Genomic DNA, 288,358 nt, shown 5'->3' with positions numbered 1-288,358 from the left:
TACCCATATATACACTATTGAACCAAAATGAAACTAAGGATATACACATTCATACTTGCTTTAATCTAATAATCACATGCAGATCAGAAGACCAAGATGAATGACACAAGGAAAGAGAGATTCACTTATATTGTCATTCATAGGCCAAAGAGATACAGTCATGTAGATCATAGATCTCTACAAAACACCAGTAAGAGGCAAAGAGTTCTTGCACTTTCATACCAATGGCTGAAAGAGATAAGATAGAAAATCATGTAGTTCAAAGGCACACGGGGATTTACATTGAGAATCTACAGAGCAATAACAGAGAAAACAGAGAAAGGTTGACCCCTACAAAATTCATAAAATTTTGCTTTTATAGCTCAGGCATAACTGGGATGTCCTCCAACTGTAATTACTCCCCAACCATTACATTATGTCCTGCAGAGAACAATCATGGAGAAAATCTGATCTAGATACGAATCCAGATGCAATGATATTTGATCTTCTATGTCAAATAATGCCTTGAGAGGACGAAAACAGCACCATTAAGCCATTCTGACCAGGTAGATAGGTTGGATCGGGGGGTAGAGTGTTCCTCTTTGTTTCGTATTTACTCTAGGGTTGTTGGAATCAATCATAAGATCAGATTATGCAAAAAACCTCAGTATCCCTTGTTCCTAGTTCACGAACTAGCGTGGTCAGCAGGTCAACATAACCCTGGCACCAAAATGAGCCACATGGACCAATGATCTCTTTTCACTTTTCCACCCCACAAGGTCTTCCCGAGGTTGACCAATCTTTCTTTACTAACTGCGCCAATTCCTCAAACTCCAACTGTGATGGTCACATTAACTGCCAGTGCATCTAACTGTTACTGCCTCCACTGGACCCACTGGGACATGTGTCACCGAGGTGCTATGTCACTATGCGTATCCTCTGAGCAATTTCCCATAGTGAGATAGCGCCCACCGTGGATTTAGACTAATCTAATGATCGTGAAGACTCACCATATTACTATGCTATCTCCTTAAAAGAAACTTGAAAACCTGGGCCCACAAACCACCTGGCAACCACCTGGCATCTTCATCTTGGCGTGACCTGGCCCTACTGATCCATGTGGCACAATGGCGCTATGTCGCTATGGGTAATATCCTCATAGTTTTCCATAGCGAGATAGCGCCCACCGTCGATTTTCCTTAGATCTATGTTGATCAACAAAAATGCACGACTGCACACTGAGTTGGCTAAGTGGACCAATGAAATATCACCACTGTACTATGACCCACCTGACAACTGCCACCGAGGATGAGTCGTAATATTACTTTGGAGAAGGGCGGGCCCATGATGTCGTTTGTTCCATGCGTCGCCAAGTCGCTATTTTGCTATGGATAATATCCTCACAGTTTTCCATAGTGAGATAGCGCCCACCATTGATCCAGATTGATCCGAGGGGAAGGAAATCTTCATGCATTCAAAAGGGGCATGGGTCCAAGTAACTACTGACATCAACGAACTGCCCAGTTGGTGACGAATCAAAGCCTCATTCCAAGCACAGTCATCCTTCCATGTTGCCTGAGGTCCCACCGTGTGTGCCAAATTTCATCACTGATATCTGACAGGGCATGCTTGGGACCCACCTTCCTTCTGATGTCATCGTAGCATCATTTTTCATCTAGGCACTATGTCGCTAACGGCGAGGAACACAGATTTTCTAATAGCGCCATATCACCCACCATGGATCTATCAAAACCTAGCGCCGAAGAAACAACAAGGAAAAGGAGGACCCACTAACCATGCAGCCAAAAGGCACTATGTCACTATGGCAAAACAATGTACAACTTCCCATAGCGAGATAGTGCCGACCATGGATAGTTTGAGATCCGACGATGGGGACTTGCAGGCCCGCAGAAATAAACCTAGAAAAAAAGGAATATCATAAGGTTCAATCATTTTTTTTTTTTTTTTTTTCCCGAGATGTTTAAAAATAACATTAAACTGGGAAGTGACCATTGGGCGGGCAAATATTTAAAAATTCAAATATTTGGCGGGGGGCACAATATGTAACAAGTCCAAGTTTAAACTATTGATTCACCCCCCCCCCCCCACCCAGAAGTTTACTCTTTCCACTTGTAATTCCAACAGAATTTACCCTATTTTTCCTTGCCTACTCCCTAAACTTTATTAAATCCAAAGAGGGCTCAAAGACTTTATCAATTTTAATTTTATAATCAAATAAAGAGATAAGTTTGTGATATTGTCTTATTTTATATGTGCCCGACTGGTTTAATTCATTATATGTCTAATGCTAATCAATTAATCTAATGATATATGTGCATTTAAATATAATTAATTCTAATAATACCTATAAATTTAAAATATATGGTATAATATTATTTTAATTGATTAAAATTATTTTGTTCTTAATTAGGTGCTAGTCATTTATTATAATTAAATAAATAGAATAATTCTTTAAAAATCATTATTTAATACGCATATAACATATAACTAATTGATAGGAAAGAGCCTACAATGCAATGGTAAATTATGAGCCTCTCATCGAAGAGGGCTTGGGTTTGAATCTACTCGAGATTAACACATAATAATAATTAATCTTAACAATAATAATAAATGAATAATAAATAATCTAGGCTTTGGCCGATTACCTATTAAAAATATATATATAATTAATTGATAAATAAACAAGTTAACAATTTATTACTTTTTTTGGTTTTTTATTTACTAAATAATACTAGAATTATTAAATGTAAACATTAGCTACATAAAATTATTTACAATTCACATTGTTAAATTTAACAAAAATCATTCAAAGAGGAGATGAGTTTGATTTCACTTTGAGATTTTAACCTAAACTTCTAGAATATCCATAAATGTTTTGTTAAACTCATATTTCATTGGCCACACAATAGTTATTTCGAGTTTTTAATATAAAAATGAAAAAAAGCCTAGCAAAAATAAGAAGAGTGAGTCACAAAAAAGAAATATTCTTAAAAAAATCAAAATAAAAAGAAAATGACTACTCAACATTATAAATGTTGTTTAATATTCTTGAATGCACTATTTTTAAGGGAACAAATGATTTAAAATGTAGTGAAAACATAAGTATCCACTTATAAAGGCAAGACTAAAAATACAAGAGCTTACATAAAGGGGAAATCAATTTTATGCAAAGTGAAAAACAACCAATAAGGAATGCAAACAAAAGAAGTGATAATTTACTCTAAGACTGAGTGAAAACACATGAAATGAGAACAAACACATGGATCCAAAAATAACCTTGACGGAGAGAATAAAAGAGTGCAAAAATGGTAAACAACAAGACCACTAAGACAAGAGGAAATTAAACAAAACTAAAAAGGAGCCCAATGAGACTAGAAATCTAGAGAGAGAGAGAGAGAGAGAGAGAGAGAGAGAGACCATAGATTAGGAAAGAAGTACAAAAAAGGGTACAAAGATGCCAAATAAGGAGGAAAAACAAAAGGAGCAATGAAGTCCTCCTTGAACACAATTTGAATATTCTCTAAGAATATGTGGTGCTTACTATAAGAGGAAAGCTCTATTAGGCCTAACTTAAAAACAAGATCATGTTTAATGTTTGTGTTGTAGTTTCACAACACATGCCCCATTTCTCCTAGAAATTGGGACCCCCTAGTAAATATTTTATCTCCCAAACCCCTAGTCTGGGGCCTGGGTCATTTTGGGACTCCACCTGAAGTCAGGGTCTAGCCCTTGTCCTCTAACTAGAAAAAAAAAAAAGATCAGATGCCAAAACTGAGAAATTTTGAGAAATTGAGGATTTTAGTGCTAAAGGACACACTAGACCACCTAGCACACATGCATACTTATCCCCTTTAGAGATGCATATATGTGAAGGTGCACACCTCTAGGGGATGTGCACTCTAATTAGGCATAAATAAGCCTGGTTACACCCTCACCTCCCTTCATTATTCTCGGCGCTCCCACCTCAACTGCACCTCCACACCCTTCAAGGTGCACTCCAAACCCACACAATGCAAACATGTTAGACTCCAAGTGCACATATGTCCACCTTTATTCACAAAAACTTTTTAAAAAACTTTAACACTAAGCTAAGAAAATCACCAAGGAAAGGTGTGCATGTGTGCACTTCCCCAAGGTGTGCACATGTGCACCTTTTTACACTTAGACAAAGCTCCTAAGATAATGGTGTGCAGATGCGCACCTTGTCAAGGTGTGCATCTATGCACCATATAAACCTTAAAGCACAACAATCTACACACCCCATTAAGGTGTGCATGTGTGCACCCTTAGCACAAAGCAAGGGAAGAAAAGTGTAGTCCCCCCATAATGCACTTACAAAAAGTGCATGTGTGCAATTAAGCACATGCACATGTGCACGACTCACCCAAGTACGCACATGCACAAGTGCATAACTATGCCAAAAGACCCTTGATATGCTCTTCTAGTGTACCTAAAATACCTTTTAAGGTGTGCAAGGTGTGTTGTTTTGCATATCATAGCTCTCTCAAGGGATTTAAGTTGATATTTTCATGTTTTGGTGTTTTGGGTTAGGTTTTTTGGTAATTAGGATTTGTGTTTAGGTTGAATTGTAACTCTCCAAACTAATGTATTTTTATTTTATGCAAAAAAATAGTGTCCTCATCATCTTTACTTGTAAAAAAAATTACTCCCAAACTAGTAGTGTTCAAATACCAAGGTGTGCTAAAGAGATCATGCTTTTAGGACAAACATGCAAAAATCTGAGACACCAAGCTGGGACACATTGATTGGAACACATTCCTTACTATATGCAACAAGCCTAAAGAAAGATCCACAATGGTATCATCTATGATCAGGTTTGGGATGGTGAATGCAGCATCACATCAAGCTTTTGTACAATCCTCTAAGTTGATAATGACCTTGGCAGAATATTATGTGCCTGAAGAAAAGGTTTATCAAGTCTGTCACAAGGGAGATAGTTATGGACCTTAGACCAAGGAATATTGAGAAGGTGCTTCATCTCCCAAGGATCGATCAATATGTAAAGATGACCTATGACTAGGCAGAAAGATGGTATAGGGAGAATGAAAAGCAAGCCAAAGAAATAATTCAATCTTCCTTCTTAATAGAAAAAACACTAGTGGGTCTTAGAATGGGGAAAGTAGATATGACATGAGGGTACATGAGGGATGATATTGGCCACACAATTGTACTTTTGAATAGATCCATGGGACTCCCTACAGTAGGACAACTTAACATTTGGATGGTGCACTTCATAGAGACCATCAAGATGGAAAAAAGACAATAGATTGGGCTATTATGCTTAGCAAGAATTTACATGAGCAACTGGTGGGAGTCAACACCAATCCCAAGTTCTATATGACATGATATTTGGTATACATATTGGTAGCAAGCACAACTAACTACTCAGCACCTTACAAAAAGGGAAGCATGCAAGATGCAAATGCTTGGCCCTATGTGGTATATCCTTGGTAAAGAAGAAGCTCTCAGATTAGACAAAGGAATATAGGATATTGAATGAAAATTTTGTATTTACAATCATATGATTTATAAAGGGTGATTATGCGAAAAGAATGTTAGTAGAGACAGTAGCAAGGATCAAAGAAATTTGTGTCTGCTACATTTAATTCAAAACATTCATGTACCTGAGGGTAGCTAGCACACAGGTAAACCCAAAGAAGCTCCCAAGGTATCCTCCTAATAGGCTCATTTTGTTGGAGATCTCTAGGAAACTCACATCTACATATGACAGAGTGAGGAAACAACACAAGAAGACATGGGTGTGGTTGATCACCATAGGTGCCTTTGAGGTCAAACGAAAGCTAGATATAATGCCCTTTTATTTAGAATGGAATCAATATCCATTAGAAGAGTACAGTTCCCCTCCCCCATACTTTGATAATATTGGAAGGGTGCACTATCTAGCAGGAAATAATTTTGTATGCAAGGATGCACTAGAGGATCACTAGATGAATGTCATAGATGACTATGATGTTTGAATAAGAGACTATTGTAGGATGACTCTATATTTAGTAGAAAGGGGCCTTGAAAATGAAGATTCCCCTTAAGATTGTTGAAAAGGACAAAAATGATGTCTTAGATCCACTATATAATAGGGAAAAGATATATGACAGACCTATAATGAATGTAGAAGCTGACAGAGATGAGAATGCATATATCAATAATAGAGCCAAACATATTGTCTAGTTGACAAGGGAATGGATCAAGAAACCATTCAAACTTGATCCAGTTCAGTTCCATAGGTTGTTCCTCTACAAGCCATAACATGCCCAACTAAGGGTAAAGGTGCAAAAGTCATAGTACCAACCTTCCCTGCTCAATCCCAAGAGAGGCTTGAAATAGTGCATCAACATGAGAGGGATGTTAAGTATTTTAGGGCAGATAAATGGAAGAATAAGAGGAAAACAGTGGCAAAGGGTAGTGAACAAATAGATTAGGCCCAACCATCTCAATAACCACAGTAGGGTCCTAAACAAGAAGAGTCTCAAGATGAATAGGTAGCTCAAGTTTCGGAGACTTAGAAAGTGCCTCCTCTAGGAGAGAAACAAGAGCTAGAAGAAGAATAGAGGGTGCCATCAGAAGGGAAAGAAGAGAAAGAAGCCTCCCTCTTAGCTCCTAAGAAGTTCAAGGTTCAATTCAATGTGAGGGATCCATGGAGAAGAAGAAAATTGAAGAAAAAGAATACTCCTCCCCTATAGGTACCTGAAACCATTCTAGAGGTTGAAGAAGAAGAGGAGGAAAAACTTGATAATGCTCCCTTGATTCAAAGGACTTGATCACCCAGGGCCTTGGAAGAGGAAAGGAGAAGGAGTTCCACTCTAGCACTGCCATCTAGTCCAACAGAACTTGTCCAGATTAAAACTTTCGAGGATGAGCAGCAACAATGGATAACGAACATAGAGGATCAAGGGACTAATATTTTTAACCTATCTAATTTTGATTTCATGCTTGTCAGCATAGAGATGGCGGTGGGAGAAAATAAGGGATACTCCAAGGAGTCAAGCCCTAGGTGAGGATTGGAACCAAATACTACCTCTACCTCAAGGATCTTTTGGCCTACTCTCACCATCATCTCAGGATTGGTCAATTTTAGACAAAGGCTTAGTCACCCCAGTCCCTCTAACCATTGAAGAACAAACAACAAGCACCAAAGGAGGAGGAAGAGCTTGAACAAGTGGCAATCAATGAAGTATCAAAGGAGGGTCAAATACTAGAAGAACCTCATAAAACTCCTCATGATATAGAAGCTAGGACCCTGGCTATAGTAGATATAGAGACTCCAAGTATAAATCTTTCTCAAAAGGAAAAGATGCCAAAAAGGACTGATAAGGGGAAGAATCCTTTAGTACAAACCCCCTCTTCAGCCCAATACATGTCTCCAATGGGTACTACACTAGCTTGGCTGAAGAGGGAGGTTATGGTTCAATAAAAGAAGTAGCTAAATGTAACTACAGATGAGGGAATGGATGAGCTAGTAAGAGCTATCAAGAAGCCTAAGCCACCTACGAGTGATGCATGATCATTGGCCTTCATAATGAAAAACCAAGACTAGGACTTCCTATTGTCATCCCTCCTCCATATGCTAACATCAAAGATATGACTCCTAATGATTACCAAATCAAGGAGGTTTTGTTATGGAATCCCATGGTAGATACTACCAAAGTTTTGATCATAAAGGATGTGAAAGAGGTTTTCAAGCATTTGGAAAAGAAAGAGTGAGAATTGGTGATGCCTAGGAGACAAAATGAGATTATGAGGGGTTATTTGTATAAAATAGTGGGCCCAACAGACCCATATCATCTAGAGATTACTCTTGCTAAAACATTAGAGAGGAAAGAAAAGGGGACAACATCAATGGATCCATTTTTGGGAGCATGTCAGCAAGGGCATGACAATTTTGAACAGAAGGGTGTACAAATAATAAAGGGTAATTTGAACGTGTTGCATTATGTTCAGTCAAGCATGGATAAACTAGTATCTATAGTGAACCAAGATTTTGGGTTAATGGATGAGGTACATACCAGGGCTAAAGACCTACAAATTTTGATAGTAATAAAGGGTCAAAGGTATCATACACTCATGGAATTATATACAGTGAAAGAGCTTGATAAGATCGACGATTGGATTGAGAAGATAGTTGTTGGTAATAAGGTCATGGAAGGACTTCATGAAGACATTCAAAAGTTGAAGGACTAGACTCAAGAGCAAATTTTGGAAGTAGAGAAGTATTACAATGCTGCTACCCTTGAGATTTTTGAAGAAAAGTCAAAAATAACAATCAAGTCAATGCAATCAATTATCAAACAGTTTCAAAGAACTTTCAAGGATGCTTCATCTGATGAAGATATTAGGCAAGCATTTAAGACTAAAGAGGTATTGTTAGAATTGGACACTAAACTGGAGGATTTTGCAAAGACTAGTATGGAGATTAGTAACTACTAGCAAATAGTTAAAGATAAGTATAAAGCATTGGATTTGTTGAAAGCTTCCCAATTAGTAGAGATTGTAGAGAAATTCAAGAGCAAACATCCAAACATCACTCTTTTATAAATGGGGTACAAAACCCAGAAGCTAGAAATTTAGTTTTGACTCTTGGGAAAATTTTGGATTTTTGGAACCTATAATCAAGGTGTGCAAGTGTGCAAGTGTGTTATTCATAGAGGTGGAGTAGAAATTTTTAAGAAGTAACATTGCACCAATAGTTAATTTCTAGTTGCTAATTTAGAGCTTTCAATGCATCAAAAATGCATTCTAACTAGAACATGCCTAGAGAAGGTCAAGCTACTATTTTTAGAGCCTCTAGTGACTCTCAAATCCTCTTGCATCTTCCTTCTTCTTATCTACTTCTTCTTTATTTTTTTTAAGACATGTAAAGGCTCATGTACTCATTAATTGATATAAACAAGGGTAGAATCCTACTTAGCACCATTTAGAGAGTCAGTTTGTATATAATTAGCTTTGATTTATTAAGTTTAAGCATATGTTTGCATTAAGAGATCTCTCATTCTCAACACAAATTGAGGAGATAATTTCTTATAAATACATGGATGTAATATGTAATCTATGTCATTATTTTGATGCAATAATATATGTTATTGGTGCTCTCATTCTGAGTATAGTTATTCTTGCCGGAGTGTGTTATTTTTGTGAATTGTCATTCATGAATAATAATGGAGCCAATGGTTCTGTTGTGTTGATTTGATTGTGTGATCTTTTAGTTCTAGTGTTTGCCACATGTTGACAAATTTGTTAATGTACCGAGTTGGAGAAGACATCACCCTATTGTTCCTACATAGCTTCTTGTCTCACATAAGCACACTTTTCATGGCCTTGAGATTCGATGAGAAGTGAAACATCTTTTTGGTATATATTAAGTTCCCATCAATGAATACATCATTAGGTTTGAGGAAGTGTTGCTCCTATTTTCATTGGTTTCCTAACTGATATTTTCAATGATTTAACTTGCAGACGTGTTGTTACTGTGGTTTATGTTCGTTAGGAATTTCCCTTTCATGTTATTTACTTTCATCTCTCTTGTTACCTTTTTTTTGTTATTTTCTTTGCTAACACTTGGTTAAATTAGGAATTCATATAGTTCCATTGTTAAATTGCATTTCATCATAAAATAAAAAATCTCTTTTGTGGTTACTTTTCATCATAGAAAATCAAATGTCTCATCCAAATTGATTTGATCCAGCAAAGACCTCCCTATGAAAAAATACATTTATCTTCAATTGAGTGGATTCCAATAGGTTGCAAGATCGCACGAAAGCTTGCAGTTGATCCCAGATTAGCTTTTCAAGAAAGGAGTTTGAAAGGATTCATGTTGTTAAGCACTGTGCACAATAATAGCTCAATAGAAGTGGCATTAGAAGGAGGGCATCATACCATTTGGAATAGGAAAAAAACTAGTTGTGTTGAAATTGTGAAGTTTTTGAAAGTTCAGAAAAATCTTCCATCTAAAACTATCACAATGTGTACAGGTGCGTAGGTAAGGTGTTTTTGAGAAAGTGTGCTTCTACAGAGGTATATTTTTTCTAGAATTGATGCAAGTTGGAGGATCCCAATCTAACATCTCCATTTTAGAGAGATTTAAGATCTTCATATAGTGAGCTTGAGTTGTTAGAACTCAATCATTTTCGTAAGCCTCGCAGTGCTAAAGGATTTCCTAGAATTCTACCACTTCCACTCCAAATTTCATCACCTCTCATTCCACCTTCAAACCAACCTCTACCCATTGTTCCACCAAATCCTCCACCAATGGCCTTCTTTGAATATGTGGTAGATTCACCAATTAAGTTGCAAGGTGCACTCAATGACTTTCCTAAGAATCTTGAAAAAAAATTCCCTTGGTTCATTTATGGAGAAACACAAACAATTGAGGATCATATCAAAGTTTTTAAAGAAATATACAATCGAAAGAAAATTCAACAAGAGAATGTAGTCCTTTTTTTATTCCCATACTTATTGGGAGAAGTTGCATTCAACTGGTATGTGAATTTTCCACCAGGATGTATCCAAAATTAGACCGCCTTCGAAAAGTTGTTCCTAGAGCAATTCAAAACATTTGTCAACCTAGTTGTTATACATCATCAATTCATATCAATCAAAATGGATCCAGTAGAAACTATTTCATACTTCAATCATCACTTCCATATGGCTTATTGCAAGTTGGAAACACCCTATAATACCAGTTGAAGTTACAATTTAGATTTATCTTAACGCTATAGACTAGTTGACAGCTATCTTTTTATGAAGACTCCTTGCTACAAACATTAACAGATTAGAAAGGGTCTTCAATGAAGCAATCATTTTTACCAAGAAAGTTAATCCTAATGGAGGAGCATTGATGGTTCCAACTCAATCGACAACAATGACACCAAAATATCATGTTGGAACACCACTAATGCCTAATTCATTCCAATGAATCCAGTCCTAGTACAATAGGCACCAGCAGTACCGGTTCCATTCATAACCTATCTAGGATATAAACCTCCAAAAGCTAATTTCTTTGAACAAAAGGCAAAAATTTTTGCTAAACTAGAAAATAATGTCAACTCTAAGATTGGTCAAATAAAGAAAATAATGTCTTAGATTACCAACAAACTAACTCACTTGAGCTTGTCGCAAGGGTAGAACAACAACTTTTAGGGAACAAATGTAGTCCCTTACAACAACAACTATGGTCAGAATTACAACAAGAATTTCAATAGAAATAATAATATAGGAAATAATAATGCAGGGAATAATTACAATCCTCTAGATTGCAACAATGGCTTCCAAAGGTAGAATCGACAATGGAATACTCGTCCTAACAATGGAAGCATCCCCACTGAAAATAACAACAATGCTCAGTATGTGGACATCAACTAGTATGAAAATAATTAGAATATACCTAATGATGGTGCCTCATATTTCAATGGAAATCAAGAGGTGAACCAGAATTCACAAGGCAATAATGGTGAGTCTCCTATGAAGCACAATGCTATGATGTTAGAATCTTAAGATTCTCCACAAAATCAGCAAATGGAAAAACTAGTCAGTGAAGAATTCATATTTCCATTCAATCAAGAATCAGATCCTCAACAAGAAGAGAAGTTAGTTTTTCAAAATGACAATCAGAATACTTACAATTTTTGTAACCAAAGGGAACCCATGACCAATGGGGTTCCTCCTGCTTTGCATCCAACACCTCTTGATCCAAGAGCTAATAAAAACTAGTACCTACCAGAGCACCCTATGTTGTGAAACAAAATCAAAATCAAGGGAACGTACCTACAATCCTGAAGAATCCTATGTGGGCAACTGAAAAGTACAATGCAGTGGAAAATCTAAAGAGAACCAAGGCTAATATGTTTGTGTTTGATATGCTACAAAATTATCCTAATCAAAGGGAAATAGTGCTAAGGACTCTAGATCATGCAAAGGCAATGCCAAATGTGAACATAGTCCCTCAAAAGATAGCATCACAACAAGTCAATACTTTTGAGGCAATGCCTACCATATATAAAGATAAGGCTAAAGTGTCTCCTTTTTGAGTTAGTCTCAAAAATTTTGGAAATAACCTCCACAATTATCTTATAGATTCAAGAGCTTCTTGCAATGTCATGCCACTTTCGATAGCTCAAAGGTTGGGAGTCACTCCTCAACCCTTGAATCAGATAGTGATACAACTCAACAAGATAGAAGTAAAATTTATTGGGGTATTGAAAGATGATAGAATATAATTGACTGTAGACCCCCAAATTCAAGACATTGTAGACATACATGTGGTTGAAATTCCTGAAACTTATGGATTATTGCTAAGTAGAGAATGGACAAGGTACTTGAGAGGATGGTTTTTAACAAATTTTACTCAATTATGGCTACCTTGTAAGGGACTAAATAATCATATCAAGATTAATACTAAGCCAAAGCTTAATACAATGATCATAGAATACAACACACCAAATGAGGTATTTTTTTCCAAGCTAGGTTAGGCTCCTATAAAGTGATGCAAGGAAGAGGTGTTAATCATGTTCTTCTGACATACTCTAACAACTAGGGTTCTTCCAAGCCTACCAAACATATTACCATCAATCTCTCAAGACTCTTCCAAAGCTAGAGACTAGGTGGTTGGCCTTTTCCTCATGCCACACTCACCTCTACCAAGTATCTCTACCTCAATCTCTACAATACCCAAACAACTATCCCTCACACATGCAACACCTCCACTACCTTACACCCTCTAGGATCTTTCACAACACCATACCCCCAATTTATTCCAAAAACTTAATTCATTACCAATAAAGAGATTTCAAACATCCATAAGGCTCTACACACCTTGGTGGGCTTCAAACATCAACTCTTACAAACAGGCCTATTAAGGGCTCATCCTTGTAGCCCTAGCTTAGGATTTAGGTAAGAAATCAAAATATTTCAATCACCTATCAATACTAAAGAGAGATTAAGATACCCATTACTAAGCTCTATTAAATTCCAAAATCTTAGGGTTTAACTTGTTCATTAAGGCATATAACTCGTAGGCCCTAATCTAGGCTAATAGGCCTAAAGAACATAATCACACTATAAATGCTCAAAATCCTCAAGAACTTGAACAAAAAACCTTCAATACACCATTACCTTATCAAAACCTTTCAAACTGTTGACTTTCGGGCTCCTAGTCATTGAGGAGATACCCAAACCTTCAAACCCTTGTTGAATATAGAGATTGGCTTCCAAACTCCAAGAACTCACCTACTCCACTCTTCCAAGGGAATATTCAACATATCATTAATGTATGCCAACCTTAAAAAACCTATGAAAACTCTAACCAAATCTCTATCACAGTTTTCCAGAATGTTGACTCACTCTCTTTGCACGCAACAACAGGTAACACGTTGATTCTCGACCAACTCTTTACAAGGAGCAGTGGTTGTGATTAAAACCCATCAGATAGCTATCAAGAAAACCAAGAAGACACTTAACATCTTCCCTACTCCCCATACAGTTGGAATCTTACACCTAAGGTATCCTTCATTTTGAAGTTGTACAATATTTACTATCTATTAGTAAACAATGGGATCTTTAGCAATCACCTAAATGATGTTATGCATACTTATAATATCAACAGTAGCTCTAGATAATATTTTCCATATATAAGAAACTTAATAATCACCATAACCATGAAGTAAAGGAGAAGATATAAGGACTACAATTCAAATACCAATATATTAGCAGTATTTCACAAAAATGACTGATTTATTATACAAATCCATACACCATGCTCTGCACTTTTCTTCTCCACATCTCCTCTCTATCCTTCTACATGAGATTAAATTTTTTTATATAAAAATATGACCTTTTACCTCCTCTAAGAGCTCATCCAATATGGATGACCTTCCATATTCTGAATCATGTTGCAAAATGTTGTCAGCAACATTTTTGACAACATAGCAACTTTTACAGTTTTTCTTACATGTTTGCATTTTATGCTCTAACATGCTTTCTTGTTACCCTAAATAGGTCCAAAATCTTATAATTTAGCCCTCCATCTATTGCCTTACATGACATTTTCCACATTTTGACTCACTTTGACCCACATTGATTAAAACTTGAACTTTGGTCAACATGACCTTAATTGAACACCTAAATAAATGAATTGAAATAACTAACTCCGTAACCTATCATGACACAAAAACATACTAATTATGACTCCAAATTCCATGGGATGGTCAGGGTGCTCCTGCACCATACTTCTCTTGTTGAAAAAACTCAAGTCCCTTGAGTTTGCTATTGGAACTTTGTTTAATGTTGATGTTGCCTCCTTGTTCAATTGATTTCCACCTTTTCTAGTCATTTTCCTTTGTCTTCTTCATATTCACATTTTTCCAAATGATTGTGGTCTCTTCTATTCTTCTTGGATACCAAATTGTGATCTTTATTTCTTCAACTTTGTCTTGGACTATAGGAATGATCAACATTGTGCCAATGTCTAGTGGCTCTTTTATCTGAGATACATTAGCTCCACATGAACCAATCATTTTCATCTTCACCCATGGTGTAACTTGCCTTGGTGATGCAAATACAATACTCTGACTATTCAACATGCCATTTGACAAAAATGATGGTTTCATTAGAAACTTTAACCTTGTTATTTCCACAACTTCATTCCTTTGATTGCCTCCTATCTGATTCCAATTTTGCTTGCCAATAATAGAAACAAATTTATCCTCTCCAAGGGCTATGTCCCTATTCTCTACATACATTGATGTATTCCCTACCTCTTTCACTGATCTAATCTTCAAATGTTCTTCCTCTTTACTGTTGTCATCAATATTTTTAGTCATAGTGTTGATTCATACTAAAATGAATTCATTACCACATCATGTTCCAACTCTTCTTGTATTTCCTCTTCACTCTTTTTGTCCTCTATTTTGGATACTCATTCTTCCTTTGGCTCTGTTATTTGGTCTAACGTAGTGACCATTTCTTCTCCATTTTCCTGATCCTCTGTCGTAATAGGTTCCTCCACAATATGTTTAGTCTCTATACTGTCAAATTTATGCTTAACATCATCCTCTGCCTACTACCTTAGAAATATCTCTAGTCTCCTTCCTCTTTCTTCATTATTTTCTAGTGCCTCCTTCAAACTTCTAATCTCCTCTAACATGCTCTCCTCCTCTTCTCTATGTTTTATCTTTCTCCTTTCTTCTTCCTTTTGTCTTCTCAAGGCATCCCTGTAACATACCCATGCCTTCCATACTTCTTCCAGTGGTTTCATCCTTATCAAAAGCAACTAAAAAACTCTCTCAAGCTGTCACAAATTACCAACCCAATCAAAGAAACAAAAAATACCTTTTCTCCTACTCTAATCAAAATCTTGCCCACAACAATCAAACTTTTGCAACTAGCACAACTGTGCTCCCCAATATGATGTAATCCTACTTTGATACCAAATATGATGCAAGGAAGAGGTGTTAATCATGATTTTCTAACATACTCTAATAAATAGGCTTCTTCCAAGTCTACCAAACATATTACCATCAATCCCTCGAGACTCTTCCAAAGCTAGAGACTAGGCAATTGGCCTTTTCCTCATGCCACACTCACCTCTACCAATATCTCTACCTCAATCTCCATAATACCCAAACAACTATCTGTCACACCACACAACACCTCCACTACCTTATACCCTCTAGGATATTTCAAAACACCATACCCCCAATTGCTTCCAAAAACTTAACTCATTACCAATAAAGAGATTTCAAACATTGATAAGGATCTACACACCTTGGTGGGCTTCAAACATCAATTCTTACAAATAGACCTAATGATGGATCTTCATTGTAGCCCTAGCTTGAGATTTAGGTAAGAAATCAAAATCTTTCAATCACCTATTGATACTAAAGGGAGATTCAAATACTCATTACTGAACTCTATCAAATTACAAAATCTTAGGTTTTAACTTGTTCCTTAAGGCATATAACTCATAGGCCCTAATCTAGGCTATTATGCCTAAAGAACATACTCACACTATAAATGCTCAAAATCCTAAAGAACTTGAACAAAAAACCTTCAATATGCCATTACCTTATCAAAACCTTTTAAATTTTTGACTTTTGGGCTTCTAGTCATTGAGGAGATACCCAAACCTTCAAACCCTTGCTTCAATGAGGGTTTCCTTATTGAATATACAGACTGGCTTCCAAACTCCAAGAACTCACCTACTACACTCTTCCAAGGGAATCTTCAACATCTCATTAATGTATGCCAACCTTCAAATTCCTATTTAAACCCTAACCAAACTTCTTTCATAGTTTTCCATAATGTTGATTGATTGTCTTTGCATGCAACAATAGGTAACATGTTGATTCTTGACCAACTCTTTACAAGGAGCAGTGGTTGTGATTAAAACCCATTAGATATATATCAAGAAAGCCAAGAAGAAAATTAAAATCTTCCCTAATCCCCATATAGTGAGAATCTTACACCCAAGGTATCCTTCATTTTGAAGTTGTGCAATATTTACTATCTAATAGTGAACAATGGGGTCTTTAGCAATCACCCAAATGATGTTATGCACACTTATAATATCAATAGTAGCTCTATATATTCTTTTTCATATATAAGAAACTTAATAATCACCATAACCACAAAGTAAAGGAAAATATTTAAAGACAACAATCAAAATACAAATATATCAGCAATATTTCACAAAAATGACTGATTTATTATATAAATTCATATACCATGCTCTGCACTTTTCTTCTCCACATCTCCTCTCTATCCTTCTACATGATATTACATTGTTTTATATAAAAACACGACCTTTCACCTCCCCTAAGAGCTCATCCAAGATGGATGACCTTCCATCTTCCAAAACTTGTCATGTTCCAAATTGTTGCCAGCAACATTTTTGACAACATAGCAACTTTTACACTTTTTCTTACATATTTGCATTTTATGCTCTAACATGCTTTCTTGGTACACTAAATAGGTCCAAAATCTTATAATGACCTTTTAACACTCCATCTATGGCCTTACATGTCATTTTCCACATTTTGACTCACTTTGACCCACATTGATTAAAACCTGAACTTTGGTCAACATGACCTTAATTGAACACCTTACTAAATGAATTGAAATAACTAACTCCCTAACTTATCATGACACAAAAACATACTAATTATGACTCAAAATTCCATGGGATGGTTAGGGTGCTCCTACACCATAAATTAATGACTCTAGACATAAATACAACTGAGAAAACTAACCATTTGAATAAAGAATCTATGATTCCTACTCCAAAGAAGAACTCATCGCTTAGTTTGTAGACAGTATGATTGCAAATTTACAATGCTTAGGAGATGAATTAGACCCAAGTATTTTTCTTCTTCCAAGATTTTGTAGGTTACACAAAGTCAATCATTTAGAATTTGAATGTGCACATTGTCAAGAAGCAGTAGCTAAGGTACTCACCTAGGGAATACAATCAAACAATGACCAAATACCAACTGAGGTACAAAAGGAAAGTTAAAGTTCTACAAGCACATCTAAGTTTGTTGAGATTTATGAAGAAAAAGTGGAAGATTCTAATGCATCATATAGTGACACTTCTTTAGGTGGTGGATGCTTATCCAATCCTCCACTGGAATGATCAAAGTCCAAAGGAGGAGACATTTTATAAAGGCCAAGGTTGGACCTTAGTGGTTGTTCATCCCAAACCTCAGATTGATAAGATCACTGAATTGATTGGAGATGTTCAAAGTTAACAAGAAAATAAAAATGGCCCCTATATCCATGATAAACTATGGTAGCTCACCAAGTCCACCACATGAAAGATTTCAATGGGTCCCAAAGAAAAATCCTTTAAAACTCAAGTCAAGGAAAAGCTACACACAAACAAGCACAATATTAGAAAGCCCAAAGTACAGCCAATCTAGAAACTAAATTTTGATGGCTCTAAATGAAATGTAGGAGTGAGTACAGGTATTTATCTAATTAATCCAAAAGGTAATACTTTCTATGCAACATATCATTTACAATTTAGATTACTAACAATGTTGCAGAGTATGAAGCCTTGATTCGTAGACTCCTCTTCATGTTGGAGAAAGATGTCAAAGCTCTCATAGTTGAAGGAGACTCTTAGTCAGTCATAAGATAGGTCAAGTCAATCTACTCATGCAATGATAGGAGACTACTTGTGTACCGAAAAAGAGTTTGGGACTTGTTGGAAGATTTTGAGGCCTTGAACATAAGGTTTATCCAAAGGAAAAAGAAAATGGTATCCAATGCTCTTGCCATTTCAGCAAGTATGTTGCAACCAATTGAAAGAAAAAAGCTAAAGATATTTTTAGTTGAATTGGTTGTTACCCCATCTATCCTAGATAATAGCACAAACTTCTAATTTTTCCAAGATGACCAGCATATTCTTAAGTTTATCATGTGCAATGGCCTTTTCAAGGAAGAATATATTGATGATACTCCAAATGACAAACCTAAAGAAGATGAGCTAGAGGATGAAGAAGCAATTATAAATTTGAAGACCAATACCATTCCCAAGGGAATGGTAGAGTTAGAACACATCTTTGATCGAGATGAATCAACACATAGTAAAAGGAATGTTGAGGAAAAAGGGGTTGAAGAATGTGATTCACATAATCTAGGCATGAAAGAAGATTCAAAGATCATATGAATTAGAAAATAATGTAACCCTCAAGAATAAGAAAGTATGCTTCAATTTCTTACAGAGTATAAAGGCATCATAGCATGGAGCTATGAAGAACTCAACACCTATGATCCTGAGATCATCACTCATGACATTCCGTTGAAGCTAGATGCCAAACCCTTTCATCAAATGTAAAGACCATTGAATACCATAATTGAGCCTTTGATAATGAAAGAAGTACAAAAGTTACCTGATGCTAAAATTATCTTCCCAATTTAACATTCTACATGGGTTGCTAACTTGGTCTGAGTAAGGAAAAGGACTGGAGAAATTCACCTTTGTGTGGATTTTTGAAATTTGAACTTGGCTTCCCAAAAGGATAATTACCTATGGCCCTTACTTGATGAAGTGTTGCAAATTGTGAATGGGTCTAAAATGATGTCCTTTCTAGATGGTTATTCTAAATATAATCAAGTGATGGTAGATGAAGAAGATAGATTGAAGATGGCATTTACAACAAAATGGGGAACCTTCATGTATCAAAGGATGCGTTTTGGGTTGATCAACGCAAGAGCCACCTTCCAAAGAGAAATGTACAAAGAATTCAAAGGGTTGATAAACAAGTGCATATTCCTCTACATGGATGACCTTACTATCCTTTATAAAGAAAGGAGTACTCATGTTATAAACTTGAAGCAAGTGTTCAACAGATGTCAAAGGTATGGTATATCATTGAATCCCAAAAAGTGTTCATTTGAGGTCACCAAAGGAAAGTTTCTTGATTATATTATTTTTGAAGTTGGGATATCTATTGATCCTAAAAGGATAGAGGCCATTCTTAATCTAGCACCTCCTCATAGTCATAAAGAGCTGAAATATTTCTTTGGAAAAATCAATTTTGTACGTAAATTCACTAGTGGATTTCCTAAGATAGTATGTCCTCTTAATGATTTTCTCAAGAAAGGAGCAAAGACTGAATGGGTTCCTAAAATAAAGAAATCTTTTGAAGACATTAAAGTGGCAAACTCTACATCCCTAGTTCTTTTAAGTCCCAAAAATGATTTACCATTCAAAATCTACCCATTTGCTTCTGAACATTCATGTGCTAGGATTCTTACTCAAAAGAAAGACAAAGAGGATGAGAGACCTATCACATTCATCAGTTTCCAACTAAAGAATGTTGAGTTGAACTATTCTAATCTTGACAAACAGTCTTTCGCATTGATAAAAGTAGTTAAGAAGTTTTTCCATTATATACATAGAAGTAAGATATATGCAATTGTGCTTGATCGTACAATCAAGGCATTGTTGATGTAGAATGAACTAGCTGAGAGATGAGGAAAATGGATGGCTATATTGCAAGAGTTTGACTTGGAGATTGAATCAATGAAGTTAGTAAGAGGAAAAGGATTGACCAAGCTGATAGTTGATAATGATATTGGTAATGATAAATAAATTAGATTTGATAATGAAATCAGCATTGATAATCAAAAAAAGATCATGTTGTCTCAAGTGGATATTGATCAAGGAATAATCATTGATGTTTGGTATCAAGATATTGTCTAATTTATTTTACAAAACCAATACCCCAACAGGATGAATAGTTCCCAACATAAAGGACTCAAGATGAAATGTGAATCCTACATGTTGCAAGATAGAAAACTTTATGAAAGGACCTATGAAGGAATTTATTTGAAGTGCTTGGGATGTGAAGAAGTCAAAGAAGTTTTGGAACAATTTCGTGATAGATATGGCATGGGACATAGATCAACAAAAGCTAAAACACATATGATTTTGAGATCAGGTTATTTTTGTCCTACCATCTTTAAAGATACATTTGAACATGTACATTCTTTTTGTATCTATCAGACAAGTGCAAATAGAGAGAGGCATCCAACTATGCCATTACGACAAGTGTTCAAGGTACATCCTTTTGCTAAGTGGGGGCTGAATTTTATTAGTCTATTAAACCCACCATCATCTACAAGATGTATGTTTGTCCTCATAACTATAGACTATTGCATGCACTGGATAGAAGCTGAAACTTTTTGAAATTGTATGGCAAAGGAGGTTACATATTTCTTGGAAGAACAAATTGTCACAAGGCTTGGTATATCATTCTTCTTAGTATGCGACAATGGATCATCATTTTCATCAATCTTCCTTACTCAATGGGCACTAGATAATCAAGTTATAGTCAAGTTCTCTTGAAATTACTGTCCTCGAGAGAATGGTGTGGTTGAGTCCACCACTAAGAACTCGATCACAGTGATAAAGAAATTGCTACAAGAAAATTTGAAAGATTGGCACACTTAGCTAAAATATGCATTATGGATGGATAGAGTGAGGATAAAAAATGCTTTGGGGATGTCCCCTTATTTACTTGTCTATGGATAAGAACCAGTGTTCCCACTTAATCTTAGGATTCCAATATTCAAATTCATGAAGGGATATGCTAAGGATATAGATAGAGTTTAGATCAGATTAATAAATCTCTTGGAATTAGATGAGAAAAGAATGAAAGCTCTAGAGTATATGGAAAAACATCAGGATGTCATCAAATGGTAGTTCAAAAAGTGAGCCATGATAAAATCTTCTAGAATATCTGACCTTGTTCTCCTATGGGATCAGGCAAAAGAAAAGTCAAGCAATCACGATAAGTTTCAACGCTTGTGGATTGGCCCTTATCAGATTGTAGAGATTTTGGGAGAAAATAATTTTAGGTTGAATTCCTTACAAGGCAAATTGGTCCCATTACCCATCAATGGCTAGTTCCTAAAACATTACTTTGAGGCCTAAAAGAAAGAAAAAAACTTTCTACAAGTGTGTTTATTTTCTGCAAGTATGCTTTCTTTCAAGTATGTTTGGTTTCAATTGTGTGTTTGCTTTCAACTGTGTGTTTATTTTCAATTGTGTGTTTTCTTTCAAATTCATGTCAGTCCAGGGGTTAGGTGTAATCAAGACACATTATTGACGCATTTCATAAATCACATCTTGTGGTTTCAACTTTTAGGAAGAGGTGTTTCTTTGTCAAAGCATTCAAATGATTTTGTTTCTTACACCAATTGGAGAACAAATATTACTTTTAGTCATAAAGGACTTACAATCTTGAAATTAGAAATGTAGACCAATAGTTCTCAACACTTGGCAAATTTAAAGATTGACTATCTTGGTGTTATTCAAATCTATGGTTGACTGCAACAAAGAGATAGTCTAAAACTTGTTGGTTCAAACAAAAGATCTTCTCAAGGAATTGCTAAGGTCATTGTTTGGTGTAAGAGCTCCCAAAATTTCATAAAAGAGGAATGTAGTGGTTATCAAACTAAAGAAGGAATCTAAACAAATCCTTAGCCACACCAATGCCTTGGCCACATAGTCTAAGCATGGTTAGAGTTCAGAATGAAAACAAAAAATTATGGTGTTAAGAATGAAAGATTACAAAGGGTCTGAAAAAGATAATCTTACAATAGGGATATATCCTCCAAAATGGTTGTCCAGCATCTATACAAATTAGTTCATGGAAGAATCAAATGGAAACATGTGAGCTCTATGAAGAAGGATTCAAAAGATTACTTAGGACCTAACATGAAAAATATGATAACCCGTCAAGAGCCTTCTACATAGATCCTTTCATCTGGTTAGACAGTGATTAATACACATGATCTATGAGGATTCCCAATGAATGCACCAATGGAGTGGAAGATTACTTTTGAGTTGTTTTAGACTCATGATAGATTGCATCTTGAAATGTCAAAGGAAATGAATACACTATGCACACATTGGGCTTGAAGATTCAAGATTCTAAAGTCTTGACTATCAAGGAACTTGAAAGCTATTTGAAGCATTTAGAATTTAGTTGTCATTTGACACATGTCAGATGAATTCTTGTTGATGAAGAAATGTCTTTTGTTGGGACTATTTGTTGTGGTTTCACAATGCATGCCCCATTTCTCCCAGAAATGGGGACCCCTAGTAAAAAAAATCTCCTAGACCCCTAGTCTAAGGCCTAGGTCATTTTGGGACTCCATCTAAAGTTAGGGTCCAGCCCTTGTCCTCTAACTGAAAAAATAAATAAATAAATAAAATCAGATGCTAGAATTGAGAATTTTTGAGAAATTGAAGGTTTTAGTGCTAAAGGGCACACCAGCACACCTAGCGTACTAGCACAACTAGTGCACATACACACCCTTACGAGGTGCATAGGTGCACTAAATGTGTAAGTGTGCACTTATCTCCTTTGGAGATGTGCACCTCTAGAGGGTGTGCACTCTACTTAGGCCTATATAAGCCCAAGTAGACCCTCCCCTCCCTTCATTATTCTTGGTGTTCCCACCTTGACTGCACCTCCGCACCCTTCAAGGTGCATTCCAAACCTACACAAAACAAACATTTCAGATTCCAAAGGTGCGCATATGCACACCTTTATTCACAAAACCTTTAAAACAAAACTTTAACCTAAGCTAAGAAAGTCACCAAAGAAAGGTGTACATGTGCACATCTCCCCAAGGTGCGCACATGCACACCTTTTCACACTAAGACAAAGCTCCTAAGATAATAGTGCATAGATGCACACCTTGTCAAAGTGTGCATCTACACACCATATAAACCTTAAAGAACAACAAAGAACATAAGGGTGTGGAAATTCACACCCCATTAAGGTATGCATGTGTGCACCCTTAGCACAAATCATGGGAAGAAAAGTGAAGTCCCCCCATAATACACTTACAAAAAGCACACGTGTGTAGTTGTGCACATGCACATGTGTGCACATGCGCAACTGTGCCAAAAGATCCTTGATATGCTTTTTTAGCGCACCTGTTAAGGTGCACAAGGTGCGTTGTTTTTCATATTAGAGCTCTCTAAGGGGATTTAAGTTGGTTTTTTCATGTTTTGGTGTTCTGGGTTAGGTTTTTTGGTAATTAGGGTTTGTATTTAGGTTGAATTGCAACTCTCCAAACTAATTTTTTTTGTTTTGTGCAAATAAAATGACATTCTCATCATCCTTTCTTGTAGAAAAGATGGCTTCCAAACTAATAGTGTTCAAATACTAAGGTTCACCAAAGAAATCACGCTTTCAAGATGGACATGTAGAAATTTGAAGCACTAAGATGAGACACATTGATTGGAACACATTCCTCACAATATGTAACAAGCCTAAAGAAAGATCTAAAATGGTATCAGCTATGATCAAGTCTTGGCTGGTGAATGCAGCATCACATCCAACTTTTGTATAATCCTCTAAGTTGATAATAACCTTGGAAAAACATTATGTGCTTGAAGAAAAGGTTGTCGAGTCTGTCACAGGGGAGATAGTTCTGGACCTCAGATTAGGGAATATTGAGAAGGTGTTTCATCTCCCAAGGACTAATCAATATGTAAAGATGACCTATGATGTTGGAATTATTTAGAATAATTAAGAGGGGGGTGAATTAGTTATCCAAGGTCCAGATGTACAAATAAAACTTTTCATAGCTTAGTGACCCCATATCCATAAAATATAATATGCATGCATCCATTAGATCATACAATGCTTAAAATTGTAGATTAATATCCTAGGTCAAAACAACTTTGTAGAAATGTAAACATGAAACATAACAGATTCAATAACACATTTGACACAAGGATTTTATGTGGAATCCAAATTTGGGATAAACCACCAGTAACATGCTACTCATTCTCACTCTTCTGAAGTGATGCCTTGTGGAAGGCCAACCTTGTTAAAGGTTTACAATACACATTGTTAAATATGATCTGGTTATAGGATTTTAATCACCCTATTAGGAGTGAGCCTTGTTAGAGGACTTTAGATCATTCACTTGGAATGTCACCTAGTTTAAGCATTTACAAATGACTGTTAGGTCAACCTTAATCCAAAAGATTTATCCTAGACTGGTCTAATGATTAGAAAGTAATAGTAAGGCTTGACCTAATAACAAATTACAACTCACTTGCAAATTATAGATCTCTATTTTAGTCCTGCATTCTATTTTTATTTCACATACTTTTAGCTCTGATAGCTTGTTCACTCTTCAAGCATTCATACACTTAAGCCTTCTTGTTTTTCTTGCCAATAACAGTCTCTTCTATTCGGTCACTAAATGAAGCAATACCTTAGACCTCTTGTCTAACTTAGGTTCTCGAACATGACCAACCTTGCTTCTAGCCAGCCATCTATATAAATAGAAAATTAAGATCTTTTGTCATTCAACCTATATCGTCCATTTTAGGGTTAGGTTAAGATTAGGTAGGATCGAATGAATCTACCCATCTTTTCATTTGATTCCCTTCTAGAAACTTATTCTTCTTCAATCCTCTTTGAATTCACCTCAAAAATGGTTTACCGTGAATTCTGTGCCACCAACTCATTATAATTATCTTCCACATGCTTCACACAATTCAAGAAAACAAAATAGTCAACTTAGATTCATCAAATCTATGATTTAACATGAATATTGGCACTCGGCATCAATATGTTGTCACTCAGCTTCCAAACTATTCTTCCACTCATCTTTGACTAGATCACTTGAAAAATACTAAAATTTATTGGTGATCAGCATCAACTAAACTTTACTCAGCTTATACTGTATCACTCGACATACACTAAACTTTCACTTTGCTTGGCTCCAACTAGTTTTCTGCTTGGCTTGCACTAACTTTTCTCAGCACCTACTATCCACTCGGTTAAGCTTGGAAGACTCAATTATTCTTACTTATTCTTCTAGACTTAGCTAGTGTATCCAACCTTTGCAACCTTAAGTAGAAAATCAATACACTATAACATCACTGTCTTAACTAATCTTTGTACTCCTTTTTCTTACCATAACTCAACCTTTCCTCTAGGTGCTTTTGTTATCTCATTTGATCAAAACCTCCACATCAATCAAACAAATGATAGTACTCAAATCAACTAGGTAGTTGTCTTACTAGCAAGTAGTAGGTTTGACATCGGTGACAAAACAATGATTGAAAGACATTCTCATACTTATGTCAATCTATTTTCAATAATCTCCCTCTTTGGCATTGACAAAAAACCATACCAACATCAATATCAAAAAGAAAATAATTCCTTATATTGAAATCTCTCCCTCTATCAACGGCTTTCATCTTTTGTATAGGCTTTAAAATTTTGTTCTAATCAATCAACATTCAACTGATTCTTATGGCTCCCTCTTTATAATATTCATGTATCTATGTACTATTTTGTTGTTATATCTCCCTCAGCACTATATCCCTCTTACTAGGTAGATGTAGTAGATGTATGTCTTTTAGTCATTTCTCCCTCTGTAGTAATCATCAGGTACACTATTTTCCTCTAAGTAGATATTCCATGTTTCTCCCTTATTCTCACTATGTTTGGTATTTTGCATTTCTCCCTTTCTCTATTTCTCCCTCTTTGATAACAATGCCAAAGAATTGTCATCTTGATATGTAGATATGAACATTTTTAGTTTCTCCCTTTGTCACCTAGCTCATGACTGATTTGTAGCTCCAACTCTTTGATTACTTTAGGTAGCTCCTAAAGTAAGATCCACTGCATCAATGTGTAACATATGTCAATCATCTCAATTGATGGAAGGCACTACTCATGCTTCCTAAATAGCCTTGGATAGAGGTATCACCCCTAGTTTACCTCTTAGTTACTCATGAGCATCCTTAGGTGATGCTTTTGTGAAGATAACAACTATTTTCTCTTTTGTATTCACATATTCCATCTTCACCTCTTTGTCTTGAACTAACTCTCTCAAGTAATGATACTTGATTGCAATGTGCTTAGTCTTTGTATGCATCACAGGGTTCTTTGATATATATTTTTAACACTTGTATTATCATAGGTTTAGTGATGTCCTCCTTCATACCTTTTAGTAGTTGTTTGATCCACACAATGTTTGTACAATTTACTATAGCAGCAACATATTTAACTTTAGCACTAGATTGAGATATGCAATTTGATTTCTTGCTATTCCATATAACCAACCTTTTTCCTAATAAAAATGCTCCTATACTAGTGTTCTTTATGTCATCAATATTTCCAGCCCAGTCAACATCAGTGTAGGCTCTCAACTCAAACTTCTCATTTTTCTTATAGCATAGACCAAAGTCTACTATTCCTTTCAGATATCTCATTATTCTCTTAACAACCATCAAATGATTCTTCCTAGGATAAGCAAAGAATCTTGCAACTATTCCAATAGATAATGCAATATCAAGTCTGCTATGTACTACATATTGTAATTTGTCAATCATAGACCTGTACAATGTTTGATTCACCTCAACTGAATCATCATTCTTTAACAACTTGTGTCCTATCACCATAAGTGTGCTTACTAGCTTGGAATCTTCCAATCCAAAAGTTTTTAGTATCTCCTTTACATACTTAGACTGAGTGATGTATATATCATATTTCATCTGATGTACTTGCAAACCCACAAAGAACTTGATCTCTCCAAACATAGACATCTCAAATTTTTTCTTCATTTCATTTGAAAAGGCTTTACATAAAGTATCTTGACCTCCAAATATGATATCATCAACAAAAATTTCAGATAGTAGAATACCTTTGCCTTTTTCTATCTTCAAGTATAGATTGTTGTTATCATCAGTCCTCTCAAATCCAATATTCACAAGATAATTGTGAAGCCTTTCATACCATGCTCTTTGGGCTTTCTTTAAACCATATAAATCTTTGTGTTGTCTACATACCATGTTTTTATTATTAATATCAAAAAGTCCTTCTGGCCTTTCTATATAGACCTATTCTTCTAATATGTCATTCAAAAATGCAGATTTAACATCCATTTGATAAAATTTGAAACCTTTGTATGCAGAGTAAGAAAGCAGAGTTCTTACTCCTTCAAATCTTGCAACATGGGCAAATGTTTTTCCATAGTCTATCCCTTCTTCTTGTGCATACCCCTTGCAAACTAATCTTGCCTTATTCTTTGTGACTTCACCATTTTCATCTAACTTGTTTCTGTACACCCACTTGGTTCCAATCACATTTTTATCTTTTGGTCTAAGAACTAGAGTCCATGTCTTGTTCTTCTCAATCTATTCAATCTCTTCTTTCATGGCTTTACTCCAGTCCTCATCTTCTAAGGAATCTTTCACTATTTTAGGTTCATGCATGCTAAGCAAACATTTATCACTTCTTAGCTTGTTTCTTATTATTGGTCTTGCATCTTTATCTCCAATAATTTGTGTAGCAAGGTGATGTATTTTGACATACTTTGACGATCTTGGTTTCGCTCTATTTTCCTCATTAGGTCTATCAACTTCTGAATCACTATGTACTTCTCTATTAGGTAATTCAACATATGTTTCATGTACACTAATCTTAGAATCAGGATGAGCCTTAGCTCTAGTCTACAACTTGATACCTAACTATAGCTCAGTTCCTAAATGCAACTTGGCATTCATTGTATGTGACTCGAAAGTCACTAAAATTTGTTGTTGATTTGCAACTTGATTTATAGCATCTTCATCAGTAGGCATACCTTCATAAAAGTATACAAAAGATTTGTATTCCTCTAGTTCCTTCATAGGTTCAACCTCATGTACCTCTATATATTCATCAAATTTTGCATTTGCACTTTCCACAACATTGTTAGTGTTAGTATTGAAACACTTATAAGCTTTACTTCTTGTGGAATGATGAAGGAATATAACTTTTGGTGGTGTTTTTACACTATTAAGCAATAAAATACTTAATACCAAGGTGATAAAGATCACAATAACCTAAGGATTAGCTACTTCATATAAACAACTATATGTTCTTTAGATCTGGACCCAACTTCAACAAAATCATGAAAAAATTTCTACTCTTTTGGATCTGCAAAACCAAGGCGAGTACACCTGAGGGATAAAAGAAACATAACCTGATACTACATCCATAGTTCATTCGTTCCATGACATTTGACAACAATATTTTATCCCTAATTGCAGATTGGTCATAATTCTTCTTAGATCTAGAGATAATTTTGAGCAATAGCAGCTGACTAAGACTCAGAGATTAAATGTAAATAAGTGTTGATCGGCTTTGACATTCTTCAAACATTTAAAGTAAAATTGATATTGATTTTTTAGATATTTCCCTGACATCTATCTATGATCTTTCCACATGCTTACTGAAATGGTTGATCAGTACCTCATCCATTGTGATTCAGAGTCTATCCAATTTCTTGATCTAATTGACTGCATTACAATCAATATAATCAACAATTCTCTCTACAACTCATTCTTATATAAATCATTCCTAATGCCTAGATATCCTATCATATTCATTGAAGCATTTACTCAATTCATTAAATTGAAAGCAACAGTGAATTGACATACAACTCATACTAGTTAAACTCATACAATCTCAAAATAACCAGTCATTAAAAACAGAGACAAGATTTAGAGAGAAAAGGCAATGGGGACAGTTCATCTTTGCATTAATCTTCTTTGAAAACTATACAGCATTGGGTAATACTTAGAAAAACTTAAAATAAGACATCATGATCATGGACAAAAATGTATTCTCAAAACTTGCAAAGGAAATACATCAAAGAGTTCATATCAAGAAAAATTGGACCAAACAAAGCTTAGTAAAACTAAAATTATACAATGACTCGGACCCTTTCTCTAGCCCTGGAATCTCACTTATATAGTGTGAGATACAACAAGCTTCAGGCATAAAGAAACTGACAACTATCCTTAAGACAAAAAAGATATTTACATTGTTATTGTCATAAAAGACAAAAATTGGTGCAATAGAATATCTTTCATCATGAAAATTCTTTGGTGGGACAACTTTTTGCTACACCTTTTGTTGCACTTCTTTATTGATAGGAAGTTAATGATTGGCTTCATTGTTGTTGTTATTCCTTGGAATATGCGGCCAATAAATTTGTTTGTGATGGACTTGGCTCTAATTTTTGTAAACTTACTTTAACTTGAGGCTCTCAATCCACAACATCATGAATTGACAAGACAACACTTATATATGATTCTTCTACTTCTAGGTCACCAGGCTAGATTTTTGTGCTTGCAACTACAATTGGTTGCTCACCTTTTTCCTTGTCTCCTTTTACTGATATATCAATTATTTGTACTTCATCCTATTCCATTTCTTCACCATTAGTTTCACCACATTCTGATTTCTTAGCATGAACAAAATATGTCATCCACTTCTCAAAAAGTATGTCATCTAGCTAATTAAAATGTAGGATATCATGCTACTTCTTCATCACATATTCTCCAATTTTATCAATCTCAACAAAATCTTGCCTCAAAGAATCAAAGAATAACTGAACTTTTACAACTTCAGTTGTGGCTGCCCACCATGCATTTCCCTTTTCATTTATGACCTTATTCATTCAAAGGCACAATAGGTCATTCAATTCCTGGGCCCATTCCTTCTTATTTTTCAATTTATCCTTTTTATCTATGGCATGTGGGAACAGTTTAAATTTAATACTCTTATACTTATCAAGATAACTTATGATCCTTCTCTACAATGCAACTCTTTTTTCATCAAACTCTTACATATCTCTCGTTAAATTATAAGTTTTCTCTCTCTATATTCATAGGATAAACTGATAACAAAAAAACATAGAAGAGTAACATTCTTATTTCTTCTACTCCATTTGTTGACAATTGGCCTAAGGGCATCATCACTTGCTTTCAACTCTTCCCATGTATTTACTACCTTTTTTAACTACTCATAGAAAGTTGGCCAATCAATTTTATTAACTAAATATATAATGGCTTTCCTTAACCTTTCCTCATATTGGATCTCCAACTCTACATGCAACACCCATAGTTTACTCTTTTCTTCTTCAAAATCCTCTACAGTATAATACTGAGGTCTCTATGGTGTATCTAGAATCTCAATTAGAGGAATGGATTTAAAAGGCTCCACTAGTGGATAAGGATAAGTGATTCTAGGCCTACTAGACTACCCTCGATTTCCCATTAATTTATTTTCCAGCTCAATTCTCTTTTGAACTTCTTTATTTTTAAGTAGCTAGCACTTTCTCATACTTGTCTTGTAACTCCAACCTTTCTCTTTTGTCTCTCTGAGTTGTGGCTAAGTTGAAGTTGGTTGATCCAACACCTAGCTTTGTGGCCTCTACACTAGTAGTTTCTTCAACTCTTTTTACAATTAAATTTCTTATTAGGCTAGTGTCATCAGGTTGGGAAGAGCTAGTCCTGGATCCTTTTCTCATCAACCATATTACCAATGTAGCATGATCCTCACTAAATTTGGCACCTTTCATTTCTTTCTTCCCTTGCTCCTCTATACTCAATTTCTTTGTAACATGATTAAAAATCATCGCATCTACAATATCCCAATTGGGCAGCAGCAAAACCCCAAATGATTTTATCATTTGGCTCCCTTCCTCAGGGGTCAATCTTTTGAATTCCTACATCATTTCTTCCTTTATTTGATTTTTCAAATCTACCTCCTCTATTTCAGGATGCTCTATCTTCATTTTATTACACCTTTCTTCAAACAATCCAATGTTTGTTCTCCAAGCAAACTGATAGAAGGCTTTGGACTTAACAAAATTATCATCAAAAATGAATTCTTGGCTGGCATGTTCCATCACAAAGTCCAACTCCCTTCCTCTATAGTCTACAATAGTTAACTCAAGGCTTGGCATTGGAGGTTCCTAGATGTAGTAATAAAAATTCCCCCTTGGGATCCCAACTATTCCACCTACTCCTTAGTGAGTTGTTCATCAACTATGCATAATGGGGATTGGGTGGGTGAATACTCCTCTATTTGGGGCACTTGATCCTTTTCTATCCTCTACCTCTTGGGCATAGGCTCGTCACGTCTCTCCTCTAGAACAACACTGGTTGACCCTATTATTTGTTTTCCCTTATCTACTGTGGCCCTTTTATTCTAAATTATACTATAACTAGGTCTCTTTTGAACAATTAATTTCCCTGATCCTACTGCAAGGGTAAACAAGAACTGCCTCATGACCTCTCAGGCCTTATCAGGAAAAAAATTAATAAAGAATAACTTATTTTTATTCATGACTTCCATAATCTCAAGAAAAGTAGTCATTAATTTATTCAACTTGTCTGCCTCTATTTTTGCATCATCTAGAGGATTATATTTATTATCAAAATAATTAATAAATTCCAAAACCCTAGAATAAACCCTCCACTTCTCCTTTTTGATCTCTTTCTCTTGCAAAGAGAACTCATTCCTTATTATGTCTTCAGGGAACTAGGGTTGGTGATCTTTTGAACCAATTTTAGCCCTTCATCTAAAAACATCAAAAAATCTCTCAGTATTACAAAAATGGGCATGGGACACAACCATATTGTACTGGTCAGAGAATTTATAAAAGGATACCCAACCACCCTTAGTGATTATGAACCAGTGAGCCACAGTACAAGTGGGGAAAAATGAGCCTCTAGATCTACCAACCAACTGTGTTTCTTCCAATCCACCTATCTGCCATAGCATTTTAGCTATCCCTACCTTTAGAGGCACTTGGTAGGGCAGTACATGAGGAGTCCCCTAGAAACCATATACCCTAAAAATTGTAGAAATAGGGTAAGGTATAATATCAGTCCAATTGTGGGAGACTTTCAAACCAGAAGGATTGTCCATGGGCCTAATAAAATCTAGCAATGCCTTGGGAAATCTAGGATTGTCACTTAATATGAGGCTTCTCAGTCAAGATGCAAATACCTATCAAATCTAACAAAACTGACCTCCTTTGCATCCCAAGTCATATCTGCACTCCATAACTAGATTGACAAAGCTTCTCCTTCATATTCTTTATTCAATACCATCTCCTTTTCAAAATAGGTCACCCCTTTAAATAAGAACATGTGCATCAACAATGAATAATAACCAAATGTCTTCTCCACGTTACTCTTTGTAATCCCATTTAAACATATATGAATTTCCTCTGCTATATAAGATACAAATTCAAAAATAATACCAACACCAAAAGAAGAAATCTGTATCATCATATACATGAATTTTATTGGCATAAAACTTTGCTCATGTTGGAATTAAAAGTGGGAAAGAAGTAAACTACTGAGAGGGGGGGCGAATTAGGAGTTTCAACTTGGACCCATAAAACTTTTACCTTTCATACATCACATGCATTATCATATTAAATAACATATAAAGCATATGCATCAAACATGTAAACATGTAATCAATCACATACACTTTAACATTGGATATGATTACCCAGAAACCCTCCAAATGAGAAGGTAAAACTAGGGTGGGGATAACATGCACAAATATTTACTCCTATAGCAATAAAGTGTAGCCAATGAAGGTTACAATGGTTTGATCATGAATCATGATTTTCCCTGTGAAAGGCCTACCCTATTAAAGGCTTACAAAGATTGATAAGTCCCACCTTGTTAGAGGATTTCAACACCCTATTAGAAGTGTGTTTGGTTAAAGGACTTTGGAGCATCCACTTGGAATGTCACCCTATTAAAGGATTTACTACAGCCTTTTAGGACTACTCTACCTAGGAGATTTAACTAAAATCACCTATTAGGATGTTTCAGCATAGATCTTGTGATTGGCTCTAGTTGCCTGATTAAAGATCAAATCCGTACAGTGTCCTTCTTGATCCTCTTTGATTTGATATAACAATTGTTGTATCCTTTTGTTCTTTGTTCTCCTCCAACTGATTCTGCAATTCACTCTCACTGCTAAGTCACCTCAAATGCTCTGTGAACAAATTTGATCACTCACCCCTTGTTACCCCCTGTAACATGATTTATTCCACTCTCTCGATTCTCTTTAATTGTTGGGGCTTTGTCTTCTTTATAAAGACTTTGGTGGGTTAGGGTTAGTTATGAATCTATGACTGATATTCAACCTTTTTGCTACTTAACTCTTCCCATTTTCTGATTGGTTGCATGCAAATACATAGGGATTTTGCAAATAGATTTGTCCTTATCTCCAAAAGATTGAGATCTATCTTTAAGTTGGCATAAAAATGGTTTACATAATTGTTTGTGCAATTACAAACAAATATTTTCAATCTATGTTAGTTAGCACTTGAAGTTACTGATGCTCAGTGCATACTATAATTCTATTTCTGACTCAGCACTTGAACTACTTGGCGTCTACTATTTACTCAGCACTTGAATCACTCAGCATGGTCTATCTATTTGCCACTTGAGTGACTCGACATGGTCTTGTATTTACATATTATACTTAGCATGCATTACTAGTTCGACATGAACTAAGTAAATGACTTAAGTTTTTTGACACTCAATTGTCAAAACCAATCTGAGATCAACAATCTCCCCATTTGACATGAGTGTCAAAAACACTTAACTATGCATAATTAATCTAATCTTCTTGAGTACAACATATTCATAACTCAACTTATATAGAAAACTTCAAAATTTCAAAAAAATTTGTAATAACCTATATACCTCAAAATTTATAACTCCCCCTAAGTTAATGTGCCTATTGTGTATCAAAAATTTGTTCTCCATTCTGAGTAGATTTGTCTCTTGATGATACTCTTTGACTTTAGGGTCCGTTTGGTTCCTAGAAGATGACAAGAATTGGCTTTTTAAAAACTCAAATTTGAAAATTTGTGCATTTGTTTCAAAATTTGCAAAATGGAATTAGCATACGAGACTTCCAATTTTGCCTAAAAACCAGGTTTTCCAACTTCCTAAAAAAAGTAGGAATTGAAAATCAAAACTTGGTTTTGTTTTTTAAGGAGTGTAAAAACAATAGGTTGGACTACTTTTTGAAATTTTCCTTCAACTCCAAGATTATGCATAAAAATGTGGCTTCACATGCATCTTTCAAGTGAAACAAATGGTTTCAATAAAATCCCAAAAATCGGAATGAAGATATACAAAACTTTGATTTGGCTAAACCAAGGTTTGTAGAAATCTAGGTTTTTTAAATTCCACGAATGAAATGAACCCTCAATGTGCTTATGCTCTTTCATCTAATATATTATGTTTATGTTCTTTTTTTGTTCTAAGCTTTCTTTCTTCTTCTTTTTTTTCTACCTGCTCCCCCTTTCATTATTCTCTCCTTGCTTTATCTACTCCTTTCATTATCTCCTCCTTTCTTGCTATCTTACTCTCCCCCTTTGGTTTTTCTGACTGTTGTTATCTCCCCCTTACTCTTGTCTTTCTCTCCCCCTTTTTTTGACACTTACATCAAATGGGCTATATACTTAGAGTATATTTGTCCAAAAAGGAATTGTGGACTTCCATGATTATCTTCAAAGTTGCATCCCAATTGTCACATGCAACATCTAGTGACTTGAGTTGGATTTCTAGGTTGGCTACTAGGTGAACTAGTCCATCTAGTGTTAAAAGAAGGGGATCTTTCTTCAAAAATGTTTTTGCATATCCTAGCTCTTTATGGAGTATTTCTATATGTGGGGTAAGGCAGGCTTAGATGTTTGTCAACTTGGCTCTTATATTAGCCTCTTGTACTGTTAATACAGCTAGTTGACTCTATGATTGAAGCAATGCATGAAAATTCTTCTCACTTTGAGCTGGGTTTTGAGGTAGTTGCATACCTAATATATTGAGATTTCTCTCTAGGCTCAGAATTCTATGTCTTGTGTCTTGAGTGAGGAGTGTGGGGTCACATAGTTTAGTGTACAATATTTTCAAGTACCTCCTTCACATCCTCAACGTTTGTAGTTAGTGCAACTTGATTAAGTGTTATCTCAACAGATATTTTCTCATTCACTTTTCTCTGGAATTTCTTCTCTGACCACTCAAGAAGTTTTGCACTTGTGTCAGTATCTTCATTATTGACCTTTTCAACAATTTTTGACAATTGTTCCAATAGAGTCTTTGTTTCTCCAAGTGTAGGCAAGCTGAATGCATCGAAGAAGATTTTCTTGATGTTCTACAATGCTTGCTTTTGTCGAAATTCCTTTCTAAGCACTTCTTGGTGCTTCTTCTTTTCCAAAGCTTTTTGTAATATTCCTTTTTCCTCTATAATAATAGTTTCATGATCATACTTAGGAATAATGATCTCTTCATCTAAAGTTACATCTCCATAGTGAGTTAGCTTGTCAATTTTTGTAGAGCTTGAGCCTGGTGCTGAAATTTGTAGTGGTATAGCCTCTGTGCTTAGCTTTTGAAGGATTTTTCTAGGAGTGCCCAATGTTGGTAATGTTACCAATGCTTGAATGGCTTCCTACTCCTTTTCCTTTGGTGTATCCTTGCTCTCTTCAGATCTACTCTTGTTAATTACAATGATTTGAGTTGCACCTTATTTTTGTGTTTGTTCTTCATGTACAGATGCATCTATATGTCTTGTTTGCTCTTCTATTGTCTCATTTTCTTCTGCTTGTCTTTGTTAAACTAAATCAACTATAACACGTGTGTCAACCTTAGTAGATGTGTCTACTAATGTTTGAATTAAAGGTTGAGAACTAGTAGCTGAAGGGATGGCAGAAGGTGGTTCTTGTGTATTCACCTTGTCCCTTGTGATTTCATCTACTACCTTATGAAGTTCATCTACACTGACCAATACTGGACTTTCACATAGTCTTGCTTGTAGTGTATATTGGTCAAGAATCTTCTTCAAATCTTCTATAGTTAAAGGATTGATGTTTTGAGCTAAACTATCAAGAACATCCTTAACAATTATGGTTTTTGTAGGTACACTAGTGTCATGAGGAGGGCTCATACTTGGCATTTGTGTGTCTTACACACTCTGTTCTTCCTGCTACTCTTCAGTTGTAGCCATGTTATCAATTTTATTTTGTGTCCCCTCCATAGTATTATCCTTTTCTTTATCTTCCTCCTTGTCATCATCTTCATCTCCATTATTTCTACCCTCAAAGGGATCTTCTTCTCCTTGTTTGACAATTGTCAATCCATTAATCAATTTCCACATTTGAGTGGATTTCTTCACAACATCTTCAATGTTATTCTAAAGCATGTTGAATGACCTCTATTTTGGTGCAAACCTTCCACCATATTTCTTCTTGGCCTTGGTAATCTACCCTTTTTTCAATTCTGGCATAACATGGGCTAATGTGGATTCTCTAATTTGTTTCTCTAGGTTTAAACAATAATGCCACTTATTTTCAACAATAGCATATAATTCCTTTGGTATGGTATTATCTAATTCAAGTGGGGTGTTCTTGAATTTAAAAATCATTGCATATATTGATTCTTCAATCAAATTTTGCTCTTCTCTACCAAGTTTTTCAAAATTTATCCGTTTCAAACTAGTCAAATCTACATTATTTCTAACATTTTCACAAATATTTTCAAGATTAGATTTTGATGGATGACTTACCACTCTAAATTGGCTTGTATCCTCTAAATTTTGTTCTCTCATCATCAGTTTCTAATTGTGCAATGTATTTCCTTCTTTGTTTCTTCTACACTGGGCCTTTTTGTTCTGTAGCCTTTGTCTTCTCTTTGGCTTTCTCCTTGGCCTTTTGTGTGGTGGCTCATGTGCTTGCCCTGGTTGTTGGTGTTGTTGGCTTTGCTAGGCTTGGCTTAGCAATCTTCTTTGCCTTTGTTTTTGCCATAGGCTATGCCTTTGCCTTTCTCTTCTTTGGTTCTGCTTGTACTGGTGCTTCCTTGATTTCTTCTTCCTCAACACCTTCTACCTCTTCTTCATCCTTATCTTCTCCCAATCCTTGGGTTAATGCAAGAGGTTCTTGAGCTTGTTCATATTCTTCCTCTTCATCCTCTTCATCATCTTCTTCTTCTTCACTTGTACCTTCACCAAATTTGGCCTTAAGCTTCTTTATTAGTTTGTCCTTCTTCTTTATTGTGGAGGCATTCTTTAACTCCATCTCAACTTTGGACTTCATGAAATCATAATTTCCAAAGATTTTTGGATTCTTATCAACTTATTCTACTAAGAGTGTTGTGATGGCTATTGGGGCTTTATCAACATTGATCTCATAGCCTAAGGGTCTTAACCATCTTACCCTTGGTGTAGTAGCCTGTATACAAGTGTAATCAATATCTACAAGAAAGCATATATCATTGTAGTATTGTTCAACCAAAGAAATTGGTATTCTCATCCTTTATTTCATAGACTTCTTGAAGTCTTCAAAATAGCTGGTCATGATAGTTTCAAAGTTATCTCCCATGTGCTCAATATACTCATTGATTTGAACTACAACTGATCTGTTTGTCTTCCAACTCACCTTGTCAAAAGATGGGAATGTGTTTTAAAAATAGAAAAATATGCAAACAAGTATTGATCCAAACTTACACTGTGCATTCTTGGTTTTTCTAACTACTCTAAGATTTTCAATCTGTTGTTGTAATTGAAGCTCGATAAGATCACAGGTACGATCCTTCTTTACAATTTTATAGCCCACATCAACTGCAATGCAAGGTACACTATTTAACCTGGTGGATTGATAAAATTTATGATAAATTGCCCTTATGAAAAAGTCAAGTAGTGGGTCTGAGATGGTATCAATTGTCATTCCATGTTTATTCCATTTGGCTCCTATTTTTTTCTCTATAACCTCCTTTGAATCACTTCATAGAGTCTTCGGTCGATCTAGGGTTGGGTATCCAGTTACCCTATGAACTATTCTCTTTGAAATTTTGATGGGACCATCTTCTAGCCATAAGCATCCATCATGTATTCTACTCAACACTATCTTGATCCATTCTATTTTTAACATCGTGGGGAAGGTTTAGGGCATGGGTCAAACCCTTCCTTTCAACAATCCTAAATTCTTCTTTCAGAATGTCATTTTCACACAACTTGTCATAGGCTTTCCTTATTTCCACATCTCTTATTCCTCCTATCTTATAGTTGTGGCATTTTCTGAAGTCTTGGACCATTATGACCTTCGGGGGAATCATGGAAAGTGCACCTGACGGGCCTTGTTTGTAAGCTATTTATGGGATAGCTTTGAAATTTGGTTGCTTTACCTCATTACTTACTAATTGAACATCTAAAACTTCTTGTCCCTCTACATTCCTTGAACTGGATGCCATTTGACAACCTAGGGTTTATATAAATTTCAAATTGTGTTACTCGGCTTATGAATAATACCTTGGAAATTTGATGAACTGGTGTTGGATCGTCACTAGGATCCATGCAAACACTTTGAACTAGTTTTTGAGTCACCTTCTACTTTGCTTGTATTCGCTCAAATTTGAAATGATGAAAAATGAGTGAAAATCAACCTTATACCCTTCAAAATTATTCATTTAATGCTTAATGCTTGTACAGCTATAAACTCAGCATCAACACGATTTATGTTCCACTCAAAATCTATTGACACGACCATCACTTGACAGCTTCTACAGGTTCAACATCCACTATCTTAGTCTGGAAACTCGGCACTAACTAGCATTTTACTCGGCATCTATTGTAAACTTTTCATGCTCAACCATAACATGAAAATTTGAAGATTTAACCTTGAACTTTTCACAAAATATCTTTATTCATGTTAATGCAATCTTTTCAGCATTAACTTCTTTAGGAATTGATGTATGATGTAGCACTTGAGTATCAAACCCACATACCTCTTGTTTGCTTAGTTTGATGAGGTGTGATCACTTGACCTATTAGGTGAAGTGATCCCTTCTCCATTTGATGTACTACCACCATTTTTCTTCTTCCATGTCTTGTTCATCTCATTCCTAATGTGTTCAACATATTCCTTGCCTTTTCCTTTATCAAACTCACAACTTGGTACCTTTGACCTAGTTGGACAATGTTTACTAATGTGACCAGTCTTCAAATAGCTAAAGCATGTAGTTTGACTTAACCATCTTTTTTAGTTACCGCTAAAGTGAGTCCTGATATAGTTTTTAGGGATATGTCCATACTCTTGATAGTAATGACAACTATATCTTATATTGTAATCCCAATTATAAGACTTTCTATAGCTTCTTACTTTTGTTGACCTGATGATGACCACATAGGTTTGGATCTACATTCAAAAGCTCTATGCCCATACTTATAACAATTGTAGCAATATCCTTCAAATCTTGTTGCATGCATGGTTCTAGTTTTGCATTCATGTGCTTGATCAACTTATCTGTTGCACTTATGAAAATGAGTCATATTCTTAGCCTTAGTATTCTAATTTTTATTTTAGCTCCTACACACATTAGCAGTATGTCCCTTCTTACCAGAAAAATGACAAGTGGGTTTTGAGTTCTTACCTTTGTTGTTTCTTTCTTCAACAACTTTGGATGATTTTCCTTCTTCAATGCTTGTGTAGCCTAATCCTACTGCATCATTGTTGGATCTAGGGGATTTCAATCACTGCTCAAAGTACTTGATAGATTCATTTGGCTTGAAACTTTCAATAATCTCTCTTTCTCTTTTCAAGTCATTCTACAGTTGTTCATTTTGTAACTTTAATGTGGTTATCTCAATGTCTTTGACATTCAACTCATGATGAGCATTCACCATTTGGCTTAAGGTATCCAATTGCATGTTTGAGATCCTGGTTAGCTCTGTTGACTTCTCTTCTAGTCTATTGTTCAAGATTCTTTTGTCTTCTTCAATCATGGCCTTGTCTTCTATAGCTTTCTTCTTTTGTTTAGTCACCTCACATATCAATATAGCTTGTGATTCTTGCTCCAACTTGAGATTTCTAATTTCTTTAGCTTGTGCTCTTTTCTTCTCCATTAGATCTGCAACTATTGCATCAAATTCAATGGAATTACCATCCACAAATAGCTTTGTGATGTCAATCTCCTTGTATTGTGTTTCATTCTTTGCTATAGCAATTTCTTTTGTTCTCTTCAAGGATCTCTTCAAAGCATCTCTAGCTTCATTCAGTTAATGTAGCATGAGATGTATTTTAATCTCCTAGTTCTCAATAGTTTTTCCCAGTTTGTAGATTTCCATCTCAAGATCTTTCCTCTAAGCTACAAAGCTTCTCCTCCTAAGAACTCAGCTCTGATACCAAATGTTGGAATTACAAGTGGGAAAGAAGTAAACTACTGAGGCAGGGGGGGTGTGAATCAGGAGTTTGAACTTGAACCCATACAACTTTTACCTCTCATACATCACATGCATTATCATATTGAAATAACATATAAAGCATATGCATCAAACATGTAAACATATAATCAAACACACACACTTTAACACCAGATATGATTACCCAGAAACCCTCTAAATGAGAAGGCAAAAATGGGGTAACAAATCTTTACTCCTGCAGCAATAAAGTGTAGCCAATGAAGGTTACAATGGTTTGATCATGAATCACAATCTGCCCTGTGAAAGGCCTACCCTATTAAAGGCTTACAAAGACTATTAAGTCCCACCTTGTTAGAGGATTTCAACACCCTATTAGAAGTGTGCCTAGTTAAAGGACTTTGGAACATCCACTTGGAATGTCACCCTATTAAAGGATTTACTACAGCTTGTTAGGACTACTCCACCTAGGAGATTTAACTAAAATCACCTGTTAGGATGTTTTAGCATAGATCTTATGATTGGCTCTGGTTGCCTAATTAAAGATCAAATATATACATTGTCCTTCTTGATCCTCTTTGATCTAATATAACAATTGTTGTATCCTTTTGTTCTTTGTTCTCCTCTAACTGATTCTACAATTCACTCTCATTGCTAAGTCACCTTGAATGCTCTATGAACAAATTCAATCACTCATCCCTTGTTACCTCATGTAACATGATTTCTTTCACTCTCTTGATTCTCTTTAATTGTTGGGGCTTCATCTTCTTTATAAATACTTTGGTGGCTTAGGGTTATGTATGAATCTACAACTGAGATTCAACCTTTTTGTCGCTTAACTCTTCCTATTTTCTAATTGGCTGCATGCAAATACATAGGGATTCTGCAAATAGATTCATCCTTATCTCCAAAATATCGAGATCTATCTTTAAGTCAGCATAAAAATGGTTTACATAGTTGTTTGTGCAATTACAAACAAATATGTCAAATCTATGTTACTTAGCACTTGAAGTTACTGATGCTCGACACATACTATAATTTTATTTCTAACTCAGCACCTAAACTACTCGGCATCTACTATTTACGTGGCACTTGAATCACTTGGCATGGTCTATCTATTTGGCACTTGAGTGACTCGGCATGCATTACTAGTTTGGCATGAACTAAGTAAATGAATTAAGTGTGTTGACACTCAATTGTCAAAACCAATCTAAGATCAACAGTTCATCCTCACCAAAAAACCTACAAAAAGTCATATATATCTAGGGCCCTAGTAGTGAAAAAATCCTTCTTAAAAGGCTCTTTAGTTGACACTATCACAAAATTCAAATTTCCAGTTAAGGCTAAGTGTGCTCTTAGTGCACCTTGCCTGACATGATCCCTTTTTGACAAGTATTCCTTCTCTAGTCCTAGTAGGTCAATGATCTCATGATACTTTGAGAGTGGCTCCAAACCAAAATCCTCTCAAATTTCTTTAGCATTTATACTTATCAAGCATTCCCCATCTACTCTTCTCAATATTCTGGCAACTGGGTCATAATTTTGAGCGATAGCTGTGAGCAGGTCTGAATCCATGAAAACACTAGGGACCACTAGTTTACCCAAATCAAATTTCCAAATATTCCCATGGGGAGCAAACAACTTTCAATCTGAAAACCATTTCTTAAAAAGATAGAGCCCTATTTTGGAAGTTGTAGCATCCCTAACTCAATTCCCTTTATCATATAAGCCATCTGCAATCTTGAGCCTAGGGTTCATAGGAACTAACTTTTTAACCTGGGCTGACTCATTCGTGGACTTAGTCAAATATTCAAGAAATTCATCATGTATGTTTCTGCTAGCATATTCTACCTTTCCTAAGAAACCTTTCTTTGGAGGCATATTTGATAAAATTGCAGGATACCATAATGCTTCAAAATATGTGATGAATTGAGAAACTTACTTGGCTCTTGCTATCCTTCTTGAAGTTCTGTAACAAATGGTGGATGCTGAAAAATCTTTTGCAACTCAATCAGGTGAGAACAATTCTTCAACAAGTTCTTGGCTTTCTGAGAATTTGAAATTTGTTTGTGTGAAGAGGAATTTGTGAAATCCTACAATATATCTCTGGTTCTACTTCGCACAGGGAGCCTTAATTTTCATAAATGGATGGTAAGGGCAACAGAGTGGCACCACCTTATAAATTTAAAAACAAGCTATCAATTTTTAAAAATTCGATGATCTAGGAATAAAACCATTAATGACTTAGTTTAAATTGGTCAGGTTGGCAGTCAACTCAGTTAACACTCTCCATATAAGCCTTTCTTTTTATTGTTGGCAAATTACACTGGACCCACTGGCACTTTTGGACATGTGTCACACTCTTGCTATGTTGCTAAGTATAAGCATCAAGCAACTCCTTATAGTGACATAGTGACCATTGTTGATGCTACCTTGATCAGATGATGAACATTTCATAATTATTTTATTGCAAATGTGGTGGGTCCTTCTATCTTTCCTTTGGCTACCATGTCATGAACAGTAAAAATTGAGCAACATTCCATAATGACATAGCAACCACCATCGATCTAGGAGAGATCTAACGGCACAAATCAAAAAGTGTATTTCTCTGAGTGCGAATCCATAGTGGCATGTGACATCAGGCCATCCTAACACACTAGCAGGGCCATTTATGATAAGTAATCTTTATAGTGCCATTTTTGAAACTAGGCCCCACTATGTTCTCTTTTTACGGGAGCTCACCATGTCACTATAGGTAAAGTTCATACAATTTTTGATGGTGACATGGCGACCACCATTAATGTCAAGGAAATCTGATGGCGTGAATCAATAGCACTTTCTTATTTTTAACTACATCTAACATGTCTAACATTCCATCATGCAAACAAGGCTTATTAATTGTAATTAAAATTATGGCACTTGTATTTGGAGTTGGTCCCACCATGTCTCTTTTTGCAGCGGTCGTTATGTCACCAAGGGTAAGTACCTTGCGACTTCTAATAGCGACATCACAACCACCGTTGATCTTAAAAGATCTGATGATGCGGGTGATTCACCTTGAAACCATGCACTAGCTGGGTCCCATATGTAATACTTTCTTGGTCACCATGTCACATGCAGTAAAATGAATGCAAATTCTTATAATGACATGGAAACTACCATAGATCTTAAAAAGATCTGACGATAAAGATTATTTCAAAAAATTATAGAACAAAATGAAAATTCTTTTAAAAGGTTCCTGGAAAAGTATATTTTTTAAAAATAATTTTCTCGCATGATTATAAAGACAAGGAAAATAGTACACAAAGCTTACTTAGGGCACAATTTTGTAGAGCACTAATTAGGGTTTTCTTACGGTTAACAAAATTTAAAATAGACCGAACCCTAATTTTCACAAAAGGAACTAGGAACAATCACTATAAAAAATATTCAGTAAAGCATGAAGTGAAAACATGAACAACACCTTCTTCACTTTTTGCATCTAATTTACCATTCCTAAAATCTTTGAGAATATAACACTTGCTTCCAAACACCTTAAAATATTTTACATTGGGTGAGTATCCATACCATAGTTCAAAAGGTGTTGAATGAATACCTTTCTTGACTTGCACATAGTTCAAGGTATAGATAGTTGTACTTATAGCCTCTCTCTAGTATTTCAAAGAAACATTCTTCTCCATCATAAGTGTCCTAGCATAGTCCATTATAGATCTATTTCTCCTTGCAGCAATTCCATTTTATGGAGGGGTCCTAGGGGAAGATGTTCATCTTTTGATTCCTCTATCATTATAAAACATCTCAAACTCATTTGATATAAATTCTCCTCCTCTGCCAGATCTCAAACATTTCAAGCTTTTATCTATTTCCTTCTCAACTCTTTCTAAGTATCACTTAAACATTTGGAAAGTATCAAATTTCTATTTTAGAAACATAACAATCATCATCCTAGAATAATCATCAACAAGTAACATATTGTACCTATCACCTTTGTAGCTTTGCACATTTGGTCTACACAAGTCAGTATGAACAATCTCCAAAATTCCTTTAGAGGTGTGAGTCTTACTCTTAAAACTCAACTTTGTCATTTTTCCTAACTAACATTGTTTGCAAATTATATTATCAAGTTTCTTCAACTTAGGAAAACCTTTGACTCTTCTCATGTTACTGATACTAACCAAGTTATCAAAATTAACATGACATAACCTCTTGTTCCATAAACATACATCATCAAATTCTACAACTAGACAAGTAGCATCATTCATATCAAGGTAGAATAGATTACATCTAGTTTGATCACCTTTTCCAATTAGTTTTCCATCAGTATCATATATCTTAGCTATCTTGTTCTCAAACTAAACCTTGCAACCTGTACTATTCAATTGTGACACACTCAACAAATTATAGTTAAGTCCTTCAACATAATAAGAATTGACACATAAAATCTTTTCTATGAGTTTGATATATCCTTTTCATTTTATTAGACAGGTGCATCATTACCAAACCTTACACTATTTCCATCATAATAATTCAAGGTAATGAACTTACTTTTATCTCCAGTCATGTGATGTGAACACCCACTATCAATGATCCATCTGTCATTCTTGTTCACACAAGACACTAGTACAGTTTCCTCATTCTCATCAAAATCATCCTTCATTGCAACATACACCACTTCATCATCATGATCATCAGATTCATCTTTGGTTTCCTCTTCTACAATGTAGCAAGACTTCTTGCCTTTGTCTTTGTAATCTTTTTTTTCCTCATCTCTTCTATTTATGTATCTATCTATGCTTCTATTGTTCTTATTTTATGGACATCTAGCAGCAATATGACAACCCTCATTACAATTAAAACACATGATAGGTAACTTACCTTTGAGTTTTCCTTTACCTCTATGAAATATCCTTGCTAGTAGTGCTTCAAGCTATTCTACATCCTCCTCATCTATATCATTGTCACTGGAAACATATTTTACCTTTTTCTTCTTCTTTTCATTAAGTTCCTTCAATGATAGCTTAGCTTTGAAATTAGAATCAACATTGTCAGATTTGAAGTTGTCAAAATTAGATAGCTCAAAAGCAGTAAGCCTACCTACCAAACCTTCAAGAGCTAGATTAGAACCTAGTATACATCTCAATTCTTGTATTGCAGAAACTCTAATAGCATAGATGGGTAGTAGTGTTCTCAAAAAATTTCTTAATACAATATCATCATCTATCTTACTAGTAGCTCCTCTTATAGCATTAACAACATCGTTTATTCTAGAGCAATATTGAGCAACATTCTCACCTTCTTGCATCCTCATATCATCGAACTTACCTCTAAGACTTTCATATTTGGCTCTCAAAACATTTGCATCTCCTCCATAGATGGTCTGAAGGGCATCCCACATCTTTTTTGCACTATCACAACCCTTGATGTCATCAAAATTGGCATAACTTAGGGTAGAGGAAATCTCCAACATTGTCTAATTGTGTTCTTTCTTCTTTTTCAGATCTTCAACAGTTAGGGCTCCAGCAGGATCAACATGCTTAGTGGCGATGGTAGATTATGCATGATCTCCAAGACCTCCTAGGTGTAGCTTCATTAGACTTTTTCATGCAAGAAAGTTGTCCTTGTTAAGCTTGGGTACCTCTCTTTTTGACATTTTGATCTTTTGCTTCTAGTACCTTCAAACTAGCCCTCTTAAGTAGATAACTCTGATACCAATTGTTGTAATTCTTTAGAATAATTGAGGGGGGGTGAATCAGTTATCCAAGGTTGAGATGTACAAATTAAAAAATTCATAGGTTAGTGAACCCATATCCATAAAACATAATATGGATGCATCCATTAGATCATATAATGCTTAAACTTGTAGATTATTGTCCTACATCAAAACAACTTTGAAGAAATGTAAACATGAAACATAATAGATCCAATAACACATTTGACATGAGGATTTTATGTGGGAACCCAATTTGGGAAAAACCATTAGTAACATGCTACTCATTCTCACTCTTTTGAAGTGACACCCTATGAAAGGCCAACCTTATTAAAGGTTTACAATACACATTGTTAAATATGACCTGGTTAGAGGGTTTCAATCACCCTATTAGGAGTGAGCCTTGTTAGAGGAATTTAGATCATTCACTTGGAACATCACCCAGTTAAAGGATTTACAAATTACTGTCTGTGGTCAATCTTAATCTAAAGGATTTATCCTAGACTGGTACAATGATAAAAAATTACAACTCACTTTACAGATCTTTGTTTCAGTCCTCCAATCTGCTTGGCTTTTACACACTTCAACTCTGATAGATTAGTCACCCTTCAAGCATTCATACTCTTAAGCCTTCTTTCTTTGCTTTCTAATAGCATTGTCTTCTGTTCAGTCACTAAATGAAGTAATACCTTAGACCTCTTGTCTAACATATGTTGGAAATGATTGAAATAATTATAAGAAAAGTTGAGGGAGATTGTTGGAATAAAATATGGAACTAGTAAAGAATGTCCTCAATCATTGTTTTGTCATTGATGTCAAACTTGCTACTTGCAGAGATGAAAATTGCTTTAGTGATCCAAATACTATCAATTAGTTTATTGTCAAGGTGGAGGCAATTAATAAGATGTAACTAAAATACCTAGAGAAAGGTTGAAGTTATGATGTTGTAATGAAGTACAAGGATCAGCTAAGCCATTGATGAAAGAATGTATTTGATGACATACTACAAAGAATGGGCACATTGAAACATATCAAAGACTTAAGGTTTTAGCTAAGTCTTTTGTAAAGCTCAAACTAAGTTCATTAGAGAGAAGGAGCCGGGCAAGCTAGTAAGAGTCGAGCAAGTTCTAGTTAATGCCGAGTAAACTTCAGATGCCGAGTGGTGCCGAGTAAGTTCAAGTGTCGAGTAAGTTCAAGTGCCGAGTAAGTTCAAGTGCCAAGCAAGTTCAAGTGCCGAGCTGGTATAGGTGCCGAGTAACACAGAGGTGCCGAGCACCAGTAACTCAATAATGCCAAGTTGCTGCATTATTTAGGAAATCGAAGATTCGCCAGATCTAAGCCGACAAGGTTGTTATCTAAAAATCTGTGAAATAAAAGGAAGATAAGAATGATGAGTTGGTGGCACAGAACACCATGTAGAACGTTTTAAAGATACAACTGGCGAAGTTTCAAGAAGAAAACAAGATATGGGGTAGATACATTGTATCCTACCTAATCCATTTTGAAACCCTAAAATTGAAGAGGGAGAATTGAGCGGTAAAGGCAAATCAGACTTCTATATAAGAAGACATAAGTTAATGAGAAAAAAAGAGAGCAAGAGGGGATAGAAGGAAAGAGAGATAGTGGTCAAGCATAAAAGCATGAAATGCTGAAGAATGTGCCTAGGAGAAGATAGCACAGAAATTCTATTTGTATAGACGACCACAAAGATGATTGCATTGGCAGAATGAGTTAGAAGACTCAAGGAGACGAAGCTTGAGAGGAAGACAAGTAGTCAGAGCTAAAGAGATTAAAGCCAAGCATAAGGATTGAACTAAAAGTGTGATATGAAATCTGCAAAGTATGTTGTAAGTTATATCAGATCAAAAGACCATTATTGTTACTTTCTAGCAATTATAACTGTAAGTCTAAATCCTATGGACTTAGGTTGGTTTAATAGCCATTAGAAAAATCCTTTAACAGGGTGACATTCCAAGTGAATGTTCTAAAGACCTTTAACCAGGTCCATTCCTAACAGTTTGGTGAAATCCTCTAACAAGGTCACATTTAATAGTGTGTTGTAAGCCTTTAACAGGGCAGGCTTTTAACAGGGCATCACTTCAGAAGAGTGAGAATCAAATAGCATGTTACTGGAGGTTTTTCCCAAATTGGGTTTCCACGTAGATCATTGTGTCATGTGTTGATCTTGAATGTTCTATCTTTGCATGTTGATTTACTATAACTTGCTTATATGATTGATTTAAGTTAGAACAGATGAAAAGGGTATGGATTCATTAAAAGTAGTAAAAAGGTATTATTAGGGCATTTGGACCTTGAATAACTGATTCACCCCCCCCTCTCAGTTATTCTAAAGAATTCTAACAACATAGGGTCTCAAACGTGACCAACCTTGCTTCCAACCAGCCATCTCCATAAATAGAAATTTAAGATTTTTTTCATTCAACCTCTATCATCCATTTTAGGGTTAGGTAGAGTTCAATGAATCTACCCATCTTTTCATTTGAGTCCCTTTTAGAAAATTCTTCTTCAATCCTCTTTGAATTCACCTAAAAAATGGTTTACCATGAATTATTTGCCACCAACTCATCATAGTTATCTTCCACACACTTCACAAAATTCAAGAAAGAAAAATAGTTGTCTCAAATTTGTCAAATCTATTATTTAACATAAATATTGGCACTCGACATCAATATGTTGTAACTCAGCTTCCAATTTGTTCTTCCACTCATCTTCAACTAGATCACTCGAAAAACACTAAAGTTTATTAGTGCTCAGCATCCACTAAACTTTACTCGGCTTACATTGTATCACTCGGCATACACTAAAATTTCACTTTGCTTGACTCCAATTGATTTTTTTCTCAACTTGCACTAACTTTTCTCGACACCTACTGTCCACTTGATCAAGCTTGGCAGACTCAATTCTTCTTATTTGTTCTTCTAAACTTAGTCAGTATATCTGACCTTTATAGCCTTAAGTAGATAATCAATACACTATAACATCATTGTCTTAATTGATCTTTATACTCCTTTTTCTTACCATAACTCAATCTTTCCTCTAGGTGCTTTTGTTATCTCATTTGATCAAAACATCCTCATCAATCAAACAAATGATAGTACTCAAATCAACTAGGCAGTTGTCTTACTAGCAAGTAGCAGGTTTGACATCGATGACAAAACAATGATTGAAACACATTCACATACTTATGTCAATTTGTTTTCAACACTATGACTGGGAAGAATGACATAGTGCAAGGTAGGAGAATTACCAAAGGATATGTCCTAGCCCCTAGCAATATAACCACAGTGTACAGGAACACAACAACAAGAAGCAACAAGATCCAACTTATAAAATCAACCTCAGCTAGTCCGGATACACAATTGGATAAGAACATCAAGAATAATCCACACTTGTACCCTTAGGTCCACCAAGAGATCCTCTAGTTCCTAACACACTGCAAAAACACAACAGCAAGAAACAATAATGCAATATTTGTTTCCAAATTACAATAATTTGTTCATAAAATATAACTAATTACATGCAATCTACCTAGTTGTAAGGCCTTTCGGATTAGGGCCAAATACAAACAACAATTACAAAATTAGTTTTGTAAGATCCAACAAGATCCAACTTACAAAACCAATCTCATCTAGTCTAGATACACAATTGGATAAGAACATCAAGAAGAATCCACACTTGTACCCTTAGGTCCACTAAGATATCCTCTAATTTCTAAGTCACAACTCTAGCTCTTCAAATTCGCATTTATCCTTTATTCCATCTCAACTCCATATGAATAAAAGACTCCACAAGACCCCTACTTATACCAATATAAGCCACAAGTTGGCCCAGAATGCTAAAAACTAAAATTAAATACTTGAAGAGCCACAAGTCAACATCCAACAGCAATTAAATGTCCAAAAATTGATATCTAAGTAAAATCATGATATCTCCTAGCTTTGGTTGAATTAGAACTTGTGATTTGAACTAAAGGTAGAAAATTAGGTCCTCTACAAAACCTTAAATTTACAAATACTAATTCACCTTGAGGATAACTACAAATCCATTCTGAAAGTCAAGCATAGAAAACTGTTGCACAAAACTACCCAAAATTGATACTCTAGGAGAATTGCCATATCTCCCAACTTATAAGGAATTATAACTTTTTCTTTTAATAAAAGATATTAATCTAGGCCCTCTTTAATCCCTAAAGTGTGTATCCTCTCATTCATTGTGCAAAACTAGTTACATGGTCTGCAATAGGCACCCAGAAACTAGAAAAATGCAGTTTCAATAGCAAGGTAAAAATAGTTCAAACTTCAACTCAATCCATCCAATCTCTATGAAATAATGATGAAAGGTTCTCCAATGTGTCCCCAACACATTCCTAACCATATAAACATAAATCCACCAAAACCAAGCTCGATGCTCCTCAATACTTAATCAAAATCCCTCCAAACATGCAGGATTGCAAGCAAGCCTAGGATGCTCCTGCATCAGACACCCCAAGTTTGAAAAGATGTTCTAGTAACTGGAAGAATATCTTTTGTGATTTAGAACATAAATCCCAAACTAGTTCTTCACATACATGTCCTCCAAGTCTTCAATTTGTGCACTCTTTCCCTTATTTTTCTTCTTCTTCACATCCACTACATGTGTTTCATAGGTCTGTTTTCCATGTTGATATCCAACCTTCTCAGAATCTGCCAACTCAACTCAGCTTTCAATACTTAGATTCCTCCTACCAAGCTCTTCATTCTACAAAGGAATTAGGGAAAACTTCCTACCACCTTTCTCAATAGTAAACACATTCCTAACACAATCATGCACAACCCTGCAATCATACTGCCAAGGTCTTCCACGTAACACATGACAACTGTTCATGTCCACAATATCACACAATATTTGATCCTTATATTTCCCAATCTAGAAATAAATAAGGCATTACTCCCTCACTTCCAAAGCATGCTTAACTTGCAACTAGCCAATCTGATAAGGATACAGATGTCTCACTTTCTTCAAACCAAGTTTTTGAACCATCTCTTCAGCAAAAAGATTATCAGTACTACCACCATCTACAATCACCTTGTAGACTTTACCACCAGACTTATAATAAGTTCTGAACAAACTAGTCCTCTGAGAAGAATCTAGTGTCCTCTTACAAACCAATACTCACCGAGCCAACCAACTTTCTCCTTGCTCAAGTTGATTGTCCTGGACTGCAACCTCATTCATAATAGTAATCATCCTCCCAATCGAACATTCAAAGGATCAATTCCCTTCTTGACCACACTTGAAACAATTACCTTTGAACCCACCTCCACCTATCCTTCTTTTTTTTTCAATAGGTTTTGGTTCACCTTTTGCTTTCGATTTTGCTTGTGCTAAGTTATCCTACTTCTCCTTCCCTACCTTGATTCTTCCTCTATAGCTTCTCCTCTAATCTCAAAGCATACTAATAAGCATCCTCAACTGAAGAAATATTCAGCATATCAACCTCATCCTAACTATTGAATCTCAAACCATTAATATATCAAGCTAACTTCTTCTTTGAGAATTCTCTATGCCTAGACCGAATAGTTAACTTGTAGAACTCCTCTGTATAATCTTTCACAATCATATCCTTCTACTTCAGATTCTACAACCTTTTAAACAACTCAAGTTCATAATCAATAGGAATGAACTTAGCCTTCAACTTAGTCACCATCAACCTCCATCTAGTGATCTTCATTTCACCTTCCTCTTCTCTATCTCTTTGTAGTTCTTTCCACCAAAGAGTAGCATGTCCCTTCAGCTTAGTTTGTGCCAACCTTACTCTGAGTGGATCCTCAATATCCTGAAGCTCAAAGTAGTCTTCCAATTCACCAATCCAATCAATCAGGTCTTCAGGATTCAAAGTACCCAAGAAATTAGAAACCTTCATCTTATGTTTCAACTTCAACTGAGATCCCTAGGTCAAGCAAACTGACTTCAACTGAGATCCCTAGGTCAAGCAAACTGACCAGCCCTAATTTCAGTAGGTCTTTCCACATGATTGGTTTTGTCCTCACTAATTGATCCAACAACTTCAAAGTCTTTAAAAACTTCTTCATAACTACCTTCAGTACCCACATGCCTAAGTATACCACCTAAAGCACTTAGAATTTCAGCAATCATGTCACTCTTCATTAATGCTATCTAAGATTTGAAACTGGCTTTAACCTCCTCCATCTCAGATCTAAAATCTACTTTAACCTTCTTTGAGATCCATTCTTCTACAGTATCACTAAGATCAGCAATTTCCCTAGGGTCCAATCTTCTTGGAGGCATCTTCCAAAATTTTAGCAAACCCTAAGCAAAAAATCCACCAATCCAGAAGATCAATTAGCCACAAGATCAACCTTCTTTGCAAATCTTAGTGTAAACTATCTTAGCTTTGGTAATCTGTCAACACACTTAGGAACAACCAAGCTCTGATACCATTTGACATAGCGCAAGGTAGGAGAATCCCTGAAGCAGATGTCCTAGCCGCTAGCAATATAACCCTGCAGCAGAAACGCAACAACAAGAAGCAACAAGATCCAACTTACAAAACCAATCTCAACTAGTGGAGATAGACAACTCAATAAGAACATCAAGAAGAATCCATACTCGTACCCTTAGGTATAGCAAGAGATTCTCTAGTTCCTAACACATAGTAGAAACACAACAACAAGAAACAATAATGCAAGATCTGATACCAAATTACAATAATTTCTTCATAAAATATAACTGCTTATATGTAATATACCCGACCGTAAGGCATTTTGGGTTAAGGCCAAATACAAATAGTAAATAAAAAATCAATTTTTTAAGATCCAACAAGGTCCAACTTACAAAACCAATCTCTACTAGTCCAAATACACAACTGGACAAGAATATCAAGAAGAATCGACACTTGTACCCTTAGGTCCACCAAGAGATCCTCTAGTTCCTAAGCAACAGCTCTAACTCTTCAAATTCACATCTATCCTTCATTCCATCCAAACTCCATATGACTAAAAGACTCCAAAGACCCCTACTTATACCAATCTAAGCCACAAGTTAGCCTAGAATGTTAAAAACTGAAATTAAATACTTGAACAGCCACTAGTTGGCCTACAATAGCAATTAAATGTCCAGAAATCAATATCCGAGTAAAATCACGATATCTCCTAGCTCCAATTGAATTAGAACCCATGTTTAAAACAAAAGGTAGAGCTTTAGGTCTACTACAACCCCTTAAATGCACAAAGGCTGATTCACCAAGTATAATTGCACATCCATTCTAAAAGTCAAGCACAAAAAATTATTGTGCAAAACTACCAGAAATCAATACTCCAAGCGAATTGCCATATCTCCCAACTTAAAAGGAATTAGAACTTGTGCCTTTAACCAGAGATATTACACTAGGACCTCTTGAACCGTAAATTTTTTAGCCTCTCATTCATTTTGCAAAACTAGTTACACAATCTGCAATAGGCACCTAGAAACTAGAAAAATGCAATTCCAGCAACAAGGTAAAAACAATTCAAACTTCAACTCAATCCATCCAATTTCTATGAAATCATGAGTAAAGATTCTCCAATGTGTCCCCAAGACATCCCTAACCATGAAAACATAAATCCACCAAAATCCAAGCTCGATGCTCCTCAATATTTAACCAAAATCCCTCCAAACATGCAAGATTGCAAGCAAGTCTAGGATGTTCCTGCATCACAGAAAGATGTTATAGGGAGAACAAAATTCAAGCCAAAGAAATAATTCAATCTTCCTTCTTAAAAGATAGAACATTGGTGGATCATATAATGGGGAAGGTAGATATGACACAAGGGTACATGAGGGATGATATTGGCTACACAATTATACTTTTGAGTAAAGGCATGGGACTCCCTGCAGTGGGACATCTTAACATTTGGATGATGCACTTTGTTGGTCTGATTTTTTGCATGATAATTTGCCTAATCCAAGGTATAAAAATTCAAGGTTGAGTCCATTGATGAGGCTAGGGTTTCTAGTTTTTTGATTTTATAATTTTCATTGCCCTTTGAAAAACTTGTGTTAAACCCTAGGTCTTTTTCTTTTGAATTTATCCCGACACAAAATCTTTTAAAAGGTTTGAATATTCTTTTCTCGCTTAATTTTAAAGTAATGCTAAGTACCTTTTTGAAGAATCTTTCCCACCATTGGATCTTGGTTAGATCCACGATTGTTGCATTGTCATTATAACAAAATGCAAGGTTGTTTACCATCACAACATAGCGACTATCGAGAATTTGAAGTGTGGTGTTGTAAAATGAAAATTGGCACTAGAAAGGCACATTGTTTCAGAAAAGATTTGGTCACATGATCTGTCTTGTAGTCATCACTATCAAAAAGGACACATGTGGAGCAAGTTGCAACAGATGTCGTTGAAACTCAAACTTTTCAGTGAATCGTTATATCGCGACCGAAAAATCTATGCACCATGCTAGTAGTGATGTAGCGACTAACCGAAAAGTGAAGAAATGTGGTGGCCTTTGATATTGACAGATGACGGTGAAGTTCCCATATGGAATTGTAACTGTGTATATTGATTGCTCTGACAAAGGTACTCATTAATGCAATTGTGATTGACAGTTAGCTTTGCCTATCACCGGGTTTTAGTAATTCACTGGAGGTCACTATGTCACGATCGAAAATGTAATGCCTTTTGTCAGTAACGACATAGTGACTTGTCATAATGTCATGATGTAGCAATAGTTCCAAAAGGTGGGCCCCAATGAATGCTTTGTTAGTAATGAGTCATGCACTTCTCGAACACAGTGGCATCCTACTAAGCATCTATGTGCCAGAAACTCTAAATCTGTCGAAGGTCACTATGTCACGATCGAAAAAGCTTCATGTTTCACTAGTAGCAATGTAGCGACTTGCCTAAAAATAAGAAACACGGTGAAGTCCAGAAGACATGATGTCACCGTAAGGATTAAAATAGTATATATGTGCCAACGTGTCAAGACAGCTCAATGCCATCAAGAATGTAGACCCACTTCCAAGTTAGATGTCATCTGAACAACAAGGATCATTTGATCAAAGGCAGATCAATGATCATCACAAAGTCATTATAATGAATTACACTCTATTTACTCAACACGACTTGGTGACTGAGGGACCCACCACTATTTATATGGTTGAAATGTAAGTTATGTGCCATTATATCAAGTAAAATCTATGGTCATCACATATTCGCTATGGAGAAGTGCTCGAGGTTTAAGGGTAGCGACATAGTGAGAAAAGTCAATGAATAGTGGACCCACCATTTTGCATTAAGAAAATGAATTAATCTTCCTTCGTTCAATTAAAGAAAGATAAATGGTTTTCACTATCTCGCATAGGCAATGTGTTCACTCTTTATTCATAGTGAGATAGCGACACAGCGACACGTGTTCTCGAAGACTAGTGGGTCTAGTTTGAAGTGCCAACTGAGAAAGAAAGGCATATGTGGAGACTTTTCATTGGTTTGACTGCTAGCATGTCAAGGAGAAGATGAGTTGTCCCTATTTTCAATCCTGGATCGTAGGATTTTATGAAGATCAATGGCGCAAATTTAAAAAGGAAGGTGATGCCACTTTGTTTTTCCATTATAGTTCATTTATTAGGATTGAAAGCTTCATGTGTGAGAAAAAATAGAGTATATTACAGAAGATCTCAACATTCCCATTTCACGCAAATAAATATTTCAAGTTTTTTAAGCATAAGAACTTACTGAGAATATTGTGTTAAGCCTAACAAGAACATGAAGTAGTTTCCCATTATTCGTGAGCTATTACAGAATTACAAAGAAGAACAAGCAGACAAGCAAGTACTTATACACTATAACCTCTGTAGCATTTCAGCTTCTAAGAATTAAAGTCAAGATGCCTCCAAAGAAAGTGTTTTCTAGGCAAGTGAATTATATGGATAGGAATGTTCATGCTGACTTGCTAGAGTTACTCTCAGAATCCACCACTAAGACTATGCAGGTTAAGAAATTAACCTCCTTAAACCCTAACCTAAAAAATGTAGATGGCCTGTATGATAAGGGGAACTGGGTTAGCGATGCAACATCTTCGCAGACTGATCTTGTTTTGTTTAAGAAATGGTTTTCAAAGAGGAATTTGTTTGCCCCGCATGCTAATGTCTGGAATTTTGATTTGGGAAAACTAGTAGTTCCAAGTGTCTTCATGGATTATGAATTGCTTAAAGCCATTGCAAAGAATTATGACTAAGCTATTAGGTGGTAAGAAGAACTAATAGTGTGCCTCTAATTTCAATCAGTCCTGAGGAGATTACAGATATATTTCGCCTAGAGCCATTGACAGATTATCATGTGCCAATTAATATGCAATAATTAGAAAATGAATACAGGGAAAAGAAGGATGTGATTAGGGTAGGTGCACTGAGGGCACATATTAGCATAATTGGAACTTTGCCAGTAATCACTGTAGCCTTTAGGGAACCCTTTAAAAAGGATCTTTTCACTTCCCAAACTATAGAAATATATAGGACTCTATGTCGAGTTTTTGGTGAGGATGAACAGAATTTCATGCCCATCAATCTTATGTATATGGTGGTTCAGATTACTTCCTTTGGTGTAGATGTTAATTTTTATTTTACTTCTTATTTGGCTCAAGAAATTCATACTGGCCTGGTTGGAATTGCAAAAGGGAAAGTGGAGAAATTTTTTGGCCATTATTCTTTGTTGATGCATATGTTTTTGTTTAAGGGAGTGACATATTTTGGTAAAGAAATGGAGTTGAATAGAGAAGAGGATGGAGAAGCATTGCCAGTCCAGTTATGGAGTGTAGATATGACCTGGGATGTAGAGAAGGCTAGCTTTGTCAGGTTTGATAGGTATTTCACTTCCAAGCTGAGATGCCTCGTATTGAGTGACAATCCCAGAATCCCTAAGGCACTAATGAGTCTCATTAGGCCTATGGACAATCCCAGTGGTTTGAAAGTTTCACACAATTAGGGAGGTATCATCCCATACTCTATTTCTACTGTATTTAGAATTTATGGTTTTAAAGGAAGCCCTCATGTGTTGCCCTACCAAGTACCTTTAAATGTAGGAATGGCTAAAGTTTTGTGGCAGTTAGGAGGATTAGAAGAAATGTATCTATTGAAAAGGCAACTGGGGTCAATTTTCCCCACTTGTACTATGGCCCATCAACTTGTAATTACTAAGGGGGGTTGGATCTTTTTACCTAAAATTGTGGATCAGTACAAAATGGTTGTTTCCCATCCCCGTTTTTGTGATACTGAGGGGTTTTATAATCTGACCTTGAGACTTAGAATTAAATTGGAAAAGGTAAAACATGACTCATATTATCAGGAGGACATCATAAGGAACGAGTTCTCATTGTAGGAATAGGAAACCAAAAAGGAAAAATGGAGAGTTTATTCCAGGGTTTTGGAATTCATTCATTATTTTGATAAGAATTATAGTCCTCTAGATAATGCTACTACAGAGGCTGATAAAATAAATATGTTCATGAATACCTTCCCTGAGATAATGGAAGCCATGAATGAAAAGAAATTATTCTTTATTGATTCATACCCAGATAAGGCCAGAGAGGTCATGAGAAGGTTAGCTTTCACTCCTAATGTAGGAGCTGGTCATCTGATTGTTCAAAAGAGGCCAGGCTATACCATAATTTAGAATAGAAGGGCCATTGTGGATAAGGGCAAGCAAATAATGGGGTCCACCAATGCAGTCCTAGAAGAGAGACCTGATGAAATTTCTCCCAAGAGGCAAAAGATAATGAAGGAACATAGTCCTCAAGTTGAAGAAAATTCACCCAATCAATCCCTTTTGCGGATTGGAGAAGAATAGCTCAAGAGCAGATTGAGCAAATAGGGTTACAAGGAGGTGTGTTTATCACTCAGGTAGAATTGGATGAGGGAAACCCTTAAGAGCCTCCTATACCAAGCCTTGAATTGACAGTGGCATATTATAGAGGTAGGGAATTGGACCCTGTAATAGAACAAGCTAGTCATCAATTTTTGTCTGATGATAGCTTTGTTAAATCTAGGGCTTTTCTCCAATTTGTATAGCGGGCCAATATGGGAAAATTTGAAGAAAGGTGCAATAAGTTGAGAATAGAGCATCTAGAAATGGATGAAATTTCCCTACAAAATCAGGTAAAAGAGGAGATGATGAAGGAGTTTTAGAGTATAAGCCCTTAGCAAGGAAGGCAAATGGTCAGAGCATCAAACATTTTGTTGCTACCCAATTGGGACATTGTTGATGCTCTAGTGTTTAATTTTGTTTCAAATAAACTTGATCTACAAGATCAAAATAAGAAAGACTTCCAGGGCATTGCTTTCAGTGAAGACCAAGCTACTTTAGTCATTTGGTCATTGAGGAGAGGATCAAGAACCACCTCATCACAACTAGATGATTCTAGTTTGATGGGAAATATAGTTGTAAGAAGAGTAGTTGATATTTCTCACGTGGAAGCTGCACACTGGGGTGTAGATACATCTCAATTTGTTTTGGCCACTATTGAAAAGGAAGAAAAGGCCATGTTTGAATTGCAAAGTAAATATGAAACAATTTTGGAAGCATACAACAAAGAAGTTTAAAAGAAGATTGAATTGATAAATAAGATTATGGGAAGGTCTACTAGCCCAAGAATAACATATCCTCACCCTCCAGTGGAGCCTTTTAAATCCACTCCACTTATAGAATTACCAGATACACCACAAAGGCCATAGTACTACATAGCTGAGGATTTTGAAGAAGAAAAGAGCAAGTTGTGGGCACTACATGTAGAGTTAAGTGTACAATATGAAGATAACCTGAGAAAGGCTCAAATGTATCTGCTAGATAAAATTGAATGGCCATTGTTCTATGATCAATTGGAAAAGGTAATAAGTATATGGGAAGAATTGAAAGCCCATGATGAGGCCCTGAAGCCTATTGTTAATATGTGGGGAAAGAGAAAGAAAGAAATTACCTTTTTTATGTTATTCTGTTATAAAGTCTTCCCATGACCATATTGAAAAGACATATGATATTGCTGATGATTTGTCAGATTTTGATAATAGAATGGTTGCATTGCAACTAAAAGTTGTTTCTTATCCAAGCAAATACAAGAATGAGAAATTTGACTTGTTCCCCTGTGCTTTAGATAGAAAGAATAAATTAAAGAATAAGGATGAGTGGGCCAAGGAATTGGATGACCTGTTCTGTTTGAGGATGAATAAGGTTATCAATGAAAAATAGAATGCCTGGTGGGCCACCATGACAGAGGAATTGGTGAAAGTCCAGTTTTTTTTTTTCTTTGAAACAAGAATTTGTTAGTATTGATGAGGAGGCTGAGTAGTTACTTAGAAAGAAAAATGATATTTTGCAATTCAGATGACCAGATGATACATTGTTTGACACATGGATGATACATATTGCTTCTGGTGAGCAGTTTGAAGAGGTTGAAATAGATAATGATGAAGTACAGGATGATGAGGTGCAGATTATTGAGACAACAACACCAGATCAAGAAAATGAGGAAGATAAAGGTCATCAATCAGTTCTAGCTACAAGTTCAGAGGCCCAAGATGTGGACATGACAAATGAACACTCAAGAGTAAAAGTAGTTTTGTGTGTTCAAGATGAAAATAGTGAAACCCATGGGTAGAAGTTGATTTGCAAGTATTACAAAAAGATTCATCATTGGCTAGCCTAGTAGCTGCATACTTTGAAGATTCAGAATAGTGGTGGCAAATCAAAAGAGCCAGTAGCTTGTAACAATGTAACAGTAATGGGGCCTACCAAAGAATATCTTGATGTGTTAAGCATTCTATTACACTGTGTTTTGTCTTTTGTAGATTGTATTTTTCTTTTGTTTGGAAGGACACCTATCAATTACAATTGTCCTTTTCTTGTTGCAACTCATGCTTATATAAATGAGTTTTCAAGGCATTGTGATGGTCTGAAACTTGTATAATTTTTCAAATTTTCAAGAAAATATAGTCAATCCAGTTGTATGTAGTTATTGTTCTGAGTTTACTTCCAATTATGTACTTTCTGATAGCATAAAGAAATGACAGAATTAGCAAGATATTCTGGGTTTCTCAATGAGTTTCTATTGGTTATTGTATTAGTCATATAAAAGGATAATGCAAAAGGGCATTTACATTGGATCTGTATCACCAATTTCTATCTCCTTTTCATGAGTTTGTTAATTTTGAGGTCATTTGAATAAGGTTCAATTGATTGAATGCAGTCTGGATGGGTTGTATATTGGTTTATTATCGCTCTTAATTCAAGGGGTTATGTAAATGCTTCAATAAATTAGTAGAATTCATGAGTTTATGAAAATGATATTTCGTAAGAATGGAAATGAGTGATTACAGTTGATTGGTTCATTTACAAGTTATTTGAAACAAGATCTATTGCCAATAGTTGACTCTTTACCCCCATGGATAAGGCAATGGTCACACAAATCAGAAATAATTGAGAATAGATTCTGCCTCTACATGACAAATCAATTATAAATTCAAAATCATTTTTATTTCATTTTGTCAAGGTTGTAATGCTGGTCAGAAATCATTTATATTTTATTTCTGAGTCTTAGGTAGCTGTTATTTCTAGGAATAATTGTAAACTCAAGGAGAACTATGACCAAATATGCTTATGAGGGATGTGTATGAATCAGAGAATATCAATAAATGGATAAATTGCATATATAATAGGGATAGAAGATGAGAATCAGAATGAAACTAAATTAAGTTTCATACAACAATATCCTAGTGAATCATCCCCTAGGTATACCCGCCTTGGTTTAGCAGAACCTAAAGAGTAGAAAATCATCCTTGGTTTTGTTGAAGTTGGGCCCAAGTGATTTGCACATGTAATTGTCAATGGGAAATAGTTGATCCTTAGATTATGTAACATTCACTCTGGTATTGAACATTTTGTTGTTCAGTAGTTTCAAACACCAACACACTTCAAAGAGACCATTAGGATGAAAAAAATGCCAATGGATTGGGCTACTATCCTTAGTGATAATTTACATGAGTAGCTGGTGGTAGTCAAGACTGACCCCAAGTTCTATATGACAACATATTTGGTGTACTTATTGATAGCAAGGACAAATTACTACCTAGGACTTTACAAAAAGGGAAGCATGCAAGATGCAATTTCTTAGCCCTATGTGGTGTATCCTCAGTTGGTAAAGAAGAAGCTCTTGGATTAGAGCAAGGAATATAGGATAGTGAATGATGGTTTCATATTCGTAATCATCCAATTTATAAAGGGTGACTATGCTAAAAGTATGTTAGTAGAGGCAGCAACAAGGATCACAAAAATTGGCACCTACTACATTCAATTCAAAACATTCATGTGCCTGAGGGTAGTTGGCACACAGGTAAACCTAAAGAATCTCCCAAGGTATCCTTCTGACAAGATCATTTTGTTGAAGATCACTAGGCAACTCACATTTGCATATGATAGAGTGAGGAAACAACACAAGAAGACATGGGTGTGGTTGATCACCATAGGTGTCTTCAAGATCAAATAGAAGCAGGATATAATGACCTTTGATTTAGAATAGGATCAATAGCCCTTGGAAGAGTACAACTCCCCTCGCCCATACTTTGATAATATTAGAAGGGTGCAGTATTTGGCAGGAAAACATTTTATACAGGAGGATGCACTAGAGGATCACTAGATGAATGCCATAGATGACTACGATGTCCAAATCAAAGACTATTGTAGGATGACTCTATATTTTGCAAAAAAGGTGTTGAAAATGAAGATTCCCTTTAAGATTGTCAAAAAGGACAGAAAAGATGTCTTAGATCCACTATATAACAGGGACAAGATATATGATAGACCTATAATGAATGTAGAAGTTCACAAAGATGAGAATATAGATATCAACAGAAAATCCTGACATATTGTCCAGTTGACAAGGGAATAGATCAAGAAACTTTTCAAACTTGATCCAATTAGACAGGATATTCCTCCACAACCCACAACATGCCCAACTAAGGGTAAAGGTGAAAAAGTCACAATACCAACCTTCCCTGCTCAATCCCTAGTGAGGCCTGAAATAGTGCATCAACATGAGAGGGAGGTTGAGTATTTTAGGTTAGATAAAGGGAAAAATAAGAGGAAAAGAGTGGCAAAGGGTAACAAACAAATAGATCAGGCCCCACCATCTCAACAACCATAGCAAGGTCATGAACAAGAAGAATCTCAAGATGAATAGGTAGCTTAAGTTCAGGAGATTGAGAAAGTACCTCCTCCAGGAGAGAAACAAGAACTAGAAGAAGAATAGAAGGTGCCACCAAAAGGGCAAGAAAAGGAAGAAGCCTCCCCCTCAGCTCCTAAGAAGGCCAAGGTTCAGTTCACTATGAGGGAGCCATGGAGAAGAAGAAAATTGAAGAAAAAGAATACTCATCACCCATAGGTAACTAAAACCATTCCTGAGGCTGAAGAAGAAGAGGAGGAACAACTTGATAATGTTCCCTTGAGTCAAAGGACTTGATCAACCAGGCCCTTGGAAGAGGAAAGGAGGAGTTCCACTCTAATAGCACCATCTGGTCAAACAGAACTTGTTTAGATTACAACTTTTGAGGATGAGCAACAATAGTGGATAACGAACATGAAGGATCAAGGGACTAATATTTTTAACATGTTCAATTTTGATTTCATGCCTATCAACAATGAGATGGTTGGGGAGAAAATAAGGGATACTCCAAGGAGTCAACCCCTAAGTGAGGACTAGAACCAAATACTGCCTCTACTTCAAGGATCTTTTGACCTACTCTCACTAGAATCTCAGGATTTGTCATTTTTGGACAAAGCCTCAATCCCCCCCGTCCCTCTAACTATTGAAGGAGAAGAACAAGCACTAGAGGAGGATGAAGAGCCCAAAAAAATGTCATCCGATGAAGTATCAAAGTAGGGTCAAATACCAAAAGAACCTCAACAAACTCCTCATGATACAGAGGCTAGGACCCTAGCTATAGTGGAAATAGAGACTCTAAGTATAGATCTTTCTCAAAAGGAGAAGATGCTAGAAAGGAGTGATAAGGGGAAGCATCCTTTAGTACAAACCCACTCTTCAGCCAAATACATATTTCCAATGGGCACTACACCAACTTGGCTGAAGAGGGAGCTTATGGTACAACAAAAGAGGTAGTTAAATGTATCTGTAGATGAGGGAATGGATGAGCTAGTAAGAGATGTCAAGAAGCCTAAGCCACCTATGGGCGGTGCATGACCATTGGCCTTCATAATGAAGAACCAAGACCAAGACTTCCTTGCGCATATTGTCATCCCTCCTCCACATGCTGACATCAAAGATCTGACTCCTAATGATTACCAAATGAATGAGGTTTTGTTAGGGAAGCCCATGATAGATACTACCAAAGTTATGATAAAAGAGGTTTTCAAGCATTTGGACAAGAGTGAGCCAGAATTGGTGATGCTTGGGAGATAAAATGAGATTATGAGGGGTTATCTGCACAAAATAGTGGGCCCAATAAACCCAAATCATCTAGAGATTACTCTTGTTGCAACATTAGAGAGGAAAGAAAAGGGGAAAACATAGATGGATCCATGTTTGGGAGCATGTCAACAATGGTATGACAATTTTGAATAGAAGGGTGTACAAATAATATAGGTTAATATGAACCTATTGCATTATGTTCAGTCAAGCACGGATAAACTAGTATCTATAGTGAACCAAGATTTTGGGTTAATGGATGAGGTACATACCTAGGCTAAAGACCTACAGATTTTGATAGCCATAAAGGGTTGAAGGTATTGTACACTCATGGAAGTGTATACAACAAAAGAGCTTGATAAGCTTGAAGATTGGATTGAGAAGATAGCTGCTGGCAATAAGGTCATGGAAAGACTTCATGAAAACATTCAAAAGTTGAAGGACCAAACTCAACAGTTGATTTTGGAAGCAGAGAAGTATTAGGATGTTTCTGCCCCTAAGAACTTTCAAGGATGATTTTTCTGATGAAGATATTAGGCAAGCATTTAAGACTGAGGATGTATTGTTAGAACTGGACACTAAACTGACACATTTTGTGGAGACCTATATGGAGTTCAGTAACTACCGAAAAATAGTTAATGATAAGTATAAAGCATTGGATTTTTTGGAAGCTTTGCAAGTAGAAAATATTATAGAGAAATTAAAGAGCAAATATCCAGATATCACTTTGCTACAAAGGGTTACAAAACCCAAAAGCTAGAAATTCAATTTTTGACACTTGGAAAAATTATGGGTTTTTGGAACATATCATCAAGGTGTGCAGGTGCACTATTCACAAAGGTGCGCCATCAATTTTGAAGAAGTAATAGTGTACTGACAGTTAACTATCAATTGCTAATTTAGAGCTTTCCATGCACTAGAAACACATTATGATGGCAGTTCAACTCCTAGAAATGCCAAGAGAAGGTCAAGCTTCTATTTTTAGAGCCTCCAGTGATTCTCAGATCCTCTTGCAGCTTCCTTCTTCTTATCTACTTTTTTTTTTTTTTTAAAGACATGTAAAGCCTCATGCACCCATTAATTGATATAAACAAGGGTGGAGTCCTACTTAGCACCATTTAGAGAGTCAGATTATATATAATTAGCTTTATTTTATTAAGTTTAAGCAGATGTTTGCATTAAGAGATCTCTCATTCTTAGCACAAACTGGGGAGATAATTTCTTATATATACATGAATGTAATATGTAATCTAGGCCACTATTTTGATGCAATAATATATGTTATTGGTACTCTCATTCTGAGTATGGTTATTCTTGTTGGAGTGTGTTGTTTTTGTGAATTATTTTTCATGAATAAAAATGGAGCCAATGGTTTTGTTGTGTTGATTTGATTATGTGATCTTTTAGTTCTAGTGTTCATCACATGTTGATGAATTCTACTGATGTACTAAGTTGGAGAAGAGATCACCCTATTGTTCCTACATAACTCCTTGTCTCACATGAGTGCACTTTCCATGGCCTTGCAATTCAATGAGAAGTGAAACATCTTTCGGTTTATTTTAAGTTCCCATCAACGATTGCATTAGTGGATTTGAGGAAGCGTTGCTCCTATTTTCATTGGTTTCCTACCCAATCTTTTCAACGATTTAACTTGTAGATGTCTTTTTACCATGGTTTATGTACATTAGGAATTTCCCTTTCATGTTATTTTCTTTCATCTCTCTTGTTAATTTATCTTTGTTATTTGGTTTGATAACACTTGGTTAATGTAGGAATTCATATAGTTGCATTGTTAAATTACATTTCATCATAAAATAGAAAATACCAAGAATATATATCTTTTGTGGTTACTTTTCATTACAACAAATCAAACATCTCATATGAATTGGTTCAAACCAGAAAAGGCCTCCTTATGAACAAATATGTTTATCTTCAACTAAGCGAATTCCAATAGGTCGCAAGATCACCTGAAACCTTGGAGTTAATCCCAGATTATCTTTTCAAGAGAGGAGTTTGAAAGGATTCCTATTGTTAAGCATCATGCAAAATGATAGCTCAATAGTTTGCAAAATACTCTTTAATTTTGGTACTAAAGGAATGTCCAATTTCACCTATGTATGGGGAGCCACAATAACACATAACTTTATAGACCCCAAATTCCAAAAGGGAATTCATAGAGTCTTTAAGAGGGGGAATGCAACTCTTTAAGGAAACTCAAACACCTTTTTTGATCAAAATCTTAGAGATATTATTGGAGATACCTATTACGTATTGGAAGGAGATGAAAGGGGTATCCTCAAAAAGAGATGGAGAGAGCCGAGGGACAAAATAAAATAAGGATCTAAACTCCTTACCAAAATAACTATTACATATGAATATATGATGAAGATGGGCGATTTCAAGATCCAAGTTGTCTTCATCACAAATTCAATAGGCTCTTGAAGAAAGGGATTTGAGGATGCCAACGTTTTGGTTAGGGTGGTGGTGAGAGGAGACACAAAGATACAAGTTAGTGTGAGTGGCTTTGTGAAAAAAACAACATGAACAAGAGAGCCATAAGATTATATATGGATCATGATAAAATCTAAAGCTATGTATAAATTATATTATACAAAAATTGATTAGTAATTTATAGGAAATTCCTTCAGTGTGCCTTATCATTTATTACTTATAGGTACTCATTCCATCTAATTCTCCCCTAGGGAGAAAATGATCCCTTTTTGTGGAAAGAAATCACCCTTGCTTTAAGGATTTTGTACCATTGGTTGCTAACTCTTTCTCTAGTGTCCTCTTTTCACTCATGTGCATCTTGCCTTCCAACCAACTAGTATTCCTATACAAGTGTGGAGGCTTTCCCCTTCAGCTTAGTATAATCTATTAGGTATCTTGGTTTCATGCTTTACTAGATCTTGCTTACTGATCTAACCAAATTGCTCCAATCTCTCATTAAGCCAATTAGGTATTTTTTGTCACAAAATCTTGCACCCTTGTCCAAATTTTTTACCTAAGGACAACCATGTGAAACATGGAAACAACCTCCAAGATGTGGGACTTGAACTATGAGGTTGAGTCTCCAGAGAAGGCTGACTTCCTCTACCATTAAGATGCACTTAAACTATCTTTGAAGATAAAAGGGGGAAGGAATACATGAATGGAACTACCTAATCTATTCTAAAGAGGTGATGCACCAAAATAGGGTGTTTAGACCAATCTATGCCCATACATGCACAATACAATTATCATGACAATCCAAAGATATACGACTTCAAACTTGCTTTAATCTATTAGCTACATATAGATCAGACAACCAAATGAGTGACACAAAGAAAAGTCTTCACTTCTTATCATTCATAGGCCAAAATAGATACATAGATGTAGATTATAGATATCCATAGTACATCGAAGAGAGGCAGAAAAAGCTTGCACATCACATTGGTGGCTGAAGGAGATAAGACAGGATGTCATATAATTTAGAGGGAATGAGGGAATTTACAATAGCATGCCAAGGCAATACTAGAGAAATAGAGAAGATTCGACCCTCATAAAGAGTACAACATCTACTTTTATAGTGTAAGCATAACTTAGATAGCTTCTACCCTAAGATGGAATTCAAAAACTAAAATCAACTTCATTGAGAAAAATTACTCCAAAATTGGAGAAGATCACTTATCCACCAAACAATCTCTAAGAGGACAAGAACGATGACCATTAACCTTCTAACTGAGTAGATGGACCAAACGACGGTGATGGAGTGTTCTATTTCATTTATCAGGCTTGGGGAATGATGAAAGTGGTTGCAAGAGATTGAAAAGATCAAATCTATCATCAAAAATTTGTTTCCCCTGTTATCAACCTGCCAAATCAACATAGGTCAACCGTATTCAACTATCGCTCTGTTCTATTCTTGCTACCTGATTGGTTGGGAGTTCCTCTTTGTCTGACTTGGTGGGTGAAATTCTTTATATGTTTTGGTCAACACCGAACTCACGATCCTATGAACATCAACTATGGTCAAAACCCTTTATATCACCTTTTGTTCATAACCTTGAGTTCTACGATCTTAAGATTTCCAATACCTTGTAGCATCAAGCCCATCCTTCATTCACTTTATAATCCTTCAATAGCAACAAGATCATATGATCTTATGACATAATGATGACCCTTAACACCCCTGGCATTAGGTCATGGTTACCATTATTCTTTCCTTTCAATATTATAGTATGGTCGATTTGACCCTTACAATCTCACGATCGTAGTCCATCATGATATTGGTAGTCATGGAAACACCCCTATGATCCTATGATCATGGTTTGACTATCTTTCTCATGACCTCAGGAGGCATCCTCACTTGTGCCTATGACCTTATGACTTTACGATCATACGATCAACCTTCCCCTTCGTAGCATCGACAACCTAGGAAGTCAACTCTGTGATCCTATGATCATTAACCCTCATGGCGCCGAAACATATCCTCATGGAACTTACAATCACTTATTATCGTAACATTAAGCAATACCTTTCTTTGTCTTATGATCTCTCGACTACCTATGATGTCACGACAATCTAACCACTTGACCAACAGGACCCTCGTAACATCTTGTCACTGCCTGATTCACTCGATGATCCTCCGATACATGAGCTATCATAAGATTGGGACCATACCATCTTGTCATGGCTCTAGGATTAAAAATATAGAATTAAATCTTGTGACTATTGGGTGTGTTCAAATATTTGAAATTAATCCTTGGTGGGAAGGCACTTTGGGCTAACAGTCTTCAATTAGGCCTCTTAGTCCAATTTTTAGGCTCCTTCTCCCTAAACTTCTTAACAACCCTTAGATTAAACTAACATTTAGAATGGCCATTTTTATAATCTTTGATATTTCCTAGGTCTTAAATCCTTCGAAGGCTTGTATATGCTCAAACCCAAAGAGTGAGTGTTTGTAAGGGTTTTTAGTTCTACACAAGCCAGTCTAGATTTGGGATCTCAACATCCCTTCAAATGCATTGATCAACTCCTCCCATTGATTTTGCGCACTCATTAGACATCCCCCTAACACAATCCAAAGTCATTTTACAAACTTCTACTCTCTCCTACAATTACCATTCACTTCTCTAAGATAACCACCTCATCGGGTTACTTCAAGACTTGTCTAAGGCTAGCTTGTAAATTTAGCAAACTGCATCTTTTCCACTCCTACCAAAAATGAACTATTGTACAAAGAGTGTACTCTCATTTCCCATAAGGCCATGTTTTTCTAACCATGGAAATGAAGTTAGACTCCATTCTTCCCAAACTTCTTGGGTTTGTCCAGAGAATAGCAAGATGTGAAGAGATTAATTTTACCCTACTAAAATCGATTAAAAAAAACACTTACAATTATGTATAGAACCCCAAAAGCATCTAATATAACTACTAAATGCAAAAAAAAATCAAAACTCAATCCATATGATCAAGAATGTCTCCACTTACTCAATTCTTTACTCAAAATACTTGGCATTCATTTGCTCCAAGCTTACAATCACAACATCCAACTACACAAACTAGTTTGGATGGTCTTAAATAGTCATTCCACACCTTCCCCAACTAAATCCTAGGCATGGATAACCAACTGGTGAAGTCTTGCATCATGTTGTGAAAATTGTACAAAAAGTTGTCAAAGTTGCAACTTGACAACTTTTGCAACTTCATGGCAACATTTTCAAATGCTTTGCTACCTTACAATCAAAGTGTGTATAAAATTTTCAAATGATATCCTAATTTCATTTGGGCCTATTCCATGTCCTTTCAATCCTTTGACCAACTTGACCATCTTTCACCTAGACAATCCAACTTGATAACTTCTAGACACAACTTTGCATTTAACCTTGCAAACATGCAAAATATCACTTGATAAACACCATGGGCTTTTGTTGAACCCTTATTAAAAACTAGGACTCATTGAAGAGTCAACACACCAAAAATGCATGAGGATTTGGACAACTCGTAGGTGCTCCTACACCACTCTCCCCAACAAAACGCAGTCCTCATGGAACAACTAGAGCTATCAAACTAAGATCTATCCACTTTTTCTTGAAGTCAGCTTCAGATGCCCATGTAGCTTCACTATTATCTTTACCTTTCCATTTGATTAGATACTCTATGTAGGTCTTGTACCCATTATTTTTTCCTACTCTAGAGTTCAATACCTTTTCTACTTGTGGAACTAAATTAGTGTTCTTAGGTAAATTATTAGCTATTTTAATAAGATCTTCATCCTCTTGAGCTTGTGTTGGTGTGGAACCCCTATATGCTACTAGATATACAACATTGAATATGGGATAAAGACCTATGCCATTAGGTGTTTCCTCATTGTAAGCATTATTGTATACTTTGCTAGAATTTTACATGGACCCACTCTCTTCATCTACAATTTGTGATATTTTTCTTTCTAATGTCTACCTTTGTTAAGGTGCACCATGACAAGGTCACCTACCTAGAACTATATGTCCCTCCTTTCATCAATATATTGTTTCATCTTATGTGTGTTCTCAGTCTGAGTTTTCTTCATAGTGTCATGGAGAGAGAAAAATCTTCAACAACTCCACTCCTTTCTACTTATTTTCCCAAATCTTTGAGTTCACATATTACTTTTGGGTGCATAATAAACAAATTTGAAAGGAATTTTACCCATTGTCCTATTTTGAGTGTCATTGTAGGCATATTCGGCATGTGATAGAATTTTTTCTCATGTTTGTTCATACTCCTTTGTGAGGCATCTTAAAAGATTACCTAGGATCTTATTGACCACTTCAGTCTACCCATTAGTTTGAGGATGATAAGAAGACCCAAATGAAATATTAGTACCTAACTTGTACCACAATGTTTTCAAAAAATGGCTCATGAATTTGGGGTATCTATCTGACACTATGCTTGTTGGCAAACCATGAATCTAGCTACCTCCTTGAAGAATAGATTGGCACTATGGAAAGCATCATGTGTTGTCTTGCATGGCACAAAATGAGCCATCTTGCTAAACCTGTCTACCACTACATATACATTCTGATGAACTTATTTAGTTTTAGGTAGTTGTTGACACAAAAGTTTGTACCTTTGCTTGAGGTATGACCCTCAAGCAACCTTGTGTAACATGGAAATGACCTCCAAATGTGGGACTTGCATTCTAAGGTTGAATCTCCAGAGAAGGTTGACTTCCTTACAATCAAGATGCACCTAACTACTCTTTGAAGGAAAAGGGAGAAGGAGATGCATGAAATACAACTACCTAATCTAATCTAAATGGGGTGATGCACCTGATTAAAATGGTTGCAACTTTGTCCAGGGATGCATAACACATCAATGAAAAGTCCAAATACACTAGTCTTGACTCTATCCTACTTTCCAAGACTTCACATGTGGGTTTAGAACTGATCAAGTGCTGAAGGGAAAGACATCTTCATAATACAACAATCATAAATAGTTTAGACACAACATACAAACTTTAGAAAATAGGAAAAAACATTCAAAACAAGGCAAGATACATGCACAAATAGTGAATGGCAAGAAGAGGTAAAGAAGGGAACTATTTCATTAATAGAAGGTAAGGAATACAATTACATAGCACAAGGCTACTTTAAGTAAACATGATAGAACAAAGAGGAACCCTTTACAAATATTTATAACTACCTTTTATAGAGTTCAAGCATAACTCTGATATTACATTGAGTTCAAACTCTAACTAGGTAGAGTTGAGATTGTAGAGGAGCAATAACGATTGATCAAAGGAGATCATGATCAGATGCACATCCCCATATAGGAAATCAAATTTTTTACATGCAAATATGGTTATGAATGGATAGAAATGACAACCATAACCAATCAAATTGAGTAGATGAGAAGCCATAGTGGTGGAGGAAAGAAAACTGCATTGAATAAGCATGGAGAACACTCAAAGAGTGGTTGCCGACGATCAAATAGATCTGATTGTCATCAACAAGTTGTTTCTCTTTGTTCTCAACACACCAAGTCAACTGGATGTCATCAAGTCAAATGGAGTCAAATGTCTAACTTTTCATATGGACCAATGTCCCCAAAGTATCTCGCTACCTCACCCAGTCTTCTATCCTCTATTTATTAACTTGTGGACTTTGCCAGTGTTCACAGCTTCACGGCCTGCCTTTCTCTTTAACTGTTTGGCCTTGTGAAACTATGATGCCTTCATGTTGTTGCCTGATTGCTGGTTTTAAATGATAAGCCATATATTTACTATGAAGAGACAATCATGGCAGTCGTTGGATCACTATGGTTAAGGGGGTAAAGTAAAAAAACAAGTTGTGAAGTAGCGATCAAACATAGATAGGGGCAATCACAATTTTGTAGGGCCATGCAATTAGAGAGGATTTCAAGTTGTGAAATGGTGGACAAGCAGAGGCAGTCAAAAGGTCAACATATGATAAAGAGCTAAGCAAGGTGGTAAAATATTTTGGGGAGATTGGTCTACATAGCAAGTTAGATGGTTGACTCCATTTGATTTGATGACATGGTTGACTTGGTGTGTTGAGAACAAAGAGAAGCATCATGTTAATGGAAAATCAATCTTTTTGATCGACTACAACTACCTTCTGGTGTTCCCCATGCCTGGTAAATGCAGTTTCCTTCCTCCCATTGCTTGCTTATCCATCTACCCAATCAATATAGTAATGGTCATTGCTTTTGTCTATTTAGAGCCATATTTGCACATAAAAGATTTGATTTCCTATATGGGGACATGCATTTGATCATGATTTCCTTTGCTGAACAATTATTTCTCTCCTCTGCAAATCAACTTCGCCTAGTTGGAGTTTAAACTCAATGTAATATTAGAGTTATGCATAAACTCTATAAAAGGTAATTGTAAATATTTGTAAAGGGTTCTTCTCTGCATGTATGTTGTAGTAGCCTTATGCTCTAGAATTTTTCCTTTCATTAATGAAATCTCTATTCCTTACCTTCTCTTTCCATTTTTCTATCTAGTGCATGTATATGCCTTGTAGTAAATGTTTTCTTTCTATTTTCCTAAGTTTGCATGTTGTGTTCAATCTATTGGCAATTGTTGCATAAGTGAATATTATCTTTATTTTGAATGTTTCATTAGTTCTCAGACATGCATGTTGCTTTGGGGAATAGACTGAAGTTAAGTCTAATGATTTTGGTTTTTCATTGATGTTTTGTATAGTTGTAAATAGAGTTGTGACCATTAAATCTAGGTGCATCACCCCCCTTTTAGATTAGATTAGGTAGTTTGATTTCATGCATCTCCTTCTCCCTTTTCCTCTCAAGAGTATTTAGGTGCATCCTGATTGTAAGGAAATCAACCTTCTCTGAAGATACAACCTTAGAGCATAAGTCCCACACTTGGAGGTCATTTCCATGTTACACAAGGTCGCTTGAGGGTCATACCTCAAGCAAGGGTGTAGACTCTCGTGTCAACAATTTTTGGCATGCTTGGTGGGAGTCATCATTTTTAGCTACACAAGTTTGCTAAAAGTGATTGCAATCTCGATTCACTAGGAATTTAGGTGTTATTCTTAGTGACATTAGCCTTTAGAGGCATTTTATCTAACACCATGGTGACTCTATGTATCTTTTGGTTTCAATGGACCAAGTGTTGATTTTTGTGTAGAGATTTTTTTTTAATATCTTTTTGTTCTTCTGGCCTCTATGAAGTTTCTTGTTTAAATGCTTCAACATGGACCCACTTCATAGAGACCCTTTTTTTGGCCCTCCATATTATGAGAATGAAAAGGAGTTTGTGGCTCTCATCCACTCTCTAGAGTGGGAGGTGCTTAAGGCTCAATTTAAGGAGGACCTTGACAAAAGGTTTGTTGCATACCAAGAGGAGACAAGGCTCAAGCTTGCCTAGTTGCAAGTGGTTGAAGCACAAGAGCTCCTAAGCAAAAAAATTATCACTCTAGATAGAGCACTCCCCCCCTTTTGCAGTGCATGGAGAGCACACTACCACCCACACCATCAAAGCCAACCCATGTTGGCCAAGAGGATGCAAGTGTTACAGAGCACAACATGATCAAGGATGATTGCCTAGACCTTGTGCCATCAAGAGGATTCCCCATAAGGCATCTAGCTTTGCAGTAGTGCAAGTTTCACCTGGTCATGCTCAATCTAGAGAATGAAGGTGAAAATCACAAGGAGGAGCAAGTAAGTCTTTCTCAACAAGGCGTCCCATTGCTGGAAAGTTTCATTGTCTTCAGCATTAGGAAGGAGGTATTCCATGCAACAACATGTTTGTTATGCTTGCTTCTATTTTTAGATGCGCACATGCATGGAAGAAGAAATCAATTGGTGAGGAAGGGCAATTATTTCAACAAACTAGTCAATGGGTTTGTTTAACCTTCCATTTCTATAAATCCATGTACATAGTAGAGTAGGTGTTTTTTCAATTTTTCAAGAAGTACACGAGCACATGAGACAATTTTGAAGTTTTGTTGTTGTAGAGGTTGTAGTTTCTAGTTGTTTGTAGAGTGAGTTTCATTTTTTCGTGACTCCATAGCCCAATGGAATGCTTAAGGCCACTAGTCCATGCTTATTAGGCAAGCATCCCCTCTGAGTCACCAGAAATGATGACCAATTTTGCTCCCCCCTTGTTTTCCAAATATTGCCAATCTCATGAAAACCAAGGTGTTAGCCTTGATCACCTCCTTTAGACTATTCATTTATTGTCATGCAAGCCTAAGAGGAATATGACAAAAAATCCTTGACTTTTCTCTTTTATTCTCAAGTCTAAATCTTTTCATATTTGCATGATATATCCTTATGAAGATTTCAAGTTGTAACCTTGTGACTGCTCTTCATTGCTTGGTTGTAGGCAATTAGCACTTAACTACCAAAATGGATACAAGAATGCAAAACATTTATCTCCACAATCAACATGGCTTCATAGAATTTTATGCTAGCATCCAATTCTAGGTTGTGATGGAGTGATTAACCATTAGTCACATCGTCACAGGGGTAGAAATAGTTCATCAAATGAGGGTTGACCAAATTAACTGATATGCACTTCATCAAAGATCCTCAAAGTTTCAAGTTGCGATTGTGTGAAAGGTAAACATGCTTACTCAATTTAGTTCATCTCATCATTGTGGATGTTTAAGCCTAACTCAAAGTCATGGAGGAAAAGTGGCAATCCTCTTATTCACAGTGTCGTAGGGAGTTGAATGCAAACCTGAGTTAAGGTCATGATTGGGTGATGGTGGTTAAGTCCAATGGCTTCATAGTTTCATAGGTAAAATAAATGTTAAGGCCCTAGCCATGGAAATATTTCAAAGGGTCAATTTCATGTCGATTGTATGGTCGAGTCATTCCTCATAACTATACCATCTTATGCTGCGATCTAGCAAAGAGGCTATTTTCTTTTGTTTGCCAATTCATGGCAGCTAAGTGCCCAAAAGCTTTTTATATTATGACTGAGTGAAGCTATCATAATGGTCTTAATCTCACAATCACTTAAGTGGAAAGGATGCTTCAAAGTGTTGTGTTCACATGGTTGGGGCCTTAAAGACTAAAGGGCTTGAGATAGCTGTGAATGGGCAAAAATGATCAGGAACACCTAAGGCATTGCTTATTCTCCTGGTCATTGGTTTTAAATGCTAAAACATAGATTGACTACAAAGTGGTGATCATGCAAGTCATTGGGTCACTATGGTTAAGGGGATAAAGTAAAAAAACAAGTTGCGAAGTAGCAATCAAGCATAGACAGGGGTAGTCGCAGTTTTGCAGGGCCATGCGGATAGAGACGATTTCAAGTTGCAAAATTGTAGACAAACGGAGGCAGTCAATAGGTCCACATATGATAGAGGGTTGAGCGAGGTGGAAAAATATTTTAGGGAGATTAGTCCATGTGGCAAGTTAGATGGTTGACTCCATTTGATTTGATGACATGGCTGACTTGGCATGTTGAGAACAAATAGAAGCAACTTGTTAATGGAAAATTGATCTTTTTGATCGACTACAACTACCTTCTGGTGTTCCCCATGCTTGGTAAATGTAATTTTTTTTTTTTTTTTTGCTTGCTTATCCATCTACCCAATCAATATAGTCTTTGCTTCTATCTGTTTAGAGCCAATTTTGCACATTAAAGATTTGATTTCTTGTATGGGGACGTGTATTTGATCATGATTTCCTCTTCTTAATAGTTATTGCTCTCCTCTGCAACTCAACTCCACCTAGTTGGAGTTTGAACTCAATGTAATATTAGAGTTATGCCTAAACTCTATAAAAGACAATTGTAAATATTTGTAAAGGGATCTTCTCTATTTGTATGTTGCAGCAGTCTTATGCTCTACAAATTTGCCTTCCATTAATGAAATCTCTGTTCCTTACCTTCTCTTGCCATTTTTTTGTCTAGTGCATATATATTCCTAGTAGTAAATGTTTTCTTTATATTTTCCTAAGTTTGCATGTTGTGTTCAATCTGTTCGCAATTGTTGCATAAGTGAATATTATCTTTCCTTTCAACATTTCATCAATTTCAGACATGCATGTCACTTTGGGGAATAGACTGAAGTTAAGTCTAGTGTATTTTGGATTTTCATTGATGTTTTGTGTAGTTGTAGATAGAGTTGTGACCATTAAATCTAGGTGCATCACCCCCCTTCTAGATTAGATTAGGTAGTTTTATTCCATGCATCTCCTTCTCCCTTTTCCTCTCAAGAGTAGTTAGGTGCATTCTAATTGTAAGGAAGTTGGCCTTCTCTCGAGATTCAATCTCAGAGTGCAAGTCCCACACCTAGAGGTTATTTCCATGTTACATGAGGTTTCTTGAGGGTCATACCTCAAGCAAGGGTGCAGACTTTCATGTTAACAGTAGCTCAACCATAAAATGCATACTTAGGAAATCCCAAGGCCTGATAGGGATTGGGAGAGGTTGATATAATATTATATTTGTAGATCTCCCTTGGATTTCTAATAAATAATGCATGTTTCAACATTCCTCTTGGCATGTATGCTCATAGTAGATTAGTAGTAGAATCTCTACACCAAATGTAGTGTTTTGTGAATGCACCATTATTCTTTTCTTCAATTAGGTTCTCTGTCATGTAACCTTTAGAACAAAAAGTTGTCCCCCTTTGAACAATAGACCTTTATACAATTTAAAGTTAGAAAATTCATGATGGAAATGGTTTTGAAACTCCAAACAAACCTTATAGGGTGCATAAAAATCCTCATCATTTGGATACATGTCCTTGAGACTATCAATCCCAATGCTCTTTAATTGAATCTCTTGAACTGTCAAGATTCTCCTACATACTACATCTTCCATCTTATTGGCTTGTCCTTTTTTGTGCTTAATAGTAAAAGTACATGCTTGGAGATACTCCACCCATTTCATATACTTATGAATCAATTTATCTTACAAATTCAAAAAACTCAGCTTCTAATTGTCTGTGCAGACTACAAACTCCTTGGATAACAAATATTGTCTCCATTTTCTAAGGGCTTGCACTAGAGCATACGACTCTAAGTCATAAGATGATTACTTTATTTTTGCTTCATTAAGATTTTTATTGTGAAAGACTGTTGGTCTTCCCTCTTGGCTTAAGATTGCTCCTATTGCACATTACTGACATCACACTGAACACTAAGTAATTTATCAAAGCTATGCAACACTATAATAGGTCGTAAAGCTATCTTCTCCTTCAATGTTTTAAATCCTTTATTTGCTTGTTCAATCCACCTAAACTTAGCTGCCACACCACCTTTTATGGTGTCTAATAGTGGAGTACATATCTCACTAAATTGCTTGATAAAGTTTCTATAAAATTGGGCTAGACCATGAAATATTCTTACCTTAGCAGCAAATGTAGGGGGTGGCCAATTGACTATGGCTTCTACCTTGCTAGGATTCATTCTCAAGTTTCCTTGTGAGATTGCAAAATCCAAGTAGATTAGTGTTTGCCTCATGAAATCACATTTCCAAAGATTGATGATTATCTTTTAATCATGCAACCTTTGCAAGACCAACTACAAGTGTTTAAGGTGTTCTTCCTTTGTTTTACTGAAAATTAAGATATCATAAAAGTAAACTACAAAAAACATACGTATAAAGTCATGTAGCACCTCATGAATGTAGAGGGTGCATTTTTTAGCCCAAATGACATTACAAGCCTCTCATACAACCCTTCAGTGGTTTTGAAAGTTATCTTCCACTCATCTCCCTCCTTTATTCTTATTTGATGATACCCACTTTTAAGGTCAATTTTTGTGAAGTATCTTGCACCTCTTAGACAATCCATCAAATCTTCAATCCTTGGTATGGGAAACCTATATCTAATAGTGATTTTATATATGGCCCTTGAATTAGTGCATATTCTCCATGTACCTCCTTTCTTAGGTACTAAAACAATAGGGAGTGCATAAGGACTCACAGTCTTCCTAATTAGTCCATGATCAAGCAATTCTTGCACTTGCTTGTCAATTTCCCCACGTTGTTGCGATGTCATTTTATTGGTTGCTTTGTCAGGTAGGGATGCTATAGGTATAAAGTCTATCTAATGACTTATAATCCTCTTAGGTGGTAAGATAGTTGGTTGACCATCACTGATGATGTCTTCAAACTGATCTAGGAGTTCTTTCACTTCTTTAGGGATATTTGTTTTCTTGTTTGTCTCTTGTTCAAATAGTTTTACCAAATATAATTTCTTATTCATTTTCCTTCCTTCATTGTGTTGAGGAACTCTTTTTCACCTACCATTAACACATTAGAATCTACTGGTTGGGTTTCTTCTTCATCTAACAATGACTGAATTTTGAATGTTACCCCATCCTTCTTGAAACTATAGGCATTTTTCCCTATCATGCATGGATTCATTGTCAAATTTCTATGGTCTTCCCACTAGTAGATGACAAGCATCCATAGGCAAGATATCACAAGAGAACTCTATCCTTATACTTGCCTATACTGAACTCTACACAAGCTTACTCATTAACTATCACATTTTGTCCTTTTTTCAACCAAGTGACCTTATAGGGGTTGCTATGAGGTATCCTATGCAAGTTTGGCTTAGTCAATACTTCATCAAATATTATATTATTAGTTGAACCTGAATCTATAATCACTTTACATACCTTGTCCAATACCTTGCACTTGATCCTAAAGAGTGTCCTCCTTTGGCTCGGCTCCTCCTTCAAAAGTTCTTTGATTAGAGTCCTACCAATCATGAAATTTTCTCCTTCTTCTGATTCCAAGGGTACCTCACTTGCCCTACTGCTAGATGCTTCCTCTTGTATATATGTCACTCTCCTTTTCTCCTACTTGTGTAGCTGACCCCTTCTCTAGACACCTATAAGCAGGATGCCCATATTAGTTACATTTGTAGCATTTTATAGTTGAAAAGTATGAATGTCCCCTTCCTTGATTATTTTACCTTCCACTATAGTTTTAATTGGGCCCTCTACCTCTAATTCATCAACCTCATTGATTACTTGACCCACCTTGCTCAATGGGTTTGGCTTCTCCTTGTGCACTTGGCATTGTATTCCTGCCTCCCAAAGTTCATCTATGACCTCTTCCATCTCTAACTCTACCTCTTCCTCTTGAATTATACTTATTCTTCTTCTTGAACTTTTCCTCTAATTTGAGAGCTAACTGATAACATTTGTGAACAATGTTTGGACTCCATAAGTTTACTTCTTCTTGGATATTCCTACTCAAGCCATTGATATACTTGGCTACTTTAATGCTCTCTACCTCTTGCATATTGGACCTCAAATAAAGTTTTTGAAGCTCCTCAGTGTATGTGGTCACATTTGCATCCTTCTACTTCAAATTTTGCCTCTTGGTGTGTAACTAGATTTCAAAGTCTTTAGAAAGGTAAGTCTCTCTTACCATGGCTACCATGCCTTTCCAACTAGCTATGTGGATTTTCCTTTATTTTTCACTTTCATCTTGAATGAACTTCCACTAGGTCAATGTTGTTCCCCTCATCCTTAAATTTTCTACATTCACCTTTTGAGCCTCTATGATCTTCTCACATTCAAATTAATTCTCCATACCTTCAATCCATTCCATGACATACTTTGCATCCATCTTCCCACTAAATAGGGGTACTCCTTCAAGGGATTTACCACTTAAAGCCTTGATAGCTTTGAGGAAAGGTTCATCATTCAATACTAGATTAGGGGTAGGTACCTCATCTTCTACAAATACCCGCTTGAACTTCTCTTGCCCTTCCTTCTTAGTGACCGTGCTTGTTACTTCCCCAATCTTGAGGGCTACTTCTCCAAGCTTGGCTTCTAGGGCTGCAAGCGTATCCTTCAACTCTTGATTCTCTTCTTCATAATCCTACACCTTGTTTGCTAGCTTTGTACTAGTCACCATAATGGATTCTCCAAAAGGCTCTAGGTTTGACATTCACTCTCAACTTGCCAAAATCTAATTTTCTCTGATACCACTTTGACATGAAATTCCTTCAACATGCCTTGTCCTTTATGACTTCTAGGTACTCATTCCATCTTTTCCTCCCCTAGGGAAACACTGATCTCTTTTTGTGGAAATAAATCACCCTTGCTTCAAGGATTTCCTACCATTGGTTGCTAACTCTTTCTCTAGTGTCTTATTTTCACTCGTGTGCATCGTACCTCCCAACTGACTAGTATTCTTGCAGGATGTGTAGACTTTCCCCTTAGGCTTAGTATGCTCTATTAGGGATCTTGGTTTCAAGCTTTAGTGGATCTTGCTTACCAATCTCATCAAATTTCTCCAATCCCTCATTAGGCCAATTAGGTCTATAATTAGGCATCTTAGTCCAATTTTGAGGGCTCCTTCTCCCTAAACTTCTTAACAAACCTTAGATTAAAGTGACATTTAGAATACCCCTTTTTATGCTCTTTGAGATTCCATGGGTCTTAAATCTTGCTAAGGTTTGTATATGCTCAAATACAAAAAGTGAGGGTTTGTAAGGGTTTCTCGTTCTACACAAGCCAGTCTAGAGTTGGTCTCTCAACATCCCTTCAAATGCATTGATCAAATCCTCCCATTGATTTTTCACACTCATTAGACATTCGCCTTGTTGGTATTGTTTTCACTTCAACTTTATCTGAATATATCTCTAAGTGAATGTTCGAGGTTCCTTTTGTGAGAATTAGGGTTTGGTGTTTTTAATTTTGTTAACCCTAGAAGAACCCTAATTTCTATTTCACTAAGTGTTGCCCTAGAAAGCCTTGGGTTTATGTTTGCATAGCATGCCCTTTCAAAAAAAGGAGTGTACAGGAAAAATCTTTTAAAATACCCCTTTTATTACTTCCCCGGTACCTTTTAATTTTTTTTTGCATTGTCTAAATATTTCCTAAGTCTCTAAAATAATTCCTTAACCTAAGCTTTCACTTTAATATTTTGTGAGATTATATGAAAAATAAATTGAATAATGATAACCCTTGATCTTCCTTAAGATCAAGGGTTGTTGCTATGCCGCCATCAAAAATCACGTGCTATTTATTCCTAGCGAGAAAGTGACAAAGCAATACTTTCCTGCAGGACCCAGTTAATAAAGGAATGAGGTTTAAAGTGTAAAGTCCACACCGTTAGATCATCTCAGAATCAAGGGTTGTCGCTATGTTGCCATTTGAAATCACGTGCTATTTATTCCTAGCGACAGAGTGACAAAGCAAGGAAGATCAAGGGCTGTGGCTATGTTGCCATCAGAAATCACGTGCTATTTATTCCTAGCAACAAAGTGACAAAGCAATACTTTCCTGCAGGACCTAGTTAATAAAGGAATGAGGTTTAAAGTGTAAATTCCACACTGTTAGATCATCTCAGAATCAATGGTGGTCACTTTGTCACCATGTGATGCAAGGTTTATATTCTTAGCGACATAGCGACCACCCGCCATGTGGATATGTGGCGGGACCAACCCTTGAAGATGGTGCCATAAATTTCAATCTCATTAACAGCTCATCAGGATGTCAAGCTATTAGGTTGTCAGATGCCACGAGGGATTTGCTTTAAAAGGAAGTGGAGTGTTGATCTACACCATCGAATTCTTCCATCATGGATGGTGGTCACTTTGTTGCCAAGGAAGTTGCATGAACTTTATCCTTGGTGCCATAGCGACCAAAAGGAAATATCGTAGGCCCACTTTGTTTATAACAAAACTATCACATGAGTTCTACCGTCCGATGCAAGGATCATCAACGATGGTCTCTATGTCACCAATGGGAGTTGCTCGAATTTTACCCTTGGTGACATAGCAAGAACATGACACGTGTCCAGAGGTGTAAGTGGGTCTAATGCAAGTCACCAATAGTGAAAGAAAAGGCTTATGTGGAAAGATTCAATTGGATTGACTACCAACTAGGAGGATTGAAGTCAAGTCATAAATTTTTTTTGATGGCTTGCTTTCAAATTTGAAAGGTGATGTCACTTTGTTTCTCTATGATCCATTTATGAGAGTTAAAGATCCTCGTATGAAATAAAACTAGGAATATAAAGTAGATAGTCAAGAATTTTTTCATGCAAACATATTTCTGATTTTCTAAGAGCTAGAACCTATTGAAGAGCTATTTCTCGCTTGGTTAAATTGTGAAGAACTTTCTATATTAGTGATTCGCTGGAAAATTCATAAACAAGAAGTAAGAGAGCCAAGTAAGTACCTCAGTCCAAATATAATTCAAGGAATTTTGTTTTCACTTCATTATTATCAAATATGCCTCCAAAGAAAGGTTTTTCAGGGAAAGCAGAGTATGCTAGTAGGAATATCCATGATGATTTCTTGGAACAATAAGTGAATCCACAAATGAATTAGCCCAAATGAAGAAATTAATTTCTATAAACCCTAGATTCCAAGTTGCAGATGGTTAGTTTGATAAGGGGAATTGGACTAGGGATGCCATAACATCTAAAATAGGGCTCCAAATGTTTAAGAAATGGTTCTCATAGAGGAAATTGTTTACCCCCCATGGGAATATTTGGAATTTTAATTTGGGTTAGTTGGTGGTCCCTGGGGTTTTCATGGATTCAGACCTTCTCATAGTTGTAGCCCTAAATTATGACCTAGTAACTAGGATGGTGAGGAGAATAGATGGGGAGTGTCTGATAAAAATATCACTATAAAAGAGATTCAAGAGGTTTTTGGATTGGATCCAACCACAAACTATCATGAGGTCATTGACTTTTAGGGATTAGAGAAAGAATATTTGTCTTGAAAGGATCAAATTAGACAAGGTGCGTTGAGAGGACATTTGGCTACAATTGGAAATTTTACCTTTGTTACAACATCAACTAAAGAGCCTTTTAAGAAGTAGTTTTTCAATACTAGGGCCATTGATATTTACATGACTTTATGTAGGGTTTTTGGTGAGGATGAACAAGATTTTATGCCACAATATATATGATGACACAAATCTCTTCTTTTGGTGTGGACATTATGCAGAAGAAATTCACATAGGCCTAATTGGAATTGTGAAGGGAAAAGTTGAGAAAACCTTTGGCTACTACTCTTTGTTGATGCATATGTTCTTGTATAAGGGAGTTACTTACTTTGAAAAAGAAATGGTGTTGAATAGAGAATTTGAGGGAGAAGCTCTACCAATTCAATTGTGGAGTGCAGATATGACCTGGGATGCAAAAGAGGCCAACTTTGTGAGATTTGATAGATACTTCGCATCTAGGTTGAGGAGCCTTTTATTAAGGGACAATCCAAAATACCTAAGGCATTGCTAAATTTTATCAGGCCTATGGACAACCCTATTGGTTTGAAGGTGTCCCACAATTAGGCAGATATCATACCATACCCTATGTCTATAGTTTTTAGAGTGTATGGATTCCAAGGGACTCCCCATGTACTTCCTTACCAAGTACCTTTAAAGGTGGGAATAGCTGAAATGCTATGGCAGATAGGTGGATTGGAGGAAGCACAATTGATTGGTCAATCTAGGGGCTCAATTTTCCCAAGTTGCACAGTTGCTTACTAGTTCATAATCACCAAGGGTGGTTGGTTGTTTTTGTAGAAATTCTTAAGCCCATACAAAATGGTTATCTCCCATGATCGTTTCAATGATAGTGAAGGATTTTTTGATATTTCTAGATGGAGGGCTAAGACTGGTGCCAAGGAACATCAACCCTACTTCCCTGAAGACATAATAAGAAATGAATTCTCTCTCTAGGAGCAAGAGATTAAAGAGGAGAAGTGAAGAGTTTATTCCAGGGTTCTAGAATTTATTAATTGTTTTGATAAAGATTACAAGCCTTTGAAGGATGCCAAGACAGAGGCAGATAAAATCAATAAATTGATGATCACTTTTCTAGAGATCATGGAGGCTATGAATGAAAACAAAATATTCTTTATTTATTCTTATCTTGCTAAGGCCCAAGAGGTCATGAAAAAATTATCTTTTACCCCTATAGTTGGATTAGGGCAACTGGTTATTCAAAGGAGACCTGGTTACAATATCATTCAAAATAAAAGGTCTACAATTGACAAAGGTAAACATATAGTTGGTTCAACTAGTACTGTTATGGAGGAGATGCCTAATGAGCCAATGCCAAAGAGGCAAAGGATAGAAGAGAAATAGGTGCCTCAAATAGAGGAGTATTCACTCACTCAGTCCCCATTGCATATAGGAGATGAACAACTCACTAAGGAGCAAATGGAGTAATTGGAATCCCAAGGGGGAGTCTTTATTACTGCTTCAGAACTAGAAGAAGGGAATCCTCAAGAACTTCCCATGCCAAGCCTTGAGTTACTATTGCTAATTACAGAGGAAGGGAGTTGGACCCTATTGTAGAACAAGCTAGTCATGAATTTATTTCTAATGACCACTTTATTAAATCAAGAGCTTTTTATCAATTTGCATGGAGAAACAATATTGAATTATTTGAAGAAAGATGCAATAAGAAAAAGGCAGAGCATCCTGAGATGGAAGAGGCTTCCATACAAGACCAAATAAAAGATCAGATGATGCAAGAGTTTAGGAGCTTGACCCCTGAAGAGGGAAGAAAAATGATAAAATCATATGGGGTCTTGCTTTTGCCAAATTGGGACATTACAGATGCAATGGTTTTTAACTCTGTTACTAAGAAGTTGAATTTAGATGAAAAGGTGAAAAAGGAGCTCAAAGGTGCCAAATTTAGTGAAGATCATACTACCTTAGTCATTTGGTCTATGAGAAAAGGATCCAGAGCTAGCTCCTCCCAGCTTGATGATACCAACTTGATTGGAGCCCTGATTGTAAAAAGGGTAGAGGACACTCCAAATGAAGAGGTCGTAGAGCTAAATGTTGGAACAACCAACCTCACCTGAGCCACAACCTTGAGGGAGAAAAGGGATAGATTAGAGTTACAAGAAAAATATGAAAAAGTTCTGGCTGCTTATAATAAAGAAGTGCAGAAGAGGATAGAACTTAAGAATAAGTTGATGGGGCACCAAGGAAAGTCTAGCAGGATAAGAATCACTTATCCTCTTTTGCTAGTGGAACCTTTTAAATCCACTCCTCTTATAGAAATTCCAGACACACCACAAAGACCTCAGTACTATACTGCAGAGTATTTTAAGAAAAGAGCAAATTATGGGCATTACATGTAGAACTAGATATCTAATATGAGGATAGATCGAGGAAAGAAATTATGTATTTGGTTGATAAAATTGGTTGGCCAACATTCTATGCACAATGTGAAAAAATAATAAACATATGGGATGAGCTAAAAGGGAGTGATGCTGCTCTAAAGCCAATTGTTAATAAATGGAACAAAAGGGACAAAGATGTCACTCTTCTGTGTTTTTTAGTTATCAGTTTATCTTGTTAACAAATAGAGAAAACTTTTGACTTGACTAATGATCTCTCTAAGTTTGATGATAAAAGAATTGCATTATAGAGAAGAATCATAACTTATCTTGCCAAATATAAGAGTAGAAACTTTGAACTATTTCCCCATGCCCTAGATAAAAAGGATAAATTAAAAAATAAAGAGGAATGGGCCCAGGAATTGGATGACCTATTATGCCTTAGGATGAATAGGGTCATAAATGAGAAGGGAAATGCATGGTGGGCAAATACAACTAAAGAAGTTGTAAAAGTGCAAATATTTTATGATTCTTTGAGAGAAGATTTTATTAAAATTGATAAATTAGGAGAATATGTGATGAAGAAACAACATGAGATTCTGAATTTTAATTGGCCAGATGACACACTTTTTGACAAGTGGATGGCAGATTTTGTACACGCAAAACAATTGGAACTTGGTGAAACCAATGATGATGAAATGGAACAAGATGATTTGAAAATAATTGACACATTGGTAAAAGAAAAAGAAGACAAAGGAACACAACCAACTGTAGAGACAAATACAAATGTTCAAAATGATGACTTGGCAACAGGATAATCAAATGTGATTGTCAAATTGTCAGTACAAAATGACATGGATGGAGAACCCCGGGTTTAGCTCAGCTTTCAAGTATCAAAACAGGGCCCATCACATGCAAGTCTAATGGCCACATGCTCCGAGGAATGATTATTATGATAAAGCCAATCACAAATTCTTCAGTGAAGAGTGCAACAGAAGTGGTCCCACAAAAGAATATTCATGATGTAAACCATTTTGTTGCACCAATTTTTGTCTTTTATGACAGTAACTTTTGTAAATATCTTTCTATCTTAAGGACAATTGTCAGTACTCTCTAGGCCTAAAGCTTGTTGCATCTCACACTATATAAGTGAGATTCCAAGGCTAGAGCAAGGGTCCAAACTATTGTATAAACTTTTAGTTTTGCTAGTTTTGTTCGGTCCAATTTTCTTTGATGCCATTTTTGTGATGTATTTTCTCTGCAAGTTTGAGAATACATTAATTTTCCAGGATCATGGTGTCTTGTCTTGAATTGTTTTGAGTATTATTCCAATGTTGCATAATTTTCAAAGATAATTAATACAAAGGTGAATCACCACCATATTTGTTTTCTTTGAATCTTGTCTCCATTTTTATTGACCAGTCATTTTGAGGTTATATGGGCAAAGCCTTTCTCAACTGAATGCAACTAGGATAGGTTGTATATCAATTCACTATTGCTTTTAATTCAATGGATTAAGTAAATGCTTCAGTGAATGTGATAGGACTTCTAGGCAGTAAGAAGGATATGCATAAGAATGAGTTTTAGGGAAGATTGCTGATAATATTGATTGTAATGCAATCAGTTAGGTCAAAATAGTTGGATAGACTCTAAATCCCAATGGATGAGGCACTAATCAATTATTTCAGTTTGCATATGAAGAGATCATAGATAAGCATCAAGCAAAATCTTAAAATAAAAATCAATTTTACTTTAAATGTATGAAGAGTATCATAACCGGTCAATACTTTACATTTAATCTCTGAGTTTTAGTTAGCTGTTGTTACCCAGAATTACTTGTAAATTTGAGAAGAATTATGACCAATCTGTTGTAGGGGATGAATATTGTAATAGAATATAATTGAATAAATAAAACGTGGAGATAGTATCAAGCTTTGAATCTTTTTGTCCCTCAAGTCCACCTGCCTTGGTTTTTGCAGAGCCAAAAGAGTAGAAAATCTTTATGATTTTGTTGAAGTTGGGTCCAGATCTGAAGAGCATTTACCTGAGCACAGGGAGTAGCTAAACCTTAAACAATTTTGATCTTCACCATCTTGTTATCAAGCATTTTGTTGCTTAGTAGGGTAAAAACTACCTTGGTTTGTCCAAAGAGTAGCAAGATGTGAAGAAATTAACTTTACCCTACTAAAATAGATTAAAAAAAAAAAACACTTACAATTATGTATGGAACCCCAAAAGCATCTAATCTAACTACTAAATGTAAATAAATTCAAAACTCAATCCATATGATCGAGGATGTCTTCACTTGCTCAGTTCTGCAATCAAAATACTTAGCATTCATTCGCTCCAAACTTGCAATCACACAAACTGATTTGGATGGGCTTAAATAATCATTCCACACCTTCCCCAACTGAATCATGGGTGTGAGTAACCAACTAGTGAAGTCTTGCATTATGTTGCAAAAATTGCAGAAAAAGTTGTCAAAGTTGCAACTTGATAACTTTTGCAACTTCATGACAACTTTTTCAAATGCTTGCTTCCTTGCAACCAAAGTGTGTAGAAACTTGTCAAATAATATCCTAATGTCATGTGGACCTATTCCATGTCCTTTTAAGCCTTTGACCAACTTGACCACCTTTCACCTAGATAATGCAACTTGACAACTTCTAGACACAACTTTGCATTTGACCTCACAAACATGCAAAACATCACTTGATCAACACCATGGGCTTCTGTTGAACCCTTATCACAAAATAGGACTCATTGAAGAGTCAAGAAACACCAAAAATGCATGAGGTCTTGGACAAGTCCTAGGTGATTCTGCACTAGTAATAATAATAAAAGCTTCTACACTAGTAATAATAATAAAAATACATCCGAGGGGTTTGTCGTTTAGTTGGTTGAAGCAATGAATTCTCATTGTGGATACCCTTGGTCAAATTCCAAGAGGGACATCATTGTGAAATTCTAAATTGTCACTCTTGGTCTTCCATTAATTGTATTTGTCTCATTATAAAACGATGAATTCTAGGTTGTGGCAACCATATATGATAAGAGCATAAATCATTATAATATATAAAAGGATGTAATAAAATATTTTGGAGTGACATTTTTCAAATATGGTGCATTCAAAATGAAGATGAATTGAACCTTTTTGGTTATACATAGGGTAAAACATAAGGAAGCTATAAGCTATAAGTTGATATGTTTAGAAATTATCTTAGAGTAGTTGTGCGATAAGGAATAAGGAAGAAAATATCCAAGACTTTCTTGCAACATTAGAATATTTACTAGTACTTGCGTGTAAGGTCATTCAAGGGATAATCTGATATGAAATTATGTTAGAATTTCAATACAATTTGTTTCTCTATTAAATATTAAATTTTATATTAGTGAAAATATTAATACAAAAAATTATAATTAAATTCATTCTAATATATTTTGTTGTACATTTATTATTTCATAAAAATGCTTAGAGGCCATGCAGAAAATATATTTAATGAAATTAAATTAAATTAGATGTCTTCAACCATTGTAAGAGACACGAGGAGGATGATTCATAACATTAGCATTTTTCAAGATAGGGAAGGTTTGACGGTTTGTAAATATCTCAACTATGAAACCTAAAATAGGTATACATGCAAAATGTGCAAACATCAAGGTGCATGAATACCATGATATAATTGATTGTTATTTCATGAAACACAATGATTTAGTGGTAAAACATTTATAATTATTTGAAATGATTTATAAAACTTTAACTTGAATTAGTGATATTCAACCAAATCCACTATGTATAAACTTGAAAACAAAAAGGAAACATGTAATTAAGCATGCAACCATGATTTATGGATAGTGAACAGTTTTAAGATTGTGTGTTCCTTCTAATTGATCCTCACACATAAGGATTGATTTTATTCTCCAAAATTGGAGATTGTAGAGAGAGTAAGGCTAGTTGAATTCTCCTCTTTGTTTATGGTCAAATAAAGAAATGTAAGTCATCTATGACACTATTTTGTTATTATTTATTCAATATTTTATCTATAGTCCCATGTAATATATTTTTTACGAAAAGTACATATTGAAATTAAAAAAAAGACTACAAATACCTAATCAAAAATATTTCTAATATGTATTTGATTCTCTTCTACAAATAACATTGAATATTCCCACTCTTGTTTAGTTTTGGAAAAGAGATCAATAGATAAAATAGTTTTATAATGTAGAGCAAGTTTGGACAAATCCACAATTAAAAAGATATTTACGTGTGTGCTTGAGCTCTCAAATATATATTTATTTAATATTAGAATATTTACTCTGCCGAGGAGGGATAGCCAAGGTTTGGGTTTTGGGTTTTGGCAGTTCGCAGTTCGCGGTTCTCTTCAATATTCAGTCTGATGCGATGAATCAAATATGCTACTGTTAGCTATCCGCTTCTGTAAACCCAAATACTCTCTTCCTCTTCATCTGAGAAAATCCCTCATGTACAGTAGTAGAATCACAATATTTACTGCATTAGCAGTAGAAAGGGAAGAAGACTGTAACCCCGACGAAAATTTACTACAGGTAGTATACGAGTCTCTCGTCAAGCAAAAAGGTTCCAGTTTGGATTTGCTTCCATTGAATACAGAACATGTTGATCAGATTCTTATGAAAATACATTCAAACACACAGTTGGCTCTAGAATTCTTTGAAAGGGCAGGCAGACAAAGGGCATTTCGACATTCCCTCTTCTCAGTTTTGATGATTATTCACATGCTTGCTCGTGACAGACGATATCCCGAGCTCTGCAGAATGATGGAAAAACATCTCCTACACCAGGGTGCAAACTCTTGCCCTCAAACCTTTCAAATTTGCTACATAGCTTGTTAAAATTATAACGTTCCTTTTTATTTATGAACTTACTGTCTTTGGAATCAATGGGTATGATGAAAAGATTACTTCTGACGACTATGTGTTGAAGCATACTGTCGAAACTTAAACAGTGTTGGTAAACAGATTTGTCATAGTAGAATTGGCCCAACGGAGTGTATGTGGCAAACTATTCACAACAGTTGGATAGGCCTGATATCCGGCCTTCCTCTGCATTTAGAGGGGGGGCAGCTCCCTTGTAAGATAAAATTTTGGATTTTTCAATACAGATGAGAAGAACTTAAGAAATAAAAAGGAAAACCATTGATAGCGAATGCACCACATGTCTTCAACGTTTTCATAAAAATGATGTAAACTATTAATGAGAGCTATCAAGGACTACGCTTGAGAACTTTCACCAACACAATGCTAATTCAACCATCCACAAATACTCACATCATACCATGAAAGTAATCATAGATGAATCAACACTTTAACAATTCAGATTCCTTGGAGAGAGAATGCAAAATGTACTCCTTTTTATTTCTTGTATCAAGAAATAAAGAAATAACTGATTACACAAAAACAACAATTGTACACACTTTCCAAAAATTGCTTTGTTATCAGAGCATAAGTGTTCCCTCTATCCAAATCCAAAAAAGTCCCCCATTACAATGATTTTCAGGAATTTATAACCCATCTAAAACAACCAACTTTTCGGGTTCGTAACTACCCAAAAAGTTAGAGTTTGGACTACTTGAAGATGGTTCGTAACCAACTCTAACCCTTGAAGCTTAACTACAGTTAGAAAAATCAAAACTAGAGTTAATTCTAAAGTTGATCTTTTTACAAAGTACATCAATAAAATCCTAAGACAACTTTAGACAAAAATGTTTCTAACTTTTAATTCCCTGAACTCTTTCCTTGATCTGTAGGTGCTGCCAGCAACTAAGTTTTCTTCTCCTTCGACCATATCTTCTTCCTATGTTTATCTTCACTTCATCACCTGAATAGTTGAATGCACTACGAGGTAGTCATGCCATGAAAATGAGCTTGGCTTCTTTTCTCTATCCATGAGCTTTGAAGAAGATTTGAATCTAGTATGTGCTTTATTCTAAATTTTAACCTTCTCATTTACAGGGCCATAGATGTATCACCCCAAATTCTTGATTAAAGTTTATGTAGATTAGATGAGCTTCATCACTTTATGAGATCTTGGACCAAAAATCTCCCTAATCAACAAACCATGTGTCTTGATCATTCTTCCATAGAACCAATCATTTTTACAAAACTCTATCATGCCTTCTCTCTGTTATTGCCTCTAGAAACTTCTCAAACAATGAAAACCACAAGTCATCATTCTTAGAAGGAAAAACAGGTTTGAATCTAGAAGGTTGAGTGAAAAAGCCTCCACCACAAGAGGTAAATTAGGAACCTCTTCTTGTGTATCAAAATGTATAAGCTTCTGTACTTTATTTGTATCTATTATAGAGAGGCATCCTGTTGAGACAGCAAACTGAATATTTCTCCTTATAATCTCTACTAAAAAGCCCGCACGCTTACTATCAGTGCGAGACCAATCTTTGGTTAAGCTCCGCTGATAGTACTCAGATCTATTGTAAGGAGCCATAGCGTCAATCTTTGAATAGCTTATTATCCTTCTCGAGTAGACTAGTCCTACTTTGAAAGTGGCTAAAAGAATACTCTATGTCCTTATCAAAATGAGAAATCCTCTTTGTGGAAAAAGGTGATGTTTCTCACTACCGCGTTGAGAATAGACATATAAGCATATCCCCTTGCTTACTTCGCTCATTACATCCAAGACCTTCAAAGTCTAAAAGCACGTACAAGCACATGTTGTGTCTGGGAACATTTTCTGCATCACTGGCGATACGAGTTCATCCAGACACCATCTATGCACCTACCCCCTGTTCAAACAACATCTAATGATTATGAGCTGTGAGTTTTTGTAGGTGCAGTATCAAGCAAATCGCACACTCCCTCCATTTCATTATTTTGGCAGCCATGTTGCGCTTACAATGATAATAAGATTCTCCTAGTGGCCCTCCACATATTATTTGTGTATTTCCGATTGCGAAACCTGCTTGTGCACTCTGCAGGAGCACCCCCAAATGATTTCATGCTAGCAATACTTAAAAACTCCACTCTCCACCTGCGGCTTGTTAATGTATTCTTCAAACCATTATTGTGTATGTTATATCTCGGCACCATCTATGAGTATATATGTGAGATACACCCACGTTGAGCGTCAGTATTCCCTCCTTACTGCGTGCAGGATGAATGAGGACATTTTCTCAAACATTTGGAAACTTTTTAAATAATTTATTGTTATACTTGGCTAGAATGAGTCCCGTCACTCGAGAAGTCAACCTATTACGGAAAACAATCAAGGGGATCACCCAACATATTTTGCTGAATAACACAGTCATCCATTGTAGCAGCTTCAGCATCTTCAAGAGTATCGAAGGTATCGGGTTTTCTTTGCGATTCTTGGCAACGAGCTTTCTCACCTTTCTGCCGAGGCTTTCTGCTTGACGAACCTTGGGCCTCCGATTGTCAATCATGTGCTCAAGTTCTCTTGTCCAATAATCTTCGATCCTGAAAATTTTGCCCCAATTGATCTCACAGTTCCATCTAGTGTAATACCCTACAGCTATAGTACATCTCCATGCTACTATTGCCCAACCTATGAGGATGAATATAATCTGCAAACTAGCTACCGCTAGCTTTAATTTATCAGAAGTTCGATCACTCTTGATAGTGTCACTATGGAGAGACAAATCTATTATTGAAGTCAGAATTAGAACCGATAGTATTGCTGCAGCAGAAGTGCTCAATGGAGACTTGGCAATTATGTATTCAGGATGGTAAGCACGGGCAACAATCCACGCTTTTAGCAGATCATCTTCGATACGTTTCCATTTCTTGTTTGCAACTTCAATGTCTTTCCAGTTGTTTTTCTTTGCAGCATCATCCTTGTTTTCCTCATCGGACTCCTTTAGGATCGAGGGAATGGCCTGAGCGAATATAATCTGCTCCAATATTTTCATTACCTCTTTTGCATCCATGTGTTGCAGACTTGAGTTTGATCTCTGTTAACAACAATCTTGTGAACTTTCTTTGCTGCCGGCAATTGCCTTGAAGTTGAAGTTTGGGTTGGCAGGTTTGGGTTAGAATTAGGTTAAAAAGTTGGAGTATGGGGAGAGAGAGTATGGCTAGTACGTGGAGAGAGAAAAATTGGAAGAGAGAGTGAAAATCCAAACCCAAAACCAAAACCCGTACTTCTCTCTAAAGGTTGGAGTACGTGGAGAGAGAAAAGTACGTGGAGAGAGAGGATTGTGAAAAGGAGAAAGAGACTCTAACTCAAACCCGTACTTCTCTCTAAAAGTTGGAGTACGTGGAGAGAGAAAAGTACGGGGAGAGAGAAAGTTTAATTTTTCTTTATGACTGATCTCTCTCTGTCTCTCTCTCTCTCTCTCTCTCTCTCCGATTAATTAATATAATTAAAAACTCTCTTAAAAATGTCTGGGTAACAAATAGTAATTGGTATAAGGTTTCGGTCCTAATCTTGTACTATTGGGACTTGTTTTCATTATTGAGGAAAAACAATCGATGCCCTGGACTGTAAAGCGACGAGTATCTCAATGGCCGACAGCAAATGTGAGGTCTTATGTGAGCATTAGATGTTCTATGGAAATTTGACATCTTGAATTTTTGAACGCCTGAAAACAAAAACAGACTATTCGCAGCATTATGTTTTTATAACCACGTTGAACTATCTGACATATTAAGTTGTACGTGGAATTTCTTGTTTCAAGTAATGTACTAGGATGCCACAGGTGGAAAATATAAGCAGGCCACATTATTTCAGTTCGCATTCTTTTTAAAAGTTCAGTTGTATCTTATCACGAGAGCCCGAAGATCGAAGAATTTCCATGCGCCCATCTGCTTAGAGATGTTAATATGTGCATGTTAGAGAAAAACTTATTTAATCTTTCTACATTAGAAACGTGTCTTCATAGCGATCAAATAAGAGCGAACCATTACGCACATGCTTATATCCTAGAATGTATCAACACACAAAAGATAGAAATCTTGTACAACATTGCTACAACCTTTCAGTCAATGCCAACTCATCTCTTGGGCTTCTATTGCTTGATCTTTTTCGGCTGTAATGGCCCAGCTCGGCTATTTTGTCTATGGGATTAGGCCCTTACCATGCTTTTATAACGAAAAACAAAATAAAGATGTGGTAAAATTGACTGTATCATTGTTAGGAAAGCAATGGTGCGGAAATGACTTGTGAATGCCAAATTGACAGGGAAATAAGCAACAATGAATTCCAGAGCAGAGATGTGCAAGCAAACAATGAAATATAACAAACACCAGATACACAGGAGAAACACCAAATTTAACATGGGAAACCCTTCCGAGAAAAAACCCACCACCCAAAAACCCTTGAGCAACTTTGTATTACGGTAAACAATTTACATACAAAAAAACTTTGTTTTTTGCACAGGCTCAGATTGCCTTTCAATCAACCCAATTTTACATCACACCATCAATTCCTTACGAATCTTGCAGCCATTTATGCACATTGCAATTCGTTCCAGAATTTGGTATGTTAACCTTCATTTTCTAGAATAGTCAATTGACTTCCATTCATCCAACCGTCAGTCACAATAGAAAATGACACTATACTAGAACTATGGCCCTCATACCAGTTTCACTGTACTGGCTTCAGTGTGCCCTTGTCGTACCAATTCATCATACCGGACTCAACATACCTCCTTCGCTGTACACACATCATCAGCATAGGCCAATGTGGATTACCATTGTCATTGTGTCTCATTGTACACATATATGTCTCACGCCGTACGACAGACCTCATGCTTTGTATGATGCATCATGTTCGGTAGTCTCACCAGGATAGTGTCACCTCCATCGTACAATGGAGCCACTGTCTAGTGAGACATTGTATAGTGAGACACCTTACTTTGTCATTTCAACAATCTCCCACTTGATGAAGTACGAAGTTAACTCAATAAGGCTAACAAGAATTGGGGGCTTTAAGCCCCATTGAGCTCATGCACCATTTGAACTTAATTGTGGTTATTGGCTTCGTCAACACATCTACAACATTCTCTGAAGTACCAACTTTTTCTAGATTTACCTTGCCATCTTCAACCATGTCACGTACAAAATGGTATTGCACATCAATGTGTCCTGGCATGGAATGTAGAATTCTTCAACAAACATATTGCACTTTGATTGTCACAGAAAATTGTAATTCTTCCTTCATCATAGCCAACATCAGAACATAAGCGCTTAAGCCAAACTGCTTCTTGACATGTAAAAGTGGATGCCTTGTACTCTGCCCCAGTTATCAACAATGCAGCTACACATTGTTGTTTGCTCATCCAACTGATAGCACCACCATTCACCATGAATAGGATCTTCTTCTATCAATGTCTCCAACCTAGTCAACGTCCACATAACCTTGAATGCTAACTGATATGTTTGATTCAAGTTATCTTGATAACACAATGTGTACTCTGATGTACCCTTCAAATATCTCAGAACGCTTTTCATGACATCCCAATGTGGCTTGTTCGTATTTTCTATGAACCAACTCAATACTCCCATTGCTTGGGCAATGTCCGGTCTCGTACTAACCATTGCGTACATGAGATTGCCAACAACACTTGCATAAGGTACCCGCTTCATGTCTTCAATCTCATCCAGAGATTTTGAACTATCAATAACTGAGAGTTTCGTTCCATGTAACATTGGAACTACTTGTTGCTTGCAATCAGTCATTTTAAATCGCTCCAAAACATTGGTAATATATTTTCTTTGGCTGAGACAAAGCTTTTTGCCAACCCTGTCCCTTCTGATTTCCATCCCTAAAATAAATTTTGCTGGCCCTAAATTTTTCATTTCAAATTTTCAAGGACAACTGAGATTTTAATTCTGAAATCATTCCCTTACTATTGCCTACAAACAATATGTCATCTACATATAGAGCAATAATAAGTATCCAATCACCTTCAGCTTTATAGTACACACAGTGATCAAATTTAGATCTTGTAAAACCCAAAGACTAAACATATGTATCGTACTTTTGATACCACATTCTGGGTGACTGTTTCAAACCATAAAGAGACTTCTTCAACTTACATACCAAATGCTCTTTACCTTTTTAAACAAAGTACTCCGCTTGGGACATATATATCTCTTCTTCAAGATCACCATGAAGAAACGCTTTCGTCACATCCATTTGCTCAATTTCAAAGTCATGTGCCGCTACAAGTGACAATAGATATCTGATGGATGTTAGCTTAGCTACAGGAGAAATTATTTCTCCATAGTCAATCTCTTCTTTCTAAGAATACCTCTTCGTAACCAATCTTGCCTTGTACTTGTCAATGCTGCCATTTAGACCGTACTTCTTAAATACCCACTTACAACTTACAGGCTTTCTACCTTTAGGCAAGGGTAAGAGATCCCAAGTTCTATTCTTCGCCAAGGACTTCATCTCAACCTTCATTGCTTCCAACCAGGAATCTGAATTTGGCATATTTATTGCTTCTTTGATGGTCCTGGGCTCATCAACATTCGTAAGTAAAGCATAGGCACAATTAAGATTCAACATGGAATAATTAAATCTCTTTAGTGAATAGTCGTACCTATTAGGTTGGTGCCTCTCCTGAGTAGATCTCCTCACTTCTTGTGGTGAAGCTTCCTGAGGTTCAACATGGGGTTCACGATCATATTCTTCTTCACTTGTATGACTACTCGAGTTCTTCCCATCCTCATTCTCGAGCAATTTTGGATCCTCATTCTTAGGTACATTTGGAATCTGAAATACCTCCCTTTTGGAAGCTAAAGGGATTTCAGTTGTTTCTTTTCTTTATTCAGTCTTCTCTGGCTAGTTTAGTGAGATAAGTTTCATCTCTTAAAAGATAACACTCCTACTATACAACACTTTTTTAGTGAGAGAGTTTAGTAATTTATATCCCTTCAAACCAATGCCGTACCTGATGAAAATGCATTTCACCGCTTTGTTATCCAACTTGGACCTACTCACATTAGGTACATGAGTGTACGCCCCACAGCCAAAGACACACAAATGTCTTAACGAGGGCTTCTTACCAGACCAAGCTTCCATAGGTGTTGTCTCAACTAGTGTTGCAGTAGGAGAACGGTTCAACAAGTAACACGTTGTAGTCACCGCTTCGGCCCAAAACTTATGTTCCAAACCAGTACTTCCCAACATGCTCCTTACTCTCTCTATCAACGACTGATTCATCCTTTCAGCTACTCCATTTTGTTGCAGAGTATAAGGTGTCATCTTATGCCTCTTAATGCCATGATCTACACAGAATTTGTCAAAATCTGCTTTGCAAAACTCGCCACTATTATCTGTCCTTAAGCATTTAATCTTTCTCCCAGTCTGATTTTCAACAAGGCTTTTAAATTCCTTAACCAATTGAACACTTCTCATTTACTCTTCAAAAAATAAACAAATATTCTTCTTGAATAATCATCAGTAAATGGTGCATAATAGCTTGACTTAGACAAAGAAAGAACATCCACAGGACTAAATACATCAGAGTGAATATAGTCCAACAAACCAGAAGATTTGTGAGAACTATATTAAAACTTAACATGGTTTTTCTTTCCATAGATGCAATGTTCGCAGAAATCAAATTCAAGGTTACAATCAACCAACCCCTCAACCAAAATTTTATTCTTCAAACCTTTTTCGCCAATATGGCCAAGCCTATAATGCCAGAGCATTGTTTTCTCAGCAGGGAGTTGAACTTCCCCCTCATTGACATCATGTGTTGCCATATTAGTTTAATCAGACTTTAGAGAGACATTATTACAGCATACAAGTTTGGCATCTAACCTATATAGTGTTCCAATGCGTTCACCCTTATCTAAAACAATAGAACCCGTAGTCATCTTGCAACCATCATGGACAAATGTTACCTGGACTCCAACATCATTCAACTTGCTGATAGAAATTAAGTTTTGAGCCAAACCGAGTATATGAAGTACTCCATCAATTCCCTTTACTCTATCGTTGGGGAACTGGATTCTGACTCTTCCTCTTTTAACGATCTCCAGTGTGGAATTACTCACTAGGAACACCTTTTCGCCATTGTATGGTTCATACTTTGAGAACCACTCTTAATGAGACGTCATGTAGAATGACGCTCTCAAATTGACCAACTAGACGTCGTCAGATGTAGGCACTGCCAAGGCTGCTACAAAAACATCCCCGTCACTCTAAGAAGATTTAGTGTTGGAAGTGTATTTCTTTATTTTCTCCTCACAATCCTTTTGGATATGACCTTTCTACCCATAGTTCCAACACTTGCCTTGGACTTCTTTCGAGGAGTGGCGGATCACTCATGAGACTTTGACTTCGTGTCCTTACTTTTGTCCGTAGATCCGCCTTGTACAATGAGAGCTTCTTTGGTCGCCTTAGAGGGCTTCCTGCCTATCTCCTCTGACAGAAGTGCAACTACTTCCTCCATTTTAAACTTGACAGTCGTACTTCTGGTGACCATTACCAAGTGATCCCACAAATCAGGCAACGAGCACAACAATAGCATGCAACACTATTCTTCACTAACGAACACACCGACAAATGCCAACTCTGCAATCATTGTATTGAATGCGTTTAGATGATCTACCACAGCCGTTCCTCCATCCTTCTTCAAAGAGTACAATTTTTTTCTCAAGAAATGGTTGTTTACAAAGGATTTTTCCTGATAAATGTCTCCCAATTTCTTCCACAAGGAATCTCTTCATGGACATTCAATAAAACCGAATCTGAAATACTCAGTCTTATCAGTCCTCTAGCCTTCCGATCTGCTAGATCCCAATCTTCCTGCTTCACACTTGAAGGTTTGTTGCCAGACACAGCGGTCCACAAGTCTCGATCAACTAGCATATCTTCAACTTTAAGTTTCTACAGTTCAAAGGTTGTGCCATTGAACTTTTCAATGTCCACTCTTCCTGATGTATCAGCCATCTCAAATTTACAAGCAAAAACTTTGCAAACTCCCATGAAACTAAATTGGCACAAAAAACCAACCCTACCTGACAAGGATAACACAATTGGCCAGACTCTGATACCACTTGTTAGGAAAGCAATGGTGCGGAAATGACTTCTGAATGCCAATTTTACAGGGAAATGAGCAACAATGAATTTCAGAGCAGAGATGTGCAAGTAAATGAAGAAATAAAAAAAAAACACCAGATACACAGGAGAGACACCAAATTTAACGGGGGAAACCCTTCCAAGAAAAAATCCTCCACCTAAAAGAACCCCGAGCAACTTTTTATTACAGTAAACAATTTACATACAAAAAACTTTAGTTTTTGCACAGGCACAGATTGCCTTTCAATCAACCTGATTTTTATCACACCATCTATTCCTTACGAATCTTGTAGCCATTTATGCACACTGCAATTCGTTGCAGAATTCAGTATGTTAACCGTCACTTTCTAGAATGGTCAACTGACTTCCATTCGTCCAACTGTCAGTCACAACAGAATGACAACTACTCCACAGGTGTCACTGTATGCCATCACCACACGGTCATTGTACCAAAATGACACTGTACCAAAACTATGGCCCTCATACCAGATTCACCATACTGGCTTAATCATGCCTTTGTCGTACCAACTCATCATACCAGACTCGACATACCTCATTCGACGTGTACACATCATCATCGTACGCCATTGTGGATTACCCTCGTCATTGTATCTCGCTGTATGCAGATATGTGTCACACCGTTTGATGGACCTCGTGCTTCGTACAATGCATCATGTACGGTAGTCTCACTGGTACGGTGTCACCTCCACCGTACCAGTTAGACACCGTACTTTGTCATTCCAACAATCATTACATGTAATTATCAGTCATCCATAATGGCATCAAGTCAAATCTCTTTTTATACACTGAAAACATACATTTCTACTAATTATAATCTCCACTACATTTATTTCATTTCTCTTCCAAAAACACAACTCTACTTTGCCAGAATTCAGATAGACTGACCATGTAAAGTGTCATAGCAATTTTGCAGTCAAAAGGCATTTGTGATGAGAAAATTGATGGGCCTGATGAATCCGAGATCAATAGACTGGAAAGTGATAATTTTATTCATAAGTACATCCTTCTTCTCCCGCTACAGGGAATATCATGTCTGCTAAATTACCTTGTATGCATAGTTACTGAAATAGAAAATCATTGTACACAAGAAATCAGTTTTATTTGTCGACAGCTGCAACAAGACCCATGAATATTTGCTCTAAACTAGGATACAGTGTTTATAAATATAGTACTTTATAATATAGAATCACAGGATCAAAGTTTTCCCCAAATGATTAAATGACTCAACTGCAAGCACTAAGATTCTGGAAGGAGAATATGCTACAAGTGTCATCTATTACATCTGCTATGTTTATTTAAAGAATCCATCATTAGATTGTTGGGCGAGTTCCTAAAGGCCCTGGATTTTTTAGTGTTTTTATAATTGAGTGGTCCATTGTACTTATCCCTCTTCCTCTAAGCAATTAGGTCAGGAAAGTACCCTCTACTTTTTAGCAGTGGTTGTAACAGTATTATTTGTTATTGTGCATGTTTTGTCTCACCATTTTTTTTTTTTCTCTTTGACTATTAATGCAAGAATACTAACTTAATTTTTTTGTAGGATGCTACTCCCTCTATTCAATCTGTGAATTGCTGAACACTAAATTCAGAGACTGGAAAGTGAGATCTTTGGTGTTTGTTATGATGATCTGTACTTATTCTCAAGCTGGATTGATCAGGGATGCTCTTTTTGTTCTTCGTTTTATGAAATATCTTGGATTGAGAGCTCCAGTCTACTCATATAATGTGATTCTTAGCAAGGTGGAATGCACGGATACAATCAGCGACATCATTGAGGAGATGCATCAGTGCAATGTTTCTTCAGATATTTGTACATATAATATAATTATTTCTCATTTTTGTAAACAACAGAATTTGAAAGAAGCTCTTGAAGTATTTTTTCAATTGGAAAAAAGTGGCCTTGACCCTAATATTATTTCTTACAATATAATTATTAGCGCCCTTTGCAAGAATAGTCACTTAGAAGCTGCAAAGAGTTTATTTGAAGGGATTTGTCAAGTAGGATTGCTTCCTGACAGGTTTAGCTATAATGCTATAATTGATGGGCATTCTAGGACGGGTAATCTGCCTGAAGCTTTGAGACTCTTTAATGAAATGATGGAAAAATCTATTGAACCTGATATAGTCACATACAATGCACTTATTAATGGGTGTTGTCTACAAGGTAGAATGTGGGAAGCAAATAATATGTTCAAACAAATGGTGGCTAAGAACATCCATCCTAATCTTATTACTTATGCTACACTTATTAGAAGCTACTGCAGCATTGGCAATGTACAGGAGGCTCTTCAGTTGCGTTTGGAAATTATTGAGAGGGGCATTAAACTAAATTCAATCACTTACAGCACAATCATGAACGGCCTGTGCAAAGAAGGGAGGCTAAATGAAGCAGAAGATTTGCTCTTCGAAATGCAAGAAATAGGCCTGGTTCCTGGTGTATTTAATTACACGATTTTGATCAGTGGACATTGCAATGAGGGAAACATGTTGAAGGCTAAGCAATTATACAATGAAATGCTAGGAAAAGGTATTGTCCCTAATCGTGTTGTTTATACAGCAATGAGTAATGGGTTCTGTAAAAGCGGGAAACTTAAGGGAGCAAGACAGATTTTGAATCATTTTATCAAACGAGGGCACACTCTGGACTGTATCATGTTCAATGGACTCATTAATGGATACATAAAAAAAGGCAGCTTAGATGAGGCTTTTTGGTTGTGTGGTAATATGGAGAAAAGTGGCATTGCTCTCAGTATTGTCACATATAATTCTCTTGTCAATGGCCTTTGCAAGGTTAACAGTTTGCAAGAAGCAAGAGAACTATTGAATGAAAGTTCTTGCAAGCATTTGGTGCTTAATGAAGTCACTTATAGCACTCTGATAGATGCACACTGCAATGCAGGTGATATCAATTATGCACTCAATGTATGTGATGAAATGATTGGAAAAGGTGTTCTGCCCAATGCTGTTACTTATACCACTCTCATGAAAGGATTTTGCAAAATTGGCAAGGCACAAAATGCTTTAAATCTCTTGGATGAAATGCTTAAACGGGGTGTGGATCCCGATCATGTGACGTACAACACTCTTATTCATGGATTTTGTCAACAGGGCAATATGGAGATGGCTTTTGAACTGCATGATGAGATGTCACAGATCTATTTGAAACCTACAATTGTTACATATAACTCACTCATATATGGGCTTTGTAGAAAAGGGAGATTCAAACATGCCAAGGAACTAATGGTTTACATTTCTCAGAAAGGTATTGTGTTGAATGAAATAACATATGACACAGTAATTAGTGCTCATTGCAATTGGGGTAATCTAGACGAGGTCCATTACTTCCTTGACGAGATGGGTAAAAAGGGAATTCTTCCTACTGTGTATACTTACACTACTCTTATGAGTAAATTCTGCAAAGTTGGGCAGTTAGATGAAGCAAAAGAGATCTGGAATGAAATGCTAGAAAATGGTATATCACCTGATTGGAGAGCTTATGACACACTAATCACAGGATTGCGCCAAAAAGGTGAGAATAATGCAGCTTTCAGTTGCATGCTAAGATGGTTTGAAAATGGTCTAATGCTCATAGCCAATTTATTGGATTGAAACATGACATGTCACAGGAAGCAGATGATACTCCCAAACAAGTTACATGAGGATTGGTCTTTGAGCTGTTTGCAAAACCCAAAGGGTGCTACTTTTAGACATGCTTTTGAGCATATAAACGTCAGCATCTCTTACTAGTGAGTATACCTTCTGTTATTGGTGTACACTGTTGGGTGTTTTATTGTGTCTCTCCACCTTTCTAATGTTCATATTTTAAAATTAATAAATTTCTATGTTTCACTTCTATTTTGGTTGGGTGGCGAAGATTTCATTGCATGCTCATGGTTTAGGATTTGGATGATGTGGAGCAATTGAATGCCATGTCGGGTAGAAGCCTTGGATCAAATTTCTGCAGTTTTCACTTCCTTCTTAACATCACCTTTCTTCTCAGTGAATGTTAGTTTACAGTACACAATATTCACTCTGAAATCTGTTTTTTTTTCCAAAGTTGCCATAGCTTTGTCCATTTGTATTCTATCATTGCCTGATTTACACCAGAATACAGAGATCTAAGTGCCTCTAAATAGAAAATTTGATGGATTATGTGCATGCACTCTCAAATTAATCTGCAACTTCCAGTGCCTGGTTATCTGAGCCCTTCCAGCGAACAAGATTTCCAATTGATGATAGTGGAAAATCAGGGCCAAAAACTACCAGCATATTAAATTATGTAGCTATATGTGCAAACAATATGCATATTAAATCAGAAAATTATGCTTGCGAATGTGAGATGTTCGAGGTGCTATATGCATGTCATCAGCATGTTTACGATGCATTTTGTCTGCATTGTAATGCTGCATAGCCAGTTATGCCATGCTGTAGCAAATAACTGCCCCAAGTCCTCAGTTTGTTGACAGGGCTGTTCTTGAGTAGTACATAGAGGGAAAAATTTAGGATGAAAAATGTTCAGACTGGCCTTAACGACTATATATCTGGCAAAGAAAATATTACTCCCAATGAAAGGTATTTTTAAATGTTGTAACTCAGGTTTCTTTGGAAAAAACCTCCTCCATTTTTCAACAGATAACAACAATATTGGTAACATATAATAATATAATAATGATATTTGCAATACAATTTTATGTATGATGCATGCAGGTAGCACCTGTGATTAAGAAGCAATTGAACCCACATAGATTTATCATAGAAACGAATTCATATGTTTGAAGTTATACTGTACAGAATCCCCAGTCTAACCTTTGGACTAAATATAGTTTTTGGTTTCTGAATTAGGTAAAAAATATGGAGTTCAGGTTTTTTTTGCACGTCTTAAGATATTATACTCTAATGAAGCTTGAAGATTGACACAAAATCAAGCTCCTTGTAGGCAGCATGAGTATCCCTACTTCCTTTCAGTATAGATGCCAAAGTATAGAGAGAAACTATTCCACAGAGACTTGAGCAAGGCTCATACCCAAACTCAACCCTTTTACACATGCCCTATGGTGTTTACAATAGTATTCAGGAAGGTTTTATCTTTGGCTAAGGCACTTTCAGCTCTACGTTCTACTTGTGTGAAGCAGTCTTTAATACCAAACCTAACTGTTAAGTCACCTTTTGAAATTTACCTCGGATGATTTTATACTAAAGCATCTATTCCTCCTACAGCATTCCAAGTCACTCTCAAGGAATCAAGCAAAAAGAGTCCTAGATTAGAAGAGGGCAAGAGAAGGTAACAAAGCAGGAATATGATCCCTAGAGTCGAACAATGCAATGTTTAAAATGAATACTATGCTTTACAGACAATTACAGATGACAGAGATGGATCAGGTGCTCCACTGACCGAGGCACCTACATGAATAACTTCTTTAAGGTACATTAAAGCTTTATCAGAGATAACCTCACCTGGAACAAGAATAGGAAAGCCTGGTGGATAAGGACAAATAAGCTCCCCACATATCTGCCCAAGGGTGTGGTCAATCTCTCTCTTTCTGTTCTTGCAAAGAGTGCCTCCCTTGAGCTTAGCTTGGTTTTAATGTTAGAAAGTGGTCCATCCTTATGTAATTCAGACAGAAAAGTATGATCAGATATATAATTTCTGACAGGTATTATAGAGAGAGTTTTTGGTGCAGGAGTACCTTGATCACATGAAGTCAAATTGTCATGTCCCCTTTTTTTTGGAGGTAATTTGATTTAATTAATTTTATTAATTAAGTTGTCCAAAATAATGAATATTTTATGAGGATGACTAATTAATTATTTTAATTAAATAAATAAGTGGTATTAAGTTAATTATTTATAAAGTTATCAAATAAACAAATTAATTTAATAAAGTGACTTGAATTATAAAATATTTTATAAAGTCACTTAATAAATAAAATAATGTTCTAGAAGTTTCTGGCAAAAGTGGAGAAAAAAGAATAAATAGGCATCCTGGGCTTCATTCTCAGCAGACAGATTTGTTGTTGTTGATGTTGATGTTTGATGGTTGTGGACCCTAGGGTTTCTGTAGTAGTCACAATTGGCCATTGAGAACGAAAACTCTCAATTGGTAGGTAATTTTGAGGGTGTGAAATATCACTTGAATTATTGCAGCTGGGGAGAAAGTTACTTTAGACTTTCATTTTTGCTTCATTGGTTAAAACTTTGGGGCCTTTGGCCAAGTTTTGTATGATATTGATTGGTGTTTGCTTTGGAGACTTTTTGGAGTTCATAGTCTTCAACAAATTTGCATTGAGGAGGTGATTTGCAGCATCTTCAATTTATTTAGAAGTCTGACATACTGCTGTTGGGGCATCATTGGAAACATATTTTTGTTCATATCTTCACTTAGAGGTATCCGATGGTTCTGGGTATTGTTGCATTCAATTTCTATCGTCGAGACAATCATTTGAAAGACAAATTCAAGGAGCTTAGAGGCTGCATTTATTTTTCTAAAGTATTGCCAGGCAAGAATAGGGGCGGCTGTGTGAAAGCATCAATTGGGCCTAAGAGAAGTTCATTTTGCTTGAAACTTGATTCTTTCATCAGCTCTTTTCTAAGGCATCATCATTTCTCGAGGTTCCTTCGTTTATCATTCATGTTAGCATTGCATTTTAGGTGTTATAAGTTTCAGCTGTAGGTGTGCAATATACCAACATTATCATATTTTGTAATCCATGAGTCTTGGCCATTTTTCATGAGCATTGTATTAGAAATTTCATTGCAATTAAGGAGATAATAGTTGCTGGTGTCATTTGAGCAATTCAATATCATTTATTATCAGCTAGTTAGTTTGCATACCAACTATTTGGAAAAATGTCAGTTGGCTGTAGGTGTTCATTTCTCATGCTTAGATCATATATATGCATTGAATATTGCCAAAATTAGTTGCACATTCATGTTAGGTCATTGTTTAGACAATTTGGAGTCTTCTTGCAAGCATTCTTATTGATGCAAATTGAAGAAAAGAGTCATTTTAGCAAACTGAAAAGTTATATCAGTCATATGACTCTTGTATGCAAAGTGTTTAACAAAATTTCTTGAGCCTTCAATCAGAAGTTTTCAATCAGATTTGAGCAGGGTCATTACAGTGGTATCAGAGCTATTGACCTGCCATCCTGTTGGGTAGATTAGACATTGAATCAGTTAGTTAATCATGTTTACTTCAAGTACCCAAAAGTAGTGGGACAAGGATATCAAGAAGCTTAAACAAAATTTGAAAATCATGTTTACTTCAAGTACCCAAAAGTAGTGGGACAAAGATATGAAGAAGCTTAAACAAAATTTGAAAAGGTTGGATGAAAGTCAGAAAAAGATGAATGAATTGATGGTTTCCATGTTTAAGAGAACTACATCACAGAACAAAGAGAAAGAGGAACAAGAGGTCTCTACAAGTGAGGTATCTAGAAACCTCTACAAGGATTTTGCAGCAGTTGGTGACCAGCATATAGCCGAATCTAGGGAGGACAAAAATCAGACCAGCTTGGAGGAAGATGTTGGGCACACAATACTTCAGGAGGACTTCAAGGATGAAGCTAGAGATACTCCGCATGGTTTACACAGTTTGAGGAACCAGCTAAAGATGAATGAGGATGAGGTAGAGTCTAAGTGCTAGGAGTTTGTTTCAGCCAGGGCTACCTTGTCAGTTGAGGGAGTTACTTTGTTAGTGACCCCTGGTGATATTTGTTAGGATCTGGACTCTCAGTTAGTTGCAGAGGACGAGGGAGATGGAGATTGTGATGTTGAGATAGTTTCATCAGCAACTTCTTTGGAGTTAGATGAGGATGAGTCTGATGCTTGCATTCAGAGTGTGGAGGTGTACTTAGATGTAAGTACACTAAGCATTCGTGATCTTGAGAGGAGTTCGTTTGATTCAGCTTTCTCTCATAGTGTGGACAGCGTATTCGAGACAGTTAATAGGAGGCTCGTAGTACAGAGTCACCATCTGACCGACCAGTTGAGAGTTGGCGAGAGAGATATCACTATTGCTCTTGAGCATTTTGATATCGCTCGTCAATTGTTGGCCGTTATTGGTTGGGGTGCTTCTATGACAGATGAATCTAGCGGTGGTTACCTTTCTTTGGCAGAGGTTCATGCCTTGCGTGAAGTTGTCAGGATTTTGATACAGGATTACTGACAATTGGTAGCCGACCGTGATCACCTGGTTGAGTGGGGGAGTATAGCTTATGAGGCACTCTTGGATCGTGAGGAGGTGAGTGAGCTTACCCAGGAGCTCATAGCAACTACTAAGGCCTTGGAGGTCACACAGTGAGATCTACAAGAGTCGCAGTTCCAGTTAGAGGAGGTGATCGTGGAGTTGGAGCATTTGCGGTCTACACTAGCCCCAGACCCAGTTCATTTGTATATTGAGGTGGTTGGTGGTGAGTACGCTCCTGCAGTTGTTATTAAGGAACATGTTGTTGGGGCTGACACACATGTTCAGGATTTGGGAGTACCTGGTCCTGATGAGTTTGGGATACTAGTGGAGTCGAGTCTCCAGATTGATTCTTTTCACACAGATGACAGTGTGGTACAGTTGGTCGTGCCACCTTTACAGAGGGATCAGTTGTGGTGTGCAGGGGATTATGTTGATGCTTCCTCGTATAATTTTTACTACACTGAACCGTTCATGGAGTATTTGCTAGATAGTGTAGGTGTTTGTCTGGACTCGCATAAAGTGTCAGAAGGTGTTCTCATCCGAGGTACTAGTGCTATTTGTAGATTGGTTGGGGAGATTATAGTGATCCTTTCTACTATACTACCTCATAGGGATTTTGAGGTGGGGTTTGTTGAGCGGATTGCATAGGGTCCTATCCAGCCTACAACCACTCGGAGTCAGAGATTGGAGCCATCTGTTGATTCCCAGTTCAATGATGGTGAGCTAGTAGCGGAGTTTGGGGGTTCCTACTGGCATTATACGGTGGGGTACGCTCATCATTTTTCTTTTGACCTAGAGATAGAAGATTTGATTTCATGCAGGTGTAGATTGGCTCTAGTTTCTTACCATCCATTATGGGATGGATTGGCACCATCTTTTGCTGATGGAATAGGCAGTTGCAAGTTACACAGCCTGTAGTATCGACACACCCAGGATAGTTTATCAGAGATTGGATTTGGTGGTAGTGACTCAGGTACCTATGGTTGTTGTCATATCCACAGTGTAGTTGGGTGCGAGTGTCAGTTAGACAGGGACTTGAGTTTTGACAGAGTTGATGTTTCAGTTGACTTGAGTTCTGCAGAGTGGTTTCTTCTATTAGCATCTATAGTTGGTCTTCAGATGATTTTGTCAGTGATGTCAGTTGTTTGGGAGTTGAGTGCAGTTTCTCAGTTGCTGATTTTTGTACTGTTGATGTTGATGATTTATTCACAGGAGTATGGTGAGGATTGGGACATTACACAGGTTTTCACTTGGGATCCAGGTGGAGGAGGATGGTACTTATTGCTGAGATTGCTTGGGGACAAGCAATTTCAGGGGGGGTAGACTATCATGTCCCCCTTTTTTGGAGGTAATTTGATTTAATTAATTTAATTAATTAAGTTGTCCAAAATAATGAATATTTTATGAGGATGACTAATTAATTATTTTAATTAAATAAATAAGTGGTATTAAGTTACTTATTTATAAAGTTATCAAATAAATAAATATTAAAAGGTAACTTTATATTTAATTAATTTAATAAAGTGACTTGAATTATAAAATATTTTATAAAATCACTTAATAAATAAAATAATGTTCTAGAAGTTTTTGGAGAAAGTGGAGAAAAAAGAATAAATAGGCATCTTGGGCTTCATTCTCAGTAGGCAGATTTGTTGTTGTTGATGTTGATGTTGGATGGTTGTGGAGCCTAGGGTTTTTGTAGTAGTCACAATTGGCCATTGAGAACGAAAACTCTCAATTGGTAGGCAATTTTGAGGGTGTGAAATATCACTTGAATTATTGCAGCTGGGGAGAAAGTTACTTCAGACTTTCATTTGTGCTTCATTGGTTAAAACTTTGGGGCCTTTGGCCAAGTTTTGTATGATATTGATTGGTGTTTGCTTTGGAGACTTTTTGGAGTTCATAGTCTTCAACGAATTTGCATTGAGGAGGTGATTTGCAGCATCTACAATTTATTTAGAAGTCTGATATACTGCTGCTGGGGCATCATTGGAAACATATTTTTGTTCATATCTTCACTTAGAGGTATCTGATGGTTCTAGGTATTGTTGCATTCAATTTCTATCGTTGAGACAATCATTTGAAAGACAAATTCAAGGAGCTTAGAGGCTGCATTTATTTTTTTGAAGTAGTGCCAGGCAAGAACAAGGGCGGCTGTGTGAAAGCATCGATTGGGCTAAGAGAAGTTCATTTTGCTTGAAACTTGATTCTTTCATCAGCTCTTTTCTAAGGCATCATCATTTCTCGAGGTTCCTTCGTTTATCATTCATGTTAGCATTGCATTTTAGGTGTTATAAGTTTCAGCTGTAGGTGTGCATTATACCAACATTATCATATTTTGTAATCCATGAATCTTGGCCATATTTCATGAGCATTGTCTTAGAAATTTCATTGCAATTAAGGAGATAATAGTTGTTGGTGTCATTTGAGCAATTCAATATCATTTATTATCAGCTAGTTAGTTTGCATACCAACTGTTTGTAAAAATGTCAGTTGGCTATAGGTGTTCATTTCTCATGCTTAAATCATATATATGCATTGAATATTGCCAAAATTAGTTGCACATTCATGTTAGGTCATTGTTTAGACAATTTGGAGTCTTTTTGCAAGCATTCTTATTGATGCAAATTGAAGAAAAGAGTCATTTTAGCAAACTGAAAAGTTATATCAGTCATATGACTCTTGTATGCAAAGTGTTTAACAAAATTTCTTGAGCCTTCAATCAGATTTTAGCAGGGTCATTACACAAATGGATGCCTTGGAAAGGCTATTGTAATAATTTTTTGTTTTTGTGTTGGTTCAAGTTGTAACAAGGTCCTAAGGACCATTGTTAATCTTTTAAAATTATTTTGTAAGGCTTTTGTGCCAATTGTGTCATATAGACCTACAAGGTCCTGACTTGGTCAACATTGGTCTAACCATAGTTCAAAATAGTGCCAATAAGTGGCTGATATATCAGTTTCTCGTGAGAAGTTTGGAGTGGCGAGAAAATACAAGGTTTTTGTGCCAAAATCTCAGTCGAGAGGTTTGAAACTTCTCGCCAAGAAGTTGCAATATATCACCGAGACGTGGTATACGTCTCGTGAGAAGTTGAAAAAATCTCACGGGCAGCCCAACGAGATACCATTTAGTGGCCCATACATTGGAGGAGAAGAGAAGGGTTTGGTGGAGAGAAATAGTCATTGGAAGCCTTGTAGATTGATTGCAAGTGGATTTGAAGAGATTTTTCAAGAAAATACCGATTCAAAAGTGGGTGGTTTTGCACCGAGATTGGATGACATCCAGGAGGAGGGCAGTGAGAGCGAGGACACGTAGGACACTAAGAGTGAGGATATTGATGATGAGGAGTCATTGCTAGTGCCAGCACCAACTACATCTAGGATGGATATTGAGACACAACTACAACCACAACCACACTGGACTGCTAGGGCTAGACCCCCTCCCACTCCCATCATTTTTACTAGATCTATTGGGAAGGGCAAGAGGAAGATGTAGACTAATTTTATATTGTACTTGACATTTGTATATGCTTATCTTTTTACAATGACAATATGCTATTTTTAGTTTGCTTCAGTGTTTAGAGTCTCTGACTATGGATGCCAGCCATCGACATTCCACATGAGGATGAGATTTTGTTACATGTTGCATTTATGATTTATATAATATGTAGATCAGCTTGTTTGGTTTGTTCACTCATTTATTGACTCATTAGATGCATCTTCTTACTAAATTTTGCAAAACAAAATGCATTTTAAATTAAATTTAAGCCAATTCCCGATATTTTCCTGAGAAGTTACTGATTTATCTCTGATATTTGCTGAGAAATCTTTTTTTTGCCTAGCTGATAAGTGGCAGTGAATGAGATTTTGAACTATGGTTCTAACCACTCCAATTGTGCCAAAAATGAGTGTATATGTTGTATTTGGTCTAATTTGACCTATTTGGACTTGTATGAGGGGTTACATTCAAGTTTGGGGGTGTAGTTGTTTGGATGTGCAAAGTTTTTCAAAGTTGCAATGACAACTTATGCAACTTTTTGTGCAAAAAATGCAACTTTTGTCTTCCAAAGTCGAACTATTCAAATTTCAGTTAGAGACAGTTGGGAAGGTTTATAATGCCTTTACAGACTGAGACAATGGTTGTTGAGTTATTTTGGAAGGAAATCAATACACTTTTTGCTCATTTTTTGATTTCTAACTGTTTTTGCATGTTTCATGGACCAGTACAATTCTGTACAGTACCTGTAACCTCTGCAACCCACTTGATGGAAAGGGTAATGAATCTAGTTTGATATGAGCCTGGTTTGATCATCTTTCATTGAGATTTGGAGGGGATATTGTTTCTTTGGTTGGGTTTGAAACCTCCGCTGTCTAGGTTTTTACTTTTGAGAATAAAATTTATACAATTCAACATTCCAATAATAGAAAAAATTACTCCCTGTTGGAATGTGCTATTTCTTAGAGTTTTTTTAAAGATGCCATTTGTTTCAGGGTGAAAAGTGATGTTGGGATCAAGAAAAATAATGCCCTACGCCTATCATCTCTCTATGACAGCCCTAGGAACTGTGGCTGTTAATGCAAATTGGAATGCTGGGTTAAAGTTAAGGGGTTTAGGCACTTAAAACTTGTTGAATGCTTGGTTTGGAGTAGAATCCAATGTGTCTGGGCCATTAGTTGTAAAGGTTAATGAATTTGGAGGGTGGTTGCTATGAGAAAAGGAGCTAATTGTTCTAGTCAATTATTTGGGCAGTGTGTTCCAAAGTAACATAGGTTGATTATGTGATATGATTTGGGAGCCCTAAATGGGTATTTGAAATTGGTCTCACTTTTCCCATGTGGTTTAAGGTTCCAAAGTTATTGCCCAAAACCTCCTGGATAGAGCTAGTAGGCCTAATTGGGCTCATTGAAGGAAGTATTATTAAAAGGTGTTTTGAGTTTGTTTCAAATGTTGTTTTGAGTTGTTTGGGGTCCTCTGATTTCGTAAGAACTTTGAGATAAATGTTTCTAAGCAGTTGTTTTGTGTTCCACCATGTCGTCTAATATAGCCTTAAAGGTGTCACCTCCTATCACTTTGTTGCCTAACCTTGGAGTCCCCCCACATGTTCCATCTTGTTAGCCAATTGAAAGTCCTTGTCCGATTTGTCTTAACACCTGTTGGTCCTCTGCATTAGTTTGTAAAGCAACAAGTTTGTGAACATTTTCTAAGTCTGTTCCTAGATTGAAAGAAAACATCAAAAGTGTGCAAAAAAGGAAAGTTCTGCTATCACATCGTGCTCAATCCTCAAGATGTCGTCGTCCTCAAAACCTTATTGTCCTATGTCCCATAGACTTACTGTGTTTTGCAAGGATCAAGTACCATTGTACCTTAAGGGTTGACTGAATGCAATCCTAAAAGACCATGGAACTGCTGAATGGCATATCGTGCTTCCTTTGCCAGGTCTATGGCTCTACTAATAGGCAAGTTTGAGTTGCAAGGAAATCCAATACATTTATATATAAAAGCCTGTGCAACATTCAAAGAAGCAAGAATTAAATAGATAGGGCTAGAACTTTGGAGGGTTTGGAGGCATTGACATAATCTTTCCCTGTTTACCATTTCTCCCTGAATTTGTATCACTATAGATTGTGTGAGGGCACAGAGAACTTTGAGTGTAGATTGAAGCACTATATCTACCCCTTGCTCCAGAGCAGTTTTAAGAAAATCAGAATGAAATTTGAAACGGGCTCCATGAGCTTCATCAGTAATAAGAGGCACACCACAATAATGGCAGACATGTAATGTCCCCATTTCTATCAGGTTCCTGCAATTGGCTTGGTCAGTTCATCATCGCGACCCTTGTGAGCTGATAGTGGGATTTGAAGGTTTGAGTTGTGGGGTTACAGACTTTCCAACATCCTATGGTGAGTTTTGGCTCAGTTTTGAGGAACTTACTATTTATAGTAACTCAACATTTGGTTCCAATGAGCTTAGTTGAGTTCCAATGAGCTTAGTTGAGCTAGTGGAGTTGAGTGATGCTCTCAGTTTTTATTTTGGGGTTCTGGTTTGAACTCCAAGAATCTTGGAGGGAGCGTCTATTTATAGTAAGTCACCCTGTCCGGTTCATTCATCGTCTTCTTCATTAGGATCACTCTGGTGTTGTCAGTTTTCAATTCTAATGCTTCTTTAGTCATTTTTGCAAGACAAGTGAATTATTACTATTATTCATCTAAATATGCTGAGGTTGCTATTTTTGCTACTATTGTACTTTGGCTACCTTAGTGTCATAGCTCATTGGAACTGGGTTGGAAAGTTTTAAATCTTGGGCACAAGAAATAGTGACCTTGTGTGTGATAATGTTATGAAATGGTCATTTTTGGGAGCCAAAAGAAATTAATAAATTATATTATATGGTGCGTTATAAAATGATGTTGTATTGAGGAAGCTTCTTAAGTGAAGTTGCATTTGGAAACTTTGTGCGAATGGGGTTTATAAATATGAGCTCATTTTGATGGATGATGCAGTGCAAGGCAGGAGAATCCCCAAAGGAGATGTCCTAGCCCCTAGCAAATAACCACATAGAGGAAACACAACAAGAAGAAGCAATGATGCAAGATCTGATACCAAATCATAGTAATTTATTCATAGATATAACTGATTACATGCAATGTGTTGGGCTGTAAGGCCTTTCCGATTACGGCCAAATACAAGCAATTACAATAATAGTTCTGCAAGATCCCTCAAGATCCAATCCAAACCCTAGCTAGTCTAGATCCACACTCTGGTAAAAACCTCTAAGGAAAATCTAAACTTGTGCTCGCAAGCCCACCAAGCAATCTCCTTGTTTTCCAAGCCGCAGCTACTAGCCCTTCTCAAACTTTGTCCAAGATCCAAGTGTAAATTGCCTCACATTCGGCGCTCTATCCACACAATCACAACTCCACCACAATCTTGCTGTAAACTGCCTCACATTCGGCGCTTTGTCCACAAACTTAGGAAAACTCGCTCTTCAGCTACTCTCCACACTCACTCCTCCTCCTCCGAATGAATCACTCCATCCATGAATGAATAAAAGACTCCACAAGACCCCCTCTTATACCAATCTAAGCCACAAGTCGACCTAGCAATTACAAATTAAATAAAACTAATATTAAATACTTGAAGAGCCACAAGTCGGCCTCCAACAACAATTAAATGTCCAAAAATTGATACCCGAGCAAAATCGCGATATCTCCGAGCCCTGATTGAATTAGAACTTGTGCTTCAAACTGAAGGTAGTACTTTAGGTCCTCTACAACTCTTGAAATGTGCAAAGGGTGATTCATCAAGGATATCTGCGCATCCATCTCGAAAGTCACGCACAAAAACTTGTTGCACAAATTGCCAGAAATAGATACTCCAGGAGAATTGCCATATCTCCCAACTTATAAAGAATTAGGACTTGTGCCTTTACCTAGAGATAGTACTCTAGGCCCTCTTCAATCTCTGAAATTTTCATCCTCTAACTCATTGCGCAAAATTAGTTACACAGCCTGCAACAAGCACCCAGAAACCAAAAAATACAGCTCCAGCAGCAAGGTAAAAACAGCTCAAACTTTAACATGATAACTCCAATCTCTATGTGCACATAGGACAAGATTCCCCAATGTGTCTCCAACACATCCCTAACCATAAAAATCATAACTCCACCAAAATCTAAGCTCAATGTTCCTCAACACTTAACCAAAATCCCTCCAAACATGCAGGATTGCAAGCAAGCCCAGGATGCTCATGCATCAATGGAAAAGCATCCGATTATCTATTTTGCTTTTGTTCCCTTGTGAGTATTTTTGAGGTACTGGTTTTAATACCCTTGCTGAGGTATAAGGGTCTGATTTCTGAGCAATGTCTTTGCAAGTTTGCTGTTGAAGTATAGCAAAATTGCCATTGCTTCGCTTCTGTATTTATTGTCTGAGAAGTGATAAATGCTGAAGGAGTTTGATTAGGATTTGAAGAGATTTCATTGCAGCAATTAATTATATTAACTACGATTTAGTTTAGGAAAATTATTGTGCATAATTGGGCTATTGTCTACCTTCCTGTGGCAGCGATTGGTCATCATTTGCATTTGCAGACATTCAAAAAGGGTCTGCGATTTCTTATTTAGGGCCTGCGATTAAATTATTGAGGCCTGTGTTAATGGGTTTTAGCGCCTACAGTCATATTGGAGCTTACGTACATTTACCTGTGGCCTGCAATTGATTTTATGTGGGCAGCAATTGCATCTCTGGGCCTACGTTGGAATTTCCAGCGGCCTACTATCATTGGCGGAAAAGTTTGGAGTTGCATCACTTGCTGAAGGATGGACTCCATCCCTTAAAACAGGTTCATCTTCCATTTGAATTTATGTAATACATGCTGCTGCAATTTTAATGAAAAGTGATTGATTGTAAAGGTTTCCAGAAACAATTATTTATTAATTTTCGAGTTAATTTCAGTATTCATATATTGTTTCAAAATTCAAAACCCAATTCATTTCAATATCTTCATTCCATATTTAAATACCCGAGTCACAATGAACAAGCGAAGGGATTACAAAAGAGATTACTTATCATCATTACAATAGGGACTGTCATATGCTTTATCACAATAATATCAGAGTCTGCTGGCAAAATGTTTGACAAAATGCCAAACCTCTGACCTGTTCAGGAAATGGATGTTTTTTTACACTATCACCTGTGGAGGGTTATTATAAGACATCTGCAATCGCTCTCAAGTCCCCCAAAATATGTTGGTGAGGTGATTAATACTGCTGCTGCTCTCTTACCCTCATCTCTCATTTGATCAAGCATGTCCTTAATTTGGAATGCATGGATACCATATGTGAGATCCCAGATCATGCTTGGGCAGAAGATATTATGGTAAAGCCCCAGACAAAACCGTGGTGGAGATTACAGGTATGTGACTGTTTTTAGGGAAAATAAGGATCTCCTTTGGGGAGCATGTAGCCATTACTGCTGCCTGAATATCATAGATAGATCCTCCTACCAGAAACCACACTGCATCTGTTCCAAATAAGCGTGCATTTTTTTCTTGAGCATCTGTATTCACTCCTTCAGTTGCAAATAAGTTATCAAGTTCTGGAAGCTCAGGTAAGTTATGCTTAAAAGGGTCCATTTCAATGAGTTCAGCCAGTAACTAAGGAGCTGCTCTACCTCTGTTTTGACTTGGAAAATGAAATGCTGCAATATTTTCTTCTGCAGAGGCTCTAAGTGCATCAAAGAAAGGCGCTTTACTCTTTTAACAGTCTATGACTCATCATTTAACTTTTTTCTTACACCATGTCTCTGACTTGGATAAGAGATCAAACTTTTTCTCTAATTGGTTTCCCTGGTTGCATACTTGATAAGAATTTCAGATATATATGTTGGGATATGAAAAATCTTGCTAACTAATGCAAAAGTCACTTATAAAAAATGATTACTAGTTCCTCTGTGCTTTTTTAACATACGACTTCAAAGAATCTCAGAAAACTATCAATGCAGAAAATGGCTTGTAATGCAACATCATTTCGTGTCTTCCATTGCTAATATAAAGCTGTCAGTAAGTATAGTTGATACAGAGTGCATAGAATTAGACCTCCCATAGATGTGGCAGCACTTAATTTGAAAAGGCACTAATATGACGTAGTAAATACAGCAGAGTGCATAAAATAGAAGTCAGTTACAACCTTGAACTACATACACTTGAAGAGCTATGGATAAGCAATTGTCATATGCGGAATTCTAATCAGAGTCTCAAAATGGTTTACACAAATAAACTATTACACATTTAATAGTTCAAAATAAAAAGTTCATAGCTAAACTAAATTCAATGCTGCACATGTCCGGGAAAATAATGGTCATTTATCTCTAAACTTATATCCAGTGCATTAAAGGCCAAACAAAACGAATATTAAATTTTTAAATGAAGAAATACCAAAAAATCACTTAAGTAAAATATCAATGACCATCAGGCCGAGATAGATGAAGTCCCCTTCATTTCTCCATGCCGAGAGGACTTACTGAAGACTGAAACCTCTCATATAGTCCATATGGAAATCGCATCCCTCAAAATAACTTTACAGCTAATGCAGCCTATCTAAATGAATCCATTAGAGAGCATCTTTTCCAGGTAATCAAGAAAGTTATTCTCAACAATAATGGCTGCACAGGAAGGATGTTATTTTTGCGATTGAGATTTTGAAATCACTTTTCATTTTTGAGAGACACATGAGATATGCAAGGAATATGCTTTGTCTTTAGGAGTTACTTCAATGAGTGAATCCTTTGCGAAGATTTTGTTAAATGTACTGCTTATGCAAAGGGTAGATGGGGTGTTGATCACGGCCCAACGGTCTATATGCCCACTATGTATGTGCGAAGAAGGCTCCTTCAAGCATATTTTCTTACACACCAGTAAGCTCAGCCATTTGGCAATTCAGACAATAATATAGAATATTTACTTTTAGGTGCCTTAATGATGTTCTTGAGGAAGTTCAGAGCATGTTGCGAACAAGGACTACACATTAGGTGACTTTATGGTTGGTGATGTTTGGGAGAGTTTAAGAACTGGTTTTGAGGCTAAATGAGTGTCGTAAATCCGTCAAACCTGTGTTGTATGTAATAAGAAATGGCAAGAATATGTCATGTTTTAAACACCAGTTTTTATTGCTGCAGTAAGCTTTACAGAAAATTAGAATGAGAATTACAGGCTCTCACATTTTTTGTCCTTATTGTCATCTGCCAGTTAGTACCTTCTTTATACTTTCCAATAGCATTAATTGGGCACAAACTGGTCTTGCCATGATAGATAAAAGAACACAAATCACATTTCCCAACCAGTTTTCCCTGGTTGACATTACAGGGTTTTCACATGCATACATATGATCACAGACAGAGTTCTTATCCACGTCTATTAATATTTCTGAAAGAAATTCACATGCAATTTACAGTGTTTTTGGTTTTGTGGATTTGAGTTGATTACCTTGGTCTCTGCCTTTTGGCTTTAGCTGTGTAACTCCTGAAATTTATGGCATCAGACTATATTTCTCTCAACTAATGTTTGCAATGATTGTACTCAGATTATTGTCTTCTCTCATCCCACTTTGAGTTTCAGATAAAAGGACAATGGCAGGTGACAAAAACATAAAAAACAACCTAAGGGTTTAATTAAGGTATTAAGTACTAACACAACAAAGGAGATTATTTCCTTCCATAGTTTTTTCCCTTGGAATTTATAATTTTTTTACCAATAGTTTCCTTCTCGTCCATCCTGCAAATAGGGACATTCAGTCTATAAGAAAAATTAGATTATTTTGAAGTTATAATTTAGATTTATTTCAATTCATACAATAGTATTTGCCTAAGGGAGTATGATTCATTCACTTGTTGAAAACTGATACCTGGAAATTACTAAATTCCAGGGACTCCCAAAGTTATTGTTTAATTGAATTTGCCATGCATAGGAACAAGCAGGTACAAGTTTGTAGATTGTCATCAGGATTCATTTTTCGGTATTTTTATCCTCATTTGCATAAAGATTTAATGAAAATAGCCTAGATCTAGGTGACTAGGTGACATCAAAAGATTACAGAAGGGTACGTGCAAACCTACGGATCATCCATAATGAAATTATTGACTAAAATCTAGATAGGAGTTTAGTCTGCAGTGCTTTTGAAATAGGAATGAATGCACAAACTATGCTATTTAGGATTAAGTCATTGATTCAAAATAAATGGAAATCATTGCTTTTCATCAACAATTGATGCCCATGGTGTGGTGTAAAGCTCCAGCACAGAGGTGAGGTTTTCTGTGGTCAGTTGAAGTCTTTCATATCAAAGCAGTGTTCAGAGGCATGATTAGGAGCACAGACTTTGTTTAATTTTTTACGAGTTCTTGAAAAAGAATGCCTATGAATGCTTAAGGTTGGTATACACAAAGATTTTGTGACAGTGACACACACTGTTATTTGACTTGGTGCTTTGTACAGCCAGTTTTATTGTTCAAAGATCATGGCACAAGGAAGATCATTGTGTTGGGATTCTGCTGCCAGTGATTTCATTGTAAAATAGCTGTATATCAAGATCTAGGTCAGGATTCTCTGGTTTTTCCCTGTGCCTTCTGATCTGTTTTAGTGTGATCAAACTTCTTTTGTGGGTTTCTTCCCCACATTTCTTTAACTTCCTATGTTATCTTTTCTTTTTCATCTTTAATATATTATTATAGGTTTAGCCTTTTGCACACTCCCCCCCTCCCCCCCTCCCCCCTAATAGGAAAGAATTTACATTATATAGCCTCTAGATTCCAAATCCAATGAGGATGAGGAAGAGGGTAAAAAACCATAAATCAAGGGATTTTCTTTAACAGTATTTCCAAATTTGAGATGGGGAAAACGCCATATCCCACGAAAGAAGGAATTGCAAGTATACATTTATCCTATGCTACCTAAGTAAATAAATATCTTACCTAAGTAAACTTCATTAATAAAGAGCAATCAAACAATCACACTAGCACCTAAGTAAACATGAAATGGGTCTTGGCGCTAGGCCTAATCAGGTAGCCATGTACAATGATGACGCCTCTCAAAAAACGAGAAGGAAAAACTTGTAGGTCAAAACTCATTCAAGAGAGTACAAAGAGAAAATGGTGAATGAATCTGGAATCATTTTATGTACCTTGATGCCAATGCCAAATTTTGAGTAAAACTAATCCATAGGAGCGAGGACTGTGAAGATTCAAGAATATTAACCATAATGAACCACTTTCAAATTGAGGCATGCTCCAATGTGTGAATCGGATGCAAGATTTAGGATTTTTTACCACAGTTTCCCAATCTGAAATGTGAACTGATGTGAGTAAAGGATGTGTCAAGTTATAAGAAAGATGTGACAGAGAGAAAATTAGAGGATTAAAATGGAACTCATGTTAGCTTTCATCATAATGGAGGTGGGGTTATAGCGCATTCTATCCAAATACACTCTTGTCCATCAATAAATTTGTCTTATTTTGTAAACACATTAGAAGCCTATGCATGAAACCCCTCAAGATGGACATTTGCTGTAGTTCATTTGAAAACATATCCCCCAAAAATAACTCAATTATTAGGAAATCCATCAAATCCTTATGGTGGCACAATATGTTGATAATTGTAGCTCATAAAGGTACGTTAAAAGTAGAGTTCAAGTAGGACTTTACTCTGAGGAAGTAGCGTTCAAGTAGAACTCTACTTAATCCACCTAACTAATTAAAGTAGTCACCTAAGAAGACGAGTTCAAGTAGGACTCTACTTTATGGAAGTAGACCTCAAGTAGGACTCTACTTTATAGAAGTATACTTCAAGTAGGACTCTACTTTATGGAAGTAGACTTCAAGTGGGACTCTACTTTTCCCAACTGCTATATAAAAGGAAGCTAAGGGTTAGATAGAAAGAAGGACATTGAGAGAGAGAGAAAATCAGAGAAGACATTTCTGAATTTCAGCAGGGCAGAAAGAATAAAGTTTACAACAGTTAACAACAAAGGAGAAGGTAGCAATACTGAGTATATTCCAGGTTTTTTGTTTTGTTTGTAACTTGTTTCAGAGCCATTTTCTCATTTACTGGGAGCTCTTGTAAGTTGAAGAGCATATGACCTGTGTTTTGCTTTTCTAAGTTTTCCGCTGCTTTATTTCGTTAAATAAATCTAGTTATGTAAATCTAGATCTGATCTATTTACCTAGATACTGGGTTAATAAATTAACATGGTATCAGAGCTGTAAGCTCTAAAAGAAAAGTACAAGACAGATATGGCAGCCAATAGTCTTAGGTTCGAAGACAAGCTAGATGAAGTTTCAAACTTCTTGCCATGGAAGGCAAGAGTCATACTGCTTCTCAAAGTTTCAAACTTCTTGCCATGGAAGGCAAGAGTCATACTGCTGCTTTATTTCGTTAAATAAATCTAGTTATTTAAATCTAGATCTGATCTATTTACCTAGATACTGGGTTAATAAATTAACATGGTATCAGAGCTGTAAGCTCTAAAAGAAAAGTACAAGACAGATATGGCAGCCAATAGTCTTACGTTCGAAGACAAGCTAGATGAAGTTTCAAACTTCTTGCCATGGAAGACAAGAGTCATACTGCTTCTCAAAGGGCAAGACTTGTGGGAAAATGTAGAAAAGGTTCTTCTACTACAAACAGATCTTGCACTTCAGGCAGCATAGGATAAAGGACACTAGAGGACACAGAGTCATTCTAGATGTTGTAAAGGATCACTTGATTCCACATATAACAAAAAAGACGAAAGCCAAGGACATTTTTGATGCCTTAGTTGGTCTCTTTCAAAGTGACAATATGAACTGGAAGATGGTTATGAAGAACAGGCTCCAAGAGTGTCGGATGACCAAATCTGATAATGTTACCAGTTACCTTATGAGGATTACACAGATCTGTGATCAGCTTGCAATAGTTGGAGAAAAGATCTTGGATGAAGAGCTGGTGAATTTAGCTCGAAATGGTTTCACCAAGTCATGGGAACAATTTGTGAAGGGAATTGGTGCTCAAGAAAACATTCCAGATTGGTAGAGGCTATGGGATGATTGTATTCAAGAGGAGACTCGTGAGGAGATTAAATCCAACAAGCAAGGATGTGATGATCAAAACTCGGCCTTCATCACTAAGACTAAGAAAGGCAAAGGGAAAGCTTTTACCAAAAAAGGTAGTAATTATGGAGAAGGACATCATCCCGAAAAGAAGAAAGACTTAAGCAAGATCAAGTGCTTTGTTTGCCATAAGCAAGGTCACTATGCTTCTCAATGTCCAGAGAAGAAGAAAGGCACAAGAAAGACACAACAAGTAATAGTAGCATCAACAACAGAGACTCAATTGAGTGAATTTGCAACAAAGTTTGTGAATGATTTTTCCCTTGTAGCTTGTTGCTTGGTACTTGGACAGTGGCGCCTCCCATCACATGACTAAAGCACGAGAGTTGTTCAGTCAACTTTTTGAATATGAATCAGGGATCACTGTGGAGCTTGGCAATGATGCCAATTGTGCAATTTTAGCTTGAGTTAGGAGGATAAATTGATGCTCAGGAAGTGTTGTATGTACCTAGTTCGAAGAAAAACTTGTCCATCTCAGTTATGGAGGACAAAGGTGACATAAGGAGGGAATGAACAACTAGGGCCAAAGACACACTTAACTATCCAAACACCTTGTTGAGTAAACACAACGGAAGCAAACTCACAGAGAACAACACCAAGGAGAGAAAAAACAACACTTTTATTGATTCATCAAATTATCAACATACATGCCTAGCTATAAGGCCTTCTGGGTTACGGCCAAGTACCAAAATATAACTTCAAAATCCACAATCTAGCTTCAAATTCACAATTCTAGAAACATATGCTTTGAACTCTCTAAGTTATATTCAACCTAAACCTAAACACCCTTATTATACTTGCCAAAACGACTTACAGAAGATTCTAGATCATTACATAATAGAAAGGCCGACTTTAAAATCGTCTGCACACATCCCAAGACAAGATCGAAACATTAACTTCACGATCCAAATTAATTACATAACAGACAAACTCGGTCAAAGAAGGAACTGAGCATCAACAAATATTAGGTTCATTCAGCACATGAAGGAACACTTGGTCAACACTAGATAGCTTGGCCAATACTAGATAACTCAGTCAATACTAGAAAGCTACAGTAAGTCGGCCATTACTGAACAACTTGGCAACAATTTGAAAACTATTGGCAGTTGGCTCCAATCAGGCAGAGTAAACAAAGATGAGCAGGATAGCAAAACAACCTAGGATGCTTCTGCATCAGACAACCGGGGTTGAAAGAAATGATTGTCCTGAATCATTGAGATGTCACAACCTAAGATGAATCAAACTCAAATTGAGAAATCCATGTAGCATCTTCAACTGGTCTGTTCTTCCACTTCACCAAATATTCATAGTAATCTTTTCCTCTTGTGCTTTTACCAACTCTCTGATCCAATATCTGTTCAATCTGTTCAATTGGCTTTTTGGGATAATCATCTGATACAACAACTTCATCATTTGATTCATGATACATATACAAATCAGCAACATTGAATATAGGAGATATATTTATGTCATCAGGTAACTCAACTTCATAAGCATTACCATTGTCAAACTTCCTCAAGATCTTACAAGGTCCAAACTTCTTCATTTTCAGCTTACTGTATGTTCCAACAGGAAATCTGTCTTTCTTCAAATGAACTATCACATCATCACCAACTTAAAAAACATGATGTCTCCTAGACTTATTAGCATTCTTCTTATACTTCTGATTACTTTTTTCCAACTTCAACTTCACTTCGTCATGCAAGGACTTATAAAATGAGAAAATTTTTCCCCTTCAACACTTCTCTTCTCTTCACTAGCAACATCCCTCAAATCTGATATACCTATAGGCTGCATTCCAGTAACAATCTCAAAAGGTGTTTTTCTTGTACCCCTATTCACAGAATTATTATATGCAAACTCAGCTTATACTAATACCATATCCCAATTATTCAGCTTATCTCCAACTAAACATCTCAACAAATTACCCAAGCTTCTATTTACAAATCCTGTCTGTCCATCTGTCTGTGGATGGAATGTAGAACTAAACTTCAACTCAGTATCCATCTTCTTCCATAAAGTCCTCCAAAAGTAACTAACAAACTTACTATCTCTGTCAGAAATAATATTTTTTGGTAATCCATGCAATCTAACAATCTCTTTGAAGAAAATCTCAACAACATGCACATTATTTGATGTCTTCTTACATGGTATGAAATGTGCCATCTTAGAAAATCTATCCACAACAACAAATATGGAATCATACCCTCTTGTTGTCTTAGGTAATCCAAGAACATAATCCATACTGATGTCACTCCAAGGTTTCCTAGGAACAGAAATAGGTGTATACAATCCAATATTCTGACGTACTCCTTTTGCAACTTGACAAATTTCAGAACTCCTTACAAACATTTGAACATCGTTAGACATCTGTGGCCAATAATACTTATCCTTCAACAAACTCAATGGTTTATCAATTCCAAAATGTCTAGCCAAACCACGACAGTGCTTTTCCTTAATCAAATTAACTCTCATGGAACGTCTTGGTAAACACAATTGAATTCCTTTGAACAACATGCCTTCTTGAATGAAATACTCATCATACTCATTTGATCTGATAGATTTGGTGCTCTGCACTCTCTCCATGCCTCCGAAAAATCAGGGTAAGTATCATACAATTCCTTTATTTCATCAAAACCAATTATTTCAACCTTCATCTCAGTCAACAAAGAACGTCATCTGCTCAATGCATCAACAACTTGGTTAGTAACTCCACTTTTGTACTTGATCACAAATGTGAAATTTTGCAATTAGTCAATCCACTTCATATGTCTTTTATTTAACTCCACTTCTATGTCTGTGGCAAATAATACTTATCCTTTAACAAACTCAATGTCTTATCAATTCCAAAATGTCCAGCCAAACCACCACAATGCTTTTCCTTAATCAAATTAACTCTCATGTAACTTCTTGGTATACACAACTAAATTCCTTTGAACAACATACCTTCTTGAATGAAATACTCATCATACTTACTCATTTGATCTGATAGATTTGGTGCTCTGCACTCTCTTCACGCCTTTGAAAAATCAGGTTCAATATCTTACAATTCCTTCATTTTATCAAAACCAAGAACTTCAACCTTCATCTCAGTCAACAAAGAATGTCGTTTGCTCAATGCATTAACAACTCAGTAACTCCACTTCTATGCTTGATCACAAATGTGAAACTTTGCAAGTACTCAACCCACTTCATATTTCTCTAATTTAACTTATGCGACTTCCCAAATACTGTAAAACTTTATGATCAGTATACAAGACAAATTCCTTAGGAATCAAATAAAGCCTCCACTTCTTCAAGGCTTGAACAATAGCATAAAACTCTTAATTATATACATAATACTTCCTTTTAGCATCATTCAACTTCTTACTAAAGAAAGCAACAGGTTTACCTTCTTGACTCAACACAACCCCTATTGCCCTACCACTTGCATCACATTCCACTTGAAATAATCTATTGAAATCAAGTAAAACCAATACAGGTAACTCAACAAGCTTTTGTTTCAAAATCTCAAAACTCTTATTAGCGCCATGTGTCCACTTAAAATCCTTTTTATCTCCTCTTATTATCTCAGTCATAGCATTACAAACAAAACTGAAATTCTTTATAAATATTCTGTAAAAACTAGCCAAACTATGAAATGATTTTACCCTTACCCACATTCTCAGGTGTAGGCCATTCCAAAATTGCTTTAACCTTCTCAGGACCCATTCTTAAACCATTAGTTGAAATCACAAATCCCAAATACACAATTTCCTTTTGCATAAAATAACACTTTTTCAAATTAATCAACAACTTCTCCTCTTTCTATCTTTGCAATATTTGTCTAACATGCTCAAGATGTTCTTCCTTAGTCTTACCGAATATCAGAATATCATCTAAATAAACAATCACAAACTTACCCAAAAATCTCTTGAGAACTTCATTCATCAACCTCATGAAGTACTAGGTGCATTAGTCAAACCAAAAGACATAACCAACCATTCATACAAACCATCTTTTGTTTTGAAAGAAGTCTTCCATTCATCACCTTCTCTGATTCTGATTTGATGATAACCATTCTTCAAATCGATCTTGGTAAAATACTTTGCTCCACTCAAACAATCCATTATGTCATCCATACTCGGCATAGGAAACCTATATTTCATTGTGATCTTGTTAATAGCTTTAGAATTAGTACACATCCTCCATCCTCCATTCCTCTTAGGTGCTAATACAACACACAGACTCAAACTTTCTCTGATCAAACCTTTCTGCAACAACTCTTGCACTTGTCTGTTCAATTCTTCATTCTCTATAGGTGTTAATCTATATGGTGCTTTGTTCGGTAAACTAGCTCTAGGAATCAGGTATATCTTCAGCAACAACCTTGTTAGATCCCAATTTTTGACCCAATTTAAAAATGTTCATATAGCCGTTGAGGTTCACGTGAAGTCAGTTGACAGTTAAAATTTGTTACAATCATGTGAAATGGTAAGATGGTTAATCGTTATAATTTCATATGAAGATGAAATGCTAGTTAACCATTATGATGATATTTTAAAGTTATTTTGGAAAGTTGATTATTTATCATGAATTCATGAGAATTGAAAATGTGGCTAGCCATTACGATCGTTTATGATTAATACCCTGTTATGGTAATATGATTTAACTGTGGAGAATTTCCTTGTAGGGAGCACGTCAAAGGGGTGGAAACATTGTCAGAAAAGAATTGGGCACAAGGGCACCACCATCATTGAGCAAATTGGCGCGAATCTTGAATCACCATGGCTAAGGATAAACAACTAGACAAGCAAGAGTGTACGTTGGACAATTCCATGAGCTACTTGGATAACATATAAAACATTTAAATATTTAAACATAATCAAAATTCGTACCTTTAAATGCTTTATGTTGGTATTCTCATCATTTCATTATATATATATAAATGGACATAAGTATAAAAGTATGGTGCCGCCATAGTAATAAATTATTCAAGCTCATCTCTATTAACATACGTATATATATAAATATGCATATATATTGAGAGGATATGAAGATAAAATAATCTCTCAAGTATGTATGTATATAAATATGCGTATCCTAATAGGTATAACCTTGGACACAAAAATAATATGATGACACTATTCGAAAATTATATATATATATATATATATATATATATATATATGTATGTATGTGCAAATATATATATATATATAATATAAAATAATAAATTATTCTTTTAATGAGGAGTCCTTTGAATTCTTTCTTTTATAATTAAAAGTCTCTATGGGAAACGATGAGTACACTTGGCATTTTCCTTATTTTGAATCGGTGAACTAAGAAGCCGATAATCTTCTTGTAACTGCTATCAAGAGCCACAGCTTCTATTGAGCCTTCCATATTATTCTCATTTTATATAAGCTCAAGAGTATGTCTAGTAGCGATGATCGATACTGTTGTTCTTCCCCATTCCTTCTCTTTTTCTTTTCCTTATTTTTACGGCTGATATTGGAATGAAACCGAGCTGCTGTTCCTTCTATTAAAGGGTCTCAACATTCTGAAATCTGCATTGGCAAATCAGACTTTTTGAGAGCCGGCCATTCGGAATTAATCAAGATCCGTTCTTTCATTGATCAGGTTATGTGAATAGTTTTTCTATTCTTTATTTTAGTATATGTACTCCATCCGAAAATCTAGATGCAAAACAATTTCAAGGATTTTCAATGAGCAATGCTTGACTATAAAGTAAATTAAGTCTATCGAATAGTGCATTCAATCAAGCACACCAAGTTATCTAACCATGTTAAGTCTGAAACCGAATACATATGTCATGCTATGATTTCTTTCTCAAATCAGCTTGTCTTTTAAATCTAAATTATAATCCTCTGAAATTTCTTCAGAGAAGTCCTTGAGTCTTAAGGACGGCTTCATGTTAGTACTAAAATATTATTTCCATTAGCTCAATTTCAACAAATGAATTGATATCCTCTATGAACAAACACCCAGGACTCACCCGACTGATTGGCTAAGATAGAGGGTGAAGAGGTGGAAAGGAAGATCTGCAAAAACAAAGAACAGGAATCAGAATTGATATGATAACTTTAATTTTTTAAAGAACTATTCAATAAGTTCATGTTTGTCCAATATGGTACCCTGTTGCCAAGTCGAGTGGTGGAATTAAGAACCGGAATGCTCAGTGGCTGGACAAGGTGTTCCATGTCTATTCTAGGGAGGGAGGATCTTTCTCCAATGAGATTTGTGGGGATATTTTGAGGGTCCGCGGTTGGGAGATTAAGCCCTTGACAATGTTTCCCTTCTGCACAAGATGCGAAGACATGCATCGGACAAGATGAGTTATGCATTCAAACATTTTTTGGTAACAGGTATTTTACTTTGATAATGTTTATACAAGTAAAAGATATGATGGATTGATTTATATCATCGATTCAGTTATTTTTTTTAAAGAAAGTAACTTTTCTCGTCAATATAATTGGTAACCAGTTAGATCGGTTGATCTTCCAACTGAACATGGAATATATCTATATGCAAGAGATAGGTTTATTTGATGGATTGTTATTCCAGCTTTCCATTTATGTGAATAATGAATATGAGCATATTTTCTAATTGAATGTTATTGCCATAGTAATGGAAGGAGAATGGATGATACAGTGGTATTTGATGCCCTAAATGATACAATGGTATTTGACACCCTAAATGATACACTGTTATTTGATGCCCTAATTGATACAATGGTATTTGACACCCTAAATGATACAGTGGTATTTGATGCCCTAATTGATACATTGGTATTTGATGCCCTAAATGATACAGTGATATTTGATGTCCTAAATGATACAGTGGTATTTGATGCACTAAATGATATAATGGTATTTGATGGTAATGGTGTTTCGATGAAGTGGTATAGCTATTTGTTCCTAAGCGGCATATATGTATTAACCCGAGTTTTGCAAAAGCATCCTTAGACGAATATCGGTTTTGAATTCTATGGTATGCAAATTTTTCCCTTGTTAAAATCATTGATAGTGTTTTCAAATTGTTAGTTATGAAATTTTCCTTTTAATTGTTTTGTAACCATTAATCTCATTCACATGAACATAATTGTTATAACTATCTTCCTATGAATGTGAAGTATTAACTGTATTTCTTTGATGTGAAATTATGTTAGTTAAGACCTGGGAAAGGGGATGTTAGAAACCTCCTTGTACTCATTCAACAACCTTTCAATTTCTACTGGCACTCGGTCATCACTGTTTGCTGTCACTCAGTGGCTACTACCACAACTCGGTCCCTTAGGGATTGCAACAAAACACACTTGGTTCTTCTTTAGCCCGTTTTCAAATTGTTTCCCATTGACCACATAAACTCGAACAATAGTACAATTAACCTCATCTGGACTTTCAATCAAAGGCAACAACACTTGCTTTCTTCCATTCACCCAAAGAGTATATTGATGCAATCTTCCATCATACATAACATATCTATCATATTGCCAAGGTCTACCCAATAAAATATGACAACAATCCATAGGCATAATAATTCACAGAACTTTGTCAAAGTAATTTCCAATCTTGAACTTCACAACACATTGTTCACTTACCAATATCTTATGCTCATCCTTGATCCATGAAACATGATAGGGTTTAGGATGCTTTAGCCTTTACAATTGCAACTTTGTAACCAACTCCTTTGATACCAAATTTGTTGAACGTCCACTGTCAATGATCACCTTGTAGCATTTTCCAGCCATCTTACATTTGGTCTTGAAAAGACTTCTCCTTAGGACAGGTTCCTCATCATTCCCTTATTGCACAAAGTTCTTCTCACCTTAAGATTTTCTCCAACCTCAGGTCCACTGGGTGAATCATCAAGATCTCCTTGAATCATAGCGTTTCTGTTACCTTGTTCATTCTCACCAGAGAATTTACACTCAAAGGATCCATGCCCTTCTTTACCACATCTAAAACAATTACTATGAAAACCACCACTAGAGTAAGAATTACCTCTTCCTTGGTAAGAACTAGTACCTCCTTGGTAAGTATTACCACCTTTCCATTTGGTCTTGCCTTTGTCATCATTTTTCCACTTAGATTTGCCCTTGCATAGAATTGTCAGATCTGCCACCTTATCCATAACTTCTACCTCTGCCTCTCTGGAATCTACCACCTCTAACTCTTTGTCTTTGTTCATGCTTCTTTGTCAAAATCTCCTTTGCTTTCAAGGCATATTGATATGCTTCTTCCACATTTTCCAATTTCACAAAACTTATCTCATCTTGAATTCCAGATTGCAATCCATTTAAATACCTTACAACTTTCTCAACCTCATCATCTACATGTTCAGATCTGATGTCCAATCTCTAGAATTCCTTAGTATACTCTTTCACAGTCATGTCCTTTTGTCTAAAATTTTGCATTTTCCTCCACAAGCTAACTTGGTGATCAGCAAGATGGAACTTCTTCTTCACTTTGTTCACCATTTTCAGCCAAGTCCTGATCTTCTCTTTTCCTCTTCTCTGTCTATCAGTTTGCAAATGCTCCCACCACAATGAGGCATGACCTTTCAACCTAGTGACTGCAATCTCAGCTTCCTATTATCAGGAATGTCTTTAAGCTCAAAGAACTTCTCCATATCAAAGATCCAATCCAATGTAGCGTTGGTGTCCAATTTTCCATCATAAGGAACAACTTCCACAGCAGGCTTTGAATGTGCCCTAGACAATACTCTCAACAATCTTTCTTCATCTTGATCTTCCTTAGGTTCTGGATTAGGGTTTGGTGCCATTGCTTCATCATCACTCATATCATCAAGATGCGCTTCTCTCCTCTGGTTGCAATTCGTCTCAACATGTCCATAATAGCATTGTCAACATTTCCTCTTCCTCGAACCATCTTTACAAACAGGTTCCTGCAAGATCGTAACCCTCTGCAAGTTATAGGTCAAATCCGTAGATCTGCCACCCTACAACCAAATTCAACTTAGAGTTCTACACGATCCAATCTCCACAAGGACGAACCTTAGGCTTTGATACCACCTAACGCAAGGAGGGAATGAACAACTAGGGCCAAAGGCACACTTAACTATCCAAACACTTTGCTGTAAATACAACGGAAGCAAACAGAGAGAGAACAACACCAAGGAGAGAAGAAACATCAACACTTTTATTGATTTATCAAATTATTAGCATACATGCCCAGTTGTAAGGCCCTCTGCATTACGGCCAAATACCAAAATACAACTTCAAAATCCACGATCTAGCTTCAAATTTGCAATTCTAGAAATGTCTTCTCTGAACTCTCTAAGTTATACTCAACCTAAACCTAAATACCCTTATTATACTTGTCAAAACGGCTTATAGGAGATTCTAGATCATTGCATAATAGAAAGACCGACCTTAAAATGGTTTGCACACATCCCAAGACAAGATCCGGACATTAAATTTGCGATCCAAATTAATTACATAAGTCGGCTCAAACTAAGAACCAATCACAGACAAACTGTCATTGGGTTACTTGATCAAAACTTAGGATCTTATCTTTGGGCAGAAGCGTCATGTACTGCTATCTATATTCAAAATAGAAGTCCTCACTCCCACCTTAGAGATAAAACTCTTGAAGAAGTCTTTTCTAAGGTTAAACCAAATACAAGTCATCTTAGGATATTTGGGTGCCCTGTATACATACATGTTCCAGAAGAAAGAGAACTAAGTTAAACCTTTCTGAAGGAAAGGCATTTTTGTCAGGTATAGTGAAACATCTAAAGCATATAGAATTTACATACCTAGTTAGAAGAACATTGAACTTAGTATAGATGTTATCTTTGAAGAAGAGCTTGCATTCCATAGAGCCCTAAGTTCTCAAGACCCCTCCCATATACTTAGTTCTGAAGAAAATCATGATCCTGAGTTTCAGAGGGAGAACATTAAAGAAATCGAAGGTGAGATTCAAAACCTTAATCTTGAGGTAACTCAAAATCCTGAGAAAAGACCACTTTGGGCTATTAAGTTTGTAGAGGAAGCACAAGACTTCGTTGCACTATCTAGAACCTTCTGTGAGAGCATAAGACACAAAAGATTCTCTAGCTATGCACAAACATGAGTGACTTATCTAAATCAAAACCAACAAATGTTTTAGATGCTATCAAACATAAAGCTTGGAAGGATGTCATGACAGAAGAATACCAATCCATTATTAAGAATGATGTTTTTGAAATTGTTCCAAGACCTGAGGGAAAATCTATTGTTTCTTCTAAGTGGATATTTAAGGTCAAGCATGCTACTGACGGTAGCATTGAAAAATATAAGGCCAGATTCGTAGCCAGAGGATTCTCTCAGAAGGAGGGAATTGATTATGAAGAAACCTTTTCTCCAGTTGCCAAATACACCTCTGTAAGAGCAGTCCTAGCTATTGCAACATTGAAGGGATGGAAAGTACATCAAATGGATGTGAAAACAACATTTTTGAATGGAAAGATTATAGAAGAGGTATATTTGGAACAACCTGAAGGTTTTGAATCTCATAATCCTAAAATCTTTGTTTGCAGACTCAAGAAAGCTCTCTATGAGCTTAAACAGGCTTCAAGGGTATGGAATGAAAGAATCGATAAGTATCTCACCAGTTTAGGATTCTCTAAGACTGTAGCTGATCCAAATCTCTATTATAAAAGGGATAAAGATGAGATGATAATTTTGATACTATATATTGATGATTTACTAATAACAGGTGATGATCATCTTATAGACCAATGCAAGAAAGATCTAATTAGAGAATTTGAAATGAAAGATTTAGGACTTCTTCATTACTTCTTAGGACTGGAAGTATGGCAAAACTCTGACAACATCATACTTAATCGAGGAAAGTATACATTAGACATCTTAAAGAGATTTGGAATGTGGAACTGCAAACCTATGTCTTCACCAATGGAGACTAATCTACACAAACTTAAGGAAGCAGCTGTAGAATCAACCTCCATAGATTCTACTCTTTACAGACAGATGATTGGGTCTTTCATATACTTGGTAAATACAAGATCTGATATTTGCTATGCTGTTAATGCCTTAAGTCAGTTTATGTGTGAGCCAAAGGAGATTCACCTAGTTGCAGTCAAATACATTATGAGATACTTACAAGACACTCTTAACCTTGGGCTTAAGTATAAGAAAGTTGACTTGGACTTACATGTATCCATAGACTCAGATTGGGTTGGAAGTGTTACTCATAGGAAAAGCACTTCAGGGTGTTGTTTCAGTTTAGGCTTAGCAATGATATCATGGATATGCAGAAAGCAGTCATCAGTAGCACAAAGTTTCGTAGAAGCTGAATACATTGCAGCTGCAATGGCTTCTAGGGAAGCAGTTTGGCTTAGAAAGTTACTTTTGGGATTATTTGATCAACCCATTAATCCCAGTATCATTCATTGTGATAATTAGAGTTGCATCAAGCTTTCTGTGAATCCAATTTTTCATGACAGATCCAAGCATATCGAAATTACTTACCATTATGTAAGAGATATGGTAGGTAGGAAATTGTCAAGTTAGAATACATTTGCACTGCAGATCACACAATGGATATTTTTACCAAATCCCTCTCTCAAGTGTAGATAGAGCACTTCAAAAAAGGACTTGGTATGGTAGAATTATAATTCATTTGTATTCTTTAATTATTAATGAAATAATTTTGTGTTAAAATTATTATTGTCAGGCTATTGACTGTTATGGGCTTCACCATTTGTATTCATTATCTAAGAGGTGACGATCTCTGAGATAATAAACACTTGTATAAAAGACATTATGAGAGATGATGATCTCTGAGATAATTTACTAAACAATAGAGAACTACTGACAGATTTGGATGAGTTCAAGACCACATTGTGATATAGACAATTTTATGCCTATGAGTCACAACTCGGATAAAGAAAGAATTTAATCATTCTCCGAATTTTATGCTATGTACTGGCTGATCTTAACTTAGGATCGTATTGTGATGTAGGCTTGTCAGTGTCCATGATTCACAACTTGGATAAAGGAAGAATTTAATTATTCTCCGGATTTTATCTTGTGTATTGCATTCCATGTAATACCATTATCACAAGTATAAGTGATAAGTCATATTATAGGTATAGTAATATGACAAATTATCATGTGTACAATGATACAACATGCTTAGAAGATTCAGATAGATATAGAGTACAAATATATGCTTAGTCATCGTAATCAATGTTGCTAGATATGTTCTCTCATTATTATTATCAAATTAAGAGGGAGTGTTAATTCTCTAAGTAACTGTGATAAGATAATGTTCTGATTTCTTCGATCGAACAAATCTGAAAAGCATGTTTCTTCTTTATAAAATTGTTTTGTTTGCAATTGCTCCCTTTTAGTCAAATCGGCGATCTTTGAATAGATGACTAAATGCATTTTGTAACCTAATTAATGTGGTTAGTTTTACAAACCATTAGTTTGCTCTTGGGCACCGATTTGAATTAAAAGGTTGCATTTGCAAACAGGGCCGACCTAGGCAAGGGGGTTTGTTTGTGAAAGGACAAGTCCCTTGGGTCTATTATAAAGGGGGGGTAAGGTTGTGGATAGACAACACACAATACAATCTCAAGTCTGCTCCTAGCAATCTGTCCTCAGTGATTTCTTGCAGAGATATATAACAATTTACAAATTTAATTCAAACCTTCCTAGATCGATCATATTGAGTCTAGAATATCTGAAGATTAGTTGCTACATAAGGAAAGTATGTTATCAACATTATTATTATCAGAACTTATAGAAACTTTACAGAGAATCCGGTAGGGAAGAAGATCAAAGTGTTGAGATCAGACAACGGGAGTGAGTATACCTCAAATGAGTTCAGAGATTTTTGCAAGGATGCAGGAATCAAGAGGGAGAAGACAGTTGCCTACAGTCCGCAACAAAATGGAGTTGCAGAGACAAAGAATAGGTCTATCATCAGTTCTGTAAAGGCCATGATCCATGATTGAAGTTTGCCATTGTTTCTGTGGGCAGAAGCATGGAACAAAGTCGTATATTTACAAAATAGGAGCCCTCACAAGGTTTTAGAGGACAAGACCCCAGAGGAGGCATTCATAGGGATTAAACTAGAGATAGGACATTTTAGGTTTTTTGGTTAAGTATATATTCATGTGCTTATAGAGAAGAGGACAAAGTTGGAGCCCTCAGGTGAGAAAGGCATTCTTGTGGGATACAGTGAAGAGTCAAAAGCCTACAGGGTCTTAATACCAGCACAATAGAGGACAATTGTGAGTAGGGATGCTAAGTTTGAAGAAAACTTGGCCTCCAAGAAATCTCATGATCCACCGACAGTTACAGAGGATATTTTGCAGGAGGATTCAAAAGGTGAGAAGAGTTCACAAACCTTTAGTACAAAGGGCCAAACTTCAAGAGAGGGACAATTAAACTCTTTTGAATTAGTTAGGGGGCCCAGATGGTTTGAGAAGACCTTGAGAGATGCTCGGGAACATGTTGAAGCTCCCAAAACCACATTCAGGGAGAGTAGGCCTCCACAAAAGTTCCCGATGTATATGGCCTTGATAACCAACATCATAGACTTAGAGCCTTCCAGCTTTGAGGAAGTAGCTAGCCGACAGGTGTGGAGAGATGCCATGGTGGAGGAGCATAACTCCATCATGAAGAATGATGTTTGAGAATGTGTGCAAAGACCATTGGGGAAGTCAGTAGTGACTTCTAGATGGTTGTTCAAAATCAACATGTGTCAAATGGCAGTGTGGAGAAGTATAAAGCAAGATTTGTTGCCAAAGGATTCTCTTAGAAAGAGGGAGTAGACTATGAGGAGACCTTTGCTCCTGTATTCTTCTATTCGAGTTGTTATATCCATTGCTGTTATAGGCACAGGGGTTTGAGGTACATGACAGAGAGTTGCATGTATGCAGGCTTAAGAAAGCCTTATATGGACTCAAACAAGCTCCTAGGGCATGGCACTCCATGATCGACAACAATTTGTAGAGCATGGGTTTTACCAAGAGTGAGGTAGATTCCAACCTATACTTCATACTTGTTGGATATGAGATTCTCATCTTGGTGCTCTATGTGGTTGACTTAATTCTTACAGGGGTAGAGAAGTTGATCACTGAGTGCAAGTTAGATTTGGTAATAGAATTTTGAGATGGACATTGGGTTGATGCATTACTTTCTAGGACTTGAAGTGTGGAAATGATCGAAAGAGATCTTTCTTGGACAAGGGAAGTATACACTACAGATCCTTAAGAGATCCAAGATGGAGAACAATAGATCAATGACTACTCCAATGGTAACCAACTTGAAGAAGGTCAATTCTTCAAAGTCAGAATTGGTAGATTCTAGACAATATCGGCAATTAATTGGCTCATTGATGTATCTCATCAGCACTCGACTAGACATTTGTTTTGCTGTAAACACCTTGAGTTAGTATATGGTAGAGCCAAGGCAGGTGTTGTCCGGCAAAGTGGGTAGTTAGACGATTATGGGTATGGGCATGACAGTGTAGCTTCATTGGCACCGTGTTGAATGTTATAAATATGACATACTCTTATGTAATTGACATCATGTTGGTATTGAATATTATTACTTTGTACGAAAGCATTTGATGAATGAATAATACTTTACTTTGTTAAGTTATATGTTTATTTCTTGTTCACCTACGAGCTGAACATTTGACGCAGTTGCTAGTTCAAATCCGGAGTGGCAGTGAATGGGCAATCGAGGATAAATGGGAATACTTGTACCAAACAACCGAAAAACTATTGATGAGGACGAGACAGAACTCTTGGAAGGTGAGCACGAGGCAACACAATACTTCTGCATCCTGTACTGCATAAGCCTCGAAACCTTTGTATGGAGAGAAGCCGTAGAAAACGAGGTTACATAGGATATTGTGTAGAATGCCATGCATGCAAGCCCAACAACGAATAGGTTCCTAGAAGCCCAACAACGAATAGGTTCCTAGACCAACTCCCCCGTTTAATTGCACAAGCATACCTATCGCAAAAGAGACAGGGAAGAAGTGGATCAAGAGGAACACCGTCAACAAATCCTCAAGAATTTCTATGAGGAGAGAGACACATGACGTTGCAAAATTGAACCATGAGCTTTTGAGCCATGGTACCAAGAGCACTCAAGAGTTTGTAATTGTCGCATGAGTCGACCACATGATGTATATAGAGTGAATAAATAAAAGAGTGTTATGTTTTTTTTTTTTAATAATGGTTATGTCAAATGCCCAACCTCTTGAATAAAAATAGGAACTTGAGGGAGGATATTGATGAATTACAATTTGTACATGGAGATTTAATCCAAGCCGAACGAAGGTGGCGACTAAGACAACTTGCTGAAGAACGGACTGTGGGGCAGTAAGAAGAATCACTAAGTGTGGTAGAAGGCAACTGCACGGGTGGCGCAGGAATTACTGAAGGGTGCCACAGTTTGCCTGAACAACGGGTACAGAGCTACAAGGAGTTGCTTAAGGAAACACGACACATTAATTGTGCTCGAGGAGACAATGGAATAGTTTCTACATTCTTCCCTTACACCACTGCAAGAGGGAACCCATGAAGTAGTAAAGGAGGCAAGGCCAACAGAGGACACCGGGGCACAAGGAAGTGTTGAAGGGACACTACATGGTGGTTAGAGTAACCCGTCGGGACCAATTCATAACAGTTTTGGGACACAATCGAGTGGTACACACAATTGGTTGTTAGAGGACGAGAAACACAATGTCTTAGAAACAAAAACTCTCGAAGTTCACAGGCGACGGGAAGGAAGACCTTGTACAACATTGTTATATATGTGAAACCATATGGACCGCCAACTCGGTCACAGATGCGGACGAGTGGTTGCACCAGTTTCCAGCCACCCTACGAGGAGTGGCGGTGGATCGGTTTTCTGATATGGACAAGGCGAAGATCAACACATGGGACAATCTCAAAAAAGAATTTCAAGTAGAATTTTGACTACTATGGGATGACAACGAGGTCTTCGCCAAGATCTACAATTGCAAACAAGGGAAAAATACGAGCTTACAATCGAAGGCTCAAGGATCTTAGCAGGATGGGTACTCAACCTGCGGATGAATTAAAGAAACAGTGGTTCGTAGAAGGACTCCGCGGGCCACTGAGAAGGAAAATGAAGATAGTCCTGCCCACATCGTACACAGACGCCTACGACTGTGCCATGAACTTGGAAAGTGAGGGCAAGACGACAAAGAAAAAGAAAAAGAAGAAGAGTAAATCCTCATCCTCCTCTGAGAGCGATGAGTCCTCTGAAGAGGAAAGCAGTGCTGATAGTGACAAAGAACTCAACAAGAAGGTACAGGTCCTCCAAAAGGACATGGAGCAGATGATGGAGTTCAAGTCCATGAAGGGAACCACTAGCGGTACAGAGGAGGGAGAAATATGGTGTACCAATTGTAAAGAGAAAGGACACACAAGGGGAGCATGTCCTAAGAAGGCAATGTGCGATATTTGTCAGGTTTTGGGTCATTCTATGGAGTGCCCCTATAACATGAAGACATGAAGCCAACAAATACTCTTTACGCAAAAACAACCATCCACAATGATGACAATGCCACATTTGACGGCTACAAAAACAATCGACGAGGGGGACAGGGTGGAAATGACAACAGGAATCGGATATAGTATGACTCCAAGCGAAGACCCATAATCCAATGCTGTGCATGTAGCCAATGGGGCCACTTTGCCAGAGATTGCCCAAAGGGTGACACTCCTCAGAAATTGTGTCGATGGTGTGGTCCAGGGACCACGAAGATACCAACGACCCAAAACAAGTGAACCTCCTTAACATTGAGGAGGAGAAGGTCCTCGTCCTCACCCGTAACAGGCCAAGCAGACAGTGTATCCAAATCCCCGCACCTAGAAGCAAAGACTGTGGGAGGCACGGGAAGAAATAGAAAGGGCAATGAAGGGTGGAAAAGATAGCAATGGAACCACTTTTGGACGAACAGTGGTGGAGAACAACTTATTGAACCAAATGTTGCAAATGGAGGTGCCCATCAAACTTCAAGACCTCTTACAAACAGTACCACAATTAAGGACGACATTATTAAACACTTATATAAACCCGCCAACGGTACCAGAGAAGAATGAACAATCAACTTTACCAGGAGGGTATGCCATAGACTCCATGTTGCTAACAGTGAGCAATGGCCATCACCCGACGGTGGTCGAGATAGGAATCCTCAGAGCCATCCTAATGGACACCATTGTGGATGGTGGGTCTGGGGTGAACATCCTTCCCGAGGAGACATGGAAGAAACTCGACAAGCCTACCCTATGGCCGACCACATTCAACCTGCTCGGCGCCGATCAACAGGGGATAAAGCCATTAGGGACCCTAATGGCTCAAAAGGTAACCATCGGGACAACCATTTGTGCTCGATTTCATTGTGATTTCCTTGAAGAAAAAGGGATACGACGCCATTCTTGGAGGAGGATGGCTGGTGGCAGCCAAGGTGAATCACAATTGGAAAAAGAACATTTTGTCTATGGAAAGTGGAGGGCGGAAGTTCACCATTGATCTCCAAACACAGATAGTAAGTGAAGAAATGGCATTGTCATTGGAGTTCGAGTTAGATGAGGAACATTAGATGGATGAGGGAAGAGTCCGCACGGATTCGAACGACGAAGGCATTTTGGAACTGGAGGAATGTTCAGGAGATGAGACTAGTTCAACAAATGGAATTTTCCATTGGCAGATGGAAGACTATGAGATCTTCCATTCTTACATGCTTGGTATTGAGGAACCCGAAGATAAGGAGGAGGTATTCCCACCAGAGTTTGTGGAATACAAAGAAGGCAACACAAAGATCAACGAGAGTCCCACCCATCGCTTTTAAGGGAAAATGATTAAATACGAAGAGTTGTCAGTGGAGGCCATCAAACTTGGCGATTCGGAAAACCCGAGGAGCATACTTGTCGAAGACGATTGGAACGTTGTACTAAAGGCTGTAGCATTTAAAATCTTCATGGAGTATAAAGATGTATTTGCCTGGACTTAGAAGGATTTAAAAGGGGTCCCGCCGAAGATGTGCATTTACCACATATACCTTAGGTGCTCGGAGCCATACCTGTGCGGAAGTGACCGTACAAAATGAATAAGAACTACGTGGCATGCGTAGGTGAGGAGATACAATGAATGCTGGAAGTTGGCATCATATTCAAAGTCCAAACAAGTGAGTAGGTGTCACCAATCGTGATATCCATGAAGAAAGGATGGGAACCAAATTCAGATATGTGTGGACTTCCGGTGCCTGAATGTTGTCACGATAAAAGATCCCTTTCCCATCCCGTTCATTGACACAATTCTCGAAGAAGTGGCAGGACATGAGATGTACTCCATGGATGGATTCTCTGGCTATAACTAGATCTCCATTGTTGAAGAAGATAAATTAAAAACTACCTTTGTGGTGGTGGATGGAGTATACGCTTACAACTGGATGCCCTTTGGATTGTGTAACATACCTGCCACATTTCAGAGAATCATTTTACACATCTTTGACAAAATGTTAGTAGGCAACTTTCGAGCATTTTTGGATGATTGGTCCATCTTTAGTAGACATGACAACCACTTGGCGACACTTTAGGAATGTATGGAAAGGTGTTTGTAATGTCCCCTTTTTAGCATTCATAGCATGATGTTGTTGTTAGCCTATTTCCCCACGGTCCCGTAGGCTAACCAGGACATTAAAGGGACTTAGAGGCCATTTGGCCTAGATAGTTTCAGTTGCAGGTCTTTCTGAGGGGTTTTGAGGCAACTTTGGGCATACTTACTATTTATAGTAAGTCATCTTGGGCATGGGCAGACATCCAGTGGCAACGGTATGTCGATGGTAATTGTTTAAAATCGACAGGAAGACTTGTTTATCACTGATAAGATTTGTTATGCATTGATAAAGCTATTTTATAAAGTTAAATTTAAATATTTAACTTTATTAATGCATAGACTATAGTTTGTGAGAAATATTTAAATTAAAAGAGTCCCCTTTATTTTATAACACATTGGAGACATAAGTTACATAAAGGGAGTTATGTTTTATCCCATATTGAGAAAACGAAGGATGGAGCCCTTGTGAGAACACTATAAAAGAAATGGAAGAGCTTCTTTTAAGTATGCTTGGAAAATATCAAAGAAATTGAAAATTTTCTGGAGATTATGTCTCAATAGTTTGAAGGACGAAATCCCTTCAAGCTGGAAATCTTGATGCCATTGAAAGATATGGTCTTGAGATTCAACATGGTAGTAGTCCGAAAAAGCAAATACAAAAAAGCAGTCCGAAAAAGCAAAACCAAAAAAGCAAGCTGAAAAAACAGTCCGTAAAAATAGTTCAAAAAGCAGTTCGAAAAAGCAAATCGGAAAAGCAAAGCAGAAAGGGCAGCATTGAAGGAAATTATTACAGCCATCTACAACCAGGTTTCTTTGTTAGTATTGCCTTTTTAGGTGTTATAAGTTTCAGCTGTAAGTGTGCATTATACCAGCATTATCATTTTGTAATCCATGTAAATGCCAAAAGTCTTGGCCATATTTCATGAGCATTGTATTAGAAATTTCATTGCAATTAAGAAGATAATAGTTGCTGGTGTCATTTAAGCAATTCAATATCATTATTTATCAGCTAGTTAGTTTGCATACCAATTGTTTGCAAAAATGCCAGTTGGTTGTAGGTGTTCATTTCTCATGCTTAGATCATATATATGCACTAAATATTGTCAAAATTAGTAGCACACTCATGTTAGGTCATTGTGTAGTCCATTTGGAGTCTTCTAGCACAAGATTCTCATTGATGCAAATTGAAGAAAGAGTCATTTAAAGCCAGCTGAAATACTATATCAGTCATACGTCCCTTGCATGTGAATTGTTTGATGAAATTCCTTGAGCTTTCATAAGCATTTTTTGAGAGCAGATTTGAGGAGGGTCATTATAGTGGTATCAGAGCTATAAGTCCTGCCATCCTGTGGAGGTCTTATAGGGAATTTGGAACAACCAGATAAAGGGGAAAGTGTTTGACGAAATGTCAAAACACTAAAATCAGAGCATTTATGTTTGAGCATACGATAGGGGCCTTATAATTTCCGCAATACCAAAGCAAGACAAAATAGGATTTCAGACCTGCAGAGCAAACAGTCTAGTTCATCCGTGCAGGTCGACATAGAATCCAGTCATACAGACATAGAGGAGGTATTCTTTGATCAAGACGGCAATATGGGAGACAGGAATGCTTGGGATCCTGGAGAGGAAAGATTCTTACAGTTATTAGAGACCTTGGCACAGGGACAGCGATTGGCAAAACAGAGGGCACAAGAACAAAATCAGAGAATGGAGCTTATGATGCAGATGATGGCTCGTCAAATGGGGTTGAACGCTAACATAGGTGGAGGAAATAATCAAAATGGTAATAATCAGAATGGTAACAATCAGAATAGGAATAATCAGGATGGGACACATAATGGAGGTGAACAAGTTGGGAACAATTTCGGTCATGCACCCCAGCAAGCTAGGACAGTGAGTTCGAGGCCCATGATTCCCACATTTCCTCCTAGAGCTCTAGAGTAGCCCTTACCAGAGCCCCAGATCACTGATATACAGGACCAGTTGAGGAGAGATTGGGAAGCCGGAGGTCCAGATTTTACTGCTACAATTACCTTTAGGGAGTATATGGATGTGCAGATGAAGCATATGCCACATGGACATGACAGAAACCAGAGCTATGAGCTACGGAAGAAAGTAGGGAAACTTCAGTTACCATATTATGATGGCTCGGGGAAGTCTACAGCAAGAGCTTGGGTTCAAAAGCTTGACACATACTTTCAATTGAACCCTAGGCCTGAGGAAGAAGCTATTAAGTATGCAGCAATTCACCTGGATGGGTTAGCACACGAGTGGTGGCATCATGGTATGGTCACTATGGGTCATGCACACATTACCTCATATGTGGAGTTTACGGAGAGAATGATTGAATGTTTTGATAGGCCTAAGGATTGTACCTTCCCTATGACAGGCAGAAACTTGTATGAGGAGTTTAATAGACATGCTGATTCAATACAGGGAGACATTAGCACATCTTCAAGTAATGGTTTATCTGTATCATCTTCACAGGCAGAAGGGGTTACAGATGTTGTGTAGGTTGAGCCAGTAGCATCAGAAGGTGATATCACAGGCACACCGGATTGTGTGATTGACACAGATAGTGATTCCAGTACAGTTGGGCTGGATGAAGTTACAACAGTTGAGGATACTATCATGTTTTAGGATAGTACATTTGATCAGCAAGTGAGCATTCAAGACTTTGCAGAAAATGAGTATCAAGCACAATTGGATGCTTCTTCACATGAGATAGAGGCTAGTAGCTCTTTACTTGGTTTGGCAAGCCAACTGAGGACAAGGGACAAGAATATTGTCACGGCTTTATCTCATCATGACAGGATACATGGATTGATTGATAATCACATTTGGATGATTCAACTGCAGGAGGGACAGAAAGGAGTCACAACAGGTTCTTCTTGTGACAACTTACAACAGATCAAGGAAGGCATGGAGGCAATGAAGGTAAGTTACATACACCTACTTTCAGATCGCGATCATCTCCTTAATCTTGTAGGGATCTATTTAGATGCATTGAAGAAGAAGGAGGAGGAGGTTGACCGACTTTCTCATGAGTTGGAGGATACTCGGAATTCCTTGGTGTGTATTCAGTTGGCTCTCCAGGATTCTGAGAGATATGTGGACGAGCTTTGTCTTGAGGTGAGCTCAGTTCGGGAGTTAGCGCGTATAGCAGGGACTCAATTTCCTTTTACAGTCAGGTCACATGTTGATGATTTCTCAGAGATGACAAAGTTTACAGGAGAGTCCCAAGATCTGAGTATTATAGATGATAGCTATTCTGAGGGTACTCCTTTGGACAGTGTACCAGGGATAGAGTATAGGAGTTCGACCAGTCGGCACAATCATGTGTCTAGTCAGCTGAGAGTTGGTGAGCGAGACATTTCTATCGCTTGCGAGCATTTTCATCTTGTTCGTCAGTTGTTAGCAGTTTATGGATGGGGTTCTCCTACTAGTGATGAGCAGGGAGGCAGTTATCTTTCCTCGACAGAGATCCACTCTTTATGGGAGGCTATCCAGATTTTGAGACAGAATTATATGTACTTGGTAGCTGACAGAGATTATCTGATGGAGTGGGGCAGTACAGCATATGACGCATTATTGTTTAAGGAAGATGAGGTGAGTGAGCTTACTCAGCAGCTCGAGGTGACTTTTGAGTTTCTTGAGAGTACACAGTTGGCTTTCAAGGAGTCACAGTTTCATTTAGCTAAGGTGACCATAGAGTTAGAACGACTTCAATCTTTACTAGATTCTGTACAATCACGGATCGTGGTGTCTGGTGATCCGAAGATGTCCATGGTCGAGGTTGATAGAGGTAGTGGAGATGAGGATATATCTGTCCACGACACTAGTATTGGCATATTTGGTCCGTTTCCACTGGAGGCAGGTTCAACTGAGTTGGGCGCTGCAGCTGAGCATTGTGATATGTTTGACTTGGAGGGCACAGAGACTAGTGATGTTGTTGTTGATTCTGCACTCTTGGCTATATCATCCTCTAACTTAGCTGATGATCAGTCACAGTTGGTTGTATCACGACTGCCAGATGAGTCTTTGACTGGGATTGGTTCTTTTTACTGGCATTATACTGTAGGATATGTTCATCGGTTTGCTTTTGATCCATGTGTTGAGGAGTTGATGGCAGATAGGTTTGGTCTGGGCTCTCGTTTTTGCTATCTATCGTGTAATGACTATTCACCATCAACAGTGCATGGGTGTTATGGTTATGAGACAGTGACCGGTGATCTGCAGAGTTGTGTTAATTGCAGTAGGTGTGTAGTGTGTGGATTCTCTGTATTTGGTGCAGTTTCATGCTGGAGTATTCATCGTTGTTACAGAATTGTATTGTACATTCCACATAGGCTAGTGGGATGTGTTGATGGTATTTACTATGTTGGCAGTTTGGGTTATCTACTCTACTTGGGTTCTAATATTTCGAGAGCTTGTTTCTCATGGGTTCCTGACTTTGGAGTTTGGGTGAGTTGTATTCGCCAATTTGATTATGGATTCCTCTTGGTTAATTTTCAGAGGTTGTTGCAGGAGCCTATGTTTACTGACAGCAGTATAGTTCATGACTACATTTGGGATCCAGGTGGATTGATTGGGTTGTTGTTCGACCATTGCTTGGGGACAAGCAATTTTGGGAAGGGCGGACTGTAATGTCCCCTTTTTAGCATTCATAGCATGATGTTGTCGTTAGCCTATTTCCCCACGGTCCCGTAGGCTAACCAGGACATTAAAGGGACTTAGAGGCCATTTGGCCTAGATAGTTTTAGTTGCAGGTCTTTCTGAGGGGTTTTGAGGCAACTTTGGCCATACTTACTATTTATAGTAAGTCATCTTGGGCATGGGCGGACATCCAGTGGTAACGGTATGTCGATGGTAATTGTTTAAAATCGACAAGAAGACTTGTTTATCACTGATAAGATTTGTTATGCATTGATAAAGCTATTTTATAAAGTTAAATTTAAATATTTAATTTTATTAATGCATAGACTATAGTTTGTGGGAAATATTTAAATTAAAAGAGTCCCCTTTATTTTATAACACATTGGAGACATAAGTTACATAAAGGGAGTTATGTTTTATCCCACATTGAGAAAACGAAGGATGGAGCCCTTGTGAGAACACTATAAAAGAAATGGAAGAGCTTCTTTTATGTATGCTTGGAAAATATCAAAAAAATTGGAAATTTTTTGGAGATTATGTCTCAATATTTTGAAGGACGAAATCCCTTCAAGCTGGAAATCTTGACACCATTGAAAGATATGGTCTTGAGATTCAACATGGTAGCAGTCCGAAAAAGTAGATACGAAAAAGCAGTCCGAAAAAGCAGAACCGAAAAAGTAGTCCGTAAAAGCAGTTCAAAAAGCAGATCCGAAAAAGCAGTTTGAAAAAGCAAATCAGAAAAGCAAAGCAGAAGGGGCAGCATTGAAGGAAATTATTACAGCCATCTACAACTAGGTTCCTTTGTTAGTATTGCTTTTTTAGGTGTTATAAGTTTCAGCTGTAAGTGTGCATTATACCAGCATTATCATTTTGTAATCCATGTAAATGCCAAAAGTCTTGGCCATATTTCATGAGCATTGTATTAGAAATTTCATTGCAATTAAGAAGATAATAGTTGCTGGTGTCATTTAAGCAATTCAATATCATTATTTATCAGCTAGTTAGTTTGCATACCAATTGTTTGCAAAAATGCCAGTTGGCTGTAGGTGTTCATTTCTCATGCTTAGATCATATATATGCACTGAATATTGTCAAAATTAGTAGCACACTCATGTTAGGTCATTGTGTAGTCCATTTGGAGTCTTCTAGCACAAGATTCTCATTGATGCAAATTGAAGAAAGAGTCATTTAAAGCCAACTGAAATACTATATCAGTCATACGTCCCTTGCATGTGAATTGTTTGATGAAATTCCTTGAGCTTTCATAAGCATTTTTTGAGAGAAGATTTGAGGAGGGTCATTACAGTGTTGGTGGACACGATTGGCACTAAACCCTAAAAAGTGTCGGTTCATGGTTCCTCAAGGCAAATTACTGTGCAAGATAGGATTGAAGACCGACTCGGACAAAGTGCGGGTGATTGTGGAAATGGAAGCCTCAATAGAGGTAACTAGAGTGAAATATTTTCTGGGGCACATTGGATACTATAGACGGTTCATAAAGAGCTATGCCCAAATTTCTCTTCCCCTCAACAAGTTGACATAGAAGGGAGAACCCTATGTTTGAATCCCCGAGAAGGAGACTTCCTTCAAAGAATTGAAGAATAGATTGTCCGGGGCGCCTATCTTGGCAAATCCAAACTGGGATAAGGAGTTCTACGTCCAGGTGGACGCTTCTAACTTTGCCTTAGGTGCAACGTTGGCACAAACTGGCGACCATGGCCTTGATCACCCAGTATATTTTGCAAGCTGACTACTTTCAAAAGTTGAGAAGAATTACAGCACCAGTAAAAGAGAGGCCCTTGGGATGGTGTACGCTGTACAAAAGTTTCGGCACTACCTCTTGGCTACACCATTCACCTTTTACATGGACCACCAGGCCTTGATGTACCTCGTGAACAAACCAATCATCCAAGGGAGGATTAGTAGATGGTTGTTTGATCTGAATTGATAAAGTGGGCTGCAAACACGATATCTGGTGAATCAATTACCTGTGATACCAATGTTCAAGTTCTAGAAAATCTTGCAAAACTCGAAAGAGTTGTATGCAAACCAAAAACCATCTTATTCATTGAGATTGAAAGAATATATACAATGATGGAATATCAAAAGCCACCATAACCATGAATTCGAAATGTTTGTGGCTAAAATAAAATAAACAACAAATTAAACTAAACTATTCAAAACTAGGTGTCTAATTACCCCAACTTGTCGAGGTCATAACTTTTGACTTGTAGCTCAGAATTCGAAACCCTTACGCCATTGGAAATAAGAACTAAAAATCTAGTTTAGTCCCTAAAATAGTGAGCCTATGACTACCTAGTTTTAGGGACCGATTACAGTTTTGTCTTGAAATTTTGAGCAGAAGACCTCCGAAAAGGCTAAACAAAAAGATATAGAAAAACTATAAAAAAATATGAAAAATACTTTCAAAAAGATTAGATCTATATAATCTGGATCTTTGTTACCCCTGCAGGAGTTCACCTTCACCATTATTGTGCGACTGGGGAAAAGTCATGTCATTGCCTACCAACTCTCCCGAATCAAGTCAGGAGAGCCATTGGAAGGGGTCAATGATGATTTTCCAGATGCACACTCGTTTAGGATCGCCATCTTTCCTAGATGGTATAAGTCTATTGGGGAATATCTATCCACTTCCCAATTTTCAAGGGAGATGTCGTGAGGCGAACAACGAAAGCTAGTGTTAAGGAGCTAGACCTTCCAACTAATAAATGACCTATATAAGATGGGCCTAGATCAAGTACTAAGGCAATGCGTAATTGAAGAGGAAGTACAAAGTGTTTTGAGGGAGGCACATGAAGCTCCGACAGGCGGCCACATGGGACTCGACACAATTGCACAGAAGGTTCTGCTTGTCGGATTATGGTGGCCCACACTTTACAATGATGCATGGGAATGGGTGTTAAGTTGTGATACATGCTGCAAACCACTTAAGCAGGACTTCATGCCGTTAAACCCTTTCGACGCTCAGGAATTGTTTGAACGTTTGGGACTGGACTTCGTGGGTCTGCTGAAGGCGAGTAGGGCCCAACGTTGCCGATACGTGGTAGTGGCCACCAAATATTTAAAAAAGTGGGTAGAGGCACGGATACTACTAGACAACTTTGCAATAAGCACCGCAAAGTTTTTATATGAGTAGATCATCACGCGGTACGACATAACCATCCAGTTGACAAGTGACAGAGGAGGTCACTTTGTGAATCACGTGATTAGATTATTGACAAGTGAATTCAAGATTTTTCATTCGCTGTCAAGTCCATACACCCAAGAGCCAATGGCCAGGCGGAAGCGACAAAGTAAATCCTCGTGGCTATGATATATAAATCATGTGAAGTAGAACGGGTAGATTGGGAGGAAAAGTTGCCTTCGGCATTATGGGCCTACTGCACAACGTTCAAAATCACAACTGGACAGATGCCATTCTAGTTAATTTTTGGGCAGGAGGCCATGGTACCAATTGAATTCATGGTCTCGAGCCTCCGGATTGCAATTGAAAATAGACTCGGAGATATGGAAAGCCTATGAGAGCGTCTATATTGACTAAACAACTTGGATGAACGAAGATTAATGACGCAATGGGCAACGGAGATGGCACAAACTTGTTGCAAGGCATGGCACGATAAACATTTGAAAAGGATGAGGTTCCAGCCAGACCAACTAGTGCTTTGGTACAATGGCTGCAATGAGATAAAATTGGCGAAATTCAAGGTCAAATGGCTTGGACCATATAAAATTAGAAAAGTTGGTGATAATGGCTCTATAAAATTATGGACCTTGGACGGGCAAGAAATTCTTGACGCCATTAATGGATTGAAGCTAAAGATCTATCATGAATGACAAGAAGGCGAGGTAAGGGGTAATACTTGCCCAAAATTAGACTTAGGAAGTTCAAAAAAAGAAGAAAAAAGAAGACAACGCAGAGTGTCTTGCGGAGAAGTGAAAAAGCAGCGCTATGGAGAAATGAAAAAGGGAGTGTCTGCGGAGAAGTGAAAAATGAGCGTCCTGTGATAAGGGAAAACATAGGAGGTGGTATTCTCCGAGGGGGGGGGGGGGAGTGAAAAGAAATGGACATGGATAGGACAAGGAAAAAGCTCCACCAATAAGGGTTAGCCACGGGAAAGACGAAAGTAATAAAAGGAAGCCATTACCATTTGGAGAAGCATTGCCACGGGAAGGAGAAAATGGAAGCATTCCACGGGTAGAAAAACAAAGTGCCACGAAGGGAGCAGGATATATATACTGCGGGAGAGGGATAGAGAATACGGGGAGGCTAAAGCACAGTGCTTCACAGAGAAGCAAAAGGAGAAGCAACCGCAAAACCTAACTGTCTTTGTTGTAATAAAGACAAAACAGGAGACCGTTAATCAGTTGGAGTATGCAGTCTGCAGGGTAAAGGAGATAGTGGAAGGATCAGTTGAAGGAGAATAGTGCCAAGATGGACAAGAATGCGAGAGTATTGGCCTTAGGAGTCCGTGTTGCAGGGCCAGGAGCATCGAGTAGCAAGAAGCAGAAGGTGCATCCTAAAATGCAGCCATTCACACAGAAGGCCGACCTTTCTCATCTTACAGTACAGTTTGAAGGGCTGAATGGTAGTGAGTGCTGTAGATGGTGGCAGGAAGCGGCTGACACAAATCTCATCAAACAAATACTGATCTGTGCGCAAGTACATTGGGCAATTCAACTTCTGGTATTTTTCATATGACTGTTTGAGACGATATTAAGAGCTATGATTGAAACATACAATAGACACAGTAGAACAAGTACATTCACATACAAGAAGCATAATCTCACATTCTCGTTCAAAGCCCACAACTTCACTAGGGTTCTTGGCATTCTTGGCCAAGGAGGGCGCAAAGTGGTAACTACGAACCACAAACTTCCACAAGAATGAAAGGAGTACTGGGTGAAGTTGGTGGGATGCGACCTCACGCCAGAGGAATTTGAGTCCGTCATAAAGGGTACTAAGAGTCGAGGATTGCAGCAGAACTTCATTCGAGAAGGCCTTTGGCAGTGTATCATGGATGTGATAAAGAGCAGGTTAACCTGGGCGAGTGGGGCTTCAGATATCACCCTGCCTTAGATTACCTTCATGAATGACATTATGAATGGTATGGTATATGATTGGGCGACCATCCTCGCTAATAGAATGGAGGAATTCATGACATTGTAGCATTGCACATTCTGTATGCCGCACCATTCTATCGGGTTGTTTCTTGAAGCAACACTCCATCAAATTCCAGTGGATGAGTTTGAAGTCCCACCGAGAGGAAGATTGGCACCAGGAGAACCCCCGGTATTCTACTGGAGGCATTTGGACACAGGTGGCATGATGGCTGGCCAGAAGAGGGTAGTGTAGGGCTTAGACGCCTACGGTGACACTAATAGCAGATGGGAGGATACCACAGAGAGTAGTGGGACCAATTCAGAAGGAGAGAGTACCTCAGCAGAGGTTGGAAATGATGACGCAGTTGTAGGGTCCCCACCTAAGACACTCTTCACTCCTCCTTAGTTGCCGACTTTGGCACACTTGATAGCCACCACCCCCATGCCGCTTATTCCTCCATTCGGCTAGAGGCATGTGCCCGTTGTTACGACTCCACCCACGGACATGATAGAGAGCACAGATGTATTCGCTCAAATGGAGGTTGTCAAGGAGCCATCCCAGCTAGCCAGCCCTGAGGGAACTCTAGTCGTGGACGTCCTCGTCGATTCAGTTGCCCCAGATCTAGTAGCCGTAGTTCCAATGGTAGGGTTCGTGGAGATGCATTAGGCACCAGAGCCCGAGCCTCAAGTTCGACTAGACATGATTGGCACAGAGGTAGTTGTCACTATAGCTTCATCCTTGTTGACCAAACCTGTGAGTGTGGCCTAGCAAGTATAGCCAGAGGACGAGGGCGTTGAAGTGATGGACTGAGCTAGTGTCTTCTTAAGACAACAGTTCCCACTCACCCTTGCATATGTCGGCCCCTCTATCCAGTCCCTGAGGCGAGGGGAGGGTTTGATAGGAGTCTCGACCATTCCAACACCCCCAGGGGGGAGGATTCCACACTCCGAGGATGCGCCCAGTACAGAGGAGGTTGCACCAGAGGTGGCAGTTGTTGCCATAGAGGAAATGGAGATGGATATTGACCCACAAGCCGAGGAGGATGCCGAGGCTGAGGCTGAAGAGGGACCAGACTATGGGTCGGATGAGGAGAGGACCATGGCTTACATTAGGGCCATGGAGGTTGTGCTGGAGAGAAGTCGGATTATTGGTCAGCATGCTTTGACCCGTAGAAGGGAGTTGCAATTGATTCGAGCCTATATCTAGAGGGGTTGTCTAGAGCATTTTTGCTCTTGCTTTGAGGCTAGAGGATGGCCATTTGTGGAAACGTCAGAGATGCTGGCTGATTGGACTACGAAACCCGAGTTGGGACCGTCTAACACTGCTATGGAAAAGCTAGCACATGAGATAGTAGGGGCGTATAAAGACATCTACTATGCTTATTGACGTGTAGAAGTAGATAGAGAAGCAGGGAGGGTTGTAGTTGCGAGGTCCAAGGTAGTCGAGGCAAAGGCTTGAGAGGAGCTAGTTGCTGAATTGGCTAGTCTGCAGGTAGCATGGGCGGTAGAGCGAGCAATGCTCTTACAAGACAAGGAAAAGGCTGAAAAAGGATTACAGGTGGCTCAGACTCAAGCTATGGAGGCAACACTTCTACTGAAGGAGACTGTGGAGGTCAACACGCAGACACAGAAGGACTTACGTATACACATTGATTAGGTTTACGAGTTGTGGCAGCTGTTGTACACTTCAGGGATGCAACCTCCTCCCTAGTCTATGGTTGTCTCCTAATTTTGTTAGTTTTGAGTCGCTAGGAGAGGACTTCTCTTTTTGGGGGGGATGATGTTGTTTGGCGAATTGGGTAGTTAGACGGTTATGGATACAGGCACGACAGTGTCGCTTCATTGGCACCATTTCGGATGTTATAAATAATGCATACATTTGTGTAATTGGCATCATGTTGATATTGAATCTTATTACTTTGTACGGAAGCATTTGATGAATGAATAATACTTTACTTTGTTAAGTTATATGTTTATTTCCTGTTCACCTACGGGCTGAACAACAGGTTCATTGGATCGCAGAAAAGCATGTGCTCAGATATTTGCAGGGCATAGTGGAGTATGGCTTGCAATACCTCTATGGAGATGGGGTAAAGTTGGAAGGTTATTCTAATTCAAATTGGGTAGGGAGTTTTACAGATTGAAAGAGTACTTTAGAGTGTTGTTTCAGTTTAGGGACAGCTATGATTTCTTGTTTCAGTAGGAAGCAAACCTCAGTAGCACTCAGTTCAGCTGAAGCAAGTTGTGAAGCAATTTGGCTTTGTAAGTTGCTTACAAGTTTATTTGATTAGAATTTGGAGCATACTGTGATTAATTGTGACAATCCAAGTTGCGTAAAACTCTTAGAGAATCTAGTGTTTATGATAGGTCAAAACACATTGAGATTAGATATCATTTCATTAGAGGCAACGTCTTGAAGGAAACAATTAAGCTTCAGTATATTTCAATGGATGAACAAGTTGCAGACATACTCACCAAACACTTGGTAAAAGGGAAGTTTTTTTTACTTTGGAGACAAGCTTGGAGTGGTGGTGAATACCTTCCTTGCTAAGAGGGAGTGTTGATAATTGTAGCTCATAAAGGTAAGTTAGAAGTAGAGTTCAAGTGGGACTCTGCTTTGAGGAAGTAAGAGTTCAAGTAGAACTCTACTTTATCCACCTAACTAATTAAAGTAATCACCTAAGAAGAAGAGTTCAAGTAGGACTCTACTTTATAGAAGTATACTTCAAGTAGGACTCTACTTAATGGAAGAAGACTTCAAGTAAGACTCTACATTATGGAAGTAGACTTCAAGTAGGACTACTTTTCCCAACTGCTATATAAAAGGAAGCTAAGGGTTAAATAGAAAGCAATCTTTCTTAAGAAGGACATTGTGTGCGTGTGTGTGTGTTAGAGAGAGAGAAAATCAGAGAAGACATTTCTGATTTAACAGCAAAGGAGAAGGTAGCAATACCAAGTATATTCCAGGTTTTCTGTTTTGTTTGTAACTTGTTTCAGAGCCATTTTCCCATGTACTGGGAGCTCTTGTAAGTTCTGAAGTTATTTTGAATGATGAACTGATTGAAGAGCATATGAACTATGTTTTGCTTTTCTAACTTTTCCGCTGCTTTATTTCGTTAAATATATCTAGTTGTGTAAATCTAGATCTGATCTATTTACCTAGATACTGGGTTTAAGAAATTAACACAATATACCTAGTGTGAGAATGAGTTTATTTACAACTTGCCAAAATAGCAGAATGATCTTGATCTTTGTAACAACCACAATTCTACACACATAATTGAAAAATATAAAACACTATTTACTGGAAATGAAAACTGAATTACAATTAACTTTCAATTTCCCAAGGACATGAAAATAATAACAGGGAAATGAAAACTGAATTACAAGTAACTTTAAATTTCCCGAGGACATGAAAATAATAACAGTTAACTTCAATTGCAGTTACTAACTACTTTCACATGAAACTGAAAATCAAGTAGCTTAATAAATATACTTTATAGGAATAAAAAATCACTATAAGGAAATAAATAATGCTTTAACAGATAAACAGAATAGAACTTGGCCATGCTGATCATATCATTTGATCTCCCCTTGAAGGTTTGTCCATCAATGGTGGAGTATCATCATCAAAGTTTTTACTATCCGACCATGGATCTTTTGATCATGAACAACTGTCACCCGCACAACTTCTAGAGGAAGTAGCTCATCCCTTCTCAAGAGTACATGAGTACAGTATCCATTTTCTTGCAATTTGAGACTTGGTGTAGAACCCACAACCGTCTTAGCAGTCAACCTTCCTAGCTAGACATTGCACTACTAGTCCTAGTGACTAAAGTATACTTCCCATAGCATAGTACCACCTTGGCCAAGGTTTTGCAAGTACACACACATACCCTTTGTAGTCAATGTCAACACCAAACTTGTACCATTGGATAACACAATCTAGATGACATTAACCTTTTTGCTTTTAGTACACTGAAAATCTATGTTCTGCCCATCCAATGGTCAGTCTTAGTCTAATATATGTTTAGGAGTTTCAAAATGTTTTGACATTAAACTCAAAGGTCTAATATAGATTTAGGTGTTTCAAAGTGTTTCGACATTAAACTCAAAGTTTCAGGTTCTTTCATCGATTTGTTTAAAAGTCCAGAGGGACAATACTAAAGGATCTAAGGAGATCCAATAGGGCAGACCCTAACTAAACCATTCCATGATATCTTAAACCCCTAAAATTCTCTCCTAATAGGGATTCGAGTATAGTGACAGAGATTAACAAGTTTTCTTTACTTAAAGCTAAGTTCTTATTTGCTTAATGAGTATGTCATGCATGATCCATGATCAAACAATATTCATGCAGATACACAAAAACAAGCAGTGTTGTAAATATGTAATGCCATCTAGCCAGGATGCAGTTATATGCTGCCATGAAGTAGGGGTATAATATCTTGATGTGCATATGCACTGCCAGATGCAAATTATGATGCCATAATGTGACTTAATAAAATCTTGTTGCAAAGCATTATGACATAATGCAACTTAATTAAGCCATGCTGCAGACTGAAAGCCATAATGTAGCTTAATAAAAGATCGATGCAATGCATAATTTCATAATATAAACTTATAAAACCTCGATGCATCTTGAAGCCATAATGCAAATTAATAAAATCTTGATGCATAGCATAATGCCATAATAATAACTGATAAAACCTGAATGCAGATTGAAGGCATAATGCAACTTAATAAAAGCTCAATGCAGACCATAATGCCATAATGAAAACTGATAAAACCTCGAGGCAGATTGAAACTAGGGGGCAGATATATATGATGCCATGTGCAGAAAAATATAATCCACGACACAGATAAACAAATAAACAAGCTGCAGATAGAAGTCTGCATGTACAGACAAGTGGATACATGATTCAAGACCGATCAAACTTTACAATCATTCCACAATGATAGACATTCCTTCTACGTGGAAAATGCTTACAACTTCCAACAACAAATATGAAATCATCCTTCAATTCAATGGGAAACCAAAATGAGTAATGCACATGCCTGCTCCATGAATGATCAGTGAGAGAGGTTGAGCCTCAAGAAATCACACAATACAGAGCCACATCCACAGCGACAGAAAGGGACAAGCAAGCAGGTGATGGTTATCATTCAAAATCATTCCCAAAAACTCTCCCCAAAATTGCAAGCAAGAACCAAGAAGAATGAGCTCCCATCACTGATCACTAAGCTCATAAGAGGGAGTTACTCTTGCCAAGGTGATAGGAGGAGTTACTCTTGCCATTCTCAGCAAGAGTTACCCTCAAATCAATCCAAGGAAGCCATAACATCTGATGCCACAAGAATGTAACACACATTCAATTAAATGATATATATATATATATATATATATATATATATATATATATATATATATATATATATATATATATAGAGTGCACATACAAAGTATATCAAATGCTAAAATAACATTATTATATTTAAATTTTATATACATGTATACATATTTTATACATGTGTCTGTGTGTGTGTGTATATATATATATGTATATATATGTATGTATGTATGTATGTATGTATTTGTATCTGTTATATATATAAATATATGTATTTGTATCTGTTATAATTATATATATACTAACAAAAGAGCAATCAAATAAATATGAAATGCAAGGATTGCTAAATAATGATTACCAAGGTTGTTAAGGAAACCCAATGCCTAAGACAACTAAACCTCCTTGACACTCAACTACCACGAGCCCCTCCAAAGGATTGACAATGGTCATGGTTCTAACTTGGTTGGCATTCTTGACTTTAAACATTTTTTCATATGCTCCTATGATGATGATACTTATTCCCTGCTCGTGGGACGATTCTCCTCGTGTATCTATTGACATCAGTGGATTAGATATCCACGCATTGTACTAATCTCAATTACCAAAATAACATAAATTTGCATCAACAATTCATTTTCCTATTTTCCATATAAGAAAATTCAATTCCTTCTATACTAGAATATAAATTAGAAATCTACATAACCAAAACTAGCAGAATTTAAACCGCTATAGCACAGGAATTAGTTATCGTAGTTATGAAATACTATGGTCACGAGCAAGGGATGTAACATATCCCTCCCCACACTTAATCATCCTTAATGATTATTTAAACAATGCACAAAAAGATCCATAATGATTGATTACATAAGTTTCAACATTCGAAACAGATGTGGACCTCCTTGAAGGATCTCATCCCGATCCTTCCAAGTAGCATTGTTTTCCCCATATTGGTCCCATTGGACCTTACATTGCTTCACCTTGCGATTAGGTAAGTGCAACTTATGTCCCTCAGCACCTTGAGTGGTTCTATCATTACCATTCCTAGATGCACCTGCAAGGAATTTCATTCAATAACATCCTCAAAATCTTGTTTATATTTCTGTAAATATTAAAATATGAGGTACAAAAAATATTGTGCAACTGGATGAGAGCTAGTGGCGAAGAAATTCTGTAAGCAACTGGGTTGATGACTTCCAAGACCCCAATAGGTCCAACATAACAATAGGCAAGCTTGGATGTCCTCCAAACTTAATAGAGCTTTAGTGGGTCTTAACCCTAAGGATTACTTTCTCCCCAGTCTCAAACTGTCTATGGGTACATTTTGCATCAGAATAATTTTTTTGTCTGTCATTAGCTTTGACTAGCTGTTCCTTATTAGCCACACCTGTTCTTCCATTTCTAAGAGCATTCAAATCCAAGGACTATTCTATCTTCGAGTCTATCCCAATAGATAGTTCTACATTTCCTACTGAACAGTGCCATTTAAATGGCTGGTTGATAAGAATTGTTGTAGGTGAATTCTATGAACTATATATAATCCTACCACTTGTATTGTTGGTCCATGCAGTACGCCCTTAATAGATCTTCCAAAATTTGTTTAACTCGTTCTGTTTGTACATTTGTCTTTGGATGATATGCCGACTGATGTTCAATTGAGTTTCCAATGCGGAAAAGAGGGTTTGCCAAAATCTAGAGGTTATCCTTGCATCTCTGTTTGAGATGATTTTCTCCGGTACGCATGCAGTCAAAAAATTTCTTATACAAATTTGTTGGCTAAGGCATGAAATCCATCGGTTGAATTCCCGGAAACGAAATGAGCTTCATTAGTCAGTCTATCCACTATTACTAGAATCACATTGTGTCTCTCTTTAGAAATAGGAAGGCCTTGAACAAAATCCAAACTAATTATCCGCCACTTCTAATGCGGAACAACATGAGGTTCAAGTAAACCTATTGGCTGCTGGTGCTCTACTTTAACCCTCGGCATTCACGACAACGTGCCACAAATCTGGTGATATCAATTTTCACCCCTTTCCAAAAGTACAAGGTTTGAGATCAGCTAACAAATCATAAAACCATCAAGGGGTATGCTGACCCAAAACCAAATTCATGAATGTTAACCTGTTTCAAGAGGCATCTAATGAGATTAATTTCTCTCATTTAACTTGACTTGACACACCTCACTCCCAAGCCTTCATTAAGGCTAATAGGTCTTATCTCACTGTTTAATCTGATACAAATCAGTCTTACCCATGACTGATCATAAATTCCAAGAATCAACAAATAAACCAGAAATCTTCTTTGTTGTTTAATCTGCATTGAACTAGGCATCAAACTATTTTCCATCATTAACTAATCATAATTCACAACATATCTAACCTCCAAAGTCAATAAGACATGTCAAACTCCTACTAACAATGTATGGGAGAAACACTTAGTAATTTGTATAGGTACCTTCAAGGAGGATTCTACCTCTGATTCGTAGCCATTAGCCCTGCACATATATTGAGTTAACAATAAAGTTTCATACCTACTTGAACCCAGGACTGTATCTATGCCCTCCATCACCATTTATAGTAGTTGTCAACATATGATAGACTCAGCATATAATGTTTCAAAACAAATACATCCACTGTCAAGTGTTCATCAGCAAACATGCCTTTCAGGTTTCCAACACACTTTAACCATAAAATTGGATGTTTGATATGAATGTAAGACTTCAAAAAAAGAACATATATGTCCCTTACAACCTGTTCACCATGACAAAAGATTGGCCAACCTCATTTGGAACACAAGGTTACTCATCAATCAGATTTCCTTGATTATGTCTTTCATAAATCTCTGTAACAAAACATTGCTTGAAAGAGATCCAAAACTTCATCCAAATGCACACTCAAACATTATGACAAGTGCTAACAACTATTATGAACATTATCAAACCGGCCCTTTCACTGGTAAACCAAGATTCAATGACCCAACGTGATGAACATTTGATTAAATCTGATTTTTACGATGAACTGTCATAAAACCAGTCTGATTTTCATTATAAGCTGTAGCAAACAGTTGTGAATATATTCTGCAAATCTTCATATTTATCCAATCGCTCCGATCAGTTTATCGATGGCTTAGTTATGGATATATTCCTCAATTTATACAAAGATCTAACGGTTCAAACAAAATATATGGCCTTTTTCTTAAAACTGGTAACCGTAATGCAGGGTTTTGACAGTTTTTAGAAAAAACAATCATTTCTCACAAAATACTCCATGAAAATACACAAACAGATCCATATGAAAGCGAATTCATTAATATAACTTTCAAAAGCACTGACATATCTGAGCCCCATGGCTTTGCAATTATTGCAGACCTATCAAACTTGCATGACAGTTTGAGGGTTTAAGATTTTACCTTGCCAAATCCCCTCCAAACTGCTCTCTCTTCCTCAAATTTTGACCATACAATGCTTCATATGTATGTTTACATCACTTAGAGAAACTGCCCTTTTGTCTTCAACTGCCTTCCTCATTGCAACCTTTAACTCTTCAACTGCCCACTTTTTGCAACTTTGTAAAATTTTGAAACTTTTTGCATTTTTGACAAAATGACACTAGACTTTGACAATCACCCAGGGACTGTTGACCATTTCAGGACCTATTAGGTCTCTTTGCACAAAAGGGCTCTTCAAGCCTCACAGCTTGGATAGTTTTGATACCAAATGGACTTTATGACCTTACAAATTGTTAATAAAACACTAAAAATACAGACAAATGCAATTTGACGACATGATACATCTCCATTGCTAGGTACTCGTGCACTATTTTAGTTTTTTTACAAGTTATTTATAAGTTAGCTCTTTATTTTAGCTTTTACAAAATACAAATTACTAATTACAAATAACAAATTACAAATTACATACAAGGTATACAAAAATTTAGTTTCAAATATCTATATAGCTCTAAATAAAAAATTTAAATCTCTGTTCTAAAATCTATTTTAATTGTTAGTATATTACAAATTACAAATATATATATTATTATATTTTAGTTTTAGATATATAAAATTGTAAATATATATAAAATAAAAAATACATTACATGACATTATATTTACATGTCTGCTGATAATTTATTTTTACATAAAGATACAAATAAAAATATTATAATTACATTTTATATATGATGTATTTTAAATTTTAGACAGAGTCACGACTCGCATAGACATACAATATTTCAATGGATTTTAAATTTATATTCACATAAAAACAATTAAAATGTTCAAACCTAAGCCCTAATGTTTGACTTTATAAAAAGAAAATGTCTACCTTCCACAGACTTCAAAGGAGACAGCGATCATTGTTTCTGTATTTCTAGGCTTCCACACATGATCTACCTTCTAGGCTTCCACACACAATCTACCTTTTAGGCTTCTACGCACGATCTACCTTCCAGGCTTCCATGATGTTTTCTTCTAACTGTCTGCATTTTGCTTTCCTCAACATGTCATTTTCTTCTTTCACATGGTGCAGGCGAACAAACAAAATAAAAAAATGACATCCCTAATTTTTTCTTCGTATTTTAACTTAAGAATTTAGTTTTTAGAAACAATTTATTGCATGAAAAATCATGCATTTTGGCAAGTTTTTCAGGAAAATACCGCAAAGCTTTTGAAAATACTGGCGACGAGTTATGGGGTGATAAATTCATTTCATAAATTTTTTGGCGATATATTGTGATATCTATGATGTGATGTAGAGATTTTCAACTATGAATATAACTCCTCTCGAAGGCATAATTAGAAATCAATTCCAACCATCTCCTTTGTCGGGACTTCAAGTTTGGCTGAGAGAAAATATATTTTAGGCTTTGATGATCTGGCCTAAGTTCAAAAGATTTGCCTAAATTTTAATACTTCCAATACTTGTATTACAGAAGTAATTGGTAAAATACTTGCTTGTTATTAGCAGAGACCGACAGGTCATTATATACAAAAGAATGGAACGATGTTTCCTTAGGAAACAATCGTAAAGAATAGAAACGTTCTATTCTAGCTGAAAGAAAGCTAAAAAACTACACCTAACTAAAACTAACTAAATATATACAATAGATTACCATTAACTAATAATAGACTATAATCTATTATTGTAATACCCTCCCTTAATGGTTAATCTATCTATAACACCAAGTTGTCCTTTGAATTTGACAAACTAATCAGGACCAAGAGGTTTGGTGAGAATGTTTGCAGTTTGATTTGTGGTAGGAACATATTGCAAATCTATTGTCCCATCTTCAACCAGTTGTCGTATCTAGTGACAATGAATATCCACATGCTTGGTTCATTCATGGAAGACTTGATTTTGGGCTAACTTGATAATGCCTTCGTTATCAACAAATAGAGTAGTCGGTCCTGCTGGTGACATCTGCATATCCCCAAGCATTCGACGAAGCCAAATAGTGTCACATCCTGCCTTAACAGTCCCTCTATATTCGGCCTCTGTAGAGGATAGAGAAATTGCTTGCTACTTCTTACTGGTCCATCTGACTACATAGGATCCCAAATTGAACACATCCAAAAGTTGACTTTTTATCGTCAACAGAGCCTGCCCTTTTTATTGTCAACAGAGCCTGCCCAATTTGAATCTGTGAACCCACTAAGTTTAGGATTAGAACTTCGAGAGTACAAAAGTCCATAATCTAAAATGCCCTTCACATAACGAAGCACATGCTTTGTGGCCATCCAATGATCAGTCTTAGGAGCTGTCATAAAGTGTGAGATGTAGCTGATTGCAAAGCTGATATCAGGCCCAGTAGCAGAGAGGTAGATGAGGTTGCCTACTAGTTGCCTATATGTAGTATCATCAATGGAAGGAGAATCAAACTTTGTGGATAACTTGAGACCTTTCTCCATAGGTGTAGATGTAGGCTTGCAATCCTGCATACAAAATTTGTCTAACAGAGCCCTAGCGTATGTGGATTGAGAGATGAATATACCAGAAGACTGTTGCCAAATTTCAACACCTAGGCAATAATGCATGAACCCAAGGTGAGTCATATCAAAAGACTGGCATAAATTCTATTTGATTCCTTGAATCAAAGATGTCGAACTGCCAGTGATGATTAAATCATCCACAAATTACTAGAAGGATGAGTCATTGGTAGTAGTCTTGATGTACAAATTTGAGTCTGAAGAACTCCTCTGGAAGCCTTGATCATTGAGGTACTTATCAATTATTATGTACCATGCTCGAGGGGCTTGCTTCAAGTCATAGAGAGCTTTTACCAATCTAAGAACTTGATGGTCTTTACCAACAACCTTGAAACCAGGAGGCTGCGTCATGTGGACCTCTTCATGGAGATCACCATTTAGGAAAGCACTCTTGATGTTCATCTGATGGACCTTCCAACCAAACTGTGCTACCATGGCTAGGACTAATTTGATGGTGCTCATTTTTGCAGTAGGAGCAAAGGTCTCCTCAAAATTAATGCCCTGACGCTGAGAAAAGCCCTTCGCAACTAAATGAGCTTTGTACTTATCCAAAGTACCATCCGATTTGTATTTGATTTTGTAAACCTATTTGTAGCCAATGGGTTTCTTCCCTGGTCGAAGATCAGAAAGGACCCAGGTGTTATTCTTCAGTAGGCTCTAGTGTTCAAATGTCATGGCCTGTTTCCAATCTGGAATTTCTTTAGCCTCGAAATATGTTGTTAGAATATGTAGTCCATTGATATAACTGGGGGGGGGGGGGGGGTGGGGGTGAATCAATTATCCAACTAATATCACAATTAACAATCTTAAACAATCTTAACCATATGAGTAATGTAAACTAAAACCACAACAAGATACTCATACACAACAACACCGGATATGTTAACTAGGGAAACCATTGATCAGGGGGAAAACTCCGGTGGGGATGGTACCCACAAGGTGATGTTCTAATATAAATATTCCTTTTTAGAGGATAGACCTTGGTAGGAGTTTGTTACAACATTCAGTACATATGAGTTTCTGTTAGGAGATTCCAACCCTGTTAGGAGTTGTGCCAACCCTTTTAGTTGTGGAAGACAACTGGAACCACTGCCCAAACAGCTTCAAGGCAAGACTAATGAACCCACTGTCCAAATGATCTCTCTATTATTCCTTGCAGAATAATAGAGCTGAAATGTACTTCCTTCCTCTATCTCTGTCCTATCAACCAAACCTCTGCTCCTTCAGATCTTGTAACCAGATCTTGAATCTCGCATCTAATAATCCCTTGGATTGCTTACACGTATTCAATAAGCACTCTGCTTTTTGCACTTCGCACTTCTTGCAATTATAGATACACACATCGCACATTACAATCAAGGAAAACACCTTTCCTTTATACCATATCTTTATAATAATTCCTTGAGTTGTCCTTGATTGTTTTTCTAATTAATTACAATTACAATAGTACTGTCAGCTCACAGTCTATACAAAACTTCACACGTGTGATACTAAGGCTTGCGCACTCGCTAACATCATCATCTGATTGTCCTCTATCACTGTTTGACTGCACATCACTTCATTACATTTGAGATGTAAGATGGACAACAATCATCAAGAATTGCTTTCCCAATACTTTGTCTCTGAACTGCTATCTGTAAATCAAGTACAATTTCCGTACGCCATCAACTTAGACTCTGTGCACTTAACCACGTCATTAGGACACTATGCTGTACATGTCCATAACTGCGCATGACCTGACAATCAAACCATTGTCCATACCATCAAAATCTCTCTCTGCTACTCTGCCAGTCTTTACAGAAACAATGCTATGTTGACATCAATGACAAACACAGTCATGAATGCAACATATCAATACTCTCCAATGCTCAGGATACTCCCCCAATGTAGTATCATCAACATTCATGCTAACATATGTTTGAGATTCAAACACTCTGTGAATGTTGGTCATGAGAGAAAAGTTAATAGACTCTGTAGGTTTGCTCTTTTTCTGAGCAGTTCTCCCATTAATGAGCTCATTATCACGAAGATCAACAAGTGTCCTAGCCCACCACTTAGGCCGGAGAGGAGAATGACCAACATTATTATCAGGAGATGCTTGGTTATCAGGTTCCTCATTAGAAGAATCTAGATCAAACTCAAGTGAAGCATCTACAAATCGAGGTGATCCTGCAGGAGAAGTTGGAGGTGTCTGTACAGGGATCATTGGTATAACTGGAGCTACAGGAACTACTGGAGCACTCCCATTAGGTGGATCTAATGGAAGCCTAACTCCCAAATCATGAGCCTTCATAGGATGGTCTGTTGGATCAGGAACAAGAGAAACAAGCATGAATGTTCCTCATTGCTCAGTAAAGACTACATCACGACTGTAGATGAGACGAGATGTCTCAACATCGATCAGGCGGTAGGCTTTGTGAAGACTACTGTATTCAACAAGCACGAGTTTCTGACCCTTGGCATCCAACTTGGTGCATGATACATTAGGGATCCAAACAAAAACAAGGGAGCCAAAAACCTTCAGGTGATTGATTCTGGGCTTGTGACCTGACTAGGCCTCTTCCGGAGTTTTACCTTTAATCGCCATTGTGGGTGTCTGGTTCCAAAGATAAACTACAGTGTTGACTGCTTCTGCCCAAAACTTGTTCGGAACATGTCTGTGTTTGAAACTTCGAGCATAGATCGAGCCATCTCGATTGTTTTGTTCCAATGTTCAACTACACTATTCTGTTGCGGTGTGTGGGGTGTTGTTAACTGGCATTTGATGCCATGAGTATCCAAGAAGCTAGAGAAAACATTAGAACAAAATTCTCCTTCATTGTTTGATCTAAGAGTAATAATAGATTTCCCAAACTCTTTTTCAATTAAAGGTTTAAACTTCTAAGATACAAGAATGAATCTGATTTCTTTTTAAGGTAATACACCTACATTTTTCTAGTGAAATCATAAACAAACAATAGAAAATACTTGGACCCAAGAACAAAAGGAGTGGCCATAGGGCCGTAGATATCGGCATGAACAAGTTGAAGTACCTGAGAAGCTCACCATGAATCGCCACTTGTGAAAGGTGTATAATGTTGCTTCCCAGCCTGGCATGCATCACAAACTCCAAGTTGCTGAGTCTGAATCTTTGGCAATCCAAGGACAAGCTCTTTGCGAGCAAGTTGTGAGAGATAATGCACATTTAAGCGCCCATATCGCTGATGTCAAAGTGTGCTAACAGAAGATCATCTAGAAGCCATAGCTAAGTCCCGAGAATCACTAGAATTAGTAAGTCAGAAAAGACCATGATCCTCAAGACCCACTGCAACAATAGACTAAGTCGCCCTATTAGTGATGGTACATTGATGTGAACTGAAAGTGACATCCAACTGTGGAGAATGTCTCTGAAACTGACTGACTGAGAGTAGATTTAGTTCCATCCCTAGAACATAGTACACATTGAGGAAAATGAGATTGCTCCTAGCAAATTGTATCTGAATGTTGCCTTTGCTGACAATAGTGTACTCTTCTCCTCTACCAAAAATAACCGAATCGGAATACGGCTGGTAGTCAGTGAACAATTCGTTGCATTGAGTGAAGTGACGAGAGACACCTGAATCAATGTACCAGGCAGACGACTTGACATGATCTGCAGGTCTTTTAGCCATGAAGGCATAAAAGGTAGATTCCGTCTGCTTAGTGTGCTCTGCATTGTTTGCTTTGGACTACAAACCTGATTGCTTAGATTGTGTAGTTAACCGTTTCCGACATTCAACCTTCATGTGCCCAAACTTGTGGCAATAGTTGCATTGAATGTTCTTCTTTCGGAAGCCATCTCATGCTGGAGCTGGTAGAAGACTTCTGCTGAGACGATTGCTGAAACTTTCCTTTATCCTTTTGAAAGGATTTAGCAGCAAAGGCTTGCTCTATGGAGGTGGAGGTGGAGCTGCTACTGAATTATTGTTTCCATTGATCTTGCTGAAGCAGAAGTGTGCAGAGATCAGTGAACTTCAAATCAACGCCAAAAAACATAATGTTGAGAGTTTCGATAAAATGCTCATAGGACTTTGGTAAACTTCGAAGAGTGATAACCAGAATGTCCTCTTCGTCCATCTTGCGACCGATGGCAAGCAATTGATCACGGATTTCCTGAATCCTATTCTGGTGTTCCTAGAGTGAGGTTCGCTCATCCATGACAATAGAAAACAGAGTGTTCTTCAAAAAGAAAGCTCTACTTTTGTCAGAAGTCTCATGAATACCTTTGAGATGTGTCCAGATCTTAGCAGCTGTCTTGCCGGATGGAATTTGAGAGAGCTGATCATCAACCACGGATAACTTAAGAAGCATCATTGTCTCCCAATTATTTAGATCCCATGTATCCTGATTAGGACTAGGAGGAGTTGGATGCTTCATAACACCCAGCACAAGTTGATCGGTGTTCTGATATTCGAAAATTGTAACGACCTGCTGCTTCCAAGTGCCATAATTTTGACTATTGAATTTGGAGTTGTGCTTGAGTAGAATGTTTGTTAGAAATGCCATGGCACATTTTTCAATGAAAAACTGTGAAAATCTATGAAGACATGTTCTTCGAGGCAAAAAAAATAGAAGACCCAAAAAATTTGGAGAGTAACTTAGAAGAGAGCTTGAAAAACCCAGAAGGAAGATATCATTTTCTAGATCCGTTGGCTTGAAAATTGAGGCACAAAAATTGAGGCACATAGAAAAAGGGACGACAACCTTGTTGAACTCTTGAAAAACCCATCAAAAATTTATGATCGGCAAAAAATTTCGAACTCAAAAAACTAGGGTTTTGAGCAAAAAACCAGTTAGGTAGCCATGGGGGTCAAATGAGCAGAAAAAATTGCAGATTAGGACAAAACTTGCTTATTTTGTTTCAGGGCTCGAATGGAGGCTGAGAGGACACTAAATAGTGCTGAAGAATGATAGAAAATGCAGATCTAAGGTCGTGAAAGCCGTCTGCAAAAAAACGCCATAAAAACACGACCCTTTGTGTTGGTAAATGCTGCGGTTTTTGAACGCTAGCAGAGGAGAAATCGCTCTTTCCAAACGTGTGGTTTAGAACGCCTATAGAAAATGTGATTTGCAGAGAGATCGCATGGTGAAAATCACAATCTTTAGATCCTCAAACCCAAGCTTGCGATTTACAATCTATGTTCTTCCAAAAAACCGCAGCCCAAAAAAAAAAGGGGAATTGTGAAGCAAGTCTTTGAGGAAAAAATTATTTAGAAAATAATGATCTTTGAATTTTAATTAAGAAATTATTATTTTCGAAAAATTTAGCCACGCCCTTATACCATATTACGGAAGTAATTGGTAAAATACTTGCTTGTTATTAACAGAGACCGAGAGGTCATTATATACAAAAGAATGGAACGATGTTTCCTTAGGAAAAGAAAGCTAAAAAAAGCTAAAAACGTTACAGCTAACTAAAAGTAATTAAATATATACAATAGATTACCATTAACTAATAATAGACTATAATCTATTATCGTAATATGTAGGACATGAACAATGCTGCTAAGTCTAGATCGTGAGGTGCATAGTTTTGCTCATTCTCCTTTAAGTTTTTTGATTCATAAGTGATCACTTGCCTATATTGCATCATATCCTCTCCTAAACCTTCTTTGAAGGAATTAGCGACTACAGCAAACTGTCCTGCTAAATCAGGGACCTTGAGTATAGGTGTCATTGTTGATTTCTGTATTAAATACTGAAAGGCCTTCTGGCACTTATCAGTTTATTCAAATCTTTTACCTTTTCTCTGAAGAGAGGTAATTGGGCATGCAATACATGAGAAGTTCATTAATTTCTTTTTGTAATATCTTGCTAACCCCATTAAACTTCTTGAGCATTTTGGGGAACAAACCATTCTGTTACAGCTTTAATCTTGTTTGGATCTACTGCAATACCTTCTGCGGAGATGATATACTTCAAATTGTACACTTCCTTTTGAAATTTAGGTACGGTTGGCATTGGACAATTTAACAAAAGATTAATGACCTTGCATAATTAACAAGTTCTATGTTTACATATTCAAACATATTGTTGTAAATAAATTTGGTTTTTTATCGTTGTTAAGTAAGGAGGAAATTGACAAATAAATCCTTGTTGAAATATGGAGTACCTCTGCATTTGTTATAAGGTTTTTGAGGAACTGATGAAAAGTTGTCCTGAAAAGCTGTAAATTTTCTTGTCTTCCAGGATATTTGACTGCCTATTATGGCATTGGCCTTTCTATTGCCTAATTGAGCTCTAGAGATATTGGCAAAGTTGTATCCGAGGTTCAGCTCTAAATGGTACAACTCCACTTTATTTGTGATTTTTCAATTGTTTTTAGTTTGTAATTTGTTTTTACAAAATAAGTCTCGTAGTTTGGAGATAATTTCAATAATATTAGAGGAAGAAAAAGGTGATTTGGTTTTCGGTTAGTAATGTTTGTGTCTGGGATAAGGAGGGTGTGTAGTCTTCAGTTCAGTGTAGTTAGTTCCATTTAAGATTAGTAAAATAAGGGAATGGATTTGACTGTTGACTGCTTTAATCTGAGGGACTCATTTGTCAGTTGGCTGTTCCGTTTGAGTAGCTAGATTTGTTAGTCAATTTTCCCAGTTTGAGGAGCTAATATTGCAAGGTTGACTGTCTAGTTATTGCTAATGTTTGAGGGATGCCTTACCTCTGATTGAGGTGGTATGGGATAATAAAAATCATTTCTTTTCCTGGGCTGGATGTGGTGTTTTAGCAGCTGTGGCTCAGAGGCAAAACCCTTCAGGCAAAGAGATCAGGCTTCTCAAGGACAGAAGTCCACAAGGAAGAGATTTGCTTTCAGACTTATTACAAACCCCAATTACAAACAGCTGTGACTTGGAGACAAAATCCTTCAGGGACAGAGATCAGGTTCTTTAGGACAGAAATACTTTAGGAACAGATCTGCATTCAGACCGATATTGAGATATCATAATAAACATTTAATTGTGATATTATTAACAATTTTTCCATATGCTCTCACATTGCCCACATCGATATTGTGGTGATTAAAAGGTGATCAGTTTTCATGCTTGTGCATTGCGATTTAAAAAAAATGGTCAATTCAGGATCTTACCGTACGAAGATCATTGAACATGAATAGGAGACTGCAATGAAAAGACGATTATATAAGAATCCCATTGTTAGAGGAGCTATAAGCTACAAGAGTTGTATTACTATCTGCTGTAGCATAGTTGGAAAACTCGGACTTGGCAACAACTCGTCAAGCCTTCTAAAAGTTTATTCGGGAAAAAATCAGCCATTTAAAAAAAAACTCGGGAACCTAAAAAAACCACTAAAATTTAATTCAAAATACATTTTTTTGCAAATTTCAATGAGAAGATGCATCTAATGAGTTAATTAAAGAGAACACAAAAGAAACAAGCAAAGTTTATATAAATATATATATATATATAAGTACAAAATTGCATTCTCACGCGGAATGCTGATGGCGGGAAGCATAATAGTAAATAATTTGTGTCAAACTAGAAGTAAATACATCATCACAATCACATCTTCCTCTCCCAGCTCTACTAGCATACTTTAATTCTCTATTTTACATAATATATATAGGCTTTTTGCCTATTGTTTTTAACAAAAAAAGTAAATTAAAAATAATATTTTTTCTGAAAAACTCATGGATTTTTTGCAAAAACTCGGCGATTTTTCTCTAGCCGAGTTGCGATTAAATATGGGAAAAACTTGACAATCCCAATAACTCGGCGATTAGTAGAAACTTGCCGATGTTTTGGCGATTGTGCCAACTATGTGCTATAGCATAAAAAATTGTAATGCAAGTTTTTTTTTGGTTCGGTAAGAGGCCAAAGTTAAGATTAATTAATATTATGTGTTGTGATTAATTATTATTACTTATTAAGTTCCACTAGACTCGAACCCAAGACCTCTCAGATAGGAGGCTCACAATTTATCATTGTGTTGTAGGCTCTTGCCTTAGTTGTAATGCAAGTTATATGTTGCTACAAGAAGCCAATAAATGAATGAAGTTTCTAATTTTATTTTGTAAATGGCTTTTGTTGTGCATATGGATGTGTGGAGAGATTATGTAACCTACAAGATTGAGTAGTTTTTAATTAAAACCGCAAATGTTCCCACAAAATGTGCAAATCTAATGAATGTTTTGTTCCACAGTTACTTGGACAAGTTTGTTGTGGCATTTTTAATGATATTCTATACTCATAATGAAGAAAATCATCTTCAGCATTTAAGATTGTTATTGTGAAGATGTAGAGAACACAAGTTGTGATAAAGCAATCAACACCAAATTGCACAAGAGAACATCAAATTTTCGTTAAAAATCCAAAGAGGAAATGGTGAGAACATCTCACAACATATGAAAAGTAATATAAAGAGGCTCATTACTAGACCTGCAGCCAATCACTATCTCAAGGCAAGGTACAAATGACTTGTTGTAAAGACTTACTATCTCCAAGCAAGATACAAAGGACTTGTAGAGAAGACTTGTTGATGTGAGTTTTGTTCCACTACAACATGCAGAATTGAATACTTAGTATTCTAAGATGAAACACTATACCTCCAACTCTCTCTTGAATAAGGACTCTTATATGCTAAACAATGTAGATAGATTGTGTGATCAAATGAAACGACTTCAACTTTCCTTCTTATTGTGGGCTTCCACTCAGTTTTATGATATGATATGCTAGTTATCAAAAAGGGTCTTACGTTGTCCATTCAATGGACATCAACTTGACTTTAACTTCTTCCAACCAAATGAACTATAGAGGAAAGGGCTTAGAAAGCTAATCTACTCCTAGAATGGAAGAAACTATGAATGTTCTTGTGACTATACCGGACTTAGGTTAACCATCGACATTAACCAACATTAACCAACATGAAACAAAATCGTAATCTAAGTGAGGAAATGTAGAAACCATGCAATACTCCAAAGCAACGCAATAATCCACCATGAAAACCAACAATGAATCAACAATTACTTTGATAACATTATGACAACAATCTCAACAAGTCTCCCTTCTCCTCTACCTCTAATCTACTTTTATGAGTTACAAATGAGAAGGCCTTGATCTTTTATAGATGTTCAAATACAATGAAAGACCGAGATCAATTTTGATATCAAGGGCGAAAATTATGCCGATACAAGCCTAATCTACCTAATAGCTACAAGCATTAAATGTTAGAATCTGAAAAGATTAATAACCCAGAAAACTAGTGCAAAGAGTAACTATTTAAACTATGAATGCAAATGATACAAAATCAAAATAGCATCATAGAGTTAGTCTCCAAGAGAGTAATGCAAATGCTGGAAGCAAAATAACATTAAGAGGATGCAAAAATAAGAGATACAAATACAAGCCAGGTAGCATGCTTATATAGGCAAGGAAGAGAGAGGAGGTGGCAACACCAACCAATGAGGAGCAACCATCTATCGGACTAAAGATAGCAAAGTATCTTCCCAAGATAGCTAATGGATGCTCACATGTAGGAAGGTGACACCTCACAACCATTCACCTAATAAGACATGCTTTATTAACCTAAGCGAGATTATTAAAAGTGTAGGAAAAACCTAGCAAAATAGGAAAAAATAAAAAACTACACTAACACCCCCCCATAAGCGAAGCTTAGGTGGATGTGGAAATGGGTCCCGGCAACGAGGCCATGTTAGGTACCCAAGTACAATGCAAGAAGATGCAACCTCTGAAAGCGGGGAAAGAGAGAAAACCACAAGGGAACAACCCTCCCCCCAAAAAAGGTAAGAACCTAGTGAAGAACTGAAGAAGTCTCCCGCTAGGGAAATTGTCCCCTAAAATAGGAACAAGGAGTGATCATGAAGAAGCAGCATCACTGAAGCATGAAGAACCGCAAAACTCTGTCAAAATGCTGATCTGTAGAACCCCCATGGAAATAGAAGGCACAAACCATCAACCAAAGGAACCTCCATGGAAATAGAAGGCACGAACCATCAACCAAAGGAACCTCGATGGAAATAGAAGGCACGAACCATCAACCAAAGGAACCTCCATGGAAATAGAAGGCACGAACCATCAACCAAAGGAACCTCCATGGAAATAGAAGGCACGAACCATCAACCAAAGAAGCATAGAACAACAATATAACCTCCCCTTAAGGTAGGTGAGGTGACAGGCAGCTGAAAAGATGGGCCAAAAATCTCCTACAACACAGGAGCCGAACTCATCAAGAGTGAGGTACAAACACAAATAAAGGCATGTGTCATCGACACTGCATGAGGAATTAGAGAAAGAGAGCCTAGAAGCGGCAAACAACTATCCCCCCCATGGCACTTTATATAATAGTGTGAGTACAACGAATCACAATGATGAAAAGGATCCCAAAACGCAAGAGTGGCACTTTATCTCAGTGCGTTGCATAAAGATGCTTACAGTGAATATCAACAATGATCAGAAAAAACATAAGGCTGAAACAACAGAAGGTAAAGCCCAAAACGAAGCAACTGAAGCAACAAAATCGATCTCCGGAGCTGAAACAAACAGAATATCTACCAGAATGCTAAAATGCAAAAGACTGAATAGGATGTGTCTGGAACAGAATCTGGAACAACAACCAGCATCATTGGAAAGAGCATAGAAAGAGCTTTCCAACGATATAAAGAAGTCCAAAATTGGAGATCGGAAGCTCAAGATACGCCTCCTGGAGTGCAAAATAGAACATCCGGCTTCGACTGCCATAACAGGCAACCAAACTGAATCAAAACTCAAAAACACCTGTACCAGCATCTCCGTCTCAGAACCAGCTTTCCGACACTTCTTTCGGATCGGAAAAATACCTCCGTATGCAAAAGTTATGGCCAAAAAACCACAAGTAGGTCCAAAACCAAATAGAAGGAGAGTGCAAGCAAGGATGATGACACACCGCTGACGTCAACATTTGATAGGAAAAAATTTGACGGCCCGTCAGCCGTCGCAGCAAAAAAGAGAGGCCACGTGGCAGTGCCACGTGGACGCCATGTGGCAGGCAGATGACGTGGCAGGTACGAAAGATGACGTGGCAGGGGCCACGTGGCAAAGTGCCACGTGGCACGCCTGCCACGTGTCACCCGCAGACTGGCGCTGACGTGGCACCTGTTGACTGTGCCCGGCGGAGCAGCGGGTGCTGAGCTGTCACGGGCGGAGCTGGAGCTGAGCGGAGGCGGTCGCAGGGCGGCGGAAGGAGCTTGTACCGCCGGCGGAGGTGGCAGTCGGGCGGCGGTTGGGCCGCGGCGGAGACCGGGCGGCGCTGCCTGCTGCGGCCGCTGCGGGCTGCGCGCGGGTGGCGCGGCGGTGGCCCCGCGGCGGCGCTCCGATTTTATTTTTTCTTCGTCCCTGCGTCTGTACGATCCGTACGACAGACCTTGGAGGCTTCAAAAAATCCCCAAAATTGCCCTGTGTCCAAAAACGACAAGCTTTATATGAATCCTGACTGCAAACAGCCTTCCGGATCCAATGGTGATGTCTGTTCGGGCTCAAAGTGCTCCGAAAATTTGCTGATCCCCTGATTTGAAGAAAAATTGCATTCAAATCTGCGACCACCAATGGAGAGGGGTATGGACGTAGCTTTGCATGCTCGAAAATATACAGCTTGCATGCAAAATCTAAAAGATACCCAGATGGTTTTTCGGGGCTGCGAACAAAACCCAGAAAGTGTTTTTTGTCAAAACTTTTCTGATTCTCAGGATCATCCAAAGATGCAAGAGAAGAGCATACTTCGTTTTTCAAAAAACTACAATAAAATTTATTTGCCCCCCCCAAATCTCTCAAATAAGGAAACTAAAATCTACTCTTGCACATAGAAAAGCTCTGATACCATGTTAGAATCTGAAAAGATTAATAACCCAGAAAACTAGTGCAAAGAGTAAATATCTAAACTATGAATGCAAATGATACAAAATCAAAATAGCATCATAGAGTTAGTCTCCAAGAGAGTAATGCAAATGCTGAAAGCAAAATAACATTAAGAGGATGCAAAAATAAGAGATACAAATACAAGCTAGGTAGCATGCTTATATAGGCAAGGAAGAGAGAGGAGGTGGCAACACCAACCAATGAGGAGCAACCATCTATCGGACTAAAGATAGCAAAGTATCTTCCCAAGATAGCTAATGGATACTCAAATGTAGGAAGGTGACACCTCACAACCATTCACCTAATAAGACATGCTTTATTAACCTAAGCGAGATTATTAAAAGTGTAGGAAAAACCTAGCAAAATAGGAAAAAATAAAAAACTACACTAACATTAAATGCTCATACAATTACATGAAGGCAACACCCTATGGGCCAATAATAAACTTACAAATCTATTGAGAGCCAATGGAAAAATAGGCTAGGTAGAGGCACTAGATGCCTTCCATATGTACACTTGGCATAATGTAATCAAATGATTTTGGACACATGCAAAGTCGAATTTTTCAATTGATTGGAAGTGGATGGATGCCATATCAGCATTCTTATCTTGTAGACCTGATTTTTCCTTTTATGATGAAAAAGTAACTCTTGATAGTCAACATTATCAAGCCTCTAGCCTAATTAATCTGATTTTCTTTCTTCAAAAGCTCATCAACGTAGCCTCTAGCCTTTGTTGTTCACCATTCTAATCAATTTAGACTTGCAATCCTTCATTAGAGAGTCGTTATGCTTGGGTAGGTCTTTTGGGGGTGTCCAGATTTTGCAAGGAAAGAAGGGCAGAATCATGGGGCATCTTGAGATTGTGAATCCTGAGAGCTGGTCGGGTTCAGACCTCTTGAGATTCCCTTTTCATATGATTTGATTTTGTAAATCTCCAAGACATCATCAAATTCACTTACTTCTCTAACATTCACCCTTTATTTGGATAATCCCCTCTATTTCGATATTATTTTATCTGATTTCTACATGAATCTACACTCCACAACTCATTGTTTTCACCTTTGTTCAACGCCATTACTTTACCCCTCAACTTTTCATCGATCTTGCTTAGATCTTCGACCTCTAGCAATTTTGGTTTTGAGAGGGAGGTTTGAGGTTGTTGGGGTCATGAATCCTAATAGGAGGTCGAATTCCGACCTAGTGTTAGAATTAGGCCTCTTCCACATGATTTTCATCTTGTCAAATTATACTTCACTTTTCAAGGCCCATTCTCATGGTTCCAATTCGATTTGAATCTTTAGCTGATCAAAACTCATCAACATCTGATTTCCACCCTTATTCATCTTCAATTTTGATTAGTTGTCTTCAATACTTTGGTTGATTTCCATCTTTCATCTTCAACTTTAACCTCCCATATCAATTCCGAGTTGAAGTTCTACCTTAGATTGCCCCTATACCTGGTGGGAGATATGAAGGTTATTAGGATTTTGAATTACGAAGAGTGTGGAAGTTGGATAGTTCTCAAGATTATGAATCTTCAGACTAGGCCAGATTTCGACCTGTTCTTAGGTTATTTCAAAGGAAACTGTTTCAACCACACTTGCCTACTTTCCATCCTTGGATTGTTCCCATTCTCATCTCCATTCTCATGCCTTGCTCAAAATCCATCGGCTTCACTCATTGCTTTGTTTATGGCCGCCACAATTGATGATGATTTCACTATTAGTTTCTAGTACTTACTAATTCCTTGCTCTCTTTCACCTTTTGAGACTTCACTCTTGAAAAGATAACAATTGTACTTATGTAATCTAGTTTGATAACATCTCGATCTACCATATCTCTAATGTAATGATAAGGTATGTTAATATGCTTAGATCAATTGTGAAAAACTGGATTTGCTGAAAGCTTGATACAACTTTGATTATTGTAGTGAATGATAGTTGGCTTCAAAGGTTTCTTGAACAATCCAACTAACAACTTTCGCAACCATATTGCTTCTTTGGTTCCCATGGACAAGGCTATTTATTCTACTTCACTGGAACTTAAGGCAATTGAAGATTGTTTTCTGCTGAACTAAAATTCATTGCTGACCAAGATTGAAACAACATCCTGTGGTACTCTTATGATCTGTAGAGTTGCCTGTTTGTTAAATTTATAATAGTGATATTCATATTGGTTTGAGAGTGCAGACTGCATTTTAATCTTCTCCTCTTGCAAACCATTCGAAAGCATTATATACTTACACTTGGCAAATAGGATGGCGGCGATCCTTGGCAATAACCTTGTTATGCACTAACTGTAACTAAATAGTTATGTTAGTTAATATATGTGTTATCTCCTTCTTGGGTGCTGATTTCTATAAGTAAAGTATGGGCCTACCTAGAGAGGGTCATGTCCCTTCCGTTTACTCATGGTATAAGAGGTGGGTGTTATTGTAGTTTAAGAAACACAATACATTGAAATTTGCTCCTTAAAACAATACTGCCCTATACGAATTATTGCAGAGACAAACAAGTTTCAGATTAGCATTTAATATTCTGAAAATTACCTTCTACATTCGGAAGAGGAAGAAGATCGGAACAACAATAAAGACTAAAGGTATTATCTCAAATCTGAACCTATAGAATTTACAGAAACTTTACATGGTATTAGAGCTTTGGTAGTCGAACCTAGGCTCTGCAAATTAAATAATCAGACTTGATATATATCTAGTGTCATTCTCCTATCTTCAATGGCATACACTATCAGACCCGAGGACAGGTTTGATGGGAAAGAGCACTTTGATGCCTGGAAATTCAGAATCATGATGATTCTTGAAGAAAACGATGTAAAACAATTTGTTGATTCAGCATCCAGACAACCTACTGCTGAACCTCATAAATCTATCTGGATGGAGTAAAGGAAATAGGAAAGCCATTTAGATCATATTAGGAGTGAAAAATGATATAGTACCAATGCTAATGAAACATCAAACAACATTTAATATGATGAATGCATTACTAAATGCATATGAGGTTAACAATGCAACTAGAGTTTTCACACTAAAAAGACAACTAAATCACATACAAATAAAGAAGGAAGAATCCATGAATTCTTACTTCCTAAAGGTTGCCAGCGTAAGAGATGAACTTTCAAGTATAGGAACCATTATTAATGATACAAAACTAACACTGATGGCTATAGATGGATTACCAGATTCATGGGAAACATTCGCACAAGGAGTAAGTGCCAGAGATAATCTTCCTGACTTCAATAGACTTAAGGGAGACCGTCTTCAAGAAGAATCCAAAAAACTTAAGAAAGGAGGAAAACTAAAAACGAAAGATGAAGAACTTCATGTTCTTAATACAAATTCCTATAAAGGAAAAATAAGCATTTCAAGAAGAAAAGGGGTAATCAAAAGAATGATAAACCTAAGAAAGATCTATCCAAAATAAAATGTTTTAGATGGGAAAAGTTCGGACACTAAGATCTAATTGCCCTGAGAATTCTAAGCAACAAGTGAACTGTACAAACATCACTAGGGAAGAAGATAACTATGATCCTGAGAATTGTGTATTGTATTCAGCACTATCAAATGAAGTCTCGAGTAAAGCATGGGTGATTGATAGTGGATCTTCTCGACATATTATAAGATACAAAGAAGCACTAGACTCTATGTCAAAAAATGTTAATGGCAAAGTCACTTTTGGTGATCATTCAACACATTCCATCAAAGGAATTGGAAATGGCACCTTGAAACTAATGTCAGGTTTCTCTACTTCTCAAAGGAGTACTCTATGTACTAGGATTAAAAAGGAATCTAATCTCAGTTACAACACTTGAAGATGATGGACATAATGTTACATTCATAGACGGTAAAGTCATAACCCAGGCTAAGAACTCAATTAAGAAAGCAAAATTGATTGGTCAAAGAAAAGGGTATTTGTATGAATTAAACTCAGAACCTAGTCGACCTATTCAAGCCTTAATTCATGAAGCTGCAAACATAAATGAAATATGACACAAAAGGTTAGGACATCTAAATTTCAAAACTTTATCAACTATGGAGACGATGGTTATTGGTTTACCTAAACTGAATAAAGATCACTCAAGCATATGCAAAGGATGCGCTCTGGGTAAAAACACCATAAGTCCATTTCATGATAGCACTAGAAAAACTAAAAATGTTTTGGAATTAATCCACTCAGATTTATGTGGACCTATGTCTATTCCTTCTCTTGGAGGATTTTGGTACTATATTCTGTTCATAGATGACTTCTCTAGGAAAACTTGGATTTATTTCTTAAAATGCAAAGAATTAGAAGAAATCTTAAAGAGATTTAAAACTTTAACTGAAAACTTATTAGGACATAAAATTAAAACTCTTAGAACTAATAATGGAGGGGAATACACCTTAGATTTGTTTAAAAGGTTTTGTAAAGAAACATGAACTAAGAGGGAGTATACTGTTCTTTATAACCCACAACAAAACGGGGTAGCAGAAAGGAAGAATAGAACAATTATAGCAATTATAGAAGTTGCTAGAGCTATGATATATGATCAAAATCTAGAATATTATCTTTGGGCAGAAGCCTCTTGTACTACTATTTATAATCAAAATAGAAGTACCTCACTCCTACCTTAGAGATAAAACTCCTAAAGAAGTCTTTACTAAGGTTAAACCCAATATAAGTCATCTTAGGATTTTTGGGTGCCTTGTATATATCCATGTTCCAAAAGAAAAGAGAACTAAGTTAGAACCCTTCGGGAGGAAAGGTATTTTTGTAGGGTATAGTGAAACATCTAAAGCATATAGGATTTTCATACTTGGACAGAAAAATATTGAACTTAGTAGGGATGTAATTTTTGAAGAAGATTTAGCTTTCAAAGGAGTCCTAAGTTCTGAAGAACCCTTTCCTTTACCTAGTGCTGAAAGAAATATTGAATCCGAGTCCCAGAGGGAGAACATGGAAGAAATTGAAGATGAAATTCAAAACTTTAATCTTGAAGAAACTCAAAATTCTAAAAAAAGACCACTTTGGGCCTTTAAAATAATAGAGGAAGCACAAGACTTCGCTGCACCTTCTGGAACAGTCAGAGAAAGCTAAAGACCCAAAAGATTTTCTAGTTATACAACAAACACGAATGATTTGTCTAAATCAGAACCAACCAATATTTCAGATGCTATTAAACATACAACTTGGAAAGAAGCTATAACAAAAGAACACCAATCTATTATGAAGAATGATGTTTGAGAAATTGTTCCAAAACCTGAAGGAAAATCTGTTGTTTCTTCTAAGTGGATATTTAAAATAAAGCATGCTGCTGACGATAGCATTGAAAAATATAAAGTCGGATTTGTAGCCAAGGGATTCTCTCAGAAAGAAGGGATTGATTATGAAGAAACCTTTGCTCCTATTGCTAGATACACCTCTGTAAGAGCAGTCTAGCTATCGCAACATCGAAGGGATGGAAAGTACATCAGATGGATGTAAAAACAACATTTCTGAATGTAAAGATTACAAAAGAGGTATATTTGGAGCAACTTGAAGGATTTGAAACTCACGATCTTAACGTTTTTGTTTGTAGGCTCAAGAAAGCTGTCGATGGGCTTAAACAGGCTCCAGGGGCTTGGTATGAAAGAATTGATAAGTATCTCACCGACTTAGGATCCTCCAAAAATGAAGCCGATCCAAATCTACATTATAAAAGGGATAAAGATGATATGGTAATTTTGATACTATATGTTGATGATTTACTAATAATAGGTGATGATCATCTCATAGATCAATGCAAGAAAGATCTAATTAGAGAATTCGAGATAAAAGACTTGGGACTCTTTCATTACTTCCTAGGACTGAAAGTATGGCAGAATTTTGACAACATTATACTTAATCAAGGGAAGTATACATTAGATATTTTGAAGAGATTTGGAATGTTGAATTACAAGTCTATGTCTTCTTTAATGGAGACTAATCTACATAAATTTAAAAAAGCAGTAGCAGAATCACCTTCCATAGATTCTACTCTTTATAGACATAGGATTGGGTCCCTTATGTACTTGGTAAATACAAGACCCGATATTTGCTATGCTGTTAATGCCTTAAGTCAGTTTATGTGTGAGCCAAAGGAGATTCATCCTAGTTGTAGTCAAACACATTATGAGATATCTACAAGGCACTCTTAATCTTGGGCTCAAATATGAGAAAGTTGACTTAGATTTACATGGATTCATGGACTCAAATTGAGGTGGAAGTGTTAAAGACAGAAAAAGTACTTCATGATGTTGTTTTAGTTTAGGATCAGCAATGATATCTTGGATATGTAGAAAACAGTCTTCAGTAGCACAGAGTTCCATAGAAGCCGAATACATTGCAGCAGTGATGGCCTCTCGGGAAGCAGTTTGGCTTAGAAAGTTACTTGTGAGATTATTTGGTCAAGCCATGAATCCTATGATTATTCATTGTGATAATCAGAGTTCCATCAAGCTTTCGGTGAATCTAGTTTTTCATGATAGGTCCAAGCATGTCGAAATTCCTTAACATTATGTAAGAAATATGGTAGACAGGAATACTATAAAATTAGAATACATTTGCACTGCAGATTAGATAGTAGATATTCTCACCAAACCTCTCTCTAGAGTGAAGATAGATCACTTCAGGAAAAGACTTGGTATGGTTGAATTGTAATTCATTTGTACTCTTTAAATTATTAATAAAATAATTTTATTGTTAGGCTATTGACTATTATGGGCTCCACCATTTGTATTCATTATTTTAGAGGTGACGATCTCCTAAGGAAATGAATACTTGTATAAAAGACATAATGAGAGATGATGATCTCTCAGATAATGTGTTGAACAGTATAGAACTACTGTTTGAATTAGGTGAATTCAAGATCATTTGTGACATAAGCATTTCTGTGCCTATGAATCACAACTTGGATAAAGGAAGAATTTATTCTTCAGACTTTATCCTGTGTTCTTGTAGATCTTAACTCAAGATCAATTTGTGATATAGGATTGCCAGTTCCTATGAGTCACAACTTGGATAAATGAAGAATTTAATCATTCTTCGGATTTTATCCTGTGTGTATTGCATTACATGCAATACTGACATCACTAGTATAATTGATAAGTCATATCACAAGATGGTTATATGACTCAGTATCATGTGTTCCATGATACCATTTCCTCAAAATGTTCATATAGATATAGAGTATCAATCTATGCTTATTCATTGTAATTGATGATGCTAGATATGTTATCTATCAGTATGATTATCAAGTTAAGAGGGAGTGTTAAATATATAACAATGATATTTATACTCGTCTAAGAGTGTGCAAACCGCACTTTAATCTTCTCCTCTTGCAAACCATTTGAAAGCATTATATACTTACACTTGGCAAATAGGATGGGCGGCGATCCTTGGCAATAACCTTGTCATGCACTAACTATAACTAAATAGTTATATTAGTTAATATATGTGCTATCTCCTTCTTGGGTGCCAATTTCTATAAGTGAAGTATGGGCCTACCTAGAGAGGGTCATGTCCCTTCCCTTTGGTCATGGTATAAGAGGTGGGTGTTATTGTAGTTTAAGAACACACAATATATTGAAGTCTGCTCCTTAAAACAATATTGCCCTATACAAATTATTGCAGAGACAAACGAGTTTCAGATTAATTTTTAATATTCTGAAAATTACCTTCTACATTCGGAAGAAGATCAGAACAACAACAAAGACTAAAGGTATTATCTTAGATTTGAACCTATAGAATTTGCAGAAACTTTACGCTCTCTAATCAGAATCTCAATATTCATTAAGATTGATTTCAACTTCATCATATTTGAGTCCCATACCAACTAAACCTCTTAAGTATCGTAAGATGTGCTTAGCTGCCATAAGGCGTATCTTCTTTGGTTTACACATGAATAGACTTAATGTATTAGTTGCATAACATATATCAGGACGATTGTTAACCAAGTATATTAGTGACCTGATAACCTGCTTATGATAAGTAGGATCAATAGGTTCAAGTTCAAATCCATCGTTCTTTAGTTTATGTAAATTAGCTTCCATAGGAGTAGGTATTGGTTTACAATCCATCATTCCAAATTTAGTTAAAATAACAACAATTTATTTTCCTTGATTTAAGAAAATGTAGTTCTCCTTTTGCCAGACTTCTAGACCTAGGAAGTAATGAAGAAGTCCTAGGTCTTTGATGTTGAACTCTACTGTTAGTTCCTATTTGCATTTAACTATAAGATGTTCTTCACCAGTTATTAGTGAATCATCAACATACAATATAAGAATAATCATATCATCTCCATTTATTTTAAAGTATATCTTAGGATCAGCTTCATTCTTGGAATACCCTAATTTTGAGAGTTAGCTGTCTATTCCTTTGTACCATGCCTTGGGTGCTTGTTTAAGACCATACAGTGCTTTCTTTAGTTTACATAAGTGAGAATTTTTGTCATAACTGATGAATCCTTTTCGTTGCTCAATATATACTTATTCAATTTCACTATTTAAAAATGTTGTTTTGACATCCATTTGATGTATCTTCTACCCTTTGGATGCTACAATTACTATGATAGTTGTAACAGATGTGTATCGGGCAATTGGAGCAAATGTTTTTCCATAATCTATTCCTTCCTTTTGCAAGAATTTGCGAGCTACAAATCTAGCTTTGCATTTTTCAATGTTGTCATTTGGTGCATGCTTGATTTTGTATAGCCATTTAGAAGAGGCAACTGATTTATTCTTGGGTCTAGGTACAACATCCCACACGTCATTTTTTAGTATGGATTGATATTCTTCAATCATTGCATCTTTCCAAGATTTGCTTGATAAAGCTTCTTTGACATTTGTAGGCTCTGTTTTGATGAGTTTAGAGAGTAGTGCTACATAACATGAATGATTCCTTGTTCTCTTGTTTTCTCTGGTTACGTCATCAAGTTCTACATGATTTTCTTCTATCATTTTTCTAGCCCAAAGTGGTCTCTTTTTATTGTTAGGATTTTTCAGTATTCTCTGAATTTGGGATAAAAGGTATAATTTGTTCAGTATCATTCTCCCTCTCATTCTCTACTGAAGCATTCTCATCTAGTTCAGTAGTAGGTTCTAAGTATGATTCATCAATGTTTTGGGAAAGATTAAAGGCAACGTCTTCTTCAAATTTTACATCTTGACTGATTTCAATGGTTCTTTTCCCAGGGACATAGATCCTGTAACCTTTGGTTGATTCACTATATCCAGTGAGTATACCCTTCTTTCCAGATGGTTCTAATTTGGTTATCTTTTCTTTAGGAATATGAATATAAATAGGACACCCAAATATTCTTAGGTGGCTTAAGTCTGGTTTGTTGTTTGTAAATACTTCTTCGGGGGTTGTATTTTCCAATATTGAATGAGGGCATCTATTTTGAATATAAATTGCAGTATTAGAAGCTTTAGCCCAAAAGGAGGTATGAAGATTTTGATCATGCATCATAGCTCTGACTGATTAAATAATGGATGTATTTTTCCGTTCTACGACTCCATTCTGTTGAGGATTATATGGTATAAAAAACTCCCTCTTAATCCCAACAAAAACGCAAAAGTCTTTAAATTTTTTTGAGATGTATTCACCTCCATTATTTGATCTTAGGGTTTTGATTTTCTATTTAGATTGGTTTTCAACTAAGGCTTTGAATTCTTTGAATTTGGATAACACTTCGATTGATTCCTTTTGTTTAAGGAAGTAAATCCAAGTTCTCTTAGAATATTCATCTATTAAGATCATATAGTAGAGACATCCATTTAGGGATAGTACAGACATAGGACCACTGTTTACCGCATGGGGTAACTAGATTAATGCATACAGACAATAAACAAGAACAACAATACTCCTTTTATTATTCACATATGCCAAGAGATTACATAATGCTTCCAATGATGCTTTACAATGATCTCAAATGGAGTATATATACTTCCCACCGAGCCTTCCCGAAGGGGTCCGTCGGCTACATGACAATGCTAATCTACCCATCGGCTACCCAATGTTTACTGATGACATCATCCTGTGGCCTACACAATCTCTACCGACGACATCATCCCCCCCAAAAGAAAAGTCGTCTCCTGGCGACTTCAAAAACTAACAAAAATAGGAGACCACAATATACAATATAGAGAGAATATATGCTAGAGAGGAGGTTGTGATCCTGAAGAATGCTGCTGCTAGCGCAATTCATACACTTGATCCGTCTGGATGCTCAAATCCTTCTGAATCCATGTATTAACCTCTATGGCCTCCTTTAGAAGAAGTGCTGCATCCATAGCCTGGGCCTTAGCTAACTGCAATTCTTGCTTAGCAGCTTCCTTATCCCGCAAAAGTGCTGCACGCTCCGCTGCCCACGCTGCTTGCTGGCTGGCCAATTCCGCATTTAACTTTTCTTTAGCCTCCCTCTCTCCTGTTAGAGACCTCTTAGCTGTGACCTTGTGTGCTGCTTTGTTTGCCTCCGCACACCTACGAGCATAATATACTTCTTTGTACAATCCCACTATTTCATGCGCTAGCTTCTCCATCGGAGTGGTGCACAGCCCCAACTCAGGCTCGGTGGCCCAATCTACCAACATCTCAGGTGTCTCAACTGCTGGCCAACCCCTGTCCTCAAAGCATGAATGAAACCGCTCCGGACAAACCCCCTGATATAATCTCAGACCAAATGCAACCCTTTTTGACGAGTCAACGCCTATAATGCAATGGTGTGTCCTTTCTTCAGTGCAACCCACATGGCTCTGAGGTAGTCCCTGCATCTGTCCTCATTTGACCCATAATCCTCCTTCGCCACATCGTCCATGGTCCATTCCCCATCACTACTCGTCTCTGCCACTCCTGCGGTAACCATGTCCACATCTGGTGCCGCCTCCTTCCTGGGCGCATCCTCGAACTGTGGAACTAACACCTCTTGTGGCTCCGATACGGCGGTTGGTCCTGGGGAGACTCCATGCCTCGAAGACTGAATGGACGGACTGACCTTTGCAAGAATGAGGCAGAACTGCTGCCGTAGAAATGCGCTCGCTCTATCCATCACCTCCATCTTCTCGAGCTGCTCTGTCCTTGCTGGCTCGATGCTCTCCTCTGGCTGTGCTGACTAATGTTAGCTGCGCGTCCGTCAACAAGGAGGATGAAATAGTGACCACAACATTAGAGCCGATCACATCCAAACGAACCTAAGGTTCAGGCTCTGGTGTTGGAAACTCTACAAACTCCGGGGTTGGCTCTGCTGTTGCAATAGGTTCTAGCATACAATCATGGGAAGGCATGCCCTCGGTCATGGCCATAGGAGAAACAACATCCGCTGCGTCCGTCGGGAAAGCAACATCTGTAGTGGTTGCCAGTGCAACATCTGTCATCGTCCATGGAACAACATCGGCCACTGCCCGTGGGACAACATCTGCCACTGTCGGTGGAGTCATAACGGCTGTTGCATGACGCTAGCCAAACAAAGGAATGTGTGAAGCGGTGGTGGACAAGTGCGCCGAAGTTGGCAGCTGCGGCGGGGTGAAAAATGTGGACTCGCTAACTGTTGGGTTGCTGTCAACTTCCACAGAAGTACTCTCTTCCTCGGACTCGGCCCCACTGCTCTTTGAAGTGTCCTCCCATCCGCTGTCTGTGTCTCTATAAGCCTCTAATCCTTGGAATACCTTTTTTTGCCCCGCTGCTGTTCCACCCGTGTCCAAATGTCTCCAATAGAATATGGAGGCTCTCCTGGCGCCAACTTTCCCCTCGGTGTAACCTCAAAATCATCTAGTGGTATCTGATTGATGGCTGCCTCCAGAAACAAGCCAATGGCATGGTGCGGCATAAAAAACGTCTAGTGCTAAAGTGTCATGAACTCCTCCATATTGTCGGTGAGGACCGTAGCCCAATCGTACACTGTGCCATTCATGATGCCGTTCATGAATACAATCTGTGGAAAAGCTATATCTGATGCCCGACTTGCCCCTGTCAACTTGCTTTTAATGACATCCATGATGCATCTCCAGTGGCCCTCCCGAATAAAATCTTGTTGAAGCCCTCTGCATTTGGCACCCTTGACCACTGATTCCATTTCCTCAGGCATAAGATCGCGGCCTACTAACTTCACCCAGTATTCTTTTCGCTCTTGTGACATCTTGTGGTTCTTGATTTCCACTTTCCGTCCTCCTTGGCCAGGGATACCAAAAACCCTAGTGAAACCTTCGGTTTGAAGGAAACTATCATGCGGTGCTTTTTGTACAAAAAGGTACTGGTTCTGTTGTGCCTATTGTATGATTCGATCATGGTTCGCAAAACTGATTCAAATAATCAAATGGAGAATACCGGAAGCTGTATGGCCCAATGCACCTGTGCTTGTACCAAAATTTGCTTAATTACCTCTGTGTCCGGAGTTTCTTGCCACCATTTCTGACATTCTTTGCCATTGAGTCCTTCAAACTGAACCTTACGATGTGAGAGTTCAGCCCTTACTTTTTGCTTCTTATTGGCGGATGCTGATGGCCTTACAACTCGGATTCTAGAAGCCAAGACTCTGGCATTCTTCTCCATATTTGTCTTCAACTAGTTCTTCCACTGCTTCCGTTTCCCTGCGGATTCCATAATAACGGCCTCTTGATTTACCTTTATAATGTAGGGTTCTTGTCACTTTTGCCTTCCGTGGATAATATGCCTCAATATATATTTTTTGTTGCTTCTTTCTTTCCCGACGATTTCCTTTCTTTCTCTTCCGACGGTTTCCTTTCATTTAACGGCTGGGAGATTACCTGCGGCATAGATCTTTACACTAGCTTCCAACAAAGAACTTGCTTACTGGAAATTAGTCCTGGCATCCTCATCGTCCACTTCTATAATGTCACTGAGATGGTTAATAAGATCAAGCTCCCAGGTATTTTGCTGATTGATTTTATTTTCTTGATGCAGTTCTGAAAAGAGGTCACCACATTCACTTGTTCAATTGGGAAGTTTGAAGTATATCCGCGGAAGGTGGAAAAATTAAACATACACCATGGATTAAACCGCCGTTGAAGTTTGGCTTGCTCGTGGAAACATAAGTAATATTCTGCGGATATAAAAGAGACGCCGCGGAAAAAAAGAGAAGTCGTGTGTGATGAAGGAGGTCCACGGAAAGAGCCCGTGGAACACCTTGTCTGCAGGACAGGTGTCCGTGGAATAGTCCGCAGAACACCTTGCTTGCGGGTACAAGTGTCCGTGGGACACCCTGTCCACGGAAACATACTTCAGTCTTTTTCGATTTTTTTTTTTTCGAATTTTTGTTTTTGTTTTTTGGAACATATACATCTTATTCCCCCTTCGAGTTTCGTCCTTCTCCGACGACGAGGGGATCATTCTGGCATGGTACATCTTCAACTTTGAACCGTTCACTGCCTCCGATATTGCTTGTCCGTCTAATGTCCACGACTTTATTGCTCCATTATCACCCACCTCCTGGATCTGGTATGGCCCGACCCATTTGATTTTAAACTTGCCTGGTTTGATTTCGTTCCGTCCATCATACTTCAACACCAACTGTCCTGGTTGGAACTTGTTCAGTTTCAGGTGTTTATCATGCCACACTTTGCGCCTGTTTTGTGTCACCTCGGTGGCCCATTGTGCCAATAGCCGCTTCTCCTCGAGCTTTTTCAGATTATGCAACCTTTCCCTCAAGCTTGCCATGTCGCCCAACTTATTTTCCAATGCGATCGTCATGCTTGGTATCATGAACTCTGCTTGTACCACTGCTTCCTGCCTGAACATCAACTGGAACGGTGTGTGTTCTGTTGTCACCTTGTACACTGTGCGGTATGCCCAAAGAGTAGAGGGCAGTTTTTCCTCCCAGTCTTCACCTTCGACCGCACATGACTTGTAGATGATTGCTACCAGGATTTTGTTGGTAGCCTCAGCTTGTCCGTTTGCTCTCGGGTAGTACGGGCTCGATAATGAATGATAGATCTTGAATTTAGTAGTGAGTAGTTAGATAACATGGTTAACAAAGTGTCCTCCCCTATCACTTGTCGACGGTAATGGAATCCCGTACTTGGTAATGATTTGCTCATAAATAAATCTGGCTGTGCTTACGGCCAAATTACCCGGTAGTGCATGTGCCTCCACCCACTTGGTCAGATACTCCGTTGCTACGATAATGTATCGGCACCTTCTAGTTTTGCTCACCTTCAGAGGTTTGATAAAGTCCAATCCCCATCTTTCGGAAAGTTCCTGTGCGTGTGAGGGGTTAAGCGGCATGAAGTCTCTCTTTAGTGGCTTCCCGACCCTTTGGTAGGTGTCACAACTGACGACCCATTCCCACGCGTTGTTGTACACTGTTGGCCACCACAGTCCTGTTAGTAGTATCTTCCATGTCGTGGTGTTAGTTCCCATATGTCCTCCTGCTGGTCCCTCATGCGCTTCCTTCAATACTTTTGGTATTTCCTCCTCCAACACACACCGTCTCAGGATGTGATCCGGCCCCATTTTGTATAGTAGTCCATTAATCAATTGAAATGTATAGCTCCTTAATACCAATTTTTCGTCTTTCATTCTCAGGCATCTCCCTCAGTGGCTGTCCCGTGGACAAGTATTCCCCAATACTCGTGTACCATTTTGGCAGTACTGCAATGTGAAATAGCTGTGCATTAGGGAAATCATCATTGACGCTGCCATCCTCTAGTTCACTTGTTTTGATCCGCAACATATGGTCTGCGTTGACATGTTTCTTCTCGGCCTGTACAACGATTTTGGAAATGAATTCCTGCAGCAAAAGTAGCCACTGGCTGATTCTTCCTTGGATGACAGGTTTATTCACCAGGTACAATAGAGCCTGATGGTCGACGTAGAACACAAACGGTGTCGCCAACAAGTAATGTTGGAATTTTTGCAGTGCGTAGACCATTCCTAATGCCTCTCGTTTCGTTGTACTGTAATTTTTCTTTGCCTTAGACAGTAGTCGATTGGCAAAATATACCGAGTGATCTAACCCGTAGCTACCTGTCTGCGCCAAAGTTGCTCCAATTGCATAGTTGGATGCATCCACATGAAAATGGAATTCTTTGTTCCAATCTGTGTACGCCAATATAGGTGCTGTGGCCAACTGTACCTTCAACCCTTCAAACGAATCATCCTGTTCTTTGTCCCATTTGAACGGTTCCCCTTTGAATGTTAACCTGTCCAGTGGGTATGATACTTTGGCAAAATTTTTAATGAATCTTCTGTAATAGCCTATGTGTCCGAGGAATGACTTTACCTCCGTTACATTTGTGGATGGCTGCATTTCCATTATGACTCACTTTGTTCGGATCTATTTTCAATCCTTTCTTATAGACTATATGTCCAAGCAATCTTTCTTGCGGGACCATGAATCTGCATTTCTTTGGGTTTAAGGCGAGACGCGCCCTTCGACATCTTTCTATGCATTCGCCCAATGCCGTCGTATCCTCCCCTCTTCAGTGGGATGACGATGAAGTCGAGTAGGAACGGTTGTGTTCCAATCGTCACTGGTTGTGCCATCAGGACGCCGAGAGGTTTAATGCCGTGTTGGTCCACTATTAGCAATTGGAATGTAGGTGGCCACAACGTTGGCTGTCCCAACCTCTTCCAGGTATCCTCTGGTAACACATTCACGCTGAACCCTCCGTCCACAATTGTGTCTGTCAGAACCGTTCCCAGAATTCCCATTTTGACGACTGTTGAATGTCGTCTAGATGTAAGGGCTAGCAGCATTGGGTCCTTTGGACTTGCTCTACTTTCTTTCTCCTTTACTTGTTCTCTTGGTAATTTAGCAGTTGGAGTGATGTTTGTGAGTGCTGATCGAAGCTGAGGCATTGTGAGCAGCAAATTGTTTATTTTGACGGGTACCTCAGTTTGCAGTATTTGCTGTACGATGTTCTGTTCCATGCAGTTCTTGGTTGAAGTAACTGTGGTGTCCGTCAAATGTGATTTCTTCGCCTGTGTCGTTTTCTCAATTTCTGTCCGCGCTTCCTCCAGTCTCTTCTTTTCTTCCGTCGGGTCGGGGTATAGTTTTTCTTGCTTTCGTGTGATTGCCAGAACCTCTTCTTTGTCCGTCCCGATGGTGATCAAATTCACTCCTGACTTCGGGCACTTGGCATCCTCATGATCTCCAGGACCACACCATCTGCATAACAACTTTGGTGCGTTTGTCGTTGTACAATCTCGGGCAAAGTGGCCCCACAAATTGCAGGCTCAGCATTGACCTATCGGGCGGCCGTTCGCATCATACTGAATCCGGTTGTGGCTCCCATTATTATTGTTGGCATTGTTGTTGTTGTTTTGCCCTCCTTTATTATTTTTGTATCCTCTTGACGTGGCACCCTCATTACTGGTGTTTCTACTCCCTCCTGACACGGAAGCCTCCTGGGTCAAGAGCACTTGTTGAGGTCCTCTTGTTTTCATATTGAAGGAGCATTCTTTTGTGGAATGTCCCATGATCTGGCAGAACTGGTTCTTTGGATTGGATCCCTTCGTGTGACCTTCTGTTGTACATTCCGTGTATGAGAGGTCGTTTCCCTTCATCTCTTTTTGCATGTTCTTAAATTCTTTCATCATTTGGATCATATCCTTCTGGAGAGCTTGGACCTTCTTACTGCCCTTTTCATCATCGCTGCTCTCTTCTTCCGAAGACGCATCGTCGTCTGACTTGTATGAGCTACTCTTCTTCTTTTTTGTTTTCTGCTCACTTTCTAAGTTCATCGCCCGATTGTATGTTTCATGTATGACGATGGCGGCACAATCTTCATTTTCTTCCGCAACTTCCAGCGTAGTCCTTCAATGAACCATCTCTTTTGCAACCCATTCGCCGGCTTACTTTCCATCTTGTTTATTGAGTCTTTTAATTTTTTGGCATATACTCGAACTGTTTTGTTTTTCCCTTGCTTCGTGTTGTATATCTCTGCTACAACCTCATTGTCGTCGCGCAACAGTTGAAATTCGGTGGTAAATTCCTTTTTAATGTTATCCCAATTAGTTAATTTTTGGGGATCCGTATTGGCAAACCAATCAATTGCTACCTCCCTTAGGGTTTCCGAAAATTGTCAAACCCATTCATTTGTATTTGTTATGCCATTCGCCCTCCAAATTGTTTCGCATGTCTTACAGTGTCTTATTGGATCGACCGTTCCATCACCATCAAACTTTGGCAACTTTTCCTTTGGTCCAGTCATCATTACTTGATTGTGTGTACGGGCGCTATTCGACACTCCCACACCAACGTTGTTCTGCACTCCCACACCGGCACTCTACACTCCCACACTAGCGCTCTGTACTCCCACATCGGCGCTCTCTCCGACAGTTGTCTTATTTCCAACAGCTGTGTTCTTTGGTGAAGAAGGGTCTTCCTTAAGCGAAGTTGTCCGTTTCGGAAGTGTATCGTAGACAAAGAGTTCACTCCACGCTCGTGCTTCCTTGGCACTTCGAGCTGTGCGAGTTAATTCCCTTCCGTCTGGATTCTCTTCCCTCAACGAATACAAGTTCAAAAATTCCTCCCTTGCTTCTTCCACCAATTCCACCTGTTGTCAAGTCTCCTCCAACAATTCCTCAGTGCTTCGGTATCCGTCGGCAAGTTCTTGAAACCTCAGTCTGCGTTGGCCTTATGTGCCAAAATTAAATTTTCTTGTGCGGTGCGTATTCCATCTTTTCCCTATAGCTTATTTCTATCCTTGTTAAGCTGATTTGGCATTAATCTGCATTCCTCTACCTTTGTTCCAGGTCCATTGGGCAACGACGCCAAATGTTTGCTGCATGGGGTAACTAGATTAATGCATACAGACAATGAACAAGAATAGTAGTACTCCTTTTATTATTCGCACATGCCAAGAGATTACATAATGCTTCCAATGATGCTTTACAATGATCTTAGATGGAGTATATATACTTCCCGCTGAACCTTCTCGAAGGGGTCCATCGGCTACATGACAATGCTAATCTACCCGTTGGCTACCCAATGTTTGCTGACGACATCATCCTGTTGGCTACAGAATCTCTACCGACGACAACCACAAAGATCAATATGAATGAGTTTAAGTACAAAATTAGATTTGTGTTCGCTTTTGGAAAAGGACCCTTTTGTGTTTTTACCTAGGGCACATCCTTTGCAAATGCCTAAATGATTAGGTTTAAGACTAGGTAACCCTGTTACCATTTTTCTTATGGATGATAAGGCACGCAAATGAAGGCGACCTAGTCTTCTATGCCATATTTCATTTTGTGTTTGATGCTTCATGATTTAGGGCTAAATTTTCCTGGTTACAAAGTTTATATAAACTACCATCTCTAAATCCAATGGATATAGCTTTCTTGATATTGGAATTCTTTGGTCAAGATAGTACTTTATCTTCCTGGAAGTGATTCGATACCCTTGATTAGCAAGACTAGAGATAGAGACCAAATTTCTTTTTATGCCAGGTACAAACGAAACATTCTTAAGTTGAAGAGTAATACCTGAATATAGTTGAATTGAACATGATCCAATACCTTTTACTGGGTGTGTAGAGTTGTCTTCTATGATTGCTTCTTTAGAGGAGTATCCTTCAAAGCTTTCAAATTTATCTCTAAAGCCTGTGATATGACGTGATGCTCCACTGTCTATAATCCAAGTGTTTTTGTTGGAGTTCAATTCACTTGAGAGTGCTAGATAGAATGCAAAGTTTTCATCTTTTTCATCTTTGATTTCTTTTAGAGCTGCTTGAATTTTCTTTCATTCTGGGCAAAAGTTATGAGTGTGACCAAATTTGTCACATTTGAAGCATTGTACTTTTGACCAATCTCGTTTCTAGTATGGTTTGTTGAATTCCTTTCTATTTCGTTTGAATTTACCTTTCTTTCCTTTATTGTTGGTATTGACTTGAAGAGTTTGAATGTCTCCCTCTTGATTTAAACTGATTCCTCTAGAAACTAATCTTGACTCTTCTTGAGTACATTCATTTTTAAGTAGTTCAAATTTAGGAAGACCAGGTCGAGAACTTAGACCACGAATAAATGTTTCGCAAGAGATAGTGGTAGTCCTTTTAGAGCTATAATGCTAACTTGTTTGTCATATACTTGATTTCCAATAGTCGCAAGTTGATCTTTTAACTTTGAAATTCTTAAAAAATAGGACGTAATTGATTCTCCATTGCTCATTTTGATGTATAATAGATCTTGCTTCAATGTTAGCAATCTACTAGTGTTATTAATTTCGAAAGTATTCTTAATAGTGGAAAACATCTCAAAAGCTGTCTTAAGGCTTGATATCTAGGGAAGAATGTGATCTTTTACAGAATCTATAATAATCTTCATGGCTTTGTTGTTGTGTCTTTTCCATGTAGTTTTATCTGGATCATTTTTTGGCATAGATTTATTTTCCTCTATTCATTCTTCTAATTCCATTTCACGTAGAACAATCATTACTCGAATTTTTCATGACGCAAAATTTGAGGCTCCTTCAAGTCTATCCTCCAGTCTTACGTGATTCACCATTTTAAATTGAAGATATTTAGAATCTGAATTCAAAAATAATAAGGTTGAATTTCTCTATCAGGATGGCTCTGATACCATGTAAATGTAAATTGGATCTTTGATAGAAAAATACTGATCTCTTCTTTTATTCTCTTGATAGTAATGACTAAATACTGATATAGATTTATCAATATTCCTGATCTGAGAATATATCTGAACCTGTGTTAGATTTCTTTTAATAATGGTAAAGCTCTTACCAATATACTGTAGATGTCAGCTATATTCTGAAATATCTTTTACAGTAAAACTGAATTAAATCTGATCTGACTGTAATATGTATAATCGACTGAGTCTTTATGTTGATTGCTGCTGGGAATCAAACATTGCCATGTTATTGATTATCTCCTCCCAAACAGCGATCTATATTAAATAGATAGGAGTTCATGTCCCGTAGGGACATGACTCTACGTGGCCATGGCCCTACGGGGTCATGAACTGTTTTACATAGCCAACTATATAAGGAGACATTGGTTACTTAAGCAATATTTGTATATGTAACACTTCAGTGATAACCATTAAGTATATGAGGACTAGCACATAACAATGATTAAGTGTATATAGGTACACACACACACACGCGCGTGTTTGTGTGTGAATCACTGTTTCATATACTTAATATTTTGTGTACTTCACTTCTACCGAAGCTACACTTTAATAGTAACAACCAACTTTCTCTTGCTGGCTTTGTTTCTCTGTCTTGGTCTCGACAACTCTTCCTATTCGTTATCAACATCGATAATAAATGCCCTCTTTTCATTGTTTCCCTCCAACTTGCTGATCAAGGTATTCATATTCTTCATAGAGGATCTCATGTTTTTGAAGCTATGCTCTAGAATCTTTTTCAGAGTAGCCTCCGTCTTATCCACTTTAGAAACAAGGGCATCCAACTTCTTCTCCAACACTATTCGCGAAGTCCCTTCCACTTTCACAGAGTCAATAATTAATTTTTTCTCTTGGGTGGTCCATAGAGAGTCCTTGTTATCACCCAACTCCTCGTACATAGCTGAAAGAGCCCTATACCTGAGATTCAAGCTTTAATTTCATGAAACACCCATTTATTACCTGGAAAGCATTAATAGAGAAGGCTTTGGCCGTTTGTGTTAGGAATAAGGTGTCTCAACCTTGGATAAGTCTTGTTCTTATTATTTGTTTTGTAAAATGTATTTCTTGCAAATAATGTTGATGTGTCGGCATCTTGAATTGTGTATAAGGAGATCATGGCTAAAATAGCTATGACAGATTCCAACGACACGTAAGAGCTATGTCAAGAAGATTCAATGACAGGTGAAGACATGTGGCAATTGATAAATTTGAGTACTATTACCTTTGGGAGTAGCCCTAAAGTGAAGCACATGTTATAAGCGTTTTTAGGGTTGCAAAGAGAAGCGATGCGAGAAAGTATATTTTTGGTACTGTGAGTTGCTACTGGAGTCTTCTGTTGTCGCTGTTGAACTTGCATTGCAAGTGTATTGTAACCTTGTGTTGAACATAATACATTGTGCAGATTCTGGAGGGGTGGGGTTGTTTTACCGAAAGGTTTATCCCCACCGGCAAATCTTTGTTTTATATGTTTCTTTCTCTATCTATTTTCTTTATGCTTGGTTGGCTGAAATATTGTTGTTTACATGTAATGTCCCCTTTTTAGCATTCATAGCATGATGTTGTTGTTAGCCTATTTCCCCACGGTCCCGTAGGCTAACCAGGACATTAAAGGGGCTTAGAGGCCATTTGGCCTAGATAGTTTCAGTTGCAGGTCTTTCTGAGGGGTTTTGAGGCAACTTTGGGCATACTTACTATTTATAGTAAGTCATTTTGGACATGGTCGGACATCCAGGGGCAGCGGTATGTCGATGGTAATTGTTTAAAATCGACAAGAAGACTTGTTTATCATTGATAAGATTTGTTATGCATTGATAAAGCTATTTTATAAAGTTAAATTTAAATATTTAACTTTATTAATGCATAGACTATAGTTTGTGGGAAATATTTAAATTAAAAGAGTCTCCTTTATTTTATAACACATTGGAGACATAAGTTACATAAAGGGAGTTATGTTTTATCCCACATTGAGAAAACGAAGGACGGAGCTCTTGTGACAACAATAAAAGAAATGGAAAGAGCTTCTTTTAAGCATGGTTGGAAATATCAAAGAAATTGGAGAATTTTCTGGAGGTTATGTCTCAATAGTTTGAAGGGCGAAATCCCTTCAAGCTGAAAATCTTGATGCCATTGAAAGATATGGTCTTGAGATTCAACAGGGTAGCAATCCGAAAAAGAAGAAATGAAAAAGCGGAACCGAAAAAGCAGGTGGAAAAAGCGGAATTGAAAAAGCAAGCGGAACTGAAAAAGCAGGCGAAAAAGGCGGAATCGAAAAAGCAAGCGAAAAAAGCGAAACCGAAAAAGCAGGCCGAAAAAGCAATTTGAAAAAGTAAAGCAGAAGGGGCAGCATTGAAGGAAAATTATTACAGCCATCTACAACCAGGTTCTTTTGTTAGTATTGTTTTTAGGGTGTTATAAGCTTTCAGCGGTAAGTGTACATTATACCAGCATTATCATTTTGTAATCCATGTAAATGCCAAAGTTTTGGCCATATTTCATGAGCATTGTAATTTTCATTGCAATTAAGAAGATAATAGTTGCTGGTGTCATTTAAGCAATTTAATATCATTATTTATCAGCTAGTTAGTTTGCATACCAACTGTTTGTAAAAATGCCAGTTGGCTGTAGGTGTTTTTTTCTCATGCTTAGATCATAATATATGCACTGAATATTGTCAAAATTAGGAGCACACTCATGTTAGGTCATTGTGTAGTTCATTGTAATCTTCTATCACTAGATTCTCATTGATGCAAATTGGAAAAAAGTCATTTAAAGCAAGCTGAAATACTATATCAGTCATATGTCTCTTGCATGTGAATTGTTTGACAAAATTCTTTGAGCCTTCAATCAGCATCTTTGAGAGCAGATTTGAGAGGGGTTATTACAATGGTATCAGAGCTTGCTTGCAAAGTGTTTGACGAAATGTCAAACAACTGAAGTATAAAGATTTTTGGTGTTTGAAGAAGTTATAACCTGTTGGGTTATTACATTACATGATATTGAATCTGTAAGTGCAAAAGATTTTAATAGGATTTGCACCATACTTCTCTTAAGAGATTAGTGTAGGAAGCTGTTTCCGCACTTGAGTTTCCTTACAGTTTGGAGTGCCAAAAACACGCTCTTTCCTATCCTGAAATTTAGTAAACTATAAATCTATCGAGACTTCTTTTGGCATATCCTCCTCATCATCCCTAGACACATGTGGCGAAATAGTGACATCCTGAACCTTATTTCTGGTGAAATCCTTTAACAGAGGGATATTAGTTTTGCTCCCCAAGCCAACCTTCCTTATCATTATTATCTTCATTGTCAATAATTTTCACAACAGGAAAACTAATGCAAACCTCTCCAAAGGCATTCCTCTCTTTCTTTGCGGATTTCTTATCACTGGGCATCCCCCCAATAGTCTCCTTCCCAGGTCTTTTGGTGGACTTTTGTGTTGGGCCAACTGTTGGGGACCCACCAACATGGCTATCATTGTCACTGTCATCTAAAAGATTTCCATCATCCCCTTGGGAAAAAAGCTTCTTAGGAGTATGCTTAGGGGTTTTTTTCCTTTCTTCTTTTGGGATAACTCACCTTCACTATCTTAAGTATGGACCCCTTCATCTCCCTATATGACTTTTTTCTGTGTAGATGCTTTCCTCCTAACCACACACTTTCTTTTACTCTTAAAACCCTCCTCGTCTTCCACATACACTATCCTCCTCAGATTCAACCTGAATAGAGTCTCTTCATCCACCCTCTTCCTCAATCATAAATCTAGGATTCTCCTCATCTTTTGCTCTTAGAAAATCATACAAAATAAGAATCAACCCCTGATGAGCATGACCATCTTCCTAGGGTTCTTTTTGTGATCATAAATACTTGAATTCAAGGACAACAAATAAAAAGGGAAAGAAATACAATCCTTGTATATGAAGTGATTAAGAAACATAAAATGGTAAATGCGAAGGTGAGTATATCTACCCTTGACAGTTATAAAGTCCAAGATAACTTTGAACATCTGCTCCTAGAAAGGCTTGAGTTGCTTGGGGTCATAGTTTTTCTTGTCTCCTTTGTCCAAGGCCTCCCACTCCTCAGTCTTCGGGAATTTGATGAATACTTTCTTTACAAGCTTCTTATCGTTGAAAAATTTAAGACCCACAGAGGAAGGCCCTGTCGCTTCAGCCACAACATCTTTATTTATAATGAACTTCTTTCCCTGGATGCAAATGGCTTTGTTGTTCCAATCATCAACAAAGCTTTGTCACATTTATATCATGCGCATGCAAGTTCTCCAAAAGGGAGCTTGTCATCTCCCCTCTTTAGCCTGTCTAGCAGAGACATGTGAGTTAGCCTATTATGGGGGTCTCGTAGGCTAGCAGTGGTGGATAGAGACTCGCACCGAATACTTAGTGACCAAATTTGGTGTTTCAGGCAGTTTGTGGACCAGCTGGGAGTAGTTCCTTGATTTGAGGGGAATTACCTAATTTTTAGGAAGTTGTGATGGTTTCCAGATTTGAGGCTCCACAGGACCATTCCTTGGTTTCAGTTTCAGGAGGGTAGGGCGTGTTCCCTAGTTTCTGGGAGCACACCTAGATTTTAGGGATGGGACTGCCAGTTGACCCATCTTGTCCGGTTTCAGTCACAGACAGGTGGCAGGGTCAGTTTCATGCTTGGTAAGTTGTTTTGGGCTATCAGAGGATATATGGGAAATGTTTTAACATATTTAAATATTTTCTAAGTTAGCTATTAAATAAATTATAATAAGGCTATTTATATAGCCATTTCAGAGTAATAAGGGGATAATTGCCTCATTTGGTCAGGTATGCCTATGTGTTATAGCTCGTTGGAAAGGTCTCGAATTATTATAACCAATTTTCACTATCTTGAGGCCTTTTAGCGCCTTGAGTTATGATATTTTAATAAAATAATGTTTTTCCTATAGCTGAATGCCTTTATTTGGGAAAATATTATTTTATTATAAAGTGCAAAGTACATTTCTCCTCTGGGGTTTGATTTACATTTGGGAGGAGATATAAGGAGATGAGAGCTTAATTGTGGGGCATCTTTTGACATTTGAAGTTTATGATATTTGGAATTGCTCTGGGAGAGCGATTTTGTGGCTTGGGACGAAACCCTCGAGTTTGGATTGTTGGGACGCAAACCTCAACAAGTCCTTGGGTGATTGAATTCTGAGATATTGGGAACAGTGAGATTAGAGGAGCAATCGATTTCTTCCTAGACAACTTTGCATTTGTGGGAGACCCATTTTCAGCTGGGCAGCCATTATTTGCAGCTGAGGCATCTGTATTTGAGGCAGGTCAGTTGTGTTTGGGCATCATTCTACATTATCAGGCCATGTCATTGATTGGAAAGTGCATACAAGGGTTTGAGAACTACAAAGTATCATCATTTGCAATTGTAAAATCCTTTCTCAATTGGCGTCAACTTCATTTGTGGACAGCAGCAATCAAATTGGCAATCTTTCTATTTGAATGCAAAAATCTGATTATTATGCCTGCTACGGTTTGAGGCATTTCCAGATTGTCAAGTGTTTTTAATAATGAATGTTGTTTATTATATGTAGTTCAGATTTGTTTGTAGTTATCTTTTATTTTTGCATATATCTTAAAAAATCTAAAAACAATTGAAAAACCAACAATAAAACAAAAAATTCAGAATTGAGCGAAGTCTTCCAGAGATGCCAAACACTAGCTAAAGACTCAAATTGTGAAACAAACAACAATTTCCAAGACCTCTGGTATTGGGGATCTTTCAGACCCCACCTTTTGCCAGTTTTCCCCAAACTTCTAAATCCCTCCAAACAAGCTTGCAATTAGGCCTGTGGCTATACAGCCACGAAAATGCACTTCCTTTACATTGCTTTTTTTATCTCTTCAAAAAATAAACTAAGTCCTCTCCTTCGTATGGAAGTGCATTTTCATGGCTGTATAGACGTTGCCTGCAATTAGTAGGTTCAACTTTGTGAAGTTCACCCCCCATCACGCTATCTTTCCAGTTTTTCAGTTGTAGAATCCAAATGGAGGTTAAGGCAAGACCAAAACCCTTTAACTTGAACTTCACTCAGAAGCTGTACAAATTGCAATTAGAAATAATTGCACAGATAAGCTTTGTGGTATCATAACCATTACTAATTCCAATGAGCTGGCATGGCACATACATTTTGAGAAAAAAACTGGCCTTGCCTACCATTTAATCTATTGGGGGATATCAGGCATATCATGTCATAATTGAAATCACCCTCCCCTTCCCATATTCTTTAATCATTGCTTTTCATAGCTAAGCTAGCAATGCCATCCGCTAGCCCATTATATTGACGGTATATATGGAAAATATAATAATTCTTAAAACTTTGCAATATATCAATTGCCTCCTTTATTATATTCTCTATGGTCTACGATGCAAGAATTATCCCCTTAAAACATCTTATTATATTCCTTGAATCACCTTCTAACCAAATATTATCAACCTTCCTTTGCTTAGCAAGCTTTAGCCCTTGAAGAGTCCCCATGGTGATTAGTTTGTGTTAGTGTATCAGACTGTATGGGAAATAATATTCTAAATTATCCTCAAGATAAGAAATGATATATAATACTGAATTGTGATCAAGGAATGCAGAGAAGTAATATTTAATGTTGTATATGCTGAATGCATTGAAGACTTGTTTATTTGTGTTCATTGTGCTTAACAATCAGCGGAGGTCAAGTTTATATGTGGGAAGGCAGATAAAGAGTCATGACCGATAGGCGTGACTCATGCTTGAGTCACATCTATCGGGCGTGACACAATATCACCCCCGATACCTTTTTAATGCCGACGAGATAATTATGAACCAGCATATATATTAACAAGGTTGTCGATCACATTAGTTTTATTCAAATACGTTTCTATATATATATATATATATATATATATATATATATATATATATATATATATATAGATATTCAAATATAATCATACATACATACATAATATATATATATATATATTATGTATGTATGTATGTATGATTATATTTGAATATCTAAACATATAATAATGACATAAATATTCACACAAGATGCATTAATAAATCTTAATAATTTATGTTTAACTAATCTATACATTAACACTTCCTCTTAGATTAGTAGGATAAACACACAGAAGAAGTCTTTGATCAGAAGACTTCTTAATGTCAGATAAGGGTTGATTCATCAACGAATTGATATTCGTCAACTTATATTTGACATCATATAACATGAGAGTTGGCCTATCAGAATATCAGGGCAAGATATTCACCAAGTACCGAAAAATATATCTATACAAGCAACTTATAGATAATCAAATTAATGATATCTAACGCCCAGTTGTTGATTTATAAGATAAAGCCTTTTCATGAAACAATTACACAAAATGAATCATGCTACAAGTTATTGTAAGGACGTCACTTTACAACAACTTCTCCGAATACAAGTGAAATCATTTTGAAGTCGTCACTTCTTAATGATTAACATAAGTTTTATAAATTTATAATATATAGAATATACAATAATCAATTTCTCTGAGACATTTCCGTAGATTTTACAATCATGCCAAGTGCTTTACAAAAATGCTCCACTTTTGTCTTAGCAAGTGGTTTGGTAAGAGTGTCTGCAATTTGATCCTCTGTGCTAATATATTCCAACTTGATTACATCCTTCTCAACAATGTCTTGAACATAGTGGTATGGTATCTCGATGTGTTTTGATCTATTATGAAACACTGGATTAAGAGATAGCTTGATGCAGCTCTGGTTATCACAATAAATAGTAGTAGGTGGAAGTGGCTTCCCAAATGATCCAAATAGAAGTTTTCTCAACCGTATAGCTTCTCTTGCTCCCATAGATGCAGCTATGTACTCGGCTTCTGTAGAACTCTGTGCTACTGAAGACTGCTTCGGACTAAACCAAGATATCATAGCTGAACCCAAGGTAAAACAACATCTTGAAGTGCTCTTACGATTCTCTGAATTGCCTGCCCAATCAGAATCTGTATATCCTCTTAGATTTAGTTCAGTTTTAGTGTATTTGAGACCATATCCAATTGTACCACTGAGATACCTGAGAATGTGTTTTGCTCAAAGTAACAAGAATCAGAATCGGCAAGGCCGAATCGAATCGTGAATTGGCCATGAATCGCCCGTGAATTGGCGATGAATCGGCAAATTTGAAAAAACCCTTTAAATTTAGAGATTTTAACAATTTAAAACTTATTCCATGCACCCTTTATTGAATATAACTTAAACACACTATAACATCATCAAATTGAAGTTAAAACCTAACATACATAAACATGAAACATAAAATCCATCACATACGTAACTATGTTATGTAAAATGTAAATTGTAGGCTACCTGAAGTAAATAGAAATCAAAGTGCTTGCACCAAACTGGTCTCCAAACCACGTTGCATCTGCAGCCTCTGCTAACATAATACTATCCCTTAATCAAGCTGACCTTGATAGCTACCCGTGTTGCTTTCTCTGCTTCCAACTTCTGGGTACCCTGAGCCAAGTGTTGTTGAACTGCCTTCAACTGGATGATCAGCTTCTTTCGAGCTCTCTATGCATCCACCCAGATAGCTTCACGTCCAACACCTACTCCAAGTGCCTCAAAGCGTATCACCCCTCTTGAAAGGCTTGCTTTGGTGCTCTCTCTACCTCTGGTGCACTATGCCTGCAGCAGCTCTAGGTCTTATCAATTGGTCACACTTCCCACGATTGATAACCACACCGATTGGGGGTCTAGGGGGCATTGCCCCCAGTGGGGTCGAGGGGCAGCGGCCCCGCCGCCAAGACCAAATTAGCACTCTTAAAGCCACACAAAACTCCATGGAACACACCTTATTTGTGATTTTCTTCCAATTTCACACTCTTTCTGGCAACTGCTTATGTTTTACTACCTTTTATGCCTTTCCCTTCCCTTCGGTATCATACGTTACTCATTCAGAACTGTTTCAATTTGTCATCGTTTTTATTTTTTATTTTTTAGGTCAAAGGCATATATATACACATGCACATTTTGGGGACAAGAGTAAGCACCATCCAGTCTATTGACCTGGTGCAGTTTAAAACAAAAAGTTTTATGTGTGAACATCATCCAATGTGTTGTGAACCCCAATTGACATATGTACTATACACCATATTGCAAATACCATCAATATTAATTGATATACACTTTGATTGCCGATTCACAAGGCAGATTCGGGTGATTTTTGGCATGAATCACCTGAATCGGCTATTCATTCCAAAAAATTGTTGCCAGTGATTCACGATGCCAAAAAAATCGGGGTGGATGAATCTTATCGCGATTCACGCGATTTTATGGCGATTTTCGTAACTATGGTTTTGCTGCTACTAAATGAGTTTGTTTAGGTTCGCACATGAACTGACTAAGAACATTTACAACATAATAGATGTTAGGTATTGTGTTTACCAAATACATTAAAGAACCAATTATTTGTCGATATAGAGTAGGATCAACACTTTCAAAATCTTCTGTTGCTTCTTTTAGTTTCTTGAGGTTTGTTTCCATAGGAGTTTTCATTGCCTTGTTGTCCAACATGCCAAATCTTTTGAGTAGGTCTAGAGTATACTTCCCTTGATTTAAGAAGATTCCATTTGAATGTTGCCATACTTTTAGTCCCAAGAAGTAGTGCAGTATTCCTAAGTCTTTCATTTCAAATTCAGATATAAGATCTTGTTTACATTTTTTAATTAGATGATCTTCTCCTATAATCAAAAGATCATCAACACATAAAACCATAATTAACATATCCCCCTATATTACCTTGTAATATAAATTTGGATCTGCAATGTTTTTAGAGAAATCAAGTTTAGTTAGATGATGATCTATCCGTTCATACCAAGCTCGGGGAGCTTGTTTAAATCCATATAGAGCCTTTTTTAATTTTCATACATGAGATTGTTTATTGTGTACTTCAAATCCTTCTGGTTGTTCAAGATAAACTCTCTCTTCTATAACACCATTCAAAAATGCAGTCTTTACATCCATTTGATGAATTTTCCATCCCTTGGATGCAACAATGGCTAAAATAGTTCTGATTGAAGTATATTTGGCTACTGGAGCAAAAGTTTCCTCATAGTCTATTCCTTCCTTTTGAGAAAATCCTCTTGCTACAAACCTTGCTTTGTACTTGTCGATACTTCCATTTGCAGCATGTTTAATTTTAAATAGCCATTTTGAGGAGACAATTGATTTATTTTTGGGTCTAGGAACAATATCCCAAACATCATTTTTAAGTATAGAGTTATATTCTTCTGTCATGGTATCTCTCTAATTTTGATGCTTTATTGCTTCTTTTACATTAGATGGTTTAGATTTGGAGATTTCACTCATTAATGCAATGTAAGTTGAGTATATGTTAGGACGTTTTCTTTCCCTAATGAAATCTGAGGGGATGGAATTGTTCTCTTCAATTAGCTTTCTAGCCCATAATGGTCTTTTCTTTTCCTCAGAAGTGTGAGTAAGGTCCATGGGTTCAATTGATTTATCTTCCTCCATTAGAAACTCCCTCTCATTAGAGTTCTGTTCTTTTAGAGTTTCTTCTGAATTTGATTCATTTTCATCTTTAGATCTTTTAAACCAAATCTTCATCAAATATTACATCTCGACTTAGTTCAATATTTCTTTGTCCAGGGATATAGATAGAATAAGCTTTGGAAGTTTCACTGTAACCTACAAAGATTCCTTTCTTTCTTGAGAGATCTAGTTTGATTCAGCCCAAAGTTAATAAGAGTATGGGTTCTCTCGCTTTACTTGAGAAACAATGTTTTAGACATCACTTCCAGGATACCTCTTCCAAGCTATCTCTCTTAGACTCTCTTGTGAGGCTGACTGTTCTTTATGGATTTGTGGTTTTGGGCCCTTCTCTTCTTAGCTCAGCTTGGGCCTCGATAGAGCAGGTTCAAACTTTGTTTTTGAGGTGCATCATCAAATGTCACAGGTTTACTCCTCACAGTGTCATTTTGGCTGAGTTTGGTGCTCATCCTTTCAATCTCGCAGCCATCTTTGATTTGGTTTGGTTTCTCCATCGCTTTCATCAGTTTGTGGATACTGTTGGAGACTGTGACCGATACTCATATCAGCTTATTGTTTGTCTGTTTCTACTGCGATTGCTAAGTCTGGTTCCCATGCTTGTTGTTGGTATGCACAAGTTTCTTCTTTGTTGGGTTCGATTGGGATTGACATTGATTGTCTCCCCCCTTTTCAGTTCTCATTGGATTACCCTGCTCATCTTATCCCCTCTCGACAGGAGTTGAATGAGCACGTTTGGCTTGACATCTATAGACGATACATTGACACTACTTGGGTTAACCCTTCTGGCGGGTTACGCCCGCGGATGTCCTTTTATGTGGAGTGCTTTTTGGAGATTTCTGATGGGATTATTGTCCGTCCTAGCTACCTTTCCAGGTGATGATCTCACGCCCTGCGGATCTCATTAAGTTCTTTCAGAGTTGGTTCTCACTGTCTTCGGGCTCAGACTGATCATCATATTGATAGTGAGGAATGGATCTATACGCTCTGTACTTCAGGAGAGGTGGAGACTGAGGCTCATTTCCTTTTTCGATGCCCTATATACTATGAGATCAGAGGAAGATTCTTTTGTCTGTTTCGGGAATGCTTCTCTCTCTATGACTTTTTCAGCTATTATGATCAGAAATGTCTTGCACTTTGTCTTCGTGAGGCCACTATGCTCTGTGCTAACACGATCCAGTGACTGCATCCACAGTGGCACTCGTCTACTCAACTCATTACTATCTTTTTTACATCATTATCTCCTTTGCGTGGTGTGAAAAGGCCTTCTAGCTCTATTAGATCTACAAAGCTTTCTAGATGTGTCAGATCCCGTTCCGGCTATTTACACCAACGACACTCCTCTACGAGTGGCCAGAGACAGTACAGTGCCTCTACACATCAGCATGCGTATCATTCAGTGACTGATTTCTTTTCGCCTAAGAATGACTCATAGTCACTCTTAGTGCTTTCTCTGTCTCTCTTTCCTTATTTATTGTTGTTGCTTTGCTTTTTGTCATTTATTTTCGGACACCTTTGTGTGTTCCTGCTGGTGTTTGCTTCACTATTGTAATCTTTTAGTCCCATGCACTTTTTTGATCTTTTGTTGGACATTAATATCATTATCTTATCCTATCTTATCTTTAGGAATGTGTACATAGACAGGGCAACCAAAAATTCTTAAGTATTTAAGATCAAGTTTCTTCCTGGTAAATGCCTCTTCATGGGTCTTGAATTCAAGATGAGAGTGTGGACATCTATTTTGAAGGAAAACAACAGTATTTGAGGCTTCTCCCCAAAGAAAAGTTTCAAGATTTTGATCATGAAGCATTGCTTTAGCAGATTCAACTATGGATCTATTCTTTCTCTCAGCTATTCCATTCTATTGAGGATTATAGGGAACATAACACTCCCTCTTGATCCTGATAGTTTTACAGTAATTTATAAAGATATCAGAAATGTACTCTTTACCATTGTCTGTTCTTAAGACTTTTATTTTTTTCCCAAATAGATTTTCTACAAGGGCTTTAAACTCTTTAAATTTTGTCAGGATTTCTTCAGATTCTTTATTTTTAAGAAAATAGATCCAAGTCTTCCTAGAGAAATCATTTACAAATATGATAGAAAACCTCCTAGTGAAGGAATTGACATAGGACCAAATAAGTTTGAGTGAATAATTTCTACAATTTCTTTGGATTTTGTTTGACTATTTTGAAATGTAGTTTTAATATTCTTCCCTAGAACACAACCTTTACAAGTTCCTTCATGGTACGGATGAAATTTAGGTAGACCCGTTACCATTTTTTTTGGAGAAGGTAATCCTCGAAAATGAAGATGACCTAGTCTCTTGTGCCAGATTTCATTTTCTTTGAAGGAATCATGAAGTAGAGCTGAATGAGTGAGAGAGTTAGTTTGATAAAGACATCCATGTCTAGAGCCAATCTTGTATGCTTCACTTGAGAGCGCTGAATAGAAGGCATTGTGTTCAGAATTTCCATTTGAGTTTTGGGTGGTTGCAAATGAAGCTTGTTGCTTAATTCTATCAGGACATCTAGATGTTGGATGTCCAATTTTATCACATCTAAAACATTGCATTTTGGAGAAGTCAGGTTTCTTTCTCTTCCCTTTGAATTTTCTTTTTATCTTATTTACTTGAGTAGAGAGAACTTGTAAATCTCCTTTTGAGGAGGAAACATTTTGGCCTCAAAGTACTTGCATACACTCTTCTTGTATGCAGTCAACTTTCTAATTTAGGAAGTTTTGACCAAGAGCATACCGATTGTTTGAAAGTATCCCATGATGATTCAAGGCCTTTTAGAGCCATTATTGTTAACTCCTTTCCATCACAGATGTGTCCTATGGAAGAGAGTTGATTTCGAAGTTTAGTTATTCTCATAAAGTATGAGGAATTTTTCTCTCTTTTATTCATTTTAATATTTGACGTTCTGTCCTTTAATGTGATAATCTGAACAACATTATTTATCCCAAACATATTTCCAAGAGCATTGTACATCTCATGTGTAGTGTCTGGTTCTGAGATTACAGGAAGTAGATGAGTTCTAACACCGTCCACAATAAGTTTCATGGCTTTATTGTTGTCACTCTTCCATTTTTCTAGTTCATCATTTCTTTTGGGTGGTGGGTCAGAATTTTCAATAAACTTATTTAGGCCATGTTCTTTCAGTATGAGTTTTAGTCGTAATTTCCAGCCTGCAAAATCTGAATCACCTTCTAATCTGTCTTCCAGCCTCATGCCGTTCACCATTTTTGAATAATATTTGATTAAAGTCTAATTTCAGGATCACTTCTTTAAACCCACTCTGATACCATGTTAGAGTATCAGACTGTATATGAAATAATATTCTGAACTATCCTCAAGATAAGAAATGATATATAATACTGAATTGTGATCAAGGAATGCAAAGAGGTAATATTTAATGTTGTATACGCTGAAGGCACCGAAGACTTGTTTATTTCTGTGTTCGTTGTGCTTAACAATCAGCGGAGGTCAAGTTTATATGCAGGAGGGCAGATAAAGAGTTACGACCGATAGGCGTGACACAATATCACCCCTGATACCTTTTTAATGCCGATGAGATAATTATGAACTGGCATATATATTAACAAGGCTGTCGATCACATTAGTTTTATTCGAATATGTTTTCAATTTAAATCTACACATATATATGTATGTATGTATGTATGATTATATTTGAATATCTAAACATATAATAATAACATAAATATTCACACAAGATTCATTAATAAATCTTTATAATTTATGTTTAACTAATCTATACATCAATTGACTTCCAAGCACTCTCTTGCAGAAATAACAATGCCATAGTCATTTTTGATTGTTGAGTAACATGGATTGGTTCTGGAAATGTAATTATATTGTCATTGTTATAGATAAGTTCCAAATGTAGATTTGGATCTCATATAAGTATGAGAGGAGGAGACATGTCTCTAAGGTTTAAACATCATTAGTTAGTATATTAATAATATAAATAACCATATGTATAATATATACATTATTATATATATAAATATAATATAATATATATATATATATATATATATATATATATATATATATATATATATATATAAAAGAATATTTATCTAATGATGATTTACTCTCAATAATGAAACTCATGATCATATCAATCTTAGTGTAACTACAAACTTAACACTCCCTCTTAGTTAGGAAGGATTGATATAGAACATATTATGTTCTTGAGTATATGAAGAGATATCATCTCAGTATGATATTCTTAGAATGACATATTTAAGGATATCAACATAAATCTATCAACACACATTGTATAATAAATTTATGTTATGGTGTCCGACAAGATTTGGCCCGAAGAACCATAACAATTTAATTTCATGGTGTCCAGCAAAATTTGGCCTGAAGAACCATGATGAGTGGTTATCAAGGTGTCCGGCAAAATCCAACCCGAAGAACCATGATAACACTTGGTCCAACACATTTTTGTTTTAAGAGATAGGTCTACTATTGATAAGATTGTCACCTTTCAATAGTTACCTTATGTTCGTTATCAAAACTTCCAACACAAGTTGTAGTCTGTTATGATAACAGGTCCAACTATTGGTAAGATCGTCACCTTTCAATAGCTCCCCTCTAAATATATACATCAATGAAAAATTGTAATGTCCCCATTTTAGTAGTTGACCAAGTGTGGGTGCGTTAGCGTTGTTCTACATGGTCCCGAGGGCTAACAAAGGGTTTAATGGGATCCTGGAGTGTTTTGGCCTAGTCATTTCCAGTTTGGGCCAAAACGAAGTTGATTTACTCATTCAGGCATACTTACTATTTTTAGTAAGTCGGCAAGACACAGTGTAGGTCAATTTTGGTGATTGGATTTGATACTCCTCGGTGAGAGCTTTTCGATGAGCTATCACTCGCATTATTCGGAGTCCGATTGCTAATACATTTTAATGCCTGAAGTTTTATTAAAGTAATGTCTAATTTAATTGTAAAATATTAAAGTGTTACTTTAATATTTATTTTATGGGGATGTGTACCCAAGGGAGACATAAGGGGTATTTTAATATATGTTTTATATATTACACATCTTTTATCCCACATTGCCCATATGAGTTGAGCGGACCCTTGGAAATAGAATAAAAGGAAGTGTTTGTGGCTTCATTAGACAGGTTGAATATGAGAAGAAATTGGTGTGTGAGTTGCAGCTCCGTTCTTGGCATTTGAGGACGTCTATCCTCTCTTGTAACATTCTAGACATCATTCCCTTGGGGTTTCGCCTTTGGAATTCTTTGTTATTGGCTTCATTATCAGACAATTTAGTTGCATTTCCAGTTACAGGCAGATTTGGTATTTTGCTCATATCTTCTTCACTACTTTTCCGACGCTTATGCCGCTTTGAGGGAATGATATTACGAAGGTAGTGGACTGATTGAAGGACAAAGCACTGTAGCAGCAAGTTCGAAAGCATGGGCTGGAGTATTATGTCAATACTGCTGAAGTAATTAGTGAGTTGATAAATCTGCCATGTATTTGGTTTTATGAATTTTGAAAATAACATTTTATTAGCAGCAGTTCATTTCCACTTTGCGTATTATTGTAGTTTCTTTCTTGTTTATGTTGTATGATACCAATTCCATGCACAAAACACAACAAACAAATAAACGTTTGATTTTCGGAGTTATAAGGGGTTTAAAACATTAAACGGAGAAATAAGAGGTTGAGTGCAAATTGTTTGACAAAATTCCTTTCAGCAAATTGTTTTAGTTTTTTGGGACATCCAGGGGTGCCCATTACAGTGGTATCAGAGCTATAAGTCCTGCCATCTTGTGGAGGTCTTATAGGGAATTTGGAACAGCCGGATAGAGGGAAAAGTGTTTGACAAAATGTCAAAACACTAAAATCAGAAATAAATAAATAAAAACACAGGCTAAGCATTTATGTTTGAGCATGCGATAGGGGCCTTATAATTTCCGTGATACCAGAGCAAGACAAAATAGGATTTCAGACTTGCAAAGCAAACAGTCTAGTACATCCGTGCAGGCGGACATTGAATCCAACCATACAGACACAGAGGAAATATTCTTTGATCAGGACAACAATATGGGTGATCGAGATGACAGGAATACAGGATTAGGCGGAGGCGGGAATGCTGGTCCAGATTAGGGGGACGTAATGTTCAGACAATTACTGGATACATTAGAGCAGGGGCAGCGTATGCAGCAGGAGCAAAATAGGCGAATGGACATGATGTTGCAGCTCATGGCTAGACAGATGGGTGTCAATATTAATCCAGGTGATGCCAACAATAGAAACAATAACAATGGGGGAAACAATAACCATGGAGGCCAAGGCAACAACAATGGTCCTGAGAATAACATTAATGGTAATAATGGACACGGCAACAATGAGAATGAGGCTGATAACTTTAGACACGTTGCATGCCCAGGACGGACTGCGAGCTTGAGACCTCTTCTACCCACCTTCCCACCCAAAGATCCGGTTCAACCAGTAAACGAACCGCAGCTTACCGAGTTACAGGATCAGGATCAATTCAGGAGGGACTGGGAGGCTAGTGGACCAGAGTTTCAGGCGGATATTTCCCTCAAAGATTATATGGACTTGAGGATGAGACACATGCCTAGAGAAGGAGGGAGGAATCAAAACTTTGAGCTGAGAAAGAAAGTTGGAAAACTTTTCTTACATTATTATGATGCTTCAAGGAAGATGACTGCACGAGCTTGGGTGCAGAAGGTAGATACATACTTGCAGCTAAATCCTATGCCTGAGGAGGAGGCTATCAAGTATGCGGCTATGCACTTGGATGGCGTTGCACATGAATGGTGGCATCATGGCATGGTGACTTTGGGGCATAATCAGATTACATCCTATGAGGAATTCATCGAAACATTGATTGGGAGATTTGATACTAGGGATCCCGAGTTACATTTCAAGGAGCTAGCACAGTTAAAACAGTCAGGTTTTGTGGATGCTTACATTGCCAAGTTTCAGCGCTTGTCTGTACTTGTTACTGATATCTCTCCTAGGAGATTGATGGTGTTATTTTGTGATGGTCTTGCTGATCCATTACGAGGTTGGGTGAAGGGACATGATCCACTCACCTTAGCTGAAGCAACTAAAAAGGCACGAGATTTAGCCCCTTCGGTATACAAAGAAAAAAACCATTCAACAGATTCTTCCTACCGCAAGGACAAAGACAAAAAACCGTTTCAAAAAGAGTATAGCAAACCCAAAGAAGGATCAAAAGGACTAGACAATGAAACCTTGAATGAACTTTGAAAGAAGAAGCTGTGCTTCCATTGTAGAGAGCCTTGAGACTTATCTCATAAATGTTCTCTCAAGGCTAAGGCAAATCAAATGGAGTATTTTTCAGCAGAAGAGTCAAAGTCAGAGGGGGAGGATCAGTACTCCGATTCAGATGAGGGTAACACTATAGAGGAGAGTAGCATTCCTAAGGATGATAGATCGTTGGCATGCTTGACAGGGGCCCAAAAGGCAATCACATTTAAGATCAGGGGTACTATTCAGGGGCAGAAAGTGATATCTCTTATTGACACTGGGGCTACACATAACTTCATAGATGCACAATTGGTAGCCAGGAGAGGGTTACAGACAGAGGAGCATGATGGGTTTAGAGTCATGGTGGCTAATGGTGATAAATTATTATGCACTCAGAAGATATCTAATCTTCACATCAGGTTTGGAGATGGCTACGAGTTGGAGGATGAATTCTATGTTGTGGACATGGGAGATTATGATGTCATCCTCGGCATGACATGGATGGCTTCACTAGTTGAGTTCACACTTAACCTAGCAAAATTGGAGATGAGATTCCAGCATGAGGGCATAATTGTGGTACTTAAGAGGACTTTCAGATGGATGTTGTAGAGTAGTGTCCTTGAGGAGAATGCAGAGACTTTTTCGTCATGATGACATAGAGTGGGCGGCAAAGTGCTACATTATGCCAACTTCACCAGAGCCACAAGAAAAGAGTCATCCACCAGATATCCAGAAGATACTTGATAGACACGCTAAAGTATTTAGCGATATTCCTCATGGGGTTCCTCCTGACAGAGGGATGGAACATGTTATTGAGCTCGAGGAGGGAGCCAAACCAGTTATGATTACTCCCTATCGTCATCTTAAGAAACACAAGGATGAGATAGAGAAGGCGATTAAGGATTTGTTGGAGATGGGGCATATCAGGCCCAGTAAGAGCCCCTTTGCTTCAGCAGTAGTATTGGTAAAGAAGAAGGATGGGACGATGCGCATGTGCATCGATTACAGGGCACTGAATAAGAAAACAATTAAAAACAGGTATCCCATTCCTAGGATTGATGAGTTGCATGGGGCATGCTTCTTCACCAAAATTGATTTGCGATCCGGATACCATCAGATTAGGATGAGAGCAAAGGACATTGAGAAAACAGCCTTCCGATGTCACTATGGCCACTTTGAGTTCATGGTTATGCCATTTGGTCTAACCAATGCACCCGCTACATTTCAGAGTTGTATGAACCAGGTATTCAGGAAGCAGCTGAGGAGATTTGTCTTGATCTTCTTTGATGACATCTTGGTCTTTAGTAAGACCTGGGAGGAGCACTTACATCATTTGGAGGAGGTGTTATCTATTCTGGAGAGAGTCATTGTATGCCAAGGAATCTAAATGTGAGTTTGGCATGACTGAGCTCCTTTACCTTGGGCATATCATTAGTGCAGATGGCGTTCGGGTTGATCCCGAAAAGATTAGAGCTATTGTAGAGTGACCTACTCCCACAAACCTTACACAGCTTAAGGGATTCTTTGGTTTATGTGGTTTTTATAGGAGGTTTGTTAAGGGATTCTCACAGATTGCTACACCCTTGACAAATCTTACCAGGAAAGGAGCCTTCGTGTGGACAGGGGCAGCACAGAGGTGTTTTGAGCATTTCAAGCAGGTAATGTCTTCATGTCCAGTTCTAGCTCTACCGAATTTCACGAAGCCTTTTGAGCTTCATTGTGATGCATCAGGTGATGGGATTGGAGCAGTATTGATGCAGGAGAAGCATCCCATTGCATTCGAGAGTAGGAAGCTCCGGGGAGTTGAGAAGAGTTATTCTGTCTATGACTGGGAGATGTTGGCCATAATGCATGCATTGGCCAAATTTCGATCATATTTGGTAGGTCGACGTTTTGTGATCAAGATTGATCACAACAGTATTAAATACTTTATGAGCCAGCGTGATCTTAATGACCGGCAACAAAAATGGGTGACTAAATTGCAGGCTTATGACTTTGACATAGAGTTTGTCAAAGGTAAGAAAAATGTGGTGGTTGATGCCTTATCTCGGAGACCTTACTTATGTGCTCTGGCAGAGATTTTAGGAGATTGGAGAGATCGGATTATAGCAGAGTATGTCGGAGATGCTTGGGCTTCTGGATTGATTTCAGGTACCATACAGGATGATCGCTATGAGGTGATAGATGGATTGATCAGAGTTCAGGACAGGGTTTATTTGATTCCGTCATCACATTTGAGAGAGGCGATACTGAAGGCATTTCATGATGCACCCACAGCTGGACATCCGGGGGTCTTCAAGACCTACAGGCAGATCCGAGAGCGGTTTTCATGGAAAGGGCTCAAGGATGATGTTCAGAGGTATGTCAGGGAGTGTGTGGTTTGTCAACAGAATAAGGGAGAGCACACATTTCCTGCAAGTTTATTACAGCCCTTGCCCATTCCTGATAGGAAATGGGAAAGTATTTCAATGGACTTCATCACTGGTTTACCACGAGTGCAGGGAAGGGATTGCGTCTATGTGGTGGTGGACCGCTTGACGAAGTTTTCTCACTTCTTTGCTATTCCGTCCACTTATAGCAACACAAGTAGCAGATCTTTTCTTTAGAGAGATATTCAGGTTACATGGGCTACCCAGATTCATTGTCAACGACCAGGATAGTAAGTTTATGAGTGTTTTTTGGCAAGAGTTGTTTAGGTTGTGTGGTACAGATCTTACACCTAGCACTAGTTATCATCCGCAAACAGATGGGCAAACAAAGATTGTGAATAAATGGGTGGAAGGATATTTGAGGAACTATATAACTGCACAACAAAATGCTTTGATTAGATGGTTGCATATGGGAGAGTATTGTTATAACACCACTTATCATATGTCCATCAAGATGACTCCTTTCATGGCACTCTATGGTTATGAAGCACCTAGCTTCATGGATTTAGTTTTGGGGGACAGTAGAGTGCCCAAAGCCAAAAACTTATTGTAGGATAGTCAGGACATCCTGAAAGTGCTCAAAGAGAATATACAACAGGCCCAGAATCAACAGAAATTGTATGCTGATCAGCACCGAATAGAGCATAGCTTCGAGGTAGGGGATATGGTTTACTTGAGGCTACAACCATATAGACAGTCATCGCTCAAGAAGAGCGGAGTTGAAAAGTTGAAACCTAGATTTTATGGTCCCTACAGGGTGATTAGCAAAGTGGGCAAAGTCGCCTATGAGCTTGAGCTTCCAGAGGGCAATCGAGTGCACAATGTGTTTCATGTGTCTAGGCTTAAGAAAGCCATTGGTTAGAGTGTAGTGCCTTCTACAGATTTACCCCCTTTGGATGAGGAGGGGAAGCTTGTGTTAGTACTCGAGGCTATTCTAGACACCAGAGAGAGGAAGCTTAGAAACAGGATAGTGAAGGAGTATTTGGTCAGATGGAAAGACCTGCCGGAGGAAGATTCTACATGGGAGAGTGAGCAGGTTATTCAACAGGCTGGACTGAGATTGCTTGAGGACAAGCAATTTCAAGGGGGGCGGACTGTAATGTCCCCATTTTAGCAGTTGACTAAGTGTGTGTGCGTTAGCCTTGTTCTACATGGTCCCGAGGGCTAACGAAGGGTTTAATGGGATTCTGGAGTGTTTTGGCCTAGTGATTTCCAGTTTGGGCCAAAACGAAGTTGATTTACTCATTCAGGCATACTATTTTTAGTAAGTCGGCAGGACACAGTACAGGTCAATTTTGGTGATTGGATTCGATACTCCTCGGTGAGAGCTTTCCGATGAACTATCACTCGCATTATTCGGAGTCCGATTGCTAATACATTTTAATGCCTGAAGTTTTATTAAAGTAATGTCTAATTTAATTGTAAAATATTAAAGTGTTACTTTAATATTTATTTTATGGGGATGTGTACCCAAGGGAGACATAAGGGGTATTTTAATATATGTTTTATATATTACACATCTTTTATCCCACATTGCCCATATGAGTTGAGTGGACCCTTGGAAATAGAATAAAAGGAAGCGTTTGTGGCTTCATTAGACAGGTTGAATATGAGAAGAAATTGGTGTGTGAGTCGCAGCTCCGTTCTTGGCATTTGAGGACGTCTATCCTCTCTTGTAACATTCTAGACGTCATTCCCTTGGGGTTTGGCCTTTAGAATTCTTTGTTATTGGCTTCATTATCAGGCAATTTAATTGCATTTCCAGCTACAGGCAGATTTGGTATTTTGCTCATATCTTCTTCACTACTTTTCCGACGCTTATGCCGCTTTGAGGGAATGATATTACGAAGGTAGTGGACTGATTGAAGGACAAAGCACTGTAGCAGCAAGTTCGAAAGCATGGGCTAGAGTATTATATCAATACTGCTGAAGTAATTAGTGAGTTGATAAATCTGCCATGTATTTGGTTTTACGAATTCTGAAAATAACATTTTATTAGCAGCAGTTCATTTCCACTTTGCATATTATTGTAGTTTCTTTCTTGTTTATGTTGTATGATACCAATTCCATGCACAAAACACAACAAACAAATAAACGTTTGATTTCCGGAGTTATAAGGGGTTTAAAACATTAAACGGAGAAATAAGAGGTTGAATGCAAACTGTTTGACAAAATTCCTTTCAGCAAATTGGTTTAGTTTTTTGGGACATCCAGGGGTGCCCATTACAAAAATTGTCACCTTTCATGACATAATCACAACAACATCATGTAGTAACTCATATGATATCCACCATGAACCAAGTTAGAGGGTGGATCCACCATAGCTGCTACTAGAGGGTGGAAAAAGGGTTTTCAGCTCAAACTTCTCTCATAGATGAGAGCACATTACAAAGAATTTCTCTTAGAACTTCTCCTCATAGAGAAGACGTCATCCAAAAAGGATTGCATCTCAAAACTTCTCCTTTTGAACATCGATCTTGGGAAGTCAGGTCCTCTAGTTGCTCAAAAATTCTCTTCACCTAAGGATGCCCATCAAACTCACCCTAAATCTGATATCAATTTTCTGATTTTCTAGTGATATACGTAGGAGTAGGCCCATCATCACTTCCTCATGATATACGTAGGAGTAGGCTCATCAACATCATGTAGTCACTCACATGTATTTCTAAGCTCCTGCGTTGCCTTAGAAAAAGTGTCATACTCCCTCTTAATGTAGAAAGATCTCATAATTTCAATCATCAAAGGTGTTTTCTTCAAGAGCCTCACTTCATCCATCTTGATCATTAGGGTCATCGAAGCTACTATCATTAGATTGAGTCTGCACAATATTTGGTAGCATATATAAAGTACCAACCTTCTTTTCCTGTAAGAACATCCTCAAACATAAAGGAAAAGATCAAGGCAAATAACCCTTATAGTATGTATAGAATTACAAATAAGAGAGAGAGACTACAAATAGTAGATAAATGTAAAAGATAAAAAATACTTATCTGCACATGAAGATTCATAAATTGTCTTTTTTTAGATTATTTGAGAATGAAACATCTCCCCTCTAAATAAGGTTCAAGTGGGAATGCAACATTGACTATTATTCCCCCCTACAATGTGAAGTTCTCACTCTTATATCGTTAAATAATTCTACATCACATCAAATATGGTAAACTTCTTTTTCTTCTTTGATATGCTCTGATTGAAAGATGATAGGTGGTGTGAACTTAACTTCATTAGCCCTTTCCCAAATTATCTTTTGTTGTATGGAAGTACTAACACTTTCTCTTTAGGGGACTCCACATTTCTTTCACGCAAAGTATTGAATATAGGTGGGAAACTAACAAGAAGGTAGTTCTCTTATGGATTAGCCTTGCCTCTTGTTGGTTCCCAAAACCGCAGATTGGAATCCTATGAGCCTTGCTTGCTCGATGCTGGGATATCCAACCAGTTAAGGCCAACTTGATTGGATCGATCGATGCGATCCAAGTCCCCTGTGCTTTTGGCTCTGCAATACCAAGGTGGGTGTACCTAATCCAGAACAAAACACTTGAGCCTAGGATGCTTATAGCGGATTGGTTAGAATGCAAAAGCGATGAAAGCTTCCAAAATGGCAAGAATTATTGAAAAACTTTAAACTTGAAAATTACGAATTAATAAGTAAATGTGATAATGTTTTAAATAAAGAATGAATGCAACAAATGAATATATTAATTCTTCAATGGAAAGAAATGAAACAGTTGCTAGCATATGGATTATGAATCAAGAGTAAAAGACAAGTGCTTGATTAAATGGGCAATCAGAGTCAATATTATAAGTTGAAATGTACAACTTTATAAAGTTCAATGTATTTAAACTATAAATAATTTTAACAGTTCAGACGCGACGGATCAATTATATGAACACAATTCTAAACTAGTCTAGGATGCACTTTAACTCCTGCGATATGGAGACAAACTAGACATAAATACAGAAACAATTAAATATTTCACAATATCTATGTTCATCAAGTTTAAAATGCAATAATGACCCAATCCACTTATCGGAATTTAAAAATATTTATAGAAAATAAATAAAAATATTTTTAAAGGACACAACTTAATAATTATTTAAAACTTCAAAATTTTAAAAAAATAATTATGCCAAAAATAAAATCACAACAAAGACATTCCTTACAGATGATCCGTCTATTGCGAATTTATCCGGATTGCACAAAATTCACCCAATTATTCAATCCATGGGCTTTGATCAAGAATTCACTTCTTCACCAATCAGAGAATATAATACATCAAAGTGTGCATAGGATTTGTAAAATTTAGTACGAATATGAATTGTATATGTAAAAATCCCCTATTTATAATTTTGCATAGGATGGGGTGCCTCTTCAAAACATCATGCCCCTTCATAACTAAAAACTAATCATTAACTCCTTTCAAATATTTTGAATATTTATTCAAAATATAAATTTCTTATAAGAACCAGTTGTGAATTGGATTATATCATTCGAACAGGGGCATCTTGTCAATGTTAATAAAACATCCTCCCGAATTTGCCTTTTCCTCCTAGACATGCCTTTGAGGGTGCTCATGCCCACACGTATAAACCTTCGCATATATTTGATTTTCCATAATCCCGCACTGAATGCAATAGCTACATATTCAAAGTTGGAGAAGATTTCTTTGCTAGCCATAAGTAACCTTTTTGCCACCGGTTATAGTTCATGTGCGATGTCTTCATTTTCTGAGTGTTATGGGAAATGTCATTTGATGGACTCTTCTTGAGCGCACATAGTTTCTGACTCATTAATTGCTCCACAGTGCACAAGCTCTCTTCTTTTCCGTGTTTCATCATTAATCCTGCAAAAAAAGAAAGTATCTATTAAAATAAAACCATTAAACACAATTTGAGAAGACAAAGGCTTCTCACGGCTACTTCCAGATGAAGAACGATCTCCCAAATGAATCCAAGGTGCAGAAATCATGTGACTTCAGATTCTTTTATGAATGTCAATATATGACTTCAACCAGGGCCTTCGAATGATTTTGGGTATCACATGGTGTATTAGCAAATCGTTGCAAGCACTTGTCTCCAGCAGCTCTATTTTCAGGCTGACTTCTGTCCCAATCGCTTTATACTGGAATAGACCTGCATAAATGTTGAGCATTTGTTCTCGGTTCAATTCAAACTCCATTAACACTGAAATCTTCTTGCTTCTTAAATCTCCCGTCAGTATCATACCGATGTCTCCAAACCTCTACCAAAATATATGGTTTTCAGATCAAGCATTATTTATGTCTGCAATTCCATCAAAAGGTAATCAATAGCTGCAGCTGGGCTGTATTTAGTCTCTTAGTTTGATGGTTGCCATCAAATTTCTATTTTTCAAGAAATGTATTGGTAGCATGCTAGTCTCTACCCTCGATGCAATCCATCTCTCCATCTGGTTGTTCTCATTCAGAAGTATTGTAACTACATGCTCCTTTTACCTTACACTTAATCATTTTTGTTCAAGGATGAATTGTTACATTTGTTGCTCACATCAAAATTTTCAAGCTTCTAAGTGGCACTCTATTTGTTGCCTCTTTAAAATTCTGATTGCAAAGATGCATCTACACGTGACTACATTGGAGCAGAAATTTCAAAATGCCCCTCTAAGACATGGAGGTAAATCATTAAATACGGCTACTATTCTGATAAATACATCCATTATCAATCTGCTGTAGGGCCATTAAACTGAAAATGACTTCATAATCTTCCATACCTAGTGAAGTTCTGTTTACTTCTCAAAATAATATACACTGAAATGCTCTTTTGCGTACAGGTCTAACTTGAGACACTTGTACTTTATATAATCCTTCTATACTATGTATGTTGTTGTGAAGTTCCGATTGAATCTTCATGCACTGTACATTAAATCTGTTCATATTTTCCTATCCAACTGGCTATCACCATGACAACAACCATATCATGACAAGGACCATAATCTCTTTGTAAATAGCTCATAAGGTCTTCATGTATCTGTTCAAGAATATCATAACATTCCTATGAATGATCGGATAAAATGTTTTGAGTGGAGACTACAATTTGCAAAAATATCCAGGCTCCATCACGTCTAATGAAATTTCAGGCTCCCTTTGAATCTCAATCTCCCTCTTCATGCAAAATATACTCAAAGGAAAAGATCAAGGCAAATAACACACACAAAAAAAAAAAGACAAATGTAATAGTCAATAATAATGATTTATCTCATCTAGATAAAGAATGACGCCAAAATGATGAATCCCGTTAGGATATGAGATTGGTTTTAGTTAAGAGAGTTCCTCCTCATCGGTACTCTACTTCACATACTCTCATTTTCTCGCTTCCTTTTGATTCACTTATATTTTATATCTTTATTCTAACTTTGTTATTACCTATATAAGGTCCCAGTCCCATTTTCCTAATTCATGTGGACCTCTCTTAACTATTATAAATTTTCTTCTTTTTATGTATTTTGAGTTCCTATTAATATGGAGTCCATATTTGACATAATCAGCTTCGAAGTGATCCCTGACTCTCATGACTTCAAACTCTTTTCCATTCCCATATTCTTATCTTCTTCTCATAGTAGATTTTTTGTGGCTTTCTGATGCCTATCCTTACTAGGGGGATAAATGAACACTACCCCCAGCCAAATATCTACATTTATAAACAATATCGAGTTTGAAGTTTCAAACACAGGCCCTTTATAGAACTTACACAAATCACTAGATGAATAATAGCCTAGATTGTGCAAGGAATTTAATTATTCCATACTCCCAATAATGAGTACTCCAAAGCTCCATCGCCTTCAAGTCTGCCCTTAGTTCTTCGCCCATAAATAATATAAAGTGGGCAATTAGCACCAAGACAAATTTAATAAATTAAGTTCGTTGCAAACTATAGTCGAAGGTAATCTTTGATTTGATTTATTCCCACGTTTTGCAGTACCAACTTCCTTGGTTATACGTTCCACCTTCACCTTTCAATAATCCTTCCAGGCCAAGTATGTTTTGAACCAATAGCAAGTGGTCCTTGTTGACGTCACCATTGTACCCTCCTATCATGTCACTAGAGTACTATGATTCAATCTGAAGACAAAATATATGTTCGATGGTTGTCTTTTAATACATCTCCTCTTTTTTCAATCTATTTACTTATGTTGTCTTTTATAGAATCCTACCAATGTCATTGATGGTTTTATGGGATCCGGTTCACGATGTACTATGTATGATTGGAGCTTGGGTCAAATCATTGCACGTGGGATGGAATGGAAGATTTGATCTCTGCTCAAGTCTTGTTTCATGACAATTAATGTTCAACGTTATATCACTTTAGTTGTCGATTTATATCTACTCATGCTCATCGAACCTGGTTAGATTCCTTTATAAGTTCTTTCAATGCTTCTTTACCCGATGGTCTGCTGTGGTTAATGGTCCTCAACCATCTTATAAATGCACTGGTCGACGAAAAACTTTCTCTAGCAGTAGTCGCACTAGAGCAGAGGTCTTAGAAATTACAAAATTCAGGGCATGATGTCTGATTCAATTCTTGTCATTTCTATTCCATGTCATCTACTTCCTTCAAATTATGCGCATATTATGTGAAAGCAATGCCAAACTGGACAAAACTAAGTGCCCTCACATTTATCTTGCAGGTTGGGTTCCAATCTTCACCAAAAATGGTGGCCATATGGAAAAATGATTAACTCTGCAGCAATCGACCCTCAAGTTCATTATTACATCTTGAATCAATAGTCATTGCCATCGGTTTCAATTTGGCCAGTCAGATTTCTATTGCATAAATTTCATTGCTAAATCTTCAGGTGTTATTTCTCTTCTTACATTTGTAGTCCAGCTCTGATACCATGTTGAGTAACATGGACGGTGATGGAGCCCAAAATTTTTGTCTCCATTTGAGAGAGCATGTTGGAGATTCATAATGGAATTTCCTATTCTACAGAAGCACACCTAGCCAAAGGAATATCCTACTATATCACATAACAGAGATACATGTGTTGGCCAATTGAAGAGTATGCTTCAGCAATCCATGCCATTACTATATTGTGTCATGTGTCTGTTATACTGATTGGCAATACAGTAATGAAGCATTAATGAATATCAAATATATAAAATTAAGTTCCATAGACCAACATAAAGCAATTATCAAGAATTGGATATGGTGTTCAATAAGAAAACTGAATACATACCTTCCTATGTTACAAGAATCCCTTTGGACATCACAATTGTGCTCATGTTTAATATGGTTATTCAGTTATGGAGATAACAATAAAATCAATAATCAATCAAAATTGAAGTTATTGACTCTCCAGTTTTAGTTGTATATTCTAGTAATTGGGATGATTGTTCTATTAAAATAACCTTCATGTTTCTTTTTAATGCTCACTATTATATCTTATTATATCTCTGTAAATATTAGAATGTTTCTAATATTTAGGTGTAGTCGAGAATAGAATGTTTCTATTCTATTCGACTCCCCTCTTTGTATATATAGAGCAGTTTGATCTCTGATTAATTCATTCAAGTATTCCGCCATTTACATTTGTAACATGGTATCAGAGCTAGGGTTTAAACCCTCTGTGCAAATCGATTGAAAAATTGTGTCTTCAGCTACTGGCGTTCTTGGAAACCCGTAGCTTAGTCTGTAAGTCACAAATCTGAAGGTCGTTTTTTCAAATCTGGAGGTCGTTTTTTCAAATCTGTTCACATCCAGATCTCAAAAAGTGGGATTTTTTGGTTGTTTTTTTCAAAAACGGGTCTGTCTATCCCTGTTGGATATTCTGCTCGCGTTTCAGCTGCTGGGTTTTGTTGTTTTTTTCACCTGCAAACATCTTTTTTCTGCCTTTTTGACCTTTTTGGCCGCCGACTGTTATTCTGCTCGAAACCCTAGTTTTTGACTTCGGAAAATTTTTTTGAGCACATTCTTGGTGGGTTTTTTGAAATCTCAAATGGGTCTTCATCAGATTTTTGTGGGTGCCTCGTTTTTTGTGCCTCGATTTTCGAGCCAGCGGATCCGGATTTCGACAACATTTTATTTCTGGGTTTTTCGAGCTCTTTTTTGGTTACTTCTCCAATTTTTCTGGGTCTTTCATTTTCTCACCTCGAAGTTTGTGCCATTTGAAATATTCACATATTATAAGCATCTGTATCAGCAGCATCAAAAGTTGGACTCAATTAAACAGCACGCCAATGCTGCCCAACACTCAGAGCAGAAAGAATCTATCTACCATGCCTTTATGGCTAGCATACCTGCAAATCATGTGAAATCTTCTGCTTGGTACATCGATTCTGGTGCCTCCCGACATTTCACTCATAGGCGTGATTGGTTTGTTGAATTCACTCCCTATTCTGACTCAGTAATCTTTGGAGGCGGTGAAGAATACAATATTGTCGGCAAGGGCAATGTTCAGATTCAGTCTGGAGGAAGAAAACTCATGTTTCTCAATGTATGTTATGTTCCTAGCATGAAACATAATCTTCTGTCTGTTAGTCAGATTATGAAGCACTCTCCTCAGTTGGATGTCGTTTTCAGTGGAAATAAGTGTTCGATTATTGATCGTGTTTCCCGCACTACCCTTGCTTTCGGTCTTGAGGATCATGGTATTTATAGGTTGTAGATTCAGGCGATTCCCTTGAGCATGCCTTCATCGCCGAATCATCCACTCTCAGCAGTCTCTGGCATCAGCGATACGGTCATCTGAACATTCAATATCTAGCACAACTTGCTCGAGATAATTTAGTCCATGGCCTACCTAATATTCAGACCCAGAACCATCGCATTTGCGGAGCTTGCCAAGCAGGGAAGCAACATAGGACACCATTTAAGAATGGTGAATCATGGCGGGCATACAGAGTACTCCAGCTAGTCCATGCTGATGTATGTGGTCCTACGAATACTCCTTCTATTACTGGGAACACGTATTTTTTACTCTTTGTGGATGATTTCAGTCGCAAAATGTGGGTATATTTTCTTAAGCAAAAATCAGATGCCTTTCTTGTATTTCAGCAGTTTAAAGCTCTAGTAGAAAAAGAGTCTGGTTCCTCCATCCGTACTCTTAGGACCGATAATGGGGGGGAATTCTGTTCTTCTGCTTTCTCTGCCTTCTGTACTACTCATGGCATTAGACGTCAGTTCACCACACCTCACACCCCTCAGCAAAATGGTGTTGTAGAGCGTTGAAACCGTACCATCACAGAAATGGCTAGGACTATGCTAGAACATAGAAATGTTCCCAGAAAATATTGGGCAGAAGCAATATCCACAGCTGTCTACCTTCTTAACCGGTCACCCACCCTTGCAGTTAATCATAAGACTCCTGAGGAAGCCTGGTCTGGTCGCAAACCTAGGATCAACCATTTGAAAGTTTTTGGCTCTCTGGCATATGTATGGATTCCTGATGCCAAACGCACTAAGTTGGATTCCAAAAGCCAGAAACTTATGTTTACAGGATACAGTCACACACATAAGGCCTACAGACTGATTGATGTAAATACTGATCGTTTAATCTTCAGTCGTGATGTTGTGTTTGATGAGGAATTTGGACCATTTCCGCTCTCTGACTCCCCACCACATTCTGAGATTCAGTCTTCAGCAATCTCTGACTTGGGTTCTTCTATTTTATATGAGTCATCTGATGCTACTGATACACCACCTCAGTCACTTCCAAATAATACAACTCTTGCTCCTGCTTCTCATCCAGCTATTCCGTCAGCATCTGATATTGGCTCCTCGACTCTTCGGCCAAAATGGTGGGCTCAAACGATTAGTGATCTTCGTCCTGATGAACTCATTGAGGGTAGAACCTCCAGAAATAAGAGCCTTCAGCACAACACAGTTAATATAGCTCTTATGGCCAACATCCATAGTATCCCTGAGCCCCAGATATATGCAGAGGCCAAAGGAATTCCAGAATGGGAACAAGCAATGGATTCTGAGCTTTAGAGTCTTCAAAAGAACCACACTTGGGTTCTTTCAGATCTCCCTCTTGGGAAGAAACCCATTAGCTGTAAATGGGTCTATAAGGTCAAGTACCATGCAGATGGTACCTTGGACAAATACAAAGCTAGACTTGTTGCTCGAGGATTCACCCAACGCGAAGGCATTGATTATGAGGAGACATTTGCACCGACAGCCAAGATGAGCACTATTCGCATTCTTCTTGCAATTGCAGCTCAGTATGGTTGGAAAGTTCATCAGATGGATGTGAAGAGCGCCTTTCTCAATGGTGAATTACAGGAAGAAGTCTACATGACGCAGCCCCCAGGTTTTAAGGTTGCCGGTTCAGAACACAAAGTATGTAGACTCCAGAAGGCCCTCTATGGTCTTAAACAGGCCCCTAGGGCTTGGTACATAAAGATTGATCATTACTTGGTTGCTCAAGGATTTCAGCGTAGTCCGTCAGACAGTAATCTATATATTAAACACTCTGGTAATGATATTCTTTTTCTTGTTGTCTATGTGGATGATTTGATCATTACTGGAAATTCAGAACATTTGATTTCAGAAATCAAACAGGATCTATGCAGAACTTTTGATATGACAGATCTCGGATTGCTTCATTATTGTTTAGGTATTGAGGTTTGGCAGACTGACAATAGTATTTTTTTGTCTCAGTCCAAGTATGCCAGAAGTTTGCTTGATAGGTTTCGAATGTAGGATTGCAAATCTGCCTCCACTCCAATGGAGACTGGTCTGAAATTGTCCGCACAATCTGTTTCTCCTCCTGTAGATGAAACACTCTTCAGGCAGCTAGTAGGTAGTCTCATCTACCTTACTACTACTAGACTTGATCTCAGTTTTGCAGTCAGCTACATCTCACGGTTCATGACAAACCCCAAGACTGATCATTGGATTGCAGCGAAACGTGTGTTACGCTATGTACATGGTACTTTAGATTATGGTCTTCTTTACACAAGGAGTACTACTCCTCAGCTCAGTGGATTCACTGATTCTGATTGGGCCGACTCAGTTGATGATAGGAAATCTACTTCTGGCTATGTGTTTAGTATCGGATCTGCAGCAGTTACTTGGACCAGTAAGAAGCAACAAGCACATGCACTCTCCTCTACAGAAGCAGAATATAGAGGAGCTGTCAAGGCAGCTTGTGAAGCAATTTGGCTCCGGCAGATGCTTGCAGATATGCATATTCCTCAAGCAGGTTCGACTTCTTTGTTTTCAGACAATCAGGGCGTACTCAAACTTGCCAAGAACCCAGTGTTTCATGAACGAACCAAGCACATAGAGCTTCATTGCCATTACATCCGACAATTAGTAGAAGATGGATCTATTCAGTTACGCTATGTTCCTACCTCAGAGCAATCAGCAGATATTTTCACTAAACCCCTTGGTCCTGACAAGTTTGTTAAATTCAGGGGATCTATTGGTGTAGTAAATAGATTGAGCATTAAGGGGGGGTATTAAAATAACCTTCATGTTTCTTTTTAATGCTCACTATTATATCTTATTATATCTCTGTAAATATTAGAATGTTTCTAATATTTAGGTGTAGTCTAGAATAGAATGTTTCTATTCTATTCGACTCCCCTCTTTGTATATATAAATCAGTTTGATCTCTGATTAATTCATTCAAGTATTCCGCCATTTACATTTGTAACATGTTCTTAGGGTATAAATGCCCGGGAGTATTTACAGGATTCAAACAGTTTGATAGGCGATATATATAGAACAGGTTAAGTAAAATCAATGGGTAAAAGATGATAAGGGCAATATTGCATTTGGCATACCAATGATCAATCATACCATGAACAGAGAGTAGCTTTGATACATTGAAAAGGTTCCTCACACATTGATCTATAGCATCCTTCCAACGACAAAAAGTGGTCAAAGAATATGATATTCTTGACCCAAACGATATTCAAAATTGCGGATAAATCACTACAAGAAGAGTGTGATAGAAAGATATCGCGACTTTTTATTTGTGCAACAGACGCATTGTTCATGGTTTGCGTTATGAAATACACCAGCAACGATAAGCTAGAGATTGTAGATGTGAAAGAATTTCATCAGATTACATACACAGTTCAAATGCCTGTATATGAATACAAAGAGTCACGATATAGAGCGGAGTTTTCAATACCTAATTCTCACAGGACTACATGAGAAGGGGATTTTACTATTTGTAAATGACATCTAACTCTCTCGTGTATTTTTTGTAGGAGCGCCTCATGCAGATCATTTGGAGTTTACAACATTGGTATTCCCAACAGATGTGTTGAGTGTTTGGAAATACATGTTGGAAGGAGGAAGCGCTTGTATTGATATGGAGTGGAGGATTCTAGCCTATTCACGTATGGAGCAAACTATTCAAATTATTCATGCCACCACCTATGGATATGATTCACAAAGTTATAAAACCACCGGTTATGTCAAATCAAAATTATATTAAGTCTTTAGTTATTTGTTATAAAAGGGTGCGATGGTTAATAATGTTTCCCTTCATCCTTTATAAATAGGGGATGTAAGAGACAATTCATATTCATATCAAATTTTACATACCCAAGTTATATATATGCTCTATGATATATTTTATTTTCATTGGTAAAGAAATGATTTTTTGAACTAAGCTCGTGAATTCAGATTATTGAGTAAATATATTTATGCGATTCTGGAGTCGAATTGCATTGGATGGATCATCTGTAAGGAGTGTCTCCAGTGCAATTTTATTTTCGGCATGATCAGTAAGAAATATTTGTTTTATTTGGTTGAAGCTTTAGAGTTAAAATATTATATAGTTTCGTCCTTTATAATTACTATTTTTAATTTTATAAATAATTTATATGATAGATAAGTAGACAAGCTCAATTATAACATTTTAAAATCAAACATCATAGATGTTGAGAAATATTTAATTGTTTTCGAATCTATGTTTGGTTTGTCTTTGAACCACAGGAGTTAAAATACATTCCAGACTGTTTTAAAATTGCGCCCATATATTTGATTTGTCGCATCTTGATTACTAAATTGTTTATAATTGATGTGTGTAGAATTTTATAAAGTTGTACTTTTCAAACTTATAATACTAACTCCTTCGGCATTGGTCTTTATATTTTTCATAATTTGCAATCCATACGTTGGCAATTATTTCGTATCTTTCCTTTGAAGAGTTAATATATTCATTTGTTGCATTAATCTATACTTATTCTTATTTTGAAAATATTCATGTATTCATTTATTAGTCTCAATTCACAATCTGCAAGTTTGAAGTTCTCTGTAATCCTTGTCGTTTGGGAAAGTTTTAATACATTCGCATTCTAATCAATCTGTTATAAGTGTCTCGGCTCTAAGTGTTTTGTTTAGGATTAGGTGCACCAACCTTGGCCTTGCAGAGCTAGAAACGCAGGGAACTCGACCACTCTGTTCAGTTTCGTTAAGTTGGCCATAACCGTTTGGATATCCCAGCATTGAGTTGGCAGGACTCGTAGAATTCCAATCTGTGGTTTTGGGAACCAATAGACAGTTCTGCAAATGTAATTATATTGCGATTGTTATAGATATGTTCCAAATGCAGATTTGGATCTCATATAAGTATGAGAGGAGGAGACATGTCTCTTGAAGATACATGTTTCTAAGATTTAAACATCATTATTTAGTATATTGATAATATAAATACCCATATATATATATGTATATAAAAGAATATTTATCTAATGATGATTTACCATCAATTATGAAACTCATGATCATATCAATCTGAATGTAACTTCAAACTTAACACTAACCACTCCCTCACACCCAGGCAGTCTAGGATTTCCCTTGGCCACCCCATCCAAATTAATTGTTACCCAACCATTCAGAGGATAAAGCCAAGTATAACCATATCTATGCTTACGATCAAGTTTTCCATGAACAAATATATCAAGATTCAAATCCCATCTCTAGGAAATCTCGATGTCATTTTCACTAGCCTAGGCAAAAGGAGATTTAGGTATTCAAAGATAGCTCTAGCAATTTTCATCTATAGGGGGGTCCAATCCTTTGTCAACATTTTTAATAGAGAAATAAATTTGCCAATTAATATAAATAAATACTATACTATGCATTGTTAATATTAACATAACATATATTATTAATAAAACTATTTACTATCTCCCAAGGGAGTACGGTGGTCTAGCCCTAATCAAGGAATCTTTCAATTATATCTACTTAGAGAAATTGTCGAGCATAACATAAGACCAAGCAAAAGGTAATTGGTTATAGTTTGCTAATTGTTCAATATGAAATCCCAAATCTATAGGAGAAAACTGGTCAGCGGCAACGAGTTTGTCAACAACAACAATAGAGACATTGTTAATCGGAAGTCAAAAATAAATATAGCATCTAGTAAATGATCATCAAATGACTGTCTCAGTGAATATAAGACAGTAATATAAACAACAGTCATTCGAATTCAATTGTTTCTCATACTCACTTTGCTCTAATACACACACAAGAATAACATGAACTAAAGATACTAAATGTAAATTGCTGTCGCAGCTTCCAACTTCTTCTACCACAATTGTTTCAAACACAACTTCGAAACAAAATGCTCTCTTTATATTCGCTTTTCTTTCAAATTCGTGCTCCACAATCACAGTTATGCTTGCACAAGTTTGACAACACTCTCTTGCATAGAAAAGAGATGATTATTTACAATGAAGGACATTCCTTTATATAGGAAAGGAGTGAGAAAAATGGAGAAAAGTGTGGGAGAAACTCAACCACATTGACTAAGTCAGACAAGAAAAAGGATTTATTCAATTACATGACTGAAGGTATGTGTAATTGGGTTGCATGCAAGTGGATTACACACAACATACCTTCTAAACTACAAAGCTGAAAGCACACTTAGGCAAAATGAAGAAAATGTTGAAACTTGCTGAATTTGAATGAACCAATCTTGTAGATTATCAGCAATGGCTTTGAATTTGGTGATGCAATTGTGGATGATTGTGGGATTAGGAGTTCTTGTATTCTACGTCATTGCATTCACTTTGATAACCATTGCCTTGCATCTTTTGATAGCCTCCTGATTCTCTTTGATGAATTGTCAGTTTTCATTTGAAAACTTGATGTAACCAAGCTTTTTCTCATTCTAATTTGTTGTGAATTCTTCTTTGTCAGATTTTTACATTCTGGAGTTTCCGACACTTTGAAAAACCTTCTCAATGATGTCCAGATGTAAACTCAAACAACTTTCCGATCAACATCTTTTAACTATTAATTTTTAATTAAAGCACTTGGCACATTCCCGCATGAACTCAAGTTCTAGGGCAGCTATTGGAAAAGTAGAGACCAAATGAATATTACTTCTTTTGATTTGAAACATATCTTCTTGACAAGATGTCTCTATTCTTTGAAGAAATTCTGACATATCTTGACATGAAGAGTTTGCTGCAATATGAAAATTTCAAAGAGTGAAAACATAGATACTTATTGAACACTTTAGAAGGCTGGAAATGATTGGAACAACTTGTATTTTGAGCAATAATGGCCAAAATCGGATTTTACAAGGTGGATTGCATGTAGGAAAAATAGGGCTTTTGTTTTGAATGACTAAGAATGCAAGTTGGAAGCATATGGATGTATGTAGGATGAGAGTTTTTATGTTAAAAAAATGTGAGTTTTTACCAAAATTGGGTTTTACAAGTGCATTTACATGTGGTGAAAATCATTTTTACTTGGTGTAAAATTGTGAATGGGTTTTGAAAGTGTGATTACATATTTAGGAATATGGAGTTTGGATGTATTTTGGAGATGGATGGAAGACGAAAGCATGAAGGTTACTTGTATTATTTGGTGAAAATTCCAAGTCTTCACAAAAAGCACTATAAACAAACAACAAGCAACCAAAAAATATAAAAACAAAAACAAAAAATGAAGAACATACCTCTTGCTTTGACTCAATTTGATAAGTTTCAACACTTCAATCTTGTATGCAAATTTGTTTTTTATTTGAAGATCCTTTTGCATTTGCAAGAAATGAGAATTTTAAACTTATTTAATAACTTGGAACAAAAACTTAGGGCTTCATTTAAACAAATGAAGATAAAGAGCAAAAGAATGCAACAAATAAGCAAAATGAGCAAGCATGTAAACAAAATCCAAGTCTTACACTTTCTTGGAGAGCAAAGAGCAAAACTTGGAGCAAGAAGAAGTTGAAATGAAACTCTTCTCTCCAAAATTGGGTTTTGGAAGTCTTTGCATGTAAAAATCAAATGCCTTTGAAAAATTCAAACCTCATCCCCCCAAATCATGGTTTCCAAGTGCAAATGCATATGTTGAGTGATGCACAGTGTTTTCAAATTCCCTCCTAAGTGCAGATCGCTTTTCTTGAAGTGCTTTGCATATTTGAAAATGTCAATTCAAGAGAAATCGTGGTTTCCCAGCCCTATTACATCTAATGTTTTTGCATCAAATACCCAAATCAGGGTTTAGAGGAACAAATACATATGTTGGAGAAGATATGAATGTTCACCTTTTGCCTTTTGCCGTTGAATCGGGTTTAAGATTACATGCAACTTTTTCCCCTAAAAAGCCCAAATCAAGGTTTGCAAGACCAAACACATTAAAAATATGTAATGCAAGTGTGTTTAAGTTTAACTTAAACACACTATAACATCATCAAATTGAAAGTAATATCATTTTTCTACTTTTCTATCAAAAAGGGTGGAATTCTCTCTCTTTGATGTTTCCTTTTTCTTTAACCTTTTCTCAATTCGATGTGCTATAGGTGTAACCTGAGACCATAATACTTTTCCCTCACCGAGAATATAGTTTGAGAAATATAAAATGAAGCAAATAGCCAACGAACCAAAATAAATACTCACATTTTTTTAACTGGTCTTAACTGCTCTTAGGTTTTTGAGAAATTGATCTTTAATTGGGGTGTAAAAGTCATAATATGTACCTTTCACCATGTGGTAAGTAACACATATCGCAATGACAGAGAGAATTTTCACGATTGGTGTAGAAGACTTTGTAGCTGATAACCTCCACAACATATGTGATTGCAAGTGCCTGGATAGTGCTGCCCTTGAGTGGCCTTCCATCAGGTGTAGCTCCTATTATATTTTATGCTTCATCAGTATTAGAATTTATAATTTTTGGAACTTTGCCAACATTGCACAAGCTAACGACTCTTTTCATTACATCTTTTCTAATCAAGTAACAACTGTCTTCAAGCCAATAAATGTTGTTGTGAAAACGACTAATAGCCATTTTCACCCAAGCATCATCTCCAAAAAACTTGAGAAGGCATTGAACACATGCAACTTCTTTTCAACCAAACCCTCATGTTCATGTTTCACATTACCATCATCAAGACTAGAACTATTTCACCCATATATCAACAATTTTGTATTGGTTGAATTACTCTAGCTAGTATTTCAAGTGAATTCAAACATCTTCAATGCGAACAACACCGTGAGGTATTTGTGACAAACATCCTTGTAATGTTCCCAATTTTTAATAAAATATTTTAATTAGGTTAATTAATTAAATGTTCCTAAAAATTAAATAATATCACAAGGACTTATTTAATAATTGATTTAATTAATAAAAGGCCCAAATAATAAAATAATAATTAAAGTTTGTCAGCCTAGGTTCGATTTGTAATCCTTCGGGAAGCTTCCTTGAAGTCCTTTATAAGGCCAACTTGTAGTTTGTTGTAGGCATGTGATTTGTATTATTTTCTTTGTACTGCGAATTCTTGTTGGAGTTCTGTGTTGTTCACCATTTTGGAAGTGGAAGATCTTCCCTATTTGGCTGTTTCGGTTTTGGTGGGATTCAACCATCACCCTATTTCGTATTGTGTAATGCTTTGCACGGATCTAGCAAATCTGTGCGCCATCATTATATGCGAGTATAAATTCTTAGTTCGGTGTTAATTGCATAACTCTGTGATTTAGCGTATATCTCTATTGTCAATTACTTTTGGTGTTCAGTTATCATTGTATCATTGAAGGTACAGAATACTGTGCATATTCACTCTCTCGACCATGCACAGACACTGCTAGAAATCACTATACGGACTGCATATCACCACCCTTACCGTACACCCCATTGACATCACCATACACTTTATAGAGCTAACTGTGCGGTATCCTTTCTGAACGTATGACCCCTCTACTATCAATACAGTGTACCTTCTGTCCCGTACGACATACTTGTGCTCCATGCGACATTTTTCTCCTTTGTATGGGCTCTATGCATTAATTGTACGTGCTAGAACTCTACCATACGACCCACTCCGTCTCTATGGCCAGCAAACATCACACTTCGTACGAACCATATACCACATCGTACAACTTTCTATTATCATCGTATGACCATACAACACTATCAAGAACTTTCGTGTGTTGGGAAGTTTGATTGTCTACGACACTTACCCATGTACGTCAAGCAACTCCAAGTGGAACTGGATAGGAACATTACAATCCTGACATATTGTTTTCTATTGAAATGCTAGGGAACAACTTGAATACGAGATGTGACTCTTTTGATTGGTCAATCAATACAGGGATAAACTCTCCAACCATTGCATTGTTTAATGTAGTGAATAGTAGAGACGTGGCCTTCAAATTTATAGATTTAGATTTCTCAAACCCTTGTGCTAATCCTCAACTTGGCTCTTTCTTACTCTTTAGCTCTTCAATCTTGTTTTTGACAATGCATGCAATGACTTTTAATTGTGCCATATTTATTATATAATCTCGAGGTAATGTGGTAATAAATGCATTATATGCACCCCACTTACTCAAATTTTTACCAAAAGGTATATATGTTTTTTGTTCTATTAACCCATACCTCCCAAAATGAGTTGATTTGATATTCTTTTCTATTTTACATGTCTAGAGATAGATAAATGTATTTTTCTCCCCTTGAGCGACAATCGTGAGGCTGTTCAATTTTCAGTGAGAACTTGTGTATCGGTGTTGGTGCTACCAATATGTTTCTTGACCCAAATCTTCTTTGTCTCTTCGTTGACTTCTTCCTTGTCAATCTAGTCTTTTTTAGTTCTGTCCTCTCAACATTCACAGATCTACAATACTTCGCAATGTGTCCAATATTTTTGTAATTATAGCGTCAGTTATCTTGTTTCTTTTGCCTTGACCTGCACTAGTTGGATTTATGACCTTATAGAAAGCATGTATAACAACATCTGATAAACTTCTTGCTATCATTACTTGGTTTTTGACATTAACTTGCTTTGTGACCAAAGACATCACAATTAAAGCATATTCTTGTAAAAGATCTATTATTAGGGTTAGTCCCAATTCTACTATTTGCAGCCTTATGACTAGATCTATTACATTTGAAAACATCACCCTTAAAAAAATGGAAATTAATACTCACCGGGGGTCTTTCCAAGGCCTTACCTTTATGTAGCCAATCATGAGTTGATTCATTTTGACTTATTGGAACTGTTTTGTCCTCTTCATGGATTGGGTTACATGAACATTCACCAGAATCACATCCAAGTCCCCTTTTGTCTTTTGGTGATCTTTGAGCACTTAGGATTTCATCTAATTTTTCAGAATTAGATTTGTCCTTTCCATTGCACTTCTCGATCTTAACTTGATTTGAATTGAGAGATAAGATTTCTTGCTCGAGATTGTAGTTTTCATCGAATTCACTCTTGATTATATTGTTTAGAAGCTTCTTGACCTGATCACTTCCTTCAAGTTTGAGTTTTAGATTAGTGATAGTAACATTTTCCATTTTGAGCTCATGGCTAACTTCTTTTTGTCTGGATTGAAACTTTTAGATCCACTCCTTCAATTTTTGATTTCACTTTTGTTCCACTTGTAGATTTTTAGATAAGGCTTTTTTTTCGTCTTCAATTGATTCCAGATCTTCATATATCGATATGAACTCATTCTCATCAATGGTGGATGCCAGTGTTAATGGTTCAACCTCCTAGATCTCCTTCAAGTGGTTAGATTCTTCCAAAGAAACCATCTTTGATACCAATTCTTGAACTCTCGACATATTGAGAGGGGAGGGGTGAAAGAGGATTCCCTTGAGAAGCTTAACACACTTAACTAATTTACCATACAATATTTTTCAACTTTATAGGAAAGGAAATAACATACACAAGTCATAACACTAGATTTTTTTATCATGGAAACCCAAGATGGGAATGACCATGGATAGGGTTAACTCTCAAGTATTTTGTAACTAGTTATACAATGGATAGGGCGGCTCACCGCCGTTGTGGACTCACTGTCCAAATGCAAAATTAGCATTGATGGTTAGATATACAAAATAGAATTGATAGACATGCATCAACATATGCATTGGATACAATTCACTCTATAATACAGTTCTCCTTTCCCTTGATACAATATTACACAGTTCACTTCGCATATACTTAGTATCATAATATTATGGAGATTGCATGCATCCTAATCACATAGAAACTTATATACCAATCATCATTATAAACATCTTTGCTATAGGCTAAACATCAAACATGTAAATGTATCTTCATTATGTATCTTCTATTGGCTGCACATAATGGAATGAAACTAAGCATGCTATGCTTGAATTGATCTATAAATCTTGCCTATAATCCTGCAAATTATAATTGTTAGTGACAATCATCAGTGAGTGCTGTCAGTGATCATTAGCATTGATACTAAAAGATGCAACAAAATAACCATTACCAATGGGTCCTGATTAATACCGATAACTCTAGAATAATGACATTAATGACAATCAAAATTAGGAAGGCAAATAAAGATCACTTCAACTAATTAGATTCTTGGATTATTTTAGGTGTTTCAATTGTTTTAGATGGATGGAAAGATACTAGAAATTGTTCATTAATAAATGTAATTGTAGTGTCCCCCAAAGGGGCAATGTTTTTTAGGGTAGTTGATTGTGAAGGGGAAGTGTAACATCCGGTTTTCTAGGGTCTAATTTAACAAATACCGTACTCAAGGAAATATAGTTGCTACATCGTTTCATAGGAAGACAGTTATATCATTCATGTTCATGTGAAGAAGAATTACCGTTAAAAAAATCAGTTAAACAAAATTTCTTATCTAAATACTTGAAATACCATTAAATGAAATTACTTTTGTAATTGAAAATCACATACCTCGGAAAGACTGAGATTGAAATTCAACAAAGGATGCTTCTGCAACTACCCAGATTAGTCCACAAATACACTATAACAGTTTCACAAATCGACTATCATCTAAAAACTACTAACGCAAAATCATTTGATGATTACAACTAAATACCACTATAATTTAAATTAGGGCATCACATATCATTTTACCAATTAGGGCATCAATTACCATTGGTTCATTTAGGGCTTCTGATACCACTTTACCACTTAGGGCTTCCGCAACCACGGATTCAATTAGGGCTTCCAATACCACTGTATCATTTAAGGTTCCAACTGTCACACAATGAATTAGGGCTTCGATTTTCTTTTCCTTCTGATTGCTTATCTATGACAGTTTTCTCAAGATTAGATAAATACTTATATTCAAAATTCATTTGTATGAAAGTAAAATGATGATAACAATGGAATACATCAATTTAATCTTACCTTCTCATATACAAAAATGATATTACCTGTTTTCGATAAACAATTTGAATATATGGCTTATCTCTATTTGTCGCTTGTCCAACATCTTAAGAGAGATGGAACATTGTCAAGGGCTTTACCACCCAACCTCGGACCACAATATATCCCCACACGATCTCTAATGAGAAAGGCCCTCCCTACCCGGAATTGTCAGGGAACATCCTACCAATCACTGGGCTTCAAGATATAAACACGCCATACGACTTGGCAATAGGAGATCACAATAACAAGAATATGCATGAGTTATTAATTAGTTCTAAATGGTAAGTATTGAAATGTCACAAATGATATTGCTTCATATTATGGATGAATCCTTTCTCGCAGCACATCATCCATCTTTCACAATTGGGTGAGTCCCAGGTATTCGGAATTCTCAGAGCAGACGGCTCCTTTTATTGAAGAAGATTACATACAACCATCATTACATATTCTATGTTTATGTTATTAACAGATCTCAAAATGTTATCATTCTTGACAACATTCTTCATGCTTGAGCTAATGCTTTATTTAATTGTCTTGTTATTATAACATTTTTATTATTGTTGATTTTTTTGCACCTCTTCACCTATATCAGGCCTTCGAGCCTGCGATTCTCTGATGCCAACAAATTATATATATTGTGATAATTCGCACACCTCTTCACCATACTCTGGCAATTCACCTAGTGAATTCCTTGGTGTTCACCTTTTTGAAATATTTATATATGCCGATCTAACTGTAAAGGTTTATTAATGGATTGTTACTCATTTGTCTCGAATCCTTAAAAGAAAACAGAGATATTTAACTTTTCTATAAAAAGAAACTACGGCATTCTTAAATCAGAATAAGGGAAGCAATATAATATGACAGACAGGATCTGTGGTTTTCCGAATTTAAATACAGTTTTACATTCTCTGAATAACAAAGACATTCTTATGATTTTTTGGAAAATATACAAGTAGTATGATAACGAATTCTTGTAAAGCTATGGTTAAGGATCCATGTCTTAATACATTTCGTCCAGAAATTCTAATCCCATGACAGTATTAACTCTATTAACATTTATCTTTATTGCACCTTCATCACCTCATTCTGACTTTAACTTGGTGATATCCTTGGTGCTCCCTTCCTGTTATTAGATGCTATGACATATTTTCAAGAAGGATAAAGTAAAGTTACAAAAGAAAGACTTCAGATGTCTATTCAAAAGATTATGTTTTTATTCTGCTCTCTCTCCTGACACTAAACTGTTAGGAAAATATTACTGAATCCACATTTTTATTCGACTTTATTCTTGTTGCAGAATTTATGAGAGAGTGGAAAATCTAATGATGTTATAGCAAGGGAAAGATAACCTATTTCATATTGATCGGTTATCATGAATTTGAACTTAAGAAAAAAATTTCCGACTCAGTCATATCAAATTAAGAAAGAAGGAAAATAAATACAATTTGATTTGAGCATGACTTCCTTACGTGGTTGACTGCCCCGTGGTTGATTGCCTAACACTAGGCTCTAACACCTCCCGCAGGTTCCATGGAAACAATTGCTTGAAGAAACAAAGACGTATCACTCTAATCTTTCAAATGAATAACTCTGTATATCCCCTCCCATGTGTTCTGGATGCAATGATATATGAACTCTATTACGTATGGAGACAAATGAAAAATGGCGTATGAATTTCTGATTGCTAATACGAACCGAAGCAAAGACGTAATGTCCTCAGGCTATGGCACCGTAGCAGATTAAAGAAAGGAAAGTTGGGTTAAAACTGTTACACACCAAGAGTGCGCCATCCGTCCCCTATCACAACTTGTGCTTGATTTTATTTGCATTCCCCCCACTTAAGCCTAATTTTGGTTTGCTTAAAGACATTTCACAAGAAACAAGAGTTTAATTTGGCTTCCACCGGTTACAAGCAACCATACAAATTCCAATTACTTAATCGATTAAAAACAAGGAAGGCATAAAAGAAATGAAAGAGGGTTGAAAGATTATAACTCAAAATAATAATTCAAATGTTGTTAAAATTTGAACATTATAATCCTAATCATTATTATAGTTTTGAATATTATTGTAATTGATTATTAAATTATAGTGTTGTTATATCATTTTTATGTTTAAATGCATGAATATAAATTTTTATCAAAATAATAATGATGAAAGATAATTTACAATCCTCTGAAGGATGTTTTATATTTTAACTTAATTATTTTATTTGAATTATTTGTTTAAATAACTCATGCAATTCCACGAGTGTGTCTTGTTTTCAAATTGCTAGGTCCTTTATCCGTCTGCCAGTGATGGTGATGCCCTACCTAATTCTTTTTTGACAATGCTTCCACCCCTTCAACATGCTCCCTGCAAGGAATCTCTCTGTAATTAAATTATAAATTATAAATAATTATATCAGTTAACCTTTCATCTTAATTCCATGAATTCGCAATTAATGATCAACTAACATGTCATCTTCACTTGAAATCATAACGACCAACTATCTTACCATTTCACCAGATTATATCAAATTAAACTGCCAAGTGACTTCATGTGAACCTCAACGTCTATATTTCAAGCTAGGTCAAAAATTGGGATGTAACAGGAAGTGAAAGACGCACAGTTCATTTTCAAAATTCTCATTGATTCGATAAAGATGGGAGGTAGTGAGAATATGGTCCAAGTAATCACAAACAATGCAAAAAATTGTAGGGATGTAGGTGCTTTGGTTAAGGGTTGATATGGCTACATTTTTTGGACACCATGCACCTTACACTGTCAACTTGGTGATGCAACAAATTGGCACTCAAATAGGATGGGTAAAACAAATATAACAAGAGGGGAAGGAGATCCAGATGTTTGTAATGAACTACCAAATGTCACAATCAATATTTAGATCTTTCGCAAAATTGGATTCGCTTAAGGTAAATTGTAATTTCTACATTTAATTATTTATTTATTTTTAATATATTTTATGCTATGTTCAACTATCAATTTGTATCTAAATTTGTTAAAATTTATTAACATATTAACTTGCTTAGGTTGTTAAGACCTGATTTGCATTTCATACTATTGTTAAGAGATGACTTCTCAAGGTGCAGGAGGCATTGAGCCAAATGATTATTTCCAACCAATGGGGTGTATGGGAGGCTTCACATTCAGATAGGGCCCAAAAGGTCAAGACATGGTCTTGGATGATTGTTGGTGGGCTTGTGCACAATATATATTGAATTTTACTGAGCCTCTTAGGACTATGCTATGATTTGCTAATACACATGCACCTTGTTTAGTGGATGCCTATGATGGCACGAACACAATGGTAGAGAAGGTAGAAATTGCAATACAAAAATATGAGAATGACCCAACAGAATGTAAAACCTTATGCAATAAGGTGGAATCATTCATCGTTGGGAAAAACCACTCCATTGCACATCCTTGCATATACCATATCTCTGAGGTACTATAGCAAGGAAATTCTTTCCATGCCAGGGAGAGTAATGCCATATACAGATGAAGAAGCTGCTGATAGGTACAATAAAGCTTTTGAAAGACTCTTCCTGGATGTAGAAGTGCAAAAGAAAAGTTAGGATAGAATTTGTCTTCTTTTCCTTAGGAAGAAATCATAGTACAACAACTATTAATGACTGAAATGACATGGAAGCTATCACATGGTGGCACCTGTATGGTCAACCATTTAAGTATCTACAACCTCTTGCAATCAAGATCCTCTCACAAGCAAGATTTTAACTTTATTTAACGACTTTTATTCTCCATGTAATAAGATTTTTTTAATTTAATTTTCATTTTAAAATTTTGTGAACACTGTCTAGGTTGCAAGTTCTTCTACCACTAAATGGAATTGGAGTACACACTCATTTATCCACTCAATGAAGTGTAACCAGTTGGGCTAAATAAACTGAAGACTTGGTTTAAACTTTATATACATTGCAACTTATGTCTTGTGTCATGTAATGATCCAAACGACAAGGATGGGCTGCAAAACTCTCGGATGTAGCCCTTGAGTGTGCTAAGTTGAATGCAACCATCGAGGATCTTACTCGACTAACTATAGATTATGATGATGATGATGATGATTACATCTCGACACATGGTACATCTATTACAAGAAGATCCCCTTTGGATTCAAATGATCTTGACCTTGCAACAGCGGACGATGAAGATGATTTTTTTGATAATTCTTATGTTTTTGGCTAGTGAATCCTGATTGGTGAACACCGAATCATGAACTACATTTTGATTTTTTAATTGTAATGATTTTCTGATTTTCGTTGGAATCGTGAACATAGACATATTGTTAGAAATGTTTAGAATAACTGAGGCGGGGGGGAGGTGGGGGATGAATTAGTTACTCAAGGTCTTTATGTACCATTTGAACAATAAAACAAACATTCATTGTTCTACTAATCCAGTTGTTGCTCGGTCTCTACCGAAAATATTGTTTTAAACATAACTTGCTTTGCATAATGAAAACTTTATCAAATGTAAAACATATAAAGCATTCATCACAGATTTAACACTAGAATTTTTACATGGAAACCCAATTTGGGAAAAACCACCAGTGACATGTCACTCTTTTTCACTCTTTCAAAGTGAGCTTTGTTAGGAGCCAACCTTGTTAAAGGTTACAAAAAAAACTGTTAAATGTGACTTTGTTAAAGCATTTAATCACCTTGCTAAGAGTGGCCTTGTCAGAGGACTTTAATCATTCCATTTAGAATGTCACCTAGTTAAAGGTTTTACACAAACTGTTAAGTCTTCCAAATGACTATTAGGTCAACCTTTATTAAAAGGGTTTCAATACAAACTATTTACAATGACTAGAAAGAAAACAATAGGTTTTTATCTGTGTGATTACGACTCACTTTTGTAGGTTCAGATCTCTGTTCGGTCCTTGTGTTGACTTACTGATAAGCCTTCCATTGTCATGTCTTATCTTGATTCGCTTGGAAACCCTTCAAGTAATCAGTCCACTCTTCTCAACAACACTTAAGCCTTCTACTTAGATTCACTTATCAACATTAGCATAATCTCTGCAAGCTTTCTCCTTTAGCTTCGTATTTACTCACACTTTTGTGTTTTTGATCAACCTTTCACTGTATGCCTCTTTTCACATACGCTTGCACTTCACACACACACACACACACATAGCACCAAATATTCGGCTCTGTATCTCTTCAAATAGGCAATTCGTGCTTTACCGTTTTCTACATCCACCGTTGATCATAAGGTTTACGATCAGGTTCAACTCGATTCATTGTATATGTCCATCTTCTTGATCTTCTTCTAGAAACTTCTCTAGAATATGTTTGTTAGGTCTTTACCTAATCCTTGCCTTGAATTTAATGATCTAGCTCATCAATCTTATCTTCAATACAGTTTACATCTCCCAAGAAATCAACTGTGTCGGCTTGATCTCACGATTTCCTCAAATTCATTCTCATACTGTCACTTGGCAATTTCTAAATTCTAACACTCGGTCATCACTGAATTACTTGGTTGTTGTAAAGCTTTTTGGCTCGGCATCAAATGTCTCACTCGATCGATGCTAATGCTTGGTCAACACTAGATTTGCTTGGTACTAATTGAAGTTTGGTTGACACCAGCATTACTCGGCATTGCTTAACATTTTACTCTATTGCTTGATTTGGCTTAGCTTTCTTGACGTAAACAATCACTTTTCTTTTATTAAAGTCTATCTAATCAAAATGTTTATTGTAACTTCCTTTTCATAACTCAACCTTTCCTATAGATTCTATTGTTATGAACAACTTCTCAAATCCTTTTCATCAATCAAATATATATGACATTTAGATTAGGTAGCAATATGTCTTATCAATAGATTTGACATCAATGACAAAACAATTGTTCCAATTGTAAGTTTCCAACAATCTCTCTCTTTTGCATTGATGGCAACATCTCAATATCTCAATATGTAGCAATACTTGTTACCATACAATCTAACAAATTTCTTTGATTCTCTTTTCTAAATTTCTCCCTTTGAAACAATTCTCCCTCTTTGCAGTAACTCTGTGTGTGTAGTAATCTCTCCCTCTTTCTGTAATCTCTCATTTTTTTGTCATCTCTCTCACTTTGACAACAATGCCAAAGGCACTTAGCTCTTTGAGTTTCAAACTCTTCATATATCTGAATTATGTAGATTTTACATGTTTGGCTGATTTATCATTTGTTTATGACTGATCTGTTATGCTGTATTGAATTATCTACCTTAGGCATGTCCCAAAGTAGAGCTGTATCGCATCACTATGTAGGATATTCTAATTAACACATGTGATCAATGCACCTTGTCTTCTTAAGTAGCTTTGTTTAGGGGAATCACCCCTAATTTACCTCTAAGATATTCATGAGCATCTTTAGGTAAGGGTTTTGTGAATATGTCAGCAATCTGTTCTTTAGTATTCACATATTCTAGCTTCACTTCTTTGTCTTGAACTAATTCCTTCAAGTAGTGATACTTGATAGCAATGTGCTTTGTCTTAGTGTGCATCACTGGATTCTTTGAAATGTTGATAGTACTTGTGTTATCACAATAGATAACCACTGGATCTTTAATTTCTTCTTTCATACTTTTCAACAATTGTTTGATCTACATAATATTTGAACAGTTTACTGCAGCTGCCACATACTCGGCTTCAGTTATTGATTGGGAAATACAATTCTGTTTCTTGGTTGTCCATGACACCAATCTCTTTTCTAGAACGAGTGTACCTCTGCTAGTGTTTTTTTTTCATCAATATTTTCTGCCCAATTTGACTTAGGAAACACTCTCAGTTCAAACTTATCATTTCTCTTGTAAAACAATCCATAGTCTTCTATACCTTTCAGATATCTCATGATCCTTTTCACTGCCATCATGTGATTCTCTTTAGGATTTTCTCAAAATTTAGCAACTATCCCAACTGCTAAAGCAATATCTGGTCTGCTGTGAACAACATACTGTAGTTTTCCAATCATGGATTTGTATAGGCTCTAGTTCATATCAGTAGAATCACTAGTCTTAGATAGCTTACTAGCTTGGAATCTTCCATACCAAAAGTCTTTAGTATCTCTTTGATATATTTGTATTGTATAATGAAAATACCAAATTTCATTTGAAATACTTGTAATCCAACAAAGAATTTGATTTCACCAAACATAGACATTTCAAATTCCTTCTTCATTTCAACAACAAATGATTTGCATAATGCTTCTCTTCCTTCAAATATGATATCAACAAATATTTCGGATAATAGTACTTCATTGTTCTTACCATTTTTCAAATATAGATTACCATTATCATTTGTCCTTTCAAAACCAATCTTCACCAAATTATTATGCAATCTTTCATACCATGCTCTTGGGGTTTGCTTCAATCCATAGAGGGCTTTGTTTACATACCATGTTCTTCTTGTTTGGATGTACAAATCCTTCAGGCTGTTCAATGTATACTTCTTCCTCGAGGATACCATTTAAAAATAGAGATTTGACATCCATTTGATATACCTTGAGATTCTTGTAGGCTGAATATGCAAGTAGAGTTTTGACTCCTTCAAGTCTTGCCATAGGAGCAAAAGTTTCTCCATAATCAACTCCTTCTTGAGCATAACCCTTGCATACTAGTCTTTCCTTGTTCCTTGTTATTTCTCCATTCTCATTGAGCTTGTTCCTAAAAACCCACTTTGTCCTGATGACATTTTTGTGTTTAGATCTTGGCACTAAGGTTCAAGTATTGTTCTTCTCAATCTGGTCAATTTCTTCATTCATTGCCTGAATCCAATCTTCATTGTCTGAAGCATCCTTTACTATTTTGGGCTCAAACTCATAAAGTAAGCATGTATCATGTTTGAGTCTTTTTTTGGTCATAACACTTGATTCAGCATCACCAATGATTTGATCAGATTTATGATGTCTTCTTACATATTTAGCTAGCACAGGCAATTTCCTTCTTTGTTCTTCTACAGGTTCATCTTGAAAATTAATCTCAAGTTCATTTTCTCTTTTTTGTTCAGGTTCTGGTTCATGTTCTGCATGCTCGACATTTGCTATTTGATGGTCGACATTGCTTCTCTGTGACTTAGCTTCTTCAGTCTGTTGCTTGACACCCACTCTTTGCTGCTCGGTAATTTGTATTTGTGTTTGATCATTTCCTATCTGCTGAGAGACTGCTGCTTGATTTGCTTGATTATTAGAAGTGCTTGGAGCATCATCATCCACATAGATGAATGTACTATAGTCTTCAGTCTCTTCTTTACATGTAGTGCCACTTCTTTCTGCAAACTCATCAACTCTCACATTTGCACTTTCCACAATTTTGTAAACACTGATAGGGTTTGCTCTTGGTGGAATAACCTAAGAATATACTTTCGTCACTTTTTGCATCAAGTTTTCCATTCCTATTATCTTTAAGTGTATAACATCTACTTCCAAAGATTTTGAAATACTTTACATTAGGAGCATAACCATACCATAGTTCAAATGGTGTAGTATTTGTACATTTCTTGACTTGTACTCTATTTAGGGTATAAACAACAGTACTGACTTCTTTTCTCTAATACTTCTTTGATATGCTCTTCTCCATCATTAATGTTCTTGCATAGTCCATTATTGATCTGTTTCTCCTTTCAGTTATCCCATTTTGAGGAGGGGTCCTTGGTGTTGACATCTGTCTTTTAATTCTTCTATCATTGTAGAATATATTGAGCTCATTTGAAATGAATTCACCACCTTTGTCAGATCTCAAGCATTTTAGACTCTTCCCTGTTTCTTTCTCAACTTTGGCTAAATACCACTTGAACAACTCAAAAGCATCAGATTTAGCTTTAAGAAACATCACAGGCATCATCCTAGAGTAGCCATCAACAAATAGAATGACATACGTATCTCTATTGTAGCTTTGAACATCAATGGGTCCACATAAGTCAATATGAACCAATTCCAAAATATTACTAGAAATGTATGTTTTGCTCTTAAAACTAGACTTGGCCATCTTTCCCAATTGACATTGTTTACACATAGCATTGTCAAACTTTAGTTTAGGCAACCCTCTTACTTTCTTCACCTTGCTAATATTCACCAAATTGTCAAAGTTCACATGACATAATCTCTTGTGCCATAACCAAACATCTTCTTCTTGTGCAAACAAACATGTCTCACTTGATAGATCTAGATAGAACAAATTACCTCTTGTTTGATCACCACTTCCAACTAGCTTACCATTAGCATCATGTATCTTGGCCTTCTTATTGTGGAATTCAACTTTGTAACCTAATTTGTGCAGCTGTGAAACACTCAATAGATTATAGTTAAGTCATTCAAGCCAATAAACATTCACATCTTATCAGTTAGTTGAATAGTTCCTTTACCTTTCACAACACATGGAATATCATTACCAAATTTAACACATCCACCTTTGTATGGACCAATATCTTCAAATTTATCTTTGTCACCAGTCATATGATTGGAGCATCCATTGTTTATTATCCATTTGTCACTTTTGTTTACATATGAGATTAATGCAGTTTTCTCATCTTCATTAGAATCTTCTTTCATAGCAACATAAACAACTTCATCATCATTACTCTCAGATTCATTGTCTGTTTCTTCTTTAGCAATATAACAAGATTTCTTACCTTTGTCATCCTTGCTTCTCTTGTAGTCTTTGTCATCTCTTCTTCCTTTATACTTGCTTTCCTTGCTTTCATCCTTATCCTCTCTGTTAGGACACCTAGCAGCAATATGACCTACTTTGTTGCATGAAAAACAGATAATAGGTAGTTTACCTTTGCATTTACCTCTTCCTCTTCCAAATCTTTTTGCAATAACGGCTTCAAGTTCATCAATGTCGTCATCAAAATTATCACTATCACTCTTCACATGTTTCCCTTTATTCTTGCTAAGAACTAGTTGTAACATGAAAGCAGATTCAATAGTGGCGGGTGTGTAGTTATCAAAGTTAGACATCTCAAAAACAGTAAGTCTACCAATTACACCTTCTAAGGTCAAAGTGTTACCTAGTGTGCATCTTAGTTCTTGGATTGCAGAGACTCTAAAGGCATAGATAGGGAGTAGAGTCCTCAATACCTTACTTATCACTGTTTCATCTTTCAGTTCTCCATTTGCACCATGAATAGCTTTAACAACCTCTTTAACTCTTGTGCAGTATTGTACTATGTTCTCACCTTCCATCATTCTCATGTCATCAAATTTTCCTCTCAGGCTTTCTGATTTGACTCTCAAGACGTTGTCATCACCTCCATATATGGTCTTTCGTCTGTCCCACATTTTCTTTGGACTATCATAGTCTTTTAGGTCATCAAACTCAGCATAGCTTAGGGATGAGGCAATCTCCAACATTGCTTGGTTGTGTTCTAGCTTCCGTTTCAATTGTTCAGCAGTCAGAGGAGTAGTTGTTCTGTTTACATATTCATTGTCTAGAAAATTGACAACAACATCACTGATACTGGATATGTGCAACCTCATCAAGGTCTGCCATGCAGGAAAGTTCTCCTTGTTCAACTTGGGTACATCTCTCTTATGAGTCATGATCTTTAGCTTTAAATACCTTTAAACATTTCTCTGTAGGCACTGAGCTTGATACCAATTGTTAGAATTGTTTAGAATAATTGAGAAGGGGGGGGGGGGGGGGGTGGGGGGGGGTGAATCAGTTACTCAAGGTCTTTATGTACCATTTGAACAATAAAACAAACATTCACTGTTTTGCTAATCCTGCTGTTGCCCAGTCTCTACTGAAAATACTGTCTTAAACATAACTTGCTTTGCATAATGAAAACATTATCAAATGTACAAGATATAAAGCATTCATCATAGATTTGACACTAGGATTTTTAAATGGAAATCCAATTTGGGAAAAACCACCAGCTACATGTCACCCTTTTTCACTCTTTCAAAGTGAGCTTTGTTAGGAGCCAACCCTGTTAAAGGTTACAAAACACACTGTTAAATGTGACCTTGTTAAAGGATTTAATCACCCTGTTAGGAGTTGCATTGTCAGAGGACTTTGATCATTCTATTTAGAATGTCACCTAGTTAAATGATTTACACAGACTATTAAGTCTTCCAAATGACTGTTAGGTCAACCTCTATTAAAAGAATTTCAATACAAACTGTTTACAATGACTAGAAAGAAAACAATATGTTTTGATTTGTGTGATTACAACTCACTTTTGTAGTTTCAGATCTCTATTCAGTCCTTGTGCTGACCTGCTGATAAGCCTTCCATTGTCATCTCTGATCTTGATTCGCTTGGAATCCCTTCAAGCAATCAGTCCACTCTTCTCAACAACACTCAAGCCTTTTGCTCAAATTCACTTATCAACATCAACACCATCTCTGCAAGCTTTCTCCTTTAGCTTCACATTCACTCACACTTGTATGTTTTTGATCAACCTTGCTCTGTATGCCTCTTTTCACATACACTTGAACTTCGCACATACACACACACACAACACCAAATATTCTGCTCTTTATCTATTTAAATAGGCAATTCGTAGTTTACCGTTTTCTACATCCATCGTAGATTTTAGGGTTTATGATTAGGTTCAACTCGATTCATTGTATTTGTCCATCTTCTTGATCTTCTTCTAGAAACTTTTCTAGAATCCGTCTGTTAGGTCTTTACCTAATCCTTGTCTTGAATTTAATGATCCAGCTCATCAATCTTATCTTCAACACGGTTTACATCTCCCAAGAAATCAACTATGTTGGCTTGATCTCACGATTTCCTCGAATTCATTCTCATACTGTTACTTGGCAATCTCTAAATTTTGACACTTGGTCATCACTCAATTACTTGGTTACTGTAAAGCTTTCTGGCTCGGCATCAACTGTTTCATTCGGTCAATGCTAATGCTCAATCAACACTAGACTTGCTCGACACTAATTGTAGTTCGGTTGACACTAGCATTACTCGACATTCCTTAGCATTTTACTCTATTGCTCGGCTCAGCTTAGCTTTCTTGACATAATCAATCACTTTTCTTTATCAAAGTCTATCTAATCAAATGTCCACTGTAACTTCCTTTTCATAACTCAACCTTTCCTCTAGCTTCTATTGTTATGAGCATGATATGGCTCATTTGAATATTTGTGAACTGTCCGATGGTATTTAATATTTATCTTGATCAATGACGAAGTATCATATTGTCAAATTATTTAGTTCTGTATATTTCTTGCATTTCTTTGTGTATGTATATATTAATATGTGCGCGCGCATGTCTGTGTATAAGTGTACCCAAACACACTTAAACCACCCCACCCCCCCCAAAAAAAAAAAAAAAATTTCATGCATCTACATACTAGGTTCTCGTACACGCATCCACATCTGCACCTGAATCAGTAACTTAGTCTTAGGAGGATAGCTATAATAGTACAATTGATGGACTCACTAGAACAGAAAGTTTTCTGGAAGCTCTTTGTATTTAGGCTTAGTTACATAATTAATAAACATTTCTGATGGATTTTCTACATGATAGCAGACACATCACTTTCACTTTTGATGGAAATTTACTGGGTAAAACTTTACACCTGAACTGCATTATTTGTATACTCTTGTTTGCAGGTGCTTGGCTTCTGCATTGGCAACAAGAGGCTTCCAGCTGCACAGATAAACAATTTAAAAGGATTCAGACTTAATTGGATGACATGAATGTCAACTATTACAATTCCTGATATAGATATCTGATATACACTAAGGTTTCCCACCCTTAAAAATATTAATTAGAATGTGAAAAGTGGTCGTAACCCTATTGGTGTTACAATATGATCAATGATGAAGTCTACTAGGAGTGGTAAAACTACCAAGGAATTATTTAAAGGAATGGTCTTAGGAGATAGCTATAATAGTATAATACTATAATTGATGGACACACTAGAACATAAGTTTGCTGGAAGCTCTTAGTAATTAGGCTTTAGTTACATAACTAATAAGCATTTTTAATGGATTTCCTACATGGAAGCACAGAGGAATCACTTTCGCTTTTGATGGGTAAAACTTTGCAGCTGAACTGTATTATTTGTATACTCTTGTTTGTAGGTGCTTGGCTTGAGCATTGACAACACACAAGAGCTTTCCAGCTGCTCAGAAAAATAATTTGAAAGGACTCGGACTTAAATTGATGATATGAATGTCAACTATTACAAGTTATGAGGTAGATATAAACAACGTTTTTCCAGCCTTCTAAATATTAATTAGAATGTGCAAAGTGGTGTACCCGTAATGGTGTTGCAATATGATTAATGATAAACTTTACCAGGACTGGTAAAAACGGGCAATGATTTTTTTGAAGAAATGGGTTAGGAGGATAGCTATAGTCATATAATTGATGGACACACTAGAACAGAAAGTTTGCTGGAAGATCTTAGTATTGAGGCTTCAGTTACATAATTAATCAATATTTTTAATAGATTTTCTACAAGATAGCACAAAGGAAGCACTATGACTTTTGATGGAAATTTACTGGGTAAAACTTTACACGTGAACTGCATTATTTGTCTACTCTTGTTTGTAGGTGCTTGGCTTCAACATCTGCAACACACAAGATACCTCCAGCTGCACAGAGAAACAATTTAAAAGATTCAGACTTAATTGGATGACATGAATGTCAACTGTTACAATTTCAGAGGTAGATATATACAAAGTTTTTCCACTCGTAAAAATATTAATTAGAATGTGAAAAGTGGTCGTAGCCCTAATGGTGTTACAATATGATTAATGATGGACTCTACTAGGAGTGGTAAAACTGCCAAGAATTTATTTGGAGGAATGGTCTTAGAGATAGCTATAGTAGTATAATTAATGGATACACTAGAACAGAAAGTTTCCTAGAAGCTCTTATTATTTAGGCTTTAGTTTCATAATTAATAAACATTTTTAATGGATTTTCTACATGATAGCACAAAGCACTTTCACTTTTGATGGAAATTTACTGGGTAAAACTTTACGCCCGAGCCACATTATTTGTATACTCTTGTTTGTAGGTGCTTGGCTTCAGCATTGGCAACACACAAGGGCCTTACAGCTGCACAGAGAAACAATTTAAAAGGATTCAGACTTGATTTGATGAAGTCTTCGCAAAAAAGGGAGGAAGTAAAGCAGTTTATCTATGAAATGCAGCAGACATGTTTGGTTACAGATGCAACCTGGTACATAACTCTTGATCAACGGGTATGAGCACTGAGGGAAATTAAAAGCCAGTCATTTGCACGGGGAAGCACTACAACGAAGCCTTGGTGTGCAATGTTTTATGTATAAAGCTTTGTTGTTTTCCACAAGAGTATGCACATGGTGAAATTTTGCCAATATTTGAACATTTGGGACAATGGATTTGCTGTAGATGCTACCATCTTTGAGTTTCTTGTTAGATGGTTTCATTGAAAGTGCAATATAGACAAGGCTTTTGGTTTGCAAGCCAGCATGGTAGTTTTGTGCCCAGTATTTTTTCATATAATTTCTTGGCCAAATTAGCAAGATGCAAGAGGCTAAGAAACTTTTGACAAAATTTTCACGCAAGAGTTTGGGTCCCAGTGAAAGTACTTATACCTCTGAAAAATGCACAGTGAAATTCAGGTAATGATTATTATACTTTCAGTCTATCAAGTATTTGAAAACTGTTATGTGCATAATTTCATTACTTACAAATTTATAATGTAGTCACAAAGGAAATTTTATGAGATAAAAGCAGCTAGATTACGATTAAAAATTTCAAGACTGGAATAAGATGCTAAATAATAATCATTGCAGAATTTTTCTAGTTTGTTGTGAAAATATGGATTCTGGGGATTTTGTTTTTGCTGTCAAATTTCATTTCTTCTTGTCAGGTAATGATGTTTAGTAATAAATGCTACCGCACGCAGCCTTAAATGATTTGAGGGAACATTAAGACAAAACATAACTCATAATCTAAAATCTCATTGTAAACTTAGAAACGGAAGCTTGTGATGATCTTTCCCAACTCCTGACAGTTAACCTCTTTAATGCCGTAAAGCATATGACAAGTCATCAACTTATGGGGCATGGCTGGTCATAAGCCATTGCCTGACAGTTTAATTTAATATTATGGCTGCATTTATATGCAGGATGTTTCCTGTGAATGCATGTTGAACACTGCTATCGATTTAATGCACTTTTATGGCGCTCATATTAATGATTCATCTAAATAAAATTAGCAGGGCTACCATTTTGTGTATTTACATTTTCAAATTTTTAGCTTCAATGATACCTGTAGTATCAAAGATCACAATGGAGAGTATAAATATGAATAATATTTAATAAAAATGTAGAGAGGAAATATACAAAGCTAGAATGGCTTTTATAAAGCCAGTCATTCCTGTGACTACATAACCTCCTGAGTACAACCGACTCACCTAAACATCAATTTCCAAATATTCCAACACTTGATCACAAAAAGCTTTCAATCATTAAGTAAAAAACTTTTCAATCATAAGATTCAAGGCAAACATGATAAAAAATTCATTTTGAAGAAAGAATTCACATTATAGCAACGACACCTTTCTTGCTGCTTACAAACAGCTTAACAATTTTTTTAATCTCATGTATACTCCTTTATTTGTTAAGAGTGGTGCAAGCATAAATGACTATAAATAACATTACATATTGAACAGAGGAATTCACGTATACCTCTATTCATGTGAAGTTCTCATCTAGAAGTAGACTAGTGATGATCAGCCAAGGATTATACTGCTTTTCTTTACTATGAAAAGTCTTTCTAAAATATTCATTGGTAGGCAAAGACTTTCTCGACAACTACTAATAAAATATTCTTCATAAATACCTATAAGTCAAGTAAATAGTACATATTTAGATACCATTGCAGTAATGAGACATTTTAAAGGCATTGTATGCTAACTATGTCATTTGCACAAAAAAGAAAAGTTGAATTTCCAATTGACAAATACGCAAGGAAACAAGTCTAAAGGTTAGAGTCCTGTAGTTTCCACAGCCCATAATGTTAGAACTTCTTATTTGTCGATTAAACTGTGAAAATATGATCAAATGATGAAGAATTTCACAGAATTTAATCCAGAAACGAGAAGTTCTAAGTCTAAAGGTGCTTTGGACTTTGAATGCACTTCAACAAGAAAAACATTTACCAAGGAGTTACTTTTTCCCAATTGACCAATTCATTGGAATGACTATGTATATGCTAATGCCAAAATTTTAAAAAGATCACACTTCAAAATGTTGGACAACTAGAATAACCATTGTTTCAATATGTTAAATGTTTTGTACAATAGTCATAGATGATCCATTAGATTCTATAAATTTGTTATTATGTGAAATGGGCCATACAAGATAAACATGAAGGTGGTGAAGAATAGGTTGTGTGCTAGGAGTAAAGGATTGCAAGGCACCAAAATTGAAATGTTTCTGTGCAATAGAAAATGAATCATAGTCAGATTACATGGTCAAGGTTTGACATGCAACTATACAAAACTTACGCAATGTGACATATAGTGAATGTAGAATGGAGAAGTGGGGAGGCTTATACAATTTGGGGGTTATTATATGAATGTATGGTGAAACATTCATGTTTTATGGTGTGGGTTGCAAAGAAGCATCTTCAAACTATTTTAGTGAAATTTGTTTTAGCTTGCCATACAATAGAACTCTTATTACATACCATACAACGGGTAACAAAATACTTATTTAAGTTCTTCCTAATGTCATATGATACATTTTGGATACTTCCCCATTTTTAGAAGATTGTACTATAGAAATTTCTTGGAGAAGTTGTATCGTTAAAACATAGTGTTACCTGGGTGGTAAAACCCTGGTGCACCGAGTGCATGTATATCCCAAGTGCAAGTACGTCACGCACCCGTGCCCCGCCACTACCGTTGAAGCAACACCACACACTTGGCAGGTGCATGATGCTTTTAAGGGACATGCAGACTGCGTCTAGCGCCCATGTTGAGAAGTCAATTTTTTAAAAAGTTTTTTTTTCATATTATCTTACCTACGAGGAAAGTCATATATGTATACTATGCAATCTCCCCCCCCCCCCCCCCCCCCCCCCCCCTTACACCTTCATCGTCCCCAAATTGAAGCCCTTATTTTTCTCGCACTCGAAACTTGTCCCGATGTCTCCGCACCGCCGCACCCGTGGACCAGTGAAGCACTGTTAAAACATCTTGATTGAGGAGTTGATTGATAACGTGTATAGTTAGTATAGGTTGAACTTTATAAACTTTATGATAAGATTTTCAATAGTATGATGACAATGTGATTTAGATATTAACAAATGGATAACCAGAGCTGTTTTTGTCAAATTTTGAAAGAAATGGTGGATTTATATTTTTGGTGAATATATGAAAGAACAAGTTTGATTAAATCAATCTAGAGGATTAAAGATTTGATTAAGAGTCAGCTAGTTAACTCGATTGAGTCATTAACTAACTTGATTGATTAGTAAACTAGCTTGATTTATTAGTGAGCTAACTTGATTGTTTAGTCAACTAATTTAATAACTCAGTCAAAAGTGAAACTAACTAAACTTACGAGTGAAACATGGTATTGAATTTTAATTGGATTTATGTGTTGAATTAGTTAGAAGCTAGTTAATTATCTAATTAATTAATAAGTCAGTCAATCAATTAGGAATGAGGTGATAAAGGGGGAATGCAATTAATTATTTAATATATGTAATCGATTAGATGAATGAAATTTCTATTATACCCTGCATATCCATCCCTACAAAATGTTGGGTACCCTTTTTGCTTTTTCCCTTGTCCCTTGTTGAGGCAAGTTTCTTTTATTTTTAGTTTTCCGCGGTCTAGAATCCTAGATTTCGTCATCCCTTGTCCAAGACTTTTTCATTTTTCCCTCTGTGTTTTTTTTGTTTCATCCAATTGTGCTTTAGGATCTTGGAACTTAGAGTTGTAATAAGGTGTTTGTCTTTGGATGTGGAAGTGATGTGTTTCTAGAACCCAAATTTTGAAGCATTTAATGACCATGAAAAATAATGCTTTAGTTAATGCTTAATTTACCTAATGCTAGATAAAGGGTTTGCGGCCTCATTCACCTTGCGATCAATTGAGCTAATGCAATTGAGCTTCTTTGATTCTGAGCTTTCTTGTGACCTATGCCCTTGAATCGCTATAATTGAAGCTGTGAGTTTGTGATTCTTGGTTGAATTTGGTTTGTGTGTTGCACTCTGCAAGTTCATCGGTGCACGTTCATATCAATGTGTATTTGTGGTGAAGCATTTATCATGATATTGGCTTTCCCCTAGCTTGGTAGTGATTTTGAGTTCTTGGTTGATTGTCTTGAAAATATCAATGTGTATCTTTTTCAAAAATCCATCATAGGGGAAAACTCAATCTTCCTAGGACATATATGTTGATGGAACCCTGTAATTGAGGGACATCACCTTGCATTATGGTATAATAATAATAATTATCAACAATCACACCTATGCATGCAATGGGTATTGCCGAAAATGTGTGGAAGATTAATTAGGGAGCTCACTTTCTCTCCCTCTCTAACTATCTCAATCTTGAGAGCTATATTTCCCTCTTTCATTCTTTTCCTCTCTTTTATAGTATATTTATCGCTCCAATAACTATCAATACCTCTCCTCTCTTTGTGTTTATCTTCTCTCCATGTCCATATCCACCTCCACATGCATCTTCATCTCTATCTCCTTACCCTTATTTCTCTATTGCTTCTCCCCAATAATGTCTACCTATTTCTATAATTGTCTCTTCTCACATGGGCCTAGTGATAATGATGTCTATAGTAGTTCTACACTAACTTTGAATTTTATAAAAGAGATATTTTATTGCATGATTTGTATGATGTGTACCAAAGTTCTGGTTTAATTTAATACTTTGAAATGTATATAATATAAAATATTTTTTTATTGTATGATTAGTAAGATTGAAGTTAAAACTTTCATTTATAAAATAATATTTTTCAATACATTTAATGTCTCCCTCTCATACACATTTATATATCAGAATAATAGGAAGTCTCATGACATGACAGAATAAATAAAAATAAAAATAAAGAATTGACACAATTTTAAGATATATCTCTTGATTTTTTAAATAAAATGCATTGATAATGTTAATTCAAAATTATATCATAGAGTTAAACCCATAAGCAATATGTATTTATATTTCCTAATTTCTATCTTAAGCCAACAACTATGGTAAGACAAGTTTTTGGATGTTATTAAATAGATAATAATAGAGAACACTCTTTCCCTTTACATATCATGGTGTGAAATTAAGTCAAATGTTAGATGTTGAAGAGTGGGCAAATTGGATTTCTAGAGACTTCATTTACTTAGTGCATGTAACATAGTATTTCATGGGGTGGGATTGAGATGCATTTCTTATCATAAGAGCAAAACCAATGAATCCTAAACTCTTGAAAAACCAATGAGTTGTGAACTCTTGATCATTGATTTCAATGAGAATGTAATGAGACTATTACAACACCTTATTTACATATGTAGATGCCTACACCATGGCTATGAAACCCACAAGGGTATGGTAAGTAATAAGAACAACTAACAATTAGTAGAGTTGAAAAATTAAATATTAAATGATTATTGAGTAATCTGTTAATAATGATTTTGATGCAGGAACTAATTTCATTAATAATTTTAATTCAGTATTATTATGCTCCAGAAGAGGAAGGGAGACAATGGTAAAGATAAATTGATAGATATGGGGATAGGGATCTGCCTAGATAAAGATAGATAGATAGATAATCTAAAAAATATTAACTTTCTAAATTTCATGTTATTTAAATTCAAATTTGTATGTCTGGGAAAATAATAATAATAATTCATAATTAATAAATGAACATTAAAATTTTAATTTTTAAAATATCAGAGGTATTTCTTAGGATTAAATTTTTTAAAAATATAATATTATCACTTTTCAATTTAAACTATTAGTCTTTTATATTATTTAAATAATATTATATATTATATTTTTAATAAACTATAATAAAATATATAATAAATATTATTTATAAATAAAATAAAATAGAAAGTATATTTAAACAGATAGTTTTATCAAAATTATATTTAAGAATTAATGTTATAAGAAAATAAATAAAATATATGCAGAAAAATCAAAAATATTTTTTCTAAACACTCAACCTGATACTGAAAGAATCATTTCCCATCTAATGGGATATAGAAAAGGCACCTTCCCTTGCAAATATTTCGATATTCAGCTGGAGAAAGTGGTCAAAGATAGTAAAACTTGGAACCCTATCTTTGAAAAAATGAATAAAAAGATTGAAAGTTGGAAGGGGAGATGGTTAACCAAAGTTGGCAGAGTCACTAAAATTAAGTAAATTTTATCAGTCATCTTGACATAGCAAATATTGTGTTTACCTCTAGCCAAGGACATTAAACTTTAAAAAGAGAGTAAGCTCAAGGACTTCTTCTGGAAAGGGACAAATAAGAAGAAGAGCAAGAGGATTACGAAATAGAAACCTCAATTGGCAAATGAAGCATTGGGAGCGAAGCTGGCATGAAGGATGTGCAATGAAAAAGATAGTAAATGGGCTAAAATTTTGTATCACAAATATCTTAATAACATCGACTCCCTATGTTTATTTAGGACAAAGAATCCCTTTCAAGGATCCAAAACATGGAACTTCGTGATGCAATGTTGTCCTTTGATTTGTAATAATCTAACATGGGACATAGGCCAAGGAAAGGAGGCCTTATTCTGGGAAGACTCTTGGGATGGTCTCCCACCTTTGGACAATTACAATCTAATCCCCAAGATTAAGGCCAAACTAATTAATACATGGCGCAAACATGTTTGGGATTATAAATATTAAACAAGTGAGAATCACCTTGAAAAATGCAAATGGAAACATATAGAAGAAACAAACTTATCAAAACAAGAAAAATAACTTTGCAATCAACATATTAAACCAAGACTATTAAGTCATAAAGAAAGATGTGTTAAATTAATATGGGCAACTTCAAAAACTGGGAAATTTAGCTTCGAAAAGGATATAAAATGATAGTAAACTCCCAAAGGTGGGAGCGAATTAACATCCCTTTAACATTGTGTTGGGATCTAGCATATCTTCCTAAGGCAAGTATCTTCCTATGGGCAACACTATAGAAGAGGATCCTTACAATAGACAAATTCACCAAAATGGGATGCCCCTTATGTGAATCAACATCTGAAACAACCAACCACTTGTTATTCCAATGCAACTTTGCCAATAAGTGCTAGCAGTGGTTATCTCAAAAACTCGATCGGATAATAGCCTTTCCCAATAATCTCTGGGATCATATGAAAAGCTGGCCCAAATCTGAAAAATCTCCCCCTCTATCCTACTATGGGAAATATGGAAGGAAAGGAACAAAATAATTTTTGCACACGAAGAAATGTCAATTTCGTCCTTTTAAAACAAAGTAGAGCAAGTATAATTGAATTAATAATAACCATCTTAGGAATACTATCAAAGAAGAAGGGGTGTTTTTGGATTGGGGTGTAGAAATGCAAAAAAATGGATTAACCTAATCAATCCCCCAATGATATACTGCAAAGCTAATAAACAAGCATTATCAAACTATAAGTGGGAACCTTCACCCTTGGGATGGGAAAAATTACACTTTGATGGAGCCTCCAGGGGAAATCCTAACTACGTTGGGATATGATGTATAATACACTCGGACACATGAGATTGGATAGCCAAAAGAGCCAAATTTTTAGGGAATACCTTGAATAATTTTGGAGAATTAGAAGCCATAACAAAAGGCTTAAAACTAAGTTTGGAGATGGTTATTAGGAACCTTATTATTGAAGGGGATTCACAAATCATTGTAAACGCTATTAGGAAAGGAAACACTCCAAACTGGAAACTAAAGTCTACATTGCAAATCACATTAGAACTAATTGACAAATTTGAAGAAATAAGGACTCAACATATACACTAGGAAGGAAACAAAGAAGCACATGGCTTAGTAAATCAAGCAACAGACAGGGAAGACCTATTATTCAAAAACATCTAAGCAAATATACAATGAGAAAACAAATAGTTGTAGAAAAAGAAAAAAAGAATATCACTAGTAAAAATAATTCAACATACTTCAGATGCTGCTTGCAAATGACAACACAAAACCACAATAGAAGAAGCATAAGAATTATAGAATTATGACCCAATCAAAATCAAAATTGAATAGGATACTAGATTAAGGAAACTAGGATTTAGCAAATTTATAATTAAAAAAAGAAAAATCATTAAAATGTCAAACATGTGGTGAAGATCTATATATAACAAATATGAAAACAACACACCCCACTCTGATATAATTAGATAATAGTCTATATTAAAGGTAAGGTCCTCCTCATAAGATAAAACCAACCTACCAATTGAAGATTCTATCTCTTGTCTCCATAATTAAATCTCGCCAATTAGTTTTGATGTCATCTTTATCCCTTGCAAAATTCTATCTCTCCTTGCTATCTCTATACTTTGATTAGTAAGAAGAGGGCATGGTGGTAAGTTCGCTAACCAGCACTCATAATCCATAAAAGAATCAAATTAAAAAATTAAAAAAGTTTAGTTTTCTTAGAATTTGTAGCACCCCTTTGTTTATCCCCTAATGCTTTATTAATTTTTTTCGTTTATCCTTCGAGCGCCTTTCTCTCATTGTCCTTGAACACTTGCCCCAAGTTATGTTTTCCTGAGCTTTAGTTTTAGTTTGTCCTTTTGGTTTTCATCAGTTTAGTTTATTTCATTTTGTCTGCTAGACTTAGTTTTTCTCCTATTTGGTAGGTATATCTCCTTAACTTATAATGAGAACCATTAGAGCTTAAGGTATTATGAGGATTTTTGTGCTTTTTTGATTTTGCATCCCCTATTTATGTTTTAGCTTTTATTCATTTAGGGATCTCTCCTCGAAATTGTTCCTTTCTTTTTCACCTCTCCTCTCAGTGGATCTCTCTCCCTACCTATTTTTGTCCATTTAGATTTAGGTTTATCTTTTCTTCTGTTCCCTTATTGAGTTTCCATTTAGTCTCTAGCCTTTAACAATACATTGATTGAACTCCTCTAAGGTAAAACTAAAATTCAGATAAGATAGGATTGCAAACACAATACTAGAATTAATCAATTTAAACAAATCAAAAAAGCTAAAACATATGAAAAATAATTGTAGGAGTTGATTAAATCCAACTCCATAGCTCACCAAGATCACCTACATGCAAATAGCTTGTTGAAGACAAACAGAAGGAGTAAGACCTTGAAGAAAATAATGTAAGAGAAAATATTTCACAACATGAAAATGAAATTGCTATGTGAATGAATGAATTTACAATGAGAGACAGACCGCTTATAAAGGCCTCAAGGAAGCTTGTAGAACAAGTTGGAAGGAGGTAGAAGATAAGGTTGACAACTAAGCACTCTTCCAAAAAAAGGTGGAACATGCTAGAAGGGAACAAACTCCTATATTGTCAACAACTCATCACTACAACTATTAACTACTAAATATTAAATAAATGCATTAACCTAAGTAAGCTTAAGTAAATAGAATAAATAATTATTTACTCTAACACCCCCCCTTAAGTGAAACTTAGGGGAATGCCTTAAGCTCACAAAAAAAAAGAGAAAATGTAGAATGGGTCCCAACAAAAAAGCCATGTTAGGTACCCATGTACAATGCAAAGAAATGCAACCTCTGAAAACAAGGAAAGAGGGAAAACCTCATGGGAAAAGCCCTCCCCCAAAAAGAGGTGAAAAACATGTTGAAAAAAATATGAAATGAAGGAAGGAAGGCCTCAACAACACCCCCCCAAGGACAACTTCCACCGGAAATGTTTCAAGAGACTCTCTCAAAACCATAAATACAACCACCCCCCCCATGAGAATAGTCACCAAAGCCCCCCCAGAATGATGGAGCTCTTGTAGAAATGATTGAACCAATGAAACTCCAATGCAGAGTAAACAAGGGAACCCCTGAATGAGAGCAAGGCCTATCTGATGCTTAAAGGAGAAAATATGAGGATCCTGAAAGGGAATCCCCAAGGCAGGTGTGATGATACTATCATGAATGTCCAATGTAGAATCCGCAATAGGTGCACCTGGAGGCTTGCTGAATGGAGCTGGAGGATCAAGCAGAGTAGAAGAAGAAGAATCTTGCTGAAGAGAAAAGACCTCAACTGGATGTGGTGTGGAAGTCAAAACAGGGATCTCAGGAACAATACAAAGGTTCAAGTATCCTGACTGCACCACATGATGCTCCCGCGAGAGAGAAGAAGTGTGCTCTGACAATGGAAATGGTGGACCAAAGTGCGAGAAGGTGTAGAGACAAGTGGAAGGATCAACTGCCCCTGTAGCAATAAGACCTACTATAGCACGATCTCAAATGAAGATTGAATCAGTAGTAAACTCAACTGTCTTCCCCGATCCATGTGTGTAATATGAGAAATTGAGAGAAGGTTGGCAGACAAAGATGGAACATACAATACATCATTGAATATACCATCATGGATGTGAACTGAACCTTTCCCACAAACTGGTAGTGCAGTGTTATTCCCCATGAGAATATGAGGAATATGAGAAGGCTCAAGAGAGAGAAGACACCTTGAGAGGATGTCATATGGTGAGAAGCACCTGAATCCAGTATCCAGGGAACCTGTGAAGGAGATGCAATGGTAGCTTGTAATGCATGACCCTTTCCAAGATCTGATGTAGATGGAAAAGATGTGGAAGAAGATTGAAAGGCAGACCCCTATGAGGTAGAAGAGGATGGAGAAGAAAAAATGTTCTTTGTAGAAGAGCTTACAAATCTACAATTTGTTTCTCATAGCCATCAAATCTCTTCTGAAAAAAATGTGCCTCATCATGAGATCCTTTCTGACAATAGGAACATGTAGGAGTCTCAGTCTTCTTTTTCTCCTTCTTCTTAGAAGATGATGAACCAATAGAAGAGGGATTTGATATCTGCTTCGACTTCTGCTCCTGTGTATCCTTGACAAGCAATGCCTTCGACTATGAACCTAAAAGTGAATCCATCTGATTGATTTTGGACTATTCACGAGTTAACCAATATAAAATATCTCAAATGAAGACATCCTATGTCTGTCACCCAAGGCATCCATAGTGGAGTAGAAAGTGGAAGAGAAGATCTGATACTGTCCCCTCAGCTTTGAGAGTATAAAAAAGATGCACTCATCATCTGTCTTGGTTTTCCCACATCCCTGCAAAAGTGTACACAAAGATTTGAATTTCATTAAGAAGTCCTCAATGGTGGGAAAGCTATCAGGTGTCAAAGAAGTCAACTCTACATCAAGCTACAATGCCCGAAATTCATTCACTGTACCAAACAAAGTCTGAAATTTGAACGAATAAGCTCGAGGAGTGGTCAAACCATCCAAGTGAAATAGCAGATTGTCTCAGATGTTTAGTGCAATCAATCCCATGGCCTCATCCATTTTATTCCTGTGTTGAAGAACCTCAAAAGGGCGTGTGAGAACAGGTTGATTCTCATCTAGACATGACCATAAGCCTCTTGACATGAGAAGCCTTGTCATTTGTTCCTTCTAGGTGTGATAGTTTTGTGGCGTCAGACGGGTCACAGATGGATCTGCCATTGAGAGAGAAGAAGATGGAAGTAGAAGGGTCCTATTCTGAATTAAATTACAGAAAAGAAAATATCCCCCCCCCCCCTCCCCCCCCAACAATGTATAAATTGGGCACTCTTTACTTAGTGTGATTACAATAGCTAATTTAGGGCCTATTTCTAAAAGTAATATTTCTGTCCACAGAACCTATCATCTAATTGCAAATCTAGAAAGCAGACAAAAAAAATGCACTTTCAAAAAAAATGGAACCTGATTATGTGTCCAAATGAGCCCGTACAAAGTATTTAAAGTGGCAATTGGGTTTTGCAAGTTGCAAAAAAATTCAAGAATAGAGATGTCAAACCACTTGCACCAATGTGTAGATCACGAAATTCTACCTCAAAACAAAAAATATTGCTCGAAAAAATGAGTCCGTATGAGGGAGATATCACTGTTTGAAAATCACCTCTGTAGTTATTTTTTCTGAATCACCACTATCACACCTCCAAAAAATAAAGAAAAAAGTCCAAAAAATGATAGATTTGTTATGTCAAATTCTCTTTCTCCTTTTTCTTCAAATACTGAAAAAATGCTCTTCCTTCTGATTGAAGAAAAAAATCACAAACAAGTTAGGGTTTGTGTTTGTGAATCGTGGCTTCAAAAATCCTTCAGACTAAGAAGCATTAGGGAGGTTACCATACCATGTAGGGGTTGATAAAATCCAACTCCACAGCTCACCAAGATCACTTGCATGCAAATAGCTTGCTGAAGAGAAACTGAAGGAGCAAGAGCTTGAAGAAAATAATGTAAGAGAAAATATTTCACAATAGGAAAATGAAATTGCTATGTGAATGAATGAATTTACAATGAGAGAGAGACTGCTTATAAAGGCCTCAAGGAAGCTTGTAGAACAAGTTGGAAGGAGGTAGAAGATAAGTTTGACAACTAAGCACTCTTCCACAAAAAGGTAGAACATGCTAGAAGAGAACAAACTCCTATGTTGTCAACAACTCATCACTACAACTATTAACTACTAAATATTAAATAAATGCATTAACCTAAGTAAGCTTAAGTAAATAGAATAAATAAATAATTAATTACTCTAATAGTAATATCATAATTACACAACATCATATTGGAATACACATAGTTTCCTCACTTATTCAAACTAAAGACCCTACATTCGACCTTCCAATTGTATATTGTAAGATTTAGATTACACTATGGACTAAATCTGATAAAACCATCATTTATTCAACATAGTTTCTTCGAGAATTAATGACTTGGTGTCATGATTACAATTCAACCAAGCTAGATGAATGATTAATGAGTAAGCTTATTATACACCTAACCCTTCATCATTCTGAGACAAGCTTTAAACTGATGTCTCCAGATTAAGCTCAAAGTATCAAGAGGCTTCTAGAATAGTATGAGATTTTTTAATACTCCATAGGAATTTTTAAAAAGTTTTTCATATCTGTGTTCTATTTTCTGCTTGTTTGTAGATCTTAGGTTAGTATTTTCTTAGGCTAGTATGGAGTTTGTTGTTGTTCTCTATCATGCTTACGGAGATTGTACTATTACTTTTAGAGGCTTTCTCAAACCTAAAAGGTGGAATAAGATGCTCAAGCCTATAGATGACATGTCTAGGTTAGCTTTTATCAGAGCTTTAGGTGAGAACGTCTTTAATTATGATTACATCTAGAGAATGAACAATGGAGTTATAGGTGCCCTAATTGCTTGCATGGATAGAGCTCAAGTAGGTATTTGGGATATAATCCAGCTCTGCATCAATATATTTGATGAGACTTGGTTGGAAGGGTTAGATCAAGCAGATTATAACATTACCATGAGCCTAGAAATACATATCCCAGAAATCTACATGTCTAACCCTTTTGAGAGCTTCCTCAATGCAAGGGTAAAGAGGTGTCCTACCATGTTTATTAGTGAACAACCCCTTTTAAATGAGTTATGGCCCAAGATTACAGCTAGCATCCAATTTTTTCTTGATGGAGGGGTATCGTGCAATATAAAAACTAGAACTGGTTCTTTAACTATTTGCAAATGAATGAATACAATCCTTCACCATCTGTTGACTATAGTAATTTGAGCAAACTAGATTTTTTTTTGCCAAATTTCAACAAATCAAGTAAGAAGAGGAACACAATAGTACATATGCTAGGTCAATTGGAAGTAGAAGAAGATGAGGTAGAAGAATACATTCTTGTATTCACACAGGACGAGAGCTAAGGTGGAAGTGACTCTAGATCAATGCCATTTTGTAAAGTCAAGTATGTAAAGAATAGCTCAATACCACAAACTCACTTTTTGTTAACATAGTGAGGGTGAAGCATGTACAATTATCATTTATGTATAAGTTTGGTATGTAAAAAGTAAATCAAATAGGAATTAATAGGTTAGAAAGATCCTATCTGGATTTTGTCCCTCTCAAATAGTAGTAGCTTGTTTGTTAAGTATTCACTAGTAAGAGTTTGGCTTAGGGAAAAATTTATCCAAGATCAAGGAACTCAAGCACAAGCACAACAGTAGATCAAAAGAGTATGATCAAAATGATGATATGATATTCATTCAATTCAATGTAATTGATTGAATTGATTGATGTGATAGTACACTAGAGGTGCGTGTATATAAAGGCCTCTGGAATGCTTTTAGAATGTATAAGAGTTAGTAACATGATAAGTCATACAACTAGACACATGTCCACCAGGTGTGGGTTATCCTCCATTAAGCATAGAAGTAATTGCGATGATGAGAGGATAGGCCTACAAAGGTGTAGTGCACAAAATTATGTTGTAGACACTATGTGCTAAAATAGGAGTGCGAATAACTATGTTGTCTACATGACAACTCAGTTAATTTATGCAAAATCTAGTGTTGTAGACACCATGTGCTGAATTAGAGTTTCTTTCTCTTGTATTGTCAACATGACAACTCATAAGAGTAAGCGAACTTCTAAGTGTCTCACCTAAGAAATAATAAAATAATGCATTAACCTAAGTAAACTTAAGTAAAGTGTAAATAGTGAATAATTATTTACACCAACACTCCCCCTTAAGTGCAACTTTAGGGAATGCACTTAAGCTTACAAAAGCTAGGATGAAATAAATAATGGGTCCCAGCTACAAGGCCATGTTAGGTACCCATGTACAAAAGACAATGCAATCTCTCATAGAGCAGAGAAAGAGGGAAAACCTCATGGGAAAAGCCCTCCCCCAAAAAGAGAGATGAAAAGACAAGATGCATGGATGTATGGAGTAATCAAGACCCCCCCATTACAACATACATCAAGTATATACAAAAGAAAAGAATAAGAAAGGAGACAAGGTAGCCCCCCCCTTAAATGTAGAGTGTCAATCAGTGATAGTTGCTTCAATGTAGAAGCTGATCCATGAGTGTTGAATAATGTTCCTCCCCTTTGGAAGAAACAATGGAAAAGGTACAGGTGAGATGCTTCCCTATGTGTAGAAAGAATCTCGAAGATGAATGATGTCTTTGAAACCTACTCAACTGTCCCTGTGTCGATGTTGATGGTCATCCCTTCCAATACTGGGAAAAAGAACGAGTGTTGATCTAGCAAGGATGGATGTAGAACATGTCCCAAAGAACAAACTATCTCCTCAAATGAGAAAGATACCTCCTACAACTGCTGTACATAAGGATCCACAATCATATCAACCTGTGAAGACTGATCATGTAGAGAATGGACAAGAGGGTTAGAGTGAGCCCTCACAACAACTGAAGAAGGATCTTCTCCATTAAAGAGAAGATGTATATCATCAATGATGTCTCCCAAATCTTCTATGTGTGACTCCATGAACAAACCTAAAATATCTGTCAAGAAGTCATCACTTGATGCTAGAGCTGGAAGACAAAGTGTACCTTGATGTGCTAGACCTATCAATGTGGCAATGGATGAAGTATTCACCTCAACAAAGAGAAGACGAATATCATCAATGATGTCTCCCACATCTTGAATGTGAGACTCCACAAAAAGACCTACAAGTTCTGGAAGGAAGTCATCCCTTGAAGCTGAAGTAGGAAGACATAATGTTTCTTGCTGCATTGAATTAGAAGCATCTGTGACTAGAATTGGACCAGTAGAATCAACAGGAGCATCCAAAGGTGTGATTTCATCTAGAGTTGGAGGAACCATAGCTGAAGTGACTAGTGATAGAATGTCCTTTGGAAATGGAGGAACTCATGGATCTCCATATGCTTCCCAAAGAGCCATCCAAACATCAAAAGGAAAACTTTCCAGATGAAGATGAACAAAAGATTTCTTACTCATACTATTATACATAAAGCGAATAAGAAGATGAAGATGATCTATCCAATTTGGATTAGGTGGTAATATCTTTGAGTAGAGATAAGGAAACACTTCCTGATGTTCTCTTAGATGATCAAGCATTAAAGCACTCCATTTATGATAGTTCCTCGATGTCAACTTCAATCTTATACCAGACTGACATATGCAATAAGACTCCATGAGATCAATAAATGTATGCACCCCCCAAAATATAAAAATAATCAATCAAACCCCCTAATATATGATTTGGCACTTGAATAACCACTTGCCAAGCTAGGGCCTATTTTTGAAAGCAATATTTTTGTCCATAGAACCTATAATTTGATTGCAAATCTGTAAAGTAGACAAAAAAAATTCACTTTCAAAAAAAATGAACTCTGATTATGTGTCCAGATGAGCCCATACTAAGCATTTGAAGTGGCAAAAATCAAGATTTTCGAGTTGCAAAAAAATTCAGGAGCAGAGATGTCAAACTTTCTACACCAATGTATAGATCCAAAAATTTTACCCCAAAATAAAAAATATTGCTTGAAAAAATGAGTCCGTATGAGGGAGATATCACTGTTTGAAAATCACCTTTGTTGTTATTTTTCCTGAATTGCTGTCGTCGCACCTCCAAAAATCAAATGGCTCTAGATTTTGCCTCAGATGTTCGATTTGGATGAAACAAAATTTGATTTGGAGGTTTTTTGACCTTCTAAATGTGATGCAAATATCTGATTGCACCAGCAAGCTCCAATCTTCACTTGCAAAAAATCTCTCTAATTGGCCTGATGGCCAAAATTTTTTCAGATAAAATATGCAGATCTGAAAAATAATGTAGAGAAATTGCAGAGACTAAAATAATAAAATATGAAAATCTAAAAATTAAATTCAGAGATCTGAAATGATCATAAAAATTCTACAAATCGGGCCTTTAGGTGTCAGTTTGCAATTTTTTTTCTCAATTTTGACTATTGCCTAGGGTAGGTGAATTTATTGTCAAATTTCACCAAATCAACATTTCAGACACAATGACAAGGTCCGTTTTGGCTCTAGACACTCCCAATGATTGCGATACTCTAGATCTAGGTCAAGGTGTCCTGAGAGAGGTGAAGCAAGATGATGGTCTTGAATGACTATGTGAAGAGAAATTCCCTCAGCTCTGATACCATGTAAGAATTTTCATTAGGGAAAAATTCACCCAAGATCAAGGAACTCAAGCACAAGCACAATAGTAGACCAAAAGAGTATGATCAGAATGACGATATGATATTCATTCAATTCAATATAATTGATTGAATTGATTGACGTGGTAGTACACTAGAGGAGCCTATATATAAAGGCCTCTGGAATGCTTCTAGAATGTCTAGGAATTAGCAACATGATAAGTCATACAACCAGGCACATGTCCACCAGGTGTGGGTTATCCTCCATTAAGCATAGGAGTAAGAGTGATGATGAGAGGATAAGCCTACAAAGGTGTAGCATGCAAAATTATGTTGTAGACACCATGTGCTAAAATAGGAGTGTGAATAACTGTTTTGTCTACATGACAACTCAGTTAATTATGCAAACTCTAGTGTTTTAGACATCATGTACTGAATTAGAGTTGCTTACTCCTGTATTGTCAACATGACAACTCATAAGAGTATGCAAACTCCTAAGTGTCTCACCTAAAAAATAATAAGATAATGCATTAACTTAAGTAAAATTAAGTAAAGTGTAAATAGTGAATAATTATTTACACCAAAAAAGTGACTTTAGATCAATGCCATTTTGTAAAGTCAAGTATGTAAAGAATAGCTCAATACCACAAAATCACTTTTTGTTAACATAGTGATTGTGAAGCATGTACAATTGTCATTTATGTATAAGTTTGGTATGTAAAAAGTAAATCAAATAAGAATTAATAGGTTAGAAAGATCCTATTTGGATTTTGTCCCTTTCAAATAGTAGCAACTTGTTTGTTAAGTATTCACTAGTTCAATCTTTCAGTGCAATATGTAAATATAGTTTCGAAGATTAAGGGAAGTCAAGATGTAAGTGACTGTAAATTTGAATATTATAATGACACAACAAGGAGTTTAGTTAAATGCTAAGATGTTTGATAAATCTTTATCCAATTATGTCAATCTATTTTATCCTTTGATCATTTTTTAAATAGATAAGTAAAACAACTACTATTAGAACATGGTATCTCTAAAAAATAGTTATGGTCTGATTTTTGAGCCACAATATAAAAAAAAAAGTTTGATTAATTAATTAATGGATAACAATGTTGAGGACATATTCAAACATCACACAAGGTCATAAGGATAAAGTTCAAAGAAACCATATACAATCTATGCAGTACTACAATCACATTCAAAAGAGGAACAACAATATGAATGAATCTACTGTTTGCTAACACCAGTAAAGAAAACATAACAGAAAAAATTAAGCTATCCCTATCACTCTAAAAAATTAAGAATGTGTCCATTTTAGGAAGACAATAAATTCTAACAATTGACACCTCAAATACAATATAGAAACATAAATCATATTGCCAGAAAGGATTTAAATAAGTTATGACTTTTCAAACCCATATCAATTCAATATTAAAAGAAGATGAAGACAAAAAGTAAGATTAACCCCAATTTATTATGATCAATTCCCTATATATACAAGTAACTTAATTATTGTGTCATTTTGAGATGCTCATAATACAAACATCCTTTACATTATAAATAATATGATTTAATCCATCTAAGATGCTTAATATTCAAAGTTTAAGATAATATCTAAAAGATATAAATAAATATAAGTATGAAGAATGAAGACAAGATATATCAAATAATGATACACCTAACAACAATAAAATATCAAACTTTTAAGCTAATTAGAGACATAGCAAATCTTAAACTCATCAAGAATTCCTACTCCATATTCTGAATTATAAATGTAGTTGCTAAAACATAAGCAACTTAATAAATATCAAGATTGCTTTAAAAAGAAGATGAAAAAAACATCTAATTCAATGAAAAATAGTTTCCTAAACCATCTTTCCTTAAATATTAGAAGTTTGATTTCTTTGTATATGGTTTTTTGCTAACCATGATCTTGGTCAAGATGAATTTGTCTTGCATTTAAATTTATGGAAGAGGAAGGAAATGCTTTTGGTTATTACAAGAATGAATACTTTGAACTAAATATGCATTGAAGTAGCATCAATAAAGGACAACATAGAAAAGAAAAGCCTTGTAAGGCATAAATTTATATCTTGTAAAGGAAGGAATGCCTTCCTAAATATTCCAAAGTAAGGGAAGAAATGATGTAAGGGAGGGTATTCCCTTCCAAAACCCTTTGTCAAGAATCAAAGGTGAATGTATTTTTTCTACAAGACATTTAAATGTCTTAGGCTATGCTATATGTTTTCTTCCCTGTCCTTTTTTCCCGAGTGCCTCCACTTTGAACGAGGACAAAACATTTGTAAATCATTTATTAATAATCAATATATAGGGCAATATGTCTTTTACTGATAAAAAAGAAAAGAAAAAAGAAAATAAATAAATATATAGTCAAATCTCAAAAGAAAATTGTGTATAAATTTATGAACTATAAAATGTTATTCTTTCAAAATAAAATATAATTATATTTAATAATTCATAATATATATTTATATATCATAAATATAATATCAAATATAAATAAATTTAATTAATAATAAATACATTTAACTACGTAACCTTTGATCATATATATTTTATATATGTGAACATTACATGTGATAGGTAGTCATAGGAATGACCGATTTAGATTTTTATTTCAGAATGTCTTTTGTAGGTGGATTGACACAAACATAAAATCTAGATTAAAATGATACATCTCAGAGATATATATGATTATATGCGATTAAATAAAAGAGGTACACTACATGGAAATGCAAGAAGGAAGATTTTTCTTCTTTAAACATGAACCAAAAAGTAAATGTAGAAGCTCACTATTTTTTAACAGTGTTCTTAGAGAATAGGTGGATGACACCAGCTAAACAAGTATGTCAGACAATAAGTTACTTTTTCCATGCATTGAAATGCACCTACCAAATGTGTAAACTCCATGCTTATAATAAGCTTGAAGATTAAAAGCTTTATTGTTTATTAATCTTCCAAAGTTTCTAAGCTTATGATTAAAATAATTGTTCTTATTGAATCCTCCATTCTACTCACTAGGGTTTTGTCATTCTAAAGATCACATTTTTTTGTTTAGTTCCAAAAACTTAGTTTGGTTTGTGTATGTAATTTCTATTTTCACATTTTTTGTAGGTGACACTTTAGTGATGAATAACGCCTAACAATGCAATAGTGATGAAGAAGACAATGCAATAGGAAACTAGAGTGATGAAGAAGATAATGCAATGTTTGGTACAAGCTTGGTTGCATTGAGTTTAAAAGCCATAACGAGGGTCTCTAATGCATATTCAAAATCTATGTAACCTAAATATTTTTGAAGTTACTAAGGCATTTGGTAACACAACTGACACCTAGCCTGACACTAGGATGGTAACACAACCAACAAGTAAGCCCCTTGTCACCCTCGATGAAAAATTTGTTGGACTTACAAGTCTCATTGGCATGAAGTGTGTAAATTGGTAAGGTTAACACTTAACACACCAATGTGTTATCATTGATTGGTAACTGGTCAGTGGAATATGAAGACATTGCAAGGTAGTACATCCAATTGTAGAAGAGTACACTGGCATACATTTGTGTGGTAAAATAGACTAAGCCACGATCAACAAACAAACATAGAGGTTAGTCAACCACAAATCATCTAAGACAAGTCACCATGGATGTGACAAGATACAAGGATAGTCAAAGTTGATGTGATAGACATACAACTCAAAGCAACATAAAGACAAAAGGAAAAAGGCTACATCTGGGCTCATAGATGGACTAGAAAAGCTACCAATCTAGACCCTACTAGTAGGACTATGGGTGTCATGGGTTATCTGTGAACAACTCGAGCATGAATTTCAAATTTGAAATCGAGAACCCAAACATTGCAAAGTGTATAAAGACACTCAAACTTCATTAGTGAATATTTTGTTGCCAATATGATAGTTGTTATTCAAAGGAGTGAAAGTTAGTGAAGAACACAGTTGCAGAGAAGATAGTGAAACAACATATAGGTTTTTTAGAACAATGAGGCATATGTGAGATTGAAATGCTCACGAGGCAAGAAAATAAAGGTAGAAGATCAACGCATCTTCAAGAATATGCAATGAAGATATACAAGGCAAGACAATGCTATTTATAGATCATTTAATTATATTGTTTTCCCTCCTTTGCATCTATTTGTTGACAAGGCAAGCTTCAGTAGCAAGATTGTTTTAAATCCCCTTACAAGGTGTCTCTTAAAAACATATTTGTAAATCCTCTAACTAGGTAGCTTTTATAGGCTCTTTTTAGTCCTAATAGGCTATAAACATTCCTAACAAAATATGTTCTTGGAAGGAACAACTATATCCTTTAATAGGAAAACCCTTTACATGCATTATAAGGTCTAGTGGGTATATTACTCTCACCATGGTTTTTATCCTCTTATCGATGGTTTTCACATAAAAAATCTCTGTGTCACTTGATGTATGCATTTGTGTGTGAGTTTTCATGATTTTACTTCATTAGCTTTATTGTTGCATTACTATTGAAACAACTAGTGCTCAAAATATTTGTTGTGATAGCTCAGTTTACCAGTAGAAAAGTTTCACCCCTCACCCAGTACTAGTTGGGACCAATAATTGGTGTCAGATCTCTGACCCTATCAGTGACAAGCCTAGAAACTTGAGGGAAGATCTAACAACCTTTAGATTACATAAGAAACTTGATGAAGAACTTGATACTATTGAGGGTTTGAATGAAAATTTGAGAAAGTCTTTATCCAAAAGGAAGAATCTAATCAAGAAGTTAGTGAAATCCAAGAATTCATAGAACAATTGGAAGAGCACAATGGATTTGAGGAGTCTGATGAAACCATATTTAATCTAATGGATGATAGTGAGAAGCTCTAGGAAACCATTGTACAAATGAGGAGAGAGAAATAAGAGTTGACAAGAGAAGTGAGAAAAGATCAAGAAGAACAAGACAATGCCATCTTAGCTAGAGATAACGCTAAAGCAACAAGAAAAAAAGTGCACATATAATGCAAAAGAGAGAGGGGAACACATCCTCACATAGAGTAGTTCACATGATTGATTGAACAAGTACTTTAGTTTATTGAATAGAGAAGGACTACAAATGAAAGGAACGAAAAGTTGAGAAATTTCAACGACAGATTAGAGAATATTGATGAACAATTATGAGCTCAAAGAAGAAACAAAAGTACCATCGGTCTTGGCTACATAGGTGAAAACAAGACTGAAGGAGGTGAAACTTCAGGAGGAGAGAACCTAGACTACAAAAGCTCAGGAGTACGTCTGCAAAAGGTAAGAAAATTGCTAAACCCACCTATTATTACCATGGAAAGAAGGGACATACATCAAGCATGTGAACCTTTGATGGGTACTATAATAACCACCATCTATATGGTCACATGACACACAAGTGCATATCTCATTTTAATGAGAAAAGAATAGATAGATACAAATACTACTACAAAAAGTATGGGCATGGAGTTGAGGACTGTAGATTGAGAACAAGATCTAACTAGTCATCTCCAAAATCAATGAGTCTCATTGGAAGAGACAATCTCCCCCACATGGTTTGCACTACCTGTGGGAATGATGGTTATCTAAAAAATTAGTGCAAGTTGAGGATGAGAAAGAGGAACAATAGTGGACCATGAAAAGGTACTAGAGTGACAGGCTACAAGTGTCACAAGATTGCTCATCTAGCAAGAGATTACAAAATTAGTAGAAGACCAAATGGAAAGTCCCTTATAGGCAAAGGAAAGTGAAATACTATAGACAAAGAGAAATATCAGAATGACTTGACCAAGATTTGGATGAAGAATGAAGAAATGAAGGTAGTTAAGCCTGACGAGGTCACAAGCTCATCAATTAGTAGTGAGACCTCAAATTTTTTACAAACTAAGTTATAGCTTAAAGGGGTTAGGAAAGAAAACAAAAATACTACACTAGTTCTCTAGTTGCAAATCATGATGTGATGTTGGTGATGTTGAGTGATTGATTCACTAGTAAGTGTGCACCACTTGTAGCTCATAGGATTAAAGGTGAAAAGTAACCATTGCTTGATAGATTGAAAGCATTAATGACTTATGTCTAGTGCTAGGTGAAGCTTTTGCTGACCGTTTTAACCCTAATGTTACAATTCATAAATATTAATATCTATCCATCCCAAGTCATTTATCACCTTGCAAGATTAAAATCACTCGTATTTTTAAAATTGTGAAACCCTAGCTTTCTGAGTGAATTTGTGAAGTACTATGATTATACAAAGAATGAAGTGTAAGAGGTGGATTATTGAACAATGATCAACAAAAGATTGAGTAGAATGCAACCAGTCAAAAGAAAATAATCCAATAAATGAGGAGGTTAACAAAGTAATGTTGATTGACATTAGAGAGATCAATCATCTTGGATATGAGGTTATACTATTAAAAGGAAAGGATGCACAAGAGGGAGAAGGAATGCCATCCCTACCTGATAATGTTCTTCTTATAGAAGATATAGTGTGTATCTGGATGTTGACATGCAATAATTGGGCAAAAAGGCAATTCATGAATCATATGAATCATTTTTCTCAAAGTGGGGTTTGAAAGAACACAAATAGTTGGAGAAGTCTACCCTATGCTGTATTGGTGTTTTGAAACTTCATGGTTTCAAATTAACCCGATGAGAAGAAGATACATCTAGGGGAAATTACTTCCCATCTTCAACATACCCTTTCAGACACTAGGCCAACTATAAGGCTAGACCCTTCTTCTACTTTAGGCTCTGCAAAACCTAGGCTATTGGACCTCAGATTCACATATATACTGCTAGTGCTAAAACATATTCTTGAATCTAACAAAGTAGATAAAACCCTTAACCTTCTAACACTTATGCAGAGATCTCAAACATGGAATAGAAAATAAAATGGCCAAAGAAATTACTAAGCTAAGTGAGGGTCTCACATTTCAGTTCTTCAACATTAAAGGGAAAAGTATTTGATTAATGATGTTGATTTCAGCAAAACCCCAAATATGCAATAGTAAGAACAAGTTGATCCTGTAGCCAATCAATGCCTTATCTATTGGGTAGTTCCACAAATCACACACATACATATGTGATTCCAGTGACATATTCTATACATCAAGATATCAGATCTATCTTATCACTTTATGAATTAGACATTGGTGTTCATAAAGACCTCATTCTCATGAAATATCCTTCTCAAAATAACCAACAACCTTGTCAAATACATCAAGAATTTACTTGGCCCTTTGTTCCAATAGCAAAAACATATCATACATACTACCTTAAGGGGATGCAAATGGGTCTCGATTCTTTGTCCCTAAACTACATAAGGTTGTATATTATAGAGACATGAGATGAGAATAAGAATGAAACTAAGAGATTCCAACTCATTTTTATTCATTCTTTGAAACTATACATTCAGATGCATGTAAAACAACTCACAAAACCACTAAATAGTATAGAACTAGCTATATTTTCTTCACTAATTCTATTCATACAAGAGAAATATGCTGAAGAATGTGGTATCCTAGTGATGAAAAATACATCAAAACTGGAACCTTGGTCTCACAAATCTGAGAAAACTCAAGATTGGAACCAACATGGTATTACTGCAGTGAGAAATTTTCTCCAAAACTAGAACCTCTATAATGAATTAGAAAGAGAGAGATATAGGAGAAGAATGAAATGCCAGATTTGATCTAGAAGTGACATGTGTCCACTTGAATCTTCATTCTTTGTAGTTGTAAAACATTTCTCCTCTTTCTACCCCTAAAATCTGATATGATTTTCATCATTATTCTATAAAAAATTTGGAAATATCTCTTATGAATGATGAAAAGCCTTGTGTTGGCCAAATATTAGAAATGCATCATGAAATACTAATAATATATGGATTCAACTAATTTGGAGGTGACCAAACTTGACCCTAACTACATTTTTACTGCCTTGTACACACATTTAGTTCATCACCCAGCTAGAAAACAAATCAAAACTTCAATACTTGAATGTGGTTGCAAACTGAGAATCTAGGACAAAACCTTTTATAGCCTGAGCAGATGGCTTCCTGTGTGAAAAAAAATCAAGAAATGGAAAGTTCATTCTCTCCTAGTTCCGGCGGTATATAATATCACTATGTTTGCTTACCAAAAATGCTCAGAATCTTAGTTTGAAAATCATGTCTCTATACTAGGTCTCAGGTCTACACTTTTCCTTTTAAATTTTTATGGAAAAATTTTACATTTCCTAAAGTTCAAACTTCAGGTTATATCTCCTTTGATTAAAAAAATTATGCACGTGAATCTTTGAAAAAAATCAATTAAAAATCACATTTTAATCATTTTTTATTTTTTGCCTTACCCATGCATCCAGGTCAGACCTAAGTTTGAATTTTTTGCCATGTGGCAGCATGCCATCAGTTGGTATCTACCATGTCATCATCCACGTGGCATGTTTTGACTAGTTGACATGTCACCACTATGTATCAGCTTCTCATTGACTAGCCAACTACTTTGTTAGTGCCATGTCATCTGTTGACTATACCATTGCCATGTCACATGCCACATGGCACCACATCACTAGCTGGAAGTCTGCACTGCCACATCATAACTGACCAAGGTTCCCTGCCATGTGTCAGCTAGGTGCATTACTGCATTATAGTCATCAGCTACTGATTGTGCTTGTGGGGATGCGCCTTTGCAACATGTGTCCCCTGTGCCATGTCAACATCTTGAAATCCATGCCAAGATGGAGTCTTCTACCACTTGTCATGTTGCAATTCATTGTTAGTGTGCCACTTGTCAGCTACTGATTTGTCCAGATTCCATGTCATAATCTCGTTTGGCGTATTGGGTCAAAATTTCTTTATTGTGCAATCTAATTGTCATCCACAATGGGTGGGGTTCTCACATGAGGATGGGCTTCCAAAAGTTGGTGTCCTTAAGAGATTTTAGTGTATGTGTGACTTGGCTTTTAAACACATGAAACATTTATTATGTAGTCAATATGGGACTAAAACTTTACTATTCTCCATTTCCTATGGGTTTTTCCTTTTTTAATGGCGCTCCTTTGGATGGCTTGTCTTTCACCAAGAATAATAACCTCCTCCTTCCAAATTCACATTAATAGATTCACACTTAAAATTGTAGGTTCAATATAATACCCTTTCTTCAAGTGTTCTGGATGCTTGCCAGAATTTGTGATATGGGTTTTTGATTAAGATTGATAGAGGATGAGATCATCTCAATTTTAGTCCTCCTTCACCTTGCTCACAACTTGCTTCATTCCTACTACTATCTACGCCACTATCTTTGATCTCTCCCATGACTCTCACCTCTCCTTAAGACTGCTAGCATTGCACTCCCTTTCCTTTGCGACTTCTTCAAAATGTTCATTCCATGCATAGTCCTTCTCCTACATTTTGTTCTATTTCTCCATTTCCATTGCTACATTTGGCATCCTTTTCCCAACATTTTTTGCTTTGACTGGCTTACTTTAAGTGCTTTGTCACCATCTCAAACAAAAAATCAAACCTCATACAATGCATGGTGAAAGTTCTGGCACTTACATAGGTAGCTGAAGGAAAACAATGACTTTCCAAGGGTTCCATGAAAGTTGATTTAGAAGCTTTATATGATATAGGGTAGGGGCAAAGACTATAATGTTTTAAGGACATTGATTTAGTCATTGGCTTTGGATGGATATTGACTTGTCATTTATTTTTCACTTAATCTTTAGACATCTTCTCCCATAGTTGGCCAGTTCAAGGCTTCCCACTTCCGAGGAGAGAAAATCATTCTTTCCTGCCAGTGTTGGCCCATCTTGGTCTGCAAATCCTTCTGCAGGGCAATAAGTTGAAGTGTAGATGCAAGCCCCGAATGGGAAGCTGCAAATTGCTACTGAATAGAAGCTATGTACTCTACCATTCCTTTTTGAAATGTAGTGTCTACTTGCTCAAACATTGCCCTGGAGGATCTCTCAAAGGCAGGAATAATTGAACTCTCAAAGCTTGTTCACAAAGCCTCCTAAAAAGCCTTCTTTCCAAATGACTAAAATTGTGATTGGATTTGTGTTGTCATGAGAGAGTCTAGCTTAGTTTGAACTGACTTCTCGAATTGACTAAATACTTTGTCACTAATTCCTTTATGAAATGCATCATTAATTACAGTTGAGATTGCTTTCTCCAAACTTGGAGTAACCATGCATGCAACATTAGTTCCTAGTCAGCTAAACTCCTTTTTCAAAACACACTAAAAAATAGTAGGAAGGTCTTTATTGATTGCATTTGATAGTGCTGTCATTTGTTGCACATGTTTACACTCTTCTTTTTCATGCTTCACATTCTCCTCCTAAAATCTTACCAACATAGCATCTATATGAGCTTTTATTACCTTCTCTATACGTTGACCTAGGACAACCTCTAGTCTCTTCCCCTCCTTTGTAATAGGTATAGACACCATCTGATCTGATTACGATCTAGGACTATTATAGAGGAATGCTAACTGATTACATAAATTTAATTTAAACCTTTAATGAATCAAATTAACATAATTGAAATAAAAGAACAACAATATTAAGCTGATAAAAGAGAAAATGAGAGAAAATGAGAGAAAGAAGACGCAAACAATTTGATCTCGAAGTTCATCCGTATGGACTACATCTCTGGGTTGTGCTCTAATAGGGGGACCGATCCGATTATCTCCAAAATTAGGTGCAAATGTTTACAAATCACTTCTTTCAAGTACAACAACATCACAATGTTCCAAAGTACATAAATAATCACTTCACAAATTTCCCTCACTCTCAGCACTTGGATGCTCTCTTCTTTTTTTGAATGCCTCTAAGAGTCTCCTAACCCCCTTTTTATACAAAAAATTAGCCAAAATAAGGCTATAACAAAATGATATAATATTAGACCCTTCAATTAATTCCTCCCTTCGAATTAACCTTTAGCCATTTTTGAAAGATTTGGCTTATGTTAATTTTGTGGTCAAAATAGTAACAAATAACCTTATTTTACTAAGGTTAGAAAATTTTGGCTAAGGTTAAATAAAGACCGGTGCACAATAATCTTTAAGCGCAATAGCTAGTCAAATTTTATGGTAACTACCAGTCGGGGGTTCCAACCTTGCTGGTGGCCTCCCTTGCTTAAAATTGGTGCTAGCTAATGTTTAAAGCAAGATTGCTGCCCATATGTTTCAAAACCCATGCTTGGTCAAGTGGTTAAACAATTAGTTTTGGAGGCAATTGGTCATGAGTTCAAATCTGACCATGAGATTTTTTTTGGAAAAACAAACCTTCCTTTGAGATGCCACTTGTTACTTTTTTGACATCATGATGACATCATCAATATTCATCTCTTACTCTAAACTTTAAAATGGCATAACTTCCACGTACGAGCTCCTTTTTGATGAAACAAACATCGTCGAAAAGCTCATGACGAGCTCTTTGATTTGAAATCCATTGTTGACCACTTTGGAGATGATTTTTTCTGCTCTTTTGATGACCTCTGTTCCCAGTTTGACCAACCTTTGACTGATCATAACTTTTGCATATGGACTCCATTTTTGTCCATTCAAATTGTGTTGGGTCTAGAATTTTGTGGACTTTAAACTAATGCTGCTATTGGAGTTTTTGGGATACTTCAAATTTTGGTGAAAATATTTCTTAAATCACCATCATACCCAATTACTCCATGATTGTGCATACCACATCATAGGAGTATTCAATTATTTGATACAGACCTTCATAAATGACCAGATCAGAATACATTAGCTGCTAGACTTAGAGTTATAAGTCATTCATCCCAACCACAAAATGGGTCAAAGGTTTAATGATCACACTTACAATGTTTAAACAATGAACACTTGAGTCTTTTTTGGAGTTAGAACATGTAATCACAACCTCTAAAAACCTTCACTTGATTTTCATGATTTTAAAATCTATCTAGGAACCAATTGCATATTTTCATTTCATTCTTTATCTCTTGTATATATAACTTCACACATCCATTCAATCCCCTACCAAGGTGATATATGTTTAATGAAACTTAGGATGATCATAACTATTATAATCCCTTGTTTAAAATATTTTCACTTCCACGGAGTTCTATGAATCCAATAAAACCAGTCAGACCCCAAAGTGGGTTCGGCTAAATTTTGTTTTGTTTTCGAACAATTGATATCTCAAATTGACCTATTGAATACCTAACTCTAATAGAAATCACTGATTCAACCTTTAATCACTCATTTTCACCTCTTTCTGCAAATTATCAACTTCGTGCTAGGAGGTCCTTTGACTAGCTTTAAAAGAACAAAAACACCTGACCAGGCTCTGAAATCAAACATGTCGATTCTCTATTCTGCATTCTTGCACCCTAATAGATCTTTTCTCATGATGAAATATTAGTCAAAAGATATTGACTATCAAAGTTGCCTCCTCATAATTGCTTGCAAGTAAACAAGTCAAAAAACCATAAATCATGTTCAAATTTGGCTTTGAAAATAGTCAAACTGACACTTGGGGGCATGAAAACTAGGGCATTAGTTCCATGTCATGAGGAGAATATAAAATTGGAATTTGGGCTCATGAAAAATAATTGGGTGCATTTAGCGAGTGGTCGAAGAGGGCTACTTAGAATTGCAAAGCTGGGAACAATGGCATAAAAGTATTTTTTGCAAATGGAAAGGACTCGGGAAAGTGTGTAGATGGATTTGTCAATGCTTGCAAACTGGCACACTTAAAGAATTTTAGAGTAGAACATAGTGGTGCAATCCATTCTATCTCACCTATCATGGATTTAGAGATATGACATTACAAATAGGGGTACCAACTAATCTGCACTTTATGACACCAATAAACTTTACAAATTGCTTTTGGAATCATGTTTTAAAATTGATCAAATAGATTCATCATAAGCTCAAAATTGAAACATAGCAATTCTCTAACCTCTAGAATGCAATGCAAAATAAAATTTCTAATTTTGATCAACTGGGTTAAAGTTATAACAAATCAAATAGGGCCTCCCAGAATTCTAAACAATTTGCATCAGCACAACAACAATAAACAACCAACTTTGAGGGATTCAAAACCTAGTCAAAACATATCAAAATGACTCAAAATATAAAACATAGGTTCTCTAGTATGGATATTAAACACTCCCAAAGTGGAGAGTCATGAAACATAACTGGATGCGAGATATTCAATTGCAAACTAGGCCTCTTGTCATTGTTTGACACTTGGGCAAAAATGTAGATTTGGACATTGCTCGAAGTGGAACTTCACAAAATGACTCAGAATGGCAATTTATCTTCATGGGATGAGTGGATATACTGAATGCAAGGTCTTAGAGACATTAAACACCTCTTAGGCCTCAAATGGACAACCAGGTACACATGCATTAAAAAGTTCTTATAAGGCTTGATTTTTTGAATTGTACTCAAAATTAGGGCTTCAATTTTGAGTCCCAACATGTTGAGTAGTAGATATACCTAAATTTTTCCATGAATAATGGGTAATATTTTCATTAAGTAGAGTTCACAATCAATACATGTGGCTAGACAAGCCATATGAAAATGAAGTCTATAATACAAAAAGTGATTGGATTTAGTGCTAATGAAATTTATTTATCCATGATTCTAATTTATGCAAAGAAAGTTGTAGAGCTCACATGAGGATATCTGAACTAGAATGGAAGGGCATGCATAATAAATGAGATCCCAAAAATAGAAGTGAGATATGGTAAAGGGTACATATTGCACCACTCAAGAAGGGAAAAAAAATATCTCTAGTGTCACAACCCTTGAAGCCCATCAAATCATTAACAAGATAAATATGATTGACCTAAGCAGTTGGGTTCATTGTCAAATGATGGAGAACCTACGTATGATCAAGAAAGATTATAGAAGTCAAATTGTGAACTTTGGTTCCATATTAGTTTGTGTACTCTTCTATCTTAGAGGAAAATTCCTAGGGTACCCCCCTTTGAATGGATGGAAGACCAACCTATCATCGCATAGATAGGAAAGATATACAAGAAAATTGAAGGAAGATGTAATCCTATTCTATGGGAGTACTTCAAGAGTTTTCTGAAGGAGATTTATGAACATGAAAGAATCCCTACCAGTTTGGTTGAGAAATACAAGAACAATGTATGTTTCCTAACAAGTACAAAAACATGTATCACCCAAGTTGCACAACCAAGGACTCACTGCTTGACACCTTTTCTATAAGAGGTAAGTGAATAAGAAAAAAATCCACACATAGAGTGGCTACTAGCCATGCCATAATCTTGCTAAGGTTCGAGACCTATATAGAGATAAGAAACCAACTTATTAGAGAGAAGAAGGAAGATGAGAGTATGCCAAAGAGGGAGAATTGAAGCCAAGTGACAAAGTCATTAAAAGATATATAGGTCAAAGAAATGAACGATGAAGAAATGGAAGCCAAACTTGCTAGAGAATCCCCACACAAGTCTCAAGCATGAATGGAGGAAAAAAGATCACCACCGACACTACAAGAGAAAGGTTCATCAGAGACACAAACAAACATTGAGATATAAAATGTAGTGAAGAAAGGTAAGAGGAAAAATACCTCACTCTCAATAGATGACATTGTAGATACAATATTCAAGAAAGATGATTATGTTGTATTGACAAATAGATTCTCTAAATTTGCTAAAGATAACAAAATTAAGGCCATTAAGGTAGTTTTGAAAAGAATAAAAAGAAATGAAAAGAAATGATTAGACATCAAAATATTGATACCCAAGGAACTAAGAACAATAATATATGAGAAATGAAGTATAGGAGCATATAGCTTTGGAAATATGCTATATGATTCTCTATCCAAAATGAGGTCAAAGATGGAAGAAATAAATAAGAGAACATGTATAGAAGTATATAAGAACATATTTAGTATGCATGATAATATGATCAATATACTAACTGATCACATCAAAGAGCTTGAGGAAAGTGTAGATGAATTGGTGTGAGGTAGCTCATGAGATAGATGCGTATATCTTGAAGAACCAACAAAGAGGCATCAAATAAGTATTAGGATCAAAACACAAGTGGTGTAAGGTTGTTGGGAACTATAAGTGGAAAAATTATTATATTGTCATTGATGTCAAACCTTATTGGTAAGATATTTTGCTATCTAATTTGAGTACCATATCTAGATGATTGATGAAGAGGATTTGAGAAGTTGGTCATAACAAGAGCACCTAGAGGAAATGATGAATTATGGAAAGGAAATTAAAATGGGTACTTGATTACTGACTTTGACAAGATAAAGTGTTTGTTTAATCATGCTACAAGGTGAAGAAGATAGTTGTACTAAAGCCTTCAAGAAGTGATCAAAGATTAACCTGTTAGAAATAGGGAATACTAGGGGGGGTCAATCAGTATTCTACAAACTTTAGCCAAAAATTGGATATTATTAATTACCTTTTAACTTGCATATGAAAGTAAACTAAAAGGATGAACAATAAATATAACCATTCAATAAGAGAACTCATAACACCATATTTTTTTAACTATGAAAACCTTGGCCAAGGGGAAACCCTGGTGGGGATGGTAGCCACAAAATGATCCACTAATCAAAAGTATTTGGTTAAAGATATTGACCCTGTTAGGAGTCTATTACATCTATATAGCATGTCAGTCCTTTTTAGAGGGCTTAGGACTTGTTAGAAGCCTCAACCCTATTAGGAGTTGGTACAAATACATATACAAAATAATGTACAAATTGAGCCCACTACCTAGACATATAACTTACAATGCAATTTGTTGATACAAAAAGATAGATACAACAACCTCTTGCTTGTTGCTGATATCTTCAATATCTAATAGGTCACTACTAGTCATCATATAATTCAAAATCATCTGATCATACATTAGAATTCACATCACATAAAGTTCACATAGTCTTCACAAGAAGCACACTTTACTTCACATTTACATTCTTTCTCTTATACCTTTGTAATTCACAAAACATTGTCCAATCAACCTTCAAGCTTTCGCACACTTGATAAAATATAAAACTAAATCTCTCTCTCTTAGGGTTAACATCTAGGATGTCATCCCTAATTAGTTAAGTAATTATTTTGTAAAAAACTTCATTAACTCATAATTACCCATTTTCTATTGTGCTCTGTTCCTATCTGTATGCTGCTACAACTAGTAAAACTAGCATATCTTCTTCAGTACTGACTGTACTAACTTGTATAGTTATACTAGTCATCCTGACATTTGTACTATCTATACATAACTACGCATGTGCCCATAGTGTCTGAGTCATCTATACATATCAAAATGGTCTCTATGTAATGCCTCCATAGCAACCTAATTTAAGATATATTTTGGGATATTAGGTTCTTATGCATTATGAGTATGCTAGGGGGTTAGATGATACTTTATGTCATGTATTTTACACTTCCTATGATACATTTCATATGTTTTTAAATATGGATTAGGAAGTATAGATTATTATGGACTTCTTGTTGATCTCAGATTAGTTTTGACAATTAAGTGTCAACACACTTAAGACATTTACTTAGTTTATACTGAAGTAGTAATGCATGTCAAGTATAATATGTAAATACAAGACTATGCCAAGTTGCAATGAGTGTCGAGTCACTCAAGTGCCAAGTAGATAGACCATGCTTAGTGATTCAAGTGCTGAGAAAACAATAGATGCCAAGTAGTTTAGGTGCTAAGTCAAAAACATAATTTTAGTATATGCCGAGCATCAATAACTTCAAGTGCTAAGTAAAATAGATTGGACATACTTATTTGTGATAGCACAAACAACTATGTAAACTATTTCAAGTAGAGATAAGGTTAGATTTTGATTCTTTAAAGATAAGAACAAATCCATTTGTATAATCCCTATGTGTTTACATGTAACTAATCAAAAAATAGGAAGGATTAAGCGACAAAAAGGATGAATCTCAACCGTAGATTCATACCTAACCTTAAGTCTTCTATTCTTTTTAAGAAGGAAAAAACCCTAAACTCAAAATGAGTGTGGAAGGGATTGAAGGAAGATAATAGAGAACTTTGTATACACAAATAGAGCATTCATCAAGACTTAGAAGATATAGAGAGTGAATTGCAGAACTAGTTGGAAGAGAACAAAGAACAGAAGGATATAGCATTGTCAAATCAGATTAGAGAGGATCAAGAAGGACATTGTACGAATTTGATCTTCAATTAGCCAACTAGAGCCAATCATAAGATCTATGTTGAAACAACCTAACAAGTGATTTTAGTTAAATCTCCTAGGTGGAGTAGTCCTAACAGAATTTTGTAAATCCTTTAATAGGGTGATATTCCAAATGGATGTTCTAAAGTCCTTTAGCCAGGAACACTTCTAACAGGGTGTTGAAATCTTCTAACAAGGTGGGACTTAACAGTACTTCTAAGCCTTTAATAGGGCAAGCCTTTCACAGGGTAGATCATGTTTCATGGTCAAACCATTGTAACCTTAATTGGCTACACTTTATTGCTGTAGTAGTAAAGAATTGTAGGTGTCATCCCAACCCCAATTTTACCTTCTTTTTGGAGGGTTATTGGGTAATCATATCTGGTGTTAAGTGTCTATGTTCAAATTACTTACATATTCTAGATGCATTTACTATTCAAGTTATTTTTAGTTCATATGTTATATACATCTAATGAATGGTGAAACTTTTAATAGTTGAAGTTTGAACTTTTGATTTACACCCCCCCTCCCCCTCAGAAGTATATGTTTCCCATTTGTAATTCCAACAATTTATATTAGAGCTAAGTTCTTAGAAGAAGAAGCTTTGCAACTTAGAGGAAAGATCTTGAAATGGAAGTCTACAAATTGGGAAAGACCATTGAGAACCAGGAGATTGAAATACATCTCATACTACATCAACTGAATGAAGCTAGAGACACTTTGAAGAGTTCCCTAAAAAGAAGGAAAGAGATTGCTATACCAAAAAATGACACACAATACAAAGAGATTGACACCACAAATCTATTTGCAGATGGTAACTCCAGTGAATTTGATGTAACAATTGCAGACCTAATGGAAAAGAACAGAGCACAAGCTAAAGAGATCAAAAATCTCAAGTTGGAGCAAGAATCAAAAGCTATACTACCGTGTGAAGTGACTAAACAAAAGAAGAAAGCTATAGAAGACAAGGCCATGATGGGAGAAGACAAAAGAATTTTGACAAACAGATTGGAAGAAAAGTCAACAGAGCTATCTATATTCTCAAACATGCAATTGGATACCTTAATTCAAATGATGAATACTCATCATGAGTTGAATGTCAAGGACATTGAGATAACTACATTAAAGTTTTAGAATGAACAACTATAGAATGACCTAAAAAGAGAAAAGGAATAAAATAAAATAAAATTCAACAAGACAAATGAAGCCACCAAGTACTTTGATCAATTACTAAAATCCTCTAGATCCAATAGAGATACATCAGGATTGGGCTACACAAGCACTGAAGAAGGAGAATCATCCAAAGCTACTAAGGAAAGGAACAACAAAGGTAAGAACTTCAAACCCACTTGTCATCATTATGAAAAGAAAGGGCATACCTCTAATGTGTGTAGGAGCAAGAATACAAACTAGAATGTTAAGCCTAAGAACATGGTCCACTATCATAAGTGCAATAAACAAGGTCATCAGACACATGAATGTATAACTAGAACCATGCATGAACCAAAATTTGAAGGATATTGCTACAACTATCAGAAGTATGGACATAGAGCTTTTGAATGTAGATCTAAGTCCACATGGTCATCAAGCAAGCCAACGAAGGTAAGAAGCCATAGAAATTCCTATAACTAGGATTATAATACAAGATATAGCTGTCACTATTGTCAGGAACATGGACATGTACTTGAAAACTACATTAGGACTCACTTCACTAGTAATTACAAGAGGTAGTTGAGTCAAACTACATGTTTCAACTATTTGAAGACTGGTCATATCAGTAAACATTGTCCAACTAGGTCCAAGACACCAAGTTGTGAATTTGATAAAGATAAAGGAAAGTTAGATGTTGAACACATCAGGAATGAGATAAATAAGACATGAAGAAGAAAGATGGTAGTAGTACATCAAATGAAGAAGGGATCACTTCACCTAATAGGTCAAGTGGTCACACCTCATCAAACTAAACAAACAAGAGGTATGTGGGATTTATATTCAAAAGTATTATATCATACATTAGTTCCAAAAGAAAATAGCACCAAAGATATTATATTAGCATAAATAAAGATGCAAGAAGTTGTAGAAAATTTAAGGTTAAATCTTCAAGTTTTCATGTTGTTACCAAGCACAAAAAGTTCTTTGTGTATGCTGAGTGAAATACTAGTTAGAGCTGAGCTGTCAGTTGAGGATGAGCCTGTAGTAGTTGCTGAGTGATGGTCATGTTAGTAGATGTTGAGTAAAATTGAAATCATGTTGATGCTGAGTTTATAGCTATACAAGCATTAAGCATTAAATGTAGAGTTTTGGCAGGTATAAGGTCAATTTTCACTCATTGTTCATCATTTCAAACTCAAGTAATTGCAAGGAGAGCAGAAGCTAACTCAAAAAGCCAAGTTTGAAGCAATTGCACTGATTCCAACAATGATCCAACACTAGCTCATTGAATTTTCAAGGTATTCTTCATAAGCCGAATAATGTAGTGTGAAATTTGTTAAACCCTAGCTTGTCAAATGACATCCAATTCAAAGAATGTAGAGGGTCAAGAAGTCTTGAATATTCAATTAGTTAGCAATGATGTAAAGCAACTAGACTTTAGAGAAATTCTAGATGTTGCATATAAACAAGACCCATTAGGCACACTTTCCATGATTCCTTTGAAGGTCATAATGGTCCAAGATGTCAGAAAATGCTATAACTGCAAGATAGGTGGAATAGGAGACATGGAAATAAGGCAAGCATATGACAAATTGTGTAAAAATGACATTCTGAAAGAAGAATTTATGATTGTTGAAAGGAAGGGTTTGACCTATGCTCTAGATTTTCCTACAGTGTTTAAAAGAAAATGGATGAAGATAGTGCTAAATAGAATACATGATGGGTGCTTATGGCTAGAAGATGGTCCCATTAAAATTTCAAAGAGAATAGTTCAAAGAGTAACTAGTTTTCCAACCCTAGATCAGGCAAAGACCCTGCGAAGTGACTCAAAGGAAGTTACTGAGAAAAATACAGGAGCAAAATGGAACACACATGGAATGACTATTGATACTATTACAAATCCTTTATTGGGCTTTTCCATAAGGGTAATTTATCACAAGTTTTATCAATCAAGTAGGTTAAACAATGTAACCTACATTGTGGTAGATGTGGGATATAAAATTGTAAAGATGGATCATACCTATGATCTAACTAAACTACAATTGCAAAAAATAATAGAAAACCTAGGTGCCATTAGAAAAACCAAGAGTGCATAGTGTAAGTTTGGAGCAATCCTAATTTGCATATTTTTCTATGTTCAAAACATGTTCCCATCTTTTGGCAAGGTGAGTTGGAAAACAAACAGATCAGTTACAGTTCAAGTTAATGAGTATATTGAGAAAATGGGAGATAACTTTGAGACTATCATGACCAACTATTTTGAAGTCTTCAAGAAGTCTATGAAACAAAGGATGAGAATACCTGTTTCATTGGTTGAATAGTATTATAATGACATATGCTTTCTTGTTGATATTGACTATGCATATGTACAAGTTGCCATACCTAGGGTAAGATGGCTAAGACCCTTAGGCTATGATATTTATATTGATGAAGCCTCAGCTGCCATCACTACACTTCTAGTTGAAGAAGTTGATAAATCAACCAAAATCTTTGGTAACTATGATGCCATGAAATCGAAAGTTAAGATATAGTTGAAGAAAGCCTCCACATTGAAGAAGAAAGAAAAATTAGTGAAGAAA

The 288,358-nt window shown here is 36.6% G+C and overlaps 1 protein-coding gene across 7 annotated transcripts; it reads left to right on the top strand.

The window, feature by feature from the left end:
- Positions 1-89,608: 89,608 nt before the first annotated feature.
- On the top strand, positions 89,609-250,963 carry LOC149537004 (uncharacterized). 7 transcript variants are annotated; one of them, XM_089806805.1, is made up of 8 exons: positions 89,615-90,116; positions 100,906-102,894; positions 102,992-103,111; positions 168,149-168,243; positions 248,933-249,066; positions 249,407-249,521; positions 249,882-249,995; positions 250,351-250,963. In XM_089806805.1, exons 1-3 carry the CDS (start codon positions 89,708-89,710, stop codon positions 103,000-103,002), a joined length of 2,409 nt encoding a protein of 802 aa, XP_089662931.1. In that variant the 5' UTR covers positions 89,615-89,707; the 3' UTR covers positions 103,003-103,111; positions 168,149-168,243; positions 248,933-249,066; positions 249,407-249,521; positions 249,882-249,995; positions 250,351-250,963. The 7 variants fall into 7 exon arrangements, with proteins under 7 accessions (XP_089662930.1, XP_089662931.1, XP_089662932.1 ...); XM_089806806.1 differs by lacking the exon at positions 248,933-249,066 and adding an exon at positions 244,365-244,474; XM_089806810.1 differs by lacking the exon at positions 248,933-249,066 and having other exon boundaries at positions 89,627-89,860; positions 89,969-90,116.
- Positions 250,964-288,358: the final 37,395 nt, after the last annotated feature.

Source organism: Cupressus sempervirens, chromosome 10 (assembly GCF_028749045.1).
Source record: "Cupressus sempervirens isolate cs-2001-9-10 chromosome 10, ASM2874904v1, whole genome shotgun sequence".
Classification (NCBI taxonomy): Eukaryota; Viridiplantae; Streptophyta; class Pinopsida; order Cupressales; family Cupressaceae; genus Cupressus; species Cupressus sempervirens.
The sequence above is the reverse complement of the archived record's forward strand: the minus strand, read 5'-3'. Positions and strand labels throughout refer to the sequence as shown.

Bases quoted from the DNA above. Each gene is read 5' to 3' on its own strand.
- LOC149537004 (XM_089806804.1), top strand. From the start codon at position 89,708: ATGCTACTGTTAGCTATCCGCTTCTGTAAACCCAAATACTCTCTTCCT. The intron at 90,117-100,905 runs GTGCAAACTCTT...ATTTTTTTGTAG, and splicing joins AAAACATCTCCTACACCAGG to GATGCTACTCCCTCTATTCA.